This window comes from Eubalaena glacialis, chromosome 4 (genome assembly GCF_028564815.1).
Source record: "Eubalaena glacialis isolate mEubGla1 chromosome 4, mEubGla1.1.hap2.+ XY, whole genome shotgun sequence".
In the NCBI taxonomy this organism is placed as follows: domain Eukaryota; kingdom Metazoa; phylum Chordata; class Mammalia; order Artiodactyla; family Balaenidae; genus Eubalaena; species Eubalaena glacialis.
Genome location: NC_083719.1, coordinates 95,687,134 through 95,924,483, shown reverse-complemented (window position 1 = coordinate 95,924,483; position 237,350 = coordinate 95,687,134). Strand labels below are relative to the sequence as shown.

The 237,350-nt window shown below is 36.6% G+C and overlaps 2 protein-coding genes across 7 annotated transcripts; both read right to left on the bottom strand.

Moving 5' to 3' along the window:
• Window positions 1–14,902: 14,902 nt before the first annotated feature.
• COMMD10 (COMM domain containing 10) lies at window positions 14,903–188,361 on the bottom strand. Of its 5 annotated transcripts, none has more exons than XM_061189532.1 (8): window positions 188,257–188,361; window positions 186,721–186,811; window positions 177,669–177,779; window positions 175,284–175,439; window positions 158,513–158,623; window positions 106,275–106,329; window positions 21,186–21,245; window positions 14,903–15,211 (listed from the first exon to the last, which is right to left on the bottom strand). In XM_061189532.1, exons 1-7 carry the CDS (start codon window positions 188,295–188,297, stop codon window positions 21,199–21,201), a joined length of 612 nt encoding a protein of 203 aa, XP_061045515.1. In that variant the 5' UTR covers window positions 188,298–188,361; the 3' UTR covers window positions 14,903–15,211; window positions 21,186–21,198. The 5 variants fall into 5 exon arrangements, with proteins under 5 accessions (XP_061045515.1, XP_061045518.1, XP_061045514.1 ...); XM_061189531.1 differs by lacking the exon at window positions 14,903–15,211 and adding an exon at window positions 19,196–20,454; XM_061189535.1 differs by lacking the exon at window positions 106,275–106,329.
• Window positions 188,362–212,380: 24,019 nt separating this feature from the next.
• On the bottom strand, window positions 212,381–217,083 carry ARL14EPL (ADP ribosylation factor like GTPase 14 effector protein like). Of its 2 annotated transcripts, none has more exons than XM_061188070.1 (3): window positions 216,979–217,083; window positions 215,263–215,396; window positions 212,381–212,603 (listed from the first exon to the last, which is right to left on the bottom strand). In XM_061188070.1, exons 1-3 carry the CDS (start codon window positions 217,081–217,083, stop codon window positions 212,381–212,383), a joined length of 462 nt encoding a protein of 153 aa, XP_061044053.1. The 2 variants fall into 2 exon arrangements, with proteins under 2 accessions (XP_061044053.1, XP_061044052.1); XM_061188069.1 differs by having other exon boundaries at window positions 215,263–215,402; window positions 216,988–217,083.
• Window positions 217,084–237,350: the final 20,267 nt, after the last annotated feature.

Here is a 237,350-nt window from a genome sequence, read left to right as displayed (position 1 = left end):
TATAATTCATTAGTTCCTAGGCATTTCCACAAGAAAGATGAAAACATGTGCTCTCCCAAAGACAGACACAAATGTTCACAGCAGCTTTACTCATAATAGCCCCAAACTAGAATTAGTCCAAAACCCATCAGTAGAAAAACAAACATTTTGTGGCATATCCATGCAATGAAATACTCTTCAGCAATAAAAAGGAACAAACTTTGGATATATACAGCAACATGGATAAATCTAAAAAATATGCTGAACAAAAGAAGCCAGACACAAAAGAGTACATACTGTATGCTTTCCATTCACATGAAATTCTAGGATAGGCAAAACTAATCTATAATGACATAAAAGGAATCAGTGGTTGCCTGGATCCAGAGGTGGAAAAGATTGACTGCAAAGGAGCACATGGGATCTTTTGGGATGATGGAAATGTCCTATTTCTTGACTGTAATGGTGGTTACAATTGTGTATACATTTGTCAAAACGTATTGAATTGTACAATTAAAATAAATATATTTTATTGTACATAAACCGAATTTCAACAAATTTGGCTAAAAATATAAATCCTAGTTATTTTTATATTTAGTTTTCAGACAGACAGCTGGATCTCAACATCCAGAATGACACATTGCAGTGGAATAAGCTATGCCATTCTAAGGCCTGAACTCTAGCCAGCTGCTGGACCAGAGGCCTGGGACCACCTTTCTTTCAAAAACAGTAACATCCCAGGTCTAGAAGTCCACTATTCTGAATGTCTCTGTTTATAGAATCCTATCCTAGCTGTTAGAAGAGGGTGATGAAGACTTGGCTAACAAAGAAGTCCCATGAAGAGATATTGTATGCCTAGAGCTTAGCACATGCCTCTTGACTGAATAAATAAGACAAAAGTAAAAGAAGAGTACAGGTGTACCTCATTCTATTGCGCTTTGCTTTACCGTGCTTCACAGTTTTTTTTGTTTTGTGTTTTTTTTTTTTTTTTTTTTTTTCGGTTTCTTGTTCTTTTTTTTTTGGGGGGGGGGATTTTTTTTTTTTTAATTCAAACAGAAAGTCACGAAAATTATAATCCTCCTCATCAGTTCACTCAGTCCCATGTCATTAATTTTGTTTTTCATCTTGATCTTTTGTTAGCACTTTTATGAGTTCATCAGTTTTTCATTAGAGTTCTGAAAATGCTTATTCATTCAGTTCAGCAGTACAATCAGTTACCAGAAACCTGTACTTGTCAGAGTCTTTTCCATGAATTCCTTGAAGATGAAACCCTTTTATAGGAACATATTTGCAAAAGCATTAGAGTACACCCAGAACTGTCTGTAAATGACAAAAGACTTAAAAATGACCACGGTTAAAGATTTGATGAAAGTTCATAATAATGCAATTGACAAGGAAATTTAGTTATTTCTGAGATATACATTTTAAAGTAATAACTAGAATTATGACTTATAACATTATACCAGAACATATAAGATTTTTAGAAATTTCATGTAATGTCTGAAACATTTATATTAACATATTTCCATACAAATAACCCAATGAAAGTTTAGTATTAGTTGTTTTGTTTGTTTTTTTATACTGCAGGTTCTTATTAGTCATCAACTTTATACACATCAGTGTATACACATCAATCCCAATCGCCCAATTCAGCACACCACCATCCCCACCCCACCACAGTTTTCCCCCCTTGGTGTCCATATGTCTGTTCTCTACATCTGTGTCTCAACTTCTGCCCTGCAAACCGGCTCATCTGTACCATTTTTCTAGGTTCCACATACATGCATTAATATACGATATTTGTTTTTCTCTTTCTGACTTACTTCACTCTGTATGAAATTCTCTAGATCCATCCACGTCTCAACAAATGACTCAATTTCGTTCCTTTTTATGGCTGAGTAATATTCCATTGTATATATGTGCCACATCTTTATCCATTCGTCTGTCGATGGGCATTTAGGTGGCTTCCATGACCTGGCTATTGTAGATAGTGCTGCAATGAACATTGGGGTGCATGAGTCTTTTTGAATTATGGTTTTCTCTGGGTATACGCCCAGTAGTGGGATTGCTGGATCATATGGTAAATCTATTTTTAGTTTTTTAAGGAAACTCCATACTGTTCTCCATAGTGGCTATATCAATTTACATTCCCACCAACAGTGCAAGAGGGCTCCCTTTTCTCCACACCCTCTCCAGCATTTGTTGTTTGTAGATTTTCTGATGATGCCCATTCTAACTGGTGTGAGGTGATACCTCATCGTAGTTTTGACTTGCATTTCTCTAATAATTAGTGATGTTGAGCATCTTTTCATGTGCTTCTTGGCCATCTGTATGTCTTCTTTGGAGAAATGTCTATTTAGGTCTTCTGCCCATTTTTGGATTGGGTTGTTTGTTTCTTTAATATTGAGCTGAATGAGATGTTTATATATTTTGGAGATTAATCTTTGTCCGTTGGTTCATTTGCAAATATTTTCTCCCATTCTGAGGGTTGTCTTTTGGTCTTGTTTATGGTTTCCTTTGCTGTGCAAAAGCTTTGAAGTTTCATTAGGTCCCATTTGTTTACTTTTGTTTTTATTTCCATTACTCTAGGAGGTGGATCAAAAAAGATCTTGCTGGGATTTATGTCAAAGAGTGTTCTTCCTATGTTTTCTTCTAAGAGTTTTATAGTGTCCAGTCTTACATTTAGGTCTCGAATCCATTTTGAGTTTATTTTTGTGTATGGTGTTAGGAAGTGTTCTAATTTCATTCTTTTACATGTAGCTGTCCAGTTTTCCCAGCACCACTTATTGAAGAGACTGTCTTTTCTCCATTGTATATCTTTGCCTCCTTTGTCATAGATTAGTTGACCATAGGTGCGTGGGTTTATCTCTGGGCTTTCTATCTTGTTCCATTGATCTATGTTTCTGTTTTTGTGCCAGTACCATATTGTCTTGATTACTGTAGCTTTGTAGTGTAATCTGAAGTCAGAGAGTCTGATTCCTCCAGCTCCGTTTTTTTCCCTCAAGACTGCTTTGGCTATTCGGGGTCTTTTGTGTCTCCATGCAAATTTTAAGATGATTTGTTCTAGTTCTGTAAAAAATGCCATTGGTAATTTGATAGGGATTGCATTGAATCTGTAGATTGCTTTGGGTAGTATAGTCATTTTCACAATATTGATTCTTCCAATCCAAGAACATGGTATATCTCTCCATCTGTTGGTATCATCTTTAATTTCTTTCATCAGTGTCTTATAGTTTTCTGCATACAGGTCTTTTGTCTCCCTAGGTAGGTTTATTCCTAGGTATTTTATTCTTTTTGTTGCAATGGTAAATGGGAGTGTTTCCATAATTTCTCTTTCAGATTTTTCATCATTAGTGTATAGGAATGCAAGAGATTTCTGTGCATTAATTTTGTATCCTGCAACTTTACCAAATTCATTGATTAGCTCTAGTAGTTTTCTGGTGGCATTTTTAGGATTCTCTATGTATAGTATCATGTCATCTGCAAACAGTGACAGTTTTACTTCTTCTTTTCCAATTTGTATTCCTTTAATTTCTTTTTCTTCTCTGATTGCCGTGGCTAGGACTTCCAAAACTATGTTGAATAATAGTGGTGAGAGTGGACATCCTTGTCTTTTTCCTGATCTTAGAGGAAATGCTTTCAGTTTTTCACCATTGAGAATGATGTTTGCTGTGGGTTTGTTGTATATGGCCTTTATTATGTTGAGGTAGGTTCCCTCTATGCCCACTTTCTGGAGAGTTTTTATCATAAATGGGTGTTGAATTTTGTCAAAAGCTTTCTCTGCATCTATTGAGATGATCATATGGTTTTTATTCTTCAATTTGTTAATATGGTGTATCACATTGATTGATTTGTGTATATTGAAGATTCCTTGCATCCCTGGGATAAATCCCACTTGATCGTGGTGTATGATCCTTTTAATGTGTTGTTGGATTCTGTTTACAAATAGAAGGTTTGTGGCAACCCTGTGTTGAGCAAGTCTATTGGCGCCTTTTTTCCAACAGTGTTATTTTAAAATTAAGGTATGTATATTGTTTTTTTAGACATAATGCTATTGCACACAATATACTACAGAATAGTGTAAATGTAACTTTTATATGCACTGGGAAACCAAAAAATGTGTGTGCTTCGCTTTACTGTGATATTCACCTTACTGTGGTGATCTGGAAGTGAACCCGCAATACCTCTGAGGGATGCTTGTATTCCTGGAGGAAATCTTAGATCTCTAGAGCAGTACATATGCAAGGACTGAGAGAGTCAGGGGTGGAGAGAGGGAGGCAAAACAGTGGCCTTGAAGGAAACCATCAAGCCAGGAAGTGCCTCAGTACTGGCTCTTGGAGCAAGCCCAGGTTATGAAGCGTAAAACCAGGTGCACAACCCAAGCATTTGTAAATCCTAGCAGTGTTCTTCCTCACTGATTTCACTGGGCCGGGTAAATAGAGCCATCCTCACTGTAACAGAGTCCCTAGTGAGGAAAATTTTATTTCCTGGGTACCTGCAATTCCCAGCAAGATGCATCTCCAGCCTGGGCCAGCCTGCGAAGTGCAACTCGCATTTCACTGTTACTCTTTGCAGAGAACCTGGCCTCTCCCAGGACGCTCACAGGCAGACCTATTTTCTCTGGACCCACGTGTCTCTTGCTTCCCACCACAGAGGTGTATGCACACCCGAAATCAATTAATCAGCATGGGCTCCTTCCCAATGACAGCCAACAGAGACAGTCTAAACATGGCTTGACTTAACTCACACAGTTCTTGCTGTATCCACATTCCTCTTTGGCTCATATGTGACCCATCTGTTGGTGAAAAATTAATGACACAGTATGTCACATATGCCCATACATTCATTGTAGGATTCAAGCTAGAAGTCATGCTTTGGGGGAAGCTCCAGAGGAGCACGTGAACAGGCTCTGTTGGCACTCCCTCACTTAATAAAAGATTCCACATCTTGGCTCCCTGGACAAACATCTGATCAGAAATAGCAAAATGTCCTGCTAAGTAAACCAACATGATAAAGGAAGATCTTTAGGACAATTAAGCAGCAGATGTTGGAGAGGAGTGATGGAGAGGCTTTATGTGCAGGTGTAAGACCACCTCAGAGAAACCAGTGATGCTTTGAGGAGGGTAGGACAAAGAACATTTTGCTTTGCCCCAAAAGCCTGGGATGCTGTGGATTAACAGGTGGCCAACTACCTTCAGGGGAGTCAAACCGCAAACTCAACGTATTTGACAGACTGCTAGTTGCTTTTCCAAAGGTAACAGCATGAGCAGGAGAATTTTTTGGATCCCCCAAACAGACTCTTTTGAACTACTAGGTAAGGGACAACCATTTTCGGGGCATTTTCCCCCCATTTCCCGAGATGGCAGTTTGTGTCGCCACCCCTTCCCACCCCACTTGAAGAAGCAATGCAGTGTAATGGTTAAGGGTTTGGACTGAGGACCATGAGACCTGCTCTCTGTTCCTGGCTCTACCAAGAAGGGGCCCTGTGATCTTAGGTAAGTCACTTACCTTCTCTGAGCTTCACAAGTGGTTAGACCACTTGGTACTTCCCTAGTTCCTTCTGGGTCTTTTCATGTTTTCATTCAGTCTTCCAGAATGTTCTTTAGCTTGTCCTCTTGAGGCAACCATTTACTTGGTCTCCCAGTTAAGGGTCAATGCTGCTGTTTGACCTGACCTTGGAGCCAATGCCGCTGTTCCCAAATGACATTTGATCAATTTCATTGAACAAAAGAGTGGATAACCACATGCATAAATAAATTCAGGCTCCTTCCTGCATCTCTGTGGGCTGCTATTACTTCCATCAAACAGGGGTGTTAAAATTAACTTCATCTGTGCTCAGTTAATCAGTCCTTATTCAGGACCTTCTATTTGTCAGGCATCAAAGTAGGCAGGTGCTTGCAGTGATCAAAGACAGATGACAAGATCCGGCCCATAAGACACTTTAGAAACTTTAACTATCTCCTGTACCTCGTCTGTGACTGCACACCAACAGTTGGTGAGTATGTCAGTCAGGGTCCAATCAGGAGACAGAAACCAAACAGTGATTTAAATAGGGGAAGTTTAACATAAAGAATCATGAGGGGGCTTCCCTGGTGGCGCAGTGGTTGAGAATCTGCCTGCTAATGCAGGGGACACGGGTTCGAGCCCTGGTCTGGGAAGATCCCACATGCCGCGGAGCAACTAGGCCCGTGAGCCACAATTACTGAGCCTGCGCATCTGGCCTGTGCTCCGCAACAAGAGAAGCCGCGATAGTGAGAGGCCCGCGCACCGCGATGAAGAGTGGCCCCCGCTTGCCGCAACTAGAGAAAGCCCTCGCACAGAAACGAAGACCCAACACAGCCATAAATAAATAAATAAATTTAAAATAGATCTGACCTATTAAAAAAAAAAAAGAATTATGAAGTTGTGATAAAACAGTAACTCTAAGATATGAGAATGTTATAGGGTACCACAGGTTTGAGGGAGAACCCAAGGCAGACTGAACTTGGAAGGGGATCCCCCCACCATCTCAAGGCTGGGATTCATACCTGGCTGGAGAAGGTAGTTGAAGTCTACTGGATGAAAGAGAAATTCGTTGCTTTTCCCGAGACAGAGCTGGTCTACAGTCACTGGGAGAGCAGGAAGCAACTCTCTGGCAGGTAAGTAAGCTCCAGCCAGTGACCAGATGTGTCCAGCCGCAGAGGGAATGCCACTGTTCGTAGGAGGCTTGGGACACCCACAGTGTCAGAAGGGCAAACTGGAGGGGCAGGGGGCATGGGTGAGTCATTGTCGGGGGGCCGGTGTGTGGGCACACGGAGAAGCTGGACAGGACACGCAGTGTCTGTGTTGGGAGAGCCACGGGAGAGCGCTCAGCAGGCTAGGCCAGGCTGCAAGACCGCCGAAGGGCTGGGTGCTCTGGAGCGCTGGGTGGGGCAGAGCACCACCAGATGCCCTCACACCCACCGGAGACCAATGGGGCAGCTGGTGGGACCTGTAGAGCCTCTTCCTCCTGCACCGTCCCCCCAGTGCCCTCCACTGAGAAAGCTTAACATGGTGCTCTCTGGAGAGGAGGAGAACCTGAAGGAATTCCAACCATTATTGCAGAGCAGGAGGAGCCAAGAGGCAAAAATGGACATCAAAAGAGCCTTAAACCAGGTGTCAGAATTCTGAGCACAACCTGTGTAATCTCAGGCAAGTAACTTCGATGTCTCAGTTTCAGCTCATTCATCTACAAAATGGAAATAATACTTGTCCTATTTACTAAACAACAACACTGTGAAGATCAAGTAAGATGAGGCGTATGAAGGGCTTTGTAAACTGTAAAGTGCTTCACATTTCCAATGGGCATGGCTGTTAGCTGTATTCAGTATTCCACGTGCTGTCCCTCCAAGCTGGGTGATGTTCCCCTGGTATTAAGGCCAAAGACATGAGACCTTATTTCTTTTGAATCCCTGACACCTAGCACACGAACTGGCACAAAGCAGGCAGTTAATTAGTTTTTATTACCAGACCTGTACTCTTTTACTTACTGACTGACAGTCACATTAAGTGAGAAGCTGAAGCTTAAGGTAAAGATGTGTCTGACCAAGCAGGGACAGACCGTAGCTCCCCAGAAGTGGTCCCACTGGTATTTCTCCATCTTTCAGCCAGAAAGCTGCGGAGGAGTCAGTAGGGAGAGCCCCTTGGCCCCCTGATCAGCCTCTTCCTGAGGCCCTGGGGCAATGCTTTTATGGTATTATCAACTCAAGGAGCTTCCAGAGGACCTCACTTGCCGGCCTATTAAACAGCTGGTGGATAAACAGATGTATAGATGAATGAATGAAAAAGCAGAGTTGCCCAGCTAAGGTCTTGCCCATATGAATATGATAACCATAGGGATACTAAAATCCATTTTTTGTTAAATATAACACCTTAAAACACACACACGCACACAATCCTTTGTCCATTCCTTTCTCCATTACTCCCTTAAAAAAAAATAAATAAATGAAGAAATTGGGTATACATGCAAAGCAACTGCTAATTTACTCATTGATTTATTGTATTTTTGGAGCAGAAACCTCACAGAATAGACCAGAGCTCTGTCTGGACACTGTGGGCACTGCTATCTGAGGTCTGAATCTGTCTGAGGTGTCTCTCTCTGCATAAAGGGTAAACTCCTGGTGGTCTGCGGCTCCCACTCTGCCTACCCTGGGACCGCTACAGATTCATGTGGGGAGGAAGCTGGGAACAACTGGAGGGGATGAAAACTGAGGACATGCTGATTGGTCTGGGAGAGGAACTTCCTGCCATCGGCCTCTCCTCTCCCACAACGGCAGTCCTGAAGAAGCAGAAAAAGGCAAGCAAGTTTAATTACTCTGAACATATCCTGGGACATTTCAGAGCGCCCTGCACGGAACTGAAATGTTGCATGTTTTTTGTGTTTTTTTTTTTTCACATACACACACTGTATTTTTAGAAGAGATAAATAAACTGACATCAAGCATCGTGTTGCATGTTTTTTAACACTAAACGTCACTAACGTAATTAGAAAATTTTTTTCTCCTGCCTATAACACATTTTAAATGTGGATGAGGTTCAGCCAGTAAGCACTTTCATAGATTTGCGCAAGGTAGTGGTTAATTGAGGCAGAAACAACTGGCATTGCAAAATCAGTTTGCTCTGCTTTTGATTCACACTGGTATGGGTTAAATACTTCAGGGTGAAACTAACATATGGAAGAAGCCTTTAATTCAATCATTCCCCTGCCTGAAGCAAATCCTGTAGGTTTCATATGATGTGAATCAGCCCCACTTGCAGATAACTAAACACATTTAGAAAAGGAGGCACAAAGGTAGCCCTGAAGTGGCTTGGACATCTGTTACTGGAGCACGTAAGGGTAACTTGATCAGTCAATTAATATCTCGTCCTCTCTTCTTCTCAGTTTCTTCCTTAGCTGTGTTGCTTTGTCAACACTTAGCCTGGAAAGAGAGGAGGCCGGTTTTCGACCGTTCTTTTCCTTCCACAAATTCAGCAAATGATCAAAAGACGGAATGATGTCAGTCTATCACTTCTGATAGAATCAGTCTATCAAAGGTACATTCCATACCTCTTTAGCTTCCTAAGGAGCTTGAGGGAGAGGCTGAAGTTCAAGGTCTCAGAAATATAGAGGAAGTGGTGAATGTGAGGTCAATTTCCATCCTCCCTTGAACTGGTCTCATTGGTCTGTTGTGGCCTTTGAAACTGACTTAGCAACGGCTCCCCTCTGTTTTCACAGAAGTGTATATTTTGTTTATTAAGAATGTCAAGCTGGTCTTCTTCAGAGAGTCAGTCACTGATTTTAAAGCCTTCTTCTGTTACTCAGTGCCCATTTGAGAGTTGAGGTATGAATGATGCCTTTGATATTTTTGTCCATAGCTCTCTACACATGTTTACCACTGAAAAATAAGACAGATTTGCTAAGAAAAGGGACAGAGGAGAAACTGTGATTGCATTTAATGGCACTTGACTAGAGAACCTCCAAACACCCAAATCTTGTCCTGCCAATCACTCCTCAACCCTTGACATTCCCAAGGCAGCTGCAACCAGAAAGACTGATAGCAAATGAGAAACAAAGTAACACTGTATTATTACCTTTCAGAGCTTGATCAGGCTGGGTTAGAGTGCGAGGTTCACTCTTAAGGCCTGAGAAGGACCCTCCTACCCCACACACATCAGCTTCGGCTCAAATTCTGGACCATCACTAGTCACTGCCAGCCACATGGCACAGAACTAAAGCAGGGATGCTTTTCTGAGGCAGAGAAAGATGGCTAGGCTCTCTTCCCCTGGTGCTTCTGGCAAGTCCAACCCACGGAGCAAAAGCAGGGAGTGCAAGAGAGGGTCACCCCTGCACAAACGTGGGCTTTTTATAGCACTCTGCTCATCGGTAAACATCAACCAATATTCTATAATTAACCAAACAGAACGGCAGATCATTCTCCCTTAAAAGATGTGAGGGAGCTAGAAAGGGAGACAGTAGGAAAGTAGGTAAAAAAATAGAAACATTCCGTCCCCTATGAAACATTCACCCTCTCCCCATAAACACGCTCTATTTGAAATCCTATACAGAGAAGCTTATGAAATAGACGTGGCTTCTTTAGGAAAGCCTGAAACACATTTAATTTAGTCTTAGAAAGCTGATGAAATAAGGAGTAATTATTTAATTACAGGAGGATTTTTTACTTCTCAAAAAACGTTACAGGGTACCACAGGTTTGAGGGAGAGCCCAAGGAAGCCTGAACTTGGAAGGGGATCCCCCCACCATCTCAAGGCTGGGGTTCATACCTGGTTAGAGAAGGTAGTTGAAGTCTACTGGATGGAAGAGAAATTTGTTGGTTTTCCCAAGACAGAGCTGGTCTACAGTCACTGGGAGAGCAGGAAGCAACTCTCTGGCAGGTAAGTAAGCTCCAGCCAGTGACCAGATGTGTCCAGCCGCAGAGGGAATGCCACTGTTCATAGGAGGCTTGGGACACCCACAGTGTCAGAAGGGCAAACTGGAGGGGCAGGGGGCACGGGTCAGTCATTGTCGGGGGGCTGGTGTGTGGGCACACGGAGGAGCTGGATAGGACACGCGTTTTTTTTAATGCATTTTGCATTATCTATGTGAACTTTTTCAGCTTTTTGTCCAGCCTGTATATGCGTGCTAACTTGGAACAATCTGTGTCATGTAAGGGGAGACTTCTAAAACTTTGTCATTGAATTACCCACATCAGTAAGGAAAGCCTCTTTGTAGGCAGTGTGTATATGTGTATCTTTAATCAAGACAATTTTTTCAATAGGAAATTAAAACCTGGGTAATGAGCTCACAAAATCTATCCATACTTAACATGCATCTCAATAACAGGATGTCGCCGATGCCTTTCTGGAGCACTCCATTTGACCCTGTCACATACATCTCCTCTGAATTTGGTAGGGGCGTGATTGTTTTTCAGACTTTGCAGTGTCAGTACCAGAAGCATATCTAGGTCAACTTCATGACCACCATAAATCTCCTCACAGCAGTGGGAGAACGTGCTCTAGCATTCTGGATAGGAGAAATCTGGCAGGTTATCAGGCTTTTATTCTACTCGTATATATATATCTCCTTTCACTGGTGAATGAAAGGTTCAGTGACTTTAGGTGATCCTCCCCAGTGGATCACCTAAAGCCATTTGAAATCTAGGTTTATGATGGTTTTGTTTGTTTTAAGAATTCAGATGGTACCGTGCAAATAAAAGAAGCAGAGGGAGAAAAACTATTAATGTACTCCATTAATTCGTTCAGCCAATATTTCTTAAATACCCCGATGTTCACAGGACTACTTACATCAGCACGTAATAGAGAGGCTGGACTGCAAAGTGGAGCTCATGGTCTGGGATGTTATGAGTCACTACTATCTCTGATCATTTGGAAAATTCCAGTGCTCTGCTGCCAAAGCAAAACCGCATTCCTGGACGGGGAGAAACACTGAACCTTCCAATGCTTAAGTGTGAGAGCAGCCTGTTTCTGGGGACAGCTTTTTGCTTTGTTCATACGTAGCCTGGTTGAACCTGCAGGAAGAATCTGAACTGTGGACTAGAAAGAGAGCACAAAGAAAATCTGTTTATCTCAGAAGCAAGGAGACACGGGGAAAGACCTTGAGACATCCCTGAGCTCCACGCCTCACAGCAAATCCACATTTATTAAAGATGAGAAAAACCTTATTATTGACTTTTCCTTAAACAATGCAGGAAGGATGTATTGTGTTCTTTAATACTCAGTTTCAGAAATAAATGCAACTATTAAAAATACTATTAATTGCTTTCCCCTTCTTTCCTTTACCTAGATTCCTTTGAAGAAAAAAAAAAATTTAAAAACCCAAGTCATTTATAGAATGAGATTCTCATACTCCCATTAAAAGACAGCCTCTTCAATAAGTGGTGCTGGGAAAACTGGACAGCTACATGTAAAAGAATGAAATTAGAACACTACCTAAGACCATACACAAAAATAAACTCAAAATGGATTAAAGACCTAAATGTAAGATGGGACACTATAAAACTCTTAGAAGAAAACATAGGAAAAACATTCTTTGACATAAATCACAGCAAGATCTTTTTTGACTCACCTTCTAGGGTAATGAAAATAAAAACAAAAATAAACAAATGGGACCTAATGAAACTTAAAAGCTTTTGCACAGCAAAGGAAACTGTAAACAAGATGAAAAGACAACCCTCAGAATGGGAGAAAATATTTGCAAATGAAGCAACTGACAAAGGATTAATCTCCAAAATATACAAACGCTCATGCAGCTCAATATCAAAAAAACAAACAACCCAATTAAAAAATGGGCAGAAGACCTAAATAGACATTTCACCAAAGAAGATGTACAGATGGCCAAGAAGCATATGAAAAGATGCTCAACATCACTAATTATTAGAGAAATGCAAATCAAAACTACAATGAAGTATCACCTCACACAGGTTAGAATGGCCACCATCAAAAAGTCTACAAACAATAAATGCTGGAGAGGGTGTGGAGAAAAGGGAACCCTTTTGCCCTGTTGGTGGGAATGTAAATTGATACAGCCACAATGGAGAACAGTATGGAGGTTCCTTAAAAAACTAAAAATAGAGCTACCATATGACCCAGCAATCCCACTACTGGGCATATATCCTGAGAAAACCATAATTCAAAAGGACACATGCACCCCAATGTTCATTGCAGCACTATTTACAATAGCCAGGACATGGAAACAACCTAAATGTCCTATGATAGAAGAATGGATAAAGAAGATGTGGTACATATATACAATGGAATATTACTCGGCCATAAAAAGGAACAAAATTGGGTCATTTGTAGAGATGTAGATGGATCTAGAGACTGTCATACAGAGTGAAGTAAGTCAGAAAGAGAAAAACAAATATCGTATATTAACGCATATATGTGGAATCTAGAAAAATAGTACAGATGAACCTACTTTCAGGGCAGGAATAGAGATGTAGACGTAGAGAACAGACATGTGGACACTGGTGGGGAAGGGGACGGGGGACGAATTGGAAGATTAGGTTTGACACAAATACACTACTATGTGTAAAATAGCTAGAGGGAACCTGCTGTATAGCACAGGGAGCTGAGCTCGGTGCTCTGTGATGACCTAGATGGGTGGGATGGGGGATGGGGTGGGAGGGAGGTCCAAGAGGGAGAGGATATAGGTATACATATAGCTGATTCACTTCATTGTACAGCAGAAACTAATACAACATTGTACAGCAATTTTACTTCAATAAAAAAATAATAAAACAGATCTGTTTTGAAAAAAAAAATCAAGTCATTTATAGAATGAGATTCTCGTACTCTCATTAAAAGAAGCTAAAAATGACTGAACTCTAGTTTTACTATGGGAACATTATTATATATTCATTATTTTTCCTGCTTTGGAGATTAAAACAGTTTCTCTAATCCTGTAGCATCCTCTTCCTTACTGTTTTATAGCCTGGACCTGCTTCAACTTTGTCTTTGCAGACTACTTCTTTTGAAATAAAAACTAATAACTTTCTATTTCAAATAAAACAAAGCAAGCTATGAGAATAGCCATCACTTGGATTCGGATCATAGGTCTTCAGTCAGTTAGTACAACCTCACACTTCAGACAAAAGCAAAAGACCTTTAATAAGATTCAAGAGTATGTATGACAGGGGAAGGTGGGAGGGAGGGGGAAGGAAGCAATGATAAAGTCGTTGAAATTCTCCCAAATTATAAATGCCATTAAGCTTTACTATAAAATCCCTCAAATTAATGTGTTTCTAATTTTGGCATTAAATGAGGCTGGTGTATTGAGTAGAACTATTTGCATAATGATGACAAAAATCAAAGTTTTAGAGAAGCAAAATTGACTCATTTGAAACTTATATTCTAATTCCTAAACAGCTTCTGACTAATGAGCCTGAACAAGTCAGAGATGTCCTGGCCCTCATCCTCAACGGTGGAAAAGAGATTATGTAAAGACGTTGGGGGAAATTTACAATGTACACCTACGTTTTCTTAAACTTTCCCTTCCAAGTAGCAACACTGGGGGTGGGGATTCATATATCCTCTCAGTAGCTCTGAGAGTTTAGCCTGAAGTCGCAGGCTGCAAGCACAGTGTTTTGGTTTTTTTTTTTTTTGAAGTTTCCCATTCTCTCTTTAACTTTTATATGTATTTCCAACTATATGCTGTAAAATATTCATCTCTCTTTAAAAATATACATGCTCTAAATTACTGGCTAATTAAAATGTTACCCCCATATTAGTTAGGCTATAGGCTACGCTGCTATATTAAAAAGATACCAGATATAGTCGTTAAACAAGATGTTTTATTTCTCGTGTAAGGGTCTGGAGGCAGCAGCTTTGCCAAGGGCGTATCAGCAGTACTGCTCCATGAGGATATTCAAGGACCCAGCTTCCTTCCATCTTGTTGCTCTCTACCCCTTAAGGCATTATCCTTATCTGCTCAGTCAAACCTAACTTAGCTTCAAATCTCTGTTTCAGTCATAGAAAGGGCAAAGAAAAGTGAAGATGAATATAATTTTCACTCACATTTCACTGGTGAGACCTAGTCATATGGCTGCAGTAGCTACAGAGCATGGAAAAATATAATTTCCAATTGGATGGCCATGTGGCTGGCAAAAATTAAAATAAAGGTGATGCTACAGAAATATATACCACACCTGTCTTATGGATTTATGTATCTACCAACTGCTATATTCCTCTAGAGGTGCCCTAGAGCAGCACGGTATAAGGAATGGGTCTGCAAACGTTTCATGTAAAGAGCCAGGTAGTAAATATTTTAGGCTACCTGGGTACATGCTCTCTTTTGCAACTACTGTTGTGCTGCAAAAGCAGCCGTAGACTGTATGACTATAAGTAAGCGAAAGAACATGGCTGTTGTTTTAGTTATCTATCACAACATAACAAATGACTCTAACATCAGAAGTTCAAATCAACACACATTTATTATCTCACAATTACCATGGGTCAGGAGTCTGGGTCTTCACGTAGGATCTCACAAGCCTGCAGTCACAGTCAGTTGGAGTGTGTTCTCTTCTGGAGGCTTGACTGGGAAAGAACCCACTTCCAAACTCACACAAGTTGTTTGCAGATCTATTTCCTTGTGGCTGTAGGGCAGAGCGCTTAGGGCCTCAGCTTCCTGGTGGCTACTGGTTGTCCTCAGCACCTACAGGCCACCCGTAGTTCCTTGTCTTGTGGTTCTGTTCAGGCCCTCTTACAACATGGCAGCTTGCTTCTTCAAAGCCAAGAGGGGAGAAAGTCTCTAGAGTGAGTTTGGTAGCATAACAGAATTTCACATAATGTAAGTCACGGCAGTGACATTCCATTACCTTTGACAGATGATTGGGAGTCTGTCCATCAGAGCTGTGTTCCAATAAAACTTTATGAAAACAACTGGTGGGCTGGATTAGGCCCACAGGCCATAGTTTACAGACCCCTGGCATAATAAATAAGGTGTAGAAGCCATTGTTTAAGGTAGGAAAAGAAAAATTAATTGAATAGAGTTAGAGAAAAAGAATCCTCAGAGCCAGAGGAGCTTTGTAGAAACACAGTCATAGAAAAAATGCATTTCTGATTCTGGTCCTATCCCATAATACACCTATTACCTTGTTATTGAAAAATTAAGAATGGGATAGATGAGCATTATGCTCAAATTTATTTATCATAAAATAGAGTTGTTATTGGAACTCTAACTAAATTCAAAGTGAAGGGGCTTCATAGCAAGCTTTCTCCAATTTTAGTTCAATTCAAACCTTACCTCGAATAATTTCAACAGAAAACCTGGTCATTTTCTTAGTGATTATGAAAATGACAGCTAACACTTACGTGATTATTGCAAATCAGGAATTATGCTAAATGTTTAACATGAATGACCTCATTTAATCTTCATAACACTCCCATGTAATTTAGATTATTATTATTCCCACCACAAAGATGAGGAAACTGAGCTTTAGCTAATTAAGCAACACAAAAAGCAGCAGAACTAGTATATGACTCTTAGTCTGTCCTGAGGGTCCAGACACTTTTAAATTTTATTTGAAGTATAATGGGAAGTCTTTGAAGGGTTTAAAGCAGGGAGGTAGTATAATTAATATGATTAAAGTTTTAAAAGTATTAGCTCCGTGTGGAGACTGGACTGAAGGGGGGCTAGAGGAAGCAAGGTAGTCCAGGGCAAAGATGATGGTAGCTTGGAAAAGGTAGTATCCTAGAGATATATTTGCAAGATATTTAGGTGGTAGAAGTGGCAGGCTACCTCTCTAATTGAAAAGCACTCCACTACTCCCTTGTTCACGACACTCTAGCCACACTGATCTTTGGTTCCTGAAACGCGCTAAGCCTTTTCCAGTCTCTGAGATTCTGCATTGGCCATTCTCTCTATCTAGAATGCTTTTCACTGTATTCTGCTATTGCCTCATTCTAACTCATCTTACAGGACTCAGCCCAAATCTCACTTCCTCAGAGAGTCTTTCCTTGATGCACCATCTAAGTTTCGTCCTATCTTTTATTTTCTCTTAAGAGAATCCAATTATTTTTCATCCCATACTTATTCACAATTTATTATATTTTGCTTGGTTTTTTTTTAACTTTTCATTTTTTAAAAATTTTACTTTATTTTATTTACTTTTGGCTGCATTGGGTCTTCGTTGCTGCGCACTGGCTTTCTCTAGTTGCGGCGAGCAGGGGCTACTCTTCGTTGTGGTGCGCGGGCCTCTCATTGCGGTGGCTTCTCTTGTTGCAGAGCACGGGCTCTAGGCACGCAGGCTTCAGTAGTTGTGGCATGTGGGCTCAGCACTTGTGGCTCGCGGGCCCTAGAGCGCAGGCTCAGTAGTTGTGGCGCACGGGCTTAGTTGCTCCGTGGCATGTGGGATCTTCCTGGACCAGGGCTTGAACCCGTGTCCCCTGCACTGGCAGGCGGATTCTTAACCACTCTGCCACCAGGGAAGCCCCTAACTTTTCATTTTATATTGGAGTATAGTTGATTAACAATGTGGTATTAGTTTCGGGTGTACAACAAAGTGATTCAGTTATACACATACATGTATCTATTCTTTTTCAAATTCTTTTCCCAATTAGGTTGCTACATTTTGCTTGTTTTTTAACTGACTGTCTAACACATTACACTTCAAGACGTCAGGAACTATATTAATTTTGCTCATCACTGTTAACATAATGTCTAGCATACACACAGTTCCTGGCACCATAGGCAGTCACTGAATATTTGTTGAGGAAGTAAATGTCTGACTTCAGTGCTTTTACGCTTAAACACTGTGCAACTGTTTTTCACATTTGCTGATTTTAGAAGAAATTTTTCTCTTCTATCCCTCTGGAATTATCAACATAACATATCCCAAGTAATTAGTGATGCTTCAATCTCCAACCCACTCTCACTCCACACTCTTCCCAAACCCATTCCTAGATTTTAAAAAATGTTGAGAATAAAATGTACAGTAGGAGGAAGAGGGTGATGAAGTTGGCTTGAGGCAGGTAAGTTCTCATTTATTGTTGGTAAGAGTATAAACTGTTATGAACCTTTGAGAAAACAATTTATCAAGATGCAAAAATGGCCTTAAAATAAATGTAAATAGGGACTGCCCTGGTGGCACAGTGGTTAAGACTCTACACTCCCAATGCAGGGGGCCCGGGTTCAATCCCTGGTCAGGGATCTAGATCCCACGTGCATGCCGCAACTAAGAGTTCGCATGCCACAGCTAAGGAGCCCACATGCCACAACTAAGGAGGCCATGTGCTGCAACTAAGGAGCCTGCCTGCCCCAACTAAGACCCAGCGCAACCAAAATAAAAAAAAAATAAATAAATGTAAATAAATAAAAACATACACAAAGGGGGTGTGTGTGTGTTTGAATTTACATGAGATATCTGAAAAGATATAAACCAAATGTCTCTAACTAGTTAGGCAGGTATTTCTAGGGAGTAAGAGAGCAAAATAGACTTTTTTAAAAACACTTTTTAAAAAATATAGGCAATTTTATATTTATAATAAAATCCCATTAGAAGTAAAAACAGAAAATAAATCTTCATACTTTTGGCATAATAATCCCACTTCTAGGAACCCGTATTAATAAAGTAATGAGAAATGTGGTTTAGGGTTTATTTATAATGATCTTTACCAGTTGAGTTCTTTAGTATTTTAAAAAACTGGAAATAATCTAAATGTCCAACAATAGATTGAATCAATAAAGTGCAACTCATTCAAATGAAGGACTACTTAAAGATAGTAGAGAAAGATATATGAATAGGAAAAAAAAAAAAAAAACCTTCAATAAAATCTACCAAAATGTCATTAACGGCTGTTTCTGGATGTTGAGAGTCTATGATTTTAGGTTACTCCTTTATGATTTTTTTGGTGTTTCCTACCTAAAAATAATCATATTTTATAATTGGAGAATTGCAAATGTTATTTGTAGTACTCCTTTCTAACAAGTAATTTATATTTTTATTCAATCCTCATGACAAGCACTCATACAAAACATGTTTATTTGCTAAGACAGTAGGTTTCAGTTCCCACTTATGGCTCCACCCACCTTATTTCTATGAAAATGTAACACACACCTTAATAATCTTTGGGAATGATATCTTCTTTTACTTGTGTATCGTAACAATGGTGGTAGCTTAAGAAATAAAATTATCTGGAATTAAATACATTTCAGGAATAATTATGTTCTTAGTTAGAATTAGACCTACTACTTACTTGTCCTTCCTTCAATACATTTGGTCAGACTTTCCTGAACTAGACTGATGGAGAGAAAACTATTTACCACTATTTTAAGCTACAAATAGGAAATTTCATTATGAAGTGTCACATTTAACTTAGATACCTACACTGGGAGTTAAGTTGGCATCAAACCAATGAAAACTTCTACCTATTCATATGGTCACTGTTGGGAAGGCCCAACAAATTCAACTTGAAATGATGTATGTTTATTTGTACATAAGAAGAAGTCTGAAAGAATATTTACCAAAATGTTTACAGTAGTCAGGTACTTTCCTCTGGGGACCAGCAGGACAGAGCGTAAAAATATAAGATAGATCCCACAAGCTACATATGGAAACAAATCCCATTATATTATAAACACGTCTTCTAGATATCCTATCAATGGAAGTTTGAGTTTAAAAACTTTTCAAATCAACCAAGTATGGACAGCCACTATAATATTTACATTCTGAAATAATCCAAACACCTAATCCTTCTAAGCAACAACATACAAGCACACGTATAAATAAGTAAGGGCATAAATTCCATATACTGAACATTTATTTGGGAGACATTTAACATTCATATTACTCAGATACCTCATATAAAGAATGTGATTTAAATCCAATGGTTCTGTTTAACTATAGGATATTTCTGAAATCAAATTATTTCATGTGAAGTCATATTTGAATCTCTCTCTGTCTCTCTCTGTTCTCTCTCTCTCATTTTCTCCCCCCCTCCCCTCTCCCTTTCTCTTCTTTCCTCCCTCACTCTCTGTCTTTCTCGCTGGAAATAATATAGTGCAGACATTTCATTCATAAAAAATTCAACTGGTATTATTTTCTGCAGGCAACCATACTCACATTTATATAGAGCCATAGCATAAAATACTGTGCACTTCAGTTCAACTAATTCTAAGACATAAAAATCTTCTTGACTGAAATTAACATATTTACAAAAAGAGAACATAAAATTTGTTTTACATTCTGTTTTAAAATTTTAAGGATAATCATTTAGCACTCATTACAATTATTTTTATTCATGATCTGAATCTGTCTCCCACACCTTAAAATGAATCATTATTAATTTTCAGTACAAAAAAAAAGCACACAAAAACCTGAAGTTATTAAATCATTAAACTCAGAGAAAAAATTAAAGTGCACAGAGATGCTCATAGTGGAGTTGGCTGATGTACTAGTACTAGCTCTATTTAAAATTTCTTTCCTATATTATTTCCCAAGCAAAATACACTCATTATATTAAAGGAAACAAATGCCATAATGTATTTAATTGAATGTGGCTACTTTCTTATTTTTATTAATGTAAGTAAAGAAGTTCTGTGTTCTAAGGTACATATTACACTTTGTATCCATGGACCCTTCTTAATACATAAAAGTATCATCAAGTATGTAAAAAATACACAGGTCAGGCAATAAAGCAAAAATAGGACAGTAAAAACAGTATGATATTCACTTTTGTTCCCCTTAAAACAAAAATGTTCTTAACAATTGCTTGCTGTTGGCTCACAGAACTGGAGAATGTATATTAGAACTTCAGTACTCAAAACAATGATCTTGCTTGGCTGTTATTTGTATAAGAAGCAATAAACTGTGTAATTTGTAAGAAGAAAGCTAATGAATCCTTCAGAAAACACAACCTGGCAGTTTATCTTCAATGCAAAACAACGAGGTGGCAGGAGTGTGATAGAGAAACCAGTCTTTGAGAACATCATGTAAGGGAATCCAGCTGTGCTTGTATGGTCTCTAGCTATTTACAAAGACAAAAAAAAAAAAAAAGAGAGAGAGAGAAAGTTGGTGAAGGGAGAGAAATTCATATGAAGTGTTGTTTAGAAACATGCAAATGAAAGAAAAGAATGTAACTGGTAACTATGTATTTTAAATGCACTCACATAAGCAATAAATATACCACTTAGAAAATTTTTCTTTTTATGTGGATATTAGAATTCAAGCTTGCTATCTGTTTTCAAATTTGTAAAAGAGGATTTCTAAATACTACTGTTGAAAATGCACCCAGCTCTTTCATTTTAGATTTTTGAAGGGGGGAGGGTGGTAGAGGGGGCAGTGCATTTTCCTGGATTACAAAATCAGTATTTACAAAGAAACACGAAATATCCTCAAAGATAAATCTTTAAAGGCCTGGTATCTGCCTTCTCCCTTGGGCCCAGAAATTAAAATATTTAACATTACCTATCTCTAAAGTGCCAGTGTGGCTAGATACCACACAGTTTATTATTTAATGCTTTACATTAAAACAACAATCCTACTGCTTTAATTAAAACCATATCCATTCTCTTCCTGATTTAGTTTGTCAGATTCTCTTCATCTCGGCAATGCTTCCTACTGTGAAACATAAGATGTTTATAAGGGAAGTTTAAAGAAGTCAGCTCTGTAATGGGCATTTAAAAATAAGAATTCATAAAGTGGAGGAAACATTGTGAAAAACCCCACATTATCAGAAATTATTTAAAAAATACAGACCTTGTTATAGAAATCAAACAATTCCTTGTGACTGAATTCCACAAGAACTTTCTTCAGGCTCTGTAAAGAAAAAAGAAAGAAAGAAAGAAAGAAAGAAAAAAATTTAGTTGTGTACAATTTACATTGCATTTTTTTTCCTCTCCAGCTAGCCTCAGAATATGCCATATTATTCTGAGTGGTTTAAAAAAAACAAACAAACCAAACTTACCTCCTCTACTCAACTCCACTGTTCCAAGAACTCAAAAATACATTTAATAACACTCCACTTTAGCAAAAGGTTTCAACTCTGTAGGGGTATCTGTTCTTTAAGTTGACTCCACAAAGGTTAATAAAATATATTCCAACAAGAGAACAATTTCATTATGTATTTTTTCAAGACAGAGATAATACATGAGATTATATTTCATCTTTCTCAGCAGTCCATTTGAAATCTAGTAAATACCATTACACAAAGACACTGGAGGCAGCATATCTGATTGAACTCAACCAGCCATTAATGCCTCACATCAGCACAGCTGCTGCCTCCAAGCATTAATCTAACAGTTATGATCTTAACATGCTGAGATTGTTACCTTTTGTAATGTACAGACTCAGCAAAAGTTAACAATTAACACAACAGCTTCAAAGCTGGGACTTAAACCTGCTCCTTCCTTTCACCTCAAATGCAATAGAGAAATCTTTATGGATGCTACAGATGCTAAGTAATATTGTGTACGTATGCATGATAGTGCAGTAAAGTGCGACATTAACCCAACCCACCCCAATCTGCTTTTGGTTGATTTTGTAAACTGAGGAAACACTGTTTCTGAAAATTGTTCAAACATGTTTATTTTACTCAACGTACCTTTGGGAAGTGAAAGTTAATGGGGAGAGAATACCAAGAATGTGTCACCCGCTCTGACCATACTGTCATGCTCACGTGACATAAAACAAGCACCATAAATTGAAGAAGTGGAAAACTGCTGCAAACAGACATTGATTCATGCACTTAATTGCCTATGGTCATTTCCAACACTGTATTAATTCTATTTCTCAGTTTCTATGCTCACTTTTTTCTTTGTTTTATTTGTTTTAATGATTTCCATTTCCATTCACAAAGCCAACATTTTCAAAACAAGTTTTCTCCTAATTTTAGGAGAGTCAGTGGGGCTCTGCTCAGAAATGGCACCTCCCTTTCCATGAAGCCTAAGCACATAGGCTCAAATTCCTTTCTTTGTTTTCTCTTATACACCCATGTAAGTTTTAAAATGAATGAAGAAGCATATCGGCTTTAAAGCCTTATCCTTTACGAATGATAAAAAAAAAACTATGAATTTTTCAAATCATATTAGAAGAATCAGTTGGTTAACTGGCACATATCCTGAAACCTCCAAAGGCTGAATCAGCATTATCTAGCAGTGCTATATTTCCTTCCAGCAGTTAAAGGGGAATGAAAAGCCTAGGTTTACCCTAGGGAAAAGCAAAGCAAGTTCATTTCTTTACCACCCCCTCCCCAGCCGAAAGTTAGGAGAGACTGAAGACTGAATCGGTATGTGAACAGCTCATTTGATGTACCCCTAGAGGTAGCAGCCAAGCTAGGCTCTTGTTTCCTGTACTTTGCTTTGCTTTCTTTCAGGGTAGTGTTTTCTAAAATGTTACACTGAGGAAAGGGAAGGAAGGTAACTTTAAAAAAATACTTCTTAAAATAACAATAGCTAAAATAATGTGTGTGTGCATGAGTGTGTGCATATATATGGATATGTTTATTTTACACACACACACACACACCTATCCATCCATCCATAACAGTAATCCCTCGATATCTGCGGGAGACTGGTTCCAGGACCCGCTGTGGATACTGAATTTTCCGGATGAAGTCCCATAAATGCCCCTCCAGATCTGTGGTTCCAAATCTGTAGATTCAAACAACTTGAAATCTAGTAAATACCATTACACAAAGACACTGGAGGCAGCATACCTCCAGTGGATGAAGTAGTGCCACAGTATTTATTGACAAAAATCCAAGTATAAATTGACCTGTGCAGTTCAAACCTGTGTTGTTCAAAGGTCAACTAAATTTAGTGTCTTACTTTACTGAAATACTTAGCCCCACGAAGGAAAAAAACTGATACCTGATATAAAATTTCTTATGTTTGACACAATAACTGGTAGCTATTATCATTATCATTTCCCATTCAACTCACAATGACTTAGAGAAGACCATGAGAATATGGAAGAGTATGGGAGTGGTTTTAAGTGTTTCATGTCTATGTGTAGAGAGATTATCCTAAATTTTGAGCATCTATGTTTACCTAAGGGGTGGCCAGTGGCAGTTGTTTTTTAGGTTTAGGGAAGTAAGGATGGAGCTTAGATGTGTAGGATAAAAAGGAAAGGGGGGTGCTGGCCAGGGGCCAACTTCCCACATTGTCATGTTCTGACATGGAACCCCACAGAGTCTAAGAATCTTAAATTCAAATCTGGCCTTCCAGGACATTGTACAAAAGTACCTTATCAAGAAAAATGTACAGTTCACATTTCATTTAACAGTTTGGTAACTTTATGACTTTAAATTTAGAATGGATGATGGCCTCCATTTTTACTCTTTCTTCAGGTCCCATAAATATTAGGAGTAGACCTGATCAAAATCTTCCCTGGGACTACAGCATTTTTTGGAGGAAAGCACACTCTTAGCTTTCCTTGAGAATATAACCAGAAAGTGACAAATTTGCTTATCAAATGAGAATCAACTCTTTAAACTTCATTCTTTACTCTTCAGAAAATGTATGGAAGGTTCAAATCATTATGTTGTACACCTAAAACTAGTACCATGTTATGTCAATTATATCTCAATTAAAAAAAAAAAAAGCCACCTGGGTGGTAGCATTTGGCTGGGGAGAAGGAGGACACCATCAGGAGACCCTCAGATGCCAGATTCAATTGTTAAAAGGGACTCTAGCCAATGTGAATGATTTGGAAGCCTGGCTGGTGGTGGAACACAAGGGTTGGGGGTGGGAGAGAATAATTAGGAACAGCCCTTTTCTACCTTTCTTGGTAGGTTTCCTGGCAGTTCCCCCAGCTGAAAGGGGTGCATCCAGATTGCCCATGAGTACCCTGGACTGACAGGCTTGAACTGATTTGAAAAAAAAAAACCAAGAGACTTGAACAGGCATTTCCCAGAAAAGGATGTCCAAACAGACAAAAACATATGAAAATATATGCTGGAAGGGGTGAAATTTTTCTAACTACCCTGGAAACTTGTCTGGCATTATTTACTAAAGCTGAATATATACACACCCTATGACCCAGAAATTCACTGCTAGGTATTAATATTGAGCTTAATAGAAATGTACACATTTGGGCACCATGACATAGGTACAAGAATATTGATAGTATTATGATTCAAAAGAATTAAAAATGGAAGTAACCAAAATTTCTTTCAACAGAAGAATATATAAGTAAGTTGTAGTATAGTAATACAATGGAATGTTATACAGACATGAAAATAAACTACAGCCAAATACAATATCATGCATGACTAACAAAATAAAGTTGAACGTCGGGGCAGGGGGCACAGAAGAACATGTATGATTAATTTCATGCATATGAATATTTAAAAAAACAACAGAAAAGGTTTTAGAGACAAATGCTTAGGTGGTAAAAGTATAAAGTAAAGCAACAAAAATATTACCAGAAATACCAAAATACTGATCACCTCCGGGTGACTGGAGAAAGGAGGCAGTAATTGGGAAGAGGCATAAGAGAGGCTTCTGATTTCTTCTTCTTATTGTTATTATAAATTAGGCAATAATTTATTTCTTGATCTTGCTGGTAGGTAAAAGGGTGTCCTTTTTTTCTGACAAATTACTGTGCTCTTTTTCTGTATGTGTGCTATATTTCCCCAATTTAAAAAAAAAACGGCACTGTTATGTGTTAAATTCATTCTTTTTTATTCAATAAACTTTTATTAAAGGCCTACAGGCCTGTTCTAGGTGCTACGTAAAGAGCAATGAGCAATAGAAATCAAAATCCCCCACATTCTAGTTGAAGAAAACAGACAATAAACAAGAAATGTAATAAAGACAATAAGAACAATAATAATAAAATCATCATCATAATTCACAACATACATATAGAAATGTTTGTTGGTGATAAATGCTAGGAAGAAAAATAAAGCAGGGAGAGGGAATGTGTGTTTGGGGGTAGGTAGGTGGAGATTCAAGGTTAGATGGTCAAAAAGGGTCTCACTGAGCTGATAACATTTGAGTTAAGATTTACAAGAAGTAAAAGAGTAAAAAAACCCCACAGAATAGGAGAAAATATTTGTGAATCATTATCTAATAAGAGTATAGCACCCAGAATATATAAAGAACTCCTATAATTCAACAATAAAAAGACAAACCCATGTGGCTGGGCCCTAATCCAATATGACTACTGTCCTTATAAGAAGAGATTAGGACACAGACACACACAAAGGAACGATTGTATGAAGACACTGGAGGAAGATGGCCATCTACAAGCCAAGGAGCGAGGCCTTAGAAGAAACCAATCCTGATGACACCTTGATCCCAAACTTCTAGCCTCTAGAACTGTGAGGAAATAAATTTCTGTCGTTTAAGCCACCCAGTCTGTGGTACAGTTACGGCAGTCCCAGCAAACTAACATAGGCCCCATCATCTCTTCTGGGACGGAGAGAAGATCTTTAAGAGCAACGGAAAGCCACTGGAGAATTTTAAGAATGATGTAATTGTATTTACATATTAACAAGTCACTTTGGGTTTTATTTGTAAATGGATTAGAGCTGGACAAACTAGATGTGGAGAAACCACTTACGAGGCTATATTGCATTCGTCTAGGCAAAAGATAGTGACCTGATCTAATATGATGGCAACAGTGACAGAGAAAAGTGAAAAAACTTGAAAAATGGTTTAAGAGGTAGAAGAGGTAGCATTTAGTGAAAGATTTGAGTTGGGGGAGGAGGTGAAGGAATAGGCGGAGTCAAGAATGACTCTTGAGTTTCCTGCAAGAGAAACTGATGGATGCAACTGAGATAGGAAACTAGAGGAGTAGATGCCAAGAAAGAGAATCAAAAGTACAGTTTCAGACACAATTAGCTTGATATGTCTGTGATATTTCCCTGAAAATATGTGAAATAAGTCTGGAAAGACAGAAAAGGAAATTAGATAAGAGATATACATTTGGGAGTTACTGATATATTGCTATTTAAAACTGAATGAGACTGCCCAGGAGAAGAATGCATATGAGAAAAGAGGGCAGCCTGAGACAGAACCCTTCGGAACTCCAATACTTAGGGTGTTTCATAAATGATGAGTATCAGCAGGTCCACAAATGTTTTCTGCATGGTATGTGGAACTGTATGGCATTTATGACATGAATCAAAATAATTTAGTAAGTTGGCACACAGGCAATAAAACTGGGTGGCTTGCCTTCAATGTTGCATTTTCCAGTAAGACCCATTAAACTCGCTAATATTGTTAACTAAATATACACAGACCAGAAGATTTACTCTCTTTCTTCTGCCTTATACATATAAGATTGCAACCAAGAACCCATTTAGGAAATTCATTACTTATGTTGTCTAAGCTGGTCTCATGCATTAATACCACACAGACTTTCTGCACCCTATCTGAAAACACTGCCAAGTGAAAATGAAAGAGCAAAGATTATCATTCTGCCAATTTCTTAAAAGAGAAGAAAGAGGTATTTGTTCACCCATTTCTTTTATTTTTAATTTGTAATCCTGTCTGCGAGCACCTGGATAATGTTGCACACACCCATTAGCAAACCTCCCATGGAAACGGAATTTAGTAAGGTCTTCAGAGAGGTCTAACTTGATGAAAGCTGACACTAAAAATATCATCTGCTTTCCCATTAGTTAGAAATTAGGAACACATATACATTTTCCAAGAGAGAAATGTATTAACCTCATCACAAATTATCTAAGCAGAAATAACCTCTAAATAACATAGATATACACTAGATAAGAATTAAACCAAATATACATTGCTTAGCTTTTAAAATTAAGTAGGATATTAGAATTAGAAATCATACAATTATCCTTTCATCTAGAAAATCAGGAGTAGAGGATTCTAGTAAAAGAAAAACTACTAATCTCTTGTCCTGGTTAAATCTAAAAATAATTTGCTAGGGACTTAGAGAGGAAGTTTTCTCCTTTTCACTTACAGAAATGAAGGATAGATATAAAATTTAAATAATATTTCAAGTTCTACTGAATGGGTTTATAAAACAGAAATCATTAGGCACCATTTATTAAATAAATACATCTATAAATTATATTATCTACAACTGTACCTATATACAGTTACAGATCATTGCAAAAATATTCCAGTATTTCTATTATTATTTGTTGACTATCTTCACTATTATTGAATAGTTAGTGAAAGTCTACTCATGTACATGAACATTAACCATTTCTGCCACCCAATAATATTCAGTTATTCAATAAACATCTAAACGGTACTGATACAGAGATGAATAAGCCATATACTCTTGACCAAAGAAAGATCCTTTTCTAGGTAGGCAGGTGGCCCTCTACAGCTAAGCTTCCAACTATAAGAAGAATGTACATGGAACAGTGAGAAAGAAGGGATTCTCTGCCCATTATCAGATCAATGGAATTAATCCTAGCAACAAAAGGGGTTACAACCAGCTCTGATTCAGAGGATGCTAGCTTGAGAAGGTGCAAGCAAAACATTCTAGGCAGAGGGAAAGAACAAATTTGCATTTTTCTGCGAGGCGGTTGGACTATACAATCTCCCAAGGTTCTTTTCAATTCTATGACTCAAGGATGTTGAAAGGCACACCTCTATAAGCAAAGTAAATTCGGGAACTGAGGGAGTTAGAGGACCACAAAATGCCAGTAAGAAAGAGCTTTAGCAATAACATAGTTCAACCGTCTTACTTAACCGATGAGAAAACTAGTCTTACAAAGATGAACTAACTCATATAAAGTATACAGCAGTGGAACTAGTCATTGTTCTTTCTACTGCATTTTTTGGTAACTCAAGATAAAACAACACTTTCACCTGCATATCAAGCTAATTAATAGAAAAAAATTTCTTCCCATGAATTTGCACAATTGCTTCCCTTCTCTAACTCATTATACAGAGAAATACATAAAAGCTTTGCTGAGGGTAAATAGTTTGATAAATATGGCTGATGAGATGCCAAATAGGAGATGTAAAATGTCAGGTTAAGGTCTTAAATTTCTCAAAAATTTTCAGAAAAAAATATAAGCAACTCTCTTTGTCTCAGTTACATTAATTTTTTTTAAAAAGCTACTGTGAAAATTTCACAAAAGTTAACAACACAATTGCCATGTTTAAAATTCTAATTCCAAATATATAAACAAAACTGTTAGCCCAATGAATATACTACATCATACAGAGAAACGGAGCACGAAAATTACTACTTTCACCTGAATATGGAGCTGATTTCTGTTGCTCCCTCAAGCCCTATGATTCCAAAAGCTCTTCATTAAAACACTGTCTAGCCTAGCAGGCTCCAAAACCTCACAGGCATTGGCCCTGCTGTTTGAGGAGGGCAGTGGTCAAACTGAAAACCCTGAGCTTATGTCAAAGTTTGATAGACGTTATAAAAGGACGACTGCAACAAATACAAGCCACAAAAGGCATTTCCCCAGGGTCAAATCAACCAAATTATAACTTGTCTTTTTTCAATCTTTGAAAAGTACAGTTTGACAAAATGCTTATCTGTTTAAGAATACAGGCAGTACATAAACAGCAAAAGCAAATTTCTAGCTCATTAACATGGCACTCAAGACTTCCAAAACCTGGCCCATGACTCCACCTATGGCCTCATCTCCTAATACCCTCCTAATGTGCTGCATGCACCAGCAGTACCAGTAGCATTCTGCATACTTCAGGTCCTTGTTCATGCTGTTCCCTGTCTTCTCCCAGTAAGCCTCCCAACTGCTCTTGTGTGTGCATGGACGTACACACATGCGCATATACCAGCTATTTCATTGGGCTAGATCCTTTAATACTCAGCTCAGTTGACACTGTGGAACCCTATGCATACCTCTATCTTTGCCTTTCCCTATTATAATGTATGGAATTACTTACATTTGTTCCACTGATGGTAGGCTCTTCAAGGGAGGGGCTAGCCTTTATTTTCTTTATTGTAGTCTAATAGCCTAGTATGGTACTTGATCATAGTACTTAATAACAATATATGGTTATTGAGCTTAATTTTAAGAATTAAATTTTTTTTTTTTTTTTTTATAAATTTATTTTTTTTATTTATTATTTTTGGCTGCATTGGGTCTTCGTTGCTGTGTGCGGGCTTTCTCTAGTTGCAGCGAGCGGGGGCTACTCTTTGTTGCGGTGCACGGGCTTCTCATTGCAGTGGCTTCTCTTGTTGCAGAGCACAGGCTCTAGGCGCACAGGCTTCAGTAGTTGTGGCTCGCGGGCTTCAGTAGTTGTGGCACACAGGCTCAGTAGTTGTGGCTTGCGGGCTCTAGAGCGCAGGCTCAGTAGCTGTGGCGCACGGGCTTAGTTGCTCCGCGGCATGTGGGATCTTCCTGGACGAGGGCTCGAACCCGTGTCCCCTGCATTGGCAGGCGGATTCTCAACCACTGCGCCACCAGGGAAGCCCAAGAATTAAATTTAAATATGTTCCCTCTCACCCCACTGGGGGAAAATTATTATATATGGAAAGTATCAGAATAAATGGATTTTTTCTGATGACAATGTTTTCAAAGTATTCTATAGCATTTGCCTCAATGCTGACAGTAGTTTTACAGGTCTTATAACTCTTGCTTACTCAGTAAATATGTAGGCGAAATAGGACAAAAATTAAACTCTAAGTATTGATTCTCTAGTTAGCTTGAAAAATGGCTTCTCATACTTGAAGGTGCCTGCCTCAAACTGGTGAAAGCTGAAGATTCGAGGTTTTGTACATACTTAGCTAAAAATACAGTAGTTGTGGCTGTCAACATAACAATAAACCACTTTTGGCCAGAAATCTTTATTCAATATAAAAATTGTGTAAAAGTGTGTATGAAATATTGTCACTAAATGTTTAATCTGGGATATATACTTCAGCTGTTAGAACATTTACTCCGTTATCTGTGTACGCTCTTTTCATTCTGGCTAAAATATTACTTTATTCTTGCGTAGACAAAACAATACGCTTGGCAGTCATATCATCACCATATTTTCTGTCCTTTTAAAAATTAACAGTGTGCTATGCATGAGCAGATCGCAAACTCGGAGCCAATCAAAATGCACCTTCTATAGTATTCATTAACTATAATTTATTATGTGTATGCTGATATGTCATGATGATTTTCAGCTTTGGTATTGAAATATTTAGCTATGGTTGCTGAATATAATCAGCAAGATAAGAGGTTTTGAATATGATTACATGAAGCTCCTTAAATATGGTAAGAAATTATGTTGAGAAGAGCACTGACAGCAAAAAAAATGGAGTTTTTTCCTGTATAAATATTATAAGTGATGCTATCTTTTTCTGAAAATTATACTTTACTCTAATTATAAATACTTATCTGATTACTGAAGCATTATCATTACAGATTTAGGAATAGCTGCATTACTTAACTTCTCAAAACATGTGTTAGTATCCTAGCTGAGGGATTCCAGGTAAACTACAGATATCAAATTGAAATCATACTATGTTTTCAATGCGTAGTTTTAAAGACTATGAGCTCAGCGTCCAAGTTTGGGTTTCTCTTTTGTTCATAAAATCACATTACTGTACTCACAGTAAATTCATAGAAATTTGGATGGTGTGTGTGTACTTTCAAGAGCTACTATGTACTTTGCATCCTAAATTAAACAACCTAATGTAATTCACAGTGTTAAGAAAAAACCAATTAAAAACATAAGTCGGTTTAATTTTTTTCCATATTGTGTTGTCAGGTCAGTCTTCAAGGAAAAGAGAATATGTGCACCTAAATGAGTATTAATTTCACAATTTAGTTACAATTTACACTTCTTATCAGCTAATTGGAAGCTCTGTTTCTGCAAAATAAAAAGGGTAAGTTCAACATTTGCTCCATGTTCCGGAGGGCACTGAATTTATCATGTAAGCGGCATCTGAAAATCCACTGTTAACCTGCAATATAATAATAGGAAACCCCCTATTTCACCCTCAACACATGTGGACCCAAAATCCTAAAGACAGGCAGCTATAATACTAATTTGATTATGGGTCAATTTAAGGCAGTAACCATCTAGAAGAAACTGTTAACTTGTAACCATGTTGTTACATTACAAATTTTTAACTTGTAATGGTGACAGATGAAGATTGAGCTCACTTTTTCCATCCACGTTAGTTCCCTGCTAACCTAATTACCTGATTATAATTCGCAAATTCCTCTTGGAATCATCAAATGAACTAATAATGCATACTCTAAAAAAGAAATGGTTCTAACAAGTTGATATTTTTCTATAATTCTGAATATATCTGGAGCTCATAAATAAGATTGTCATATATACACTACCAAACGTAAAATAGATAGCTAGCGGGAAGCAGCCGCATAGCACAGGGAGATCAGCTCTGTGCTTTGTGACCACCTAGAGGGGTGGGACAGGGAGGGTGGGAGGGAGGGAGATGCAAGAGGGAAGAGATATGGGAACATATGTATATGTATAACTGATTCACTTTGTTATAAAGCAGAAAGTAACACACCATTGTAAAGCAATTATACTTCAATAAAGATGTTAAAAAAAAAAAAAGATCTTCATTTTACATTTAAAACGTAGTGTCTGGGGCAAGCTACTATGAATTCAGAACAGCACTGGGAGATAGTTCAGTCTGTACTATGGTACTTGAGTAAAGGGTGGAACGTAGGTTTAATTTTTAATTTAGGAAAAATAATGACATTGGAGAATTTAACTTACTTACACTTTTTAAACAGCCTTATGAGGATGATCATACACCATACAATTCACCCATTTGAAGTGTATAATTCAATGGTTTTGAGCATATTCACAGAATTGGGCAACTATCACCACAATTAATTTTAGAGCATTTTCATCACCCCAAAAAGAAACTGTATGCCCTTTAGCTATCATCCACCAACCCTCCTAACTCCTTGTCCCAACCAGCAATCTACTCTCTGTGCCTATAGATTTGCCTATTCTGGAAACAATATAAAATTTAAATGGATCCCTAATGCACACTAATATTTAAGGAATAGGCTATAAAAAAAAGTGGAGCTTTGCAAAAACAAAACCTGAGGAATGCCTTGAGAAGTTGGATAAAAACTAGACAAGTGCTATCACAGACCCTAGAGAAACAGTTTTAAGAAGGAAGGTGTGATTCAAGTGTCAAGGCTCCCCAAAACCAACTGAGAAAAGGACTGGTAAGTTTTTATTTTAGATGACAAGGAGAATGCTACTGACATTGGCAGAAGTATTTTTGGTGGGTTGGTAGGGAGAAGCCAATACCGGTAGATTAAACAGGTGAGTAGAAAGCGAGGAATTCAAATGCATGTAGACCAGGGGTTGGTGAACTGCAGTCCATAGGCTAAACCTGGCTTGCTGTCCGTGTTCATAAATAAAGGTTTACTGGAACACAGACACACTCATTTGTTTATGAATTGTCTGTGGTTGCTTTTCTGTTACAATAGTGGAGTTGCACAGCCTGGAAGCTTTTAATAAATATTTACTATTTGGCCCTTTGCAGAAAAAAAGTTTGCCAACCCCTATTGTACACAAACATCTCAAATTATTAGTTCTACTTAACAAAAGTGACCTAATAAGCATTCATATTCCACATTATGTTCACTACTACCAGTTTAAAAGGACCTGCTGTTTATATGAAAGTGGAAGTAAGTAAAATCAGCTGTCTTGAATATAGCATAAATACTCATGTCAAGGTTGAAATTTCAGGCCCTCTTCACTATCATTTGATGCACTGCTGTTTTATAGGAAAGGCCTAGAGACAGCTGCAGAGGCTGTTAGATCTTTGGAATAAATAGAATACATCACTTAGCAGCTCACATTTATATAAAGTTTCAAACGACAGTAAGGCCTTATATCATGCAAACTTCTTTAAGAGAAGAAAAATGTGATTTTAAAATTGGTATTTTTAAAAAAGTAAATTGTGCCTCAAGCTTTATCTTTTTTCTAAAGTTTATTAATAAAAATGTTTTTTTGAATGATTAGTTCCAAGTGTTTTGTTTTAATGAATTATATATTCATACGAAGTCCATAAAAAAATTGTTTGCGTGTCAATTTTAAAACTCTAGTTCCTCTACAAAGAGAAATAAAAAGCCAAAGGTTTGAATCAGAAACATTAAAACTGGACTGTTCAGCTCTTGCTTGTTATATGTGGTCTTTGCCTAGAATGACTCATAACATAATAAAGCTACACAATTTGGTTTAACGTTTTGTTTCTGTTGATGATTAGAGAGGCTACAAGCCTCTCTAGCCTAGTCATTAATATTAATGAGTTTTGTGACCTAGGCCAAGTTAATAAAACAAACCTTTAAATAACCTATTAAAAAGTTGTCAATAATAATTTTGAACTTGAAATTGCTTTACAGAATTTCTAGCATTTTACAGTGCTAGAAAATAAACAAGGGTTTCAAATACATTTCCTAACCTGGATGGGAAAAAAATGACAGAATGGTAAAAGTATCCATCAAACATCACTTTTTGATTATAGGTCACATAGGGTTGCTTTAAAATCAGATAAAGGTAACAGGGAATTAAGACACAGATTATTCCACAGATGACTGGAATACGGCTTAATTTAGAACAGGTTAAATCTGTGTAACCCCGAAGTGATTACAAGTAATTTTTACTTTCAAGTCACATCTGAGTTAACAAATATAAAATTGATAAGGTTGATGGGATTTACCCAAAATAGTTGTGAAAAAACTACTCAGTTGTGTCACAGAGTTGGAAAAAGTTAATGATTTTGTAAAAATACAGGGTGTTTGTGTGGAGCAATGTTATTTAAAGTGGGGTGAAATAATGGTTTAAAGGTTTCTCTTTTAGCCATTTATGAAGATACTGGCTTAAAATAAAAGTGTGTGGAAACCTGTAGAAGCAGCCAATGACTATGTCGCAAATCAGACCTCTTCCAAATAGACAAAGGCTACTTCTAGACGGGCCAGACTAATTGGAAAACAGTATTATTGGTAACAGAGCTAACTGATGCCCTTCTTAAAAAATGATCTTCCATGTGGGTGGCTTGGGAGTAAGAACCATATTACTGGTCATGCTCTCGGTTTGGTCTTGGTTTGAAATGTTAGCCTAGTTCATGGAGAGCACTTGTATTTATGCAGCAGGAACTAGATCTGAGATAGGCTCTCAAGCATACGAAATGCATTATGCAGCATTAGTAATACACCTACACTTTCATTTGGGAATGCTTACCAAAACTATTAAACAAAGCAGCATCCCTTGCCCTTTCCTTCCTATTCCTCCCGGCCTAAGCACAAATTCCTCAAAAATTAGAATGTTGAATTTGCTTAAATTTCTTTTCTTCAGTCTCATTATTCTCTAGATCATTCTAAATACAGATGCCAAATTCAGTTTTTTAAAGTGCCACTTTCATCAAGTTGCTTTTCTACTAAAAATAGTATCTCCCCCATTACCAACAATTGAAGTTCTACCTCTTTTGGCTAGAAGTCAAAGCTTTCCATAAACCTCTCCCAGTCTACCTTTTCCTTTTTAATTATGAAATATTTAAAACATTAAAAATTTACAGAGACTAACAGAGCTGACACGCATGTAACCCAATACCCAGATATAATTCAGGTTAACATTTTGTCCTTAAAAAGAGTAAATAAAGAATACAGTTAAGTCTGCCACCACTCATCTTGTCTCCTTCCCTTTAGTAGAAGGATAAAGATTTACTAGAAATAAAAATACAAAGAAGGAAATGAGAAACAACAAACAAAAGACTTAAAAATGTACAAATATAATTCTTAACTACATCAAGATTAATGATTTTTTAAATGCCCTCCAACTATTAACCTTAGATTAGAAAGTTGAAAATAAAGGGAAAAAATGGCAACTAATATCTCTTTTACTTTCATTTCAAATTTGTAATAGAGGTAAAATTAGACCTAGTGTTTGAAGATGGGATTTGAATATGCAGAAATGGGATAAAGAGTATTCACTACTTCTCCCATGTCTATCCCTGATTCCTCTAATAAAAGATAAAGAACTAAGACTGGCAAGGCACAGATCAGAAGACGTGAGAGCCCATTATCTTCTTTAATAACCTATATGTATGTAAGGTAAGATGGCTTACAATCTAAGGAACCAAAATAATGGTTAAAAATCATTCTCAGTACATAGCACATGCATGGAAAGCTGGGAGGGAGGTGATTATTAGGAAGAGGCTAAAATAGCCAAAAAGAATCAGTATATTTAGAGTTGTTTTTCGAAAAGGATAAGGGGCAAATCTAAAATTAAAAATATATCACTTTATTATATAAAACTCATAAAAAGTAACATGAAAATGCCTAAAAAAAGATACTGGACAAAAATATGGTACAGAATAACTCAATTTTTTCTAACTTAAACTAAGATTTTTAAATTTTATTTACTGCCTGAAATCCAAAGGTCAACATAACCTATGAAGTAAAATATGAAAATCATTAAGGAGAAATCACAGCCTGCATAATGACCTCATATAACTTGGTTGACAAACTGGGTTAGGGAATCACAGGTTTGGTGAGTGGCCCAAAATTTCTCCAAGTGTATCAGCTTTCCCCTGGCAGCCATGATAGAAAATCTTTCCTCTAGAAATACTATGTTCAGAGAATACTATTTCAGTGCTATGAAGTAAGGTATTCACATGTAACCATTCGCATGACTAAAAATGAAATTGCGTTTTGAGTGCAACTCTCTTTAATGTTGTACTTTAAATATTGTCAGGTTATGGAAAGAGATTTAAATGAAAGAGCATAATAGGAGGAGTTCTTTAGAAGGTATCAACAGATTTATTTCTGTTGCATCAACTCAGACCTATTACTTCAGCTTAAGAGGATATCTTCTAAGATCAGATGTAAAACATTAAAATCTATAAAATATTTTATAACATCTTTATAAGAAAGAGATGTTAAACCTTGTCCAGATTCCATTTTGGATAATCCCTTTCCATTGAAACAGTCTCCTATAGTTAAAAAAGAAAATATAACAATTCCATTTTTAAATAATCTATAATTTGAATCTATAATAATACCAGAAAATTGAGTTTTCAAGTTTAAATGAAAACCTATGCATATTTAAGGGTCTGTGTAGGCACGAAGATTTTTCTTTTCCATGTATTCAAATTAACTTCGGCCATCCTAGTTTTCATTTAGTTACAGAGTAAAATATATTTTAAATATTTGATGCAATTACTAAATACGCTCTCTGCCCAAGTTTTAAAAAGTCTCATGGCCGTTCTTCTCTTCCCCCTTCAGTCCATCCAATTCTGATCATGAACTTCTTTTTCTAGAGTTTGGATCCTCCAAAGATTCTTCATTACTGGCAGAAGTTTAAATTCCCCAGGTTGCCACTTTAATCCTTCTACAATGCAAGTTGAATTATCTTCTCTGCTACTTCTAGAAGGATGCTATACAAATTTGCTTATTACTATCCTTGAACACTTCTGTCTTTTCTCAAAACAATGCCTTTATTCCCACTTCCCCCTCCAATGGGAATGTACTCCTCTAACTTACACATGGCAAAACCCTGCCATTCTTCAGCGCTCAGCTGAGGCACCTCTTCCATGAGGCCTTCCCCCATCTCCCAAAAGAAATGCATGTCTCCTTCTGAGCTCCAATATCTTCCACACTTCAGCTAGTAGTACAGCATCTAACATATTCTACCTTGTACTGCATTTTCCTTGTGAATATGCCATCACTTTTCTAGTAGGACGCAAGCTTCTTTATGGTAGGATCTTGAGTGTCAAACTGCTTGTGTTTTAAACCCATCTTCACAAGTCACTGTCTTGAACAAATTATGAAATGTTCTATGCTTCAGTCTCCTCATTTGTACCATGGGGATAATAACAGCACCTACCTGCCAGGGACAGGAGGATTAAATAGGTATTACGTGTAGAAGCATTTAGGCCAGCTGCCTGACCTGGTATTCAGTAAGTAATCAATGATTGCAAGTGTTTACAATCCTTGTCATCATCATCATAGTCATCATTTTTTATGCTCCACATGCACCTAGCCCAGGGCCTTGAACATAACAAATGTTTAATAAATGCTTACTAAATTGAATAGAATCTTTTTTGGCTTTTCAAATCAAGTGGAAAATAAAAGCCACATGGAAAATACTGAGCAGGGAAAACCAAAAACAAAATCTCTCTTAAATGTAACATTTTAAATGAGCAAGTAGTAGATTAATAATTAAATACAAAGAGTTATATAAATGTTGTCTAAATAAATTACTTTCCAGAAAAGATGTAACATCCTTTAGATCTAAGCTAAATGTGGGTTACGATTCTGAAAGCTAAGTATTTTCATACCTATGGGTTGTCAGAGAGGGCCTTTCCATATACATTTACATATATTAATACAGTAGTTGACCCTTCAATGACTAGGGTTTGAACTGAGCGGGTCCACTTATACATGGATTTTTTTCAATAATATACAGTCAGCCCTCTCGATCAGAGGGTTTCGTATCTGCAGGTTCCTCATCTGCGGGTTCAGCCAACCACAGATGTGGAATCCGCAGGTACTGAGGGCAGACTGTGGGATTTGAGCATCTGCAGATTTTGGTAGCCACAAGGAATCCTGGAACCAATCCCCTGCTGATACCAAGAGACAACTGTACTATAATGAAGGTCCATTTCAATAGTACTATTAGAACTGCATGAAAAATCCTGACTTTCCAAGGCAGTGAAAAAAAGCCAGTAAGTAGAGAATTGTGTTTTAGGCAGAGAGCATGCAGAGGGTTGGTTTCCTTTCCCACATGACACTGCTTCACACTAAAACTGCATCTTCCAGCTATTTCTGGATGTAATGTCTTTTGTGCGCAGACTACCAAATAATGCAAAAGTATGTTACTGTCTTGTGAAGTAGATAAAATGTCTTTAATAGAATGAGTCTATTAGGTCCATTTTCACTGGTGACCTAATCCAGAGATTAAAACATAATATTAGTATCAGAAATATTTTCACTACTCTTTTTCATGAATATGTGACACAAAATGAATGCCAACTACTCTGAACATAGTATCTTAGATTTTCAGGACATGAACTCATGTATGGTAAGCACTATGTGTCATTTACATAGTATAGACTTGCTTTAAAGAAGTAAATATTCTTTTCAATGGCAAGGCAAATAATTCAACCAAGTCTTAGACTAAAAGAACTGACCATGTTTTGCATTTAGATGACACATCTTTCAAGGAACTGAAGACATTGTGCAAAATCTAACAGAAATGTTCTCTCTCTCCACCAAGCTTCTAACTAGGAAAAAAACAAAAAAAAACAAAAAACATGCTAAGAAAGGCCAGTGAGAAATTAGCAATATGATGCAAGGCCCAGATCCAAAAGTCATAAAGGAGATCACAATGCTGTCTCTGTTATGTCAACAGGTGGGCCTCAAAACTGCAGGCTTCTGTTTTCAAATTAAACCTTGATTTGTCTTTTACATGGCACTGTAGCTAATGCCCTCTTATCTCCTGATTAGAGAGGAAACTGAGAGTTGTAGAAAATCAAATCTCTGAATGCTAAGTGCTATGGTGGAGGTAACAGTGATGTGAGGTGCTGTGGAATGAATTATAAAATGACAGAGTTAGATTTCAGTGAAGGAATATTCTGACTAGCTGAACTTTAGCTAAGTAGTAATTTTTTAAATACTAAAGGGAATGAACTAGAATATTAAACAATATTATGGCTTCAAACATACATAGAAAATTTGACCTAAATTATTGTTGAATAAATCTGCAAAATAAAACCCTTCTTTTCCCCCAGCACCATGTCCTGCATTTTAATCACTACGATTCATCTAAGGAAAATGTATACCTGAGAAAGCAGGGCCAGATGGATCCTGAACGGCAGGAGGTGGTTTGGACCTGAAACAGTTTCATTTGATGTAGGGGCCGCACTGTTAGTTAAAGGCTCTCATGCTGGCATTTTAAACAACAGGGTACAGGTTCACACTATGGATGATGTCCAGCTCTCTCTAACTCTTAATCGTCTCAGGAACTATGGTTTGCTGCAAGTCAAATACATCTTAGTGTTTAACACGTTTTTAAGAAAAGTCCTCAAAGAGCAAAATAGGAACTATTCACTTTCTAAAACGTGTGCGTATAAATAAAAACTTGCTTATATTACTAAACTTCTATAAAACCAGAGAAATTTTTAGTCATGACAACCAAATAGGAAAACTTATTTCAAGTTTTTTCCTTTGCTAGATGAACTATTCCTATTACAGTCACTAAAGAAATAATTTCCAAAGCACTGTTTATTAATTTTATACTCATTTTTAAAAAGGAAACAATGGCTCCTGATAATACATGGGACATATTAAATGCAAGGTTGTAAAATATTTGACATAGAAATATAGCCAAATATTGTACAAACGGGCCTAACTTGTACCTCAAATTATTTTGGAAATGAGTAATGAAGTTATAAAAAATTATTTTCATTCTGCTGGTACAAAATGTAAAGAACAAAATTCATAGGTATTTTATCTTTAGCGTAGTTATTAGAGTAAAAAGACATGGGAATGTATAGACTAGGACCTGACAACCAATACTTAGACAATAATCCGTTTTATAATGAGTAGAGTTACATATTTTCAAATAATTAACATTGAAAAAACTGGCCCTAAATTCAGTCTTAGACTCTAAGAAAATCGTATCTTAACTGTTAATGATGAAATCCAAGCATAATAATGTCTTGTTATAGTATTGGCAATTAGGAAACTGAAGAATTATGGATAAGATAAAAACACCTATGTAGGTCACTTCTACATTCTTTTAGGTCTAACTTTGAACCTTGTAATGATTTGTTCTCCTTAAATTTAATTTCAAAGGACAACAAAAAGAAATTTGTCCATAACATGTATTAAACTCCTAGTGGGTTGAAAAGTACATTAACTGATACTTGGACAGTTTTGAGGAATACAGAAATGTTTAACATAATATTTAGGTAAGAGTGGGCCAAATGAAAACATAAAAACGTAGACTCAGACTGAAAAAGATGAGAGGAAACACTGATTAGAAAAGTGATGTAGCATCTAGAAGTTGAAAGTACCAGTTCTTGAGTCAGACTGCCTGTGTTTCAATCCTGGTTCCATCACTTAATAGTTGTGTGGCTTCACACAAAGTAATTCATCTCTCAGTTCCTCACTTTCTTTTTCTGTGAATGGGAATAATAATAGTGACTAATCTCAGGATTGTAGTAAAGATCATATGACATGAAAAGTGCTTGGCATAGTGAATGACACAAATTAAGTGCTCAATAAATGTTACCTAAAATTATAATAAAACTAAGGAAAAACGAATATTTCTGAAGTCAAAACACTAAGAATGGCTAGCCAGTAATACCAAAGGTTGATGAGAGATCGAGAAGATGCACAACAGGAACACTGAGCCTGCTGGTAAACCACAAACAGGAACAATTTTAGTTGATACGTGAAGATAAAAGTCAGGCACTAAAAAATTAGTGCTGGTTGATAGGAATGAAGAAGCCAGAGATATGGACATATACAAAAGGCTGCAAAATAAAAATGAGAAAAGGATACACAGAAAGAAGAGAAGAAGAGGCAAGAGTCAGGTGTTTTAGTCAACAATAACCAGAAAGATGTCAAATAAATGCAATGAAACAAAAACTTCTAGTCATGATAATGTATTTTTAGAAATACCCAGCTACAGGTTATACTGATCAATTTGACAAAAGAGTTTTACTATAATATGATAAGAATACACTGTAACATCACTCTAACCTTACTAAAAAGATAAATATAAAATAAAAGCATCACCATCTCCCCACCCCAACAAGAAAATCCTCCCGATGCCTGTAGAAGATCTACTTAGTATTACCCTAGCAAGATCAGTAAAACCTTAAAAGGAAACAGCAATTGTCACATCAAGATTTTCAGAATCAGTAACTCCATAGGTACACCTCTGATTTCTGATTGCATCCAGGTTTTCTATTCAATAAACAGTTTTGAACATTATAATCAACTTCTTTTTAATCAAAACTAGTCATATTGGCAAATTAGGTAGTACTGAGAAATATAATTCATTATGGCAGCTTTCTTTTTCAGTATGTTTTTAATCAGTTTTGGATGCAGGTGCACTTTTAAAAGAAAAGCAACAAATTTCTATGGGCTACTGATGTCTCTAAAGTAGGAACTGGTTTTGCTAGAAAAAAGTAAAAGACAAAAACGAAATCAAATTTTGTAAGTCTCCATGAAGCAGTTCATGTACAAAAGCAATCTTACTGACTTGTTAATAATTTCTAACTTTCACAAAGAGAACGTGTTGTTCCGCGTCTTCCTATTTTTGAAGAGTTTAATGAAAAAACATATAGTACTTACACCACAAGTAAACCAGAACTACGTAAATGACAATATTTCCTTATTCTCTTCTAAACACTTATCAGCAAACTTTGTTTCAAAATACAATTATGAAAAATATGACATTCAAACCTGGGGCCTAATTTAAAGTTGCATTCATTTTCCAAAAATGTAATTAATTAAAATGAGGTTATAAAAAAATCAATCTGTCCATTTTAGCAGGTAGGTAATTTACTTGTACAGATTAGTTATTGCTTTGCATGACTATTAATATAATATCTGATTTTTTGCTTTTTACTGAATCTTGCCTGGAACAAGACAGTGAAGTCATTTTATAATCCCCATTAAAGTACCTAAGGCTTACTTCTTTTAATATTGCTAAGTTAAAATTTACCAACCAAAATGCTGACTTGCCATGCTACTTTTGAAAATAACATGTCTACTTTAATAAAATGGATCAATATTGAGTACTGAATATATCAAAATAATCCATTTGTTACCATGAAATAAAAATACCACTTAAGCAAGTTCTTCTTAAATAGGATGACTAACAATAAACACTGCCCAAGAAATTGCTCCAAAGTCAGTAGCTTCAATTTATTTTCTTGGGGGAAAAAAAAATGAACTCATGAAGAAGGTTAATGATAAATAAATAGCTTTTATAAATTCATTACGTACTATAAACATTCAGCACATTTTCCTTCTTTTAAAATGTTGATAAACCTCCATTAAATAGTTTCATCATCTTTTCAGTTTCTCTTAATTTTGAAATCTACACTTTTAAGAGAAAATGAATCATGATGGCAAATAAGGACACATTTACCTCTTCCCCTTCCCTTCAAATTCCACAAAAAATACATTTTTTTTTAAAAGAAGAAACATTAACAGTGCAGGAAAATAAGAAAGAATAACACTGCAGGCCAGAAATTCTGAGGAAGTTCTATAAACTAAAAATCAGAGATTTGATTAAAAAAATAATAATAAAATGAGAAAACTGAATCTAAAACAAGCAAAGAAGAAGCTACTGTAGAGGCCCAGAGAAACATAAAGCTCATGGTCAACAAAAGCAGGTGTATACTTTCTCAAATGTGATTTATATCTATGGAGAGTCCTGGAGTGGACAGGGGGATGAGAGAAACAGAGCAAGATGGCAGGCAATTTATGGGAAAGGACTCCCAAACCCAGAGGACAAAATCCTGCAACAAGGAACACCCTGCCCAGCGGTACTCCCTCCTTTTGCCATGCAGTCATTGGATGAAGGCTTCTGTAATAAGAATCTTAATACCCCCAAGAGGGATGGAGTCTCACCTGGGCTGAGGAATAAATACTCTCCAGCCATGAAAACTCCTCCACCTATGTTTTCATCCATACATACTAATAACCAAGAATCACCAATCATTTGAAGAAAAATTAGCAACAAAGCCACTGAATTTAAACTGAAGAAATGCCATTCAGGCAGAGTAGAAGAAAAAGAAAACTTTAAATATAATTGACATTCTCAGTGAAATGAAAAGATAGTACATCAACAACAACAACAAAAGAACAGGCTATTTTGAAAAAGAGTTCTACAAAATTAAAAACATGCCTGATAAAAAAATAAAACAAAGCCTAAAAAAATGGACTGATAATTTAAAGGGACCAGCTAAAGAAAAAATTATTGAGCTAGACAAGAAGGACAAGAGACTCTCCATAACCCAATGCAAAATTAGGAAAACATAAAGAAAGAGATATGGAAGGCAGATTTACAAGTTCCAGTAGCTACCTAATAGAATGACAAAACTGAAAGAACTGGATGAAAAAGTAATCAGAGAAATAAAAGAAGAAAATTTCCTTCTTGGCTGAAGATAGATTCAGGGGCAGAGGCACCAGAAGAACACTAATAATTAAAAACAGACACTTAATCACATCTTGGTGTAATATCAGGACTCTACGGATATACATTTCAAAATCTTTGGCTGCAGGGGGACAGATGGAGGGAGGGAGAAAATGGTTATTTACAAAGGTATGAAAATCATATTATATATCAGAATTCTTTTTAGCAAAATCAGATAACAGAAGTCAATAAAGCACAGGGACTTCCCTGGTGGTCCAGTGGTTAAGACTCTGCACTCCCAGTGAAGGGGGCCTGGGTTTGATCCCTGGTCAGGGAACTAGATCCTGCATGCCACAACTAAAAAGACCCCGCAGGCCACAACTGAAGATGCTGCAACTGAAGATCCCGCACGTGGCAACGAAGATCCTGCATGCCACAACTAAGACCCGGCACAGCCAAATAAATAAATAAATATTTTAAAAATAAATAAAGCACAGGCTTCAAAATTCCAGGTGAAACTATTTATATGTAGAACTCTGTCAAGCCCAATTAGCAATCAAGTGAGAGATTAAATAGACATAGTCAGGAAGAGACTCAGACTAGTTCAATACCTTCAGGTATAATCTAAAAGAATTACTAAATGATCAATTCTAGTAAAATAAACAAAAAACAATGAGGAAGATGTAAAATACAAGAAATCGTGATGTCCAAAAGCAGTAAAACTAAATTTACTAAATTACTAAATTAAATTTAGTAAAACTAAATTTATATCATCATTGATGCATAATATTAAAAAGAAATAACAATCTAAAATAAAGTACAACAGTATTTTAGAATGACTGTCAGGGAGGAAGAAATACATATATACTAAAAAAACTCTAGACATTTTTAGAAAAGAATAAAAACATTCAGTAAGAGAAAAGCTTTTGGATGTCCTCAAAATATTCCTTTCATTCATTTACACAAAGAGATGCCTGACAATGGAAAAAGGATCTAATTTCTGCACCTTTAGATTTAATATGAATTTGCTTTTCTCCACATATACCCACACTTGTACATCGATAAACCCTTACTGGTGTGTAAACATCACCACTGCACTGTTCCTAGAGGTTCTGAATGCTCTTTAAAACTAATTAGACAAAAATGGTTATATATAGTTTTGAATGTCCATATGGAATGGAACCAAATAATGAAATCAGGTATATGAATTTGTAACTCAGAAAGTTTCAGTACTAATTCTTGGAAAATTACTTCCCCCAAAGTTCAGATGACCACAGAAGCTTTATATTGGAGTTATATTATGTAAAAACAGTCCATACATGAGAATATTCAAACTATCTCTTACAATTTTCCAATTAGAACTGACCTGAACCCACCACAATAGTTTTCATTTTGTTCAGTAAATAAGTTTGGTGTCTATTTTTCTTCCTGAGAAGTTTATCTAATTTTGAAAAGAACTGGTATTTACAAAAAAGAACATGAAGTCCTAAACTGGCATCATGATTTCAGGCAGAGGGCCTGCTGCTAAGAATGCTCATGAAAGTTAATTTTGAAGGTCTAAATGAGCCTTCAATTTACAATGAACTCATTAAGGGCAGACCAAGTGTCAAAAGCTGTTTTGTCTTCATTGTTTTGTTAAAATGCCCTCTTGTGCACATTCCTTTCATAAATTTCAGATGAAAATAAATAAATGTTTCTACAGCACAAGGCATCTGGAAATGGGTTAATACAGAAGTTTAAAATATTAAATAGAAGAAAAAAGAACTCGATCTTTCTACTCAGTAGACAATAATAAGCTATATATTTAAAATATCTATAAAGGGTCTTTACAAGATCTAAAAAAACTTGTTTGTATCTTGTCTCTAATGTCAAAGTGAGACAGAGGGGGGGAAATGCCCATCCTTTGACTTCTTGAAACACAAAACCAAGGACCATTAATTAAGACTTTTCAGATCTCAATTGTCATAAGGATGCATGGGAATGGTAATTTCTATAGAACCCAAAGTACAAAATATGAAAGTCTTTTATAGATTAAAACCAATATCCAAAATATACTTCAGCATAATCATGTCCATGCTATTGACCTTCAGGAACAGGTATAATATATTCTTCATATACTCAATAACTCCAAGATGAATAGAAGTTGGAAACTACCACTTGAAGTTTCCACTAGTCTCCAAGGTCAGTCTCATTCAGTGATACAAGATCATTTTGGACTTTACAACAGTATGGTTAACTTTCATTACATTTTAGATTTGTTCTTCTGATCATATATCCATCCAGAAGCTAGGCACAGCATTTAAATCAAGTAAAATATTATGGATTTGCCACCCTTGGGATATTTTTCAAATGCTTTTGGAAATTTTTATGGAAGGTAATTTCAGTCATGCATATTTGGACTCATTTATTTAGCTGAGAATGAATACAAAAAATAGTTCCATATGCATATCCATGAAAATGTAAGGAAATGAGAAAAATTAAGGTTGGGTCTAACTGCAATGTTTCCGAACACTACAACTCAATTCACATTACTAAATGTTTTAAAGACAAGAAATATGTTCTTCTCTTCCCCTTAATGAGATAACATTTCTCACGGCTTTAATAAAGCATTCTGTATCTCTTACAGGCAAAAAAGATACAACCCAAGAGGCTAAATAAATCTGAATTTGCAGTTAGCATATGTGTACATTATTAAATATCAGGGTGAGCTTATGCTATGATTAAATTCAAACTAAGATTATGAATAATAAAGACTAATTGTTCCTAAATCATATCCCACTAATACATTAGCAAATGAAAACACCTTGGGAGGAAAAAGCAGTTTCTGGTAGATTCCTAAGATTGGGCTACCAAAATGAATTACCCTTGAAAACAGAATTTGCTTCCATTTATGAAAAATCTGTCAAATAGGGGACAAATACTCAGTGAACAATCAAAATGATAATAAGAACGTAACAGAAATTTAAGCATTTGTAATAATATGAGGGCTTCAGAAACAATAGACAAGCATAATAATGAAAATAGGTTTCATCTGTCTTCTTGTCTACTTGGTAGCATTAACTAGAGCTCTGTGTACACTGGCATGTTTGGACATAGGCAAGCTTCACTTTAGACAAGAGCTGTAGTGAGCATGCAGGAAGCCAGCTGTCAGGCTGCAACCCTTCAAAGGCCAGAATAATGTAGACTTATTTGTAGAGTGCCAAGATGCACAACAGAAACCTTATTCCCTCCCATATGGTTCACTGCCTTTCTTCTGAGATGAGGCTCTGGTTTCTGGCCTGGGGATGGAGAAGTGGGATAGGGGAGCCAACTGTTCTGCTTTCAGGGACAGACCTTTAATTAATCCTCCTGTTTCAGCTCTACATCTTCCTGCCCTACTTCATACTTGGCAGATTCTCAGTCCAGAGGCTCTTTCGGGTTCAGATAGGCGATCAGTTTCCTCTCACCTCCCCTGTAGCCTCCTCACAGCTTGTTTCATCAGTCTTCTCACTCCCATCTTTCCTTCTCCCAGTAATTTACTGAAAACTTACAGGTACTAGTGAGTCTCTCTGATTTTCTTTGCTGCATCAATCTATTATGTGCATCTATGCTTCTATTTTAGTGATGTCTCAGGAGGGACAAGAAATCAACATGTATGCACAGGCCTCCATCTTACACCAGGTGGGACAACTTTCTAAATTTTTTAACCAGTCTACTACCATCTAGTGCATATAACTGTACACAAAAATCTTACCTGCTAACTTGTAGAACAGCTAACTTTCCTGAGATCTACACAAAATTTAAAACTCCTCAGCATTTCAATTTAATATAAATTGTTTATGGATGGGAAATCAGTTATTTCTATACCTGAAGGATAAAAAGTTACTATTATGATAGCCAATGCTTAATTAAGAAAACCTAATCCATCTAGTGAATCTCAAAAAGATTCAGTTTCTGTTTCAAGTTCAAAGGATTCCTTACAAACTAAAAGATAAAATGTATTTTTTCCAATTATCTCAGCAACTGAATAATTATCAATTAGCTGCAAGATAATGAAAACTAGATGCCTGAAAGTAAGAATTTGCTTTTCTTCCCCCCAAAGAAGGCATGAGTAAAAAGGATCAACTACAATAGTTGGAAGTTTGGGGGAATATAAATTATTATTATTCATAAAATCAAATTTGAAAAAACAGCAATAATATAATCCTTAAAAACTGTGGAAACAGATATTAACTTTATGACAAACATACCACTGAGTAACAAATATGACTGTTAAGTGACTTATGTGAAGCACAATTAATTGAATCATTATGTTGATTTATTACTTTACTGCCATTGCCTATTGCTGGTTCATAAAATCAGATGTGGAACTGGTCTCAAGCCAAGAATCCCCAAAGAAACAAATATAATAAGAAGCACAAGTCATCTAAAGGCGGCTTAAAATCTGCACTGTATTATACATGTTAAGATTTTAATTAACTACAGAAAGAGAAAACTGTTTTTTAAAATTACAAAATAGTATAGTTTACTTGATGTAAACCTAAAGAACGTCTCAGCCATGCTGGCATTATCTTTTAATCTTTTAGAATTCAAACTTTATGTAGTGGAGGAGGAGGGCCATAGTGGAAGTAGGGAGAGGGGATAAACTGACCTCAACTATCTTTTCTCATTTCAAAATTCTCTAGTCAATTTCACAGTCTCAATTTTTTATTTACTAATACTTTAATACTTCATTACCATTACAAATAAAAGTTGCTTTTCATTTATATCATAGTAACTTCAGAATCCTACATTAGATAAATGTGTTTAGAATTAAAACCCTACATTAAGACAAATGAACACTAGAATCTCAGACTCAGCAGTTTGCCATGGCCAGGTCATCTGATTTACCCACATGTCTGACAGATGAAAGATACCAATGCTAGTGCACAATAATCACTGGAATAATGTTTGGGAACCTACCTGTTGTCATGAAACAAAAAGTAAAGAATTTTTCAATAAAAAGTAAATACTTACTTGTAATCATTCATATATTTGAAACAGCCCTAACCACAGGAGTCCTGAATATACTAAGGTAAACAGAATATGTGGTAAAAATTTTGACTTTAAAGGAAGAAGATAACTGGTAACCATGCTTTGAAGTGAACTAATTAGTTTAAATATTCCTTCACTAAAAACAATAAAAATTGCTAAAGACAGCATTATTGAAATTTACCACAGCATAAAACTGTAATAATGGATATTGTACTATTTTTAGTTTTTATTTTAGTGTTGTTTTACAAGATCAGTGGGAAAGTAAAAAAAATAAGATGATCTGCACAGCCATGCCACAGTAGTTCTCAACTTTGGCTCTAACAGAGCCAACAGGGACCTGTATTAAAGTTTTTCTGTCCTCAGAGCCACTCCCAAAGAATCTGTGAATCTTGAGGCCAGGGCAGCTGTATTAAAACAAACAAAGCAAAATTTCATCAACAAAAACAAAACTGCATAAGGCTATTTTGATGTGTAACTAGGATCTGGCACACCTGGCACAGCTTACTTTCTTCCCTTACCTTTCCCAAGTCTTTGTTGTAAAAATCTCCATTCTTTGTCATCCAGTTTACCTAACTTTCACATTATACTTTTTCTAACTATTCCTCATAGGGTCGCCTTGTAGTTCATCTGTATCATTGAAACTTTCAGTGTTGCCCCAAAGCTACAGTGAAGTCAATTTATGCACTCTAAATTTTTATTTAAGGAGAATTCAAGCTCACAGAGGTATAACTGTTTAATGAATATTCTGACGGGAGCACACAGTAGTACAGAGAATAGGGAAAAATACTGAGGTTTTAATCCTTTATTCAAGAAAAGCAACACATGACAAAAAGCATGAGATTCTGGTGAAAAGCTGTGCAGGTGAATTCAAAGACAGATCAGTTTATACCTGGCAGATTTCAGTACCCCAAAATGTGTTGGTTTGGAACTCAACAATCTGAAGGGAAAAAAAATGATAATCTTTTGAACAAAAGCAATCTCTCAGGGATAATGAAGGCTTCATCAGTTATTACAGGGGATCTCTTGTAGTGGCCTTTCATGGTACCCCTCTTTAATAGATTACATGGCCTAGAAGTGGTTAGATGCACTGTGGTTCAGTTTGAAATTTATGTTTCCAATCTCTGTCATTTACATTTTTGAACATTTTTTAAAATACAATGCTTTTCGAACAGACTTCATTTTACTTTAGTAATCTGTAATTTCTTACCTATTTTGCAATTAGTAAGCTCACCGACTATCTTAATAACAACTACTGATCTTACGACACTAACATACACAATTTACCAACCTTCAGTCTGTGTATGCATATTAACAAAGTGCATTATACTCTAGAAGTTGCCCTTAGTACAATAAATTTTAACTACATCAGACTTTTGCCTTTGTTGTCTGCTCTATATCCAAACCTAAAACTTTTTACTCTAGCTCAAATGCATTAAAATTGCACCTCATCAGAATTCAATTTTTCTGGTAACTACGTAACCACCTTTTTTAAAAAAGATTTATTATTTATTTTGGCTGTGTCGGGTCTTAGTTGCAGCACACGGGATCTTCGTTGAGGCATGTGGGATCTTTCGTTGTGTCATGTGGGCTCTTCACTGCGGCACGTGGGCTTCTCTCTAGCTGTGGCGTGCAGGTTTTATCTCTCTAGTTGTGGCGTGCAGGCTCCAAGGCATGTGGGCTCTGTAGTTGGCGGCATGCAGGCTCTCTAGTTGAGGCGTGCAAGCTAGTAGTTGTGGCGCGCAGGCTTAGTTGCCCCGCGGCATGTGGGATCTTAGTTCCCTGACCAGGGATCAAACCTGCATCCCCTGCACTGTAAGGTGGATTCTCTACCACTGGGCTACCAGGGAAATCCCTATAACCACACCACCTTTAAAAACCATGGCTACATAGTGGAGGTTATTGGGAAACCGGATGCTTAAATAATTCCAGGAAACCTATCTCATTCTTGATTGTTTTGAAACCTAATTAATAGTAAGATATTCTTTAAATTGTTTTTCTTTGGACCTTACCCTCACATATAGGTTAAGGAAAAAGTTCATAAGATTTTATTTTTGACACAGAGGAATACTCCAACATTAAAAGGATAATAATTTTAGAGTCAGAAATAACCTCTTATTTTCTATGTTTTTGCTAAAGATTCCAAATTAAGTTGTCCAAGCTATGAATAGATTAGAAGGTCAGATAAACAGGTAAATCTGAGTTTGTTTTGAACTGAGAGAAGATTTCTTTTAAAATATGCCAATTCTCGCAGAAAACAGATAATATGTGATCCTATTCCAAAAACCATTTAAATGGTCTAATTTGGGGACTGCTGATCCCACATATAAGAAGCTTTCTGAGAGGGAGAGAAAGAGTTGGAGGATATTTACTGGGCTTAGTGACTAAAGCCATCTTAAACCACAAACTTATTTACTGGAAACCAGAACAATTCTTTTTTAAAAAAGTCTGTGTTTAGCTATTAAATAAAAAAGAAAGGAAAACTGTGCAATTTGTTTTCTTTAACTTTTCATGATTAGTTCAAGCCTTTTCTCTATATGAGCAAATCTTATAAGAATAACAAAATCTTCAGACAAATATATAATGTAAGGAGATGTTTGTTAAATTTGAGAATTTAAAGTAGGGAAATAAAATGATTAAATATGCATTTTGGAAAAAATCAAGTATTTGCTGACGGTCACATGCCTAACTAATTTGAGACTATGATATTTCCTAAATTACAGTATGTGAAAATTGGGGGAATAACTTCTGCCTTACAGAAAACATATTTTCTCAAATTGATATCAAGTAAAAATTTCCAAATAAAAGCTTTCTGACTGGATTATCAATGAGTTAAGTTTCCTACTTGACAGTTTAAGTAATTTACTTGACAATATTATTTGATTCTAAAAAGGTTGACATAAAATGTAGTGTGTATAAATCAGAAAATGCACAATACTGGGTGTATAATACTGGGGTGTGGAAAAGGACACTTACCTACTTACATACTTATCTAATTATTTTCTATTTTCTTTTGTTTGTTTTATGTAAAAATGAGTATACTGTATATATGATGCATATAAATAAATTATATGTATACAGAAGGGTGCGTACACCTAAATTTTTATTGATAGGCTATATAATACAGGAAGGCTGGAGTAAAACAATAAAATTTTCCAACAATAACACTGGAAAATATTTCATGACATAAGAATGGAATTACTGCTTAAATATGGCACAGAAAGTAGAAACCATGAAGGAAAAGATTGAGAAATAAATCAGAGAAATAAGATCATATTAAAATTAAAAATTTCTTTTCCTCAAAAAATGCCTTAAGACAGAAAGCAAGCCACAGAGTAGGAAACAATAATTTCAACATATACAATCAACAAAGGGCTGGTATCTAGAATATCTACAAATAAGTATGAAAAACGGACAACTTGATAGATAAATGGACAAGAGACTTGAAAAAGCTCTCTATATAAGTGGGTATCTAAATAGTCAATACACATGTCAAAAAGTGCTCAACTCACTAATAATCAGGGAAATGCAAACTAAAAGCTCAATGTGATGCCTCTCTACAAACTCACCAGAACGGCTGAAATTAAAAACACGGACAATACCGAGTTTTGGAGAAGATGCGTAGCAACCACAACTCTCATACACAGCTGGTGGTAAGCAAATTGGTATAGTGACTTTGGGAAACTTGATTATCTACTAAAATTGAACTTGTGATCTAACAATTCCTAAGTATATGCTCAACAGAGATGCATGTGCATGTGCATCAATCATAGTACAAATTCAAATTTCTATCCATATGAAAAATGGTTAAACACACTGCGGTATGGTCATACAATGGAATACTATGCAGCCGGGAACAAAAGTACTGCTACACAAAACATGGAGAAATTGCACCCATGTGATGTTGAGCAAAAAAAACCCAGAGAGAAAACTGTATATTCTGACTAAGTCAATTTATACAAAGTTTATTAAAAAGGCAAAACTAACCCATGATATTAGAATAGGTGGGAGGGTGGTTAACTTTGGGGAGCAGGAAAGGGGCAGTGGTTAGGAATCAGTAAGAGGGTTTCTGGGGATGCAGATAACACTTTCCTTCTCCAATGGTTGGTGGTTACACAGGAGTGTTCATTTTGTGATAACTCATTTAACTGTATGTATGTTATACTTCTTTAAAACATATGGAGACCAAAGACTAACTTTAGCAGCTTTAGTCTGAAGACAAATTTATTATTTTCTTAAACATGGGCAAATTTTTCTCCTAACCAAAGAATCCTACTGACTAAGAAGAAGGGCAAAAATTATTTTAGTGTAATAGCTAAAATGTCCTCATTCTTTTAAAATCATCATTAGCAAATATATTATTTATTTTAATTTCTATGTAACTGTCACTGAAAACTTAAAAGGCTTCAAAGAAACCAACTGGGAAATAACAGTTGAACATGAATACTGGAGTAATTACTTCTGTACAATCCAGAAACTAACAGATGAAGATACAAATGAAATGTTTTTAACATAAAAGAAAAGTCAAGTTGTATTTAAAGAACTGTTTGAGATATGTAGAAGAACAACTACTTCTGAACCGAAGGATACTACTTCACACTCCCTCCAAGGTAGAGAGGTTATCTTAATCAGTGATACACAACTGTGTCAAGCTAAAGAGCCACTTCATACTGAGCTGAATTGTATATGGGAGCTGGAGAGCCACAGACTTCACTGCCACATTGTGAAGGGCAGAAACCCTGTTTCTGACACTACATAGCATGCCAGGATTGTACACTATATTTCAGAAGTACAGGTTATATTTGCATATTTGTTTTGTTACCAGCAGCAAGTAAGCTTAAGCTGTCCTTTGTGATTTATCCATTGTCATACTGGTTTGAACCAAACTGGGTTAAACCAAAGCAGCTCTGATCAGAAATGGAGGGCTTTGAGATGTTACAAGTGGGGGCCCAGAAGTAGGTATATATAATACTGTACACATACAAGTTAAATATCTCTGTCCTAAAGAAAGTATTTTTTATGTTAAAGTATCAAAACCATGATTAAAAAAAGATAAACAAATGAGTTAGAAAAAAATTCAATCCATGGTGTTGGGGCTTGTACTTTCCACCTCAAAAGAACCTTAGCATAAATATTCAGAAATAACAATGCTCAGTAAGCTGAAAGAAACGACTAAAGCAAATCTGATGATGTTGAACATTTCCGTAGACATCAAATTACAGAATACTATGTGTGCCATATACTGTTAAAATTGCTTTACATATATTAATTCATTTAATCCTCAAGCAACCTATGAGATACAGGATGAGACACAGAGAAGTTAAGTACTGGTGCAAGGTAACAAAACTGGCATTTGAACCCAGACAATCGGATTGTAATTCCATGCTCATAATGAAAGAGACCGGTCAACTCTAGCTAAAATGTATACCCGTATAAAATACTGAACACAGTCGCATTTATAATGTTCATTCATTCAACAAATACTTATTGAATGCTTATGACAGGCCAGGCAATATTCTAGGTGCTCAGAATTCAACAGTTTATAAAACTAAAGTTCCCTGCTCTTGTGGAAGTTTGCATTTTGGTGGAGGCTGGCAATTAATAAATAAGTAAAATACATAATTTGTCTAATAAAACAGATAGCTTGTCTGAAGCTATGCGGCATGGGATATGCTGGAAATATGGTACCCTGTTATTTCTTAGGGTGGAAAGGGAAGGTCTCATCGATAAGGTGAAATGTGAGTAAAGATGTGCAAGAAGTGAAAGGGTAAACCATGAGACTATCTGGGAGTAGAACGTTCCAGACAGAAAAATCAGCAAGTACAATGTTCCTAAGGAGAAACTGTGCATGGTATCTTCAAGAAACAACAAGGAGACAGTATGACTGGAAAAAGTAAGTAAGAGGGAGATTAGTAGATGATTAAGTAAGAGAGGTAGTAGTGGGACAAATTATATAAAGCCACTGTTAGATCTTGGCTATTGTTTTCAGATGGGGAGCCATTTGAGGGATTCCCACAGACAACCAAAACTTCAAAGAATTTTGGGCTTTAAGGGTTCTAGAAGAATCTGTGGTAACTGGAGAAGTGTTCTGCATCAACATAAGAGATAAAATTAATAAACAAAAAGAGGAGGATTGTAATCAGTGAGGTTACCATTTCTGAAGGGTCGGGGTCTCTACTGGCAGAGAGAAAGGAAGTGGCAAGAGGCTAAAATTTTCACCGGCATTGTGGTGGGGAAGAATGGGATGTGAACTAACATCTGTTATGGAAGCCAAAGTGACAGTGGAGGCAAATATAATAAAGGAAGGTAGGGAAATTCTCAGCAGCATTAGAGTAATATAATGAATTCCTCACAGAAAAACTCACAGGGAAAGACAAGAGAATGTCACTGGACAGCAATACCAATCAACTAGCCAGCTTTGCTAGCTAACAGACACTTGCAAGTCAGGCATTTAAAAGACTTGCCCGCTTTGAAAACAAACAAAAAAGTACTAGATAGCGCTGAAAGGAAAACAATTTCAATTTTGTAATAATCATTAAAAGAAGATCACATAAAGAAGAAAAAATACCCACAGTTCACATATAAATTCTCACGGTAGTAATAATCTAATGCATACGGTTTTGAAGATGGGTAAAATTATTACTTTAACACTGTAAAATGGATGGTAAGGAATGATATAAACTGCTTATGCAAATATATTTGAAATGAAGTAAAATTCAGCGTTCAAATGTAGAAGCTATTGAAGTATCTGTAATGATACATTTAAATAAGGCAATTTGGCTGGAACTGCATTCATCTGTAAATAATTTACACACAGATCGAGTTATGAACTAGCTAAAAAACAGTATGAGTTCTAAAAACATACCCGATAGGATGATTTTGGCTCTAAGGTCAGATTTTTAAAGGGTCTCAGAGTCCCTTTCGTGAAGAGATGCTTTAAAGTGTAAATGGTCGGCAGAGCACAGGAAGCAGCTGGCCTGGAGCCTCAGGAGTGCTGGGGGAAGACGAGCAACAGCTCTCCGAACCAGTCACTCAGAAAAGAGTCTGGGTCTGAGCAGTCTCGGAGGGTCTGAGACTTTTCATTTTGCTGGAAAACCCTCACCCAGTCTATCCAACAGTCTACATCCTACCTATGAACTTCCACCTTGAAGGTACTATTTGTAAGAGGACACAGAAGTCAATCATTTCTATAATTGCAGATCTGTGCTTTTCCTACATATTTTGCAGTTTTTTCCATTTGTGAAATGTGCCAGAATCTACTCATCTACTTTTTTTTTTTTAAACAAAGAACACTGATACAGTTAAGAACAGAGAGTGTGGGCTAATAAGAAGAAGCTCATCAGTTAAAAACAGATTAAATGGAGAACAGGTTGATAATGAATACTTTTTAATTCCTTTGAGGAGTCTTTTTGGGTCTTCAGGGTTCAGAATTATAAAAGCTGTAATTCCCTTTGACTGCTAATTGTAGGACTGCTGCTTGTTTGTTAGATTTTGAGTCCCAATTTGAATCAGTTGCCTCCTTGGATAACTGCTAAGCTCTCACTTATATTTTTGGGGTATTTCACTATACTATTACACTCTGGGGTTAGAGTCACTGTTTCTTAGCTCTCACCTCTTCATCTATTATGATTTTATTGGAGATGCACTTTTAGAGTTCTTGCAAGTCTGAATTATCTTTGTTTGCTTTCACATTTCATGGACAGTTTTGCTTGGTATATAAACTTCTAGTTTCAAAATCATTCTCCTACAGAACCCTAACAACATTTTCTACACTATGCCCTAGAATTCAGGGTCGCCCATGAGAAGTGTAATACCAGTTTGATTCATGTTTTTCCGTTGGTAACTTATTTTTTTCCTCTTTGGAATCTCAGGATTTCCTTCTTTATGGTCAGGGGACTGAAATGCCAAAAGTATGCATTTACATGGGAGTATTTTATATTCATTCATTCTGCCTGATACTTGCTCAGCCCTTCCATTCAAAGATTAATACCTTTCTTTAGGTCTTGTGATTCTGCAATTATTATTTCCTTAACTTCCTCTCTGTATTACACATACATCATTACCTTTGAACACCCTTCTGTGTTAATATTTCACACATTATGTTCTTTAAAAATAAGAGCAAATTTTATAGCTTGTTAGGAAGTGAGAGATGCTATTGAAAATGAAAAAGTAGAGCAGAGTAAGTTAGTTCAGGTGCTGTGGGTAGTGTGGGGAGTGAAGGCTGTGCTTTTTGAATACGATGACGAACGCAGGCCTGCCTAAGAAGCTGACATGTGAGCACTGAGGAAAGGCTACACGGCCATCTGAGAGAAGAACACTGCAGGCAGAGATACAACTAGTACAAAGACTCTAAAGCAGAAAGTCCCTGGAATGTTCGAGGAACAGTAAGATGATTAGTGTCACTGAAGTGAACTGTGTGAGGGAGAGAGAGTGGTAGAAGATAAGATCAGAGAGAAAACCTGGAGGGGGCCATATCATTTAGGATTGTGTAGGCTAATGTAGAGACTCCCCAGTCTGTAAAATGGGAAGCTTTTGCATGGTAGAATAGTAACGGTTAAATCTGAGCATTTCCCCCTTTAATTGGTAGTATTACTAAAAAACAGATTTAATGTTCCAGTCATAAAAATTACATGATTTATTTTTACTTTATTTCTATCATAATCTCAGAAATTTGGAAAAAAACCAATACCACACCATGCTTTTATTCTAAATTGTAGATGTTACAAGAACAAAAATTGTATGCAATATTTGAGCCTGAAGTACTCTTAGAAAATATTTCCATCATATAAGTAGTTATCTCTAATCTGCTTTTTATTATATGGTCAAATTATTACTTAGCAAAGTTCATTTGGTCGTATTTATTTAAGAAAAAAATGGATTAAATATATTTTGCATTTCTCGCTAAGTCAGCAGTGATGTTAAATCTTACATCTCTTGATTTGTACCAATACCATCATCTCCTACTGAGAAGAGTTAGGATAACAGTAGAAACCTTGGGAAAGATTAAATGACAGCAAAGCTATGGGGTCAGAATATAATGTCTTAGTTGTTTCAAAGCAATTTTCTTGGTTGTAATCAAAGTAAATTTAATAAAACTAAAAACAATCTGCTCCTAGAATGTTACAACCTCCTGTTTTGAATAAATTCATATTATCTGGAAATCAATATGGCTCATGTTGCACACAAACAAGGTCTGAAAATAGTAATACCACAGAGCTCCAACAGGATGCCGTATCCTTGAACTTTCTAGACCAAAATGAAAGGCTATTTCCTGGAAGAAATGATGCTTCTGAGCAAGACATTTCTTAAAACACTATTTCCAGAATTACTTGCCACCACCATAATAGAACATTATCAGGAAATTGTCAGCCTGATTGTTCACAGCATTGGTGACATAGAAAAACTGTTCATATTTACTGGACCACATGACAATTAAGAACAGAACATTTTTATGATTAATAGGTTAAAAGGCAGGAGTTTTCAATGAACCTAACGTGAGCAACTTTCAAATCTTTGATGATTGTCCTGACCACTTTTAACTAGTTTAAAGTAATTTGAAAATGTTTCTAAGTTACATTTGTTAATAGTTACAAACCAGCTTAAATTCCCATTAAGTTTTATTCAAGAAACCTCAAGATTCTGCTCTGAGAACCTCATAAGTAAGTACCCACTATACTGTAACCGGATTAGTAGTGTATTTCAACATTAATCTAGCAGTTGGTTTTGAAAATTTTTTTAATGTGTAGGCTCCCTAGGAGTTCATATTCAACCAAACAATATCAACTCCACTTAAGTCATAAAAACCCGTTTCTACTGGCAACAATATGAAAACCAGAACTTATTACATGGGGCAAACTCCCAGAGAATGAGTCCAGCAAAGCACAGAACCAGGAATGTGAGGAGACCCTTCTTTGATAAAGTATCACTGAATAATACTTAAACCAGTAATCATTTCTGTCATTTACAAATATGGATCTGTTTAATGTCTTCAATTATTTAGACTAACCATTTGGATGATCCTAAACTGCTTTGAAGCCTTTGCACTTAGCTTTCCAAGTTCTGGGTTTTGGTTTTGCTTCAAGCTTAAAGGAATTCTAGCATCCTATAGCAACATATTGCATCAAAAAGCTGATTTTTAATAAATATGTCTTCTATTGAAGAGATCAATGTTCTTCACTGTTGTCTCTTTAATTAAAGAGAAGGGAACAGCGAAGTTTGTTTTTAAATGCCAATCACAAACGTATACTCAATTTGAATCATGGCTTTCAACCAAGAATGCTATACTAACATAACTCTTTTCACACTAAGTTCATAGTAGATTTTATACACTCGTAGTTAATCAACAATCCTCACAAGATTTGTTGGAGTTAATAACAAATATTTTTTAAAATGAACCTCTATTTTTCCCATCCAAACTCTTATTTCCCTTCAACTTTGTTTCATAAAAATGAGCACAGGAAGGACAGACAGACAACAGGAGATCACTCTGTGAGCCAGGATGTGTCCTTTCTTAGACTGTATAAAGGGAAGACAGAATGGCAAGTGGATAAAGCACATAAATGTGAGAAAGGAACTGAATACAGGTGAATGAAGAAAAATAGGGGAGGAAATGGAAGAGGTAACATGGGGATAGGAAGATAGATAAGTGGAGAAAAACATGGGAAGAGAAAGGAGAGGTTAGGAGGGCAAAAAGAAAACAGAATGAAGAAGAGAGAAAAGAATGGAAAGCCTTCAAAAAATATTTGAAGGTCCATCTGAGGTCCATCTGAGGTGGACCTTAACAAGCTGATAAAATTCTGATTAAATTGAAGTAACTTATTGGGAGCCACATTTGATGAAACTGCTTGAATTTTCAAATGCTAGTTAAAATGTTTGTTTTTAAAATGTTTCCTTTAAATCCTCTCATTTATGTTTATAAAATAATGCTATGGACAGGAATTAAGGGCACAGCCTGAAGTGACTGTGATGTCCATGAAGCACTACTTACAGGAGAAAAAGAAAAAAAAAAACTTGTCACATTTTAAAATTATGATAAATACTGACCACACTATGTATGAACTTAGAAAAGTGCAGTTGTAGCTACTACAGTCTGCAACATATAAAATCCTAGATATGATTTCAGTGCTTTTAAGGCTACTACACTTTAGTTAGAAGAAAGCCAAAAACCAGGTGTTCATGGAAAGCCTAATTAACAAAAACACAAATTTCAAATTTTACTCTTTTAAACTGAACTGCAGAATTTCTTGTATTCACTGCCAAGAAATAACACCTACAGAAGTGAAAACTTAGATACCTTCATTGCTGAAATAATGACTTTGAAGATAGTTCAAAACAATAAAATACAAGAATTCTCATTTGTCAGAGAGTGTATGATTTTCCAAATATTCTGGTGTTTAAGGACTTAAGAAATAAAATATAGTTTGGCCAAAAATAAACTAGCTGACATTAAAAAACTCTACTATGAAAAACTGCAACACCAAAAGTTCCAGGTGAACAAGCAGTAAGTTTATTAACTGTATTAATTATTGTATTTCATGTCAATTACATTTAGCCAAAAGTATAGCACTAATATATACCACCGATAGGCTGTGGAATCAGCTTGACCTTATTTTAAAAGTATCTAAGAGGCTCTAAGAGCTAGCAAAACCATTTTAAGAGTATGGAGTGACGGGGAGCAAACTGTATTTATTCTGGATTTGAACTACTCCAAGCCAGCCTTAGAAATAACCTTAAAAAAGAATAAACAGAGACTAAATACTAAAAAAAAAAAAAATTTAATGCAATTTAAAACTGTATCTGGAATCATTAAGTGGAAAACTGGGAGGAAGGCAATGTCAGTTAACATTGGAAAAGCTGTTTCTAAGGAGGATGAGTGTGTGTACACACATAATATATCTATATATCACATCTATATTTGGACTGATTCAAGCAACTTTAAGAACTGTTGATGGTGTGGAGAAATGAACATCACAGCTTTTCATATCAGTTTTTTTGGAGAAAATTATATGGTAGAGGTGGGGCTGTAAAAGAGGTGGACATTTTAATTTTAAACCTGTATACATCACTGGATCTTTAAGATCCATACCCACTGGACACTTAATGATAGGATGTACCCCATGTTTATTGTAAGAACTAAATGCAATAACAAATTTTCACTAGCATTGTGATATATAACAAATTCATATATTTTATTCATTCAGTAAGTGTTTATTAAGAATCTACAATGCACCAAGAACTATGTGAAGTCCTCGTGATATGGTAAAAATGCCAATCTAGTGAATCAGACAAATAAATTTATTAAAATAAATTAAAATACAATGCTATATGTCATGATAGATGTGCAATGGGTCTGGAGGTACAGTGAAGAAATATCTAAGGAGAGACACAGAAGAAAGAAAGCTTCCCAGCCAAAGCTGAATCTGAAGAGTATATTAAGAGTTTACTAAAGGACGAAGTAAAATTATCTCTGTTTCCAGATAACATAATCTCATATACACTTAACTCCAGAGATTCCACAGAAAAAACTGGATAGAACTAATAAAGAAATTCAGTAAAGTTGAAAGACAAAAAAAAAAATCAACATGCAAAAATCAGTTGCATCTCTATATACTAAAAATGAACTATCCAAAAAAGAAATTAAGAAAACAATCCCGTTTATAATGCCATCAAAAAGAATAAGATAGTTAGGAATAAGTTTAACAAAGAGGTGAAAGACTTGTATACTGTAAAGTACAAAACATGATGAAACAAATTAAAGAAGACACAAAATAAATGGAAAAAAATCCCATGTTCATGGCTTGGAACACTTAATATTGTTAACATGTCTGTACTACCCAAAGTGAGCTACAGATTCAATGGCATTTCAAAATACTAATGGCAGTTTTTATAGAAATAGAACAAACAATCCTATTATTCGTATGGAAACACAAAAAACCCCAAATGCCTAAAACTATCTTGAGAAAGAAGAACATGGCTGATTGCATCACACTTCCTGATTTCAAAATATATGACAAAGCTACAGTAATTAAAACAGCATGGTACTAACATAAAGACACACATATAGACCAATGGAACAGAACAGTGAGCCCAGAAATAAACCCATGTATATATGCTCAACCAATCTTCAACAAGGGTACCAAGAATACATAACGGGAAACAATAGTCACTTCAGTAAACGGTGTTAGGAAAACTGGATATCCAAATGTGAAAGAATAAAACTGAACCCTTATCTTACACTATACACAAAAATCAACCCAAAATGGAGTAATGACTTAATCGTAAGACCTGAAAATGTAAAACTACTAAAGGAAAGAAGAGGGAAGAAACTTCGTGACATTGGTCTTGGCAATGATTTCTTGATAGGACACCCAAAACCCAGGTAACAAAAGCAAAAATAGACAAATGGAGCTACATCATACTAAAAAGTTTCTGTACAGTAAAGGGAAGAATTAAAAGAGTGAAAATAGCAACCTACAGAATAGGTGAAAATATGTGCAAACCATATATCTGATAAAGGGTTAATATCCAAAATATAAAAGGTATTCTTCCAACTCAATAGCAAAAACAATCAATCAAATAAAAAACAACAAAACCCAAAAACCCGAAATAACTCATTAAAAAATAGGCAAAGGACCTGAATAGACATTTTGCTGAAGAATACTTACAAATGACATGGACAGACCTAGTGATTGTCATACTGAGTGAAGTAAGTCAGAGGAAGACAAATATCATATGATATCGCTTATACGTAGAATCTAAAAAAAATGGTACAAATGAACCTATTTACAAAACAGAAATAGAGTTGCAGATGTAGAAAACAAACATATGGTTACCAAGGGGGAAAGGGGTGGGGGAGGGATAAATTGGGAGATTGGGATTGACATATACATACTACTATATATAAAATAGATAACTAAGAAGAACCTACTATATAGCACAGGGAACTCTACTCGATACTCTATAATGACCTATATGGGAATAGAATCTAAAAAAAACTGGGTTTATGTACATGTATAACTGATTCACTTTGCTGCACAGCAGAAACTAACACAACACTGTAAACCAACTATACTCCAATAAAAATTAATTTTTAAAAAAAGAATACCTACAAATGGACAACAGGTATATAAAAAGATGTAAACATCACTAGCCATCAAGGAAATGCAAATCAAAATCACAATGAGATACTACCTCACACCTGTTAAAATGGTTATTTTTTTGTTATCAAAAGGCAAAAGGTAACAAGTGTTGGTGAGGATATGGAAAAACTGGAACTCTTGTACATAGTTGGTGGGAATGTAAAGTGGTGTAACCACCATGGAAAACAGTATGGAGGTTCCTCAAAAAATTAGAAATAGAACTACCATATGATCCAGCAACAGAACTTCTGCGTATTTATCCAAAAGAATTGAAATCAGGACCTTGAAGAGACATTTGCTCTAATGTTCACTGCATTATTCACAATAGCCAAGATGTAGAAACAACCTAAAATATCCATCAATAGATGAATGGATAAAGAAAATGTGCTATACTCATAAATGGAATAATACTCAGCTTTTTTTTTTTTTTTTAAACATCTTTATTGAAGTATAATTGCTTTACAATGGTGTGTTACTTTCTGCTTTATAACAAAGTGAATCAGTTATACATATACATATGTTCCCATATCTCTTCCCTCTGGCATCTCCCTCCCTCCCACCCTCCTTATCCCACCCCTCTAGGTGGTCACAAAGCACCGAGCTGATCTCCCTGTGCTATGCGGCTGCTTCCCACTAGCTATCTATTTTACATTTGGTAGTGTATATATGTCCATGACACTCTCTCACCCTGTCACATCTCACCCCTCCCCCTCCCCACATCCTCAAGTCCATTCTCTAGTAGGTCTGTGTCTTTATTCCCGTCTTGCCACTAGGTTTTTCATGACCTTTTTTTTTTTTCCCTTAGATTCCATATATATGTGTTAGCATACTGTATTTGTTTTTCTCTTTCTGACTTACTTCACTCTGTATGACAGACTCTAACTCCATCCACCTCATTACAAATACCTCCATTTCATTTCTTTTTATGGCTGAGTAATATTCCATTGTATATATGTGCCACATCTTCTTTATCCATTCATCTGATGATGGACACTTAGGTTGCTTCCATGTCCTGGCTATTGTAAATAGAGCTGCAGTGAACATTGTGGTGCATGACTCTTTTTGAATTATGGTTTTCTCAGGGTATATGCCCAGTAGTGGGATTGCTGGGTCGTATGGTAGTTCTATTTTTAGTTTTTTAAGGAACCTCCATACTGTTCTCCATAGTGGCTGTATCAATTTACATTCCCACCAACAGTGCAAGAGGGTTCCCTTTTCTCCACACCCTCTCCAGCATTTATTGTTTCTAGATTTTTTGATGATGGTCATTCTGACCGGTGTGAGATGATACCTCATTGTAGTTTTGATTTGCATTTCTCTAATGATTAATGATGTTGAGCATTCTTTCATGTGTCTGTTGGCAATCTGTATATCTTCTTCGGAGAAATGTCTATTTAGGTCTTCTGCCCATTTTTGGATTGGGTTGTTTTAATACTGAGCTTTAAAAAAAAAAAGAAAGAAAGAAGGAAATTCTGCCACATGCAACACGGAAAAACTTTGAGGACAGTATGCTAAGTGAAATGAGCCAATCACAGACAGATACTGCATGATTCCACTTAGATTAAGTCTTTGAAAGAGTCAAACAAATAGAAGCAAAGAACAGAATGGTGGCTGCCAAGGACTGGATGGCGAGGGAGACTCAGGAAATGGGGAGTTGCTATAAAATAAGCATAAAGTTTTAGTTATGCTAGATCAGGGGTCCCCAACCCCTGGGCTGCGGACCAGTACCGGTACCTGTTAGGAAGGGGGACGCACGGCAGGAGGCAAGCAGTGGGCGAGTGAGCGAAGCTTCATCTGCCGCTCCCCATCGCTTGCATTACCACCTGAACCATCTATCCCCTGATCCCACGCCCCGTCCATGGAAAAATTGTCTTCCATGAAACTGGCCCCCGGTGCCAAAAAGGTTGGGGACCACTGTGCTAGATGATTAAGTTCTAGAGATCTGCTATTCAACACTGTACCTACAGTTAACAATACTGTATTAAAAACTTAAAATTTGTTAAGAGAGTAGATCTCATGTTAACTGTTCTTATCACAATTAACAACAAAAAAGGAATCTTCTAGACCATTACCACTGAGCAAGCAATGGAGAAAAAAATAACATAAACAGAACGTAGTGAGGCTGCTTTGCTACATGGCCTCCTTACACAAGCTAAGCAGATGACCGTGCTCTTTGAGACCTACTTTTTAAAAAATACAATTCAGACTACCTGGACATTGGAAAAATAAACTGTATTTAGAATATATAGAAGACACTGCAAAAGAGCCATTAAAGGAAGCAAAGTATTCCTGAATTCATTTAGTGTCTCATGTATGAAGTGATCATGTATGTAACTGGTGTTTAGACTGGGCTAAAGGATAGTTTAAATAAACATCTTTTAAATTACTTTTTTTTTTCATGTTAAATAACCAAAAATCTCAAATACCCCAGGCTGTTACTTTTGTCACCACACAGAATTTCAAATCATACAGATATGCCTTTTCATTTGCTGGACAAATAACTGTGCTTGTATTTTGTTTGATTATATATTGTCATATTTTGTTCTCCAGCTGTTTCATATATGAATCATTTGTCTCCCAAATTACATGATAAACTTCTTTAGGGCAAATCATACTATCTTCTCCTTTTGTATCTATTAGCAGCTAACACCGTGTTGGGCTATAGAATTGCTCAATAAATGCTTGTTGAATTGAACAGTACCCTTAATCATTGCCATTTCTTTTCTCTGAAGTACAGCTGAATAGATTTAATGCTGTGGTATTGTCAGCTTTTATACTTCATCCTGCTTCTGTGACCACCTTGCTAGGAAAAGGCAAATTCAATCTTCACATTTGTTCAATCAATGCTGCTCCTACCAGGATTATCAACAACAATGACAATCAATGCCAATTCAGGTGGTGAGTTTTATTACACACGAATACCTGTCACCTAGAGACTGAACCCAAAATATTATATTAGACTGAGTCATTATTAGTCTGTACCTGATTCAAAACAAATGATCAATCTTAAATATAAGTTCACTACCTGTATCTTTCATTCCGTAAGTGGGAATAAAAAAAATAGTAAAAAGGGAAATAATTAAAATACTTTAAAAGTAGATAAATTATAAATGTCCTCTACATACTGGCATTTTTATGCCCAATGTGAAGGCAAATTAGTTTCTTATAAAGTGAAATTCTTCTACTTTAAACTGTAACATCTATAAGCACATATTTATTTTATACTATTTTACAAGAAGATAAAATAATCTACCTTAATCCTATCACAAGCTGGGGGTCAAAATCAAAAGTATGATTCTCAAGTTAAGTTAATCTTTGAAATATAAGAGTATGTCTTAATACTTATTTACTGCAGTGAAGAATTTTTTCTTTGCAAATGCAGAAAGATTAAACTGAATTAAGAAGTAGTTAAAGCTTGTTTATAATCAAGGCTAAGTTATAATATGAAACAAACAAGGAGATAGTCACAGTGATCCTAAACGTCCTATTTTAACAAGCATGAATCAGAAAAGGAAAAGGATCCGAATCCAGACATAACTGTCATTCACAATCTACAATTTATGACAAATCACAATTTATGCAACCATGAAAAGAGTCATTTAAAATCACAGCAGGACTGTATTATCTCTTCAGGTTTAATTGAAACTTTGAAGAAAAAAAAAAAAGCAGCGGCCTATTAAAGATTCTTTGACAAATCTATTTCGTTACACCTTTTATGTCTATAATTCTTTCTCTTGAAGTAAGGGAAAAAATTACTATATATAAACATGAGAAATGTGATATTTCCTTGCTTCAATTACTCTGCCTAAATTAATTTAAATTAAAATTAACATCTAGTTTGTGAGGTACAAAATCAACAACAATGAATAAAATTTTATTATTTTTTTTTAATTTTAAAACTCTGGCCTAGAATATGAATAATGTTAGTATCAAATGGTGGTTTTGTGGCTTACATTATATCTCATTCCTCTTAACCCAGTTTTTAAAGGTGAATTGGAAGTGTATTTTTAAATCAAGCCGCTACAATGACTGTTATCTACTTAGCTGAAAAACTCTTATCTGCACTAACCTCCAATAACAAAATTGAGATTTTCTTTCTAATTTAAGGAAACCAGGGGTGAGACCAAATTGAACACTTAAGAAAGAGTCATAGTGACAGTAACTGTATTCACATTTATCACTACAATGAAAAAAAAATCCTGCTAATCCTGATTCCTATAAAAGATTTTAAGTTCCAATGAAATGTAAGCACATGTGTATTATTCTGATGACATTTTATTCCCTCTTGCGCCTTGCTGACATTTTTAACATGACCTAGTTGAGCTAAAATTACCATAGTAAAGAAGTAGCTGCATTGTGATAAGTGATTTTACCTAGACATGCTGTCTGGTTCCCACTGGTATACACAAACTGACATCCTTGGGTGAGAAAGACTAACTCCTTCTACTTGTCTTTTTCATGACAAAAGGCACTGATAGTGACTTTTAAAGTTTCTTGCTTATAAACTGAAAAAGTGAAAAGCTGTGAATGTTCAGCATCACCAATCAAGTCAGAAAACTCAACCCTGTAATAACACAAGGTTAAAAAAAAAAAAAAAATCCTGAAGCCAACACCTTGGGAAATGAAGATAACAGAATATGAAATTACATAAATGGGTGGTCTTAGTATTTGGGGTCACATTCCCTACTCCCCGCAAGTAATAGCAGACTGGCGGCTGGGAGGCATATGAGACAAAACATACACGTGGAATTTCAAGGACAGTACTATTCTATGTTAAATTATCATGGAGCATGAATCGAACAACAAGTCTTTGCAGATAGTACCAGATTAAAGATGTAAAATAAAGGTGTCTTTCAAAGATACTGTGAAAGACAGAAAAAGGGAAACAGAAGAATATCTATAATGAACTGCTGGAGAATAAAGAGGATGGGTAATTACAATTTACCAGAAGTTATTAAAATTATTAGCAGGAATAATAATGTCTGCTCAAAGAAATCCAAGTCACGTTGATTGAAAATGTGAAGCTCCATTAAGGAGAAAATTAGGTAAGAGGCTCAGCCGCCTGAGACAAAGAAAAAAAATTTCTGTCAGTGGGCTGAATCCAGTACTTAGTGATATTTTTTAAGTATCACTCTAACTTATGCCAAGGAGAAGTGAAATTGTAATACAGATAGAAACGGATCCTGCTTACCAGTACTGTGAACCAGGAAGGCAAAAGAGAGTGACAGAGAGTCAGATAGAGTATGCATTAGAGCAGTAAATTTACCTAGACTTTGGCCCGGGGCACAGAAGTAATGTGAATTTGTGTGAAATGGAAGTGAAATTAGAGAAAATCTGAAAATAGTGTTTAATGTTTTAAACTATCAAGATCAGCAATTTGCCTATATGTAACACTCCTAATATCATATTAGGGGTTATAACCAATCATATAGCTACTACTTTTATGAATAAACACAGAATATAAGTGCAAAAGTTACTCTGGAATTCAAAGGTGCCTGGATGTCTGCAGCAGGATACTACAGTCAAGCTGGTAATGTATCTGTGTGCATGACCTGACCTGCACAGGGGCTGGAAACCCAAGGGATGCTGACTTGAGAGGGAGGTTGCAGGGGAGGGGAGAGAAAAGACTAGGCTGGACCTATGGAAATGTCTGTGTCTGTGGACATACGTTTATGTCTATGAACCCATAGCACAGGTTGTTTTCAGAAAGGACTCTGTGAAACATGGAGTCCAAGCACAGCTGGGGTGACTATGGTAAATGTAATGCCGTTTTACGCGCTCCAGATTTGCATCTGTGAGAGTAGCAAGGGACAGCATCTCTAATAGGGAAGCAGCTACACGTGTACATTACAGAGGTGGTGGTGAGGGTCTGCCCTCACGCGACTGAATGAGAAGACAAGAGTAAAGGAACAAGTAGAGCCTGTGCGCACTAGTGAGATGGCCCTGGGGACTACCAGAATAAACTGCGGGATACTTTACAGGAAGGTGGAGGCCTTGCATCATTTAGGTAGGACATGAGCCAAAATAACTGAGTTATTACCATTAACGTGACTGCATGTGGGTCTCCGGAATGGTGAGGCATGGAGAAACTGAGGTTGGGCATAATACATGTCTTGAGACTCTGGGAATGTTCTATTCTGATAGACTTGACAAAGTTAAGAATGATTTAGAAAAGAGTAGAAGTTTGGGGAAGAGTACCTATCCTAGAATAGACTTATTATTCCAGAATGCTTAGAAAAGTAGTCTTCTCCCCTATGACCGTCTTTATAGCATCCTTAATGGTACTGGGGCGGGGGGCTGGTTTTCTTAATGATGATGACAACCATAACAAATGATATTTGCCTAGTGCCAGCTGCTGTGAAAAATATTTTATTATTCATTAACTCAAAGAATTATCACAATAACGTTATGGGATAGGTGCTGCTACTGTTAAACTTGCTTGATTAATAATGGAACTGAGCTTAGAATTTACCTTACATAAAAGGTAAGTGGTGGTAGCAGCAGCTTAGGGGCGTTTTGGCAGGACCTCTGCCCCAGAAGCATTCTGTTTGGCAGCTCCTCGGAGAGTGCACAGAGTGGAAACCTGAGAGTATCATTAGCCAAGGCTAGAAGCAGCAATAAGGGCTACGACAGTGAACCATGCCCTCAGTCTCCTTCTTGAGGCCAACCAGTAGAGGCGCAGAATTCAAGTACCCTGCATAGGGCTGTGTAGTACTTAAAGTGTTTCCACAATATGCTGGAATTCTCCAACTGTTCTACCCATACCAAGAAGAGTCACTGCTTTTCAGAATAACGGCAGAAGATGAATTTCCTCAAATTCCAAGTGGCTTGGAGTGAGGGTAAGAAATGAAGATCACTTAAGCCTTATCAGGCTTATCTCTTGTTTCCCCTCAAACCTTAGGAACTCAACATTCCACATCATGAATGAATGAATGAGAGTGTGGATCCCACAACTTCAAGGTCCTCCCCACAACCAAAACACATTAATATGCCCAACTGTTTGTACCCCACTTCAAACCCAACCACCACTCAGCTTCTAAAAAAGTGAAAGTTAGAAAACTGCTTACCACTTGAATTATAAAAACTCTTTTGTAGTCCATAGGAAATAGATGATATGATACACTCAAAATAAGTAATAAATGAAAAGCATACATGACACAAAATGTCACAAATGAGAAAACCAAATACAAAATGGTCAAGCTAATTTATGCATAATCATTTAAAAATGATAAATCTTTTACCTCTAAGCAACACAAAAAATTTTCAGTTAAGTAGTCTGAAACACTAGCACTTAAATCTTTAAGACACATTTACAGTCTGCTGTTACATTCTGAATGCCATATTTAATAGTGGCAAAATAAATTTATGGCTACATCCAAAATGTAAGACTAGATGATAACATTTTACAGGTTCTTTCAATTAATTAATTACATTTTACAAGTTCCTTTTTCCCCCCACAGACTCTCTAGCTTAAGCTGAACTACTTGTCCAAAAAACTTTAACTTTTACTCAAGCAGTTGGTAAGAACCAAATGCTTATTATGAGCCAGACAGTGTGTTTAGGGTCTTTTTACTCTCATGAAATTTAAATTTTAGAAAGACAGACAAAAATACAAGAAAACAGGCAAAATAACTGCAAGCTGTTCACTAAAAAGGAAACTAACAATGAACTGGGATGGGCATGGTGCTCATGGTATGCCTCTCCAAGGATATAATATTTGAGTTGATAAAGTGAGAGAAGTTAGCTATGTGCAAAGCAGGAAAAACTGTTCCAGGCAGATGAAAAAGGATGAAATAAACCACAGCAGAAAAACACTAGCATTTGAGGAACTACAAGGACATCAATGTGATTGTGGTCAATGAACAAGATCAGGCTGGAGAGCTAGAGAACTGGCTTCAATCAGACAAGGTATCATAAGCCATGGAAAAGAATCTGGATATTACACTAAGCACAACAGAAAGCTATTGAAAAGTGTTTTAAGCAGGGAGTAATGTGATCTAAATAATATTTTAAGAAGGTCAGCTTTAAACTGTGTATAAACTGCGTATAAATGGATTAAAGGGGCTCCAGCAGGAGTTAGGAAAGTTAAAGGATGATGATACTTTGAAATAGGTGGCAGGAGATATAAACCAATGAGGGTAGATTCAAGACAGAATTTGAAGACAGAAGCAATTAAGCTAAGAAATGAATGGGGAATACCAAAAAGGACTTAAGGAATAAATCCTAGGTTTCTGCCTTGAGTAATTTTAAGGTAATATTATACCAAAAGTTCTTCAAGACAAATATCCAAGTCCTAGCACACTCAAAGGGTCATTTAGAAAAAGAGCTAAGATTTAGAACAAGTATTTAAAATAACCCACTAATTAAAGAAAGAAGGATGAAAAGGAGGAAGAAGGAAGGAAGAAAGGGGACAAAGGAGGAAGGAAAGGAGGGAAGAAGATAGAGAGGGAGAGAAACAGGGAAAGAGAGAGAGCGGGAATCCCTGCCATCATTAGGGGCATTCCAATATCCCAACCATACCTCACAACACTAGATAAGGCACTGTACAACATGCCTAAACTGATTCTTGTTATTTACCTGCCCATCTCCATATTTATTTTCCATTTACAGATAATTTGCATAAAATAAGCATACTCTAAAATGAAAACTCATGTTGGAATTAATTTCTTCTACAGTTGTTACAAAAACCACATTTACAAATTTATTGATGTTCCATTCTAAGTAAAAGTTTAAAATATGAATTTGCAGCTTATAAATACTCTGAAACCTGAGGGAGAAAAAAAGGAAGCTGTACGTGCTAATCAAATCTGAGTAAGAAAATTTTATAATTGTGGGTGGGATGGTTTCTTGAAAGGGACATGAAAGTTTCTTAAAAGTGACATTATTATAAGTTTTTTTGAGGAGGGAGTAGAGTTAGATGTAGAAGAATAGTTAATGAAGTAAGGTTTAGGAGACCTGGATTCAAGAACTAGTTCTGATACTATATATTAATAATCAACCGAGTAAAGTATTACTTTACCTGTTTGTACTTTAGTTTTTCACCAATAAAGTAAGCAGGTCATAGTACTAATCATTTGTTTCTCTTCCAGCTCTAAAACCCAACAGTTTTATGAAACTATATTTAGAATAGTTAACAGTAGAGGTTAATATGTTAGAAAAGCTGGAGAGACAAAAGTTCCAGTTTCATCAGAGAAAGCACATTCCCACATGTAAATAGGGGTATTAATCCACATAAAATACAAAGGACAGTAACACATTTTTATTGATTTAAACTGGGAATAATTCAATAAACTGACTGCACATTAGTAGGTACAATGTTAGCCATTAGAGAAAATATAAAAATTGGTTAGATTACAATAGAAGAAAGTGTCCTACAAAACAGTGTGACATAAAATGTTACTTTGAGAATAAAAATATTTGCACTGTCTTTTAAGTTCCCCAATAACATCACCAAGTTCAATGCCAAACTATTTCCCAACCAAATGCCTAAAACTCCGACAGATGTGAAGAATGAACAGTAACTTTAATTGTACTATTAAACACACACACATGCACACACCTGCACATGCACGCAAACACACACACACACACACCTTACAGAAACTGAAGAGCCTATCAGCTAAAATATAAATTTGCTGTCCCCTAAAAACAGTATAAACTGTCAACATGAACCTGGGAGAACTGAGGCATAAGTTAATACCTAAAAACTTCACTTATATTTTACTGAATGTTTAGAGGCTTTTAAAAAAAAATTATCATTAAAATCAACATAGATGAATAAGTTCAACTTCTGGTCATGGTGGATGACTGAAGTGGTCACACAAAATGCCAGAGGTAACAGTGATAAAATACAAGATTAATACAAACAAACTAACTATGACACTGGAAAGTATTCAAAAGCACATATAAGGCTGAAGAGAGTTTAATTTTAATTTTGAAAAATGAAAGTGGAATGGGTAAGAGTTCATGGCTTACTGGTCCCAAGGCACTGACCAAGCTCCATAGCTACAGCTACAGCTGCAGAAAATGGAGAAAAAAAAAAAATGCAGCCACACTGGCTAAAGATGTTAGAAATTAGAGTTTAGGGTTGGAAAAGCAGCTGAAAATTTAAAGAGGAAATCTTGGCAGCAAGTCAACCTCAGAAGGCATGAAGACCCAAATTCAGAGCATAAGCTACACAAATTCCTGGCTGATGGCAAAATTACACATGAACATAGGAGACCCATGAAGCCTGATGAAAAAGTAGGAAGAGGAAAAAAAATCAGATTTTTATTTGTAATGCTATTATTAACTGAGTTAATTCATCAATCATTTGTAGCTTGAGTGGGAAAAAGATGACTGTGGACAGACTTTACTGTCAGAGAAGAGAGCCCAAAGTCACCAGAGCCACTATCATTTAGGAGGGAATCCTTAGAAGCAAAGAAACAATACAAAGCATGAACACCATCTTAGCCTAAATCCTTGGGCTAATGGCCAAATTTTGCAGGCACAAGGGAGACCTACAAGGGTTCAGGCTAAAAAAAGAAAACATTAGTGGGAAGCTATAAGCTGTATAATGCATAGGAGACAACATTTGTAGTTTCAATTCAAGGAAGCCTACTGGATCAAAAAAACAAGGACCTCTAAAGAATATGACAGGGACTTCCCTGGTGGTCCAGTGGTTGGGACTCCGCGCTCCCAATGCAGGGGGCCCAGGTTTGATCCCTGGTCAGGGAACTAGATCCTGCATGTCGCAACTGAGAGCCCGCATGCCACAAATAAAAGATCCCACAAGCTGCAACTAAAGATCTCACACGTCGCAACTAAAGATCCCGCACACCACAACGAAGATCCGGCACAGCCAAATAAATAAATAAATAAATAAATAAATAAATAAATAAATAAATAAAACTTAAAAAAAAATAAAGAATATGACAGAACTCAGAGTTACTTCACCATATAATCTACAATGTCCAGTTTATAACCAAAAATTTCTAGACATGCAAAGAAACAGGAAATGCTACTTATGTTCAGGAAAAAAAGTGCACTCTGGTCTCAGATGCTGAATTTAGCAGATAAGATAATTCAAAGAAGCTATATATAATTCAAAGAAGCTATGATCAAAAAATATAACGAAAACATGCTGTTAGTGAGTGAATATAGAGGAAATCTCAAAGGAAAAATGGAAGCTAAAAAAAAAAAAAAAGGAGACTCCAGACCTGAAAAGTACAGTAATTGAAATAAAACATTCCCAAATGAGCACAACAAAGCGGAGATGGTAGGGGAAGAATCAGAAAAATTGAAGTTGGATTAACAGAAATTACCCAAGCCAAAGGTAAAACAGAAGAAAGATCAAAGTAAAATGATCAGAACATTAGAGATGTTCATATGAGACAATAAGAAATGATCCAACACATGTAATTGGAATCTTAGCAGGACAGGTGATAAAAGACAAGAAAAAAATATCCTTAGATATAATGGCTGAAAAATTCCCAAATTTGATGGAAAATAGTAGGTTAGGGCCCAAGAAATTAAATAAAATCTAAGCAGGATAAACACAAGGAAAATTTATACTAAAAAAAACAGTCAAACTGCTGAAAGGGCTTCCCTGGTGGCACAGTGGTTAAGAATCCGCCTGCCAACGCAGGGGACACGGGTTCGAGCCCTGGTCCGGGAAGATCCCACATGCTGCAGAGCAACTAAACCTGTGCGCCACAACTACTAAGCCTGAGCTCTAGAGCCCGCGAGCCACAACTACTGAGCCCACATGCCTAGAGCCCATGCTTCGCAACAAGAAAAGCCACCACAATGAGAAGCCCACGCTCCACAACAAAAAGTAGCTCCCGCTCGCTGCAACTAGAGAAAGCCTGCACGCAGCAACAAAGACCCAACTCAGCCAAAAAATAAATAAATAAATTTATTTAAAAATCAAACAAACAAACAAACAAAAACTGCTGAAAGTCAAAGATAAAAACCAAATCTTGAAAGGGGCCAGAGAAATTCCATAAAGGGGAAAATGATAAGACTGAATTCTCTTCAGAAACTATGGAGCCAAAGAAATTGAAACAACACAAAGTACAGAAACCAAGAATTCTATTTCCAGGAAGTCCAATCCTTCAATAATAAAAGTAAAATAAGGACATGTTCAGATAAACTAAAACAGAATATATTGTCAGCGGGCCTGAATAACAAGAAATGCTAACAGAAATTCTTCAGTCTGAATGACTAAAGGCAACTCAGGTCTACAGAAAAGAAGAGTATGAGTAAATATATGGGTAAACATAAAGAGTATGTAAAATTTTTCCTTTCTTCTCTTAATTAAAGAAAATATATAATTATTTAAAGCAAAAGTTATAACACTGTAGGGACTTTATGTTAATAATAATGTGTTAATATTGGTTCATCAATTGTAACAAATGTACTGCACTAAAGCAAGATGTTAATAATAGGAGAAGCTATGCAGGAAGAGATGGGATAGATGGAGACTCTGTACTTTCTGTTCAGTTCTTCTGTAAACCTAAAATTGCTCTAAAAATAAAGTTTATAAAAAATTTAATTACTAACATAAGGTAATATAATAGTGATTATATCGTGACTCTAACTTCTGAAGAATTGTTTGGTGTAATAGAAATCCTAGCATTAAACAAAATCATCTTTAAAACAACAACAACAACACAACAATAAAATGTATGTACTCTCAGACATATGTAAAAAATCCTAAGAAATTTCCAAAAACAAACAAACAACTAGAACTAGTAAATGCATTTAGCAAAGTCACAGGGTACAAGGCCAATATTAAAAGTATAAATTGGGAGATTGGGATTGACATATACACACTACTATATATAAAATAGATAACTAAGAAGAACCTACTGTATAGCACAGAGAACTCTACTCAATACTCTGTAATGACCTATATGGGAATAGAATCTAAAAAAGAGTGGATATATGTATATGTATAACTGATTCACTTTGCTGTACAACAGAAACTAACACAACATTGTAAATCAACTATACTCCAATAAAAATTAATTTAAAAAAAGTAAATTATATTTCTATATACCACCAACAACTCAAAAGTGATATTAAGAAAATAATTCCACTCATAGGAGCTCTAAAAAAAAATCCTTAGCAATAAATTTAGCCATAAAAGTACAAGAGCTATTCACTGAGAACTACCCAACATCATTAAGAGAATTTAAAGAAAATGTAAATAAATACATAGCTACATTCCATGTTTATACACTGAAAAACTCAAAATTGTTAAAGTGGATATTTTCCCCACTTCATCTGATAAAACATAATCTCTAACAAAATCCCAATAAGTATTTTTGTAGAAATTGACAAGCTGGTCTTAATTTATATATGGAAATGCTAAGAGTGTAAAGTAGGCAAAATAATTTTGAGAAAGAAGAACAAGGTCAAAGGAATTACACAACCCAATTTCAAAAACTTGCTATAAAGTTACAATAATCAAAACAGTGTGGTATTGGTCTAAAGATGAACATATACATCAATGCACCAGAAGAGAAAAATCCAGAAACAAAGCCTTTCATTTATGACAATTTGATTTTAGACAAAACAGCCACCAGGAAATTATCTGGAGGAAAGGATAACCCATATAGCCATCTAATTGTCCCAACACTCCTTGTTGAAGACTTTTTCCTCTATAAAATGCCTAGAAGAAAACATCCATAGGAGAAAATCTTTTTGATCTTGAGCTAGGCAAAAGTTTCCTAGATATGACACTAAAAACATAATCTGTAAAAGAAAAATTTGATAAATTGGACCATCAAAATTAAAAACTTCTGCTCTTGAAAAGACATCATAAAGAAAGCAAAAGGACACACCATTGACTGGGAGAAAATATCTGCAAATCTGATAAAAGTACTTGTACCCAGAATATGTAATGAACTTTAACAATTCATTAATAAGAAGACAAACAGCACAAGAAAAAACGGACAAAAGATTTGAATAGACGTTCCACAACAGAAAACATAAGATGACTAATAAGTACATGAAAATACTCCCAACATCACTGGTCTTTAAGGAAATGCAAATTCAAAACCACAATAAGACACCACTACAAATTTGCTAGAATGGGTATAATCACAAAGACTGATGGTATCAAGTGTTACGGAAGAGGAAAAACTGAAAGGTTCCTACTTTGCTGGTGGGAATGTAAAATGGTACAGCCACTTTGGAAGAGTTCAGCAATTTCTTAAAAAGTTAAACATAAACTTACCATATGATCCACCAATTCTACTCCTAGGTTTTACCATAAAAGAAATGAAAACATGTTTCCCTATGAAGACTTGCATATGAATGTTACAGAAGCATTATGAATAACAGTCCTAGACTGGAAAAAATCCAAATGACCATCCACTGCTGAATGGATAAACAAAATAGGATATATTTGGACAATGGAAAACTATTTAACAATAAAAAGTAACCAATCACTGATATATTCCACAACATCAAGGAACCTCAAAAACATTATTCTAACTGACAGAATTCAGACAAGACCATATATGATTCCAACTGTAGGAAATTTCCAGAAAAGACAAATCTATATACACAGAAAGTAGATCAGTCGTTGCCTAGGGTTGGGTGCAAGGACTGACTGCAAATGTTCCAAAGGGAACTTTTAAGGATGATGCAAATATTCTAGAACTGGACTGTGGTGATGGCTGCACACCTCCATAGATTTGTAAAAATTTATTAAATTTTATACTCACAATGGATAAATTTTATGGCATGTAAGTATTTTTTTAAAAGAGTTTGATATGACTAGAAAAATTTATAGTCTCCCTACAAATGAAAATATGATAGTTTCAAGTATATAATTGCTTTGTCTGATTCCCAATACAACTAAAATATAAAAATTCATGAACAATCCAATTCTTGTTTTTTATGTTTTTTATTCTATATGTCCTTTTAATATCAAACCCACACTGATTTCAAAAGGAGCCTCAAAAACTAAAGATTCACATATAGTTTCTTAACTGATATATAAAATATTAAAATAATATTCTCACCCATCTTATATTTAAATTTAAAAGATTACTCAAATCAACTATAATACTTCATTCACCCAGGCCTAGATTTTAATCACAAAACCATAGAACTATCAAATAGCAGGGCTTAAAAATAAAATTTAATATTAATCCAATTAACAAATATTTATAGAGCATCAATAAGATACCAGGCAATGAAGGGCACTGGAGATACAATGATGACTAAAAACACAGATGGTTCCTTTGTACATGTAGTTTTCTAATTCTAGTGAACAACAACAAAAAAGCAATTTCCCTACCAAAATCCTTATATAGATTAACACTTATTTGAGCAGCAAGAATTTATGGACTGTTTCTCAATGAAAAAATATTGGTTCAATGTAAAAAAGGGTTGAGTTAAATTCCAAACTCGTTTCCTTACAGGACCTGGACTGAAGGACAGAAAAGATCATAATTAAGGGAACAGACCTGGAGAGGGAAGTTTAAAATGCTTTGCTCTTTAAAAAGTACAACAGTGGTGTGTTAGTTTCTGCTTTATAACAAAGTGAACCATTGTAAAGCAATTATACTCCAATAAAGATGTTAAAAAAAAAAAGTACAACAAAGTAGATTAATAGTAAAACCATTTCCATAGACTTATAATGATGTTTCTAATAAATGATTTCCTTTAAAAAATATGTAAAATGAATTCAGCACTTAGAAACATAAAAATGCTTTTAAGCAATTAGGCAAGGAGCACCAATTAAAATACCTGCATTCTTACGGCTATGCTGAGTACCTTATTTTAATCAGATGATTTCAAGTGTTGCCTTTTGAATCAGTCCAGTCTGGCTGGCTTCACCTCATCTCACTGCCTCCATTCGAGTGATCATGAACATCTTTTAGAGTTTCCTACCATTACTGTCTCTTCAGGGTTTTTGAACATGCAATTCCCACCGCCTACAACTCTCTCCAAACCCTTGCCCTCTTGCTGGCTCTGACTCAACCTTACAGTTTCAGCTCATGTCTCAGCTTGCATCTTTCCTGAGGTTCCCTGGACTAGGTTAAGCTCCCTAAACTGTGCTTTGCACGCACCACGACCTTTCCCTTCTTAGAACTCCTAAAATTTCCAATTATAAATGTAATGTCTGATTCACCAATATGTTTGCAAATATATTCTCAGAGCCTAGGAAAGACTCTAACACCAGTTTGGAACTCAACTGTCATTTGCTGAATAAATTACATTCAGGTAAAATATGGATAAGCATACTCATTTCTTGCTTCACATTTTACTTTGCAGTGAAAACTTTTTTCTTCTGGTATGTAAATTCAACTTATTTTACATTCCTTATTACTAAATAAGTAGAAATCCACTGATGTTTCTAAAGTAGTTCCAAGATTTCATTTCTTCACATTTTATCCTGTTTTTTTCTTTTTAAGAAAAATATTTAATATAGAATATATGATTCCTTTAAAGACTGGCAATGTATAATTTATATATGGACAGTAAAAATACAGTAAAATATGTCAACTTAAAAGAAATAAGAAACACAGACAAATAAAACTAAAACAACACAAAACACTATTAAATATTTTATATAGTCTAATTAAGAGCAATCTGCAGATACCAATCAAATAAAATAAACACAATGTAAAAAAAAAAAAGTCTAAATGTTGTTTTCTTTTGAATTCTAGTTTCTTCTGTGAACAAAAGGTCAAAATGAATACCCAAGATAATCTCTTATGAGTCTCTTTCCGTCCAACCGCATGTTCCTGAATAGAAGGTTAAATTCACTCATTAAACCCTGTGTCAACTTTATGATTACAAGTAGACTCTTGTACTTCCATTCTACTATCCTACTTCTAAAAACATACTCCCATTTAACTAGATGAGTCAATGAGTCAATTTAATATCATTTGGAATATAAGAGTTTGATAGCCTGATGGATACAGAAACTATAATTGTTAACCAAAATAATTCTAACCCATGTTAGAATTGTTTTTACTAAGAAAGATAGATTTCAGGATGAACAGATTTCCAAATTAAACTATTAAAACTTAATTCCAACACCCAAAACTAACTTTTCTTAAGATCCACATAAACTGTCTTACTACTTATTCTTTACAGCTTTGGGAATATTTTCATGAGAACAAAGAGGTTTAAATTGGACTTAACTATCACTAGAGGGTAAGTCATCATAATTTCTTCTTAATTGTGCTCCGTGCCCTCACCCAACTCCTTAATACCCCAGGGAGCGTTAACATTTTCTTTCTTCCTTTCACCACATCTCTATTTGGAATTATCACACACTTACCAGTGCTGGCTGATGCTCTGAGGCTTACTCACATCCACCTGCTCACTAAAGTACATGCGCAGATCAATGGACTCAGCACATTTTCTCACAAACCTACTACACAGTTTTCATTATTATTTTTTTCTTGTTGAACTGTCTGTCTTCCTATCTAGTTATTTTTCCTCTGGTTAGAAAAATTGTGGAAAACAAACAAAGGTCTCCAAAAATTCACCCTTATTTTCTTCTTGACTTACTACCCATTTAAACAAAGAATGGTGGCTAGAACTAAAACGTAACATCCAAAACAATCAGCGGGACCTCCTCAAAAATAGTTTACTAAATTGAAAGTACAAAAGAATTTTTTGATTTAAGAACAATTTTATAAAAACAGGAGCTATCTTGTTAACTTTCAAAATGCAACAATATAACTTTCAATCTATGCACAGCTCAAGGTCAAGATGCAGGTACCTATAATTTTTCAGTTAAACACCAGTAATTAATGCTATAAATCTAGGAACTCTTCTTCATAAAATTTCTAAGGAATCTTGAAAACACAGGTTCTGACCAGGAGTCTGACTAACCAGATGTGTAAACATGAGTAACAGTATAATCATGAATACCCTCAGCAGTAAGAGAAAGTGATTGGTGTTTGATTAGAAGACAGTCCCTTTGAAATTGAGTTATTTGTAATGAGGTGGATGAACCAGAGTCTGTCATACAGAGTGAAGTAAGTCAGAAACAGAAAAACGAATACCGTATGCTAACACATATATATGGAATCTAAAAAAAACGGTACTGATGAACCTAGTGGCAGGGCAGGAATAAAGACGCATATGTAGAGAATAGACTTGAGGACACAGCGGGGGAAGGGGAAGCTGGGACGAAGTGAGAGAGTAGCACTGACATATATACACTACCAAATGTAAAATGGATGGCTAGTGGGAAGCTGATGCATAGCACAGGGAGATCAGCTCGGTGCTTTGTGACGACCTAGAGAGTTGGGATAGGGAGGGTGGGAGGGAGGCTCAAGAGGGAGGGGACATGGGGATATATATATACATATAGCTGATCCACTTTGTTGTACAGCAGAGACTAACACAACATTGTAAAGCAATTATATTCCAATAAAGATATTTAAAAAAAAAAGACAGTCCCTTTAAAACAAACAAACAAACGAACACAAAAATTACAGACTACCATGGAATAGTAGGTAGATTAATGTTGCTTGAAAACATTAAAAACCAAACAAATGTACCACAAATTCAAAAATATAATTGTTCAGTTGATGATATAGATTTTTTAATGAGATAATTTAGTATATTGAAAATCTGGAATAACAGATGAATGTTATTTTTTCTTTAGTGTTTAGATAATGCTTGGGTTGCATATGGGTCCATAGCTCCTCAGTAATATCTCCACTCTTCTTTTTCTCACAGAATCCAAAGCCACAGTTCAGAAACTCTGATCTACACAGATATTTTCCTATCATGCACTAACATTCCCAAAGTTTATGATTCTGTGATGCCTACAATTCTTATGATTCTCTTCCAAACAAGAACAAAATGGAATAAAAGAATCAAAAGGCAAAGATAAATATGGTCACCTTTTCAGTCACTCACGCTTTAGTGGCTTAGCGTGCCTTTGCTTCCCAATGTGGGTTATGAATGTCCCATAACCCACATAAGCCTTCACTGCTGAAGAACATGAATGGAGTGGAATATGTTTGAGAAACTCAGTACCTGGATTTGTTATCTGAGACTGTAATACCTGATTATGTTTTATAGGTAACTATAGATGACTATTAAATGCACTGTTATGTCTTATTATCTAAACCACCCCTTTCATGAGGTTTCTACTGCTAAAGAACCAACAATAGCTCCCAACTGTCTACATAGGAAGCTTTAGCTTTGATGCCTGGCTTTCAAAGTTAGCATAATCGGGGCTCCAGCCACACATTCAAACAAATTTGACATAACCTTATGACCAAAATTTGACAAAGCCAGTATGAAAAAGAAAAACTAGAGGCTAATTTCATTCCTTAATTAAAAAAAAAAAATTCTAAGTAAACTATCATCAAAATATTATCAAATTCACTGGTATATTAAAAAAAATCAGAATTAAGTGAGTTTATCCAAGAATAAGATGATGGCTCAACAATAGAAAAATAATCAACATAATTCATAACTTCATAAAATAAGAGGCAAATCTCATATGACACAATATCCTAAGATTCCTTCAACACATGCTGAAAATTATCTGGTATTTTTAGAAGCTATTTGTTTTAGTTTCCTATGGCTGCTGTAACAAATTACCACCAACTTGATGGCTTAAAACAACAGGAATTTATTCACTCACAAAACCTGAAAACAGTTACATTAGGCCAACATCAAGGTGTCAGCGGGGCTATGCTCCCTCTAGGAATCTACTTCTTGCCTATTCCAGCTTCTAGTGACAGCCAGTATTCCTTGACTTGTGGCCATATCTGGTCTCTACCTTAGGGATACCATCAACTTCTCTTATATATGTCTGTGTCAAATCTCCCTCTGCCTCTCTCTAAGGACATTTTTTTATTGTGCTTAGGGCCTATCCAGACAACCCAGAATAATCTCTCTATCTCAAGATATTTAACTTAATCAAAACTGCAAAGACCCTTTTTCCTTATAAGGTAACATTTACAGGGTCCACAGATTAGCACCTGATATCTTTGGGGACCCATTATTCTTTAAAAAAAAAAAAAAAAAAGCTTTACTCTCTATTAAGTTTTCTAGGGTTGCCATAACGAACTACTACAGACTGGGTGGCTTAAACAACAGAAAATTACTTTCTCACAGTTCTAGAAGAAGTCCAAGATGAAGGCGCCAGCATTGTTGGTTTCTACTGAGGCCTCTCTCGTTGGCTTGCACGTAGCCGCCTTCTCGCTTTGCCCTCACGTGGTCTTTTCTCTGTGTGCATGCAATCCTGGTGTCTCGTCCTCTTCTTATAAGGACATCCCTCATATTGGCTTAGGGACCCACCCTTATAACCTCATTTAACCCTAATTAACCCTTTAAAGGCCCTATTTCCAAATACAATCACATTAGGGGTTACGGCTTCAGCATACATATTTGGGGGGAATAGAATTCAGTCCATAACACTCTCTAAGAAGGTTCATGTCAAGGAGGACTCAAGGCCCTATTCAAGGCTAGTTGAAATTTTCTAATGACAAAAGACTGAATATAAGTTCTGTTTGAGTCTTTATTTCTTTACTACCCAAGATTGGGCCTAAAGGGTTCTTACAATATCTATTCTTTCTTCTATCCTGTCTCGCCAAGAGACTACTTCCTGGAAATATGGTTCCACTTTCCCTGCTCTCTGAAAATGTATGCCAAACCTCGATTAGAGAAACTCCCTCCTACAGCTAGCCCATGTACTGTTCCTGAACTTTTGAATAAAGAACTGTTGGTTTTGTTTACCAAGTTGGGTTAATGTATTTAGAAAACTGTGTTGTGCTGTCATTAGCAAGTATCCTTAGAAACTGTGCAAGACAAAACTATTTTTGTGAAAATTTATAAACAACCCAAAATCTACATAGTAGTCAATATCTGTGAAGAGTTCACTATTAAGCAATTGATTTTGGGTGGTAGAATCAGGGTGATTTCTTTTTTCTTCTTTATATTTCTCTATATTTTCCAAATCATCTATAATGGTCATCTGTTACCTTCAGAATTTAAAAACCCTTTCATAAAAATACATAAATCTGTGGGTTTTTTAAATGGCTATTTAATGATTCAGTTTACTCAAAAGGATCTTCAAAAGGATCTAATAAAATCTACCCTCTGCCCCCCCATCCTTCTGAATACTACAATCCCAATTTAAAAGTTTTCATCTTTTTAGTACTAAAGATATAGTACAGAAATTATAGGATATAATAAAAACTTGAAAAAAATTATAATTTAGAACTGCTATGTTTAATTTATATCCACTTTGGAAAGTTCTATCTAGACATGTAAAATTTACCGATGATTAACTATGAAGTCTGTAATAATTTTGGTAAAAATACAGGTCTTAGATAAAAAAACAAACTATTATTTTGGAAACTGTTCCTATGAGAACATCAGATTTGTCTTATATTTCTATTGAAAGCCCAAGAACAAAACCTTCTGGCTCATGTAAATATTACATACGTGCTACGTGCATTTTATGTGATCAACTTTTCCTCACTCTTGTAATGTATATCATTGAGAAGTAAAATAATCTTCTGAATCAACAGAACCACAACAGAAAATATTACTAATAAAAACTATGTAGAAATTCAGATTTTCTCCTCAATGTAAAATCTTCTGATCAGTTTGCTATCTATTCCTTTTCCAATAATAAAAACTTTTACATAATGGTTAAAAAATATAAATCTAAGGAAAAAGAATGTCCTTAAAGTTAAAAATGTTTCTTCTGTATGCAAAAACACTGTATCAAAAAATACTGGACATTGTGTTCTTTTATGATTAAACCTCTAATCTACTTGGAGAAAATTATCAGCGCTGTAATGGTCTGGGTTGTCTTACTTCAAAACAACTGTCCCCTTGATATCAAATTCTGTAAATGATAAGGCTTTTCCTTTCCCACAGGGACAACTTCAAGAGCAGCTTTTCTAGTCTGACCTCTATATTAGGAAGGAAAAATATTGTTTTTCTTCTACGTACTTAGTTTATCTTCTACTATTCATACCAAAATTTTCTTCACAAAGCAAATCTTCATTTGAAAAAAAACAACACACACTCTGGATTGATCTAAATAATTAGGCAATATTAAAATAGTGATTATAAACAAATGAGAATAAGGAAAAAAGCCATTTATTTTTAAATACAGTACACCTGCATAAACAAAATATTTGACATAATCTTCACAGACTCTTAAAAATTGCTCCCTTTTATAAAAGTTAGATGTAGTAGGACATCGCTTAATATTATTTTCTATCATATTCCTTTCAACTAAATGAACTTGACCATAATGCACCAATACTTGCTATAATGCTTAAAATATACTGAGGAATTATATTTAATGTAAGTAAACTTCCTCAGATACATAGATCTTTATAAAATGCTGACTATACAATATAAATTTTCATTTCTAAATCTCATATTCCATAACACACAAATTTGTTATCATTCACAGAATTAGCTACTATTTTAAAATGAGGCTGATAGCAAAATGAGAGAGAGCAAAAATAGAATTATGGTATATCCATAAAATATACTCTCCTTCCCAAAAAACCAAATCAAAGTAAGCAAAAACTATATTACAGATTGCTTAACTACCCAAATTATTAAGAAAAATAAGGATCCATCTCTAGTGGCAAAGAAAGCTGTACAGAAAAGACCTTCAGTATTTCACCCAATCACCAGTCCGGGAACTGGTGATTAACAAGAAGGAGTGGAGGTATAAGAAATCTACTTCACTAACCTTTTACATAGGATTATATAAAATAGGTCATATTTCTCCTAAATAATCTTGCTGACAGGGTAGCACATATTTCACTGGGGACATTTCCATGTTATATGTATCAAGGCCTGGGGTCCTGAGGCCATAATTTAACCACAGATAAATGGGGAAATGGAAACACTAAAAAAGGAAAGGATAAGAGATTCACAGATATCAATGCAATTCAATTTAACAAATATTGAGCACCTATTATTCCCTGGTTTTGAGGGTCCCAAAGAACACCTTGAACAAGCTACTCTGTTTCAGTTTGCTCATCAAAATGGCAGTACTATTTATCTCATACAGTTGTAAAGATCAAATGAGGTAAGATGTAAAAGTGTCTATAACAAGTAAATGCCCCAAAATGGCTATTAATTCCAGTATTTTTATTAATTAACATAACCATTGTGCTTCCTTTCTTTGGTGACAGAATAAAAATTTCTTGTTTTCAAAAATCTAATTCCTAAGTCAGCAAAATAGCTCCACATTTGCTCATTAATGTAGGTGATAAATTTTATGACCTTGGGTGTTGGAATTTTCAAATAAATTACTCATTGTCTAGTTCAAAAATATTAATTAGGGTTAGACTGTAATTACATCTTCTAATCCTCTTGCTCATTTTTAACTCTCTCTACAGTTCCACTTTCTAGGAAGTTTGCTTCCCTTGGGCAACACAAAGGTCCAGGAAGCAATAGCTAAAGCTTTAAAGAAGAATTCTGACTCTACTGTCAAGTCCAATTCAAATAGGACAAAATATTCACATACACTCATAATAATCAACTATGGTTTAGTCTATATATTATACTACCATTTTCTGCATGATAAGATCCTATTTCTACAGAATGTGTTAGGGTTTAGTATTTCCATAAAAGCAGGTATTTTCTTTAAAAAAAAAAAAGGCAGGTGTTTTCTGAATATGAACATTTTAAATTCAATCCAAAATTTATTTTAAACTATTTTACTCCATAAAACAAACTACATGTAAAATATGAAAAATTCCTTCTTTCCCCCTTTAATAATGAATTCAGGTACGTAAATAATAAAACTATGTAAAGCATCATTCACATTTTATCAATCACATTCACTCAGTGACACTGCATTTGCATTAAAATATGAATTCTCATCAAAAAGAAATACCACTGTATTATGAAAAGGCCACAAATTTTCTGGACTGTAAAATTAAAGTAAGATTGATAAGTAAACAAACATTGTATCCTCATTCCTCTAGAGGTACATGCTGTATATCAAGGAAATGAGATGGCAAACCTTTACTCTATGTAAAAGACTTCTGAAGAGGTTTCGAACCGATTGGTCCTTAACCTTTCTTGGGTTACAGACTTGATAGTGCTCATAAATGCTACAGACATCTTAGGAAAAAAATGTGTATGCACATATACACAAAATGTAGCAATTTCAGGACTTTCATAGACCTTCTGAAGACAGAATCCATATAGGTTAAGAATCCTTATACAGACCCTTGATATTCAGTGACTATTTTCACAGTGACCCCGAAGTTCAGGGCTTGTGGTAATTTATCATTTTGCGGAGGCACACATTTGAATCATGCTAAAATAAAGCTGGAAAACGGATGTGAAATAGCAAGTCACCCAGATAGTGAGGGAGCCTGGCATTCACCTCTCAGTTTGACTCTGGCATCTTTACAACTCATTATTAGAAGAATAAATATCAAGAAGTGCTTTGGTGGTAATCATTAATATATTCAGAAGGTCTCTGAACTTCTCATACTCAAAACGGTCCACTGTGCTTTCATATCCTAAGTCTCCTTGGCAAGTTATATCATGCTGATTCTCTAAAAGAAAGCAGGCTTATCAAATATAACAAACCAATAAAAGAAATAAAGTATATTATCTCCATAGACAGCTATTCATTAACATATTTATTTAATTCCATTTTGTAGAAGGAACGCTAGTCATAGTGTAGTTTACAGAGATAATCTTCTAAGAGCATTCAGTGTTATGCACCAAGTTTATTCCTGAAAATACTGACCACAAAGAACCACGTGATGGATGTTTTATTATAGACACCCTAAAACAGGTAGTTTTAAGTGTCAGATATATTTACAAAACTCTTTATTTCTTAAAATCATTAAAGTTCTAACATGGGTTTGCTGATAGCCTTTAATGTCTGTACTAACTTCTAAAACAATCTCACGTTAAAACAAACAATTGGAAATCCAGTTAATTTTCTTAAAATATAGATTATTGGGATGATAAAATGTGATACATTCGTTATCTAATCTCAACGAAATGCCAAGAGTATTTCTTGAAATAGTGTACAGCTGTCATGGTTACTTTTTTAAAACTCAGAACTTCTACTGCACCTGTAACCCTGGCCTACAATTTTACGTCTTCCACTACCCATCTCCCCACCCCAACACCCTTTCCCCCGTCACAACATGGCATTCCAGCGCCTTCTGTCATCGGAACTTCATTTCCAATCTTCACTCCCCTTGTAAGCCCCATTCCGCAAAAAGCCCCAGCCCCAGGCAACCAGAGCTACTACCACAGGCTTACATATATATATATATATTATATATATATTATATTATATATATTATATATTATTATATATATAATAATATATAATTATTATAATATAATATATAATATAATTATTAATATAATTAATAATAATATAATTATTAATATAATTAATAATATTATTATATATAATAATATATAATAAATATATAATAATATATTAATATATTATTATTATATATATTATATATTATTATATATATATATATTCATTCCTACTCCTCACAAGATAGAAGGGTGGATGGGGACAGGATTATCACTTTTATTCTTAGAACTTTAAGAGGAGAAAGTACAGTGGACCCTCCATATGAGCAAGTAATGCATCTGTGGGTTCAACCAACCCCAGATCAAAAATATTTGGAAAAAATAATCCGGAAAGTTCCAAAAACCAAAACTTGAATTTACCACGCACCAGCAACTTAGCACCATTCACATAGCATTTACATTGTATTCATAGCTATTTACACAGCATTTACATTGTATTAGGTATTATAAGTAATCTAGCGACGATTTGAAGTATATGGGAGGACGTGTGTATGTTACATGCAAATACCACACCTTTTTATACAAGGGACTTGAGCATCCACAGATTTTGGTATCCACAGTAAATCCTAGAACCAATCCCTTACAGATACCAAAGGATGACTGTATAGCTTCCAGCTTTTCAAACTGGAACACTGTCTGACTATACTTTTCTATCAAACCACTGCTACAGATGGTCGTTTCACTCTAGGTACTATTTATATTACTTTGAGTTACATTATGAATCAAATAAACTTTTGAGAGCTGAATCATAAACTTCAAATGATACTCATCAAATTGTTTTTCAGGAGAAAGAAGTTAGAATTAAAATATTGATGGTTTCCTGAATATACTGTGTATGAAGGCACTGTACTAAGTAGTTTACACAGATTCTCATTTAATCAACAAAATGAAGTAGGAATTATCACTATTTAACAAGATCTAAGAAAACCAAGGCTTAAAAGGGTAAGTTAACTTGCCAGGGCTGGAATTCAAATGCAGTTCTATCTGATCCAAGTCTGTGCTCTTAGCCACTACACTTCATTATCTTGTATGTGTATTTCAAGTTTTAAATATCACTGTATAATATAATCTTATTTCATGAATTGTTGAGTACGTGTGTGTGTGTAAAATGCAGTTACAAACAGATATGTATTGAACTTTCCTGACCTTTAAAATCCATGTATTTAAAGTTTTCCATATATTTGAAAAGCAACTGAAAAATTTCATCTATATATGTGATTTGAGCCTCACTAGAAATTCCTTTACACAAATTTATATTAATACACTAATGAGTAAAAATAGCAAGCTAAATAATAACCATTACCAAACTCTTTCATTTAACAACATGACCTCCTGGTAATCCATCAGGCAGCAAAACTGAAATTTTGCTTAGTTAATGGCAATTTCAAATAACATTAACTTTTATACTTCACCTTTCTTCCCTCAAACCTCTAGTCAAACCCTTGCAGAAGAAAGAAACTGTACTACAGTATTTTCTCTGTAGAGATGCTTTACAGGTTATGATAATATTTCAGCCTTTCTATTTTCATTACATTAAAAATGTATACTACTGCTTTAAAATTTTATACAATTCTTGTTACTGTGCACTTCATTTTGCAACTTTTTTTTAATCTGCACTGATTTTTGAAATTTATCTATCTTGGCAAAATGGAAGTCTAATGTTTCCATTTTGACTGCTATATGATGTCTCACATTACAAAGAAACCTGCTTAACTATCTAGCTAGAATAGGCCATGATACTGTTTTACTTTGTCACTACTGCAAATGTAACAATCATCCTATTGTTACCGAACTCAGGTTCAGGCACTCACTGCTCAAAAGCCAGTAGTCCAGAGGCAAATGTTGGTAGAAAGGAAAGTTGCTTAATCAGAAAGCCTGCAGTCTGGGGAAAAGGTGGACTCATGTCCCCAAAAAACAACTCTGAAGATTCTGCTCAGCCATGATGATTTTTAAAGGGAAACGGGGGAAGTGATCTCAGTTAATCATTGAGACAGAAGGTTAGGTTCTGTGTCATTTTCCACTGCATGAAGGCTGACTGACTCCTAATGATCTTTCCTCAGATGTTATCTTGCCCATATGGTCTGGCTGCAGGATTGCTAAGGGGGCTGCTAGAGTTACAGAGCTAGTCATTCTTTAACTACTTAATTCTTCATTCCTACTTTTAGTCTAGGGAAAGAATCAATAGGTTAGGCGAGGTACTGTATGCATTTAGTAGAACATAAGTCAGGAGTTAGGTTAAATGTTACCTCGTGATCTCATTTTTATAATTAAGGCTTAAGGGGAACAAAAACAGACAAACAGGAAAGGGGCAAAAGAGCTGCTTACAAATCCCCACTCGTCGGACATAATTCCATTTCTACGGGATTAGGGGCCAAGGTCTGTCTTCCATAACTTCTTCACACTTACATAGGGTGCCGTATAATTAGAGTGGAAGATGGGTCTGTAGCACCTCTCTGCTGACAATTTTAGTTGCCTGTTATGTATACAGGCAGAACAAGCTACTTCCTCTGATGACCACAAAGATATAGATTATTTTGAGCAATAGTGTTAATCCCATTCTCTTAAGGCCAGTTCTTCAAATAGTGCTAGGTATAGATTCAGTACTGCTCAAGATGGAGCAGCTTATGTCATGGCTACAATCTGGTTATCATGCAGTTAGCTTTTTCCCTCTGATGGGAGTTATAGTATCTGTAAAACAACTCAAGAATGTGCACCAGACATTGAGTCTGTGACTGTATTATGCTAATATTAACTGCTTAAGCCTGCTCTTTTGTGACTCAGGGATGACTGGGAGACTTCAGTATTTCTACAAACAAAAGGCAGGGGACAAAGAGGAGCATTTGTATTTGGGGTGGGGGTGGGGGTCCTGCAGGGTTCTGCTTGGTTCCACTATACATGTACAATGTTGGTTCATGCTGACATCTAGAGAAGTGAACTGCAGAGCCATAGGGTTTGTGTATCTCGAAGATTACTAGGTGTTATACAATTGCTTTTCAAAGTGGCTGTACCAATTTACTTTGCCACCAGAAATGTATAAAAGAGTTCCCATTTCCCTATATAAATATTTGGCAAATACCAGACCTTCACATTTTTGTCAATTTGATGGTTGTGCCAATGCTATCTCATCCATGTTTGCTACCTGATATTCCATTGGTTCATCAGTGAAATTTATTATTGATATAAAATTTTATTTTTCTTAGGGCTGATACTGTATTGTGATAGTGTTTACATATTTTATTAATCATTTTCAACTTGCTGTGATTCAGAACATTTAAAAACTCAGTTTTTAAGTCTGGAAATAAAATCTTTCTCTCTTAAGGAATGTTCTAGTTTGCCATAAGTTAAGACAATGTCTGTTAAAAAGTGCTTGGCCTCTTCATCATAAAATTATCTGGTTTTGAGGATTCTATTAATTAAAAAGAAAAGAACTCCTAAGTTTTATGCTATAAAAACATTTGGTAACCTACCTAAGGAGGTAAAAGACCTGTACTCAGAAAACTATAAGACACTGATGAAAGAAATCAAAGATAACACAAACAGATGGAGAGATATACCATGTTCTTGGATTGGAAGAATCAATATTGTGCAAATGACTATACTACCCGAAGCAATCTACAGATTCAATGCAATCCCTATCAAATTACCAATGGCATTTTTTACAGAACTAGAACAAAAAATCTTAAAATTTGTACGGAGACACAAAAGACCCTGAATAGCCAAAGCAATCTTGAGGGAAAAAAATGGAGCTGGAGGAATCAGACATCCTGACTTCAGACTATACTACAAAGCTACAGTCATCAAGACGATATGGTACTGGCACAAAAACAGAAATACAGTTCAATGCAACAGGATAGAAAGCCCAGAGATAAACCCACACACCTATGGTCAACTAATCTATGACAAAGGCGGCAAGGATATACAATGGAGAAAAGACAGCCTCTTCAATAAGTGGTGCTGGGGAAACTGAACAGCTACGTGTAAAAGAATGAAATTAGAACACTCCCTAACACCATACACAAAAATAAACTCAAAAATGGATTAAAGACCTAAATGTAAGACCGGACACCATAAAACTCTTAGAGGAAAACATAGGAAGAACATTCTTTGACATAAATCACAGCAAGATCTTTTTTGACCCACCTCCTAGAGTAATGGAAATAAAAACAAAAATAAACAAATGGGACCTAATAAAACTTAAAAGCTTTTGCACAGCAAAGGAAACTATGAACAAGATGAAAAGATAACCCTCAGAATGGGAGAAAGTATTTGCAAACGAAGCAACTGACAAAGGATTAATCTCCAAAATATACAACCAGCTCATGCAGCTCAAAATGAAAAAAACAAACAACCCAATCCAAAAATGGGCAGAAGACCTAAACAGACATTTCTCCAAAGAAGATATACAGATTGCCAACACACACATGAAAGGATGCTCAACATCACTAATCATTAGAGAAATGCAAATCAAAACTACAATGAGGTATCATCTCACACCGGTCAGAATGGCCATCATCAAAAAATCTAGAAACAATAAATGCTGGAGAGGGTGTGGAGAAAAGGGAACACTCTTGCACTGTTGGTGGGAATGTAAATTGATACAGCCACTATGGAGAACAGTATGGAGGTTCCTTAAAAAACTAAAAATAGAATTACCATATGACCCAGCAAGCCCACTATTGGGCATATATCCAGAGAAAACCATAATTCAAAAAGACACATGCACCCCAATGTTCATTGCAGCACAATTTACAATAGCCAGGTCATGCAAGCAACCTAAATGCCCATCAACAGATGAATGGATAAAGAAGATGTGGTACATATATACAATGGAATATTTCTCAGCCATAAAAAGGAGCAAAATTTGGTCATTTGCAGAGACGTGGATGGACCTAGAGACTGTCATACAGAGTGAAGTAAGTCAGAAAGAGAAAAACAAGTATCATATATTAACGCATATATGTGGAATCTAGAAAAATGGTACAGATGAACTGGTTTGCAAGGCAGAAAATAGAGACACAGATGTAGAGAACAAACATATGGACACCAAGGGGGTAAAGCAGGGGGAGGGGTGGTGGTGGGATGAATTGGGAGATTGGGATTGACATGTGTACACTAATATGTATAAAATAGATAACCAATAAGAATCTGCTGTACAAAAAAAAATAAAATTCAAAAAAAATTTTGGTGCTTATGACAAAGGTTATTAAAACTATTAGAGGTATTAAAACTACTTATTTTTGTCTTTCCACACACACCTCAACAGAATTAATTATTTCATCCTCTGCTCATTCAAAGCACTTTATACATTAGTTATTTTAGTCAGCCTAATGTTAGTTTGTTGCTCCTTCATTAAGTTAGTATAGTATCTGTAAAACAACTCAAGAATGTCCACCAGACATTGAGTCTGTGACTGTATTATGCTAATCATTAACTGCTTAAGGCTGCTCTTTTGTGACTCAGGGATGACTGGGAGACTTCAGTATTTCTACAAACAAAAGGCAGGGGACAAAGAGGAGCATTTGTATTTGGGGTGGGGCTGGGGGTCCTGCAGGGTTTTAAGACTTTTAAGACTAGGATTGTCATGTTGTACTATCTTTAAGACATAAAACACTAGAGTACCTCCTCATGTCCCCTTCTAGTGCCATCCCTTCAAGGATAAACACTATCTTGACATCTAAAAACATAGATTTGGACTTTATATAAGTAAAATCACACAATATGTGCTCTTTTGCCTCTGGCTTCTTTCACTCAACATTATATTTATATGATTCATCCATAGTTTAATACAGCTATAGTTTGTATATTCTCAACGATGTATAGTATTTTGTTGTATGACCATACTACAATTTACTTATCCATTCTACTATTCATGGGCATGTGGGCAGTTTATACATTGGAGCTCTCATGAATAGTATTACTATGAACACGGTTGTCCACAACATACATCTCCATTTCAGTGGGGTATAGCCCTAGAAGTGGAATTTCTGAGTTACGTGGTATAAGTATGTTCAATTTCAGTAGATAATGACAAATATTTTTCCAAAGTGGACTACCAAAGCCTAATTTTTACATTCATTTATTCACTCATTCCCTAATTTTTAAAAATGTGTTAAACAAAAATGTGTTACATGGCTTGCACCAAGTTCCAATATCTCCACAGCACTAATTCCTTCCTACATTCATTTTCCTGAATAACTAAGGTGTGCCAGGTACTGTTCTACATTTAGTGACCACTGGATTAATAAGAAAGACAAAATCCTCACCCTCATGGTGCTTACAGTCTAATGGCGAAACAAACAATAAACCACAGGTGATAAGTTTTAAAAAAAGATATAATATCAAAAAGTGGAAAGTTCTATGAAAAAAAATAAAGTGGAATAGAGGGAAAGAATGTGGAGTTGGGAAATAGGGTCCCAATTTAGATAAAATGCATGGGGCAGGTGTCTCTCAAAAGGTGAAATCTAATTTTGAAGTAGGTGGTGGTGAGAGTAATTACATTTAGCATATACTCTGAAAGTAGAGATAACAGGATTTGTTAATGGATTTGATATGGGGTGTGAGTACACTGATTATGATAGTTATTCATAAATATTTAGATGAATAACATTATCTGATAGTAAGTTTGTAGCATGATCTACTACCTGCCAACAAATGCACACTCATTTATTAGGTGGCTTTTAGGCAGTTTTCAAAGTACTGAGTACCTCCTCTACAATAATACTTAGATTGTATTTCAAATCTTCCTCTGTTGTTATCCCAACAATGTCAATAATAACTTTGTAAATAAATAATTATTATTTTTCCTAGAGAAAAAGATTTATAAATAACACAAATAAACATGAGCATGTCTGTATATGTGTGTGTTTATATATACGTATATACATAATCTTAACATCAAACGCTTAAGTTTAACAACGCAAGTGACTATATGAAAAGTTATCTTTTATTTAGTATGTCACTATTTCAGTGAATGAATAGCTAACAATATCTTAAAGAAGACTGACAAATAGATCTGTCAATAAAATTTTTTTTAAGTACATAAAACCAAATCCTTTAAGAGATGCCTTGAGGAAGTTAATTTAAAATGTTTTAATGAGCATACTATGACTTGAGGTAATATTTCATGCCCTGTGCTAAATTACCAATTGCTATTATATTTTTAATGCTGACTTTTTTCTTAGCGTTTTCATTTGAATTTACAACAATTCAACAGGAGACAGGGAACTTGGGCTCAGATTCAGTAATACCAACATATACTAGCCAACACTAACCACATGAATGGAGAAATAACGCATAAATCTCTTTAATTCTCCTAGTCTATTTTTTGCTCTCCAAAATGAGAACAGTAATACTTGCATGCTACATCCTTAGAACTAAAAATCATACAGAGTACTCCACAGCTTTGATTTTGTGTTTCCAAGAAATACTATTTGGAAAATCAGTCTTAACGGACAGATTTGTCACATCAAACTGGTATCTTATGTGGTTAGCAGTCAGTTGACAACCTCTTGTCTTGTAAAACAGTGAAAATATTAAGGGCTAGGTACACAAAGCCTTAGTATGTACTTATCCAGAAAGTTTTACACTTGATCTCTAGTTTTTGTAAAGGAAGGAAGAAAATAAAATGAAAATTTCCAGACAGAATTATAAGAAGAAAGGAGAGTAATTATTTATTAAATGAGTCAAAGTACAGCATAAAATATGCAAACTGCAAATAAAAAAGAAATAAAGAAGACATGGCTTAATCATAGGGTGGTTAATAAACGTAATCTAATTGTAGAGCTTTGAATGGCTTCTGAGTAAGACTTGGAAGAAAGTGAATGGCTATGGGAAAGTAGTCAAAGAATCAAAAAGCAAAACAAAAGTAAAAATTTAGAAAATTACTATTCACAATAAAAGACATTCCCAAAGTTTAATCTAACAAATGAGCTACAATGGAGAAATAGTACACAGTTGAAACTGGAAAATATACAGTTAAAACTGTAAAAACTTAAGAATGAAAAAGGTAATTCGTTTTACAATGGGTTCAATAGAACTTGATACACCTCTGCATCTAAAGGATAAGATGGACAGTTCTGACAGCCCTGTTTGTTCTCAACCACGTAAACAGCCTGGTGAAAGAAAGCTATACTCTCCTCTACTGAGAATGGAAATTGTTTTCACTTATTTCAATTATTAAATGCCTACTGTGCAGATTGCTATGGTTTCTTCCCTTCTAGGTGTTTACAACAAGAGACAGATAATAAATAACTGAAAAGATACCCAGTAGTCACACCTCAAATAAGTAAATAAATAATCCACATTAGCGACATGTACAAGGAAGGAGTAACTGCACTTTACTGCACAGCGTGTAATGGGAGTCATGAGTGTTACATGGATAGGAATGTCTAGCCAAGAGCTGTTAAATGAGGAAGCTTCCAAGAAATGACAGAATACCAGGAGCTTTTGAAGGAGAAAAGAAAAGGTGACCAGAGTGTATTCAAGAGGTTGTATTATACTAGGACTGGGAAAAGGCTCCAAAAGCTAAATAAAAATATTAAAACTAAATAAAGCTGGTCAAATCACTTTTTTAACAGGGTTAGAGATAGTAGCCTAGAAGTTTCCTCTCCTAACATGAGTGCTAAAATGTTTCACATGCATTATCTCATTTAATGTAGAGTTGTTATTTTCATTTTAGCAAGAAGGAAATTGAAACAAATGATGAAGTGACTTGTCCAACTTCACCAGGAAGTGGTGCAACCAAGAGTAAAACCCAGGCAGTGTGACTCAGGAATCCATGTTCTTTTCTGCTTTCTCTACTAAACTGTAACTCCATAATGGTCAGAATGATTAAGGTCACATATTGCCAGAGCTTTGTACAACTTCTGGTTCACAGTAGGTCCTCAGTAAATAATGGCTAAAAGAAAGAATGGGAAGCAGTGCTAAAGGTGGGGAGTGTGATACAGAAAAAAATACTGATATTCCCCTCTCTCTCTGATAATGTAATGTTCTGAAATCAATGGAGAAAACTTGGTGAATAGGACAGAGCACCTATTATCATCTTTATGCAGTCTCTTGAAGGACTAACAAGAAGGATCGAGAAAGTCAAGAAATCTCTAATCCTACTGATGTCCTTCCCTAATACAAAGGATTACTCATTTCAGTGGGTCAAGACTTGGATATACAGATTCATCTAAACTATTAATAAAAAAAAATACAATTCACATTAATTAAAAACACAGCTATTGGGCATTTGTAATGCCTAAAAATTAAATGTTTATTTCAGGATTATAGGAGTAAAAAGACCAAGTATTCTAGACTGCATATAATAAAATGCACGTAGTAATGCAATAATTATATTAATAGATGTGTCTAATTCAAGTAACTCAACTGAAAATCAGAAACATTTGAAAGAGTACTTTTAGATTCTCTCTCAAGTTTGCTAACCTTAATTCTTAAAAAATAAAAAGGCTTATTAAAATAGGAAAAGAAAAAAGCTAGATTGTATCTTTGCAGTTATTTGGACACAATGTTTCTATTTATAATTTGGGGGGAAGGAAGGGAGAGGAGAAGGGTGATTGCTTCCTCATGCCTGCCAGCCCAACACCATGGGTTGTCCCTGCTTCTCAAAGGAAAGTCAAACCAAATACTCTACCATGGTTGGATTATATCCCTGATTCAAACATCTACCAAAGAGGTTTGCTTCTGGTAGTTTATCTCCCTTAGGGTGAATATAAATTTTATTTTTATTTCACCAAGCCTATTTTCAGGAAAACGCCTCCCAAATATTCTCCCTCCTTTGAATATAGAGCAACTCACCCACTTTCTACATTTTTCCAGTGCTAGAAATCAATGATAAATGTGTGCATGGGTTCACCTACCCATAAGGGAAATGGAAACTGCTGTTTTAACTCTAAGACTACTCAGTGGAACAAATGGATTAGGAAGTTTAAACAGTTCCATTGGCCATAAATTCATGATAAATCTGTAGAAAACGCCTTCATGAATTCCGCACAATACACAACCACAAGCCCACCATAACTAAATATGATGTGTCTGGTAACTGATATCCTGAATGCTTGATGTGAAGATAACTCATCAACAAGATAATAACCTCAGTAAACAATCTCCAGAATTAAGAACAATGAAATTTTATTCAACTTTGTTTCTAAATTGCTTTTTTACTTTCAGATACTACCACATAAGTGAGGCATGTAAACAAACAAAGGAGGTAAAAGAATCAGTGGAGGGGGAATTCAAAGTGTTTTAGAGAAATAAGAAACACTCACAATAAAAGGAAGCAAATACCAAAAGAACTTTTTGGCCAACCCACTATAACTGAGCAAGTCAAGAAAACAAAGTAAAAACCAAACAGATGCTAAAAAATGTCTAAGCCAAATTAAGTCCTCTAGTTTTCTTAATATCTGTGATGTGAAGGCAAAAAAAAGTGGAATAACAACTTAGTTTCTTAAAAGAAGCCATTTTGATCTTATATTTCTGGTGGTTATTTATATTTTCCAAGGTATGAAATAGAATACTATTGAGAAAGGAACATAAATATATACATACAAACACAACACACACATATGCATGTATATATATATGTGTATATATACATACACACATATGTGCATATACAAATACACATATATGCATATGTGTGTATATGCATATGTGTATTTTCTCAACAAATCATGTTAACTGAATATATAATTTTTTTCCCAACATATCATGTCATTGAAGGAAAGACTAGAAAAAACACCTAATGAAACAGAATGCTGGAATCTTTTCCTCCAGGTAAGGAATGATTACTACACTGCTTTTAGATGCCTGCAGAAATTCAGTAACACCAGATGCTACTATAGGTAGTATGGCTAATTAAGATTTAATGTACTTTTCTACTTCAACAAGTAAATGGGAGGAACTGCAGGGAATTATTTTGTATTGCTAGGAAAATCATATAATGGTCAGAAAAGTGAAAATAAATTTCCACGAAAAATTCTGTTTTCTTTCGCATGTTTGAGGAACGTTTTCACTTATGAAGAATCCCCCTCTTCCCTTTAATTTGGAATTTAAAACTTACGTTGTACATTTTAGTCCTTTCAGAGTAAGAAGGTTTTGAACACACCAGATGTATGACCATCTAGGAAACTGATGTTTAATAGCATAAAAAGAAGAGCTGCTGGAGCTTGGCAGCCACTTTATTACCATCTGATTTAGCAGCATCCAACAGAGATGACAAGTTTTATCACGCACCTTTAACTACTAAATTCACAAAACAAACAGAAGGTTTACCATGGGAGGTAGAGAGTGATCAGACTATATTCTCTAGTTACTCTTCCAGTAAAACAGCATGTGTTGTCTAAAATTGCTATGGGAACCTCGGAGCTCATAAGAAAAATCCAGTTCTAGTTGAATGTCTTCTTTAATATCCTATACTACAACCTCTATAGTAAATAAAAAGTTTACATGCAGACATCCATTATAAGTAAGATCAAATATTAACATTAAAATGGAATAGAATGATGTTAAACTTTGCAATTTAATTACGGTGCTGAATTCTTATTAAGCATATAAGTAGTTTCATTGCGTGATGTTTTTGTTTGCATATTACAATTATTTTTAACATATTCTGTTATTTAAATGAATAAGAAGGAAGACAAATTTGTGCTCTAGTTCTCCTTCTGCCTGTAATATTAAGTAGAAATGAGGGTAACATTATTAGATATTTTCTCCTCAAAAATGGCAGGTATTTCTCTAAATATTCAACATAATCAGGAACCAGATCCAAAAGAAAAATTAATGCAGAAGGTACAGAAAAGAAGGGGTGAAAACACCTAAGTGAACATGAGATAAGAAACAGTAACTTAAGCCTCATTGCAACATTTCCCTATATGAACCACTCCTATTACTTTTCAGAAAAATGTAATTTAGTGCAGTAGAAAGAGAATTTGATTGAGAGTGCAAATATTTAGGTTCTACTCCCATCTCTGTCATTTACAGGCTGTGGAACTTTGGGTAAACCAAAAACCTTCCCAGCATTTGCTTTACAGACTTAAAACCAAACAGCAACTTCTCATTCTCTTCATTTAATGCTGCAGTGTGGTCAGGGTGTCAGTTTATAACATTAAAATGATTTCCACAGCAACCAGTTGGTGTCAATACAGTATTTATAATTCTTTCTATTCAGTCAAAGGCAAGAGACTGGCTTCTAAAGGTGAACATCTACTAAAAGCATGCATCTCTACTACAGAGCAAGGAGAAAACCAAAATGTACTTGAAAATTAAACTGCTCCTTCTAAGTTTCCTCTTCTCTCTCCAGCTGTGACTAATATTAAAGTCTTTCTTTTTAAGGGTAACAATGGACATTTCTGAGGATAACTTGACTTAAGACTATGAAATTAAGTTTTAATTGTAGCAGGCAGTATATATATGTGGTTTTAGATTTATATATACATGTATATGTATATCTATCTCAAGCTAACTAAGACTATGTGTGTGAGAAGAGAGGAGAGGAGAGGGGAGGGGAGGGGAGGGGAGACGCATCTGAGACCACTCTTTTTACATCTTTGGTTGTCAAGCCTTTCACATAATAACCACAAAGCAAGCATCCATGGCTCTGGCTCTGGGCTGAACTGACTTGAGAATTAGGGCCTAGTATAACGGAGCAGGACCTTATGGGGCCTTCCCAGGACAGACCCCCTGCCCCATATCCTCTGCTCTAGCTCCTCTTTGAAGTACCTAGAGAATAGTATCTGATGCACATTTCCTGTGTTGTTCTACAGATGCTAAAACCACCACCAAATGTAAGAAATTAACTACTTGATGATCATGAGCACATAGCCCCCAGACGTATTGGTGCCTAAGGACTGATAATGTTAACCCCTGTGATACCGCCCATGTTACCTCACCATCAACCAATCAGAGAATTATACATGAGCTGATCACATTCCGTGGGATGCCCCTCCTTCACCTCACCTTTAAAAATGCTTTGCTGAAACCCATGGGGAGTTTGGGTGCTTTGAGCACTAGCTGTCCTGAACTCCTTGCCTGGAGCCCTGCAATAAATGCTGCACTTCTCTTCACCACAACCTGGTGTCAGCAGATTGGCTTTATTGCGAGCAGACCCAAGTTTGGTTCCGAAACACTAGTACTTCAATTCTACCTCTACTACTAATTCAATATAGAACATAGGCAAGTCATGTAATCTCCCTGTGCTTCAGTATCTGAACTGGATTCTACTCAAACGGTAACTGGCTCCTTCCATGGGGGCCTATGGTAATTTACACTTTATCGCACTTTCAGAAAGGTAGAAAAAGTAGCAGAGTTCTTCCACAGATTTTTTATTTCTATAAACATAAAATTATCCTCAACTCCACTTATAATTCTTATTGGCAAGAAAGATAAAAAAACCCAACTGTTTACATGAAATACAATGACATTTTAGAAAGTAAAAATTGTTGCCTAAGGTGTTAATTTCATATTATATCTGCAAAGCACATTACCATTACCATCAAATGGATGGGGGATAAATGGAATGACCTTTTTATGCTCTCTTCCAAAACTGAAGACTATGACTGTGAACTAGACTTTGCAAAATGTGGCAAACAACCCCACATATTAAAAATGTCACAAGTGTTTACTGCAGAAAACATAAAAAAGGATAGATATTTATTTGGCAGAAACAATTATCCTTTCTTGATTATATACTTCTGATAAAAATTACTGACAATCTATAAAAAGAAAACCTTTATTATCAAGACGTTATTTTTGCACATGCTGAAAGAACAGGAATACAGGTATATTCTAAGTGTTTCTAAGCTTTATTTAGAAAATCATATGTCACACTAAAACAATATCCATTATTTCTTAGGTTTTGCTTAGTGTCTCCTTTTCCTGATAAATTTGAAAATCTGTGCTATCGTTTATATATGAAGATAAGAATTCATCATTTAGAGTACACTATATTAATTATTTTCCTAATCATTATATTAGATTGTGACAAGCCACCCATACACACAGATTTAGTATTTCTGTGACTAATAATAGCATGAGGGATGTTTGAATAAAGTATCACTGTCTATAGTCATAAATAAATTTTCTTAAAGGTAAGCTAGTACAATATCAACTCCATAACTCTGACTTCTTAATATCATGATAATCACCTACATTCACCAAAGCAGGGATGGGAATGTTAACACAGTTGGCTATTAAGTTTTTTATACTAGAAAGTCATCATTTTAGCTATGTGTGTCTAAGATTATTCATGCATGAATTTATTCTCATTAATAACAAAACAGCTGAATTCTGTGCCTGCTTACCATAACCACATTTCCTCATACTGAGTCAGTCAGCCCACCACTGTAAAGGGCCACAAGTTATGACAGGACTTGTAAAGTGAAATGTTAAATATCTGATTACAAAAGCAAAATGAAAACGCTTGAAATTTCATCTGTGGCTTAATTAGACTCTACGTTAAGCACCTCTCCCCACAACAAGTCACATGGCTATGACACAACTTCTTATAGCCATCAGCAGCCTCTGCGAATATATTTTATTCTGCTAGGATATACTTTAATTCTAGCATTTTATTAAATAGATTCTGACCCTTACTTACTTGATTGACCCTCATAAACGGAAAAGCTAAATATAATTTAAAAAACAACAATAACACAGCAAAGAGAAGCAAATTCCACTGAAGAATCACTTATGTTACAAAAATATATTTTCTTCAAGTTCAAGAAAATTTTCCCCATAGAACCAACATTATGAACAGCAATCAGACTTCCAGACTCACTTGTAAAATTTGATGTGAACCTTAATGTAGCTGAACTACAGAACCTTTTCAAACTCTTAATCCTAGGTAGTTGGGAAGCATTTGGGAACAAGGGTGGCAAGAGACAGTGTTTATTATTATTGTTATTACCAGAGCGAATCATAATATCCAGTAAGCTATCACTTACCAAGTACCCACTACATGCTAGGTATTGTGATAAATGCTTTACATATTTTGCCTCATTTAATTTTCATAGCCACTCTGTGATATAGGTATTATTTTCATCCTACAGGTTAAAATAATGAAGACTTGAAAAGTTAAGTGACTTGCCTAAGGTCACAGAGTTGGGAAGTGGCAAAGTCATACTAAGGTCCACATGGCTTCCAAAATCCATGCTGTCTACCACTTTGCTACACTGCCAACCTTCAAAATACCTACTTTCCTTTCCAGAGCCAAAATTTCCAGTCCTTAAGCACAGGTGATCCCAGCTACACACTAGAAGAAACATTTCTGATATAATTTGCACTGGATATAAATAACTAAATCCTACCAGAAGTAGCATTTGCATCTTTTCAAAAGGAGGCAATTGAATTCAACTGAATTCAAGAATGATATATTAGTGAAACAAAAGCAAGCAGAACAGCTTGCAATGGGAAGTAAATCAGCCCTACTGGAAGAGGACTTCTATACTGGTCTCACTGGCATCGTTTCTTTTTTGGAAATATCACAACTCCATTCAGTGTGATACTGAGAGAGCTATCAATCGTGTGGCCTTCCATCCCCAAACCCTGGTGGCCATGAAAAGCAAGCAAGGCCAATAGTTTCTGGGGTTCCCCCACCCCCCGGAGATTTTTTTAAATTGTCACTGGGGAAAACGACAGTCATTCATACTTATCTGAAGTCTGGAACTATAAGAATGATAGACATTTGGACACATGCAGTCCATAGAGAGTACTTGCTGGAGAATAAAGCCATCACAGAAGAGTAGTAAAACTGAACAATGTAGAGACAAAGCCGTGGTGATACTGCTTGAACCCCTGCATCCCACCATGACTGAGGTTAGAGATTCACCTCTTGTTTCACAGTAGCTATTTGAGCCAGCAAATTTTGACTAAGTTAATTTGTGTTAGATCTCTGACATTCACACCCAGAAGAATCCTGACTAACATAGGTTTTTGAGAGTTTGCTCTTGAGAGCATCTTCCCCCTGGAGTGCTTTCACTGGTTCTTTTCTTTATCCATTCCAAGCAAGACGGAAATGAAGAAAATCAATTTCAATTTCAGACCAAGAATGATTGGTAAAGGGAAAATACAGGGATACTGAATGACGTTGGGGCAGTTAAAGGCAGTATTAATAAATATACTTTCCTACTTAAAATATTTATGTACAAAAATCTGGAAATAGCATGATTCTCATCCATACGCTCATATTTTCAGTCACGATGTTTGATAGAAAATCACAATGTTTCAACATCAAAACTTCAGAAAGTTATATAATAAGGTAATAACAGAGTATAAAATGTAGGGAAGTGCTTATTACAAATCAAATACAATTCAGCAAATGTTTGTAATGTGTTTAATTTGACTTTTTAAAATACACGTTTTACATGACTATAATATTCTTTTTAAGTTTTGTTTCTCAACTTGGGTTTTACAGATTTAAGTCATACAGAAAGTAAAAATGCAGCTATCTTAAAGTTTCATAGAATTCAAGGTTTGAATTCTCATCTCTTTCTCATCTCTTTCTGGATTAATTCTTCACCTTCAAGTATTAGTTGTTTTTCCTTGTTAATATTTCATATATAAAAGGTATATATAACTAAAATATAAATAAAAAGCTAACCTTAAAAATGTGGTGGCAATAATCCACGATGCCAATTCAAGATGATTTAGCATTTACATCCCAAAGAAACTAGGACTCTTGGTTGCCGGCAACGTAAACCTATGCCCTAAACTAGCATAAGCAAAAAGGTAATGTATTGGCTCAAAGGATTAAAATGTATGAGTAGGAATGGCTTCAGGCATAGCTGGATTTAGGCTTCAAAATATATCATCAGGACTCAGTTTCTCTCCCTCCATCCTCTCAGTTCTACTTTCTGAGATGTTGGCCCCTTCTCAGGCTCCATGTGACGTGTGAGGCTGTAGTGCTTGAAGCTGCTACAGCCATCTTTCTATCAGTATGTACTGATATATACTCACCCAATCTGAACCAATCCATGTACGTAAGAAGACACAATGTGCTGATTGCTTAGGTATAGGTCACATGCACCATCTCTGAGTTGGCTGGTGGGTGTGGCCTTACCCTATGAGCAAGGAAGGGGTGGATTCTTCAAAAGAAAATCAAAGGGATGTTTTCCATAATATCAGGAATACATGTCCAACACAAATTATATCTTTTCATAATAAAAATTACGTGAACAAAAAATAACATCTACAAAAAAATGTTTTAAGTTTTTTAGAGTGGAAATCTATGAACAATTTCTTGAAAATAGTATTCTTAATTAGATGTTCGTTGTTTCCTTCTGATGCCACTACTGAAGTAATTAAAACCTATATTTTCCCCCTTTCAAATTCCCTTTTACAACGTTAACTGAAATTCAGGGTTTTGACAGCTGTAGCTACCAAAAAAAAAAAAAAAAGGATATATTTCCAGATAGTTAGAGATGAAGCCCAATTATTGCCACTAATAATTGTACCAGTCAGAGTTCTTGGTTGCAGGAGCAGGTGCAATCTGTTAAGTTAAGCAGAAAAGGACACATAAATGATGAAGCTGAAGAAACAGACTTAGGAAACAAGCTGGAACTAAAGAGCACTAGGAGGCCAGAAATGCCACGAAAATCATGCTGAAGGAAAGAAAAGTTGGCTTAGGAAGCCTCTGCTGAGAATGTTGGCACCACCACCACTGCTGGTACCAGTGCCTCATTTGTAACTGTCCCCTACTCCTTTGTATTGTTTTTTCAGATGTAAAGTTTCATGCAGAGATTTCTAACCAGTTGAGCATAAATCATGTGCCTGAATTCAAGCTGTGTCAAGAGGTATGAGAGGCATGATCACAGCATTATGGCTTCCACAGTAGAAGTAGGACTTCAAGCACTTAGAATAAACCCTAACTTATAATAAGCCCTTAATAAATGTAATTTATTATTCTCATAAAAGCATGGTTTAAGTAATTATGTGGCAAATAATGTTTTTACCATGATACTATATAAGCGATAGATCGTTTTCATTAAAAAAAAAAAAAAAAACGCAACAAAGATATTTCCCAAATCACACAATTATTGGTAGAAAATAAGCAAAAACTGATTATTCCAAATCAACTCTTGGCTCCAATTCCTGCAGAAAGAATTCCTTAAAAATAAACTCCATCTTCTTTCCCCCCAGATATATCCTGCCTCTACCACATAATTTAATTCAAATGGGCATACTAAGGCAATCAATAAACAGGAGGCAATCAAAGCTTGACCTGCTGGGGTAGATTATGGCAGGTCATGAACAAGTTACTTCTTTCTCCACCATGAGTATAATGGGTCAAGTAGTCAGTCACTTACTGCAAAGTAAGTAGCGATGTTCATCTAGGTTAGTTTCCATTACAGCTACTGGAACCTGAAAGAGTCAATATTCTGTTGTAAACTGACAGAAAGACGTGTTATCTCACTCATAAAGATTCCTGTCCAGACTATGGATCTATATACTTAGAGGGAAAAAGCTGTCATTTGGCTCCTATATTACCACACTGCTTTTTTGATTGCAGGGTAAAGTCCATTATTACTCTCTTAGAATTCTACCCAAGACACAGAGCTATAATTTAAAGAAAATAAAGTATAAGACATAAAGGAAGTATTTAAGAGGAAAATCTGGATTACAATGTACAGTTGTTTTAATTAAAGTACAAGTACTTGGAAGCCAGCAATTTTATTCATAAAAAAAGCTTTGTTTAAAAAAAAAAAAAGGCAGAATTTAATTACTACCATATGTTTTCTCAACTCAGTTAAATATAAACTACATTCATTTCTAAATTTCTGTTTTGAGTTTGAATTAGAATATGCTGGGAATATAGTTACATGTAAACGTTAATACAAGAAGTAATTAAGAGATCATTTAATCTGCTTCCTAGTGGTAAACCAAATTCTGTCATTCTTCTTTGTCATATTCACAGGTAGATATGTTGACGGGGATTTTTTTTACAGCACTAAAGTAGCTCTATAAATGATATAAAGGTTACTTTTAAACACTAAAATATCTTCAGAATTCCACTTAACACTCTTTACTAATCCATAAAACATGGTAGCAATCTCTGTACATATGTGCAATATTTGACTGTACTTAAATGCACATACCATTATTATTTTGTGTAGAAATGCGAAATCTACAAAATGAGTACAATGTCACTGCTCTCTGCTCCTTTATATATTCATTAATTTACCTTATACTTTTAGCTGTACTTTCAGCCGTCAAATTGTTCTTCATTATAAAAGTTTTGTAACATTTTATTTACTAGAGTATTAGGAGCTGAGAAAAATCTAATATATTTAGGTAGAAAACAGAATTTCTGGTGTCTCTTTTGGATATATGTATTCTTTAACTGTTTTTAAAGTGTATTTTATTTTTAGAAAAAAATTTTTTGGAAAATTGATAAAAATCTTTTACCTATATTTTAGTTTTTCATTTAGGGGCATACACTAAATAGTAGTCAATAAACATGTGATTTAATTTAAAATGCCATAAGAAACAAAATATTCAGCTTCCTAATAAAAAGGTTTGAAATTATTATATATTTCCAGCTTTTTTAAAAAGCAAAAAGCAGAGGATGATAAAGAAAAAGTGTATATGCTATACAGCTATTATGCCCTATTGAGTACACTGCTTAATAACTCTAGTAGAGGAAGTAATTGCTGCACCTCCACTTAAAACTTATTATTATTCACTGCCAATGAAAAGAAGCTTCATAAGGTCAAAGACACACTGATCTACAGAGCTATGGAGAAATAAAGTTGTTCACTTATTCAGTCATTTCTTCAACAAATATGTCTTGAGCTCCTTACAAGTATCAGGCCCTATGACCAATGAAATCCCTACTCTTTAGAAGCTAACACTAAAAGACATGGGAAGAAAGACATTAAATAAATTACTACAAATGTGACAAGTGCTATGAAGATAAGGTATAAAGTAGGAAGACTAAGGCATGTCAGGTCAGGTCAGGGAAAATCTCTTGGGAAATGACATGTGACAACTGAACAGTATGTTCGAGGAGTTGGGGAAATCGAGGAGAGTGCTTTCTAGATAGAAGAAACAGAACCTGTACAAACCCAGAGACAGAAGAAAAAACCAGGTATATCTGATGAAATGAAGGGAGTGCATATGACAAGAAAAGGGGAAATAGAATGATATGAATGTAAGGCTGGGGATATGAGAATCTCTCATAAAGTAATGAGAAAGCTGTTAAGCATTATTAAGCAGGAAGGTAAAATAAATTTACAAAAGCAGAAACAGTATTGGAATGGTCTAAAGACCATGAAAATAAACAACTTGTTTAAAAAGTTTGTGAGAATATGAGAAAGAGGGAGGCATCTCAAATAGCAGATGGATTCATTTGTTACTTTTATTTGATGCTGGATTCTTTCGAGCATGCTTAAGTGTTGATGGTAAGAGGCCAACAGAGAGGATGATGGAGGAGAGAGAAGTCACTCGGACAACTGAAAGAGAAGGAACTCAGAGCTCAAGAAATTATTAGGCAACTCATCAGCCAGTGTGTTATTTTCTCCAGCAATGCTTAATGCTTGATGGCAGAGTAAAGTCAGATAGATTTATCCAGAAGCACAGTTCTTGCTGGTGGGTTCAGGGAAGACTAGGACACTGAAAAGAGAGTAAATGATGGATTAGAGTCTTAGACAGATAAAGAAGAAAACAAAAATAGTAAAGGTCAATCAAAGAGTTCTCAATAAGGACAAATAGGAGAAAGTAATCAGAGGCAAGATGTTTTTGTTATTTCAAAGTTGGAAAATTTCTGATCATGGCCCAAAATGTGCCTCTGTATGGGCAGAGATCAATCCTAGAGCTAAGCAGGTCAAGGAACTTTTCTACCAGGAGTGCCCTCTTTGCATAGGACCCTTCTTCTGTGATGTTTTGTTGGCTGAGAACTCTACCAAGAAGACAGCCTGGAAAACTCTTCCCTCCTCCCTGCCCTACCAAGGCTAAGGAGAAAGCAGAGTGGGACCCGAGAGAAAGGGAAGTCAAGGAATAGTATGCTTGAGCCTGCTCTTGGTTTTCCAAACTTTCTTGAAAGACACCGATCCTTTTGTTCAAACAATATTGTCCACATAAATACAAAAGCTAAAACAGAAAAATATAGGTGGAAGTAGGACCAGGGGCCCGTTAAACTCCCCTTGCCCATCCTCCATCTTCCCATATCGTTGTATCTAGCAGCCACCTAGGACCTCAGAGCACAAACTGACTTTTTATTCAAAGTGAACAAAAAAGTAAAAACTCTATGCCTTCTTAAAACACACATCCTTGTTGGGATCATTATGGATCACAGGTTAAGACAATATAGAGATCTATGGGCACAAAGCTCTAGCAAATCATGAAGAAACTTTTTACGTCTTCCTTTCTATACTTAGCAATAGGATCTATTTGTCTTTGGAGAAAAACTTAATGTGCCAAAAGTTTCATTAGGCATCTTGTGTATATACTTGCATTCAACTCCCTCAAAATTCTGGAGAATAAATCATATTATTTCCATTTTGCAAAACAAGAAGTTGAGGCCCAAAGAGGTCAAGTAACTAGCCCACAGTTACAAAACTATTAAGTGAAGGGGTCAGAACTCAAAGCATCTGCTCCTAAAGTCCCAAGTCCATTACATCACATTGCCTCCAAGTTCATAAATGTTACGCTGTCCCTCTATTACCATTTATATATAAAATTCTCTGGCTAAAAGCCCATAAAATGTTTTTGCATAAAAAACATTAAAAACAGCTCAACCCTTGAGAATTATCATATAACTTTTTAAAAATAATAATAGCACTTAACATAGTCAAATCTCTGCTCAATCTGTTTCCTTTTGGTAAATAATGATCCTCTCCACTGCTGCTCGAATAAAAGATGATGTTGCTTCTTTAGTGTTCCTTATGTCCTATTCTACATCTACATGATTGATGAGGTTCTATCCTAGAAGCCAGGGTAAAGCAGTATTATTAACCCAGAAAGGTTGGCTGGAGACGAAACTCCAACCACTAAAATATGTCTACATAAAACTAACAAAGGTCTTGGAAACAAGTATTTGAGAAAACAATCACTGAATAACAGAATCATGAGAAAAAGGAGCCCAAATTAATTTTAAGTATTGTAGAGGAAAAGTTGATTTTAATTAAGAGCTTCAGGAAAAAAAAAAGTCAGATACATAACTAAGCAACATAAAGGAAGTATGGATACATAACTAGGAAGTAAATACAAAAGAACATGCCAGATTTTTTTAAGAACAGAGAACTATGGACCAGATAGAAATATCTGTCATTTTTCTACATGTGACTAGAGTAATAAGTACATCTATTAAACTTTCAAAAATAATCCAAGTAAAATGAGGTCCTGGCATATCTCATTATTCATATAACTGTTTCCAATATTCTTTTACAGTATTTTTTCTCAAAAGCATCATGAATTCAATCCTTTCATATTTGGAACTGAGGGACGACACAGTCGACTGTAGATTATTAGCCGTAAACAGGAGACTGATCAAAATGATCAAAATTCACACAAATTCGAAAAGGAATTTTTATTTGGCTTAAAATAATATCAGTCTCTTCTGTAATACATGGAAACACAATCTCAAAAATGTTCTAGCCCATTTCTAATCAACACTAACACTATTTAGGTATAGCCCTGCTACTGTACAATACTTGAATGCAGTAATGGGAGAGAGATCTCCTCACATACCCCAAATGAACTGCTTTGTAGATTATCAGCTTTCCAGAAAAAGCAAAACTGAATGTAAAATTCATATTCATTCATTCATTTATTCATTCAAAACTATTGACTAAATGTTTACTATGTGTCTGGCACTGTGTTAAGTATGATGAATACATAAGTGGCGAACAAAACACCAATGTCTATTTCTTCCAAATGTAAACAAAACCGTATTCTCTCAGAACAGAGCTTCCTTCTGAAAGAAAGCCACAAGTTTAAATTGAACACTACTTGGAAAGTCTTTACACTTTTTAAATTCAAGGAGGCCTATATAATTCAGTTTCATAAGGATACAGAATATTTAAATCCTTCCAATGGTCCCTTAGAGATCTGGGAAATATCACATTAAAAATAAAAACAAGATTGACTTTCATTTTAATGAGCTAATTTTCTATGTAGTCATTGAAATTCTAGGGCACTGAGCTAGCTAAACCCAGATTTTAAAAACTATTTTAGGCATTTAAATTTTATTCTCAAGGAGTTTGCTAAGACTTTTAGGTTTTAGGTCCTAGAAACTGCTTTTTCCTTTCAATTCTGACACTGTCCCTTTAGTAACCCCTATGAATACTAACATTTCATATTTCAACGATAATGTTAGATATTTTATGTCCGTGGTAATTATTTTCTATATTCTCTGAAGAGCCAACGGCCTCTCTCACCAACAATCTATCTTTATGATTACATATTAATTTATTATTTTCACTTCCCTTCTGGACAATCTGCCTTTTTTCCATTTGATTAAGAATTTTAATCTTTTACTTGACTTTCTAACTTTTTAATCTTTGTGGGTACCAATATTACTTTAAACACCCCCAAAATTAGAGGATCTCCTAATCTTCTTAGTAATAATGAAAGTTTCCTCTCTGTGTAATCTTAATCTTACTGTGTAATCTTACTTTAATGTAGTAATGATTTTAATCACCTTCATTGACTGCTTCTTTGACCAAACTCTCAAAACACAGCTGAGCTCCCCCTGACCCTACACACACACACACACACACACACACACACAAACACGCACGTTCTTCCCATTTCCATAAATGATACTATTCATCTATTTACATAAACCAGAAAGCCAAGGATTGCCCTTAATTTCTCTCCTCTTTCTCCCTCACCTCCCCCCTGCCTCCCTTCCCCAAACTTATAAGCAAGCTAGTCTACTTTCAGTTCCTAGAATAAAGATTTTTCATTTTGCCTTAGGGCCTATAAATATTTAACTGTCTAAGATAATACTCCCGCCTCCTCTCAATAGACCTAGTTCCTTCTCTTTTTTGGGTTTCAACTTCAGTGTCATCTCTTCAGAGACCACCATACCTAACAGAGTCTGGTCTCTGATACTCTCTATCTTCTTTCCCTTGTTTGTGCCCTTCACATGACATACTTCAACTGGCAACTACATAATTTGCCTGTTTACCTATTTGTCTATATATGGCCCCCAGGAGAATGTAAACTCCATGAGAGCAGGAGCTAAGTCTGTCCTACTCTTTATCTCCAGTTCTAAATATGCCTAGCACATATTAAATATTTAGTAAACATTTATTGAATAAATGAATAAATAATGGAAAGTTCAGATGAAAAAATGCTGAGATGCTGGCCAGTTTCATAACACACTACCATTGTGGTAAATAAGACCATGGATGCCAGAAGTTAAAGATCACTTTCTTAAATTAAAACATCTTCCTTCTCATTCTCATCTGGATAACTTCAAACGCGTCTGTCAAGATCTGTAACAGTGGCTCTCAAAATGTGTTCCTAGACCAGCAGCATCAGGATCACAATTCTTCTACACTCTTCCCTTCGTTCTCTGTATTCAACTAAAATCTAGTCCTATTTCTTTTCTCCCTAGATATGCCTCGTGGGTTTGAATTTTCTACTTCATTCCTACTACGACAACCTGATAGCTCAATCTATCCTGGCTTTCTGCCCCCTGGTATTACCTTACTTCAATCCTTAATGCTCACCATCACAGAATGATCTTCCCAAAATACAATTTTATCAAGTCATTCTGTTTGAGAAATCTGTAAAAGCACTCCAGGGCCTACAACATAAAAAGTACATGGTTTGCAAGGATCTCCTTAATCCAACCCCAGGTTACTAACAATTCCTACTATGTGCCTTCCACTCTCATTAGGCTGCTCCCTTTATTCTTCCCCAAGGCTTCTAAGCTCTCTCCCTCATGGAACACCAGCTCTTCTCCCCGCCACTTGTTCATACCCTTCAACATCTCACTTCTTCCACGTGTCTTGAATCAAGCCCACTCCACATATGCTCATAGGTGCTTACAAACAGAAATACTCCGCTATGGTCAGGAAACGTGGGTTCTAACTCTGCTTCTGACATTATCCAGTAGTGTGACTCTGGGCAGATTTTTGAGGTAACAACTAGTTGCAAACTCAGCAAGACACAGCACAGTGTTTGATAAGTAGATCCTTAATACCTGTGACTGATTAACTCTACCAACTCCTCTGTCTATATCAAGCAAGATAAATAAAGCAATACTCTTTTAAGTAATAAAACCTTAAAATAATTTCATAATTTTCAAAATCATGAAATCAGGGTATGAGGGGAAGTTTATTTTTTTCCTTTCCTTTTCTTTTCTTTTCTTCAATTAATTTAAGTAGCAAAAGATAAAACAGGATCTGAGATTTTCTTTTTAGGAAGCCCATAAAAATATATTTGGTAATGCTTAGCTATATTCAGTATTTCAGATAATTACTCTTGGAAAGAGTGGCAAACTCTAGCTCAGCTCTTTTAGGAACTTTTATAGCAAAATACTGTTCGTTTTTATATTGGTTCCCTTTCGGTTATTTTATTTTGTTTCTGGGATTATAAAATTACATAGATAAACATAAAGCCAGAATTACATTTAAAAACATGCTTACTGGACTCCAGGAGGGCTCATGCCAAGGAGTACTTCCCAGAACATCTGCTGCCAGTGTCCTTGTCCCCGTGGTGAGCCACAGCTACCCCCTGCCTCTGCAGGAGACCCTCCAGCACTAGCAGCCATGTGGCTGACAGGGTCTTGGTGTTCCGGCCAGGTATGAGGCCTGAGCCTCAGAGGTGGGAGAGCCGAGTTCAGGACACTGGACTCCCAGCCCCACGTAATATCAGTCAGCAAGAGCTCTCCCAGAGATCTCCATCTCAACACTAAGACCCAGCTCCACTCAAGGACCAGCAAGCTCCAGTGCTGGACACCCCATGCCAAACAACTAGCAAGACAGGAACACAATCCCACCCATTAGCAGAGAGGCTGCCAAAACCATAAGTTCACAGACACCCCAAAACACACCATCGGACTCGTTCCTGCCCACAAGAAAGACAAGATCGAGCCTCACCCACCAAAAAACACACGCAACAGTCCCCTCCACCAGGAAACCTACACAACCCACTGAACCAACCTTAGCCACTGGGGGAAGACACCAAAAACAACGGGAAGTACGGACCTGCAGCCTGCAAAGAGGAGACGCCAAACACAGTAAGTTAAGCAAAATGAGGAGAGAGAGAAATACACAACAGATGAAGGAGCAAGGTAAAAACCCACCAGACCAAACAAATGAAGAGGAAATAGGCAGTCTACCTGAAAAAGAGTGCAGAGTAATGATACTAAGATGATCCAAAATCTTGGAAACAGAATGGAGAAAAAACACGAAACGTTTAACAAGGACCTAGAAGAACTAAAGAGCAAACAAACAATGAGGAAAAACACAATAAATGAAATTAAAAATTCTCTAGAAGGAATCAATAGCAGAATAACTGAGGCAGAAGAACAGATAAGTGACCTGGAAGATAAAATAGTGGAAAAAACTACCACAGAGCAGAATAAAGAAAAAAGAATGAAAAGAACTGAGGACAGTCTCAGAGACCTCTGGGACAACATTAAACACAACATTCAAATTACAGGTGTCCAAGAAGAAGAAGAGAAAAAGAAAGGGACTGAGAAAATATTTGAAGAGATTATAGTTGAAAACTTCCCTAATATGGGAAAGGAAATAGTCAATCAAATCCAAGAAGTGCAGAGAGTCCCGTACAGGATAAATCCAAGCAGAAACATGCCAAGACACATATTAATCACACTATCAAAAATTAAATACAAAGAAAAAATATTAAAAGCAGCAAGGGAAAAGCAACAAATAACATACAAGGGAATCCCCATAAGGTTAACAGCTGATCTTTCAGCAGAAACTCTGCAAGCCAGAAGGGAGTGGCAGGACATATTTAAAGTGATGAAAGGGAAAAACCTACAACCAAGATTACTCTACCCAGCATGTATACCATTCAGATTCGACGGAGAAATGAAAACCTTTACAGGGAAGCAAAAGCTAAGAGAATTCAGCACCACCAAACCACCTTTACAACAAATGCTAAAGGAACTTCTTTAGGCAGGAACCACAAGAGAAGGAAAAGACCTACAATAACAAACCCAAAACAATTGAGAAAATGGTCATAGGAACATACATATCGATAATTACCTTAAATGTAAATGGATTAAATGCTCCAACCAAAAGACATAGACTGGTTGAATGGATACATAAAACAAGACCCGTATATATGCTGTCTACAAGAGACCCATTTCAGACCTAGGGACACATACAGACTGAAAGTGAGGGGATGGAAAAAGATATTCCATGCAAATGGAAATCAAAAGAAAGCTGGAGTAGCAATTCTCATATCAGACAAAATATACTTTAAGATAAAGACTATTAAAAGAGACAAAGAAGAACACTATGTAATGATCAAGGGATCAATCCAAAAAGATATAACAATTGTAAATATTTATGCACCCAACAAAGGAGCACCTCAATACATAAGGCAAATGCTAACAGCCATAAAAGGGGAAATCGACAGTAACACATTCACAGCAGGGGATTTAACACCCCACTTTCACCAATGGACAGATCAACCAAAATGAAAATAAATAAGGAAACACAAGCTTTAAATGACACATTAAACAAGATGGACTTGATATTTATAGGACATGCCATCCAAAAACAACAGAATACACTTTCTTCTCAAGTGCTCATGGAATAGTCTCCAGGATAGATCATATCTTGGGTCACAAATCAAGCCTTGGTAAATTTAAGAAAACTGAAGTCATATCAAGTATCTTTTCCGACTACAACACTATGAGATTAGATATCAATTACAAGAAAAAAGCTGTAAAAAATACAAACACATGGAGGCTAAACAATATGCTACTAAATAACCAAGAGATCACTGAAGAAATCAAAGAGGAAATCAAAAAATACCTAGAAACAAATGACAATGAAAACACGATAGCCCAAAACCTATGGGATGCAGCAAAAGCTGTTTTAAGAGGGAAGTATATAGTAATACAATCCTACCTCAAGAAACAAGAAACATCTCAAATAAACAACCTAACCTTACAACCTAAAGCAATTAGAGAAAGAAGAACCAAAAAAAAAACACCAAAGTTAGCAGAAGGAAAGAAGTCATAAAGACCACATCAGAAATAAATGAAAAAGAAATGAAGGAAATAGCAAAGATCAATAAAACTAAAAGCTGGTTCTTTGAGAAAATAAACAAAACTGATAAACCACTAGCCAGACTCATCAAGAAAACAGCGAGAAGACTCAAATCAACAGAATTAGAAATGAAAAAGGAGAAGTAACAACTGACACTGCAGAAGTACAAAGGATCATGAGAGATTACTACAAGCAACTATATGCCAATAAAATGGACAACCTGGAAGAAATGGACAAATTCTTAGAAAAGCACAACCTTCTGAGACTGAAGCAGGAAGAAATAGAAAATATAAACAGAACAATCACAAGCACTGAAATTGAAACTGTGATTAAAAATCTTCCAACAAACAAAAGCCCAGGACCAGATGGATTCACAGGCAAATTCTACCAAACATTTTGAGAAGAGCTAACACCTATCCTTCACAAACTCTTCCAAAATATAGCAGAGGGAGGAATACTCTGAAACTCATTCTACGAGGCCACCATCACCTTGATACCAAAACCAGACAAAGATGTCACAAAAAAAGAAAGCTACAGGCCAATATCACTGATGAACATAGATGCAAAAATCCTCAATAAAATACTAGCAAACAGAATCCAACTGCACATTAAAAGGTTCAAACATCATGATCAAGTGGGATTTATGCCAGGAATGCAAGGATTCTTCAATATACGTAAATCATTCAATGTGATACACCATATTAACAAACTGAAGGATAAAAACCATATGATAATCTCAATAGATGCAGAAAAAGCTTTCGACAAAATTCAACACTCATTGACAAAAACTCTCCAGAAAGTAGGCATAGAGGGAACTTACCTCAACATAATAAAGGCCATATATGACAAACCCACAGCCAACATCGTTCTCAGTGGTGAAAAACTGAAACCATTTCCACTAAGATCAGGAACAAGGCAAGGTTGCCCACTCTCACCACTATTATTCAACATAGTTTTGGAAGTTTTAGCCACAGCAATCAGAGAAGAAAAAGAAATAAAAGGAACCCAAATTGGAAAAGAAAGGTAAAACTATCACTGTTTGCAGATGACATGATAATATACATAGAGAAACCTAAAGACGCTACAAGAAAACTACTAGAGCTAATCAATGAATTTGGTAAAGTAGCTGGATACAAAATTAATGCACAGAAATCTCTCGCATACCTATACACTAACGATGAAAAGTCTGAAAGAGAAATTAAGGAAACACTCCCATTTACCACTGCAACAAAAAGAATAAAATACCTAGGAATAAACCTACTTAAGGAGACAAAAGACCTGTATGCAGAAAACTATAAGACACTGATGAAAGAAATTAAAGATGATACAAACAGATGGAGAGAAGAATCAACATTGTGAAAATGACTATACTACCCAAAGCAATCTACAGATTCAATGTAATCTCTATCAAACTACCAATGGCATTTTTCACAGAACTAGAACAAAAAATTTCACAATTTGTATGGAAACACAAAAGACCCCGAATAGCCAAAGCAATCTTGAGGAAAAAAAAAAAACGGAGCTGGAGGAAACAGGCTCCCTGATTTCAGACTATACTACAAAGCTACAGTAAGCAAGACAGTATGGTACTGGCACAGAAACAGAAATATAAATCAGTGGAACAGGATAGAAAGCCCAGAGATAAACCGACGCACCTATGGTCAACTAATCTATGACAAAGGAGGCAAGGATATATAATGGAGAAAAGACAGTCTCTTCAATAAGTGGTGTTGGGAAAACTGGACAGCTACATGTAAAAGAATGAAATTAGAACACTCCCTAACACCATACACAAAAATAAACTCAAAATGGATTAGAGACCTAAATGTAAGGCCAGACACTATAAAACTCTTAGAGGAAAACATAGGAAGAACACTCTATGACATAAATCACAGCAAGATCCTTTACCCACCTCCTAGAGAAATGGAAATAAAAACAAAAATAAACAAATGGATCTAATGAAACTTAAAAGCTTTTGCACAGCAAAGGAAACCATAAACAAGACGAAAAGACAACCCTCAGAATGGGAGAAAATATTTGCAAATGAAGCAACGGACAAAGGATTAATCTCCAAAATATACAAGCAGCTCATGTGGCTCAATATCAAAAAAACAAACAACCCAATCCAAAAATGGGCAGAAGACCTAAACAGACATTTCTCCAAAGAAGATATACAGATTGCCAACACACACATGAAAGGATGCTCAACATCATTAATCATTAGAGAAATGCAAATCAAAACTACAATGAGGTATCACCTCACACCAGTCAGAATGGCCATCATCAAAAAATCTACTAACAATAAATGCTGGAGAGGGTGTGGAGAAAAGGGAACCCTCTTGCACATACTGGTATGTGCCAGTACCATACTGCTGGTGGGAATGTAAATTGATACAGCCACTATGGAGAACAGTATGGAGGTTCCTTAAAAAACTAAAAATAGAACTACCATATGACCCCGCAATCCCACTACTGGGCATATACCCTGAGAAAACCATAATTCAAAAATAGTCATGTACCACAATGTTCACTGCAGCTCTGTTTACAATAGCCAGGACATGGAAGCAACCTAAGTGTCCATCATCGGATGAATGGATAAAGAAGATGTGGCACATATATACAATGGAATATTACTCAGCCATAAAAAGAAACTAAATTGAGTTATTTGTAGTGAGGTGGATGGACCTAGAGTATGTCATACAGAGTGAAGTAAGTCAGAAAGAGAAAAACAAATACCGTATGCGAACACATATATATGGAATCTAAAAAAAAGAAATGGTTCTGAAGAACCTAGGGGCAGGACAGGAATAAAGACACAGACATAGAGAATGGACTTGAGGACACGGGGAGGGGGAAGGGTAAACTGGGAAGAAGTGAGAGAGTGGCACTGACATCTATACACTACCAAATGTAAAACAGATAGCTAGTGGTAAGCAGCGGCATAGCACAGGGAGATCACCTTGGTGCTTTGTTACCACCTAGAGGGGTGGGATAGGGAGGGTGGGAGGGAGACGCAGAGGGAGGGGATACGGGGATATATGTATACGTATAGCTGATTCATTGTGTTATACAGCAGAACCTAGCACAACAATGTAAAGCAATTATACTCCAATAAAGATGTTAAAAAAAAACATGCTTTCTTTGTATTCCTTTAACATAGAGTATCTGAAACCCATAAGTCTCTCGTCCAGGTGCATTACAGAATTAACATGTATCTAATGCAACTGAATGATTAAGACATACAATATTACGTTTTCAAACTCTTAGGAATGGAAGATGTTTCTGTGAATACATTCTAATGGCTGATTTCATCAACTGTAGCTGACCCCTCCTGAGAATAAGTCAGGGCAAACTTTGTGTTAAAATCTTATTATCGAACCAATCTTCTTTAAGGTTACTAGAAAAAGCAGAACCAACTACAAAAGGCCTTATATCGGCTAGAAAACAAACTTTACCAAAGAGGCTGTATTTCCTGGTACTATAATTTTAAGCACTTCTTAGGAATTAGAATGGTACAATTTTTTCAGAGACAGGAACTCAAAAAAGGGGTACCATCACCCATATTATATTTATGTGCCAATTTAAAAAATTATATATTTATGTGCCAATTTAAGAAATTCTAAATATGCACACATAGGTGTGAGTAAACATGCATATGCAAACATAAAAACATACATTTTAGGATATCTTTGGGTAGTGCAGCATAGAGTTTGCTGTATATTATATTTTATTGTATTTTATTTAATATGTGATAATTTTATAGTAATTTATAATTATTTCAAATATTTGACATAACCACCTACTTTAGCAAAATATTTAAATAAGTTTTCTTTAGGGTTTCAAACTTACTAAGTAATAACAGAATCTTAGATGTGGAAGAGAACCTAGAGTCACAGATCTAACACAACATCACATAGTGAAGAGCTCAATAAATAAATATTTATCTACTTGATTTTTAATACTAGAAAGATTAAAGGAAGATAATCCAAAAAGAGGTGGTTCCTAATTTCAACTCCATCATTCATTTAAGCAGTTAGCTCCCTTTCACCTCATTTTCTTCATCTCTAATTTGCTCTACCTATCACATAGCAATATACTTTTAAGCATTAGGGAAATTGAAGAACTATAGAAATTAAGGTGTTTTTTTTTCAGGTATAAACACACGGAACCCAAATAATTCTCAATTATAGCATGTATCCTTCTGAATTCTATTTTTTTTAAGTTATGGCAGGTGATTATGTTATTTGAATAAAAAACTATTTAAAGCCAAGAATGCATGGATACAGTTTATTTATTCATCTAACAAACATCTAACACTATGTGCTGTGTGGTATATTAAATACCAAGGGTTAAAGATGCATAGGGTGCTATGGCTTGAATGTTTGTGCCCCCTCAAATTTATATGCTGAAATCTTAACCCCGAAAAGTGATGGCATTAGTCGATGGGGCCTTTGGGAGGTGCTTAAGCCATGAGGACAGAACCCTCATGACTGGGATTAATGCCTTACAAAAAGAGGCTCCAGAGAGATCCCTAGCAGCTTTTGCCATGTGATGATACTCTGATACTCAGAAGAGGGCCCTCACCCAACCATGCTGGCACTCTGATCTTGGACCTCTACTCTCCAGAACTGCGAGCAATAAGTTTCTGTGTTTATAAGCCACCCGGTCTGCAGTATTTTGTTATATGAGCCCAAATGCACTAAGACATAAGAAAAAACTCAGTTCCATTGTGAGATGAGACGTACATAAACAAATAGATGCATGTTTAAAGCAAAATGGTCACCTAGCACTAAGGAAGCCTTGGGCAAATAAGGAAAGAATAGATGGCATTTAAGTCTTAAAGGAGGAGTACATATTTTCCAGATGGCAAGGGGAGTAAGGGACAGCAGAAGGGACAAAATATGCAAAGGAGAAGAAAATGATATTTGGAGACCTCTGAATTTCTCACCTATCATAGCTTAATAATTCTTTATATTAAACTTCCCCTGTATGAATTACTTTGTGGTTTCTGTCTCCTGATTCAACCCAGAGAAATAAAGACAACAGTGGTCAAAAATAAATAACGTATTACTCACGAATGAATAACGTGAGAACTAATAACCAGGAAATATTTTTTACAAATAATAAAAGGAGGAAATGAAAGTAAACCATCTATTAAGAGTACAACACAGGAACTAAACATCAGAAAATAAAGAATTTAAGACTTTAGAATAAGAATTTGAGATATATAATGAAGTTTAAAAAATACTGAAAAATAACCATAAATAAAATTGAGTCCGAGTAGCTAGAAATGAGGAAATGTAAAATTAAAGCCCTCAGAATAACACTGGCATGTTGCCAATTCAATGAATATTATGTTAAATACTTTAGGTTCTATTTGTTAAAGCCCAGAGTAGAACCATGAAAAAGCCCAGAAAGCCAACAAGGTCAAGGTAAGATTCAAACGCAGAACAGCCTGCTTTCAAGTCCATTTTTCTTTCTGTTGTTGTTTTTTAAAAAATTGTAGTAAAATATACATAATACAAAATTTACCATTCTAACCATTTTTAGGTGTACAGTTCTGTGGCATTAAATACATTCACGTTATTGTGCAATCATCACCACCATCCGTCTCCAGAACTTTTTCATCTTCCCCAACTGAAACCCTGTACCCGTTAAACACTAACTCCTCATTTCCCTCCTCCCCTAACCCTGGCAACCACCCTTCTATCTACTTTCTGTCTCTATGAATTTGACTACTCTAGGTACCTCATATAAGTGGAATCATACAGTATTTGTCCTTTTGTAACTGGCTTATTTTACTTATTAGGACAATGTCTTCGAGGTTCATCCACGTTGTAGCATGTGTCAGAATTTCATTTCTTTTTAATGCTGAATAATATCCCATTATATGTATATACTATATTTTTATCCATTCATCTGTCGACAAACACTTGGGTAGCCTCCACCTTTTGGCTATTGTGAATAATGCCACTATGAACATGGGTGTACAGATACCTGAGTCCCTGCTTTCACTTCTTCTGGGCACATACATAGAAGTGTAACTGCTGGATCATATGGTAATATGTTTAACTTTTTGAGGACTCACAATGCGGTTTTCCACACTGGCTGCACTGTTTTACATTCCCACAAGCAATCCACAAGGATGCTCATTTTTCTTTTCATGCTGCCATTTAATAAACCCCTAATTCTGTGCCATGTACTGTGCTATGTTTTCACATAAGGACATCTACTTAAAACCATTCATTCATTCAATTCATGTGTAGTTATTTACTGAGTAACTACTACATGCTGAGTACTGTTCTAGCCCCTGTGACTACTGCAGTGGAAAAAAAAATGCCACTGCCTTAATGGAGTTTATATTTCAGTGGGGTGATAGACACAAAAATAAGAAACAAGTATATATCAGATAATGATAAATTCAAGGAAGACAAATAAACAAGTTAAGGAGACAGAAAGTAATGAGCAGGTGTTTTGTATGGGGTGGTAAGATATTCCTCTTTGAATGATGACATTTAAGAAGAGGCCTGAGGGAGGTGAAGGAAATAGCTATGAGACTGAAAAGAGCAAAACAGACTTGCTCCCCAGCAAACTAGTCCTCCATATCTGCATCGGCAGGCTGTATTTTATCTTATCTGCCATAAAATACAAGTATTAAAAAAAAAAAGTTAATCTACTATTTTAAATGGTTTAAATCAATTTCAAACTTTTAGTAAACATTTAGATTTTGACCACTTCTTTATAGAGAAGTTAAAAAAAGGACACGTCAACAGACTTAAAGGAAGATTGCTAGTTTTGATAAACACTGAGTCAGAGTGGCTACTCTTTTGGGGGTAAGCAGAATGGTTGGGAAAGGGTTCCTGCAAATACAGACAAGTGAGAGAGACATAAATTATCCAGGTAAACTCTGGACTCATCCTTAATGACTCATTATCTCTCACACTTTCTATCTAACCAACAAATCCTACCATCTTTATCTTCAAAGTCCCCGAATCCCCCTTTCACCACCTGTCCCACTGTCATTTTGGTCTAAACCACTTTCATCTCTTGATTGAATTATTATTAAAATCTACTAATTGGTTATTCTGCTTCTACCACTGCTTTTCTACAACTTCTTCTCTGTACAGTAGCCATAGCTATCTTTGTAGACTGTAATTCAGATCATCCGTCTCTTCTGTTCAAAATTCTCCACTCAGTAAAATTCAAGGTTTTACCAAGGCCTATAAGGCACTACAGGATTCCACATCCTCCACCCGTCTTACTACTCTCACCGTATCATCTGAAACTCTCTTCCCAAACACACTCTACCCCACCACAGCAGTTTCCTTGATATTCTGGGACTACTACAAGCAAATTTCCATCTCAGGGCCTTGACACTTGTTCCTGCTTACTAGATTGTTCTTCCTCAAGATGTGCACACCTCTTTCAGGTCTCCAGTTAGATATTGCCTTATTGAGAGAAACGCCTTCCCTATCTAAAATAGTACCCCATTATTACTCTGTCTCCATACTCCACTTAGTTTTTCTTCAGAGCATTTATCACTACCTGATAGAATATACACTTGTTCAATCTGTTTATGTTCTTTCTCCACCTACCAGAAAAAAATATCTAAGCGGACAGGGACTTTGCTTTGATTACTACTCTATCCCCAATAGCTAGAAGTGCCTGGCACATAGTATACTTTCCATAGATGTCTGTTGAATGACAGAATGAATGAACGAATTCTTATTACTAGTATTCTGATTGTACTCATTGCAGGGGAGGGAAGAGAAACAGTTAAAATGTATTAACAAGGAAATTAATACCCAATACTTTGGCTTCCTCAGCACATACAACTGTATTTGCATTTATACAAATATATCTACAGAAGATGGATGATTTATGAAACTATAACTCCTCTACCGAAAACAAAGAACGTACTAGAACTTTTGGAAAGATCTCTGATCATAGCTAGAAAGGTGAAAATTAAAAGCTACCAAAAGTGAAGGGCAAACACCAAGTACTTCACTATCTAGGATGCAAATTAGTTATTTTTTAAGCTACTCACAGTGTGATGGCAGAAAATAACCACTACTCTTTGAATATAAATATATCTATACTAACTATATAAATTAAATTGCATGATCCAGCCCACCAAAGCAAAGTAAAAAGTTTAAATGCTAAAAGTCAGGAAACTCCAAAGTTTATACTCCATTCTAATATTAACTTGCTTAACTTGGCTTACTTAGCATTTAAAAGGAACGTATAACAGGAAAATTGAAAATTACTATAGTCAAAGAAATAATGTTGAAATATGATTCTATAGGAAGTATAACCTAGGAATTTCCTGATTTCTAAGAAACAGAGTTTAATACCAAAGTTTTTTTCATTTGTAAGCTACCTTAAAAAGGGAATAAATGGGGACAAGAGACAGCTGTTAGATGAATTAAAATTATATGACTTTGTCTTGACCTTAACTTATCTAAATATTTTCATTATATATTAAAAGAAAACATGAATGCAAATGTATTTCATTACACTATTATGAACCTCAATGAAGAATACAATACTGTCATAATTTTAGATAGTCTAAATATTATAAGCTTTACAAGAGCAAAAGACAAAGATTTGACCATATTACATAAAATTATTAAAGGCGTTCTCTCATCCTAATTCAAACTAGGATGTATTACTCTATTACTCGAGGTTTTACAATAACAACAACACTGAAATATCATTAAACAATTTTTCAAAAAGTTAAAAAGCACAGAGAGTTCAAGCTCCAAAGCCTCTCTATTTCAAATGAGTGACGTAAATTAGTATTTTTAATTTTAACCTACATATAGGCACAGCCAGGACTCAGGAGCACAAGTCCCTGTGCACCTCTTCTCCATGGCTCCTGGCCTGGTCCAGGGCTGCGGCTACAGAAGAAGACACCCCAGAGACATGGCTTCACAACACAGAACACTATAAGTAAAGCTTTTCTCCAAATGGGAACTCAGCTCTGCTTTCTAAGGTATCAGCCTAAAACTCTGTAGGACTGAAGAAAAAGCACTTAAATATTTCCTACCTAGGATAGATAACCATAAAGCAATTAGTCAGTCTGAGCAAATGCTTCAAGTTTGAGGGAAGTCCTATGGTTTTGTAGAATCAAAAAGCTAAAAAGGCCTTATAATTCAAGGTAGCAAATTTAGAGGGAAAAGAGGCAGCATCAATATTCCTACAAAATATAATTAGCATCAGAATAGAATTTTTCTTCATATAATCTCTCTCACTCTTCCTCTCCCTACCTCTCTACCTCTTACCCCCTTGCTATCACTGAGGTAGTGTAAATAATATCCTTCCTACTCCTGTAATAATCAAAACCTTTTCTCTACTTTCCTCCCCACCTCCATCCAGCCTTAGATATCAACTTAAATCAGATTTCTCTCTATAAAAGTGCCAGCTGGTAAGCCAATACGGGATATTTCCTTAACATTTTACAGACTTCTCAATATGTAACATATAAAGTGGCTGGGCTAAGAGATGTATTTTTCCAGTTTTGGATTATTCTTCTGTAAGCTCTAGATATATCACTAAGAAAAATCTTTTATTTTGGGTACCAACCACTAGCAGCTGAATTTAGATAAAATTCACAAAACAAAGCACAGCATTTTGGTTTATTTGCACGAGATGGTGCAAATAAAACTTTATGGGACTTTCCCCAGAGGACTTGGCCATAGAGAATTACAATTATTTCTGGGAAAATGGGCATGTTTGGCCACTTATAGAGTCCTAATCTTGGAATTAAGAGGTCTGAGTTCAAGTTCTTAAGTTTGCAAATAATAATAAAATAGCACTGCATATCTTTATAAAAAAAAATCTCATCTTTGTATCCTATTATAGTTCTTAACATATTTTCCTCTTAAAGAATCATGACCAATAACAACCCTGGGGAGCAATTATTACTGTCATTTTACAGAGAAACAGACTCAGGTCCACAGAGCTAGATGGACCAGAGTCAAGCCTGAAACACAGAAATCTTTTAATGTGCTGGCTTTTTCAGCCAATCATACAATGTCTAAGTATGACACAAGGGACACAGAATAGCTCCCAAAAGGCAAAAAATGATATGCTTAGCGAGTTTCCCACCAAAGTTTGCCGCTCTTAGCAGTACAAGTCCCCAAATCCTAATTTGATTAAAAAAAAAAAAAAGGTACAAGGGGGGGTCACCTCTCTGAGACAGATACATGGTAACCAAGTGTTATGGACTAAATGTTTATGCCCCCCAAAATTCACATACTGAAGCCCTACCCCAGTGTGGCTGTATTTGGATGGGGCCCCTACAGAAGTAATTAAGGTTAAGTGGGGCCCTAATCTGAAAGAATTAGTGTCCTTATAAGAAGAGACACCAGAGAGCTAACCTGCTCTCTCTGAGCATACACACTGAGAAAAGTCCATCTAAGGACCTAGTGAGAAAGTAGACGTCTACAAGCCAGGAAGAGGGCCCTTACCAGAAACTAAATTTACTGGCACCTTGATGTTGAACTTCCCAGCCTCCAGAACTGCTAGAGATAAATGTCTGTTGTTTAAGCCACACAGTCTGGGGTATTTTGTTATGGCAGCCCAAGCAAACTAATACACTATGTACATAAGACCTATAAGAATAGCTAATTATTAATTTATAATAAGTACACTTACCAAAAATATGATATGGTCAACAGTATTCCTTGTTAGAACTGTGCTTGGAGCCAAGAAACAAAACCAGGGGAGTTTGATGAACAGGATATTTTAATGGCCTGAAATATCCTTCTCACCACAGGCACTCCCTCAACAATGGAACCAGATTATTCAGACTTTTCTGAGTTAAATTTCCTTTCTTCATGCACTGCCAATTCTGGTCCTTGTCTCAGAGATCTCTTTGGGCTTCAACAGCACAAGGCCATTTGAGCAGCTTCAGAGGAGCACATACTTCTTTAGATATGTTGATAAACTGAAAAAGCTATAACTACAGACTAAGATAAATATTGACTTTATCAGTGACTTTTCATATGTTAGCCATGATTCATTTTGTGTACATACAAGATAAGTCTCAGAGGGACTTATCCTGTATGAAGCATTTTCTTCATTTCCAAGTCTTTAGGGGGTGCTTTACTCTAGCCTCCAAGGACTTGAAATAGATTCCAGGGTTCAGACTATAACTCCTGTTCACTCCATTTTACCAAGAGCACATTATAGCTTATTAAGTGGCTGTATGTCAAATATCATATTTGATCTATACAACACAACCCCTTCTAAGAAATATATACACTTCCCTCTCCCCGAAATTATAAAACTGAGTCTTAGTAAGTGGTAAAGCCCAGAACCACACTCTCTTTTTTTCTTTTTTTACTTCATATATTATGTGTAAATAAATGAAGTATCCCAAAATTTCCTTGAAATAAAGATGTCTGTGGTCATTTGTAAACCATGACAGTTAGCTTTTATAATTAAAGTTTAAAAAGCTAGATGGGTACTATTTTAGCTTAACATTTTTATTTCATTAGCAGTTACGGCATGAAGATTTGACAACGTGGGCATGCTCATTAGGACTTATTCTAAATTGATGAAATTTCATCATAGATCTATCCAAAGCTTTGAACAAACAATTATCTACTACCCACACTTACTTGGAGGTAGAGCAAAAGTTAACCAGTAATTTGAAATACAGACTAATCCAGAGTTTGTTTCTATTGGTGAGGGAGAACAGTTACACAAAGTAATCTCAATCACCCCGTGTAGCTATAAACCCATAACTTCAGTGGGGGAAGGGGAAGAGACTAGGCTTATTTACTCACATACAAGACATAACCAGAAACTTACACATAAATTTCATTCAAATGGAAATGGGGTGGGGTATTTTTTGCACATCCTTTAGTTTTTAAATTAAAATAAATATATCATTTAATGTGTTTTAGAAAACATAAAAAGTGTTCTATACCAAAAAAATGGTTTTAAAAAGTAAAATAGCACTATTTGGTGAAAGTAATCTGACTAATTCAAGAATGTAATGCCACAAAATAAATCCAACCAAAAACTATAAATTATTCACAAAATAATCAAGAACTTCTCACACTGATTTGAGGATTTTTTTTTTTTTTTTAATTACAAGATGCTTTCAGGAAAAAAGCGCCAACATTTAAAAAATAAACTTTAGGAAGATACTTTTTTTTTTTTTAACATCTTTACTGGAGTATAACTTCTTTACAATGGTGTGTTAGTTTCTGCTTTATAACAAAGTGAATCAGTTAAACATATACATATATCCCCATGTCTCTTCCCTCTTGCGTCTCCCTCCCTCCCACCCTCCCTCTCCCACCCCTCTAGGTGGTCACAAAGCACCGAGCTGATCTCCCTGTGCTATGAGGCTGCTTAGGAAGATACTTTTAAAAGATTTAAGCAGATCTAGATAAGAGGTACTAACAGATATGTTTTATCTTTTGACATTAAAAGCATTTGTATATATCTAGTTAACTGCTGTATTATTTAAAAATTTCTCAGTAAGGTAAATTATTATTTCCCTTTAGCTTATTCTTTAAGTCAAAAGATTCCCCTTTTCTTATTTGAACCTCTAAAGAAGTGGTAAGGAGCCCTAAGGGTGGTAGAGAGATTTCTAGGAATTAAGGGGGGGAGTACGAGCAGGCCAAATTACTAACTATGCCTGGCTCCCTCACTCCAACAAGAGTTGCTCAATTTTTGTCAAATATTTACACACACACACACACACACACACACAGAGAGAGAGAGAGAGAGAGAGAGAAAGAGACAGACAGAGAGAGAGAGAGCGAGGGAGGAAGGGGGCAGGGGAAGCTGAATGACTACCGGAAGAAAAGGTGCTGCATCTAAAATAGTTCCAAAATTACTGCTCCAAATTAGATCCTATAAGGTGTCCTCTCTGTGATAATTATACACTGATTGGGACATGTACCAGTATCTCTTCCAAAAGACTTATGCTTCTTAACTTAGTCTCACAGATTTGACAAGAGATATTACCAACTGTCCTTTCAGACATCAAGGTGCACATTTTTGCTGCTCATCAAACTGCTGTGTTATCCATACTTTAAAGTCTTTAAAACAAAATTAGTTCTAAATTAACCATGTTCAATTATGGAGAATGATGAATATACATAATCCATCCAGCTGGGCTGGGGCATGGTTACCCTCCACCTCCAACCAATATATTCTTTCTTATAGCAAAGAAATTTATCAAAAGCTACTGGCTTAGATCACAGCCTATATGGGTATCTAATTATAGAGACAACAGCTACCAAAGGTTACAGCGCATGCTCAATTAAAATGTTAAACATATATACACTATATGTATGTAAGATACAAATATATCTTATATATGACACAGTTGACACCATATATATGTGTGTGTGTGTGTGTGTGTGTATGTATATATATGTCACTAAATGAGAGCTGGTTTGCATATGTTTGGTCCAGGTAAATTATTTTACACAGGAATCTCCAGATGTTTAAAGCAATTTGAAAAGGTTTTCTAAATATTTAAACCCAGAAAACATAGTTGCTCATAAACGTGGAAAAGGTATCGAGATCATCTATTCCAAGTATCTACACCAAGAAATATTTTCTTAGGCTGATTTTATCCAACTGCCATGGCATCAACTGTTGTCACTGTAATTCAGCAAAAGCAAGGGAGTTCAGTGATTAGATATATTCTGCTTCAGAGTTATAAGGTCATTAATGTGACCCTGGGGAAATCATCCTCCTTTTTATTAAATTCTGAATTTATAAGAATAAGGATTAAAATGTTTCACAGAAGGCAAAAGGGAAAATAAAATATTTAAAATCACTGGGTCCTCATAAAGTTGTCTTTGTCATAATAATAGCAACAAAAATAAAAGACAATTATACTAGCTATCTTAAGATCTGGTCTGATTATCACTTACTAACCATGACTAACTATGCTAGTCACTTAACCATCTTACCTTCAGTTTTCTCTCATCTATTAAACTTAATAAAATATTAATATGCATAGTACATACATAGAAACATCGACGGCACAATGTATGAAAACACTTTAAAACAAAAAAGAACACATTTTTGAATTATTATAAATTATTGTTATAAGTATAATGAGATTGGAAAAATTTTTAATACTTTTAACACTTTATTAAAATGTGGAATGTAAAAATGGTGGATTCTTCACCACAGTATTTTGTTCATTGCCTGATTCACTTTACTACAACAATAAAATTTTTAATCTTTCAATTTTTCTCTAAATTTGATTTATTTTTCTTTGTTTTATGACTCAAACATTTTATTAACTCCCTTATCCAACATTTTCAAATAATTTAAAATCAATACATATTTATTAAATTCCAAATATGTACAAGGCACTATGTCATATCCCTTTACTAAGAGGCTCATCAAACTGTGGATTGCCAAGGCCCTTTCCTTTCTTCATTTCTTCCTCTTGGATTTATATTCAATTTAAATGGTAACTTTACCTGAGATTCCCTCTATCCCCAACCACTTAAGAAAGAAGAGAAGAAACTAAATTTATTCAGCTCCTATTATACTCATGGCACTACATTTACACTTACATTATCTCATTGAATCCTCACAACAACCATAAGAGATAAGTATTTGCATCCCATTTTAGAGATAAAGAAGATAACGATAGCAGAGAAAAAATTTAAACCAGGTTTGCTGAATCCAAAGCCTATGATCTTTCCATTAAGTCAGTACTTTCCAGACTTTTAGATTTTACAAACCAGAACAACACTCACGCACACACCCACACACAATTGGTGGTACTCATGTAGCTGGCAACATTTCACTTTCTAAGAAATTATATATTTTTTAAGCCCTACTATCTACCAACAGCATTATTTTATAAAACAAAAGGATATTAACATTAAAAAAAAAGAAAGACAATATCAAAAGAAAGACAATCTCAATATCAAAGAAAGACAGATATTTTCACCACAAAACAGGTCCTCCAAGCGGCAAATGAGAACAAATGCACTGAAGCACGCCGTTTCCCGTAAGAGAGAAGTAGAATACAGAACCTAAAACACTCTATTTACTCCTACTAATTTTAGTACTAAGGTGAAAAGAATGCATATTTCCTTGACTAAAGCCATGGGCTTTCTCAAAGTTTTATATATATGCTGAGGCTCTGAGGACAAAGACAACTTCAGAAGCTTAAAAATAAGTTAAGGAAGCTTCTGGTATCAACAGATCAACATTTCCAGTATTATTATGTATTTTCACAGATAGCAGTCATTCTTTAGGCTTTTCCTTCAAACAAAATCTTTATATCGATGCAATCAAGAGTGGTTAAAGAATACAGATCTATTACCTCACACCTAAGAGACTCATCCGTCTTCAGTTGCTTTCCTGTCTTTCCAGCCTTATCTATCACACTTAATTAAAAAGAGCAAGGACCTTGTCTTTCTCATGTTTCTGATGTAGGATCTGATATTAGGATCCTAAGTTACTATTTTAGGGTCAATTACAATGAATTTATTAGCTCAATGTCAGAAAAAGTGTAAAACATTAATAAGTGTGAATTTGAGCTAAAATTTCGTAATAAATCTACATTTTAAAAAATTCAGTTTGTCTTCCAACAGTGACCAACAGGAAAAGTCATAACAATTCTGAGACACATATAACCTAAATACTGTAGTCTCTTCCATATCTCTATTTCTAATTTCATCTACTTACTAGGCAGAGGATGGGTTCAAGAGTCTAGGATGGGAAGCAGATAGACAGAAAACAACTTGCTATTTGCTGTCCAAAGGCACTTGGAACTGACCTCTAAAACTCATTAACATTTATGAGCATCTAATGTATCAGGCATAACATTAGGTCCCTGCTCCATCACTATTCCATCCTGAATTGTCCTAAAAGTCTTACGAATGGAGCATACTCACTAGACACCTGAAGCTTCTAAACGATCACTTGGCAATAAAGTTCAAAGTTTTATGAAATAACTCTTTTAGGCCAACATATTCGGCAATCCTCTCTTTTAAGGATTAAATAGTATCCTGATTGATCTACTGTACTTTATATGGTACAGTTAGGTTATGTATCTACATTGCTTAAAGATAAAAAAATAAAAAATAAAAATAAATATTCCTGATTTTGTCAGTGACTCCCTGTCATAATACAATATTACTGGAACAATCTACTCATACAGTAAATGAAACGCCTTCTGTTTTTTTTTTTTAAGCTACAAGGGAGGTAAATGAAGTATCTTTGTGGGCAATATATTTAGGTTTTAATCTTACTGAATTTAGTCATTGTGTATACTCTTCCCTTTACTCAGACTATCCATTCCTTTTTTCACTCACTTTTTAAGGCCTAAATCAAATATGTACTCCACTGTGGACACTTCCCTATGAATCTACATAAAATCAATACCCTACGTTGTATATTCACACTGCACTGTGAATAAACATCCATAATTCATCACTATTTATAAGCTTCTAGTATGTCAGGCACCATTTTAGGTGTTTAACATATTTCCCAATTAACTGCATTGTTTCCAAGTCTTTATCTATCATATCATTGTGAGTCTGTCCAGAAGAGGAACCTTAATACCCATTTTTATCCACTCAGCACCTACCACAGAGCTTGGGACATAATAGGTTTTGAATAAATGTTCATACTTTATTAAGAATACACATTTTAGGAATATTACTCAGCCATAAAAAAGAATGAAATACTGCCATTTGCAGAAAACTGGAGAGACCTACAGAATATTATGCTCAGTGAAATAAGTCAGACAGAGAAAAACAAATACTGTATGATATCACTTATATTTGGAATCTAAAAATAATACAGATGAATGTATATGCAAAACAGAAACAGACTCACAGACACAGAAAACAAACTTGTGGTTACCAAAGGGGAGAGGGGAGTACGGAGGGACGAATTAGGGGTTTGGGGTTAACTGATACAAACTTCAATATATATAATAGATAAGCAACAAGGATATACTGTATAGCACAGGGAATTATAACCACTATCTTGTAATAACCTGTAATGGAGTATAATCTGCAAAAATACTGAATCACTATGCTGAACACCTGAAACTAAAATGATACTGTAAATCAACTATACTTCAGTTAAAAAAAAAGAGTACACATTTTGTTACCAGAAATATACAATTGTATTTGCCCAAAATATAAGGACTATAATTTGATCAGAATCTTCAAGTTTTGTTATTCTAATGCAAAATTTGATTCTTGATTTTCTTCAACAAGTGAAATTGATATAAATAGCTGCTTAGCATCAATATATTTTCCACGTCATATCCTCATTTCTGACTTTTTTTTTCCATTTTAAATAGAAAATCAAGTGCTGAAATAATTTCGTCTCTAAATCAGGAGAGTTATTCACTGAATGATTTATTAAATTGGAGTCAGACAGACCTGTGCTCAAATCTCAGCTCAGCTACTTACTAGCTATATGATCTTGCTCAGTTTCTTCTTTATAGAATGGAGATAATAAGTGGTATCTATTTCATAGAGTTACTGTGAAGAGCAAATTAGATAATATATTTTAAGCAATGGCACATACTAAACATTCAGTAAATATGCAGCTGTTGTCCCTATGATAGAGATTTGTCCCTAACCCAGCAATGATTACAGTCTTACTTTAAACCAGTGATACTCAAAGAGATGTGTCTAACAAAGAACACAAAAAATACTTGTGTAACTGATAAAAATATAACTTATATCCCACACCTCATTCCGAGATTTGCTGTTGGTGCAAGGACAAAGGAAGTAAGGTATAGGCACAGAGTCAGAAAACTATCCCCCAATGTCTTTAAAATCACAGTTGAAATCACTAAATATTAAATTTATTAAACCTTTTATATGAGTCCATTCCCAAATCCATTTACTAACAGTTAAAATGGTGGATTTGTTAAAATGCCAAATTTGAATTTTCTATTTCCCATTAGACATATTTCATTAAATATTTGTTTATACAACAAGCTCTCTTAAGCAATAAATGCTTAATTAAAATAATTATACTGTTTTTAAATCCTTGTAAAGATTTAAGATGCAGAAAAAATACTTTCCCTCTATAATCTATTCCTAATTTGGGGTTTATTGGTTTATAAAATCAGAAGGACAATGCCCTGTCAACACTGCCACTGCCTGAAGAAAGATCTTTAACATTATCACCATGGCCAGATGTGCTCAGGGCTCAAAGCTGCTCTTCTACTATGTCAACAAAGGTCTCAGTCCTATCTGCTGGTATAAGTTTCTATGTTTTACTGCTGTTCAACTTAGTTATTTAGCTCATCAATTTAGAACAGTCTGTAAGTGTGAAATAAAAATACTGCAGTAGCCACCTATTCATTCATTAAAAATATAATAATTGAAGGTCCACCGTGTGCCAGGCACTGTTTTAGGCATGTTTCTGCTCTCATGGAGTTTACTTTCTAGGACAGCGGAACTGTAAATAAACATATTAATAAATAATATGTTAGGAGATGACAGTTATATGAAGAAAAACAAAGTAAGTTAAGGGGGATAAAGAGTGACAGGAGAGATGCTACAATTATTTGTAAGGTGTTCAGGGAAGGCTTCTCTCTGAAAAGATATCTGAACAGAAAACTAACAGAGGGGAAATACCAATCTATGTGGATATCAAGGGAAGAAGCATTCTAGAAGAGGAAATAGAAACTGCAAAGGCCGTGAAGTGTTCCAGGAAAAACAGGGCAACTTCTATGGATAGGGCAGAGGGAACAGAGGGGAAAAGGTATCAGATAAAGTTAATTAAACAGGCAGCATGGGGTTATATCCAGTAGGATCTTACAGGCTATGCTAAGGCCTTTGGGTCTTACTTTTAGTTATAAGCCCTTAGAGTATACTGAGCAGATAAATAACATAATCTGAATTATGTCTAAAAATTATGACTGCTGTGTGAAAAATAAGCTACACAGAACAAAGGCAGAAGCAGGGAAACTAGAGGCACAAATGACAGATTCATGTCAAACGTAAATGATTAGCCACAGGAGAAATAAAATTTCCTGGACTTAATTAATGAACATGTTGACCTAGACCCTCTATTCCCTGTGACAAGACTGTAAAAGATGTTAGCACCTGTTACATGTCAAACACAACAAAATTGTTTGCTAACAGATTAGTCAGCCCTCAGGAAAAAAAAAAATCATTGTTTGCAAGGCAAATAATATTTCATTGACAAAGGTCTTTCCATAATGTACATTAACCCTTAAATCTTTAGATGTGCATCCCCAAATCTCTCAGATTCATGAAAGTCAAAACTACAAAGAAATAGCAATGAATTATTCTACTTCCAGGAATGGGAGCCTAAGACCAACTCTCCCACTAAGGATTAACTAGAAAAACTTACCAAGAAAAAATTAAAAGCAAAAACTTAAAAACATTTGCTTGAAGGCACTGGATAGCTAACAACAAAGTAATGATTTACAGTTGAGGCTCAGGAGCAGCCCAGAAGTGAACTCTCTTTTGGAGGTACTTCTCCCCTCCTCCTTAACAAAAGTAGATATTCAAATAGCCAACAAAAGGGGAAAAAAGGAAAACCATCTTATTAGAAATTTAAGAAAATAAATATTGGAACCACAACAAAATACCACTGGACACTCACCAAAATAGCTAAAACTAAAAAGATTCATTACTAAGTTCTGATAACAATGCAGAACAAATACAACTTTTATACACTGTTGGTGTGAGTGTAAACTGTACAACTACTTCAAAATTAAACATATATATACTTTAGAAGACTGTAAAAATAACTTCAATTCTCCACCCTTTACTATAGACATTACCTCTGAAATGTGACTCTGTAGCGTCTCTCATCCATAATTAGAATCTATTTCCCTACTCCTTGGATTTGGCCTGTACGTATGACTTACTCTGGCCAACAGAATGTGTTGAAAACAACCGTGTGCCAGTTTGGCACCTAGGCCTCAAGAAGCCTTGTGTCTTGCGTTTCATGCTCCCTCTGAACCAAGTGAACAAGCCCAGGTTAACTTGCCAAATGATGGAAGACGTGAAGCCCAGCTACCTGAGTCGCCACAGTGACTAAAGCCATCCTAAACTAGTGTGGCCCCAGCAAACTGCTGACACATGAGCAAGCCCAGCTGAGACCAGCCAAGCCCAGCCAGCAAACTACCTTGCCCACACACAGACCCATGATCAATAATAAATGGTTACTGTTTTAAACCATTGAGTTTTGGAGGGGTTCGTTGTACAGCAATAGCTAACTGATGGTATCAGAAGTGAGGTACTGCCACAATTTTAAAAATAAAATATGTAATGTTGGTTTTGGAACCAAACAGTGGCCTAAGGCTTGAAAAATGGTGAGCAAACTCTTAGCAAAAGCTGGAAAAGGGTAAGAAAATTTTCACTGGACGCTGAAAAAATGGGAATTTGTGCATGTAGTAACAAAATATGTGGCAAAATTGTGTTCTCTATAATACTCAGAAGATGAAAAAGTTACTTAATAAACATTTAGATTTGTCTGAGATTTCCAGGCAAATGTTAAGGCAGCTGGTTGTTCCCAGCTGTGCACGACTAAGGTAACAGGGCAAAAAAGAGATGAGCTAAAGAAAAAAGTGATCAGTTTACAAGCAAAATTTAGAAGGAATAAAGAGGGGCCAGGGGCTTCCCTGGTGGCGCAGTGGTTGAGAATCTGCCTGCCAATGTAGGCGACACGGGTTCAATCCCTGGTCTGGGAAGATCCCACATGCCGCGGAGCAAGTAGGCCCGTGAGCCACAACTACTGAGTCTGCACGTCTGGAGCTTGTGCTCCGCAACAAGAGAGGCCACGACAGTGAGAGGCCCGCGCACCGCGATGAGGAGTGGCCCCCGCTTGCCGCAACTGGAGAAGGCCCTCGCACAGAAACGAAAAAACCCAACACAACCAAAAAGAAAGAAAGAAAGAAAGAAAGAAGTTTTCATTAAAAAAAAAAAAAAAAAAGCCTTCTTAAAAATAATCCTTAAAAAAAAAAAAAAAAAAAAAAAAAAAAAGAGGGGCCAGGACTTGTTGGGTTGGAAAACACAACTGCTTCTCATCTCCAGTCTCTCAGCTGGCAAAACATTCTCCAAATGTATAGTCTGGGACTGTAGACCAAATCAAGATGTAAAACCCCCTCATTAATGTCTCTAAAAGAATAATGAAGGGGCCTACAAGACCCCCTCAACTAAATAAAAGGCCTTCTATGGGCTTAAAGGAGTTGTCTCACAGAAGTCTGACACAACCAAAGTAAGTCTAGAAAAAGAAGTGTGTCTCAAAAACAGTTATAAGTTTGACTTTTCGCATATAATAACACCCAGCAATTCTACTCTCAGGCAGATACCCAACAGAAATGGATGATCATATGTAACAAGAGGTATGTACCAGAATGTCCACAGCAGTAATACTCATAATAGCTAAAAACTGGAAACAACCCAAATGCCTACCAACATTGTAATGAATATGAATATAAATTTTTAAAAACTGTACTGAATAAAATGTGTTCTTTCATATAATAATATGCTATACAGCAATGATAATAAACTATATCTATACGCAACAAAAATGAATAGCAAAAACATAATTTTGAAGCAAGCAACACACGAAAATAATATAATTCCTTTTAAATAAGGTCAAAAATAAAACAGTTTAAACTGTGGTGTTTAGAGATGTATGATTAAGGGGTAAAAATATAAAAACAAAAAGAAAATATTATCATAGAAGGTAGACTACATGAGAGGGAAAAGAAGGGGAAACTATTTAGAAGAGGCCAAGGAGAGTTCTGGCAAGCTGGCAATATTTTATATCTTGATCTGTGTGGTAGTTACACAGATGTCAGCTTTGTGATTAACTGTACATTTGTGCTTTACGCACTTTTCTGTACATACATAACTTAACATGTATAAAAGATGTGCATCAGTGAGACCACAGGACTGTGGCAGCCAAAGAACTAGGAACATGTCCAGGTTCGAAAGCACCTTAGACAGAACTATTTTGTTTAAATGATATGCTCTGCTGAGATTTTATTCAATTCATGTAATCAAAGCAACACTGATTTATTCTGTCAGCCTGTTTAAGACTAAAGGGGAAAAGAGGATTCCCTGTGTTTGCTTAATGATTCAATAAAATCTAGCTGGTACTATATTATGAGATGAACTGTCACCGTCTCTCATCAGGAGCACCATTCACTTTCAATAATAGTTTTGTTTTTTGTTTTTAATTTTTTTTATTTTTGGCTGCATTGGGTCTTCGTTGCTGTGCGCAGGCTTTCTCTAGTTGCGTCGAGCGGGGGCTACTCTTCATTGCGGTGGCTTCTCATTGCGGAGCGTGGGCTCTAGGCGCGCGGGCTTCAGTAGTTGTGGCACGCGGGCTCAGTAGTTGTGGCTCGCGGGCTCTAGAGCACAGGCTCAGTAGTTGTGGCACACGGGCTTAGGTGCTCCGCGGCATGTGGGATCTTACCGGACCAGGGCTCGAACCCGTGTCCCCTGCATTCGTAGGCGAATTCTTAACCACTGCGCCACCAGGGAAGTCCCTCAATAATAGTTTTTTAAGATGTGTGCTCAATAGCAATTCAAAAAGTCCTGATACAATATTATTCCTCCATCATTTATCTACTTCTTCAGAAGTTCCTTGTGAAATTTTACTGTGATGAGAAACGTTTGAGAAGAATTGCCTCCTAGCCCCATTACAGCTGAAAGCAAAGTCCTAGACTTTTTCTGCCAGGGAAAGACCAGAGATGAGAGAAGCCACAAGAGATGAGAGAACCTTCCCTCAAGGCTTCAGTATGTATCGCACCTGACGATCAGCTTGACTTAGGTGAGAAGAGACATGTATAACACAAAATAATAATATGCTACACTTAGAACCTTCTCTTAAAGAAAAAGGCACCACTGTAAAAAAAAATGCTGAAAAATCATACATCATAACCTGTATTTGTCCAGTTCATATTCTACTGCTACACCATTTCTGAAATCTGTAACACAAAGTATAAAAGAGGGTTACAGATTGATTCAGTTAAGAAAATACTTTTCTTTAAAAATCTAAACTCATTAAACAAGAAAAAAAAATCAGCTTGAATCACTAGCTAATAACTTTAATTAAATTTAATTTTTAATTTTTAAATTAAATTAAAGAATGTACCAGTTGGCTGATGTCAGTATTGGATATACTATAAGACTGTTATAAATAAAACCTTAGATTTTCCCATAAATCTAGAATTGTGAAATGGGCTACAGGGTTGGTAGCATTATATTTTGAAAGAGCATTACAAATCAGACAAAATGCAATTTTAAAATACAAGCAAAAATGTTGAGATCTGTGGTAGATTTAATTCTCCAAATATAGACACAATATCTTTTATCCCACAGGCCCCTCTTTCAATATGACCTTAACACTTCTCTCATAGAGAAGTGTGGTCAATATCCCTCCCCGCTGAAGCTTTGCAGACCTTTGTGATTGCTTCAACCAATAGAGAACAACAGAAATTATGCTATGTGACTTACGAGCCTAGGTCATAAAAATGTCATGCACTTCTGCCTTAGGATGCTCTTGGATTTAGCTGCCATTGGCATTGGAATCAGGTTAAAGCCTAAAGGGCACTGAGGATAGTGTTAGTGGAAGCCTAAAAGGACCAGAAGGGGTTGTTGGTAAGGGTTTAAAAGTACTGAAATGTGATTGGAAGCTGCAAGAAAGGGGTTCCTTGTTTTATTTTGGAGGGAAGTTTAGAAATACTGTTGTTGGCAGAAAAATTGAAAATGGGAAATGTTCCTAATGAACTCAAAGACTAAAAGTGCCACTGGGTTTCTTCTCGTTGCATATAGGAAAGAGATGAGCTAAAGAATGAACTATTAGCTCCAAAAGAGCAAGGACTCGCTGGGTTAAATAAAAGTGTGTGAAGTTACAAGGACCTCCAGATGACAAAATGATTCTCAAATAATGAAATGGCTTTCAGGTAAAGAGCAAATCCAGAGTAGGGCTGTAACATGCTGTGTTAAGACTTCAGAAAGAGCTAAGACAAAGCCTCATAGAAATGTTCAGATTGACAAAAGGTCTTATAAGGTATATTAGTATTTGTATTGCTATATAACTAATTACCACAAACTGAGTTGCTTAAAACAACATCAAATTATTAGTTCATAGTTCTGTAGGTCAGCAGTTCAGACAGGCTTGGCTGGCCTCTCACAAGGGTATAATCAGATGTCAGTCAGGCAGGGCTCTTATCTGGAGGCTCTGGGGAAGAATCTGTTTCCACACTCATTCAGGTTGGTGGCAGAAAACTAGTTCTTGCAGCTAATGGTCTGTGTTCCCTGTTTCCTTGCTGTCAACCAGAAAACACTCTCTTCTCCTAGGGGTTGCCCTCATTCTTTCTCACCAATGTCTCCATCTTCAAACCAGCAACACGCAGAGTCCTTTGTACGCTTCAGATCTTTCTGATTTCTCTTCTGCTACCAGCCAGAGAAAACTTTCTGCTTTTAAAGTGAACAGCTGATTGGGCCAAGCCCACCCAGAAAAATCTCCATATATTAAACCAACTGACTTGGGACTTTAATTAAATCTGTAAAAGATAATTATCTATTTAAACAAAAATAGTATAGTGTAAGGTTTATAACATATTTAAGAAAAATATGTGATAATAAAAGCAAAAGGCCAGGGGTTTGGAGGAATGAACGTATACTACTGTAAAGTTCTTATCAGTGCCTGGAACTTGACGCTAAAGGAAAAACGCGTGCCCCCATTCACGTTTTAATGCATATTTTAATGGTTAATATTTTTGCAGAACATTATTGAGAAATTGAAATTCATAACATTTTAAGTTTAAATATTTTATTTATATCAACAACAGAATGTTTTAAGTTTACTTTCCTGGTTTTATGGAAGCAAACTTATCAGTAATATTTTTTAAATCTACTTCTTTGTTTATGTTATTATCAATTGAGGGAAATGCCATGTTAAATAATTTCTCTTGACCAAGTGACAATCATAAGTAATTTTAAATTAACTTCAGTTTACTGAAACTTCTTTCACAGGACACCACTGTAACTGGTATTGTTTTAAAAAAAAATTCTCAAGGTCACTAACACATTTGGGTAAAACTGCACTAAGCAAATTTCAAAACAGTTTTAGAAGATCCAAACATCATGCTGACTTCATAGTATAATTACTGATACTGCATGCTGCTAAAACTATTTCAGATGAAATTCTTACAGGACTTAAATAATCTAACTTTTTTAGAACCAAGTCAGTGGCTGTTTTTTGTAAATAGAAGTACTCAGAAAATAACTTTTCTCTGGTTAAAAATACAAAATTTGAAGACATTTCGTTTAATTTTTCATATCTTCATAATAATGTGAGATTAGGATGCCCATAATCTCTCTAATTTCTATTTTATATAAACTTCCCAATAATAATTTATACTCTCATCTGGTGATCTGTATATTTCAAACTTCTTTTCATTTTTATTTTAAAATTGAGCAGGTATATTCATAACTCTTGTTAAAGTTCTGCATTCATCAAACATTCAAAGTTATATTCTCCCACTTGTTGTAAGCAAAGGGACAGGCTTTTTATTAAGTATGCAGCTTTATTTTTAATCAGATTGTTTTATTGTAGAGTTTTATTACCCTTTTTCACTTGGTTCAAACAGCTAGGAAAAGAAGGTCACTAGCATCAAAGAACAAAATTCAGTAAGGTCTTTTAATAGACCTAATCTTCCCTTAAACATTTTCTTCCTAAATTTATCCTAAAGATATTAGAGAGACCAAAAAAAAAGAAAGAAGGAATTATGTTCTTTATGCCTTCTACTTTCACAACTAGTTCTACTTCTGGCAAAACTTAATAATGGCCTTATAAAGAGTTTAGGCATTTCAATTTTCCTGCTCTAAACTGGAAAGGCCTCTTTAAGTAATGAAGATATCAATGTACTGTACTGTAATAGACACTTTTACATTTCCTACCATATTTAATTCTCAGAAAAACCTTGGAAGGTTGCTATTATTGTCCAAACTTTCAGATCAGAATTTGAGCCTCAATCAGGTAAGTAACCTGCTCGAGAGTCTTCAGCTATTTCCCAAGAGGTAAACAGTGTGATTCCAAAGCCTGTGTTGCTTTTACTACATACCAATGCCACCTTCAAAGTCCTTTACATTATTCTCTATTATCTGTCAAATGTAATACAGAGCTATTTTTTAGCTGAATGGTAGAAATAACTAGGAACCAGAGAAATGCTCTGTCCCAGGACACACACCTATTTAATAAGGTGTGTATTTAGTAACAAAGTCTAAACCTTCTCTACAACAATATTAACATGGGAGAGGTGAGGGGGGAAGAAATCATGAATAAAAATCTTCAACCAGACGTTTTAAAATATAAGAAATTAAAATCACAGTTGTTTGCAATTTTTTTGCTCTGCAATTTATTAGGATAATTGATTTTTATAATTCTTATACTAATGTATGTGATATATTTTAGTGACCTAAAATGAAAAATTAATAGGTGATTAATGCTGCAAATATAAATAAAGGCAAACCCCTACTGTACAAAGCAGTATAAGTAGAGCCTACAAGAATGGAAGCCACAGGAGACAGTCATGTCTGAATCTAAATCCAATTAAAATAACATGGCTGGTACCAACAGAACCTGGCTCAATACAATTTGAAGGAAAATAGGGAATCATATTAGAATTCTTCAAATTGGCATTAACTAGGTCAATATACTCACATTCTTCCCTGTCAAATTTAAAAGTTAGGAACTATCATCTATACTATCTTATCCCCTCCTTTTTTCACTAGGACACACAGAATGTTTGTTTACCTATAAGATTTTTACAAGAATATACTTCCCTGACAAATACAGAATACCAGTGAGTTTATATTTAAGAACCTTTTCTCTCTCCTAACAGGCTCTAATCCTATAAATCAGTAAGAGATTGGTAATAGGCAGGAGACTTTCTTAATGAACACACTAGTACTTTTAAATTCTAAGACAAGAGAACTTGAAGATTCTGAAGGCATAAATTAGTAAAACATAAGAGGGACCAAAGCACAAACAAGTCATCAGTTAATACAAGTGACATATTTAATTCATGTGAATTTAACTGTGATTCAGTTAAATTCAACTATATATATGGACTTCAACTATACACTCTGCAAACAGAGATAGAATACTAATTAAATAATGCAAGCAATGAGGCCCACCATTCCCTGAACGAGTGTAACTCCTGGAGTCAGTGTGAGTGTGAGACGGAAAATGTGAATCTTCTGTTTCCTCAGTCGATGCGTGCTGAGGCCTCATGTACTAAGGTGATTCTAGGGCTAAAAGACATACATGCACTGTAAATCTGAATGTTCAGCTAAAGAAACAGCAAACTGTTCCAACAAACTTCTGAAGAAAAATAATACAGCTGAAATTGACTTAATAAGAAATGCTATGATGGGATCCAATGTGGTACTTTCCTAAGGGATTTCTTCTCCCTCCCAAGAATAGTCTTGTCTCTATGAGATCATCACCTTCTGCACTGACATTAGAGACCCTAAAACCCATCTCTCCATAAGATTCCTTATATGTAAAAGAAAAAAAAAGAGGACATCACTCTTTTTAATATTAATGTGCAAAAAGAAAAATAAGAAGTTTTATGGGAGAGGCTGGCAGAAATGAGGATTAGGGAAAACTATGTGGGCTAATAAAGGCAGTCTTTGTAGATTTGGGCCAATTTGCAATATGAATTGCTTAATGTAAGTTAATGAATTATAAACTGATAGAACTTTTTAATGTAAGTTAATGAATTATAAACTATCTGATAGAATTTTTACATCAGAGTTTCAAAAATTACCTAAAACTATTTGTAAACCAAACTTCCCCAAAAAGAATATTGGAAGCGAAAAGCACCCTCAAGTAAACAGGTCAAGTTTGCCCTCTGTCAACATATACAATTGACTGGTAGACACATTCTGGTCAAGAAATGTTTACACTTTTATGCAAGTGGCTATGGTTAAGCTGCTAAGTACAAATTTCAAGCTCCAAATTCAACATCCCACCAGCAATTAAACAACAGGAGAGAGAGAATTAGGTATAAAAAAAGATAAAATATTTTACAATTTCTACTTCTTCCCATTTCTGAGGGAAATCATGTTTCCTAAGCCTAACTCACATCCTGGCGCTGACAAAAAAAATGATCATGTCTGTACTTTACAATGTGGGTAACCAACAAGGCAGCCTGAGGTTGGGTGACTGGCCGGGCCCTCCAGTTCCCCCAGACACTGCTTGGCTGCCCCAAGGGCAGAACAGGGCAATCAATATTCAGCTAACCTGTTACCTACTTGCACTTCAGCTGAGCAGCTATCATCTAGAAAAATCCAGTAGAGACTCTATTTTACTACCAGAAACTCCCTGATCCTCTAGTACTATGAGTACTTCATCACCCAGACAGCCCTGCCAGAAAAGAATAGGAAAACTCTCAATGCAATCGTCTATCAAGGTCATTCTCTCACTCCTCACACTTGGCAAATGGAAATAAATCACCTACCCTCCGGAGAGTTTCATGACTATCAAAACAAAATGTTTACGAGCAAGATAAAACCATATAGACTAAGAGAATAGGCACTAGCCATGGACCTCACTAAAGACAGATGGCAAAGTAATCACTGTGGAAGCATAGTGGTTACTTTATTAAATTGTACATTATTTTCAGTCCTTCTGGGCAAATTTAAAAAAAGTGACTTATTGTTTATTAATTTCAAGGGTCCAGTGAGACAAAGTATAAAAGCAGGTAGGATACCTGGCATATATTAAATGGTCAATAAATGTTATCTATTATCATTACCTTCTTAATTGTTTAAATGTGGCAGTATCAGGCATAGTGGTTACTTTCTGTGCACTGCAGCTATCGAGACACTCAGCTTTAATGAGCTCCATCCACCTAGGCTGACTAGAATTCAGAAAAATACAAAGTGGCAGCACTTATGAAAGAGACAATGAGGTATCTCAGCCACCTGCATATTTCATATAATATTATGAAGAAATTAGATGTCCCCTCAGCCTCCAAATAGGTCCTAATCTATATGAACTGACCCAAGGCAACTTGTGGGTTTACTTCTTAAATAAACAAAATTTTCTTATGAGAAATGTTTACCTTTTTTTTAGGAATTACCATTAATTAGATCGCATTTTAAACTGTATTTTTAAACTTGTTTTTATTTTTAAACTTGTTCTTGTCCTATATAATATCCCCTCATCTCTAAAGATCTCTACGCTTAAGAAGCAGACAGCTGAAATACATAGAATTAGGCAGTACTTAATTCATAAATAACATGTGTACCATCAAAGAGAAGTATAAATACACTTATATGGCAGCAGTGTTATTATCAGTCATTACCATGCCAACCTAAAATACCTGAGGAGGTGACTATAATTTAACCTATAAACGAATACACAATACCCACTCTCAAAGCTAAGAAATCTATAAGTTATATCTAAATATAAATTTATATATAAATCTATAAATTACTTATCTGTCTACAGCAAAATGCTTGATAAATTTAAATTGTTCAAGCTACTTTAGGTATATGCTTACAATGTTCATACTTTCTTGTACTTAGGAGTCAAAAGAAGTCAATATACATAAAAATCAGTTGAAAAGTAGAGAAAATACCCAAATTAAAATGAGGATGAAAATCTGAGCATCATTTACATGAGGCAGAAGAACTTTTGATTTCTCATTTTAAAACAAGACTATCGTAAAACTAGCAACAGATTTTTGGTAGACTATTTCTTCTATTATTATACATTAACAATTAAATAATATCCTCCTCCTCCTCTCTTAACTAAAAAGGATGATTGCAATATGCCTGCCTCATTGGAGTGTTTCGAGACTCAATATTTGTAGATTTTTGAGCCTTGTGGCTAAAAGAGTACATACAAAGTATTATAATCAAGAATAGCGATATAAAAACAAAGATGGTTTAAGATAATAGAAAATTACATTTATAAGTGGCACAATGCCATACTACCCCTGTGGACTTGTTCTTTCAGAGTACATACTCTATGAAAGGTCACTGTGGGTGAAAAAAAAATCCCACGGGGAGTTCAAGTAGCCTACAATGCAATACTAGTAATTAAGGAAGTGGTATTCTTCCTCTATATTCATTTGGGAATCATTTCTACTAATTAAGAGAAAAGGAACAGTGATTTGTTAAAAATGATGGTTACAGAAAATTCAATCTGAATTCCAACAGCCTGGTTACAAAGGAGAATATTGTAACACTGAACAATTTTTTTAATAAGGGCAAACTACTATATAAGCCATCAAGTCAGTACTCAACTATCTTCCAAAATAATATACTCCTAAAAATATTTTCCAGAATAAACTATGTTCCTAACACAATGTTGAACTATAACACTGAAAATTCAAATTCAATTAACATTAAGTGCCTACTATGTGAGAGTCATTCTATCGATAATAGGCACTTCACAGATATTTAATTCTATCAATAATCCTAGAAGGCAGGTATTACTAGCCACATTTTCAAATTGGGAAATTTGCTGCAGAAAGATTCAGATTCTTGCCCACAGTCTAAGAATTTAAACTCAAGTCATCTCACTTTTACACTTTAAATTTATTTATTTATTTATGGCTGTGCTGGGTCTTCGTTTCTGTGTGAGGGCTTTCTCTAGTTGTGGCAAATGGGGGCCACTCTTCATCGCGGTGCAAGGGCCTCTCACTATCGCGGCCTCTCTTGTTGCGGAGCACAGGCTCCAGACGCGCAGGCTCAGTAGTTGTGGCTCACGGGCCCAGTTGCTCCGCGGCATGTGGGATTCTCCCAGACCAGGGCTCGAACCCGCATCCCCTGCATTAGCAGGCAGACTCCCAACCACTGCGCCACCAGGGAAGCCCCACACTTTTACACTTTAAATCCAGTGTACCCCCTTTGTTCTGTCAGACTAGGGTCTCATCTGGCTATGCCAATAATCAACTGACAAACCATTCAACCTTACTGGGCCTGAGTTTTCTCAGTAAACTTAGAGGGTTGAAATATTCCCTAAGTTGGTCTCCTTCATCCTCCTTCTCTCTCTCTCTCGCTCTCATTCTCTCTGTCTTTAAAATGTACTATTTTAATCCTTTTAAAGTATACAATTCAGTGGCTTCCAATACATTCACAATGTTGTGCATTAATTTCAGAACGTTTTCATCACCCCAGAAAGAAACCAATAACCTTTAAGCTGTCAGTCCCCATTCTTTCCTTCCCCCAGGTCTTGACAACTGCTAATCTGCTTGTTGGTTCTATGGATTTGCCTAACCTGGATATTTTATATAAATGAGACCATACAATATGTGACCTTTTGTGTCTGGTTCCTTTTACTATGAAAAATATTTTTGAGGTTCATATACACTGTAGCATGTATCAGGACTTCATTTCTGTTTATGGCTCAATAATATTGCACTGTATGTGTATACTACTGTTTGTTTATCCATTCATCCATTGATGGGCATTTGAGTTGTTTCCACCTTCTGGCTACTGTTATGTACTGCTATAAACATGCATGCAGGTGTACACATTTGAGTCCTTGTTCTCACTTCTTCTGGGTATATATCTAGGAGTGAAACTGCTGAGTCATTCAATAGTTCTATGTTTGAATTTCTGTGGAACCGACAAACTATTTCCCATAGTGGCTGAACCACTTTACATTTCCACCAGTGATATATGAGGGTCCTAATTTCTCCACATCCTCACCAACACTTGTTATTTTACTTTTTTTTTGTTTTTAATTATAGGCATCCTAATGGGTGTGAAGTGGTATCTCACTCTTGTTTTGATTTGCATTTCCCTAGTGATTAATGATGTTGAGTATCTTTTCATGTGCATGTTGGCCATTTTTACATCTTCTTTGGAGAAATGTCTATGCAAGTCCTTTACCCATTTTTTATTTGAGTTGTTTGCCTTTTTGTTGTTGAGTTGTAGGAGTTCTTTACATATTCTAGACAGAAATTCCTTATCAGGAATTTGCAAACATTTTCTCTCATTCTTTAGGCTACCTTTTCTTTTTCTTCATAATGTCCTTTGATGCACAAGTTTTTAATTCTGATGAAGTCCAATTTATCTATTTTGTCATTCGTGCTTTTGATATTATATCTAAGAATCCACTGCCATATCCATCTAAGATCTCTTTTTGCTGGAAAATTCCATCAGCCTTTGCTCATTCCATAAATAAAGTTGTATATGAATAATAATTCTATTTGTTTTACTGCTGAGAATTATAAAAGGGTTATATTTGGAGTTAATATTATATTACCCTTACCAAGGAAGTAGCAGTATTTTAACTTTGGATAAAATGGCCCTTTAAAGATGGATACGTTGGAACTCCTTGAGATAAAATGGAATAACGCTGAAAGAAACTGCATTTTTGCTTGATTATAAAAAGATAGGAAGAAGGGGAAAGAGAGGGAAGAAGAGAGGAAGGGAGGGAGAAGATCCAAATAAAAAATTCCCAAGTGACCCTGGAACTAACATGTCTGAGGTTCCTCTGTACCACAAACGACTCAAGGGAGCCTGCGGCTAGGGTTCCAGTTCTATAGCCAGATTCTCACTCTCCATCACGTCACCCACAACATACACCATATCCTCACTTTCCAACTGATCTGATTTAGAATCTATGGTCCATCACTAAAATCACTCCCTTGTACACAAGGCCAATTCTTTGTCCCTTTCTCCCTTCACCTGATACACCTGGCAAAGAAGAAACGCTGGTTAAACCCAATTATCTACCTACTTCACAGCTGCATCAGAGCAACTAAAAATCGATGAAGGAAAATGTACATCATTTCAACAGTTCTCATTTCAAATTCATGGTCACAAATCTCAAATGGGCAATAAGCACTGGTCAGTAACAGTGAAAACAACCCAAAATAACTAGTTTGTTCATTTTCCCAATATCCAAAATAACTGTTTCATACTTCCTCCCCTGTTCCCAAACCTTCTAGACCTACCCACTCCCTCAACTAATGACTGCATTCAGAAACAGAAGCAATCAGACACCGCTTCCTCTTCTACCACCAAAACTACCTACCTAATCCATTCTCTTTCTTTTTTGCTATTACAACAAATAATGTGTTCCCACTCTCATCAAAGTCCAACCCTTTCATTTGTGCTCTGGCCCTCTTATCTTCTCACTTTCTCATGGAACTTATATCCCTCTCTGTCCTGCAGCATCAATTTCTCCCCAATGGATGTGGAATCAGCATACAAACCTCCTCTAATATCTCCAATCACTGAATCCACATTCCCCTACATTGACTATTCCATTTCTGTTTCTTGAAGGAGTTACGTATGTGGTTGCTTTCACTTTTTTGCCTCGTTTTCTTTCCTCAATTTACTCCAATCAGGATTCTTTTGCCTCTCAATTGTAATTGAGACTACAATTACCAAGGTTATCAGAGAAGTCCATCTAACCAAATCCAACAGTCATATAAACATCTGTTCTTCTCTTTCCTGACCTCTCAACAGTATTCAATACCACCCTCCGTCTTGAAACACCTCCTTCTCCTGCCCCACAAAGTGATCACCAGTGACCTCCATGACACTAAATTCATTTTTTTTTTAAACTGCTATATAGTGATTATAAGTTCAGGCTATTGTGGCAGGTGGACCTGGGTTCAAATCTTGCCCATATTACTTTCTAATATCCAATCTAGGGAAAGATACTTAACCACTGAGACTAGTCTTAATCTACAAGCTAGGGAAAATACTAGTACTTAATTCACAGCTGTGAGGGTTAAATTAGTATCTTTTTTTTTTCTCTCTTTTACCTCTTACAGCATGTAACATTATTCACCCCCCAAGAAATGCTCTCTTGCTTTGGTCGCTGGCTGCTCCTTTCCCAATCACTGTGATAACCTCCTGTAGCTCTACTTGCCTTTTAAATTTGGGAGTTCATCAGGTTCTATACTTCCTCCCTAAGTGACTAATCTCTTCCATCTCATAACTGAAATGATAATCAAAACCTCGATGATTTCCAAGTCTCAATTTCTAGTCTGTAATCCACCCCCCACCTCACCGACTGCCATCCAAACAATCTCCACCTGGATATCTCAGCTACCTCATACTCAACATGCTCAGAAGATAAGCCTCTATCCTTTTTCATGTGTTCTTTCCTCCACCTGGATATCTCAGCTACCTCATACTCAACATGCTCAGAAGATAAGCCCCTCTCCTTTTTCATGTGTTCTTTCCTCCACCTGAAACTCCCCTGCCTGTTGCAGTCTCCAACTCCTTGCTGTCAGTTTCCACAGTTCCATGTAGTTCCTCTTTTGTAACAGTCACTAAACTTAAATATATTTACCGGCTTAATGTATGTATTCCCTTTTAGACCATAAGCTCCATGATGGAAAATAAAACCCGTCTATGTCACAAATACCTTGCCTAGTACCTCATGCATGGTAAAGGTTTAATAAATGTTTCTTGAATTGAATTTGAGCTATTTTAAAAGTTGTTGCTTATTTAATTTATTGAACTTTAACTTATTGAATTTTATTTGTTCAGATGCCTAATTCATTGTTAACACTTTTATTTCAAAATACATAAGCCACTCATTTACATTACTATCATTTCTAATCCATAAAAATACATTAAACAAAATTTAAAGGTACTTTTAAACATATTCTATTATGTTTGAGGAATTCTACAATTATCAATTGCCTCCAGATTTCAAAAAAGTAAAGAAGTTCAGAAGCTAGGAAAGACAAGTGAGGGTGATATTGTTTGCCTACTTTGAAATTTCACAAAATTTTTGAAAAGAATTTTAGTAAAAAGATGATTTTTTAAATTATGAAATACATGAATGGAGTATTTTTTTAAAAGATTTTCTCCTCCAAGTCATTTTTATCATTTTCTCCACATGAATACTAACTTCCATCACACTCTGTGTATTAATATTTTGTTTTTACTCATCAAAGATACACAGTGTCTAAAACAATATTTTTGCTAGCTTAAAAGTCTTATTATGGATAAATGCAGACTTTCCATTAGGCAACCTAAGTACAGAAAAAGACTTATACACACATACTCTTCACTTGCATACAAGGGGGTTCATTTTGTGATACCAAGGAGCTATACACGTATGATTTGAACACTTCAATATACTTGAATACCTAAGATCTTTCAGAAAGTCATACTGATCACAAAACTAAAAAAACAAACAAACAAAAAAACCATACTAAATTGAGGAAAGACAGTTTTGTATTGCTCTCATTTAGAAAACATGACACCTTAAAGGATACTATCATTGAGAAACTGATCACAATGAAAAAGGATACAAAACAAAATTAAGAATCAGAAAACTAGAGCCACAAAGCCTTAGGATTACTTAAATAAATAAATTAGATTGCAAAGAACCAGGCTTTTTTTTCAAAGTATATGGGCAATTGTCTACCAAATAAGGGCTGTTTCTATTTACTCTAACTGCTAGAATATTTTATGAGATTGCTTCTACATGTTCTATAATAAAATAAAACACATACAACAAAAGCTTCTTTAATGTGTATACTAATGGAATAAAGAAATTATAAATGAGAGGGCTCTATAATCTTACAAAAATACCAGGGCTTTTCACTGGTCTCCTAAAATTATCCAAAATAATTAACTAGTTATCAAAGAACCTACTTTTGAGATAGTAATGTTACACTTTTCTCCAGAAGCTCTTATATCCTTTGAATGCCACCTTTGAGTGTGTGTGTTCCTAAAACGATTATGAAAAGCCAGTTATCAAACTATAGTAAAGACCTTTTTTTTGGTTTACACCCTTTCACCCAGTAATTACACTCCTGAAGAATAACCATAAATTCCAAGGATGCTTTATTCATTCATTCATTTGTTCATTCATCATTCAATAAGTGTTTACTGAACACCTACCATGTATTTATACACAAAGATGTTTATCACAATATAATAGGAAAATACTGGAAGCAAACTCATTATTTGACAACAGAGGAACTGGTAGGAAATTGTAGTAAGTCATAGCCAAAATGTGATGCAGTCAGTCATTTAAAATATATTAGTGATGAGTCTGAATATGGAAAAGATCTGTTACAGAGTTAAATGAAAAAAGCAGAATATAAAATCAAAGAAGACTTTCAAAAGAAAGTAGCTATTGAACAAACACTGAAAGAAAAGAGACTGCACAGTGGTGGTAAATCTGTGAGTTTTTCTTTCCATATCTATAAAATTTTCAAAATAAACATATACAACTTAGGTAATAAAAAAAGAACCAGAAACATCTTTTTTAAAAGACAAGCAATATTCATCAATCATTTCATTTCAAAAGTAAAAACCACTGACCTGTCTTAAAATTCTTCTAAACCCTGAATAAAATTATCCCAAATGACACAAATAAAAGTATCTTGGGGCTTCCCTGGTGGCGCAGTGGTTGAGAGTCTGCCTGCCGATGCAGGGGACACGGGTTCCAGCCCTGGTCTGGGAGGATCCCGCATGCCGCGGAGCGGCTGGGCCCGTGGGCCACAATTGCTGAGCCTGCGCGTCTGGAGCCTGTGCTCCGCAACAGGAGAGGCCGCGATAATGGGAGGCCCGCGCACCGCGGTGAAGAGTGGCCCCCGCTTGCCGCAACTGGAGAAAGCCCTCGCGCAGAAACGAAGACCCAACACAGCCATAAATAAATAAATAAATGAAATAAATAAACCCAAAGTTTAAAAAAAAAAAGAGCACTTCTAGCTCTTTAATTCTAAAAAAAAAAAGTATCTTGACACAGACCTGCTCATTAGACAAAGCTAATTTTATAAATTTCTGATCAAAATCAGTGAGTAAAAAAGCCCAAGACTTTGTTATAAAGCAGAAACTAACACACCATTGTAAAGCAATTATACTTCAATAAAGATGTTAAAAAAATTTTTTTTAAAAATGACTGGAAGGTCATATAACAAAACATAACAATGCTGTGGGTACTAGAATTACACTTGATTTTAATTGGCTTTTCTTCCCTATATTTTCCAAAATGTCCATTATAAATATATGCACAAATATTGTAACACAGAAAAATAAATTTAAATTATCAAGAGAATATGCTGAAATATATTCACTATATAGATTAAATAAAAATACAACATTTGTAAAATTTAGACCTGTTCATCAAAGCAGCTCAGAAAAATTTGAAGGTCCTTCCGAATCAGTCAATACAAACATTACCTTTAAGAAGATCAAAATACTTTAAATTTCTAATACAAAGAGTTCATGATTTGAACAGCATATGTGTGTTTTTCTCTTACTGAAAAACCTGTCATATATACAGCTAAGGATGTGTTTTTAATGATATACCCTATTTCTTTGTTCACGACACATCAACATCAATGATGTCATACAGCCCTTACAATAAGGTCTGTTAATAAATGCAGTGTCTATTGAACTGAGACAACATCAAAACATACAACTTTACTTACCACATAAAAGAATATATTAGTGTCTTTCATTGACTTTAGTGTAAAATTGTTTCAATTTAATCAAAGAAAAGGAAATTTAGAATCCACATAATTTTAGTTTTATGAAGAACAATAATAAAACAATCACTGCATTTTAGAAAAGCTTTCAACACCTTGAAACATATACACATATTACAGGATAACTGCTAAGTTATTAAATAAGCAAAATGATACAGTATCCTAGCAATAAATATAGCATAGGTCTCTGAAATAAAATTGCCTGACTTCAAATCCTAGCTCTGTTTATTAGTTAGGAATAACCTAGGAAAATAAACTAACCACTGCATGTTTCCATTTCTCCATCTATCTATAAAATACAGATAATAATAAGAATTCATACCTGGAAGAGATGTTTTAAATATCAAAGGGGGTAATACCATATCTACATAGAGTAAGCAATTTAAAAAAGGCTTTTTTCCCCCTTTTTCTCAATCTAAAGAGAATTTGTCATACATTTTGAAAATAAGAATGAAGACCTCTAATCTTAAAAATTGCTATTAAAAGTCCTAAGTTCACTCAATACCGTAATTACCCTTCTGCAACCTGAGTACAATCCAATGGAACACTTAGATAAATGTTTAGAAAGTTCTCTTGTCAAGATGACTTTATCCCAGTTGTTTCAAAAGAAGAAGAAAAAAAGAATGAAACACACGGATTCTTTCTTAAAGGATGAACAAAAAGAATTTAGAATCACTGCATTTACAAAATATGATTGTCTTGAACAGCAAATTTACTGAGGAAAATGCAAGATTAGTAGTAAAATTCAAATATTTTAGTGTTTTTAGGATATTCAGCTAAAGTGTTGATGCCATTCAAAATTACCAAATATGTTACATATAAAATTGCTATTCTCTATAAATAAAGAAATTTCAACTGTCTATGACTAGTCTGGAACCAGTTATGCTCTAACCTAACAGCCATTCAACTATCTTTGGGATTATTGTATTCTCTTTTCTCATAAAGAAGTTAATACAGGTGGCAGAATGTAACAAAAAAAATCAACAGTGTAGAAGGCTTTTCAATAAATTTCATTTTGGCAAATGATCATATACAAATTAGTAAATATTGAAATCATGATGATTTTATTTATTTGTTCTGTACATATCTGATTAATAGGCACTAATTTTGTTGATGGAAACAAGAGAACTCTATTGTTATATACAGATTAGAAATGTAAACACTTAGCATTTCCCACAACTACTGACTTCACAAATTATTTTGAATGTTATTTCAAATAACACTGTGAGTGCCAGAGGTTAGGTAAGCAAAGAGCTCTACTGCCCCCTAATGAAGTAAAACAAAAAAAACAAAAAAGCCAAAAAACTCAGAAAACTTGTTTTGAGGTATGTGTGGAACAGGAAAATAATCTTACTTTGCTAAATGCAATAGACAAACAGAAAGAAAATTAACTGAAAACAACTAGAATATCTATCAAAATACTATAGGAAAAGCTAGAATCATCCAGTTTTCATGATAAAATTAGTAGCAAAACAGGAAAGCCTCGAGACAGAAATGTTCTAACAGAAAGGAGGCCAGTACAACAATGTTATCTAAAGTGACAGCAATTAAAACTTCACTGCAGGCTACACTTTTCATGTGTATGTTGGAAGGGAATGAGAAGAAAGAGATTCTTAGAAACCATGCTTTTCAGTGAATTACTGTAAGTTTTCAGTTCAGCAGCTCAAAAGTATTGTAAATACTATCAAAATATTCTCTTACAATTTGCACTGACTCTAATCCTCTCAGAATTATTTTAATATATGTGTACTTTCAGGATAACTACACTGTAAAACATACATTTGAAAGAATTTTACCTGTTTCCTGTTTTAAACGAATGTCAATTTCTTAAGCATGACAACTTTGTACTTTATGATACTCTGCATCATAAACTAACCAGCGATAACTTTTAATCTTCCTTTTAATAAAATTTCTCCCTTCCTTTAACAAATTTGGTTTTTAAAACATGTTCCATATTCATGTTCCTTTTACCTAATATTCTAACCTGTCTAGAATTCCCGAATTCTCATGCTTACTCTATGTAGATATGGTATTACCCCCTTTGATATTTAAAACATCTCTTCCAGGTATGAATTCTTATTATTATCTGTATTTATAGATAGATGGAGAAATGGAAACATGTAGTGGTTAGTTTATTTTCCTAGGTTATTCCTAACTAATAAACAGAGCTAGGATTTGAAGTCAGGCAATTTTATTTCAGAGACCTATGCTATATTTATTGCTAGGATACTGTATCATTTTGCTTATTTAATAACTTAGCAGTTATCCTGTAATATGTGTATATGTTTCAAGGTGTTGAAAGCTTTTCTAAAATGCAGTGATTGTTTTATTATTGTTCTTCATAAAACTAAAATTATGTGGATTCTAAATTTTCTTTTTCTTTGATTAAATTGTTTGGGGGAAGAGTAGTGTGTGGTCCTTAATAACAGAAGTTATGTAAAAATTAACATCAAGGAATCAGATATAACAAGAGTACAAAGAATAGAATACCAGATCATAAAAACATGGAGAAAAAGTAAAGCTTCCCAGCAGCCGTTCACTGAGGGGAACAGAGGTATGGTAGATAACTGTTCCTTTATAGCTAGGGCACACGTCACTTGGAGAGGGCATGTTTCTAACCAGGATGACCGTGGTTGTACATTCCATTATATGTCTGTTGTTTACAATATATAAGAAATAGGGACCAAATCCACAAAATGCCACAGGGGAGATAGGCAACACAGAGAAAGAGGGTCACTTAAGTCTGCATACAAAATGAAAATACCCTTGACGTTTGTGTGCTGCTGCGCCTCTTCCCAAGTGTCTGTTAATGAAAATGGTTCTCTAGCTCTGCAAGTCATAAGGGTAACCAAATGTTCATTCAAAATTTTAAAATATCAACAGACAGAAAAATACAAATGTACTCAAGCCCATATCTCAAATGAGTTGGATCTCACATCTGTATAGATTTCCTGAATAATATGAATTAAAAACATGACTCTTTTACTTGAAGCATTACTCATTCATTCCTATTGCCTAAAGATATAACTGACACAGAGACATGTTTTGAAGACATAATAAAGTCCTCCCATGCTGGGAGGACTCAAGCATTCATCCCAAAGTTAAACACTGCCAAAGTCATGATGCTTAAAGTATATCAAATATAGAGTCAAAATTGTATCCTTCCAAGCCATAAATTCCATTTAGCTACTCAGACTTAACATATGATAGTCACGAGAAATAAAGCAGTGAACGTACACCTGGAGAACGCATATATGTATGTGTGTATACAGGTGTGTGTTCTCCCTCATGGAATAGCCCCAGTCCACACCAGTGAGTTCCAGGTTATTATCCTAAACCTAAAGGAATGCCTTCCCTAGTTCACGGGGAGAAAAAAAAATAAAGGACTTTCCAGGCTATCCTTCCCCTCCCCTATTCTCAGAAGCATACATATGAAAAATATGATCAAAAATTAAAGGGAGAAAGAATGAAAGAAAAGGGAAAAGGTTAATTTCATCAAGAAATAAAGTTAGTGGCAGCTTTGGTTTAAAACAAAGAGATTTATTTATTCATTAGCCCAAGAAAACTTTTATTGATGATGATGAAGATGGCAGCAGCCAGCATTTATAGAGCATCATGTACTTTACATACACTGAGTATTTGATCTTCATAAAAGCCCTGTGAGACAGATAATATTATTCCTGTTTTACAGATGAAGAAACTGACACTCATAAAGATTAAGTAACTTGCCCAAGGTTAGACCGCTACTAAATTGCAGAGCATATATAATATACCAGTCAATTCGACACTTAACCATTATGTTTATGTTCTTTTCTGGTGAAAATGTGTGAAATGAAATGATTCTTTGCAAACACTGTAATAAGTTAATAAATTATATATGTTAAGATCCAATTCAATTGCCTAAAATTCTGTAGACATGTAACCTGAGCTAGGCACTGATGCCAGTTCTTATGGAAGACAGAAATGTACAAGACATAATAAACAGTAAAAGTGCTAACAAAGAAGTAATAATATACACATCCTTCAATGCCCATTATAAATAATAACATTTCTTCCATTATTCTCTGATCACATACAGCCACAGTAATCTCTTCTTCTTCAGATCTTCCTACCTCATTCTCACCTCTATTTCATTTGTCTTAAAATGAGACAGTCTCATTTATTTAAGGAAAAAAAGTCACTCCCTCTTCTCTCTCTCGTAAAGATACTCAATTGTAGTAAAAAATATATAAAAATAGCATTCAATGACAACTGAAATAGACATTTCTCAATATGCTGTAGTAAAAACTATTCCATAGCAACTCTTTTACCTTTGATAACATGTTCAAGTTTTCTTAAATTAATACTAAAGAAGAAATCACCATGCAGTTTAAAACTAATCCAAAATTCTATTTTGTAATAGCTGAGATTTAAACACACACACAGACATACTATACATACACAAACAGAACTCAGGTCACCTTCACATTTCAGGCATTGGCTGGACAACATTATTCCCTCTGCCATATGTGTGCAGCTTAAAACACAAAGCACCCAGAAACATCCACAATTATCTAAAACATTAAAATCATAATTTTATATGACTACTACCAATTTTTTCCATTGCAGAATTTAAAAGAAGACATTATAACATATTCTTGCAAGAAAAGTACCTTGTAAGACAACCTGTTTTTTCAAATAAATAACAAAGTGATATGTAAATCTGACATCAAAACTTGTCACAAAGATCTGTCATTTTGTTAATCTTTCTTTAATTTTAATTAAATTATGTTTAAATCTTCAATTCAGAGAGCAAAGACCTTGCTAACAATAAAGTACAAGACCTAGTAAACAAAATACATCCTTTCAATGGGATACCCTTTCTTACCTTCGAATCCTCATTGCTCACTCCTAGCTGTAACACAGCTTGAGGAGATTTTAGTTTTGCTTGGGCAGAGTGAGCCATCTGAAGGTTAAGCTGCCATCCAACCGTCTCCAGCTACAAAAGACAAGCACAGATTGGAATCAGATGGTACAGAAGGAAGAAAACAGTCAACTTTAAGCAAATCTCCAATCAGCAGGAATGAACATGGAGAGCCTGGACTTTGTGGAAAGTCAGTTCCAGGGCTCCTTTAACCTGCACTCTGTACACTCTCCCTTTGGGCTCATTAGATTGGCCACGTGCCATGCCTGTCAAATTCAACAGTAAAACTGGTCTTTAAATACACTCTGTTCTAAAAATAAAAGTTCTGAGACTAAGCAATGAACTACACTAAAGGAGTCAATGGTTTTTAAATAGTAAATTACTATTTTAAAACAATATATTTTAGGGAATTCCCTGGCCGTCCAGTGGTTAGGAATCCACGCTCTCACTGCCGAGGGCCAGGATTTGATCCCTCCCTGGTCAGGGAACTAGGATCCCACAAGCCACGCGGTGCAGCCAAAAAAACAAAAACAAAAACCAGTATATTTTAAAGCCAATGTTTTTTAAATAGCTATAAATTTTAACCAGTAAATAGCATATACTGGTGATAAGTACTTTAATGACCTCCTATTATCTTTCAAAACTCTTTGCAGTAAGTAGAACACGGTAGAACTTTTTTTTTTTTTAAAGGGAAATTGAAGTGCCCAGATGGTAAGAGGTTCACACATTTAGACACAGTTAGTGAGACTGGAATAGAGCCAGGCAAAGAATTGATATCTACTAGTGAGCAGGTGTTATCATGCTTTCCAAAGTATTCTAACTAACTATGGTTCCCAGTTATGACAGAAACTAATTAGAATACTTTCTTTGAATTTATTAATTAACAACAGCAAAATTGAATCAGGAAGGCAAAAACAGTAAAGACAGACTAAAACAGCTTAAGTTTCAAAATAATAAGCAGCATAAATGTGGCTTTACTGAACAGGACAGATTATTGGTTTCTCCAACCTCAAAACTATGAAGTTTTAAATCTAATTTCCAATAAATCTAAAGTATCAATATTTAGGGAAGTTTTGTGACATGTAATTGTCATATACCTCTGACAACATGACTCTAGTAATTGATTTAGTAAAACTACCTTAGCTACACTGGTAAGAATGGCAGCCTCACAACAATTTTTACTTAACTGGAATACTAATTGCTAACTTGAAAGACTGTTCAACAGCTAGAATCACAGCAGTGACTCAAAGCCAAACTGGAAAGAGAGCAATGAAAGTATTATCTATTTGAGAGGGGATGTGATGAGAAAATAAAGATACAATTCTGTGCTTTCTGGCACTGAACCTTTTAGAGGTTATGGGTAAAAAGGGGGAAGATGTTGCAGAGACATAATCCATAATACCACAAGTAAAAAAATCAATTTAATGGTACATGTTAAGTAAGGATCCGTAATGTACTGATCTTTAACACTGATTGTAGTAGTAACATAGTCTCTAATAGCAGCCCACTACTTTTTCAACAGTCACATGCAATAGACCCTCCAATATAACAGGAAAGAACATGTCATAACTACTCTCATATATCCAAGCATTTTGATACACATCACCGTCTTAATTGAAAAGCACCCTCTAGGTATTTGTATGGACCTGTTAAGACACTGTTTTGATCTCATTTAACTAATCCTAGCCCTGTCCTTTAAGCACTTAAGATAAACAACAAAGATAAATATTAAGTGAATAAATTAAAATATGGTCCCACTAGGTCAGGCCTTTGCATAAATTAATGTATGCTCAGTCACTGCACAGAGGTGGAATGGGAGAATTGAGATCACTGAACTTAAAGCTTATGCTTTAGTTCATGCTTACACTGTCACTCACTAGCTAGGTGACCCTGATAGTTAAGTCACAATCTTTCAAGGGCTCAATTTCCTCATAAAAAATGGAAATAAATCTACGTGAATTATCTACTTTTCTGAGTTATTGGTAATATCAAATAAGAAAATGCATATTCAAATTGTTTTGGAAACTACAAAGCATTATAAATATAAGGCATTTGGGTCGCCTAATGTTTCCTACAGCATTTTTTTTTTTTTTAATAGCTACTTTATTTATTTATTTATTTTTAGCTGTGTTGGGTCTTCGTTTCGTGCGAGGGCTTTCTCTAGTTGCGGCAAGCGGGGGCCACTCTTCATCGTGGTGCGTGGGCCACTCTTCATCGCGGTGCGCGGGCCTCTCACTACCACGGCCCCTCCCGTTGCGGAGCACAGGCTCCAGACGCGCAGGCTCAGCAGTTGTGGCTCACGGGCCCAGTTGCTCCGCGGCATGTGGGATTTTCCCAGACCAGGGCTCGAACCCGTGTCCCCTGCATTAGCAGGCAGATTCTTAACCACTGCGCCACCAGGGAAGCCCTCTTTTTTTAATAGTATTTTTAAATAGAGTTGGCACTCTATATCTATCTGTTGAATTGAAACAAATAAAAAAATACAAGGAAAGGTAAATTTTTAAAACCATCATAACTAAAAAGAGTTCGTTGGTTGACGTTCTTAAATTCTAGAGCCTTTTCTATTGAATTTTGTGATTTAAAAATATTTGTCCCATGCCCACATGAAAGAGTAATTTAAAAAGTAAAAAAAAAAAAAAATTGCTAAACATATGTAGGTATATGCACATACATACACCCACACATAAAATTTCATAGAAAAAGATCAGTATTCAGAAAACTTAAATGAAGAGGGAATATAGGATAACTAGAATTATTTTTAAAAATACTTTACAGTTACACAGAGTAGTAAGAAAAACAAAACTAACAAAATATTTACAGTGAAACTAGGAGACAATACCAACACTACTTGAGATAGGTACTCTTATTATCCCCATTCTAGAGATTAAATATGTAAAATGTAAATAACTGGTGAATAGGAGTAAAGAGTATATGAAGATTCCTTATGTTATTATTCCCACTTTTCTCTAAGTTTGAAATTATATCAAAATCAAAAGTTACAGAAATTGATTCAAGTAAATATCATCAATGGATACTAAATTTAAGTGGAGAAAGTTCGATTTGAAATGAACGGTGAATGAATGAATTGGAAACATTCTATATACCAGTGAACAATAGAGGCACTGATGATTATACCTCAAATTTTCACCTTTTTCCTTTGGAAAGAAAATGCTATAGAAGAAATGAAGAAGGTATTTATAATCTGCTCAAATAGGTTCATTAATCAAATCAGCAAAAATTTCAACAGGCTGTCATTTGGACGCCCTCCGGGAGATGCCAAATTTTTTCCCCATTTTTAAGCTGGCAGTGCCCAATCTGCAAAATCAGATTCTAAAAAATCTATTTGTTTGGGACTTAGAACAAATCTGCAAATATAATAAAATTATAAATGGTGATTAAATTATCAAGTAATTTAACAGAAGGAATGCAAGTGGTTCCCTACTTTTGTCCTAACTAGAGGAATATCTAAAACTCAAAAAATAATAAATTCCAGTCCTAAATGGCTAAAAATAATACCTTGGCATTAAGAAAAATCTTCAATTTCCAGCATTTTATATATGTGGTTTTCTTAACTATTATATACAATAGATACCAGCCTTAACTCAACAAGCATATAATTTGAGAAAAAGCCTGTTGCTTTCAGGACACTAATGATTCCCATCTTTATGTAAATACCGCAAGTTGTATGCTGATTAAACCTACACTTCTTATCAGTAGAATCAGACTTTCATCCTAGTCTTCTACCCATTTTTAAATAATAATGGCACAATGATATAAAGACTGGCCTCTGCAAATGAAAAAACAAAAACAAACAAACAAAAACAAGTTTACCATTAACTGAGATGAGAAAACTACAGGAACAGTTTTAAGAGGAATGATCCAAAGATCAATTTATTTTTTTAATGTTAAGCTTGAGATGCCTATTCTATATCCAATGAAACTATCAAGTAGGCTAGAGAAAAAAATGTTTTATTAGAAAATAGTTTTTAAACCCAGAAGCCAAGATGTGATTGCCAGGGAAGTACAAAAGAAAAGAGAAGAGGATCAGGGACTGACTCCTGGCACAATACAAAATTTAGAGGTTATGGAAATGAGAAGAAAGTAGCAAATATGACTGACTAAAAGAAGCAGCCAGAAAGGAGAAAAACCAGAAGAGCATGGACCTGACTTTTGTACCATCATAGATGCTGGGGACATAAAAGTCAATAAACTTACAATCTCTGTCCCAAAAGCTCCAAGTCTAGTGATGAAGACAAACATAAACAAAGGTAATTTTGATATAACACATATGTAGAAAATCCTAAGTAACTGCAAAAAAGCTACTAAAACTAATGGCCAATTTTAAGAAAGTTATGGCAAAAGATTAATATGAAACATCAATAGTTTTCAATACACTAGAAACAAACAATTGGAAAATATCAAAACTGCAATTCCATTTATAGTAGCAACCAAAATCATTCAAATACACAGTCTTAGTCTGTTCAGACCACTAAAACAAAATACCACAGACTGCACAGCTTAATAATAACAACATTTATTTCTCACAGTTGTGGAGACTGGAAGTCTGAGATAAGGGTGCCAGCAAGGTTGAGCGAGGGCCTTCTCAGACTGCAGACTTTTTGTATCCTCACATGGCAGAAGGAGGCAAGGGAGTTCTCTAGGACCTCTTTATAAGGGCACTAATCCCATTCATTAGGGTTCTTTCCTTATTACCTAATCACCCCCTAAAGGTCCTACCTCCTAATATCATCACCATGGGGGTAAGATTTCAACATACAAATCTTGAAGAGACACAAACATTCAGTCTATAGCATAAGGATAACAAAATTTGTGCAAATCCTGGTCACTGGAAAAACTACAAACATTACTGGAATAAATTAAAGATATCAATAAATGGAGAGATATACCATGCTCAAGAATTTAAAGATTCAATATTATTAAGATGTCAGTTCTTCCAAAAATGATCTATAGAATTTAGGACAATCTAATTAAATCCCCAGCAGGAATTTTTTAATAGAAACTGACAAGCTGATTCTAAAATTTAAATGGAAAGGCAAATGACCTAAAAGTGTCAAACCAATTTTTTTAAAGAGTTGGAGGACCTATAGTACCTAACTTGAAGAATATAAAACTACAGCAATAAAGACAATGTGGCATTGGCAAAGGATAGACATAAAGACCCATCAATTGACTTCTAACGAAGGTACCAAGGTAAATGATGCTGGAACAACTAGATATCTACATGGAAACAAAATAAAAAACAACCTCTACCTAACACCAAACACAAAAATGAACTCAAAATGGATCACAGACCTAAATGTAAGTGCTAAAACCATCAAACTTCCAGAAGAAAACATAAAAGGAAATCTTTGTGATCTTAGGATAGGCAAAGATTTTAGAGAGAGCCATAAAAGTATGAACCATAAAAGAAAAAATTTATAAACTAGACTTCATCAAAATAAAAAATTCTCTTCTTCAAAAGTCACCATTCCATGTACAATGCTTGGTGTCAGTCTATTTATCTCTTGTAAAAATAAAATACAGTGTGTGTGTGGGGGGGGGGGGGGAAGTCACCATTAAGAAAAAGGCAAGCCAGGGACTAATAAAATATTCACAATACATATACCTGACAAAGGACTTGTATCCAAACTATATAAAGAATTCTTATCACAATAAGAAAATGAAATCTACCCCACTGTAAAGCAATTATACTCCAATAAAGATGTTAAAAGAAAAATAAATTAAAAAAAAAAGAAAAAGAAAATGAAATCTATACAAAAAGGGCGAAGATTGGAACAGATAATTCACAAAAGAAGATAAACAAATGGCCAATAAACACATAAAAAGATATTCAGAATCCTTATGTTCAACATCCTTATACCCATTAGAACGGCTAAAACTTTAAAGAATGGCAGCACCAAGTGTTGACCAGGATATGAAGAAACTGCTGGTTGGAAGGTAAAATAGTATAACCACTTTGGAAAACTGTTTGGCAGTTTCTCATATAGTTAAATATACACTGACCCTACAACCCAGTCAATCCACCCCTAAGAAATTACTCAAGAGAAATGAAAATATATGTCCATAAAAATATGTGTACATGAATGTTAACAGATTTATTAAAAATAGTCCAAAGCTGGAAAGAGCCCCACTATCCATCAACCAAGTGAATGGATAAACAAACTGTGACACATCTGTATGATAGAATACCACCCTGCAATAAAAAAGAATACCAACCCACAATAAAAAAGAGCAAACCATTAATACATTCAACAACGTGGATGAACCTCAAAATCATACTCAGTGGAAGAAGCCAGAGGAAAGTACATGTGTATGATTCCATTTATATAAAATCCTACTAAACACAATCTATAGTGACGCAAAGCAGATCAGTGGTTTCCTGCAGCCAGGGTTTAGGGAGGAAAGAACTGCCAGGGGGCATGAGTAAACTTTTTAGCACGATGAAAATGCTCTGTATTTTGATTATGATCATGATCTCACAGATATAACGCTATCAAAATTCACCAAACAGTGCAATTAAAAGGATACAGATTGAGGGGTCTGGGCAAGATGGCGGAAGAGTAAGACGCGGAGATCACCTTCCTTCCCACAGATACAGTAGAAATACATCTACACGTGGAACTGCTCCTACAGAACACCCACTGAACGCTGGCAGAAAACGTCAGACCTCCCAAAAGGCAAGAAAATCCCCATGTACTTGGGTAGGGCAAAAGAAAAAAGAAATAACAGAGACAAAAGAATAGGGACGGGACCTGCACCAGTGAGTGGGAAGGAGCTGTGAAGGAGGAAAGGTTTCCACACACTAGGAAGCCCCTTCGCGGGCGGAGACTGCGGGTGGCAGAGGGGGGAAGCTTCGGAGCCACGGAGGAGAGCACAGCCACAGGGGTGCGGAGGGCAAAGCGGAGAGATTCCCGCACAGAGGATCGGTGCCGAGCAGCACTCACCAGCCTGAGAGGCTTGTCTGCTCACCCGCCAGGGTGGGCGGGGGCTGGGAGCTGAGGCTCGGGCTTCGGAGGTCGGATCGCAGGGAGAGGACTGGGGTTGGCGGCGTGAACACAGCCTGAAGGGGTTAGCGCACCACAGCTAGCGGGGAGGGAGTCCGGGAAAAAGCCTGCAGCTGCCGAAGAGGCTGTGAAACTGTGATTAAAAATCTTCCAACAAAAGACCCCGAATAGCCAAAGCAATCTTGAGAACGAAAAATGGAGCTGGAGGAATCAGGCTCCCTGACTTCAGACTATATTACAAAGCTACAGTAATCAAGACAGTTTGGTACTGGCACAAAAACAGAAATATAGATCAATGGAACAGGATAGAAAGCCCAGAGATAAACCCACACACATATGGTCACCTTATCTTTGATAAAGGAGGCAAGCATATACAGTGGAGAAAAGACAGCCTCTTCAATAAGTGGTGCTGGGAAAATTGGACAGGTACATGTAAAAGTATGAACTTAGAACACTGCCTGACACCATACACAAAAATAAACTCAAAATGGATTAAAGACCTAAGTGTAAGGCCAGACACTATCAAACTCTTAGAGGAAAACATAGGCAGAACACTCTATGACATAAATCACAGCAAGATCCTTTTTGACCCAGCTCCTAGAGAAATGGAAATAAAAACACAAATAAACAAATGGGACCTAATGAAACTTAAAAGCTTTTGCACAGCAAAGGAAACCATAAACAAGACCAAAAGACAACCCTCAGAATGGGAGAAAATATTTGCAAATGAAGCAACTGACAAAGGATTAATCTCCAAGATTTACAAGCAGCTCATGCAGCTCAATAACAAAAAAACAAACAACCCAATCCAAAAATGGGCAGAAGACCTAAATAGACATTTCTCCAAAGAAGATATACAGATTGCCAACAGACACATGAAAGAATGCTCAACATCATTAATCATTAGAGAAATGCAAATCAAAACTACAATGAGGTATCATCTCACACCGGTCAGAATGGCCATCATCAAAAAATCTAGAAACAATAAATGCTGGAGAGGGTGTGGAGAAAAGGTAACACTCTTGCACTGTTGGTGGGAATGTAAATTGATACAGCCACTATGGAGAACAGTATGGAGGTTCCTTAAAAAACTAAAAATAGAACTACCATACGACCCAGCAATCCCACTACTGGGCATATACCCTGAGAAGACCATAATTCAAAAAGAGTCATGTACCAAAATATTCATTGCAGCTCTATTTACAATAGCCAGGACATGGAAGCAACCTAAGTGTCCATCAACGGATGAATGGATAAAGAAGATGTGGCACATATATACAATGGAATATTACTCAGCCATAAAAAGAAATGAAATGGAGGTATTTGTAATGAGGTGGATGGAGTTAGAGTCTGTCATACAGAGTGAAGTAAGTCAGAAAGAGAAAAACAAATACAGTATGCTAACACATATATATGGAATCTAAGGAAAAAAAAAAAAAGGTCATGAAGAACCTAGTGGCAAGACGGGAATAAAGACACAGACCTACTAGAGAATGGACTTGAGGATATGGGGAGGGGGAGGGGTGAGATGTGACAGGGTGAGAGAATGTCATGGACATATATACACTACCAAATGTAAAATAGATAGCTAGTGGGAAGCAGCCGCATAGCACAGGGAGATCAGCTCGGTGCTTTGTGACCACCTAGAGGGGTGGGATAGGGAGGGTGGGAGGGAGGGAGATGCAAGAGGGAAGAGATATGGGAACATATGTATATGTATAACTGATTCACTTTGTTATAAAGCAGAAACTAACACACCATTGTAAAGCAATTATACTTCAATAAAGATGTTTAAAAAAAAAAGGATACAGATTACACTATGTAAATTATAATTTAATAATGCTATTTTTTAAAGGATACAATATATTAAAGGCTGTAACAGAGGAATGTATAGGTGCGATGAGAGAACATCTTCAACCTCTTTGCCATCCTCTAGTCATGGGCAAGAACAGGAGGCAGTAAGCCTCAAAGGAACAAGCCACACTACTACTTGCCTCCCAGAGAAAGAATTCTATACTGTGACATCTATAAGTATACGAAGACAAGGTCAGGATCTCAGAGATGACTATTATGCAATACAGTATCCACATTACAAGAGGTATAAATGGTTTATTACAAATATCACAACTTAGGGATACTCTCTAACCTATACCCTCAAGCTTAGATGCCAAAAAAGTCAACCTAGTGTCATTGCCAGGGTGGCATGAAACTTAAAATTATACTCCTTGACCCACAGATTTGGCCAAAATACCTAATTGGTCTTCATATCCAAGTTATAAAGTGATGAGGGAAAACATCAATGAATCATCCTTCAGACTGCTTGCCACCTCTGCATACCATGAATATATGAAGACCATAGTACAAGTTTGAGGACACCGAAATGTCATTCAACCAATGCTCTCACAGTTGGCAACACTCTGAAAAAGTACATCAATTCTATTTAGCAAGTGTACATCTTTGACTACTATGACATAAGAGTAATTTTGCTAACAGCACAGTTCTTTGGCATTAGTAAAATCTTTATTTAATTTGTTAATGGTCTGGTTTTAGTCAATTATTTATAAAGCAGAGAATACATTTCTATTTCAAATTAGACTGATTAAAGGTCTCTTAGATCTAAAGTTCTTTAAATTGATTGCTGCATCAACAGCTAATGACATCACCTTTTTTCCCTGGAGAATTTCCATTTCAAGCTCAAGCAATTCTTATTATACATATTCCCACTTTTAAAGAGGAAAAATGTAAATGACTGAATCTAGTATTCCAGCAAAACTCAAGAGTCGTGAAATAAATGAACCACAAAAGGCTTAAAGTACAACCAAAATGAAAACACAAAAGAACACTAGGAAATACAAAATATAATCCATACCCTCCTCTCTTTACTTTTCTTTCCCCCACCAATGAACACAAATATCCCTCTTTATAAGAAAACCCTATAAACTGAACCTCAAAATAGCACAATTAGTAAAGCAGGGATATTGTGCATTTATTTAATCAGCAACTATTTTTTGAGAACCCACTATCTACCAAAGGCCATTTAAAGTAGTGAAAATACAGTAGTGAACAAAGCAGACAAAAATTCCTGCCCTTGTGGAGTTTATAGTTTAGTAGTAGAGACAGACAATTTAAAAAAATGAACACGTAGAATATATAGAGGGCCAGATAAGAATAATAAGTATTATAGGAAAAAACGAAGTAAGAATGTACCATAGAGGTGGAAGCACTTTTCACTATGATGATTACGGCAAGGCTCACTGGTAAGTGTGACATTTGCGCAAAGAGCTGAAAAAGATAAGGAAGCCAACCACATGAACAACCAAGAGCTTCTGAGGTAAAGAGAATAGAATTACCCAAAGTGAGCCAGGTGGAGGTCAACAAGATAGTGGACCAAAAGGGGTTACTTATCACGTATGGTCTTAAAGGCAATTGTAAGAACTTTGACTTCCATTATAAACAACACGGAAAGACTTTGGTGGATCTGGAGCAGAGCTGGGACAGAATAAGACTCACAATTTAAAAGAAGCAGTTTTAGAGTTCCTAATCTGATCATGGTAGGAAGTAGTTTATATCACATCAACTTTCCTTGCAAATAAAAACGATAACTTCTAAACAAAATATTTTAAAAACAGTGATTTGAAGGCATTGGAGAATGACTAAAAGCAGAAAGAAGTTAAAGGGAAGGGATCCACACAAGGTGACAGATTCGTAAAAGAAGGGAACCACACAAGGTGACAGATTCACAATTCTATGACTTTTTACATTTATATGACTTTTTCCCAATCCGTGCAGCACAGACTGGCTAAAATTCAAATACAAAGCCTCAGATTTGGCTTAAGGGGTCAGCAATCCCATTGCTAGACATTCACTCAAGGGAAATAAAAACATATGTCCACAAAAAGACTTGTACACAAATGTCAATAGCAGTCTTATTCATAATAGCCAGAAGCTGGAAACAACCCAAAAGTCTATCAAGAGGAGTACAGATAAACAAATTGTGTTATTTTCATACAAGGAAATATTACTCAGCAACAAAAGAATTGCTGATACAAGTAACAAATGAATGAATCCCAAAAAACATTATGTTGAGAGACAGTAGACAGACACATTTATTTGAGTTCCTTTATATTCAGTCTAAGAACAGAAAAAAAACAACCTACAGTGATGGAAATCTGAGTATGAAGGTGGAGGGAATTAAAACTGGGCACTTTCCAGGTGATGAAAATTTTCTCTATTTTGTTAAGGAGAATGATTAAACGGGTATATATAATTTCTGAAATTCATCAAACTGAACACACTTAAAATCTCTGCATTTTCTGCAGGTAAATTATATTTCAATAAAAAAAACAGTAAATGAACATAGCAACATTTAAACCTCACAAACATTTACATTCAGTCAATTCCAGCACATGGAAAAACTATGGCTTTCACTTGATTCTTAACATGCCAACAACTAACATAACAAATGAGGCAGAAATTTGACTTGTATATGGATGTAATTATAACAAAATACCTCTCCTATAAATGCAGATGATAATGTTAAGAAGCGTTTAAATCTTGGAAAAGCACTCAGATATGTATTCATAGTTACGTATTTAGATTTAGCTATATGAAGTGTGCTTTTTCTGTTCTCTTTATAATAAAGCCATTCATCCAGCCTTAGAATTCCAAAAGAAATGAAATAAGAATATAAGAGAAAATAATAAAACAAAAGAATACACTAAGTTTTAAAAATGTCAAATCTAAATTTCTTATATTACATATAAAAGACAGATATTTAACAATTAATGAAGCAAACAATTAGTTGTTACACTTAACACTACAGTAAATCTTATTATAATGGCTCAAAGAGGATTTTTTTAAAAGACTGTTTAGGAACATTATTATCTTAAGAACGTTAGCCATCCATTTTTAAATGCAGGTTTCTCAAGAACATATGAGACATGATGAATTTTCACTACGTAATGAAATAATAAATTTGCTACGTAACTGGTAAAATTAAGAACACTCTTAACAGGACGAACATACAGGTGCATTTTAAGAAAAGGAATCAGTAGCCTTTAAAGACCAGGCGACTCAGAGCGCTAAAGATAAGCCTTACGTATATTTCTCATAATCATACCTGTTACTGAGGAATAGGGTGAGCTTCAAATGTAAAAATATTTTAGAAAAAATATCATATAAAAAAACACAATTCTTTTCCTTAAGGTCTCAGAAAAAAAGAGATGTATCAGTATGTCAGTAATATTTAACATGTAAGTCTTTACATTTTGTAGAGCAGGAATATACATAAAGGAACTCTAACCAGAATTTTAGGAGTAAAATTAAACATAGTATTCAAGTTCTGTCTGAAAGGGTATTCATAATTTAATAAATGTTGTAACCACACAGGCATTTTAACAAAAATCAAACAGAAAACCCTGTTAGAAGGACACTGCTAACATAGTCAACACTGATAAAAGAGGGAAGACTACCAATTCTAATAAGCAGTGGTAACATTTCAGTGTCCAAAGAGGTTAAGATAAAGTGTATTTAAAAAAAAAAAAAAAAAGTGAGACGGGATAAAATTTTTAAATCCCTTCAATCATATCCTGTAAAAAGCTATCCAATCAATTTTCAATCTGCCTCTCACTTATTAGATTGAAATAATAGAAGATGAAAAGAGGTGTTTTTAAAAACTGAATTAAAAATAAGTTCCTTTTGATTTTTTAACTTGTTATTTAATTGAATCTGACTCTCTTTGAATTCAGAATTACTTACACAGATGTTCCACTGCAAGCACCACACAGTTTACGTGAACCTCTAAATGACTGTAAAACAGTCACTGCAAATACAACTTTCGTTCATTATATAATAAATCACTGCCATATATTTTCGTTACAATTTAAATGACATGCTCTATTTTCATCCACAGCTATTTTAGTCACCATATCTTTAACAGTCATCAGGGCAAAAAAGGAAGATAACATTATAGCTGCCAGAGGTACCATGACGTAAAAGGAACAAGGCTTAATTAAGAGAGAGACCAATCTCGGACTTCCCTGGTGGTGCAGCGGTTGAGAATCCGCCTGCCAATGCAGGGTACACGGGTTCGAGCCCTGGTCTGGGAAGATCCCACATGCCATGGAGCAACTAAGCCCGTGTGCCACAACTACTGAGCCTGCGTGCCACAACTACTGAAGCCCACGCACCTAGACCCCGTGCTCTGCAACGAGAAGCTACCGCAATGAGAAGCCCACACACTGCAGCGAAGAGTAGCCCCCACTCACCACAACTAGAGAAAGCCTGCACGTAGCAACGAAGACCCAATGCAGCCAAAAATAAATAAATGAAATTGAAAAAAAAAAAGAGCGAGAGAGAGAGCCCAATCTGATTCCCACCTCACCTTCACCATGGACCACTTGGGTTAACACGGTAAAGGTACACTTTCGAAAGTTTTATTTCTTTTTCAAAGATATAAAACACACACACACATATACACACACACACAAACTATGTAAACCACCCTGCATAATGCCTGACACAGAAAAATTTTGCTGCTAACATTTAGGTGGTAGTATAGCACAGTGGCTTAGGAGTGTAACTACTTTGCCAAATCCCAACTCTACCACTTACATATCTGCGTGACCATGGACCAATTATTTAATCTCTCTAAGCCTCAGTTTAATTTTACATATAAACTAGAACTATTAATGGATTTTACAAGATATAATGCACTTAGTAGAGTTTTTGGCCCACCGTAAACACAAGAAATGTTTGCTATTATTATATGATCTTAATTAGCATTTAAGGTATTAAAAGGTATTTTTTAAGTTATTAAAAAATGTATCAGCCTCTCATATACTCTGTATTGGCAAAAGATAATTTCCTACATTCTTTAGGGACCAATGCTGTAGGGACCAATTAATCATATCCAACTACTTTTTTGCATATTTTGTATGACAACTGATCAAACTACTTCTTAAACAGAAGTTAATGTAATACAACATAAGGAAGAACTATTACTTTTTTTTTTTTTTTTTTTTTTTGGCTGCATTGGGTCCTCACCGCGATGCGCGGGTTTTCTCTAGTTGTGGCGAGTGGGGACTACTCTCCGTTCAGTGCACGGGCTTCTCATTGCGGTAGCTTCTCTCGTTGCGGAGCACAGGCTCTAGGCACACGGGCTTCAGTAGCTGTGGCGTGTAGGCTCAGTAGTTGTGGCTCGCAGGCTCTAGAGCGCAGGCTCAGTAGTTGTGGTGCACAGGGCTAGCTGCTCTGCAGCATGTGGGATCTTCCTGGACCAGGGCTTGAACCCGTGTCCCCTGCATTGGCAGGCGGACTCTTAACCACTGCGCCACCAGGGAAGCCCCAGAAATATTACTTTTAAAAAAGCAACAAACTATCATCCAGAAAACAATAAAAAATGACTTACTATTAGAGGTGAAAAAAGAAATATTTTTAACTATACAAGTATACTGTACTTATATAAATGCAAGAAAAAAAACAGAAGAAAATAATATAAATATAAAAAATAGGCAAATATTCAAAGGCAAGTGGAGATTTTTTCTTTTTAAATGATGATGGTTAAAAAAATTTTAGGGATAAAAAAATGGAAAACTTAAAATCTGTACAGGATACAGGAAAAAGCAGAAATTAAAATGAAAAATGAAGCTGTGATGTGGAGGACACTTGAGAGCTCTTAGAATGTAGAGTTTAAAAAAAAAGAGAGAAATGAAAACAATACAGGGGCATTTTCTGGAAACCCACAGCTAGCATCTTTTTGTTTCTATTTTATACATTAGATCCCCAGAATTTATTCATCTTATAAGTGGAAATTTGTATTCTTTGAACAACATTGCCTCCATTTCCCTACCCCAGCCCCAGCCCCTGGTAACCACCATCCTACTCTCTTTTTTATTTTTTTTGCCGTACCGCGCAGCATGCAGGATCTTAGTTCCCTGACCAGGGATTGAACCTGTGCCCCTGCTGTGGAAGCGAGAAGTCTTAACCACTGGACCACCAGGGAAGTCCCTAGCATCTTATTTAATGATGAGAGACTGAATGCTTCCTCTCTAAAACTGTGAACAAAGCATGATGTTCAAACTTACCAATCTTATTCAACATCATATTGTAAGTCCTAGTCAGTACAGTAAGGCAGGAAAAACAAAAGCTGAACAAACTGAAAAGGAAGAAATAAAACTATCTCTATATTCATGAACAATCTGACTTTCTACAAAGAAAATCACAAGGAAAACCACCAAAAAAACTGCTATAACTAATTAGTGAGTTTACCAAGGTCTTGAATACAGTATCAATATATAAAAATCAATTGTGTTTCTATATACTAGCAATAAACAACTAGAAACCAAAATTTTAAAACCAGTACCATTTACAACAACTACAAAAAAAAACCTTAGGTTAAGAGTGTTCAAATCTAACAAAATATGCTGAAAAATGAAAAACACTGATACAAGAAATCAAACAAGACCTAAATAAATGGAGATATATTCAATACTGTTAAGAAGTCATTTCTCTACATAGTGAACTATAAATTAAACAAAATCTCAATCAAAATTCCAGAGGATTTTTTGCAGATATTAAAAAACCTGGTTTTCAAATTTGTATTAAAAGGTAAAGAAACTAGAATAGCCAAAACAATTATTAAAAAGAACAAAGTCAGCAGATTAACAATACTTGATTTTAAGACTTACTACAAAGCTACAGTAATTAAAGCAGCATGATATTGGCATAAAGATAGACAAATAGATAAATGAAACCAAAAAGAGAGTCCAGAAAGAGATACACAAATATGTCAAATGATTTTTGACAAAGGGGCTAAGGCAATTCAATAACAAAAGGATGTTATCAATAATTATGCTGAAACAACGTCCATATCAGAAAAAAAAAAGAACTTGGACCTGTACCTCATGGCTTATATAAAATTAACCCAAACTGGATGTTAGACTTAAATGTAAAACACAAACTATAAAACACTTAGAAGTAAACAAAAGTTTGTGACATTGCATTAAGCTACAAATTCTTAAGATACAAAACCAAAGGCAGTATCAATAAAAGAAAAAAATGATAAACCAAACTTGATCAGATTTTAAAGGTTTTACTTTGCAAAAGACACTGTTAGAAACTAAAACGGAAAGCTACAGACTAAGAGAAAATATCTGCAAATCACATATCTGACAAAGGACTCAAAGATTCACAAAACTCAACAGAAAGAAAACAAACACCTTCTACAAATTGTAACAACCAAAAAACAAAAACAAAAACAAAAACAAAACCCATGCATTTCTATATGCTGGGATTTACACTTGTAATTGTCCTTTATATTTATATTACTATAATTCTTTATCTGTCACAGTGTGGAAATACAGTTAGACAAAAGATCTGAACAGACACTTCACCAAAGGAGACATATGGATGGCAAGTAAGTACATAAAAAGATAATCATCATAACCTGTTATTAGGGAAATGTAAATTAAAAACACAAGATATCATTACAAAACCTAACAGAATAGCTTTAGTACAAACAACTGACAATACCAAGTGTTGACAAGGATTTGGAACTACTGGAACGCTCATATAATGCTGCTGAAAATGCAAAATAACACCAATCACAAATATTTCCAGAAAATAGAAGAAGAGAGCGGAACTTTTCAGATATAATAATTTATGCCATACATACATATTGAAAAATATCTTTTGAGTAGTATATCCTATACCTTGTGGGGTGCAAGAATCCTCTGCCTGAATTTTTCAATTGTTTCTTGACCCATAGAAGACCAAGCATTGACAAATGCTTCTGCTTTGTCTTGTCTAAGATGAATGTTCTCTAACTGCTGCTGCAAAGCTGCTGGCTTCACGTTGTAATATACTGCCTATTAAAGAGGAAAAAAAAAATTACATATATCCCAAATGTTCATACAGAGACCTTGAACTGTAATCAAATACAACATTATTTTAAATGATTTAAATTTTAAAAATTTCATATTTCTGTTGCAGAGATTTTTTTATTATTTTACAAATAATAATACACTCAACCAAGGGCTGGAAGATTCAGAATTAAATGGTCTAAATTTTTCAAGCTAAACTGCTTCATTTTTACCTGTGGTTTAAGTAATACTAAATCCACTTAACAGAAAAACTTCTTTGCTTTGGCTATGTAAATGGTATCCTAATTAAAAGTTCATTTCCTTATTTCACTTCATTATTTCAAATAAGTACACAGTGGTTTTGTTTCCCAACTATCAAAATTTTTCCAAGAAACACTTTCTCAAAACCACGTTCATCTACCAACTTCCTAGGTAATATATAATAAAAAATTGAAAACTTTTTTCACGATGATACCTGTTGTTTTTTACATTATTCTGAAAAAACTTTCTCATAAACCCCAGGCTGCTCTGCCCTGTTCAGTTATCCTTTTCTTCTACTGAAGGTTCACCAAGGATAGGAACCATAATCATCTTTATGATCTGTAATCTGTATAAGGCTGCATGTAGTAGACGCCCAGCAGCTTGTCCTCCTAACGGTATCTATTCACTAGAATGCCCAGGAAGCTACAGTATTGTTTACTGTGAAATAAACAAACAACAGGAATTTATTAAGAATCTATTTTTATAGCCACTATGGAGAACAGCATGGAGGTTCCTTAAAAAACTAAAAATAGAACTATCATATGACCCAGCAGTCCCACTACTGGGCATATACCCTGAGAAAACCATAATTCAAAAAGAGTCATGTACCACAATGTTCATTGCAGCTCTATTTACAATAGCCAGGACATGGAAGCAACCTAAGTGTCCATCGACAGATGAATGGATAAAGAAGATGTGGCACATATATACAATGGAATATTACTCAGCCTTAAAAAGAAACGAAATTGAGTTATTCGTAGTGAGGTGGATGGACCTAGAGTCTGTCATACAGAGTGAAGCAAGTCAGAAAGAGAAAAACAAATACCGTATGCTAACATTTATATATGGAATCTAAAAAAAAAAAAGGTTCTGATGAACCTAGGGGCAGGACAGGAATAAAGACGCAGACATAGAGAATGGACTTGAGGACACGGGGAGGGGGAAGGGTAAGCTGGGACGAAGTGAGAGAGTGGCAATGACATGTACACACTACCAAATGTAAAACAGCTAGTGGGAAGCAGCTGCATAGCACAGGGAGATCAGCTGGGTGCTTTGTGACCACCTAGAAAGGTGGGATAGGGAGGGTGGGAGGGAGATGCAAGAGGGAGGGCATATGGTGATATATGTATACATATAGCTGATTCACTTTGTTATACAGCAAAAACTAACACAACATTGTAAAGCAATTACACTCCAATAAAGATGTTAAAAAAAAGAATTTATTTTTAGCCCAGCAATGTGCTGCATTTACATAAGATGCACAGAAAATGTGATCCTGGCCCCGCACAAATTCAAAACCTAGTGAAGGAGACACAACTGACATACATGAAATAATGAAAAGACGAACAATGTGCTCTACCATGATGAGCCAAGCATAAAAGGAACCCAAATAAGGGGAGGATTGCAAGTATAAGGGGTCAAGGCTGCAGTGGGAGGAGACGTGATTTGAACAGAACAATGAACTTAAACAATGAACTGAATTTAGATATAAAGAAGGGATGCAGAAGAACAGCTCAGTAGGAAGAAATAGTATGACAAAAGGTCCTTTGACAAATATTTCTTTTCTAAATGTTTTATTTATCAACCTAGTCAAATAAATCCTCCAAAATCATTTATTAAATTTCTTAAATAAAATGTGTTCATTTTTCCAAATCATTTTTCCAAATTATTATACCAAGTAACAATAAATTTGAATCTTTTTTAACTGTCTCAAGTCAACAAAGTCTTGATTCATATTGTCAAATACTTTACTCAGGCTGCTCAACACTAAGACTGTTTTAGCAGAACGCAATACCATGGGAAAAAAATCACACATTCAAAATATTTTTACTACATCAAAATTTTTTGATAAAACATATTCACTGCTTCCATCTGTATACTTGAGAAAAATAAGATAAAATGTTATAGATATCACAGCAATGCAAACATGTAGTAAATAAACCATGGTTAGGAAGTTTGGGGCAATAAAAATACCTGTTCTAAAATAAAAGATATTGTTTCAAGAACTAGGTGAAGATCTTGTCTCTCCAGAGAAAATGCAGCTTGAAGTTTTTCTTCCTCTTCTTCACTGAAACTATTCTCAGCCTACAACACAGAAAGCAATCTATTAGCATACACTCAGGTATTCAAAACTCAGATACTCAACAGAAGATTCATTTATTCATATGACAATGAGAACTTGAAAGAAAGTAAATCCATCCTTGAAAGAAACTGATGTGTCTGTAAATTTCAATATCTTAAAATCATAGTACAGTTCATTATCTGGCTCTTGCCAAATAAATTTCATTAAAAAAAACCCAATATTTTCAATTCTATGATTTACAGGAGGTGGAAAATAATGGTAAATAACATAAACGATGGACATTTAACATATACACTAATATGTATAAAATGGATAACTAAAAAGAACCTGCTGTATAAAAAAATATTTTTTTAAAAATGGACATTTAGGGCTTCCCTGGTGGCACAGTGATTGAGAGCCCGCCTGCCAATGCAGGGCACGTGGGTTCGAGCCCTGGTCTGGGGAGATCCCACATGCCGTGGAGCAGCTGGGCAGTGCGCCACAGCTGCTGAGCCTGCACTCTGGAGCCTGCGAGCCACAACTACTGAGCCCACGTGCCACAACTACGGAAACCCACGTGCCTAGAGCCCGTGCTCCACAATGAGAGAAGCCACCGCAATGAGAAGCCCGTGCACCACAATGAAGAGTAGCCCCCACTTGCTGCAACTAGAGAAAGCCCGCGAGCAGCAATGACGACCCAGTGCAGGCAAAAATAAAAATAAATAAAATAAATAAATTTATTTAAAAAAAAAACAAAAAAAGGACATTTAGAAAAAACAATACTACAAGGTAAAACCCCAAAATGTTAACAATAATTAATAGTAATTTCCATCTTTACTCACAACATTATAATCAACTATATTCCAGTATAAAATAAAAATTAAGAAAGGAAATTAAAAAACATGGGGGGGTGGAAAACACCTTCTCTGTAATAATACTATCCAATTATAATGGGTCCCAGCAACTCTTCTAAGAGCCCAAAGCAAAATCTCCATTTAAGAGAACAGCATTTTAAGATAGAAAATACCTGGGGGCTCCTTTCCTTTGGTAGCTCTTTCCTCTCCCCAACTCACCACAAAACCTCTGCCAGTATATGACCTTACCTAGCCCTAAGCCCCTGTACGCATTTAATAAGAGGGAGCCTACCCTGGAAGGATTAAACAGATAAAAACTGTTAACCTTGAGAACCTTTATCTATATCCTCCATTACCTAGCACCAACAGTCCCATCAGATAGAGAGGTGGCAACTAGTTTAACCCTTAGGATTATTTTATTAAAAGTCAATGGGTTATGGGATGCAGCAAAAGCAATTCTTAGAGGGAAATTTACGGTGATACAGGCTTTCTTTAAGAAACAAAAAAAATCTCAAACAATCTAACCCACCACCTAAAAGAATTAGAAAAAGAAAAACAAACAAAACTTAAAGTCAGAAGAAGGAAGGAGCTAATAAAGGTCAGAGAGGAAATAAATAAAATAGAGATTAAAAAAACAATAGAAAAAAAAAACAATAAAACCAAGAGCTGGTTCTTTGAAAGGGTAAACAAAACTGACAAACCTCTGGCCAGGCTCACCAAGAAGAAAAGAGAGAAGACCCAAATAAACAAAATAAGAAATGAAAGAGGAGAAATCACAACTGATACTGCAGAAGTACAAAAAAAAAAAAAAAATATATATATATATATATATATACACACATATATATATATTTGCTGAGTACTTATTATGTGCTACATAGACAGTTTATGTCCTCAGGAGTACTATCCTCTAGTTAGAAAGACAAATTAAAAACAAATAATTGTTCAAATAACTTCCCTTTTTAATGAGTTCTACAAAAGTATGGGTTATTATAAGAGCATATATAAAGCGAGAAATTAAGTCTTTTTGATAATTTTAATATTTTCCAAAACTTACACATTACACACATTACTTTTATAAGCAATATATGAAAGAAAGAAGTTAGCCATCTGAGTATAACTTCTGGCTAGTCTCCTTTCTTTCATTTCCAAAATAATCTCCTTGATCTGAAGACTGGTTTTTCAAGTATGAAAAATATACACTGTTAGAACTGCTTTCAAATAAAAATACTTTATCTACACATACCAAAAACAACTTTCCCTGTTGCTGCCTCTCCCCAACAGCTACATGGAGAAGTTTCAGAAGTCCATGCCTTAACAGCTTAGGATGAGGTACAACTTTACAATTGCTCAAGTGAAGCAGCATTAGAACTCTAAGCTGGCATATTTTTGGTTTGGGGAGGCTAGTCACCAGAACTCCCAGTATCTACTACCTGTTTTATGACTGAGAAAAGCATGAACCCAATTTGGCCAAAATGCCAATCACTTACCTCAAGAGCAAGGTTTTGATTTTAAAGTTCCAGAATTTCTGTGACTACCATACACCTTCTTGAAATAGTGACCTACAGTACCAGACTTTATCAATATGAGGAAGACAAGAACAGTATTACTCATGTACAATCAATGAACCACATGTTGCATTAAATTCAATGGATATGTACAATTTAACTTCCAAGTTTGTCAATCTGATTCCTTTAAATATACACCAAACGAGGTATTTTGACAAAATAAAAATAGTGATTGAGCACGTAGAAAATTAAACTTTAGTGTCCTCAATATGTACAAGAAAGTGAGACTTTTTTTTTTTAAGATTTTTTTTTTTTTTTGATGTGGACCATTTTTAAAGTCTTTACTGAATTTGTTACAATACTGCTTCTGCTTTATGTTTTGGTTTTTTGGCCACGAGGCATGTGGGATCTTAGCTCCCCGACCAGGGATCGAACCCACTTCCCCTGCATTGGAAGGCAGACTCTTAACCACTGGACCGCCAGGGAAGTCCCGAATAGATTAGATTAGATTGCTCTTTTAAAAAGAGCAAGAAAAGGGATATTCTCAAGATTTTCAAGGGCATCATATTAATAAAGTGGTTTGGAGCAAAGAGGGACAAGGGAACATGTATCTCCCCCCATCCACTGGTACATGAAACATGCACCCTTAAAATAAGGTGGCGCTTAAAATATGTGAGCAGAACAACAAATGGAGAATAAAATACAGCCATAAAACAAAGTTCCAAATCCATAGTCAATATCTTGCTCCAACAACGACCCTGGGTTGATCAATATTAAATGTAAGTCACTCCATTTGCTTCCAGACAGCAGCAGGTTAACTTCTTCCTAGGTACCAAAAGTAACCCACACATGTCTGGGTGTTGAAGAGAAAGTAAAGGAGATATATTCGTTTTTACCCTCTCAATGGGAGAAACTTAAGGCTCACGTTTATAAAATTAGAGAGCAAGTGTCCAAGAAACTTAAATTTTAAATGGAAAATGGATGTTAATTTGTTCTATGTATTTAAAAAGCATATGCCATAAACATATATACACAGGCAGAAAGGAAAAACAGTATTTAAAAAGAATAACTGCTGTATGGCTTGACATGGAAAGATCTCTGATACAAGTGATAAGTGAAAAAGGTAAACAGTATAATGCCACTTATGAACACATTTATATAAAAACCAAACATTTCTATTTATATATGCGTGCACATATGTTTGCACGTCTGTATTTATTAATACTTGAAAAAAAGACCTGGAAAGATGAAAACCAAATCGACAACAAAGACTACTTCTAGGGAGGTGTGGTGGTTTTATCATATCTGCAAATTCTTTTAACACTCCTCTGTTCAAAAGAGGGAGCCTAATTTCCTCTCCCCTGAATATGAGCCAGACTCACTGATTGACTTCTAACCAGTAGAATATAGTAAAAGTGAAGGTATGTGATATCCAAGCCTAGGTCATAAAAAGGACAGCACCCCCATCTCATTCTGGAAGAAGACAACTTCCATGTCAGGAGCAAAGGCCCATGTGACAAGGAACTAACTGGTGCCACCATCTAGCCATGTTAGAAGGAAATCCTCTACCCCAGTCAAAACTTCAGGTACCGGCTGCCCCAACCAACATCTGAGAGCAATTTCATGAGAACCCCAAGCCAGGACCACCCAGCCAAGCCACTGCTAAATTCCTGACTTACAGGAAGAGTGAGAGATAATAAATGTTTATTGTTGGTTTAATCTGCTAACTTTGGGGGAAATTTGCAATTCAGCAATAGATAACTCACACAGGAGAGAATGAAGATGGAGGAAGGGGCAAGAGTTAGCCAAGGGGGGCATTTCAGTTTGTCCATGTTGTTTAAATGTCTTAAAACAAAAACTTCCTCATAAACTATTTGTGAAATTTAAAATGTTACTGAAACACTTCACTTACGCACTCTATTTTGAACTTTAAGGGCACAAAAAAGAACAAATCAAAAAATCCATCCTTCCAACTTTTTCTTTTTTTGAAGAATTTATTTTCTTAACATGCATGATGAGTGAACTCATCTTAATTCCACATACAGTTGAAATCAGGTCACATTCCTCAGAAAGTTATACCGATCTTCTATTCTATGAAGACAGTATACTATCTAAATAATTATGAAGGCAATTAGGTTTTAAAAACTCAGAGCACGGCTTTAGAGACAAGAGAGGCCTGTGGTCCGGAATCCAAGCTCTGACTCACATACACAGGCATACACACACACCAACACCACAATGGAAGAACACATGGTACTAGAAGTCTGCATATGCCATAATTTAAAATGTATACATATCATTTTAACCTAATAAACTAAGTTGTAAGAAGCCCTCCAGCTTATATTAAGTACAAAATAAATGCATTTTCAGGGATAAGCTACTCTTTTCTTTTTTTGTCCACATAGGTGAGGCCAATTCTTCTTTGAACAGGACTGCGCTGCACATCGCTAGGACATTTAAAGTCCCAGGGCGTTAAATGCCGGCAGCACCCTCCATACATTGTGACAACAGCAACAACAAAATCCTCAGGCATTTCTGTAGGCTGGGGTTTACATCTGTGACTGTCCTTTATATTAATATAATGAGACTTCTCTAGCGGTCATAATGAGGAAATATGGTGGTACCCACAAGTCAATCTATCGAATAAAAGAACTTTTATTTTAGACTTTTAAAAGCAATCTTTCTGAAATGTACGGCACCCATTCTAGACTTTTGTAAACAAAGTATACTGGATTACACTAGAGTCTTGCAATAAGTCAGATCATAATTACGAGCATCCAAGTTCCGTGCTGCAGTTGGTTTCCTAAAGAACTGCTAAGAAGATACACTGATGATTTTTCACTTCAGAAAAAACCCTCAGATTTCTTTGCTTTTGTACTTCTTGTGTCTGATTTTCTTAATTCTTCCATTTCAATCTATACCCAGCAGTTGATTCTTGAAACTGCCCACATGCCCCATCACAGGAGCGCCTTCACCCCCCAGTTTGCTGTTGCTAGTCGGCCATGGCCAGAAATCCAGACACCTCATCTCGCAGAACTAGACATATAACATAGTAACATCAATAGGCTTTGTGGGAGGGCCTAAGAGTCTCTGGAGCAAGGTATATGAGGGTTTTTTTTTAATTGCATGAGTTGTGACAGCTATTTTAAAAAACTTAAGAGGCCACAAATGTTTGTTTTTAAGTTCACAGATAAGGAAGTTACTCTGATTTCCTTCAGTGTTTCCCAATGCAGACTCTATTAGCATGCAGGATGAGACAATTCTTTGTACAGGACTGTCCTACTCACTGCAAGACATTTAAAGGTACACATATACAATGGAATATTACTCAGCCATTAAAAAGAATGAAATAATGTCATTTGCAGCAACATGGATGGACCTAGAGATTGTCAAACTGAGTGAAGTAAGTCAGACAGCGAAAGACAAGTATCAAATGATATCGCTTATATGCGGAATCTAAAAAAAAGATATAAATGAACTTATTTACGAAACAGACTCACAGACTTAGAAAACGAACTTAAGGTTACCGGGGGGAAGCGGGGGGAGGGATAGTTAGGGAGTTCGGGATTGACACATACACACTCTTATATTTAAAATGGATAACCGGCAAGGACCTACTGTATAGCACAGGGAACTCTGCTCAATATTATGTAACAACCTAAATGGGAAAAGAATTTGAAAAAGAATAGATACATGTATATGTATAACTAAATAACTTTGCTGTACACTTGAAACACAACATTGTTAATCAACTATACTCCAATATAAAAAGTTTAAAAAAATAAATAAAGTTCCTGGGCATTAAATGCCACCAGCACCCTACACACATTGGTAACAAACCACCCAAAATTCCCAAGTATTCCTATATGCTACGATTGCTCAGGAATAGGGCCAGTTCACAGAGGACTCCCAGACCCATACTTAGGCGTGCCCATATTCTATACCTAAGCTTATCTTCCCCGTGTTTATTTCTACTAGAGATTCCAAGGAACCAGTCTGGACAAAAACAGATACCCTCTGCCCACAATCCCATTTTACCAAGATCAAACTTGGTAAAATCAAAGTGTCAAGCTGATAACATTAAGAATAGCAACCAAATCCCTAAACCTCTTCACCAACTTACCTGCATGCGGTTTCACCGCTCTCAGGACTCTGCTTGTCCCAAGGCAAAGGCCAACTTGACAGACCAAGAGTACATAAAAGAAAGCTGGCTGATCTGAGATGTCGCTGCAAACTATTTGATAAGAGCCCTTATCACAACTGGAGTCCCTCTGGAAGAATATTCCCTAAAACTGTCCGGGCGGGTTGGGGGAGTGGGGATGGGTTGCCCCTTTCCTGACTTTCTCTCCTGACTTTCTGCAGGCAAGTAATCAAATACAGATGTTTCTGTCCTCAGCTGCTTCAGCTCTCAACAACCACACCTTCTCACCTCCACTCCCCACCTCTGAAGGCACAGCATTCAAACACCTCTGTGGAATGCTTTGGCCATTCAGTTACTCGAAGATAGATATTAATGTTTTCTCAACTCCAGAGGGTCAAAAACAAACTCCAGAGGGTCACGAGTTTCCTGCAGATGTTCCATCCTCCCTCAGTATGAAGAACATAAGATGTATATAAGTGTTTTGTGTCCCATATCACTTTGTATGTGTTTAAGAAGGCAGCCACCCACAACATTGTAAATCAACTATACTTCAATTGAAAAATACAATAAAATAAATAAAAAAAAAATAAAAAAGAAGGCAGCCACCAACTCAGACAATCAACTTAAACTCTGTATCAACTGGCTGCATCATTCACTTTTGGACTGATTTATATACCGTTTCACACTCTTTCCTGAGGTTTACTCTAATGGGTCAGAGGGATGGATTCTGGAGCCAGACTGCCTTACTAGCTAGCTGTGTGACCTTGGGCAAATTACTTAACTGGTCTCTATCTCAGTTTCTTCATGGATAAAATAAGGATGACAACAGTACTTACTTCCTAAGGGTGCTGTGAGGATCAGATGAGTTAATACCACAAAGCCATCAGAACAGCACCGGTCACAGAGGGAGCAATGGAACTGTGCATAGCAAACACCACAGAATGTAGCTGCCATTGTTACTGTGGTTGTTCCTCCTGTTTCTCCTTCTACATCACAAATTCCTTATGGGCAGAATTCACAGAACCTATATTCATTTTGTGTTTCCCATGGCAAGGGAAAGAATGAACTCCAAGAATAGCTATTGAGTGCCAACTGCATAAGTATCAGTGTATCAAGTGTGGGAAATATAAAGATGAGTAAGACATGATACTTAAAGTATTCAAGGTCAGAGAAAGACCCTGTAATCATGAAACAAATAGTTATGAGGTAGTACTAAAGTGAAGTGAGGATGAACCAAGTGTTTTAGAAGCAAAGAAGAGAGGACGAGCTGCTGAGAGTAGGACTGTCAAATCCTTGAAAGATGAATAGTTTATTCACTAAAGAAGGGAAGATATTTCAGGTAAGGGAAAGAGTATATTACACAGACACCAAGTGGAAAAAGTTCACAGTACGTTCCAGTAAAAGAGCATAGCCCAGGGTAACTGAAACACTTGCAAAGTGGGGAAAACACAGACTGTACCTATATTGTAACGTTATTATAATACAATGTTAAGGAATATGAACTTTTTCCTGTGAGCAACGGAAAGTCATTGATGGCTTTGAACACTGTAAAGATATGATCAACTTTTTTTTTTTTTTTTTTAAGGAAGAAAATATTTGGAAAGATAAATGGAACAGCACCATGAAGAAGTGATAAGAAGGTAGAAGACTATAGACAGCGGTACCAGTTTGAAGGTAACTGTTGTAGTCCAAGGGAGAAATAATAAGGGTCTGAACTAGGATTACGAAGAGAACTTGGATTTGAGAGATACTTCAGAGGGAGAAAGGGCAGGGCTTTGGGACTGGCCTCTGGCCAGGAAAAAGAAGAGGTAAGAGTCTGGGTTCTCATTTAATGGTGATACTTTGCACCAGGCAGAGCAGTTAGTGGGCACTCCTTAAACACATGTTAAATGTAATTAAATTTTATTAACCTGATAAAGAAGTTAACTAAGTAATGTTAGCAAGTTAACCAAGTAATGAATTACTAAGCATCAATATATCCAAGATAACCACAACCTTGAAATAAAAGTGGAAGAGAAAGATTAAATGAAAAATTACATACCGGTTGATAGCAAAACTACAGAGTTATTTTTAAGACAAAGAATGAAATCATGATATCAGAATTTTCCCCAAGCGTGTTCCACAGAGCCTTGGTCCCAAAATAAATGCCATGATAAAACAGTTCCCTGGTCAAACACATTTGGAAAATTTTGCACACAACATTCACCCTTAAATATTTACTATTAACACTACCATAAAATATACTCTGAAAAGTTCCATGATTTAAAAAAATTAATTTGAATGAAGACAGAAGTTCCCAAACTTTTGACCGTGGGATATTATCATATTTTCTAGAGACCCGGTGTTCCTGAGGACATGCTGGAGAACAATACCTCGCAAAAAAGTACTTCAAGTAGAAACCTAGAGTTGCAGTGGAATCACGAGAATATATTATAATCTATAGAAGTGCAAACATACAAACCTTCAGGTGAAGTTTTTGAAGAATTCGGGTGAGCAATCGTGGAAATCTTCCTATATCTATTTCATTTATCAGCGACACTGCTTTTTTCATGCTAAATAAATTCATAAAACAAAGTTTTAAAATGAGTTTTCCCCAAGTGGTACTGTAGTTACCGTAAGTACAGCTGTCTGTAAGTTTTCATTTCGACAACTCTGCTTACTACAAGGTAAGTCTGAGTAAAATAAAGAAAAACAGGTGATGGTCAGCAAAGGCAGGACGTTTCCAAAAGATACCCCCAAAAGTACTTCTGTTGAAAAGGTCTATTTGGCAAATTTTCTCTTTCTTCTGGGCAAGGCAAACTACTAGGAGAAGCCTGCACTCTGTGGGGAATGGTATTAATTTAGGAGTGAAAGTTTATGTATCCACTTAACTCAAAACAGAACTTTGAGAAGAGTGGGAGGAGGGAATTGGCAATTACACCAAAAATAGAAAGAAAAGACTGCTGCATGGCAGGTAATGGAATAAAAAAAAAAAAAAAAACTACATACAATATCATTCGGGGTCACTAAGCACACAGCTGTTTTAAAACCCTGTTTCAATTGTAATAATCAACTTAAATTATGTGATAAGAACAATTCTACTGCACCACGTTGAATATGGTTTACTGATGTGATGTGTTACCCAGGACACTGGTGTGAGAAAAGGAACTGGCTGTCAGAACTCAAGTAATCAAAAAAGTTAAAACTTCAAAATGACAACTCTCTTCTTCAAAAAGACTCCTGTCCAATCTAGACACAAAGTTATTCTCCAGCCTCAATTATTTGCCTGTATACTTCCTCACTTTTCTGCATCCACACACCACCTGCACTATTATTTATTTTTCATTAAATGGAGTCATTTTTCCTTAAATAATTTTATTTTAAAACATAAGTTTACATCACCACTATAGACAGCCGACCTTACTTACCCACCATAAACAGAAATGAACTAAATAAACAAATGAATTCAAAAGAAATCAAATGAAAACAAAAGCAATGTTACTAAATTCTGTCTAGATACTGTTACAAGCCAAAAACTCCTGGCCTGAGGCCTAGTCTATCTTGATTGAAAAGGTATATTAACGCGTGTTAGGTATTCAGGACCATCCGCGACCAATGGGAGACATTCTCATAATCAGGAGGTCTGAAAGAGAACTGAAAACGGAAACGGAATACCTTTCCACGTGATTTCAGTGTTACTCCAGGATGGCCTGGGTTCCTGCGATACAGCCTCGGGGAACGGTGACACTGACCACACACTGTCGTACTGACCTCAGCTGCCCAGGCCCACTGTGAGCCCACGCAGGTGAACTACCGTGCAGGTGGAGGCACCCGCAGTCTCGCGCGCTCCCGCGGGGCCCGCACCACGACTCTGCCAGCCCCGCGCCCGCCCCGCCGGACACCCGCGGCCCCGCATCTGCCCCTCCGCCCGGACCCCAACGCGCGCCTCGGCGACAGACAGCAGCAGCACCCTTACGCCTGCCCTGCCCGCGGTGCCCCCATGCCCAGCCGGGGCTACCTGGGGCTCTCCCGCAGAATCAGCGCCGCGGACGCCGCCATCCTCGAAGCTCCCTGGCCCCGCCGCCAGGATCAGCTGCCTGGAGTCCAGCCAATGGCGGCGGCAGCGGCGGACGGCAAGCCGGAAGGCTCAAGCCGCGCAGGGGCCGCGCCGCTCCGGTCCTGCGGTCCTGGAGGGGCGAAGGGGCGTCGCCGTCGTCCTCCCCGCCACTCCCGCCGTTCCGAGTGAAGGCTGTACATATATTAATTTATTTATATGTACGTATTTGCCTATTTTATATATATACGCATACCTGGATATGGTGTGGCTATTTTTATGTATTATATAGGTAGTGTGTGTGTATAAACATATACATTTACGCTTGCGTGCATATACACATACTTTTTTTTTTGGAAGAAAAAGTTTAAGCACTGCCCGCGGTGTCTGGCCTGCGCTGCAGATGGGCAGGCGGTGGAACGCGCTCCCCGAAGGAGCCCAGGGCCAGCTCCACGCTGTGCCCTGCGCCACCAGCCCTTCCTGTATCTACATCCCTGGAGCTCTGCAGTGCCCCACGCGGAGCCTGGGCTCTTTGTACTTTTATTCGTTCAGTAGTGTTCTTTGAGCACCTACTGTGTGCCAGGCACTGTGCTAGACACTCGAGATACAAAAGACCAAAATGCCTGCCCTTGAGGTTTGCCAGCAGGTAAATGGGCAAGTGTTCGTTGCGCCTTTCTTTGTGGTCGGGCACTGAGCTAGGTACTGCAGAGTAGAGGAGATGAATCGCCGCAGAGAATGCGATTAAGGACGTCTCAGGAGAATAGAGAGACAACGCGGGTTCAGGAATACCTTTGTCTCAGAGGAAAACATGTAGTGCATTAAGGGGATTCAGAGCTGGGAACAGTGATAAGGCATCCGAGGTTGGATCAGGAAAACTTCCTGGGACAGGTGGCATGAAGAAGCCTTGAATGATAGGTTGTGGCATGTACATTTAGTCTGGTGAGAAATGGGGAGCCATTAAATGTTTTCAAGCAAAGAAAGTTTTGTGGGAACTGTGTTTGTTTGTTTGTTTGTTGAAGATTACCGTAAGCAGAATGATTATTGGATGGGAAAGAGGTAAGCAGGAAAGCCAGATAGGGAGCTACTGCAATAATCTATGGAAAGCAAGAAAATCCTTAGTAGTAAAATGGCATTGGAGAATGAAAAGATAGTGGATGAATTAGAGTTACATTTCAGCTGTAGAATCTTCAGGAGCTGAGAAAAGATTGGATTTAATTTTCGTACCCAATTATGTTTTACTTAAATTATTACTTACATTAGTTGGCATTCCTAGAGCGGCCCTGAAACATCCTAACTGAAAGGAGAAGCCAAATTGCAAATTAAAAGTGAATAATCCCCACATGGATAATTGAGTCAATTACACAGTGTATTGAACACATACAAGTACATATGGTTCCACAACACTCCACACATTTCCCAATTTGTGCAGCATCTGAAAAAAATGTATGTGGATCTACATAAATTATAGGTGTCTGATACAAACACAGATTACCTTACCTGGCACATTAATAGAGTCCCAGTTCGCTCAACTTTTGAATCATTTCCCTTTTGTCTTGATTCATTGCCTGAAGTAGACCCACTAACCAGGTAAAACTATTTTGAATCTCTAGGAGGAGGAGGTGAAGTTTACCTCCTCTTCAGTTCCCTTCAAAACTATAGCTGGGATTTTGAGCCAAAGAACCTCAGGGTGGTTTGAGCCCTGAATCTGTGTAACCTGGAACAAAGCACTCTACCTCACCAAGTTTCCTCTTCCTGATCTGCAAAATGGAGGTGAGAATAATGTCTGCTCCCCTGGGCTGTGGTGAGAATTAAACAGCCTGATGTGTATGTGCAAGAATCACTCTACCTTCCCTTATAAAGCAAAGCACAGACTTCCAAGATTTAGCAAAACGGTGTCCAGTGGACACAGAGGGCCTCTCACTATATTTCTCTTCATTTTCACTGACGGGGTGATCACTTCTTTTTTTTTTTTTTTTTAATAAATTTATTTATTTATTTATTTTTGGCTGTGTTGCGGTCTTCGTTGCTGCGCACGGGCTTTCTCTAGTTGCAGCGAGCGGGGGCTACTCTTCGTTGCGGTGCGCGGGCTTCTCATTGTGGTGGCTTCTTTCGTTGTGGAGCACGGGCTCTAGGCGCACGGGCCTCAGTAGTTGCGGCACGCGGACTCAGTAGTTGTGGCTCACGGGCTCTAGAGTGCAGGTTCAGTAGTTGTGGCGCACAGGCTGCGTTGCTCCGCGGCATGTGGGATCTTCCCGGACCAGGGCTCGAACCCGCGTCCTCTGCATTGGCAGGCGGATTCTCAACCACTGCGCCACCAAGGAAGCCCCGAGGTGATCACTTCTTATTACTACTTTTTCCTATAAAGGCTTGATTCAGTGAATAATTTCAACCCCTAAATGAGACTATTACCCCAAATATTTCTGTAGTCTCTGGAGTATAGGCATACCTATCCAAAGCTACAAGTCCTTGTAGTTGTCTTCCTGTTGCCACCTGCTGGAGAGCAGGAAATGTACCTCCTGGAGGCATAATTCCATAACCACACTTTACTCCTAACCCCCAACTTGTCAACCCATCTTTATGATAGATCCAGAGCCCAGATCTGTTGCCCCTGATCTATTAGGGCTACTAAACATGCTCAGTGCCCTGAAGTTTCTTCCATACCCTTGCCTTTATTGCAAACTTCTGCCAAATTCACCTTTTTTAATATTCTGTGTTAGCCTGGGTTCTCTAGAAAACAACCTGAGTTGCATGCTGGTGTTTCATTGGGGGCTGTAATTGTAGGGAAGTACGAGTGAGGGCAAAGGGAAGGAAAGGAGGAATGAAGGGAGGAGGAAAGCAAATAAAAGGTGGCATGTTATCCAAATTGTTACAGCTTCAAAACGCAGCTTATTTCTCAGAGAGACTATTTAAAGTTGCTGTATCTTGCAACAGCAAAGAGATAGCAGGAGGGGGAAAATTTTGTCTGCAAACTCTTTCCAATCTGCTGTCTTTTTTTGGTCCAAATTTGTCCTATGATTCACACCTCCTCTGAACTCCTGGGGTATGTCACCTGGCACCTTTAGGCAGCCACTGGAAAATCCAGAGCTTCCATGAGTCGGGTAGAGTAGGAACTGAGTCTGGAGCTGTAAAAAAGAGCCCTTGGCTCAATCCCTGCCAACACCCATCTCAGAAGTCTCCTCCCCAATCCCTGCCCCACCAAGGCTGGCAGCAAGTGACAGGAGATTTAAGACCACGGGAATAATTCAGCATTCCCAGGGGTCACTTTACTGGGAAAGTCAAGCAACGGGCTGAAGCCTGGGATGCAGTGGGGTGAGCATATCTGGGGAGGTACATAGCCTGAAGACAGTTTTACTCCTCAAGTGGAATCTCAACACAAGAATTGCTTGGGCCCTGAGTGCTTCGGCTCTTAATTGATGCAGCTTTTTCAATTCACGTGTGCCTAGTTGTTTTACCAAAGTCTATCAGAACACAGGTTGGAGTGAGGTTGGTGACCACCCTCCCCTCTGTCTTTAGAACTAGGTGTGAACTTTGTCCCATTTGGAGCACCTCCTTTTTGTGTTTTTTGTTTGTTTGTTTGTTTGTTTTTGATATGGACCACTTTTAAAGTCTTTATTGAATTCCTTACAATATTGTTTCTGTTTTATGTTTTGGTTTTTTGGCCGCGAGGTATGTGGGATCTTACCTCCCCAACCAGGGATCGAACCCACACCCCCTGCATTGGAAGGCGAAGTCTTATCCACTGGACCGCCAGGGAAGTCCCTGGAGCCCCTCCTTTTTGATGGGTTCCTTCCCAAGGGCCCCATGGCAGTATCCAGCAATGTGGCCTCAGTCTGCACCCGCCTTCTCCCTACTAGGCATGATTTATATCTTTAACACTCAGTGAAGTAGAGCCAAAGTCTGGGGCCTATTTTTTCCAGAAGTCTCCTCCGACGCTTAAGAAAACCCTGGGTACATCAAGAAACCCAGCCCAAATCCATTCCTCAACATTCCAGCCACAAATGTAAATGATTATCTTTGGTGGAAAGGTAACACCTACTCAGCCATCAGAATGGTATCTGAGCCCCAGGAACCTACTCCAGCTGAAATGACCTTTTAAATAAGCTCTTGATATATACTGTCAAATTGTGGTGGGGCGGGGGGGCGCCGGGTGTAAAGGATTTTATTACATACCCAGATTATTCTGGCAATGGGTTAGCTAAGTATCTGGCTCAGGACCCTAATGCTATGAAAGTCTGCAGTCCTACAACTCACCTTGAGTTTCTCAGGTGAGCTATCAAAGGTAGTTGAGAGTCACATCAGGGCAGAGGACTGGAGCTGCCTGCCACTCATGGCCTATACCCAGACGACTGGCAAATACAAAAGTCACATTCAGCTGCTTTGTCACGCTCGCTTGCAGAAGCCATTGGCCCAGTTTTCCTCCTTCCCTCCACCTCCCCGTCTCCACGCCAGCATCAGTCACAGTTTCCAGCCCTGTTTTTAGCTCTGTTGTCAGCACTTACCTCATAAGTGTGAGTGAATCAGTTGGGGTGTAACTGAAGAACAGCCTTCTACGTGGTAAACGTGTAATTGTTCCACATTTTCTCCCCAGATTCTCAGGGGAATGAAGTTTTAAAATCACATATTCTAATTTATGAGTTGGTTATGTGAATGTTCCTGTTTAATGTGAGATACATTAGGAATCAAGAAAGCATAAACATAAAGTCTTCTCTGAGTATTTGCATACCAGGCTGTGATGTGGAAAGGAAGCAAGAAGCTTAGAAAAAAAGAAAAGAAGGAATGGTATCAAGGGTGCAGGCCACATTTGTCCATACAAACAGTATTTATGTTCACCCACCCTTAACTGAATGGAGGGTGGGGAAGGGAATGGGAGGGAAACTTCTATTAAAATGTAACAAAAATATACTTTGTGATATATGAACAGATCTCCGTTCTAATCTATTCTCCAACTTAAAGTTGAAAACCATCTCAAATTATCACCCTTCCATTTTAATTTGTACCTAATTTCCTTCACTCAACCTCTCAGAGGCCCGTGCCATTAACAGGACTGATATTTACACATAGGATGTGTGAAACATTGAATGGTTTCTTCAGTAATTTTCACCCGTGAGCACAGTTTGAAAAGAATTAAATGGTGCTTCCCTTATAGACATGTCCACGGAGGCACAATTGCAGATTCCCCTTTACCCAATGACTAGGAAAGGAAATAAAAACAGTAAACACCACAAATAGGCAACTGGAAAAAAAAAACTACCTGTTGACAGCAAACAAAGGAAGAAGCATAGCTTAACAACACACTTGAAAAAGCATCTGCCAAGAAAAAAAAGAATGTCTGCTTTGGCTAAGCTGTATCTTAAAAGTGAGCCCCGCACTGCTGAAACAGTACTAGGAAAAGAAGGCATCCACAAAGCCAGGAGAATTCTCCTTCTACCCGCACCTTAAAGAGGAGCAGAAGTGGAGGGGGGTAAATAGTCAGCCCAAGGGGAGTCACGGGACATCCTTGGAGAATGTATGTCTGTGAAGGCAGGTGCAGGATGCCATGGAGGGTGGAGGAACCTCCAGGAGTCAATCTTTTGGTGCCCCTGGGGGAGGGGAAAAGTAGAACAAGGTGGAAAAAAAACAAAACTATATCTAATATCCCAAATGATGAAGGCGGAGCTGGAAATCTGAAGAGAAAATAAGAAAAGCTATCCTGAGGAAAAAAGCCAGTGGAAAAGGTTACATCAGAGCTGCAGTGAAAATAGCCTTTCTTCCACCCCGACCTCCCCACCTCGTTGTTAACACTGGGTGAAACCCATGGGCACCCCAATCCTTCCCCCCATACTACGTGGAAATGAAAGACTGAAATAGGGGCGTGAATAACCAGAGCTGACTCAGGAGGAATCAGAGGCTCTGCAGTGCCACAGTCAGTGAAGGTTTGTCCGCCTTCAAGGACTGGGCACGCCCCTACCAAGTGGAGTGAATCCTGGTACAGAACAGTTAAGTGAACCTCAGAGTTGAGACAGTGAAAATTAAATCCACCAACAAGTGCTCAGTCCCAGCTTCCCTCACTTAAGCTTTTGTAGGAAGAAGAAGAAGGAGGAGGGGGAGGGGGAGGGGGAGGAGGAAGGGGAGAAGGGGGAGGAGGGGGAGGAGGGGGAAGAGGGGGAGGAGAAGGAGGAGAAGAAAAGTAGATAGAATGCAATTCTGAGCCACCGGGATGGAAAAACAGATCTCACGCAAACAGGCAAAGGAAGTAAGGTGATTAGGCACTACATCAGAGACAACAGAGGTCTGGGCAGAACTGTCCACACTAAACATAAATAGGATGAGAAGAAAGGGCATAACAACTATGCAATCATCCTACAGAAAAAGAGAGGTATTCAGCATACAAGAAACTGATGAAAAGTTCAACCTGGAATAAAACATAACCTAAGAGACAGAAGAAAATGCCACGTGATTGCTCAAGATAAAATTTAAGACGAAAATAAATTCAGTGGAACAAGAGCTAAAAGACAACTTGACGAAACAACAAAATTAGATGTAAAAGGCATGGCAAAACCAAAGAAAGAAATTGAGGACTAAAAGCACACCATCTCCTAATTAATAGGTAAATAAGAAACTGAAAGAAACAGACTAGATACAATTGCAAATTGAATTACTGACAGAAAGAAAGGGCTATTCATAGAAAATGCAAAGAAGAGAGACAAACACAAAGTAGATACTGAGAACAAAGAAAAGCCAACCTGAGGATAACTGTGTCCCCAAGACAAGAACACAACAAAAAGACATTCAATTACTGTAATAAACAGTCTGACTCCATTTCGATGTGACTGCTGACAGCTTTCAAGCCCCCATCACTCCCTCTCCCTTCTGCCCCACATCTGGGCAAACTGATGAGGAAGCCCGGTTGCTCCCTCCTTAGGCCCTGGCAGGATGTTCAAACCACACAAGCCCCTGCCTGTGTGGGAGAACCCTCATCCCGGCCCCGCTCCCCGAGCACCATAAAACCCCAAGCAGGTCAGACTCCCTGCTCTCCCCAGCTGTTTTCTGTCCTGCTGGGAGCCTGTCTTGCTCACCCCAGAAAGCCTCATGATATGAGTAATAAACATTTTCATAGCTTCTTGGAGTGTGTGTGTGGTGCCACCAGTCTTTTTTTTTTTTTTAACATCTTTATTGGAGTATAATTGCTTTACAATGTTGTGTTAGTTTCTGCTGTATAACAAAGTGAATCAGCTATATGTATACATATATCCCCATATCCCCTCCCTCTTCTGTCTCCCTCCCACCCTCCCTATCCCACCCCTCTAGGTGGTCACAGAGCACCAAGCTGATCTCCCCATGCTATGCAACTGCTTCCCACTAGCTATCTATTTCACATCTAGTAGTGTATACATGTCCATGCCACTCTCTCACTTTGTCACAGCTTACGCTTCCCCCTCCCCATGTCCTCAAGTCCATTCTCTATGTCTGCATCTTTATTCCTGTCCTGCCCCTAGGTTCATCAGAACCTTTTTTTTTTTTTTAGATTCCATATATACATGTTAGCATACGGTATTTGTTTTTCTCTTTCTGACTTACTTCACTCTGTATGACAGACTCTAGGTCCATCCACCTCACTACAAATAACTCAATTTTGTTTCTTTTTATGGCTGAGTAATATTCCATTGTATATATGTACCACATCTTCTTTATCCATTCATCTGTCGATGGACACTTAGGTTGCTTCCATGTCCTGGCTATTGTAAATAGTGCTGCAATGAACACTGTGGTACATGACTCTTTTTGAATTATGGTTTTCTCAGGGTATATGCCCAGTAGTGGGATTGCTGGGTCCTATGGTAGTTCTATTTTTAGTTTTTTAAGGAACCTCCATACTGTTCTCCATAGTGGCTGTATCAATTTACATTCCCAACAGTTCAAGAGGGTTCCCTTTTCTCCACACCCTCTCCAGCATTTATTGTTTGTAGATTTTTTGATGATGGCCATTCTGACTGGTGTGAGGGGATACCTCATTGTAGTTTTGATTTGCCTTTCTCTAACATTAGTGATGTTGAGCATCCTTTCATGTGTTTGTTGGCAATCTGTATATCTTCTTTGGAGAAATGTCGATTTAGGTCTCCTGCCCATTTTTGGATTGGGTTGTTTGTTTTTTTCGTTTTGAGCTGCATGAGCTGGTTGTATATTTTGGAGATTAATCCTTTGTCAGTTTCTTCATTTGCAAATACTTTCTCCCATTCTGAGGGTTGTCTTTTAGTCTTGTTTGTGGTTTCCTTTGCTGTGCAAAAGCTTTTAAGTTTCATTAGGTCCCATTTGTTTATTTTTTTATAAATTTATTTATTTATTTATTTTTGGCTGTGTTGAGTCTTCGTTGCTGCGCACAGGCTTTCTCTAGTTGCGGTGAGTGGGGGCTACTCTTCGTTGGGGTGCGCTGGCTGCTCATTGTGGTGGCTTCTCTTGTGGAGCACAGGCTGTAGGCACATGAGCTTCAGTAGTTGTGGCTCGCAGGCTCTAGAGTGCAGGCTCAGTAGTTGTGGTGCATGGGCTTAGTTGCTCCGCGGCATGTGGGATCTTCCCAGACCAGGGCTCGAACCCATGTCCCCTGCATTAGCAGGCGGACTCTTAACCACTGCACCACCAGGGAAGTCCCTTTGTTTTTGTTTTTATTTCCATTTCTCTAGGAGGTGGGTCACAAAGGATCTTGCTGTGATTTATGTCAAATAGTGTTCTTCCTATGTTTTCCTCTGAGAGTTTTATAGTATCTGGCCTTACATTTAAGTCTTTAATCCATTTTGAGTTTATTTCTGTGTATAGTGTTAGCAAGTGTTCTAATTTCATTCTTTTACATGTAGCAGTCCAGTTTTCCCAGCACCACTTATTGAAGAGACTGTCTTTTCTCCATTGTATATTCTTGCCTCCTTTATCTAAGATAAGGTGACCATGTGTGCGTGGGTTTATCTCTGGGCTTTCTATCCTGTTCCATTGATCTATATTTCTGTTTTTGTGCCAGTATCATACTGTCTTGATTACTGTAGCTTTGTAGTATTGTCTGAAGTCAGGGAGCCTGATTGCTCCAGCTCCATTTTTCTTTCTCAAGATTGCTTTGGCTATTCGGGGTCTTTTGTGTTTGCATACAAATTGTGACATTTTTTTGTTCTAGTTCTTTGAAAAATGCCATTGGTAGTTTGATAGGGACTGCATTGAATATGTAGATTGCTTTGGGTAGCGTAGTCTTTTCACAATGTTGATACTTCCAATACAAGAACATGGTATATCTCTCCATCTGTTTGTATCATCTTTAATTTCTTTCCTCAGCGTCTTATACTGTTCTGCATACAGATCTTTTGTCTCCTTAGGTAGGTTTATTCCAAGGTATTTTATTCTTTTTGTCGCAATGGTAAACGGGAGTGTTTCCTTAATTTCTTTTTCAGATTTTTCATTATTAGTGCATAGGAATGAAATCTATACACAGAGATTTCTGGCATTAATTTTGTATCCTGCTACTTTACCAAATTCACTGATTAGCTCTAGTAGTTTTCTGGTAGCATCTCTAGGGTTATGTATGTATAGTATCATGTTATCTGCAAACAGTGACAGCTTTACTTCTTCTTTTCTGATTTGGATTCCTTTTATTTCTTTTTCATTTCTGATTGCTGTGGCTAAAACTTCCAAAACTATGTTGAATAACAGTGATGAGAGTGGGCAACCTTGTCTTGTTCCTGATCTTAGAGGAAATGGTTTCAGTTTTTCACCACTGAGAACGATGTTGGCTGTGGGTTTGTCATATATGGCCTTTATTATGTTGAGGTAAGTTCCCTCTATGTCTACTTTCTGGAGAGTTTTTATCATCAATGAGTGTTGAATTTTGTCAAAAGCTTTTTCTGCATCTGTTGAGATTATCATGTGGTTTTTATCCTTCAGTTTGTTAATATGGTGTATCACATTGATTGATTTGCATATATTGAAGAATCCTTGCATTCCTGGGATAAATCCCACTTGATCATGGTGTATGATCCTTTTAATGTGCGGTTGGATTCTGTTTGCTAGTATTTTGTTGAGGATTTTTGCATCTATGTTCATCAGTGATATTGGTCTGTAGTTTTCTTTTTTTGTGACATCTTTGGTTTTGGTATCAGGGTGATAGTGGCCTTGTAGAATGAGTTTGGGAGTATTCCTCCCTCTGCTATATTTTGGAAGAGTTTGTGAAGGATAGGTGTTAGCTCTTCTCTAAATGTTTGATAGAATTTGCCTGTGAATCCATCTGGTCCTGGGCTTTTGTTTGTTGGAAGATTTTAAATTACAGTTTCAATTTCAGTGCTTGTGATTGTTCTGTTTATATTTTCTATTTCTGCCTGGTTCAGTCTCAGAAGGTTGTGCTTTTCTAAGGATTTGTCCATTTCTTCCAGGTTGTCCATTTTATTGGCATATAGTTGCTTGTAGTAGTAATCCCTCATGATCCTTTGTATTTCTGCAGTGTCAGTTGTTACTTCTTTTTCACTTCTAATTCTGTTGATTTGAGTCTTCTCCCTGTTTTTCTTGATGAGTCTGGCTAATGGTTTATCAATTTTGTTTATCTTCTCAAAGAACCAGCCTTTAGTTTTATTGATCTTTGCTATTGTTTCCTTCATTTCTTTTTCATTTATTTCTGCTCTGATCTTTATGATTTCTTTCCTTCTACTAACTTTGGGGTTTTCTTGTTCTTATTTCTCTAACTGCTTTAGGTGTAAGGTTAGGTTGTTTATTTGAGATGTTTCTTGTTTCTTGAGGTAGGACTGTATTGCTATAAACTTCCCTCTTAGAACTGCTTTTGCTGCATCCCATAGGTTTTGGGTTGTGTTTTCATTGTCATTTGTTTCTAGGTAATTTTTTGATTTCCTCTTTGATTTCTTCAGTGATCTCTTGGTTATTTAGTAGCATATTGTTTAGCCTCCATGTGTTTGTATTTTTTACAGTTTTCTCCTGTAACTGATATCTAGTCTCATAGCGTTGTGGTCAGAAAAGATACTTGATACAATTTCAATTTTCTTAAATTTACCAAGGCTTGATTTGTGACCCAAGACATGATCTATCCTGGAGAATGTTCCATGAGCACTTGAGAAGAAAGTATATTCTGTTGTTTTTGGATGGAATGTCCTATAAATATCAATTAAGTCCATCTTGTTTAATGTGTCATTTAAAGCTTGTGTTTCCTTATTTATTTTCATTTTCGATGATCTGTCCTTTGGTGAAAGTGGGGTGTTAAAGTTCCCTACTATGATTGTGTTACTGTCGATTTCCCCTTTTATGACTGTTAGCATTTACCTTATGTATTGAGGTGCTCCTATGTTGGGTGCATAAATATTTACAACTGTTATATCTTCTTCTTGGATTGATCCCTTGATCATTACATAGTGTCCTTCTTTGTCTCTTGCAATAGTCTTTATTTTAAAGTCTATTTTGTCTTATACGAGAATTGCTACTCCAGCTTTCTTTTGATTTCCATTTGCATGGAATATCTTTTTCCATCCCCTCATTTTCAGTCTGTATGTGTCCCTAGGTCTGAAGTGGGTCTCTTGTAGACAGCATATATACGGGTCTTATTTTGTATCCATTCAGCCAGTCTATGTCTTTTGGTTGGAGCATTTAATCCATTTACATTTAAGGTAATTATCGATATGTACATTCTTATTACCATTTTCTTAATTGATTTGAGTTTCCTTTTTTAGGTCTTTTCCTTCTCTTGCGTTTCCTGCCTAGAGAAGTTCCTTTAGCACTTGTTGTAAAGCTGGTTTTGGTGGTGCTGAATTCTCTTAGCTTTTGCTTCCCTGTAAAGGTTTTAATTTCTCCATCGAATCTGAAGAGATCCTTGCTGGGTAGAGTAATCTTGGTTGTAGGTTTTTCCCTTTCATCATTTTAAATATGTCCTGCCACTCCCTCTGGCTTGCAGAGTTTCTGCTGAAAGATCAGCTGTTTACCTTATAGGGATTCCCTTGTATGTTGTTTGTTGCTTTTCCCTTGCTGCTTTTAATATTTTTTCTTTGTATTTAATTTTTGATAGTTTGATTAATATGTGTCTTGGTGTGTTTCTCCTTGGATTTATCCTGTATGGGACTCTCTGCACTTCCTGGACTTGATTGACTATTTCCTTTCCCATGTTAGGGAAGTTTTCAACTATAATCTCTTCTAATATTTTTTCAGACCCTTTCTTTTTTCTCTTCTTCTTCTGGGACCCCTATAATTTGAATGTTGGTGTGTTTAATGTTGTCCCAGAGGTCTCTGAGACTGTCCTCAATTCTTTTCATGCTTTTTTCTTTATTCTGCTCTGTGGTAGTTATTTCCACTATTTTATCTTCCAGGTCACTTGTCCGTTCTTCTACATCAGTTATTCTGCTATTGATTCCTTCTAGAGAATTTTAAATTTCATTTATTGTGTTGTTCATCATTGTTTGTTTGCTCTTTAGTTCTTCTAGTTCCTTGTTAAATGTTTCTTGTATTTTCTCCCTTCTATTTCCAAGATTTTGGATCATCAGTCTTAATAGCAAACCAAATTTGGGGTGGGGAGTCCATCTCCCCTCTATGAGATGATCACAACAAATATACACTAGAAGACAAGTTGCCTACAATGTTGGAAAAACTGAATCTGTACTTTGATGAAAGAGTAAATTGTTTTCTGGAAGAACCTGATATAGAATGATGATGCTAGGACAAATTCTTGTAAAATTATCAAACTCCTAGGATAAAGAAGAAATTCTTCAAGCATCCAGGTGAAAAAAGTAAGTCACTTACAAGAGGAAAGAAATTAACAATTCTCAGACTCCTCCATAGCAATGTCTACAAAATTTTGAGAAAAGTACATTCTGTCCAGCCATGATGCTATTCAGTTATTAAAGCAAAAGTCAGATATACTCAAATATGATTGTAGTTATAGTTTTCATGAGTTCTTTTTGGGAAAACTGATAGTTAAAAAACAAGCCAACCAAGAGATTAATAAAAACAAAGAACACAGGAATGGAGGTGCTATGGCATGTAGTGAACATTAAATCCATTTAGAACCAAGATTTAGTAAAAATGGGAATTATGCTTATGAGATTAAATATAAATATTTTAATATTTGAAAATGTAAAATTAATATATAGCTAAGAAACCTAATTTAAAATGCACAAAATAAGTGGAATAAAGTTTTAGGAGTACTGATTTCTTAAACTTTCATGGCACAGTATCAATAAATGCTATCTTAAATGAAATACATCACTTAAAAAATAAATTGACTGTAACTTCTTAATCTTTTCTTGATCTTTCCAAGGGTAACAATCTAGAGAGCTGTAGTCTGAATATGGCTAATGGACTATGGAAATATTTTGCTTCCTCATTTTCTTTGACCTACTCAGTGATGACATAGGCAATGTAATCAGAGAGATTTTTTCTTTTGAAAACAATAGCAGCAACTTGAAATCTATAGCATGCTTCACGAATTGTATTGTCACTGATCGTAAAGGCACTTGAGTTTGTGACCCCTGCCTTAGTGGAATATTTTAGGAACACACATAACTTTGTTAAAGAAACAACTTATTTTTTTAAAAAGCAATTTCTTCGCTTTCTTTCTTTTCTCTTATCCACTTTGATAAAACTATTTCTATATAGCCATATATAGGTGTCATAGACTGCATACAGTTTGAGATCTAGAAAAATATCCATATAGAGATTACCGGAATTTGGTTTGGCTAGTGTTTACAGTATTATCTCTGGTTGCTAAGATTTTCTATAATTTTTTACCTTCTACTTTTACTTCTCTGTACTGCTTGAGTTTCCAATAATGAGAACGTATTATTTTAATAAAAACAATAAAATTATTATTCAAAATATAATGAAAACAAAGTGAACTAGTTACATGTTCAAGTTAGTTTTTTAATATGTATTATGTACTAAAGGAGGTTACATATCAATAAAAATACTTTGGGTGACCCAAATATTAACATCATTCTCAAGGTAATTTGTAAATAATATTAATTTATTAATCATTATCAAAATTTACTTAAGTTTTTTTTGTGTTCAAGGAAAGAAAAGCCCAAAATAAATGATTAATATCCCTGCATTTGAAAAGAATGCAATCATATATCTCTTCAGTGTAACTGCCCCTCTTTTATTTACACAGGATTTTTAAAGGTTTTTTCTTTATCGTTTGCTTCGATTAGCAAATTGATGAGACGACATAGTTACTATCCCCTGGAACTGCCAGCATAGCATCAGTAAAGACAAAGCCAAATAGCCAGAGAGGCCCCAGTCTGCTTCATTAGAGCCACAGGTAACAACATACGGTTTGTTTGACTCTTCTCCCCGTTTCCTCATTGTTCCAACCACATGCCTGCCCATTCTTAGTTCTAAATCTGGAGTCGAGGAGGCTCTCCTTTGTGATTTGAATAAACTATGGATTTTAGTTAATAATAATTTGTTGGTATTGGTTCATTAATTGTAACAAATATGCTATATTAATCTAAGATGTTAATAATAGGGGAAATTGAGTGTGGGGTACATGGGAACCTTTTGTACTGTCTTTGCAAGTTTTCTGTTTTCTAAAACTGTTCTAAAAGAGAAAGTTTATTATTTTTTAAAAAAACCTATTAACTATTTGTAACTTTTTAAATTATGAAGGAAATACTGCTGTCAAAATGACACATATAAAACTTAAAAATATCATCATCTCCGTGGTTTCTCATAGCAGCACGACTAGATCACAGGAACCGTTGGGGATGCTGTGCTGTGCAGCCCATACCCTCCTCCAGGAAGGAGGGCTATATTCCCCCAGCTGCTGGGAAGGTTGCTGGCTGACAGCTCTAAGCTGTCAGTGTTCTTCAGGGATCTCCTCACCTAAAGAACCCCACCCAGCTCAAGGTCACATACACTTCTCAGGGCAGCCTGTCTCCAATTTCAATAACGTAAATGCTCCTACCATGGCCTGTTTTGAGCTACCAATGTTTTGTCAATGAATGCACACTTGGGAAGAGATGTATGCAATCTCTCCTCTCCAGAGCTAGTAGGAGCCAACTCCAGCATACCACTGTGTCTCCCTGAAGTCAAACTGGGACAATGTCAAAGAACCATTTCAGCTCCAGAGCTTCCTGGGGCCAGCTGAGTGCTTGGTCTGACTGCATCACAGCCCACCATCCCCCTCCATCGAATCCTGCTTTCTTCCCACCCCTTTCCAGGTGTTGAACTCAAGAGCCCTCCTTAACCAACTTCCTGCATGCCAACTTCAGCTCAGATTCCACTTACTGGGGAACCTAAGTTGCAACAGGGATTCTTACTGGACAAACTGATCAAGATTATTACTCAATGACTGCTTCAGGTACTTGAAGACAATTATGATGGTGATGATGATGGTAGAGGTGGTCATGGTGATGGGAAGATGAAGGAAAGGAAAAGTTTTTGTCTGATAGACTCTTGAATTTTACTTGAACAAGGATTCAGGATATTTGTCAGGTGGGACTGAAAAAATAAAAATGATAGCCAAACATCTTAATGAAAAGAATTTATGTTACCATCTAGGAAACCCAGAGGACCTTTCCTAACCACGCCCACTTTACTTTCACATTCCCCTCAACACGTGATCCATGATGTCACTCACCTTCAACCAATGTGCTTTTATCCAGCATCTTCTTTGTGCCAAGCTCTGTGCTAAGGATCTGGTGTCCAAAAAACACAGTCCTCCCCAAAAGGAAGTTACTAACTAATGTGAGGTCTAAAAAAGGACAATACAAAGCAAAAAAGTGCCATGATTGATGTGAGCACAAGGCAGGGTAGATGCTCTGAATACACAACAATAGCCACCATTTATCAAGCTATGCTTACTGTGTGCCTGGCATTGTTTTAAATGCTTTGCAAGCATTGTTTCATTAAATCCCACAACAATCCTTTCGGCAGGTCCACTCTCACAGATAAGAAAACTCACAACGAGAGTCTGAGTGGCTTTCCCACAGTGACTCAATGAGTGGTGGGTAGAGCCAGGATTTGGACCCCATGTGCTAACTCAAGACCTAGAACTCCTAACCACTGTCCTGCTGAGGGATGGAGAATGACTGAACCTAACAAGGAGTGTGTGATTGGGCTGAAGACAGAAACTCTGTAATGAAAGAATAACAAAGAGACCACAAAAGAGACTGGGAAAAAACACTCAGAGAGGAAGGAGGGGAAAGAAACAAGGGTAGAGATGACTTCAAAAAGCAGAGCATGGTCAGCAGAGTCAAATACCAAGAGAAGGTCAACCAGAATAAAGATGTAAAAGTCCTTGGGCTTTAACCACAGTGCGGTCCTTGGGGATCTTGGCAAGGGAAGTTTTGGTTGACTAGGGGGTAGGCGGAGCTGATCACAGTGAGTTGAGAAATAAGTAAATAAGTGACAGAAATGGACACAGTGAGTGTTGAATATTATTTCTAGAAGCTCGGCTGTTCAGAAAAGAGGAGGGGTCAATAGACACAGGTTTAAAGAGAGACCTTTCTACAATAGGTTTTGCTTTGGTTTTTCTAAGAAGGGAGCATGGGTAGTTCATGGCTGTTGAGTTGACTTGCCTCGCTTCTCTTCCGCCTTCTTTGTAACAGCCCCTGATTTTATTTGGGCTAATCCCCTTCTCCCACTCTATGCTGTCTTGGTGGGACTGCTAATCTGGGAGGGTTCTGACCTACTGTAGGACCGTTCAGCACTTTCCCAGGGACTGATTGACAGCAGGACAAAAATGGTTAGAGTTGATTCACCCCCACAGTGATGAGGAGTCCGGCTCCTGGTTAAAACACCCACATGTGACTTTTCAGGCCTGACCATGGGCCATTACAAGAGCTCTCCCTGGACGCCTCATGGGAAGGCTGCCCTCCCCACACTGGTGCACAGCCAGGGCACTGTAATCTCTGAGAGGTGTTGCAGTCAAGGTCTCGGGCCTCTCAGACCTGCGCTTTGCACATTTGCATTCATCAATCCTTGGTGTCTTTATCTGAGGCCTTGGGCAGACCTCTGCTGGGCCCTTCTTATCGGGAAGAGGAGGGAATTCTGAAGACATCTTTCCCCACTCTGACTTAATACCCAGTACTCATCCACTCCTAACCCTCACCCCCTGGCCTCCCCATCCCAGGGTCCATAAAACTGCAGGAGCATTTTGTTCAGGGCTTGTCAACAGTAAGATGCCCGCCATGACTGCACTGATCTACCTGACCCTCCACCATGGGGAAAAAGGAACGGGGTTGGGGGTGGTGGTGCATCGTTTGGTTTTAGCCTCTTACTTATACGATCGCAGTAAGTGATTAAAGACTTAACTCTTTCCTTTTTGGCTCTTTGCTTTAATCGGCTGCTGTGATGCCTGACAGCTCAGCTCTTTCTCCCAGCTCAGCTAAGCTCCCGGCAACTGGTCCTGAGGACACTGTCCACCGTGCATTGCTCCCCAGCTCCATAGAGCTGTCCTGGCACCTGCTCTTCCCGAGGTGAGCTCTTGCACATTTCCTTACATGGGGTGAGCCCTTTTTTGGCTTAAATTAGCCAGAACTGTTTGCAGTTGAAAAACCTTAGCTGACATAAGCATGTCTGTATGCTGATCATGAAAAGCCAACAAAGACTAAGAGTGCAGAGATATAGAAGAGAAAGAGGAGATATAACAACGATGAATAGAGTGAGGCTCCTGAAGAATCAGGGGAAAAGTGATCCAGAGGTCATTCCAACCGACTGGTCCTTAACAGGAGAGAAACTTGTTTCACTGAACCTAGAGACACGGAGGGAAGAAAAGGATAGAGATTTGTCTGAAGACTTAGGGCAGGGGAGATAATCAGGATGTCAGAGTTATTTGTGTTGGGTAACCTCTATCATTTCTAAGAAAGAGGAAACATTGCTGAGAGGATGAAGAGGTGGTGAGTTTAAAAGGCTAAAGGTGGGGAAAGTTGGGGGGTGGTGGTGGGATGAATTGGGAGATTGGGATTGACATATATACACTAATATGTATAAAATAGATAACTAATAAGAACCTGCTGTATAAAAAATAAATAAAATAAATAAAATTCAAAACTTCAAAATAAATAAATAAATAAAAGGCTAAAGGTTACAAGGTTGCCATGGCGAACAGCTAAGGAGCTCATTTGACCAAAGGAGGCATTGCCATGGGAACAGGCAACAGCATCAGTCTGCTTAACTAGTACCTTCATCACAGACAGCTTGAGAAAGAGACATAAAGGAATTACACATTTTATCTGAAATATTTTCTAAACTTGATGTTTTTGCTAAAATGTAGCCTTTGCTTTCAGTTATAACTTTAAAGAAAAAAAAACACCAGAATAAAAATGTACTTACAAAACTTGAAAGATTGTCATAAATTTGGAAGCATTAAATTTGCAATAAACTTTGGGGGGAAAACCCAAATCTATTTCGATAGTGGTGTCTTGGTTTTGTTCTCTAAAACTTAAAGTACATACGAATGGCCAGCTGAGGGAGCCAAAACCATGCATATAACTTCTCTACAAAGCTTTTAGGAAAGTGGATTATTAAAAACTGCAAATGCAAATGAACCTCATCTTCCAAGAATGTATGCAAAAATTAAAGAAATCATATAATTTAATGCTACTCTGATGCCAAGTACATTAGAGGAAATTTCAAAGCTACAAGGGGATTCTGAATCTCAAGTAGTTCAAAAAAGAAGCATTCCTCCCTCCTTCCCTCTCTCTGTTTCTCTCCTCTCTCTGGGGCTGGTTTGTAGTGACTCCCCAAAGCTAGGTCATTTGTATTCTATTTCAGTGGAAACTTTCTGTGAGTTGTATCAACACTTGTTCAGCTCCTGCTGCAGGGAGCATACTTGTTACAGGTGTGTTGACAAGAAACAGGACAAGAAGCTCTGGCTCAGACCTCTTAAGTCAGGCTTCAGGTATAACTTAGGAAAGAGAAGGGACGCATTTCTCGTGGAAGTCTGTTAAAAAAAATTGCTGCCACTAAATAGAAGTGTCTTTCCATTTTCTGCATGATACCTGTGTTAGGGTATTTTGTTTATAAGCAAGAAAATCCAATTCTGAATAACTTAGTGGGGAAAGGAATTTATTGAAAGGATGCTGGTTTGTACTATCCTTTGAATAGTTTATAACTAAAATTTGGGGAAATATTTGATAATGAAAAATGATAATAAGAGTTTATTTTGAACAAACTTATGTTCACAAATTTGAAAATTTAGATTAAATGGATAATGCCTAGAAAAAATATAACTCTCCAAAATTGACATTAGGATAGAATAAAATAGAATATAACTGTTTTTACAAATGCATGTATTATTAAACACTTTCTTATAAAAACCAACCAACCAACCAACCTCAGACCCAAATGGCTTCACTGGCAAGTTCCAGGAAATATTTAAGGAATATCTGGAAACCAAAGTCATCTGAAACAAAGCCTTCCAGAGAAGATAAAAGAGATAGTAATCCACACCTCCTTTTGTGAGACGAGTATTACCTCGATATCAAAGACCACAAGGGATTCCACTTCCGGAAAGATGGGGTAGATGTGATAGGGACAGAGTAAAGGGACAAATTAGGTAATTAAGTAGTTAATCCCCCAAGGGGATTGTAAGTAAAGAAAAAAGTATGGGAAACCCCTGTAAGTTAATGATCACTCAAGAAAGCAGGTTTGCTTAACCACAACACCAAGCAGGTCTGCTTAGCAACAAAACCATCCAACAGAAGCATCAGACATGCTCCCAAACAATAAAACAATGGTGGCATGAGAATCACATCCTGCCCAGTGAGCTCAGTAAGTTAATGACCCCTAGGACATGCTCTCTGCACACATAAAAAACAATAATTTATTGAAAGGTGATATTTCAAAGTGAAAGACTCTCATTGTACTGAAACCTAAAATAATTTTTCCATAGTGCCATGGCAGTCCTGGCTTGACGATGTAGGGAGAAGAAAACTCCCCTGCCCAACCTGGAGGAGGAGTTGATGGTGGAAGCATGACATCTACTCAAGAATGAGGAAGATGGCCTTTTCCCTCTCCCTACATTTCCTTTGATTATAAAACTGTATCCCACTAAGTTCTCAGGGTGAAGCACCCTCTCACCCACCCACTTGTGACCCTCACAAGCGTCCCTATTCTAATAAATCAGTTCTTATTTACCACTTTGCCTCTTGCTGAATTCTTTCTGCGCTGAGACTGGAGCTCCTTGGAGCCCCCCCCCCCCCCACAGAACGCCACCTAGTGGTATCAGACGTACTTTTTTCCATTTCTTTCGGTAAGTACAGGTTAAAAGGTTAGACATGATAAATAAAACATAAGATGACTCTGAAAAATAGAAAGAGGAAGGCGGACAGGATAGGGACCTTGGATATGAGGAATGACACAGTTTAAGTAGCCTGGGTTTTCTTTCTACTTTATGTATCCTAGGTTAAAAAAATTTTTTTTTCTTACCCATTGTATCCTTGGCACCTAATAAAGTAGCTGGCAGATAGGAGGTGCTTGATGAATGAATGAACGAATGCATGGTCACTAAGTAGTATATCTATTAAGCATTCAGGGCCATTGAATTCACTATCAAAGGAAAAACAAAGTCAGTCTCTGATCTCTTTGAATTTATTATATATGACCTAAGCATCAGCCAATTTTAAAAGAACCATACAAAGTGAGGAGGGAAATTCTTCTGAAACTACAAACTATAAACACAAAATAAACTACTTGTTAGACATGAATAGTGATGATAAGAGAGTCATATCCCTTGCACAGAGTGAAAAAAAATTATTATGGAAAAAGCAGAATTTCAGGAAATCTGTGAATATGAAAAAGAATATTCCAAATCTAGGATTAAAATATAGATTATGGAAAAGAAACAAAGTGTGAAAACTGCTTTGGCTAGATAATATATTCAGAGTACTGTTCGAACTAACCTGAAAATTGTAGTCTGCGGTTATAGACACCACAGAGAATGAAGGAAAAAGAAACAGTAGAAGGGGAAAAAGCAAGATGTAGGGATATTCTTTTAATTATTTTATACAAGATATAAGCTAACGTAAAGCACTCAATGCCTAGCATATACTAAGTGTCCATAAATACTAGACAATCAAGAAATCCACACATCAATGGCACCTGCTAGCAGAGCCACTTTGCTGTGTTCCCGGGGGCACTGGAGGCAGTGCAGCCCATGTGAAAGGCACCCCTGGACATGTGCAGCCGATAGCCTGCGTAGCCAAACACTGCAGACCTGCTCATGTAAGTGTTTACATTTCCGAGGCATTACAGAACTGCAATCCATGATAGCCACAAAATATCCAAGTTGGCAGTGTTCACTTTCCAGAAAAAGCAAATAAATACATAAAGGAGAGCTTAAATGATTTTTCTATGAGTTAGCATCCCAAGGTTCATACCTGTAATGGATCCAGGATACTGTATTGGGGGGGGTGGGCGGGAGGTGCCTAAGGATTGTCTCAGACGCTATATGGATTCTTTCTCTTACAAATTAGACTCAGATAAAGTATTCTGCAAATTGATGTGATACGGCATCCCACTTGTAAATCCTTGTGTAAAGGATTACTGAGTGACTTGTTTAAATCCTTCAGTAAATAACAGTTTATATTTAAACAACCTTCTGTGAAATAGCTTTCCTTGCAATTTCTATACATATTCATGAAGACACACTGTCAACATTTAAAGAAAGAGAGCCACGCAGAAAGAAAAAAATCCGATTACACTAAGACAATTTCCTTAATGTAATCAGATAGTACAGCTATATTCCTTGTTAATCTGAATTTAGTTCAAATAACTAAAGAGCTTTGTTCACTTTGTGATAGAACTAGACACTTACAAAATAAATTTCTGACAATTCACATAAATTTATTTTTGCAAGAATCATTTTAGTGCAGGAGGCTTTTTAAAAATGAATTGAATTGGCAGTAGATCAAGATGAAATACACTGGTTTATAAAAAAGGACTTCATCAAAGGTTTTACTAGGCTTCCATAAAAGCAGTATGAGGTGTCTGCTTAATAAATATGTGAATTTATTTTATTTTTTGCTTTACTTGGAAAACTTACCAATGTAATTTGCCAACACATGTTTTAAATGAGATCATTTTAAATCAGATCCTCTCATCTAATGTTTAAGACAGTAGGAGGAGACAAAAGGGAAATACACTTTAATGTCAATTTGCCTGATTATTCTTTAATATGAAAATAAGACAGCTATGATAAGGCAGTGTTTCTCAAACTTACCTGATCATGAGACTACTTGGGGGTGCTTGTTTTAAAGTATGGATTCCCAGGCCTAGAGGTTCTGACTCCTGAAGTTTGGGATGGAGCTCAGGAATGCATACTATTAAAAGCACCTGGATGAGCTTTACAATCAGGCCAATTAGGGACATACCTGGTGTCATGGAAAGAACACTGACCTAGTCTTAGGGTTCCAAACACCAAGGTTGCCAGGGCTTCTGTTTGTCCTTAACCGAGTCATTTTAATCTCACTGGGTCCAAATTTCCTCAGTTGTAAAAAAAAAACAAACAAAACAACAACAACAAGACTGTTTTTAGTCTATAAACCCCGTGAAGACCAGGACCAGCTGAGTTTTACTCACAGCTCCATCCCCAAGCCTGGCACAGAACAGCCTCTTGGTTATTATTTGTTGACAGATCACTAGTTAGACAACCTGTAAGATTCCTTTTCAACTTTAAAATTATATGATTCTAAAATAAATAAGTAAAGAAACAATTCACTTGGTCAGTCATTTACAAAACAACAATTATTCTCAAAACAAAACATAATATAAACCAAAAAAGGCTCCTACTCCTTTGGTCTCAGAGCTGCACACTCCTGATGAAGCACTTCAAAGGATCTGACTTGGGTGATTTGATTTCTTCCTCCCAGGGCTGTGATGGTTAAAGGTAGTGAATTGGAAACATGTAGCACAAAGTTGAGTCTGGAAAACTCAGTAAATTCTGTGAAAAACAGAGTCAGTTCTCCTGCTGCACATACAGGAATAGTACCCTCACAGCATGCCTTGCAGGATTTTTGTTACTTTAGTCCCAAAACATACTGTCAAGTAACAAGTCTAGAATTATCAGGAACCTTCCCCTGCATGCGGATTGTGCAGTAATAAGTGCTTTTGAAACTGATTAGGCAGGAAAAAAAACTAACATTTCAAGTCCCCACACCAGTGGCATCAACATCACCTGGGAAATAAAATTCTTGACCCCTGCCCCAGACCTAATCAGAAACTCTGTGGGTGGGGCAGAAAAATCTACCATACAACCAGTCTTCCAGGTGATTCTGATGTACACTGAAGGATGAGAACCACTGAGTTAGGGTAAACAGGACTCCTAAAAACAAATTCAAAGAAGGCTCTGTGGAAGTTTCTATAAACCTCCTACAATGTATCGGAATTGAAAAAGACCACATCATGTATCTAGTCAACTAGGTATCAATGCACTCAATTAGCCAACACACAACAATGTGCTTTCATATAATAACTTAAGTTTCCTCCTTTTGAAAAAATATTCTGAAATACTGATCCTGAAATAAAAAACAATGTAAACCACTGGCTTTTAGGATATTCAAGTCCTAATGTTTCCATTTCATAAATAAAATACAAGTTTTTAATAAAAATATTGCCAAGTATTACATTTCATTTTAATATTATTAAAATATCAACAATAAAAAAAAGGAGACTGTGGGTATGCATGCCAAGTCACAAGGTTTTGGTTTTTTTAAGCCAAATAACAATTCTGATTTAGAACTAGTGATGTGTAAGATTCTAAGGGGAACTAGCTATTATAAACGTATGATTCTATGTTCTATGTCACGACAAGCTCCCAGCTACAGATTTCTGAAGATCTTCAGACTCCATTTCCTAAGATACCAGCAAAGAGGAAAGGGATTTTTAATCTGAGACCAAAGTAGCGATGGAGGTGTCGGTGCTGATATCCATCTATAGGCACTCTCTTGGGTAACAAGGAGAGGAATTTGAGAGGTCACAGCAGGAAGGTTAGAGAAGGATGGCCCATTCCACACTGTTCTATGGCTTCGCAGAACATGAGTCTTAAGTACATTTTTTAAAACATTTTCCCCCAGCCCTAAAATTCACCCAAGAGAAAGAGGTTGCCTTAAATGTAAAGAAGAAACCGATCAGCCCACGAGGGCAGCTCCTAGTCAGGAACGTTGAAGGGCAGCGTGCTGATGACCTCCCCAGACTCAGTGACGATGGCGTCGTAGACCCAGCGGCGGTTGCAGCGGCATTCAGGGCCACACTTGTTGGAGTTACACTTGGGGCAGGGGTAGAAGCAGCCCAGGCAGTTCTTCTCCAGGCAATCGCACAGGTCAGCATCATTGCAGATAAGCCTGCCGCTTTTGTCGTACTTCTTCAGAACTCTGCAAAGGAAAAGAATGACACTAACAGGACAGTGCAGTTTTCCTTAACATTGAGAATAGATTCTTGTGTAGCAATCTTCCTAAGTAGGCTCCCTTTACTCTGAGGAAGCAGCACCCTAAAGATGACCCAGCAACACTTCAGAATGCTATTAGGCAACATGTCCTGGGAAATTCAGTCAATATGCACCAATTACCAAGGCAGTCAGGGTTGTCACCTAGAGTAAGGCTTCATTTTTTCCAGCATGCTGGGGAATGTAATATCCCACCTAAACAAATTTTGAGGAATAGCTGATTAAAGGCTATTAAAATTTCCTTCTACAATTTTTTACTTAAAAATATAACCATCCTTGATGGAATTTCCCCTGATAAATTACATCCATTTTTCCTTTCTTAAGAAAAAGTACTATATACAGCTGAAACTAACACAACATTGTAAATCAACTATACTTCAATTAAAAAAAAAAAAAAGAGAAAAGAAGCAGCACTACAGTGAATACAGTCACATTTTGAATGACTCAAGATAAGCATCGGAACTGTCCGTTACTATACCAATATCACTAAAAACAAAACCAAGCAAACTGAAAATTCCTCCGCTAATAGTCTCCTCATGCCACTGCTTCTGTCCCTTTCTGATTCTGTTTTTTTACCCAGTGTGGGGGGCAGAAGGTGTCATAAACTCTGAGCGACGGCAGGAAGTTCTGTACCAGTGAGTACACTGTGCTTTGTGCCCCGACACCGCCCCTGTCAGCCTCTACAAGTCCAGGAAGCGAAAGGCTTTCACCAGGATTCTGCCACCTTCTCAAAACCAAACCATCTTGAAATAAATCCTTCAGTACTGAGATGCTTGAAACCCTGAGAACGACAAAAGTACCTGTGTAGAGCCTGTATCCATTAGGACCAGTTGAAGTCAGAAAAGGCTGTGAAGTTATGACCTTCTGCACCCTTGGCCCCCAAGCAGGCATAACACCTCCTTCCCTTCCTGTTAGGTAATGCTATTCCATCCTCTTCCCTCTCCCAATAAAGCGGGGAAGGTTAAGGATCATTATGCAGACTTGCCTGATTATCTCACTGTAGCAGGACAGCCTTTCTGATGAGGATTTACATTTGAAGCACTTCATCTGAAGCATGAGAGCTCCTACACCCACCCAGAAATGCAGGTGTCAACAGACAAGGAGATGTGAAATCTATTATGGGAATGATGGGAATGGGGAGTCATGCAGCCAACAGAGAGCCCAGGTCAGACTCTGTCCTTCTCCCTGTGCCTTCACCCAAATACTCCCTGTCTTTACTCAGACATCAAGACACAAATCTTACAGTTTCCTGCCCATCTGATGCTATATTCTATATAGTTCTGAGCTATCATATGTACGTAAAGTGTACAAAACATACATGCAGAGATAAAGAATAAAACACACTTCCACGTATCCATTGCCCAGCTTAATAAAGGGGTGTTGCGCCTTTGACACCCTCTTCATGCTCCATCCATTGCATCCCTCCACTCGGCCAAAAGAAACCACACCTTGATATCACAAAAATCATCTCCTTGTTTTACTTTTCATTATGCCATAGATGTATGTATCTCCAAGCACACCGCATTTTCCCTTCTGTAATTTGCTTTTTTAATTCTACATCATGATTTGAGATTCATCCATGGTGGCACATGTAGCTGTATTCAGATATTTTCACATCTATATGTATTCCACTGTACAAATATACCAGCTACTTAACTTTTCCATTATGGGTGGGTGTTTGGGTTATTACTATTTTATTTTCTTTGCTATTGCAGGGATGCTATGAATTTCTTGAACATGTCTCCTATTGTACATGTATGAGTTTTTCCAGGATATACACCCAGGAGTGAATATGTTAGGTCATAAGGTACATAGGTAATGCCAAGCTGTTTTAAAACAGAGGCTGTACTATTTTACACTTAATTCATGTCCCATAGCTTCATCAACAGTGATATCAGAAGACTGAACTCTTTGCCCATCTGGTCAGGGGGGCACTTCCCCATACTGTACCAATGAATAAGGTTTAGCATCCTGAGTGTTCACTAGCCTTTTCTTCTATGAAATGCCTGTTCATTGTTGGGTTCGTTTTTCTCTTAGGATGTTTATCTTTTTCTTATTGATTCATATATATTTTAGATACTGATCTTTTAGATCATAAATAACTTCTCCCACCTTGTGATTTGTCTCTCATTATTTTTAGAGTGTCTTTTAAAGGGCATAAACTCTTAATTTTAATGTAGTCAAATATATCAACCTTTTCCTTGATGGTCTGCTTAATTTATGCCTCTGGTGTGCTAGCAATAATTGAATTTATGATACTTCTGTGCCCATCTGATACTTGAATTCATTCCCATGGTTATATTATTTCTCCTTCTAATGCACATCTTTCTTACTTTTAATCATCTCTCCTACTACAGCCATTACTCTAGTGCAAGGACTTCTGAAGCCTGTTTTTAAAAAACTGATGCCTAGTTGGGGATTATAGTCTATTTCTTGAAATTGCTAACTTCCAGACATAAGGGGTGATACTGTACTTTAGAAAATACATTTTTAAATAATAAAAAAGTGGCAACATTTAATTGCTTTGTCAAGGAGAATTCATGAATTTTGTAATATCACAGATTAAATATAATAAATCATGATCTTACTTGTACTTTACAGAAAAATACTCATTCATCTTTGACATTCGTGCTTTCTTTTTCTGCTGCCTTGTTTCAGGATTAAAGTCTGCTACCTGTGGTCCGGGATTTTGAAATGCCAAGCATTTTAACTGTCGCTCTATCTGTTGCTATGAAACAAATAAACAAATAAAATGTATTAGTAGTAAGAACTAGATAATTTTATCTGCTTTACACAGCATCAAAATGAAGTTTCTGTAACTTTTACCATAATGGCATGAAAGCTTAGTTGTTTTAGCTAGAGTAATAAACAATTTAATCAGATTAAGTTTCAAAAGATGATGTAAAATTTTTCAAATTAGGTCATTCTTTCTGAATAAACAAATACATAGTATAAAACTATGTATAATAAAAAAATAAAAAAACAATCAAGGGGGAACAGAAGAATTCCCTTTATACCTGCAAAACACCCCTTGGCTTCTCAAATCTGCTGGGGATGAAAGTCAGAATTACCATTTTATGGTGGATAATGACAAGGGAGTAAAAGCCCTTCTGCCCAGGTAAAGTATCTCAAAACACAGTGAGAACACACAGTACACACAACCCTCCCCTTCAGTGCTCTAGGGCATCTCAGCACTCACTGCCCTGGGATTGTGGACCCCATCAGGGCTCTGATGCGGAATGCAGCCACCTGAAGGATCCCCTCTCAGTCAGAGCCAGATTGCAAGATGAAAATCTGGCTTGAATGACAAAATAGCGTGTTAGTGGAAATTTTCACAAGTCTCTGTTTTGGGATATTTATAACTTGAAATTAAATGGGGCCTAATTGGAAAGACAAGTAATAAAGATACTTCAATCAGTCCTGATAATTAATTTTGAACATGCAGCACATATGTCAGAAGTGAAGGGAATGCTCCTCTGAAGGATTTTAGAAGAAAATAATCTGAGTGGCCCCAAAATACTTAGGCTAACACATATATGAAATACTACATTTCGAAACCAAAGGGAAACTTTCAATGTATGAATTTCAAGGTAACAAATTAGTAACAGAATCTCAGGCTTTTCTGCAGTTTCTTTAGCTTAATAATAGTCTAGTCAGTCTAAAATAATATAGGTATGTGTCTTTAACATTTCATTTTGGTTTGTGTGTATGGGTTTGTTTTACAAACAACCTTATGAAACGATTCTGTATTTAGGTATAGCTGCGCAATAAACACAACTTAGCATGATCTACTATTATTCTCAGTAGCAAAGCAAGAGTTTAGATGCCTCTGTTCAGATCTTGGCTCTGCCACTTGTTACTGGAGTGCTTTGAGCAAGTTCCTACTTCTTCTAAGCCTCAGTTTCTCCTTTTGCAAAATGGGTTAACAACAGTATCTTGTGATAAGGGTTAGGTGAATGAACATATACCAAGCTTTAGAACAGGTACTAGCATTATCATGGGAAAAAAAACCCCAAGGATTTGTTAAATAAAAATATTTGACCATATTCTCTACAAATTTTCTACTCCAAGGGTTGGATTTTATTGCACAGGACTCTGGGTACTGAGAGGCACAGAGGAGATAGGTAAGATGAGACCAGCTTCATGAAAGCGGGATGAAGACGAGGAGAAGCCCCATTAGCACTAAGGGGCAGAGATCCTTCCTGTGGAATCCTGATGGGGCCTACCTTCCCACCCAAATCTGGGGCATCTCAGAGATCCCCAAGTTGCGAACTCCCCAAATACCATGGAATCATAGTATCCACGAGCCATACCAGTTGCTTCTGTCCGATTTGACAGTTTTTCTCAGGAGAACTTTGACCTGCATGTCTCTCTTGCGTGGAATTGTTTTTTTCTGATTGTTCACTCATTTCCGATCACTAAGAAAAGTAATTGGAAAAAAGTAAAACACATTAATATCACATATCCCAAGTAACTTAATCCTGTGACTATCCTGCTCTCTCCCTACATCTTACTTTCTTTGAAACCCAGACTTACTAGAAAAGCCATTTGCTCCCCTGGTTTCCTTTTTTTGACCACTCACTCTTAAATCCTGCATCTGACTCCACCCAGAACACTTTACTGATGCTCTTCTCAGCCTGGTGTTCCATGAGCAAAGCAACTGTACCTTTTAGTTCTTAGCATCAGAGACCTCATTGGAGCAGGCAACCCTGGGACCAGCCACTCCTGCTCAAGAGGACTAGGAATTCTTAGACTTCCATTCTTCCCCCTTTACACTTACTCCCTTGAAAGAGAATAAGACACGTTAATGTCGTAGTACATCCCCAGTAACTTTGTGAAAATCTCCGCTCCCATGGTTTCATTATAACCTTCTCAGAAATCATTGCCCAGGATGCCTCTAAAAGCTCCAACCTCCTCAACCAAGTTTTCTGGCAAATTTCCAACACAACTTGTGCTAAATGGACGTCATCAGTTTTCCATAAAACTGAGCTTCTTAAATGCCTGTAATTTACTTTTAAATACTTCTATATATATACATACACACACACACACATACAAGATGCGTACGTGTGTGTGTGTGTGTGTCAGGTGAAGCTAACGCAGGGTGACAATCACAAATGCACAGTCCAGGCTGCCCTGCAGTGTTCTGTCAGAAAGGACCACGATCCAGAGGAGGCTTCCGCAGCCCTGCTGCCTCTCCCGTCTCTCATCAACTACCTGTGCTGAGTGCAGGGCGCTGTTTCTACCAAAGGACCTGAGCAGTTAGGCTTGACCAGTTCATCTGGCACCGTCACTCTGCCTGCCAACTGGAAATTCCAATTCCACCAATGCCTCTCCATTCTCCCTATGTCTAGGGCCACTAGACACGGATTGTTCACTCCTGTATCCTCCGCTCCAGTTCCCAACATTAGGTTAGGAAGACGTGTTGATTTTTCTTTCCTAACATTCCTAACATTGATTCTTCCTTTCTATTCTGTATCAGGGAGAAGCCACCCTAAAGATAGCAGTAGTAGTAGTCATAGTAGTAATAGTAGTAGTAGTACCTTACCCTTGACCAAGATGGGCTTATCGTTCCCCTCAGTTTGACTAAACTTCAGCTTTCTCCTGACTCTTTGCCTTGACCTCCCTTTTCTTAGATCCTTTACTTCAGAAAACATGTCATCGTAAATTCTTTCTCTGCTCCATTGAGATGTAAATCTTCTCCCAGCCTCGGCCAGTTTTATAACCCCAGAAGGTCTTTCTCAAGAACTAGGAGCCATCCCTTTGAAATGTAATCAGCCAGAAAGACTGGGCTCCTATTTGCCAGTCTCTGTGGGAAGGTAGAAGCCTAACCTGCTAATTGGTGGATTGGTGAGTGCCAATTAGCAAACACAAGTGACCTAATCACAGAGAAAAACATTTGCAAGCTCAGGAATTACTCAATGTGCCCAACACATCCCAGGGATCAATCTCTCCCCTAAAGTCCTCTAGTAATTTATTCCCACCTTTTATTTCAGTGGAGTTGAGCTCAGACTGAGTTCTGGTTTCCTTCCCTATGATAGCCTTGAATAAAATCTACTTCGCCTGTTTCACTTGATCTGGTGCAGTTTTTGCTTTGACACTGTCACATGCAATTTCACATCTGATCAGCCAAACATTCCCAGGGAGCATTTACCAAGTTGTCTGGAGATAAAATCACATGGAGCTATTTTAAAAATGATAAATTCCCTGTCAAATGCCAGCCCTACTGGGGTTATCATTTGCAGAGGAAAATCGTGGTGATCTGTATAATTAATAAGTTCTCCAGGTGAATCCTATCCTTAGGCAATTATGGGAGATATTAGGATAGGTATAATTTTCTTCATCCAGTTTTGCCATCTGATCCTAAAACTATTGCCCATAAATTCTTCCTACCCCAAATTTATCCAAAATATTGTGGTCATGTTGATATTCCTAAACCAGAAATGTCTTTACCTTATTCCTATGAAAAGACTTCCGTGATTCCCCTCTGTCAATAACATCCCACATCCCTGGTGTATCAGTGAAGGTCCATCACAACCGACTCCAGCAACGTGTCTAGGCTCACCTCCCTGCATTCCTTACCTTGGGCCAAAGCTATTGACCTCTCCGATCCTGTTACCATCCCCCCATCTCTTACCTAACTCATTCCTTCCCCTTTGAACTCTGGTTTATCTCTCTGCTCCAAGAAGTCTCCCCATCACTGTGATCCTCCAAGATTCCTTTCTCTCTTGGGCTCTGTTTGAAGCTTCCTCAAGAAAATTGCCCCCAGCGGGGCCCTAAACCTTCTAGCTTCTTCATGTAACAAGTTTTCTTCCACATGGGAATAGATATGACTTTATGATCATCTTTGCAAGCAAGAAAATCTTCTGAAAGAGCATCCATTTAACTGCATTAGGAGAAATGAATATTTTATGCAAATCCTCCACCCAAGATGCCTTTGGTTAAGTCCTTCATGAAATAAATGTAGGTCTCCAAATATAGATTTGGGGGAAAACTTACTCGTACTTATTCATATTCTGAATAAAGCAAATGGAAGTTATAATAGAATTTCACCAGGGCCTGAAATTGTAATTGGATTTTATTAGGAACCCAAAATATCTGTCCCAGGAAAAGTAATAAAATGGTTCAGAACTCCCTTTTTTCCCTGCTTGGCATTTCCCAGGCAGGGGTTCTTAACCAGAGAAGGAAACCAGGGGGCCCTTGAACTTGGATGAATAAAGAACACATATTTATTTTCACTAACCTCTAACTGAAATTCTGGCATTGCCTTTTATTATAAGGCAACCAACAAACCACAGTAGTCTGCGTAGCACTTTTGACTGATGTTTTTATAACTCATTACAGTTGTTGTAGATATGTCAAAACGTTATTGACACTCATCTTCAAAATGATGGTAGTTCTTAGACCTGCCGCTAGATCTTATTTGATGCGTTAATAATAAAACATATATCACCATCATAAATTGTTTTTAACATTTTGGTAAGTGTATTTCAATATAATTGGTTTCCTTTGTAACCTTACAGATTTTATTTTATATGATTAAAAACATCATTCTGAAAAAAAAAATCATCCTGAGAAATGGTCCATAGATGTAACAGCTGACCATAGGAGTCCATGACACACAAAAATAAGATTAAGAACCCTTGCAAAGAGGCAGGGAGAACCTACTGCTGCCACCTCATTGATCATGGTGATGAGAAACAACCGATCCTGGCTGTAGAAGATGCTCATTTTCAAGGATAGGGTTGGAAGCAACATGGTATATCCTGGGGAATTGCATTTAATGAAACACAAAGTGTATGACATCAAATTAACCAGCTCTCTCTTTTTTCCTAACATATGTCAGATTGCCTGTAAAAATCCACAGTATAGTCTAACCCAAAGAGAAGCGGCTCCCCCAAGTGGCAGACATAACACAGACTCCAAGAGCAGCCGTCCTGAAAGTATGGTCCAAGGATGGGGCAACAGTTTAGCACCAGGCTTGGGCCAGAATGGATGTCAACCACTTCACTGGGTACATTGGATAGTTTAGCTGATGTTTTTCTCCAGAGCAAGACTATCTATCTGAAGGAGGCAGTTCACTGATTTCCGTTCTGGCCCAACCTTGATTCACCATGAACAGGAACTTTGAGTAGCACTGGAGTGCATTTTGGCTGTGACACTCATCTTCCTTCTGTGGTTAGTTCAACTTTCACGTGCAAGTTCCTACCTCTATTAGAAATTTAGCTCTGGAAGCAGTCTTATACCTTTCTTTATCTCCCCCTAGAACTACTACTTTGTTAGTACTCAATTCATATTTCATAAATATTATGCTAATAATGCTAATTATTAGGCACCTACTATGTGCCAAGCACTTTGCTAACCATTCTACATATATTATTTCATTTAATTCCACTGCAACACTCTGAACTAGATACTGTTATTTCTATTGAATATTTTACAGATGAGAAAACTGAGGCCCAGAAAGATCATTTAGGCCACAGGCGTTTAAAATCCAGACTTGTCTGACCTCCCAAACTAAGCCGTTTTGGGGATGTTACACTGCTTCAAGACTGATTTTAATGGTGACCACCATCTCTACATAGGCTAATTGCTAAGCGATGGGATATAATCAACCCGAGCCACACAGAGCTTGTTCAGAATGAAGCCTGGACTAGGAACACGGGAAGATGCATTTAGATGATCATCTCAAGTTTGCCTCATCCAGTTCCTCTGTCATAGCATACACCTCCAAAGTGCGCTGGGAAAAAGGTTCCCGTCTCAGACACATGAGCCACATCTGACCTCAGGATTGGATTTGGAAGTCAGCTGGAAAGAAGAAAGTCACACATAGACAAAGTCACCCTTGAAAATGCCTTCAGAAAATGCTGCCTGGGAAAGGCCCTATACAGCCAGGCCTTCCTCCAGTTTCTCAGGTTAGGAATCGGATGAAGTAGTTGACTTGCTTACACACGTATAGGAGCCAGCATGGTTGAATTATGTTTACCTTTAAACCCCAGATCTATACACCCTGGCAAGTTCCACGCTCTATGAGGCCTCAGGAACTAGGTCACCCTAGAAACAGCACTGGGTCCAGAGCCCCACCTTCCTGCTCACTCTGAGGCACAGGTCATCCAGGGAAAGGCAGTAAAATGACTCACACGGTAAGCACTTACCCTTATCTTCAGGATGCCTCCAGCACCGTGAGGTTGAATTTATGTAAGCTGATGGTGTCTTGCACAAGGTGGAGTATTTTTTCTACTTTTATCCCTAAGGACACTAGCAAATTATCAAAAGAGGAAAAGTGTTCAGTTTCAACTCTTGCTCAAAAGTTGGTCTCCACTTTTACTCAGTAGCAGATAAAGGGGTTTATTCAGAGACACTACCTGTCAGACACCCCTCAGAAAATATTTAGAAGTAAAACACACACGCATATTTTCATTCAAAGCCCTTGCAGTAGAGAGTCAAGCTATTTCAATCTCATTCTGTCTCTAGCCTCAGTTCCCATCCTTGGTAAAAATGACAGATCACTGAGATAATTGGCAGGTGAGCCAAATCCCACCAGGGACATATTTGGAAGAGAAACAACTGCTGTGCTGGTGATCAATTAAATTATTCCCTCGCTGCTCCCTCCCAGATGATTCAACTGTTTTCAAAGCCACAAAACTCTGTAACCTCCAACAAAATCTCCATTGCCATTTGTCTGTAAGAATTAAAAGTAATATTGATCCAAGCCTTTGAGAGTGTTTTTAGATAAACAATGTTAATGCTTTAGAAACAACTTTATTTGCAGTGTGTAAAGATTCCTAGGAACACTTTTATTGCTGGATTTGCCAAAACACACACACACACACCCCCACACACACACACACCCACACCCCCCCACACACACACCCTTCTGTGGCTCAATGTAAAATAATGTGAAAACACTACCATAGATTTAAAATAATTTGAAATGCACTCAGCAGAGAATCTGATAAGCTATGCAACCATATCATTGCTTTTTTTTTTTTTGCTAACGCTGGGAATGCTACAGTCTGGGGTCGCTCTGAAACCAAAGCCACTGAAGGGCTCTTCTGGGTCAGTTACAGATCAGCATCCCCGAGGGCCTCTCTACTCACACCTCACTTATAATCTGGATCTCTTGAATTATACATTTAAATTCTTCCTTGCAACTTTAAGGATTATAAAAAACAGAAACCTGTCTGCTTACTCTGCCCCATCGATGGAAAGCAGAGAAGGAAGAAAATTCTTTTATGAGACAGCAGCCTGGGCCATTTCAGCCTTATGCTGATAAATATACATTCAGCATTGTCCTGATAAATATACTTCAAAACCACTCATCCCATATTTCAAGTGTGGAGGTCCTTTTTTCTAGATCCCTAACGTCTTTTTATGCTCATTTCTTAGTTTTCAGTTTCATGCCTGCAACAAAAAGAACCCCAACTTTCTTCTGCTCTTAACTACAACACATTAATATGGCAATATCATTCAGAGTCAACATTTCGTGACCTGCTTTTGCCTCTTCTCTCTCTACCAGCCTCAGAGGAAATCAAGTTTAAGTGCATCATTTGAAAAGGAGCGTCTTTCCAACGATGCTTTTCACAGTTTTGTTAGTGCCTACTTCTTAATGAGAGTTGCCTTGCCAAGCTGAAGCGGTGGGTTGCAAAGAGAAAGTACACATACCTTTAAGTCGGTTGACAAAGAAGGGAAGAATACTGGACAAAAAGAGAAACTGTACTGCCTTGTTTCCTTTGTTTTGCTGAGAAACCATAGAACCCTCCGGAGGAAAAGTCAGAAGGCCCCTAAGGTGCTCCTTAACTCTCGTAATAGTGGCTGAGAGGAGGAGAGGTGGAAAAACGGAGGGGGTGGGAGGTGGGTGTAATTGTTAACTCTCTCTTCCACCACGAGTCTATCGAAAATCATATGAAATCAGGGAATGATCATTCGTCTGCTCATCCATCTTGCATCTGCAATAAGCAGTGAATCTAGAGTTTACGATTTGACTGTACTGCTCAGTGTCACATCTCGACTTCACATATTCAACTAATGTTAACAGCCAATTGCTGCCTGGCTATTTTTATACTTCAGTGTAAATAGCCCAGTATATATACACACACACTCACACACACATTATAGATACATATATGTAGTATTCTTGCAAAGAACAAGGAAAGGAAACAAAATCGTCAGTTACAAGAGCTTCCAACCCATCAGGCAATGATATAAAACCTGAAGGTGGTGCCGGAACTAAATATATTTGACCTGGACTTTATATCTGTTAAGTAACTGCTATGTTTTTGAGATTACACTGTAAGTACTGCATATAAAAAATATACACGATATTGCATATATATGATATTGCATATATATATTTAACTAAAAACCATTTAGGAAAAAACTGGGTTGTCCCAGGAGAAAACTAAACCATGTTTATAAGCTGTGACTAAGACATATTAATCTCTAAATGACAGCCCTCTAATCATTGTCCTCTGCCACCAGGACTCAGCTATTGTGCTGTGAGTCATTAAAACCACTTCCCAGGCAGGTTAACACCCACCTCATTCATCTGTGAATTATAGGGTAAAAACCACCATTTCATTCCTAATTACTTTTGCAGCAAAAACAAGGAAAGGAAACAAAACCTTCAGTTTTAAGAGCTTGCAATCCATCTGGCAGTGATGCAAAACCTTAAGGGGGTACCAGAATTAAGTATGTTTGACCTGAACTTTATAACCATTAGGCAAAGACTATATTTTTGAGATTACGCAGTAAATTTTGCCCATCAAAAATTTGTCATCTTGCCATTTAAGAATTGCCAATTCCATCTTGCCAATTAAGGATTGATAAACCTCAAATCATGTAAAAATCCTACCAGACTTTTCCCACAGTCAATCACACCTTACAAAAATACATGCTTTGGCCAATGTTCAGCCTTATTCTTTTTCTTTTTTAAAAAAATTAATTTTTTTTTATACAGCAGGTTCTTATTAGTTATCTATTTTATACATATTAGTGTATATATGTCAATCCCAATCTCCCAATTCATCCCACCACTACCCCCCGACCGCCCACTTTACCCCCTTGGTGTCCATACATTTGTTCTCTACATCTGTGTCTCTATTTCTGCCTTGCATACTGGTTCATCTGTACCATTTTTCTAGATTCCAGATATATGCGTTAATATATGATATTTTTTCTCTTTCTGACTTACTTCACTCTGTATGACAGTCTCTAGGTCCATCCACGTCTCTACAAATGACCCAATTTCGTTCCTTTTTATGGCTGAATAATATTCTTACACACTTAACAGGAGAAGGTACTTTTCATGGATCTTGCCACACAAGATGCTACAGAAAGAACAAACATATCAAGGGTCAAATACAAGGCAGTAATCCTCTTAAAACTGGAGGAAAATCTTCTAAAGGATAAGGATTGTGACCAACCAAGAAGAGTCCCAACTGAAAACCTTTTTTAAAAATTTAAGTGCTAAGAAATAAATGTGCCACAAGTTCGAAAGTTATTACTTCCTCTTATTTCTTCAATTTAGAAAAGAATATAGGGGATTTCCCTGGCGGTCCAGTGGTTAAGACTCTGCGCTCCCAATGCAGGGGACACGGGTTCGATCCCTGGTTGGGGAACTAAGATCCCGCATGTTACCCAGCACGGCCAAAAAAAGAAAAAAGAATATAAATTATACAAAATAATTTCCTGTGTTATTTCCAAGTTTCTCAAGTAAAATCTAATGGCCTTTTTTTTTTATAGCACAGGGAACTATATTCAATGTCTTGTAATAATCTGTAATAGAAAAGAATCTGAAAAACAACATATATACATATACTTGCATCACTGAATCACTTTGCTGTACACTTGAAACTAACACAACATTGTAAGTTAACTATACCTCAATTAAAAAAAAATAAAGGAGAGACCTGGCTTAAAAAAAAAAAATCTAATAGCTTTTCAAACTAATGATTTAAGTAGCAAATCTTCAGAGGAACTTTACATCATTTTTAAAAAAAGATAACAGTATGATTTTAAAAGATGGAAGTGTTTTTTAAAGTTAATAATACCTTGCTAAATTTGCTAGTCCTGAATTTATTGCACTTTGACGTGACTTTGACTATGAAAAAATTTTTTTTTCCTCTTCAGATGTTCTCAGGTTTTCTAGACCTTAAGTTGATGTAATTTAAGATTGGTTGCTTTTTAAAAATTAAGGATTCACATACTAAAACATTCCTCAGTTACCTGTTAATTCCTGGAGAGTAAAATTCTTTATGCTCATGAGTTATATAATCTAATTTGTCAGTTTGTAGCTATCTGTGTATGAATTTGTAACATACACTGTATAGTTGACCCTTGAACAACATGGGTTTGAACTGCACAGGTCCACTTATACATGGAATTTTTTTTTCAATATTAAATACTACAGTATTACACCAGCCACGGATGGTTAAATCTGCTGATGGTTGAATCCGTGGATTGTGAAAAACCTCAGACACAGAGGAACTCTGGATATGGAGGGCTGACTACAAGTTATACTTGGATTTTTGCCGTCATAGTGAGTCAGCACCCCAAACCCCACATTGTTCAAGGGTCAACTGTTACTTTAAAAATAACACCACTCATAAGCTCATTTGTTGTAGTATTTTTTAAACTGTGAAATATTGGAATGTCCAGACACAGGGGAGTGGTTGAATAAAGTATGGTACCTCCACATGTACCATAAACATAGAGTACTATACAGCTGTGAAAAAAGAATAAGGAAGATCTCTATGAAGTGATATAGAGTGATTTCCAGAGTATACTATTAAATGAAAATAACATAGTACAAAAGAGTATTTAGCCTTCATGTAAGAAAGTATACTACCCTCGTGTAAGAAAGAAGGGGATATAGGAAAATTTGTTACTTGTAGCCAAATGATCTTAATAAACTTAATGTGATGTAGGGTGTGGCTTATAAAATAATTAAAAAGTCACTGACTTTGAGAGTAATGAAAATCTAGGGAGGGGCTGTGATAGGAAACTCTCTAGTTTAACTTCTTAAATGCATTAGCAGCCTTCTAAGCAGCTACTGAACAGGCTCTCACTGGGCTTATCCAACCCTCTACTGGAAAGATCTCAAAAAGACAAATCCTTACTGTCTGGTGAATTACAGGTTCACTGTGGTTTTTGTTTGATTAAGGTACTGTTACATTGTGAAGCTCTAGTGAGTTGTACTTTTGAAAGAACAAACTTCCTAGTGGGAAACACAATGAAGGGTCAGAAGTGAATGAAGCTGGTAATCTGAACTAGGACCAGTGGCTCCATCACTGGAGGTGCTCACTGGGATCTATTACGACTACTCTTCAAATCATTCACTTAGCAAGCATTGATTAAATACCTCTATTGGTAGACACTAATAAAATGACAAATAAGACATGGTTCTTCTCCTTAAAGAGCTCAAGTCTGGTAGAGGGAGATATGTAAACAAATAAATACAAGATGTGCATCACACATGCTCAGGACACCGCCAGGGCCAGTGGAGGGAGTGGAGGAACACCTGGTTTTCCCTGGGAAGAGAGGTATCAAGAAGGGCTCCCAAGGAGAGGTGGCAACTGAGTTAATCTTAAAAAATGGACAGGGAGGGGCTTCCCTGGTGGCGCAGTGGTTGAGAATCTGCCTGCTAATGCAGGGGACACGGGTTCGAGCCCTGGTCTGGGAAGATCCCACATGCCGCAGAGCGGCTAGGCCTGTGAGCCACAACTACTGAGCCTGCGTGTCTGGAGCCTGTGCTCCGCAACAAGAGAGGCCACGATAGTGAGAGGCCCACGCACCGCGATGAAGAGTGGCCCCCGCTCGCCACAACTAGAGAAAGCCCTAGCACAGAAACGAAGACCCAACATAGCAATCAATCAATCAATAAATCTTTAAAAAAAAAAAAATGGACAGGGAAAACTCAGGTAGAGAGGGAGTGGGGTGTGTATTCTAGGAGGATGGAGCTGCTCCAAGCAAAAGCTGTATGTAGGAGGAGAAGAGACTAGTGGGAGGTGGGAGGGGTTGTGCTGGCTACGGTAAGGCTGAACTCCAAGTGCACTGCAATAGCATCTGTGTATTTATATAGACTCTAATGAATGTCATTCCCAATGACAAAAATAGGGCGGTTGGTGGGCAGATGAAATAAGGCAAGGGAGAGGAGAACTGGCAGAGTTATGCAACTTCAGGACCCCCAGCAGCTCCGTTTTGGAAAACCATTAAGATGGTTTTACACAATTTCTTACCTGAACGGAGATCAGTATAAGTGTACATGTTGTACAGGTGAACAATTTTCTTTTTAAAAACATTGAATTGTTTTACCATATTACTATTATATTTACTACTATTATTATATATTTACTATTATTTGTTATTAGCATTTTATTTGTTATTACTAGAACATAATTAATATTATGCTAATATTGCCCTACTAATTTGATTTACTAACGTCATAGGGCACTTCATGAACTCTTTCATTCTCAGAACACATTTCATATTTGCTGTACCTAAATTTGTTCCTGTTACTCTTTCTTCCAGGAATGCCTTCCCATCACCCCTTAAAAAAATTATAGACATTTGTTGTGTAACAAAAGCTTTAAAACAGGCATCTTTGACCCAGCAATTCCTCTTTGGGGAATTTCTTCTAAGAAAAGATAAAGCTCTTTGCAAAAGTTCACATCTTGTATAACTGCTAGATTATAGAGTTCCTAGGTTGGGAGATTAAAAATTTAATGACTTAATTACCAAACAAAATTATATAATACAATGTAGCCATTAAAATGATATTACGGAACTGTATTTGTTAATAAGACAAAAGATACACATACTTTACTGTTAAAGAAGTAGATTCCAAATGAGAATCTAGAGGGATTTTTTTTTCCCCTTCTTGAGACAGTTTTAGTAGGTCACGTATTTCTAGGACCTTAATTTTAACCATTTCTCCAAAGTTTTCAAACTTATTGACATAAATTTTTTCATAATAGCATCAAGTTTTCTTTTATGTCTGCAGCATCTGTAGTTATCTCTCTTTTTATTCCTAGTACTAGTGTTTTACTACTTCTCTCTCAAACATTTCTCATCTTGTCAAAGAAAAGCTCTCTTCCCTTTCTTTCTCTTTCTTTCTTTCCCTTTCTTTCTTTCCTTCTTTCTTTCCTTCTTTCTTTCTTTCTTTCTTTCTTTCTTTCTTTCTTTCTTTCTTTCTTTCTTTTGTCTTTCTTCCTTTCTCTCTTTCTTTCTTTCTTTTCTATTTCATGTCCTTCTATTTTGGGTATATTTTAATTTTATTTTTCCATTGTCTTAAGATGTATGCTTAGCTCATTTATTTTGATTCCTTATTTTTCTAATATAAGCATTTTTGGACATAAGTCTCAGTAGGTTTGTCTCAGCCAGCTCAGTTTACTTTTTCTCTTCTTCTCTCCTTTTATCATATCTCTTTTGAATCCTATCTCTGATTTGATTTCTTGTTTCAAAGAGGAAATGTTTCCTAATTTTTTTTATTCCATGGAGAACTTTGTTCATATTTTCTTCTGCTTTATGGTGTATTTGTTCTGTTATGTATTTTTTATCAGTTATTTGGTTTTTCTTTCTTCCTAGTGCCTTTGCAGAGGTTCCATTCTGATCCTTCCTGATTATCTCTGGTCTTTGCACGGAGGCCACTCTTTCTGGCTTCACATGTGCTCCTGACTTGCAATTCAGCTTGGAATGTCCCTGGTTCTTTTACTGATCAATACTAGTACCTGAAGGGCTGACTGCCACCCACCCTGTCTCCCCCATCCTATCACTCCAACAGCAAGTGTAGCTTGTCTGTGTGTCACCAAACTCTGCCCCACATTCTCTGTCACTCAGGCCCCAGGGACGTGCTGGAAGCCTGTCTGAGGCTTTCAATTCCAAGGAAAGTGTTTCTAGTTTCCCTCAGGGTCTGCTACTTCATTGTGGAAGGCTCTGCATATTGTTAGTGATCCACAGAAACATATATTCACTCTCAGATTGCTTTCACAATTGGGTCCAAATTTTACTTTATTTAGCAGTAATTATTCATGGGATGTGGTTTTCTGACTGTGCTCTGTTTCCTAAGTACATTGAAAAAGGAATTTTCATCTCTGTTTCAGACCCCCAGAGTTACCAGGTCAACTTGGGATCCTAACCTGGTTTCTCTGCCTTCTGTCCTTCTTCGTATCTCCACATGTCGCTACCATGGTTGTCGTCCTAAAATCCTCTTACACCGCGTCACTTTCCTCCTCCAACAACTTGGTGGTGCTTTGTGATCCTCAGCCTTTGATGACATGACCTATGTCTACTTTCCCAGCCTCATTGTCACTGCATCCTTCATTAACCTGACACTAAATGACAGGAATGTTCCCACCTCCAGGACCCACTTTATGCTTTCCTCCCAGTCCCCCTGCCCAATGAGGGTCAGCACCCCTGCTTCTATGTCTCCAAGCTTGTGCTGTAGTTAATCATCTACTTACTTACCTCTCATGATAGACTTCTCTCACTTCAAAGCAGCATCTGTAAGACTTCTTCATTCTATAGCATGTGTCAGAGCAACTAGCACATTGGTGTTCACGGACACTAACAGAAAGGAGCAATGCCACATTTACTGCTGGAAATTATAATCTGGGGATCTGTTTCCTGGGAATCTGAGCAATATAATGCACTTTTCCTAGGGTCCAACCCACTCCCTCAACCCTATCTCTATCCCACCCTGCCCAGTTAAGTTGGAGGGTAAGATCCCTGCCTTGCATAATTGGCAAAGCAAACCTTAAGGTTCACACACAACAGGGCCTGAGAGCACTCCCTCCCAAAGAATCTCACATCTGTAATGTGTCCTCTCTTTCTACTACTGCTGTAACCTAAATCAGCATAGTGTTGATCTCAAACTTGTGTTTTTCTTATTTAAAAAACAGAAACAGACTCACAGACATAGAAAACAAACTTATGGTTACCAAAGGGGAAACTGGGGGGGTAGGGATAAGTTGGGAGTTTGGGATTAACAGATACACACTACTGTATATAAAATAGATAAACAACAAGGAACTACTGTATAGCACAGGGAACTAGATTCAATATCTTATAATAAACTATAATGGAAAAGAGTCTGAAAAAGAATATATATACATATCTCACATGTATAACTGAATCACTTTGCTGCACACCTGAAACTACCACAACATTGTAAGCCAACTATACTTCAACAAAAAAACCCCCAAAACACAAAACACAAACCAAACCTCATGATAACATATTCTTGTATGTATAAAGAAAAAACGCTAGCTATTGACAGTAGGTATCTCAGGATTTTTGTCTTACGCTTTATTATTTTCTACACTTATCCATTTCCTGTAATAAACATGTACTTTACAATTTTTTAAAGTATTAATAAATATTTTAAAAGATACTTCTGAGAATAAATGTACAGTTCTCTCATAGTATTGCAAAAATAAATACTTCCAGCAGATGGCGCAAAACCTTAATCTAGAATTAGATTTAAAAAACACTAACCCTTACTACTGCAAGAATGCCATGTAGAGGGGATGTTTCTTAGTGACCAAGGATCAGTCAAAATGCACACTGGCTCTAGAATTTTTGTGTTCATCCAATGTAATCTGTTTGACTTCTACAGTCAAAGGTGAGTCATTTCAGAGGTAAAGAAGGGGACTCTGAAGAGGGGATGTGTGGAGGCTGCAGCCCAAGATGACTTATGTAGTGTCAACGTGATGTCGCACCTGCAAAGGGCTTTGCAGATCATGTAGTCCATCAGTTTTCACACACTGCTTTTTAGATTTTTCTCTAAATAAACCCTAATATATGAAGCCAGCAAAACTGGAGCTATCCTAATTGAAGTGGGGATTGGGGACAAGAGCCATCCCAAGCATTCTCTTTGTCCAAGCTTCCCCAACCCTAACCCACCCCCTCACCCGTGGCTGACATAATCAAGAATTGGCTATACTTGATCAACAGCTATGCAATCCATAAAATACTTCTAAGAAGCCCTAGAGAAAACCACTAATGCAGTGCAATACTTTCACTTTGCTGCTGAGAAAAGGGACGCTCAGAGGAGGAGAGTTTCCAATATGAAATGAGAACATATATAAAACCAACAAAAAAAAGTCATTAATTGCTTTTAAAAGAAAAATATCAATAAGGACATTCAAAATGCATCAATAAATTCAACACTAATAGATTCCACACATTTGACATCTGCAATTAGAATTTATGTTGAATTAAATTTCTGATATATTTAACTTAGGATTCACTTAAATCCTTTTTATGATTTATGATTTAAAAATCCTTTTCAATCCTTTTTATGGTTTATGCAAACTATAGGAACTCAGCATTTCAGCTAAAGCTAGCTTTCATGAGTAACATAGCATATTCTTGGGTAATGTAAGCATATTCATTTGTATCAATAAAGTTTACTTATATCAATAAAATATCCTTAAGCTGTACTTCCTGTACAGTCTATATTTCAAAATGCAATTATAAACCATAACAAATAGTGATTTGATAGCATGAAGCCAGTTTTTTTAGAACGTTTGCAATTCCATAAAAATCTGTCTAAATAATGTTTGCAAAGTAGAAGCAACAACCTATTTAAATGCATTCACCTAAAGTTTCTTTTCAGTACAAGTCCAAATTTAACTTTCTTTAAAAAGTCATTTTTAGAAAGTTTTCCTTTGTGTTGAACAACCATATCTACATGAAGCACTGCCTGTTATTTCTAAGAGCTGCCTGCTGTCTGGCTTACCGTAGGTGCGCGTGGATTAAAAATGTTCACCTGTGCCTTCTCAGCATATTAACCATGTCCTAAGCTGACAGTTAAAAGAAAAACCCAAAGCAAATGGGGTTTGGCGGTAAACGAGTTGATCTTAAATTCTGACTTCTGCCTCTCCCAGCACTGTGGCCTTAAGCCTCTGTTTCCCCATGTGTTAAAATCAGAATAATTATACTGACCTGAGTAGGTTATTAAGCCATTGTCTGTCAGTTCCAAATCCACCTTTTTATTCTCAGCTGTGTAATGTTAGGGACCCTGCAAACCACGCTTTGATTTTGCAAGCTCTGCCAACAGGGGGCGCTGAGGGACAAGAGACGGCTGGAGGAGCAAAAGGGCGTGCTCCTTCCTGTTCGCTGCTTGTTTCTGCCAGCAACACCTCAGCAATGATTCTTGCTCCTGACAGTGACTGTTGGATTCCAGTTCTCAGGATCCCACCCCCATCCCTTAGACCCAGCCTAATGTGTCCCCTCAGAGATACCAGCACCAGCTGGCCAGAGTCCCCACCCCCATAGGTGACCCACAAACCAGAGGATAATCACAATTACAGAGGTTCTCCCCAAGGAGTGAGGAGTCCAAGCCCCACATTGGACTTCCCGGCCCAGGGGTTCTGCACTGGGAAGATGAGCCCCCAGGACATTTGGCTTTGAAGGCCAGTGGGGCTTCATTTTGGAAGAGCCAGAAGGCTGTGGGAAAGAGACTCCACTCTTAAAGGGCGTGCACAAAAATCTCACACTTTCCGGGACCCAGAGCAGAAGCAGTAATTTGAAAGGAGCCTGGGTCAGACCCACTTGCTTATCCCAGAGAAGCAGGAGGCAATTGGGACTCACCCTGGGGACATAGACGCTGGCAGCAGCCATTTGTGGGAGCTCATCCAGCCACGAGGACACTGGTGGTGGTAAACGCCATTTCAGAATCCTCCCTTTAGCTTATTAGTGCCGGGACCAGGCCCCACCCACCAGCCAGTCTGCACTAGACTTGGATCGCTCCAGGCCAAGCAGCTAGCTGGGAAGGGACACAGCACCACTGATTAGCAGGCAGCCTGCTGAAGGATCCCCTGAACTCCAGCCAGGTCAGGACACAGCCCCACCCACCAGAGGGCTGGCACTAACACCCGGGACTCCTGGGTCCCCACAGCCAGAGACCCCAGGACCCAAATGCACCCATCAGTGGGCTGGCACTAGCTCTAGCCTATCCCACCTGTGTGCCAACACCAACTTTGGGGCCACTGGGGCCCCACAGCTAGAGACCCCAGGACCTGGATCTGCCAGTAGGCTGGCATTAGCCCTGGGACTTGACCTCAACCTCCAGTGGGTGGAAACCAGCCCAGGGAGCTTCTGGGCCCACGACCCGACAAACAAGCAGGCATACACAAGCCCTGGGACAACTGAGGCCCCACAGCCAGCTGTGTCAAGACCTGGTCCACTCACTAGCAGGCTGGTAGCATCCCATGTTGTCTTGGGCCCCAGCCCTGCCCAATAGCAGAATGAACCCAGTTCTGGAACACCCCAGACTCTGCAACCACAGCCCCACCCACCAGCAGGCTGAAGTGCCTCCAGGAACCCTGGCCCAGCAGCCAGCCACCCTGGGACCTGGATCCACCCACCAGTGGGCCAGCACTAGCCCTGGGATCCCCTGGGTTTTGTAGCCAGCAGCCTCATGACCCAGCCTTGCCCACCACTGAGCTGGCACCAGCACTGGGACTCCCCTGGCCATGTAGCCAGTCACGTCAGGATCCAGCCCCGCCCACCAGTGGCTGGCAGCCTCCACACCAGGCAGGGCCTGGCAACCAACCAGACTAGGGGCCAGCCACGCCGACTGCACCCACAGTAGTCAACCCACCACGACAGAAGGATCCATGCAGCCCACATAGAGGGCACATCTAGAGCATACAGCACCAGTGAGCAGAGGTGAGTGAGCTGCTGGGCCCCATGGGATGTTTCTTATATAAGGGCACCTCTCCAAGATCAGAATACATAATCAACCTTCCAAATACATAAAAATAAAAACAGTGAATTAGGCAAAATGAGGCAACAGTGGAATGTGTTCCAGATGAAGGAACAAGATAAAACCCCAGAAGAAGAACTAAGTGAAGTGGAGATAAGCAACGTAATCAATAAATAGTTGAAGGTAATAGTCATAATGATGCTCAAAGAACTCAGGAGAAGAATGGATGAACACAATGAGAAGTTTAACAAAGAGTTAGAAAATATAAAGAACCAAACAGAGCTGAAGAATACAATTACTGGAATAAAAAATACATTAGAAGAAATCAATAGTAGATTAGATGACACAGAAGGGGAATGGTTCAGTCAACTCAGTGGAAATTACTCAAGCTGAAAAGAAAAAAGAAAAAATAATTTAAAAAAATGAGGACCATTAGGAGACCTCTGGGACAACATCAAGTGTCTTAACATTCACATTATAGCGGCCCCAGAAGGAGAGAGAGAGAGAGAGAGAGGGGCAGAGAACATATTTGAAGACAATAGCTGAATACTTCCTGAACCTAAAGAAGGAAACAGACACAGACACCCAGGTCCCGGAAGCACAAGGAGTCCCAAACAGGATCAAACCAAAAAGGACCAAACCAAGACATGTAATTAAAATGGAAAAAATTAAAGATAAAGAAAATTTAAAGCAGCAAGAGAAAGGCACTAAGTTACATACAAGGGAATTCCCATAAGGCTACCAGCTGACTTTTCAGCAGAAACTCTGCAGACCAGAAGGGAGTGTCATGATAGAGTTAAAGTGATGAAAGGAAAAAACCTATAACCAAAAATACTCTACCCAACAATGCTAGCATTCAGATTTGAAGGAGAGCTCAAAAGTTTACCAGACAAGCAAAAGCTAAGAGACAGCACCATGCAACCAGCTTTACAAGAAACGTTAAAGGGACTTCTCTAAGCAGAAAAGGCTACAACTAGAAATATGAAAATTACAAAAGGAAAAATCTCATTGGTAAAGGCAAATATATAGTAAATGTAGGAGATCAACCACTTAAGAAGCTAGTAGGAAGGTTAAGACAAAGTAGTAAAATCATCTATATCCACAGAAGTAGATAAGGGATACACAAAACAAAAAAATATAAAATATGATGTCAAAAACAGTAAATGTGAGAGGGAGGGGGAGTGCAAGGTTGTTAAAATGGGTTCCAATTTAAGAGATCAGCAACTTAAAATAATCACATATTTATATGAATTGCTATATGCAAACTTCATGGTAATCACAAACCAAAAACCTATAATAGATAAACACACACAAAAGAGAAAGGAATTTAAGCATAACACTAAAGATAGTCATCAAATCACAAGGGAATAGAGCAAAAGAAGAAAAAAGGAACAAAAAAGAACCACAAAACAACCCCCAAACAATGAACAAAATGGCAATAAGTATGTACCTATCAATAATTACTTTAAATGTAAATGGACTAAATGTTCCAATCAAAAGGCACAAAGTCACTGAATGGATACAAAGCCAAGACCTATCTATATGCTGTATACAAGAGATTCACTTTAGATCTAAAGACACACAGAGACTGAAAGGGAGGGGATGGAAAAAGGTACTCAATGCAAATGGAAATAACAAGAAAGGCAGGGTAGTAATACTTATATTAGATAAAATTGACTTTAAAGCAAAGACTGTAACAAAAGACAAAGAAGGACATTACATAATGATAAGTGATCAATCCAAGAAGAAGATATAGCAATTATAAATATATATGCACCCAACATAGAAGCACCTAAATACATAAAGCAAATATTAGTAGACATAAGAGGAGAAGTTGACAGTAACACAACAATAGTAAGAAACTGTAACAGACCATTTACATCATTGGACAGATCATCCAGACAGAAAATCAATAAGGAAACACTGACCTTAAACGACACATTAGACCAGACAGACTTAATATATGGATACAGAACATTTCATCCCAAAGGAGCAGAATACATATTCTTTTCAAGTGCACATGGAACATTCTCTAGGATAGCTCACATGCTAGGCCACAAAAGAAGTCTGAGTAAATTTTTAAAAATTGAAATAGTAGCAAGCATCTTTTCTATGCTTTCTACAAAGCTGTGAGACTAGAAATCAACTACAAGAAAAAAATCGCAAAGACACAAACACATGGAGGCTAAACTATATGCTACTAAACAACCAATGGGTCATTGAAGAAATCAAAGAGAAAATAAAAAATACCTGGAGACAAATGAAGACAAAGCATAATGATTCAAAATCTATGGGATGCAGCAAAAGCAGTTCTAAGAGGAAAGTTTACAGTGATACAAGCTTACCTCAGGAGACAAAAAAAGACTCAGATATACAACTTAACCTTACAACTAAAGGAACTAGAAAAAGAACAAACAAACCCAAAGTTAGAGAAGGAAAGAAGTAATAAAGATCAGAGCAGAAATACATTAAATAGAGACTAAAAAAAAATAGAAAAGATCAATGAAACTAAAGCTGGTTCACTGAAAAGATAAACGTAATTGATAAACCTTTAGCCAGACTCATCAAGAAAAAAAGGGAGAGGACCTAAATTGATAAAATCAAATAAAAAAGGAGACGTTACAACCAATACCACAGAAATACAAAGGATCATAAGAGATTACTACAAACAATTATACTCCAATAAAATGGACAACCTAGAAGAAATGCACAAATTCTTAGAAATGTACAATCTTCCAAGACTAAATCAGGAAGAAATACCAATATTTCTTTTTGAATTGCAGAGACCAATTACCAGTAGGGAAATTGAATCAGTAATTCAAAAACTCCCAACAAACAAAAGCCAGATGGCTTCACAGGTGAATTCTATGAAACATTTAAAGAAAAGTTAACACCTAACCTTTTCAAATTCTTCCAAAAAATTGCAGAGGTAACAATGCTCCCAAACTCATTCTACAAGGCCAG

Excerpts from the sequence above, each read along its gene's own strand:
- COMMD10 (XM_061189532.1), bottom strand. The coding sequence starts at position 188,297 with ATGGCGGCGTCCGCGGCGCTGATTCTGCGGGAGAGCCCCAG. Across the intron at positions 186,812-188,256 it reads ATTCTGCGGGAGAGCCCCAG|CATGAAAAAAGCAGTGTCGC; the intron begins GTAGCCCCGGCT and ends GAATTTATTTAG. Across the intron at positions 175,440-177,668 it reads TATCTTTTATTTTAGAACAG|GCAGTATATTACAACGTGAA; the intron begins GTATTTTTATTG and ends CCTCTTTAATAG.
- ARL14EPL (XM_061188070.1), bottom strand. The coding sequence starts at position 217,083 with ATGAGTGAACAATCAGAAAAAAACAATTCCACGCAAGAGAGACATGCA. Across the intron at positions 215,397-216,978 it reads AGAAGCAACTGGTATGGCTC|ATAGAGCGACAGTTAAAATG; the intron begins GTGGATACTATG and ends TCATAGCAACAG. Across the intron at positions 212,604-215,262 it reads TATTTTTCTGTAAAGTACAA|AGTTCTGAAGAAGTACGACA; the intron begins GTAAGATCATGA and ends TTTCCTTTGCAG.